General features: G+C 40.5%; 2 protein-coding genes, 1 long non-coding RNA gene and 1 pseudogene across 4 annotated transcripts; 3 read left to right on the forward strand and 1 right to left on the reverse strand.

Moving 5' to 3' along the window:
- The first annotated feature begins 31,555 nt into the window (after positions 1 to 31,555).
- On the forward strand, positions 31,556 to 34,895 carry LOC148109374 (uncharacterized). Its single transcript, XR_015725869.1, has 3 exons — positions 31,556 to 31,609; positions 33,491 to 33,544; positions 34,650 to 34,895. It is a non-coding gene; the product is annotated as an uncharacterized LOC148109374 (long non-coding RNA).
- Positions 34,896 to 40,152: 5,257 nt separating this feature from the next.
- Positions 40,153 to 160,098, forward strand: LOC123791797 (phosphatidylinositol 3,4,5-trisphosphate 3-phosphatase TPTE2-like). Its single transcript, XM_087864913.1, has 17 exons — positions 40,153 to 40,217; positions 64,862 to 64,909; positions 66,120 to 66,281; positions 67,545 to 67,664; positions 69,564 to 69,663; positions 69,805 to 69,868; positions 70,581 to 70,645; positions 91,010 to 91,070; positions 91,901 to 91,982; positions 92,257 to 92,345; positions 137,242 to 137,303; positions 138,610 to 138,690; positions 142,313 to 142,418; positions 154,229 to 154,308; positions 156,949 to 157,044; positions 158,469 to 158,539; positions 159,984 to 160,098. The coding sequence occupies exons 1-17, from the start codon at positions 40,153 to 40,155 to the stop codon at positions 160,096 to 160,098; spliced, it is 1,467 nt and encodes a 488-aa protein (XP_087721039.1).
- Positions 71,607 to 72,091, forward strand: LOC123791889 (large ribosomal subunit protein uL23 pseudogene; annotated as a pseudogene).
- SLC25A15 (solute carrier family 25 member 15) lies at positions 156,570 to 190,382 on the reverse strand. Of its 2 annotated transcripts, none has more exons than XM_045796899.2 (7): positions 190,218 to 190,382; positions 187,277 to 187,401; positions 173,361 to 173,619; positions 169,284 to 169,421; positions 166,053 to 166,222; positions 165,008 to 165,166; positions 156,570 to 163,955 (listed from the first exon to the last, which is right to left on the reverse strand). In XM_045796899.2, the coding sequence occupies exons 2-7, from the start codon at positions 187,329 to 187,331 to the stop codon at positions 163,831 to 163,833; spliced, it is 906 nt and encodes a 301-aa protein (XP_045652855.1). In that variant the 5' UTR covers positions 187,332 to 187,401; positions 190,218 to 190,382; the 3' UTR covers positions 156,570 to 163,830. The 2 variants fall into 2 exon arrangements, with proteins under 2 accessions (XP_045652855.1, XP_087721293.1); XM_087865167.1 differs by lacking the exon at positions 190,218 to 190,382 and adding an exon at positions 189,975 to 189,994.
- Between the last annotated feature and the right edge of the window lie 29,847 nt (positions 190,383 to 220,229).

The raw sequence follows: 220,229 nt of genomic DNA on the forward strand, positions 1-220,229 counted from the left end.
ATGCCCAGATTGATCTATTTATGAAAATATTTTTCAATTCTTCATTTTTCTCTCCTCACCCAGAATTTAGACCTTTTGGCACCTTTCAGGCTGCCTCCTTGATAACTTGGTAATGTACTTGGCAATATCTTATTCTCCAATGACTTCCAGTTTTCTTGCATGACACAATGATGATGTAAAATTGGCCTGAAATGAATTTTGTGTCACCTTCCGGGCCCAATGTAGCAAGAGAGCAATCTTTAAAGTGTCCTGTCTTTGAACTAAACTTTCATTGAACATTCAAAAAACTTTTCTATTTCTCAACCCAAAATAAAATACTGAGGGGAAAATACAAAATGCACATTTCACAGGATTGATAAAATTTTACAGTACTGTAGATTTTATAAGTTTGTGGATTCAAGACTTTAGAAATGCTGATCCATACCTAATAAGTTCTGTGTGTGACTTTCTAATTGGGAAAATATCCTGTGTGTTTTAAAAATACTGAATATAAAATTCATATGTGCCTTTTTTTTAGATTAATTGTAGATTAAATACAACTACAAGAATATACCATGCAGAGATTAAAGAGGAACACTTTATATCTCTGGTTCATGCATCGAAAAAATAAGTAAGTGATAAGACTCGAATTTACTAAATTTTAAGTATAATTCTCTGCCTTGGTTTATACAATAGGGAATATATATATACCTTCTTAATATAAACTATATGCAAATGAAATTTGGCAAACGGACAATTTAAAGACCTTGTTTTATGCTTACAATTTCCTTAAAATACTACAGCTTAGGCAGTATGCCAGTAATAACATGCATGTGCCAGTCAGTCACTTTTTAAAAAATTTAAATTCAATTTACTTAACATATAGTGTATTATTAGTTTCAGAGGTAGGATTTAGTGATTCATCAGTTGCATATAACTATCTAGTGTTCATTCCATCAAGTGCCCTCCTTAATGTCCACCACCCAGTTACCCCTTACCTTATCCCGTGACCTGCCTCCCCTCCAGCAACCCTCAGTTTGTTTCCTAGGGTTAAGAGTCTCTTATGGTTTGTCTCCCTCTCAGGATTTCATCTTATTTTTCCTTCCCTTTCCCTATGTTCATCTGTTTTGTTTCTTAAGTTCCACATAAGTGAAATAATGATAATCGGCTTTTTCTGACTGACTTATTTCACTTAGCATAATATCCTCTAGTTCCATCCATGTCATTGCAAACAAGATTTCATTCTTTTTGATGGCTGAGTAATATTCCATTGTATATGTATGTACACCATCTCTTTATCCATTCATCTGTCAGTGGACATCTGGGCTCTTTCCATATTTTGGCTATTGTGGATGTTGCTGCTATAAACATTGGGGTGCAGGTGCTCCTTTGAATCACTATGTTTGTATCCTTTGGATAAATACCTAAGTGCAATTGCTGGGTCATAGGATAGTTCTATTTGTAACTTTTTGAGGAACCTCCATTCTGTTTCCCAGAGTGGCTGCACCAGTTTGCATTCCCACCACCAGTGTAAGAGGGTTCCCCTTTCTCCACATCCTTGCCAACATCTGTTGTTTCCTGAGTTACTAATTCTAGCCATTCTAACTGGTGTGAGGTGGTATCTTGTGATTTTGATTTGTATTTCCCTAATGCTGAGTGATGTGGAGCATTTTTTCATGTGTCTGGTGGCCATTTGTATGTCGTCTTTGTAGAAATGTCTGCTCATGTCTTCTGTCCACTTCTTGACTGGATTTTTTGTTTTCTGGTGTTGAGTTTGATAAGTTCTTTATAGATTTTGGATACTAGCCCTTTATCTGATAAGACATTTGCAAATCTCTTCTCCCACTCTGTGGGTTGCCTTTTAGTTTTGTTGACTGTTTCCTTTGCTGAGTCACAGTCACTTTAAGCTTCTCCTCTGGGGCAGCTGGATACCCTTATGGGGCTGCTCTGTCCTTGGGAAGGGGGTGTTGGTGTTGATGGTGGTGTGTGTGTGACCATTTTGAGATGGCCACTACAAGGGCTTTAGTTGTCCCATCTCAATCAATGTGAAACACTGTTAATTACCACAGGGAAGGTCACAGATTTTTATTAGTGGTGAGTGGCTTACAAATCAGCATGATGGATGTTAGAGACCTATGACTATTCAAGATCTGTGAATCTGTTAAAATAAACAATAGTTACTCTTGCAAGAGTTGTAATGAGGACCAATTGAAATATTTGTGAAGCATCAGCACAATGCCTTGGCACTTAGTAAATACCATTTAAATGTTTGTTAGATGAAACATCACTTTTGTGATATTCTTTCCTTAATTTTGGGAAATTTATTTTTCAAATATTTTCTTTTTATTCTTATCTGTCTATAATCCAGGTGTTAGAGATCTGTTTTTATCCTTTATATCAATTGGCTTTTCTTTTGTATGTTCTATTTTCTGAGAGTTTTTCAACCTTGTCTTTCAACTCCAGACTAATTTGCTTTCCACATGTACCCAAACTATTTATCCCATGAAATGATTCTTTATTTTAACAATTACACTTTTATATTTAAGATATCCTCTTTTGTGTGTGTGTTTAGAAGTTCCCTTTAATGAATGTATAAGCAGAGGGTAGAATCCTGGCCTTACAGTAAAAAGACCCACATTGAAGACCCTTATTCACCAGATGCCTTTAGGTGTTTTACTAGACCTTTCCTGGTCTCAGTCTTTTTGTTTTGTTTGTTTGTTTGTTTGTTTCAGAGATAGAATTTAGTGATTCATCAGTTGTAACACCCAGTGCTCATTACATCAAGTTCCTTCCTTAATGCCCATCACCCAATTATCCCTTCCCTCCACCCACCTCCCCTCCAGGGACCCTCAGTTTGTTTACTGGAGTTCTGTGTCTCTTAAGGTTTGCCTCCCTCTCAATTTTCATCTTATTTTTCCTTCCCTTCCCCTTTGTTTCTTAAAGTCCACTTGCAAGTGAAGTCATATGGTATTTGTCTTTCTCTGACTGACTTATTTTGCTTGGGTTTTCCCTTAGGATTTCTTATTCTCATTTTACACACTAACCTTTTCATTTGTATCTTTAAGGGTATTTCTAATGCTTACTTAAAAATCTTGGTCAGTATGATCCAATGGTTCTGTTTCAGATGGTTTATGTTTGGTTTGTTGTATTTCTTTTTCAGGGATTGTATTCCTCAGGTATCTAATTATTTTGATTTGTCAGCTCACATTCCTTGTGGCCATTAGCCCCCCTGTCTGGTAACTTGTATTAGGAAAGAGCTGAAGATTTGCTTGGGACAATTTCAATCTGTAGCTGTTCTCAAAGCATAATTATTAATAGCATGTCCTTTCCACTTTCAAAAGAATCCTGGGTTGGGTGAGGTGATATAGGTCACCCTTGTTGAAAGCTTGGACCTGAGGTATGTTTTTCTCAGTAAATTTAACATGAAGGGGTGGTGATACCTTGGGGATAGAGAATCTGCAGAACAGTGAAACACTGTGACCCAGGTAATTTCTCTGGCCAGGGTATGTCCCCTTTAAGCAAAATCAGCATTGGAGAAGGTTGCCTTCTAGGTTGTTCACCTAGGCTTTGGAGATAGGGGAGAGGTAAAGGCCCAAGGATTGCTTTTCAGCCCTTCCCTGTTTTCATCAACTAACCTAATGCTACCCAAATTTTATCCTAACCACTTCTGGGGAGTTGCTACCAAGAACGGCAATGACTGTCTACAAGCAACTCGGGAAAGGCAAGAACCTGAACTTAAAATTTTCCCTCCCGCTCAGCCCCTCAAGACTACCCATAGCAGCCTTTTCCTGTCTGCAGGTTAAGGGACAGCTCTCACTTCTCTGGAGATTTCCAGGATTTGCTACTGTTAGTTTTTAAAATCCATACTTCAGTTTAATTTCTGTAGTTTTTGGGAAAAAGACTATCCTATGGATAGGAATTCAAAATTTCCCAGGAAATTATGGGAATGTAGTACTTTGGGAGTCTTGAAGTGTTTTTGAAAATTTAAATATGTATCTGTTTATATCGTTACTGATTTTTTTTTTTCATAATGGTCACATTGGTATCTTTGGTATAACATTAGGTGAAGAGGGCAGGCTGCCTAAAAACCAGTAATGTTTGTGAAATGATGAGCATTCAGCATGATTTTATGAAGTAGACAAATGCAAAGTGCATTTTCAATGTCTTATTTTACAGGTGAGGAAACTAAATTGTAGAGAGATTAAATTATCCAACCCAGTGGTTTGGTGGCAGGATGTCTTGACTGGATAATTTAACCAGATACCTCTTTGTGATGATCTGAGAGAAAAATCATTCTGAACACTTGTTCTACTTTCAGTTTAGAAAAATCTTTTCAACATTATTTAGGCTGTTCTTGGCCTACCTACTTATTTCTTCTCTACCAAATGGTGACCAGGGACTAACTCTTGACTCTGCAGTATTTATTGTTCTGGCATTTTCTTTTTGTGTCCTACCTATTACCTGGATCCACTTCCCTGTCCTTATGGTCAGATCATTCACATTTCCCCACATTGATTACAGAATGTATGAATGGTTGACAAAATGTAGAAGAAAGGAGGCTTAATCATGAAAACCATACCTCCCTTAATTCTTTCCTTCTCTTTCCAGTGGATAAACACACAGCCAAGAGGCTGTCCCAGAGGTCCGTTGCTGTACCCTGAAACTTTCTCTTGTTTCTGTCATGTTTCCTCATGATTTTGTCATGTCCTAAAATTCTGTCAGGAAAAAGAACCTGATTGCTTTCCAAAATGTCTGACTTTATTTTTTGTATGTTTTTTTTACTCTTTAGCAGAGTTATGGATTCCTTTTTAGGATCCTCTGACAACAGTGATGACAAGGGGTAAGTTGACTTGACTGATCTGCGTACCAAAAGGTAATAGAGAACATTGGTGGCAATGAGAGGCTTCCGTAAGAGATTGTAAGCTTCTGTAGGTAACTGTCTTTCTTCTGGGGTCTAGGTAGGAAAAAAAAAAGTTATAAGAGCAAGACTTTCTACTTAAAGTTTGTTTGGGACCCTTAGTAACCAGTAACCAGAGCTCTTAGGAAACTCTCATAATGTCTGTGGTGAAATGCTGCTAAAGTGGGCCAGATGAAGAGAGGATCCTATTATTTGAGCAAGGAGAGGTGGCAGTGGACAGGGAGCAGTGGAGTTCTCAACAGAAGAGAATGGACCTGGGACCCCTGGGTGGCTTAATTGGGTAAGCGTCTGCATTCAGCTCACGTCATGATCTCAGGGGCCTGGGATCAAGTCCCGCATTGGGCTCCTTGCTCCACGGGGAGTCTGCTTCTCCCTCTGCCCCTCTGCCTATCCCCCCTCCCCACCACCCTGCTTGTGCTCTCTCTCTGACAAATAAAATCTTAAAGAAAAGAAAAAAAAGAAAAAGAATGGAGCTAATGGACCTCAGTCTGTCCCTTTACCCTCCAGAGATTTGCAACCATCTAAAGCTGGTGTCCCAAACGTAAACCCACCATCATGTTGGAGGAAGCCCCTGCCTCAAGTGTGCAGTTTTTTGAACCAAACTGAGGAACAGAAAAGACTTACATGACACATGAAAAATAAGGATATGATGAATGAACTTGATAATCAGGAAATAAGCTGAAAGGCTGTGTAGCTATAAAACAACGTTGTATTTTGAAGTAAATTCAACATCAGAGCAGTTCCTTAGGAGAGTTGAGTTTATCAGTAAAGAATTGCACTTGTCTTGATTTGTTAGGCTTTTTTGACAGACTTGAAATTTTTCAGTACAACTATATAAAACCCTATTTCTGAGGAAAATTGAAATACTGGTTTCCAAATAATTAACTTACAAAGTTTTTTTTTTTTTAATTTAACCAGTTTACAAATTGAAGACTACTTCTAACTAAGTTCAAATAAGTTTGGCTGTGAAGTCACTGGGGTCTGATCATAGATGTTTTTAATTCTTTAGAAATCCAAATGAATTCCTATCTGGAATCTCTAATGAAGCCACCAATGAAAGGTAAGGTATATATTGGAGGGGTGGAGAAATTCAGTCTGGAGTACCCATGACAGTATAGAATTTTCTGGACAAGGATCTAAAATTTATTCTAAAAAGTTAGGATTTGCTGTGAGCTAGGTCGTGTTTACTATAACTTTTAGATTCGATAAATTCTTGTTGATCTGATAAATTGATCACATCACAGCTCCATGTAGGAAATCTCTAATGATGCTTTTCCATTTGTTGGTGTTTAAAATAAGCTAGACGAACTCTCTAGCCACAATGATGGTGATGAAGACCTTGATATTCCTAATTCACGTGAGTAAGTCAGGTTAAAGTCTGGCGGGGAGGGAGCTATAGATGGATCTCTTATTTGGGGGGAGATAGCTTATTCTGAGACAGGAAGAAAATGGAAAACTATGGAAAGATAGTGTGTGGGATACCATGTTTTAAAATTTTTTTGTTTATCACACTTAAATGATCTAGGTTGAAAATGTGATTATATCTTTGAGAGTAATTTTATAGTCTTTTAAAATAGAGAAATGTAGAATACTTCAATTGTGTTCCTTATTTTTTTGCTGGATGTATTCTGATTCCCCATTTTGTTTTTTGTCTGAGTAATGAGACTAATAGAATGTGAACATGTTTTGCTGATTAAATTTTTACTCATCGGCATTCATGTTGACTTCTTTCTAAGTAATCTGACTGAGAATGCTTGTTATTGCTCTGATCTGAAGGCCTTTTTACTGTGTACTCAAGCTAAAGAAAGAATACATTTTAAAAATCACATGCCTGAACAGAAATAGTCATGAGATTTTTCTGCTTCTCTCCTGGCCAGTTATGCAACCATTTAATGTCAACGTTGGAGGATGAGCAGTGTTGAAGAGGAAATTAACTGGTCACTGTTGGGGAATTTTTTTTTTCCTGTCTAGACAAAGATTACGTGGAAGATAAAGGGCTAACTAATGAATACAAATTACCCATAATTTTCCCTTAAAATTTTTTTAAAAATTCCAGTATAATTAACATACAGTGTTAATAGTTTTCAGGTGCACAATATAGTGATTCAACAATTCTATACATTAGTCAGTGTTCATCATGATAAATGTACTCTTTAATCCCCTTCACCTATTTCACCTGACCCTCTCCCACCTGCCCTCAGGTAACCAACAGTTTATTCTCTATTTAAAGTTCTCTTTTTTTGCTTTGTCTCTTTTTTACTTTGTTCATTTGTTTTGCATCTTCCACACATGAGTGAAATCATAGGGTATTTATCTTCTGAATGATTTACTTCACTTAGCATTATACACTCTAGATCCATCCATGTTGTTGCAAATGGCAAGATTTCATTCTTTTATATTACTAAGTAACATTCCATTTTGTGGTGTGTGTGTGTGTGTGTGTGTGTGTGTTTATATCTCCCCTCTTTATCCCTTCATCTATCTATGGATACCTGGGTTGTTTCGGTTATTGTAAATAATGCTGCAAAAAACATAGGGGTTGTGTATCTTTTCGAATTAGTATTTTCATATTCTTTGGGTAGATACCCAGTAGTGGAATTATTGGATCATATGGCAATTCTATTAATTTTTTGAGGAACCTCCATACCATTTTCCACAATGGCTGTACCAGTTTACATTCCCACCAATAGTGCATGAGGATACCCTTTTTCTCCATGTCAGCATTTCTTGTGTCTTGATTTTAGCCATTCATTTTGATAGGGGTGAGGTAATCTCATTAGTCTTTTATTTATTTTTTATTTTTATTTTTTATGTTCAATTAGTCACTGTATAATATATCATTAGTTTTTGATGTAGTGTTCAATGATTCATTAGTTACGTATAACACCCAGTGCTCATCACAACACGTGCCCTCCTTAATGCCCATCACCCTGTTACCCACTCCCCTCTGAAACCCTCAGTTTGTTTCCTGGGTCCATAGTCTCTCATGGTTCATCTCCCTCTCTGATTTCTCCCCCTTCAGATTTCCCTCCATTCCCCTATGGTCCTCCGTGCTATTGTTTATGTTCCACATATGAGTGAAACCACGTGATAGTTGTCTTTCTCTGCTTGATTTATTTCACTTAGCATAATCTCCAGTTCCATCCATGTGGAAGAAAATGGTGGGTATTCTTTCTGATGGCTGAGTAAAATTCCATTGTATATATGGACCACATCTTTATCCATTCATCTGTTGAAAGGCATCTCGGCTCCTTCCACAATTTGGCTATTGTGGATATTGCTGCTATAAACATTGGGGTGCATGTGCCTCCCCTTTTTAAAATTATGATGTTAGTCACCATACAGTACATTCTTTGTTTTTGATGTAGTGTTCCATGATTCATTGTTTGTGTATAACACCCAGTGTTCCATGCAGTATGTGCCCTCCTTAATACCCATCACCGGGCTAACCCACCCCCCTACCCCCCACTCCTCTAAACCCTGTTTGTTTCCCAGAGTCCATAGTCTCATGGTTCATTTCTCCTTCTGCCTACCCCCCCCACCTTCATTATTCCTTTCCTTCTCCTACCAATCTCCCTGCTACTCCTTATGTTCCACAAATGAGTGAAACCATATGATAATTGTCTTTCTCTGCTTGACTTATTTCACTTAGCATGATGTCCTCCAGTCCCATCCATGTTGATGCAAATGTTGGGTAATCATTCTTTCTGAATGCCCATTCTTTCTGAAGGCTGAGTAATATTCCATTGTATATATGGACCACATCTTCTTTATCCATTCGTCTGTTGAGGGGCATCTCAGCTCCTTCCATAATTTAGTTGTTTGTGGACAATGCTGCTATGAACGTTGGGGTGCATATGGTCCTTCTCTTCACTACGTCTGTATCTTTGGGGTAAATACCCAGTAGTGCAATTGCTGGATCATAGGGTAGCTCTATTTTTAACTTTTTGAGGGACCTCCACACTGTTTTCCAGAGTGGCTGTACCAACTTGCATTCTCACCAATAGTGTAAGAGGGTTCCCCTTTCTCCACATCCTCTCCAACATTTGTTGTTTGTTGCCTTGGCAATTTTTGCCAGTCTAACTGGCGTAAGGTGATATCTCAATGTAGTTTTGATTTGAATTTCCCTGATGGCTAATGATGTTGAACACTTTTTCATGTGTCTGTTAGCCATTTGTATGTCTTCATTGGAAAAATGTTCATATCTTCTGCCCATTTTTTGATTTGATTATTTGTTTCTAGTGTATTGAGTTTGAGAAGTTCTTTATAGATATTGGATACCAGCCTTTTACCTGTAATGTCATTTGCAAATATCTTCTCCCACTCCGTGGGTTGCCTCTTTGTTTTGTTGACTGCTTCCTTTGCTGTGCAGAAGCTTTTTATTTTGATGAAGTCTCAAAGTTCATTTTTTTCTTTTTTTCTCTTGCCTTTGGAGACGTGTTATGAAAGAAGTTGCTGTGGCTGATGTCGAAGAGGTTCAGCCTATGTTCTCTATGATTTTGATGGATTCCTGTCTCATATTGAAGTCTTTCATCCATTTGGAGTTTATCTTTGTGTATGGTGTGAGAGAGAGTAGTCAAGTTTCATTCTTCTGTATATAGCTGTCCAGTTTTCCCAGCACCATTTATTGAAGAGACTGTTTCTTTTCCATTGTATGTTTTTTCCTGATTTATCAAAGATTAGTTGACCATAAAGTTGAGGGTCCATTTCTGGGCTCTCTATTCTGTTCCACTGATCTGTGTGTGTGTGTGTGTGTGTGTGTGTGTGTGTGTGTGTGTGTGTTTGCCAATACCATGCTATCTTGATGATCACAGCTTTGTAATATAGCTTGAAGTCGGGCAACATGATGCCCCCCAGCTTTGTTTTTCTTTTTCAACATTTCCCTGGCAAGTTGGGGTCTTTTCTGGTTCCATACAAATTTTAAGATTGTTCCAGCTCCGTGAAAAATACCCATGTATTTTGACAGGGATAGCATTGAAAGTGTAGATTGCTCTTGGCAGCATAGACATTTTCACAATGTTTATTCTTCCAAACCATGAGCATGGAATGTTTTTCCATCTCTTTGTGTCGTCTTCAATTTCTTTCATAAGTGTTCTATAGTTTCTAGAGCATAGATCCTTTACCTCTTTGGTTAGATTTATTCCTAGGTATCTTATGGTTTTTGGTGCTATTGTAAATGGAATCAATTCCTTCATTTTCTTTCTTCAATTGCATTGTTAGTATATAGAAATGCAGCTGATTTCTGTGCATTGATTTTTGTATCCTGCCATGTTGCTGAATTCCTATATGAGTTCTAGTAATTTGGGGCTGGAGTCTTTTGGGTTTTCCACATCGAGTTTGACTACTTCTTTGCCCATTTAAATGCCTTTTATTTCTTTTTGTTGTCTGATTGCTGAGGCTAGGACTCCTGGTACTATGTTGAACAATAATGGTGAGAGTGGGCATCCCTGTCATGTTCCCAACCTTAAGGGAAAAACATTGTAGTTTTGATTTGCATTTCCCTGATGATGAGTGATGTTGAGCATCTTTTCATGTGTCTGTTGGCCATCTGTCTTCAGAAAAATGTCTATTCAGGTTTTCTGCCCTTTTTAAATTGGATTTATTTGTTTTGAGGAGTTGTATAAGTTATACATTTTGGATATTAACCCATTATTGGACGTATCATTTGCAAATATCTTCTCTCATGCAGTAGGTTGCCTTTTTGATTTATTGATAGTTTCCTTTGCTGTGCAAAAGCTGCTTCTTTTGTGTAGTTCCAATAGTTTATTTTTGCTTTTATTTCTCTTGTTGAGGACAGGTATTTAGAAAAATATTGCTATGGCCAGGGTCAACAGAAATTACCATCTTTATTCTCTTCTAGGATTTTTGTAGTTTCAGGTCTCACATTTTATTTATTTACATTGTATTTATTTTTTTATTTAAATTCAATTAGCCAACATATAGTACATCATTAGTTTCTGATGTAATGTTCAGTGTTCATTAGTTGTGTATAACACCCGCTGCTCGGTCTCACATTTAGATCTTTAATCCCTTGTGAGTTTTTTTTTTTGTGAATTGTATGAAAGTGGTCCAGTTTCATTTTTCGCATGTTGCTGTCCAGTTTCCCCAGCACCGTATGAAGAAACTGTCTTTTTCTCATTGTATATTCTTGCTTCCTTAGTTGTAGTTTAATTGACCCCATAAGTGTGTGTTTACTTCTGGGCTTTTTATTCTGTTACATTGATTTATGTGTCTGTTTTTGTGCCAGCACCACACTGTCTTGATTACTACAGCTAGGTAGTATATCTTGAGATCTTGGAGTGTGATTCTTCCAGTTTTGTTGCTCTTTCTCAAGATTGCTTTGGCTATTTAGTATCTTTTGTAGTTCCATGCAAGTTTTAGGATTGTTCTAGTTCTGAAAAAATGTAGTTTGTATTTTGATAGGGATTATATTGAATCTATTGAATGCTTTGGGTAATTATGGACATCTTAAGAAGATTAATTCTGCTAATCCATGAATACAGGATACCTTTCCATTTGTTTGTGTTGCCTTCAATTTCTCTTATCAACGTTTCATCGTTTCAGAGTACAGGCCTTCCATCTTTCTATTTTTGGTGCAATTATAAATGGGACTGTTTTCTAAATTTCTTTTCCTGCTACTTCTTTATTAGTCTGTAGAAAATCTACCGATTTCTGGGTTTTCATTTGTACCTGCATCTTTACTGGCTTCATTTATTACTTCTTTTTTTAAATATTTTTTTGTTAGTCACCATACAGTACATTCCTAGTTTTTGATGTAAAGTTCCATGATTCATTAGTTGCGTATAACACCCAGTGCACCATGCAATACGTGCCCTCCTTACTACCCATCACCAGTCTATCCCATTCCCCCACCCCCTTCCCCTCTGAAGCCCTCAGTTTGTTTCCCAGAGTCCATAGTCTCTTATGGTTCGTTCATTTATTACTTCTAATAGGGTTTTTTTGGTGGAGTTCTAAGGGTTCTATGAATAGTATTATGTCATCTGTAAATAGTGAGTTTAAATTCTTCATTACCAGTATGGATGCCTCTTATTTGTTTTCTTTCTTCTTTGCTTTCTTTTCTTTCATCTGATTGCCGTGGCTAGGACTTCCACTACTATGTTCATAGAATAAAAGTGGTGAGAGTGGGAGTGCTTGACTTGTTCCTGATTTTAGAGGAAATGCTGTTTTTTTCACCATTGAGTATAATGTCAACTGTGGGTTTTTCGTATGTGGCCTTTATTGTGTTAAGGTATACTCCCTCTAAACCAACTTTGTTGAGAGTTTTTATCAGGAATGGATGTTGAATTTTGACAAATGCTTTTTCTGCACCTAATGAGATATAGTTCTTATCCTGCATTTTGTTGACTTGGTGTATCGCATTGATTTGTGAATATTGAATTACCCTTGCATCCCTGCAACAAATGTCACTTGATAGTGGCGAGTGATCCTTTTAATGTATTGTTGAATGTGATTTTTCTAATATTTTATTTAGGATTTTTGCATCTATATTCATCAGTGACATTGGCCTGTAGTTTTCTTTGTTTGTGGTGGCTTTGTCTGATTTTAGTATCAGGATGTTCGCCTCCTATGAATTTTGAAACTTTCCTTCCCCTTCTATTTTTGGAATGATTTGAAAATAGGTATTCATTCTCCTTCAAATGTTTGGTAGAATACACCTGTGAATCCATGTTGGCCTGGACTTTAATTTAGGGGGAATTTTTTGATTACCAATTCAATTTCCTTCCTAGCAATTGCCTATTCAGATTTCTTTCCAATTCAGTTTTGGAAAATTGTATGTTTCTGGGAATTTATCCATTTCTTCTGGGTTGCCTAATTTGTTGGCATATAATTTCTCATAGTGTTATAATTCTTCATTTTTCAGTGGTGTCCGTTTTCTTTTGTTTGATTTTATTTATTTGGGTCCTTTTTTTTTTTTAAATGATTTTTTATTATGTTAGTCACCATACAGTACATCCCTGGTTTCCGATGTAAGGCTCGATGATTCATTAGTTGCGTATAACACCCAGTGCACCATGCAATACGTGCCCTCCTTACTACCCATCACCGGTCTATCCCATTCCCCCACCTCCCTCCCCTCTGAGGCCCCCAGTTTGTTTCTCATAGTCCATAGTCTCTCATGCTTCATTCCCCCTTCTCATTACCCCCCCTTTCTTTATCCCTTTCTTCCCCTACTGATCATCCTAGTTCTTATGTTCCATAGATGAGAGAAATCATGTGATAGTTGTCTTTCTCTGCTTGACTTATTTCATTTAGCATTATCTCCTCCAGTGCCATCCATGTTGCAGCAAATGTTGAGAATTCATTCTTTCTGATAGCCGAGTAATATTCCATTGTATATATGGACCACAGCTTCTTAATCCAGTCATCTGTTGAAGGGCATCTCGGCTCCTTCCACGATTTAGCTATTGTGGACATTGCTGCTATGAACATTGGGGTGCATATGGCCCTTCTCTTCACTATGTCTGTATCTTTGGGGTAAACACCCAGTAGTGCAATGGCTGGATCATAGGGTAGCTCAATTTTTAACTTTTTAAGGGACCTCCACACTGTTTTCCAAGCTGTACCAACTTGCATCCCCACCAACAATGTAGGAGGGATCCCCTTTCTCCACATCCTCTCCAACAATTGTTCTTTCTTGCCTTGTCTATTTTTGCCATTCTAACTGGCGTAAGATGGTATCTCAGTTTGGTTTTGATTTGAATTTCCCTGATGGCTAATGATTTTGAACATTTTTTCATGTGTCTGTTAGCCATTTGTATGTCTTCATTGGAAAAGTATCTATTCATATCTTCTGCCCATTTTTTGATTTATTTGTTTCTCATGTATTGAGTTTGAGAAGGTCTTTGTAGATCTTGGATACCAGTCCTTTATCTGTAGTGTCATTTGCAAATATATTCTCCCATTCTGTGGGCTGCCTCTTAGTTTTTTTGACTGTTTCCTTGGCTGTGCAGAAGCTTTTTATCTTGATGAAGTCCCACAAGTTCACTTTATCTTTTGTTTCTCTTGCCTTTGGGGATGTGTCATGAAAAAGGTTGCTTTGGCCGATGTCGTAGAGGTTGCTGCCTATGTTCTCCTCTAGAATTTTGATGGATTCCTGTCTCACATCGAGGTCTTTCATCCATTTGGAGTTTATTTTTGTGTATAGTGTGAGATAGTGGTCAAGTTTCATTCTTTTGCATGTAGCTGTCCAATTTTCCCGGCACCATTTTTTGAAGAGACTTTTTCCCACCGGATGTTTTTTCCTGCTTTATCAAAGATTAGTTGCCCAAAGAGCCGAGGGTCCATTTCTGGGTTCTCTATTCTGTTCCATTGGTCTATGTGTCTGTTTTTGTGCCCGTACCATGCTGTCTTTGTGATCACAGCTTTGTAGTATAGCTCTAAATCTGGCATTGTGATGCCCCCAGCTTTGTTTTTCCTTCTCAACAGTTCCTTGGAGATTCGGGGCCTTTTTTGTTTCCATACAAATTTAAGGATCATTTGTTCCAGTTCTTTGAAAAATGTCCTCGGTATTTTGATCGGGATAGCATTGAAAGTGTAGATTGCTCTGGGTAGCATGGACATTTTAACTATGTTAATTCTTCCGATCCATGAGCATGGAATATCTTTCCATCTTTTGATGTCTTCCCCAAAGTCTTTCAAGAGTGATTTATAGTTTCTAGAATAAAGGTCCTTTACGTCTCTGGTTAAGTTAATTCCAAGGTAACGTATGGTTTTTGGTGCTATTGTAAATGGGATGGATTCCCTAACTTCTCTTTCTTCGGTCTCGTTATTCGTGTATAGAAATGCAACAGATTTCTGAGCATTGATTTTGTATCCTGCCACGTTACTGAATTGCTCTATAACTTCTAATAGTTTGGGAGTGGCTTCTTTTGGGTTTTCCATATAGAGTGTCATGTCATCTGCAAAGAGACATTTTGACTTCTTCTTTGCCGATTTGAATACCTTTGATCCCTTTTTGTCGTCTGATTGCTGTTGCAAGGACTTCTAGTACTATGTTGAATAATAGTGGCGAGAGTGGGCATCCTTGTCGTGTTCCTGATCTTAAGGGAAAGGCTTCCAGCTTTTCCCCATTGAGAAGAATATTTGCAGTAGGCTTTTCATAGATGGCTTTTATGAGATTGAGAAATGTACCCTCTATCCCTACACTCTGAAGGGTTTTAATCAGGAAAGGATGCTATATTTTGTCAAATGCTTTTTCGGCATCAATTGAGAGGATCATATGGTTCCTGAGTCTTTTCTTGTTGATATGATGTATCACGCTGATTGATTTGCGAATATTGAACCACGCTTGCATCCCAGGTATGAATCCCACTTGATCGTGATGGATAATCCTTTTAATGTACTGTTGGATTCTATTAGCAAGTATCTTGTTGAGGATTTTGGCATCCATATTCATTAGGGAAATCAGTCTATAATTCTCCTTTTTGAGGGGGTCTTTGCCTGGTTTGGGGATCAAAGTAATATTGGCCTCATAGAATGAGTTTGGTAGCTTTCTTTCTGTTTCTAGTTTTTGAAATAGCTTTAGGAGAATAGGTATTATTTCTTCTTTGAATGTTTGGTAGAATTCCCCAGGAAAACCGTCCGGGCCTGGAGTTTTGTTATTTGGAAGGTTGTTTATCACTGACTCAATTTCTTCATAATTAATTGGCCTGTTTAAGAAATCAATTTCTTCCTGTTTCAATCTTGGTAGTTTATAGGTTTCCAGGAAGGATTCCATCTCTTCCAGATTGCTTAGTTTATTGGCATATAGCTGCTGATAAAAGTTTCTAATAATCCTTCCAATTTCAATGGTGTTTGTCATGACCTCTCCTTTTTCATTCATAATTTTATTAATTTGGGTCCTTTCTCTTTTCTTTTGGGTAAGTCTTGCCAGTGGTCTGTCAATTTTATTGATTCTCTCAAAGAACCAGCTTCTAGTCCTGTTAATCTGCTCTACTGTACTTCTGGTTTCTGATTGATTGATTTCTGCTCTAATTTTGGTCAACTGCTTCTTTGTGCATAGATTAGGCCTATCCCTCTGTTGCTGTTCCAGCTTCTTGAGGTGAGAATATAAAAACTGCATTTTAGATTTTTCTATTCTTTTGAGTGAGGCTTGGATGGCTATGTATTTCCCCCTTAGGACTGCCTTTCCAGTATCCCATAGGTTTTGGACTGTTGTATTTTCATGCTCATTGATCTCCATAAATTGTTTAAATTGATTTTTGATTTCCTGGTTTATCGAGTCATTCCTGAGCAGGATGGTTCTTAGTCTCCAAGTGTTTGAGTTTCTTCCAAATTTTTCCTTGTGGTTGAGTTCCAATTTCAGAGCGTTGTGGTCTGAGAATATGCAGGGGAGAATTTCAATCTTTTGGTATCAGTTGAGACCTGTTTTGTGTCCCAGAACATGGTCTATTCTTGAGAATGTTCCATGGGCATCAGAATAGAATGAGTATTCTTTGGTTCTGGGGTGTAGTGTTCTATATATATCTATGAGGTCCAACTCGTCGAGTATGGCATTCAAAGCTCTTGTTTCTTTGGTTAGTTTTTGCCGGGGTGTTCTGTCTATTTCTGATAGTGGAGTGTTGAGGTCCCCTACTATAATGTATTTTTATCTATATGTCTCTTTATTCTGGTTAAGAGTTGGCTTGTGTATCTTGCTGCTCCCCTGTTGGGGGCATATATATTTATAATTGTCATATCCACTTGTTGAATACTTCCTTTAAGAATAATATAGTGCCTTTCTGCGTCTCTAACTATAGTCTCTAGTTTAAAATCCAATCTATCTGATATGAGAATTGCTACCCCAGCTTTCTTTTGAGGTCGATTTGCGTGAAAGATGGTACTCCATCCCCTTACTCTCGGTCTGAATGCATCTTTGGGTTCGAAATGAGTCTCTTGTAGACAGCAAATGGATGGGTCATTTCTTTTTATCCAATCTGCAACCCTGTGGCATTTTATGGGAGTGTTCAAACCATTTATATTGGCACTAAGAACTGAGAGATATGATTTTAATGATGCCATGTTGCCAGTAAAGTCTTTGTTTGTATTGGTTGTGACTTTCTGTTCTGTATCACTCTTGGGACCTTTTTACCTTTATAGAACCCCCCTTAATATCTCCTGTAGGGCTGGTTTCATGGTTACGAAATTGGTTAATGACTGGCGATTCTGAAATGTCTTTATTTCTCCATCAATTCTGAATGACAGCCTTGCTGGATAAAGGATCCTTGGCTGCATGTTTTTCTCTGAAAGAGCTTTAAAAATGCCCCCCCCCAACCCTTTCTCTCATTCCAGGTCTATGTAGACAGGTCTGACATAATTCTGATGCCTTTGCCTTGGTGCGTGAGAAATTTCTTTGCCCTGGCCGCCTTCAATACTGTATCCTTGGATCTAATATTTGTGAAATGCACTATGACGTGACGTGGCATAGGTTTGTCGTGGTTGAGCCTGGGAGGGGTCCTCTCTGCCTCTTGGACACGGATGTTTGTTTCCCTTGCTAGATTAAGGAAGTTTTCAGCTACAATTTGTTCAAATATCTCTTCTAGACCTCTGTTTTTCTCCACCCCCTCGGGGATGCCGATGATTCTGACATTGGATCGTTTCATTGAGTCAGTAATCTCCCGTAACCTACATTCCTGGACGTGGATTTTTTTAAGACCAGCTTCTATTTTCGTTTTTTTCTCTATTAACCCATCCTCCAATTCACTAATATGCTCCTCTGTTTTTGTCAGAGCCTCTAGTTTTGCCTGCATTTGGCTCATAGAATTTTTAATTTCTGTCAGAGTCGCTCTCATTTCTGACCTTAGGGATTCTATATTCTCAGTAACCTTTTCGTTAATACTTTTTTCAATTCTACTCATCATTTTGACCATCGTTACTCTGAATTCCATTTCTGATAATTTTGTTACATCGATATCCATTATTTCTGTGGCAGAGGCCACAGACTCACTGTCTTTTCTTTGCTGGGGGCGGGGAGGCTTCTCCATCTTGTCATTCTGATGAGGAGAGGTTGCAGGGTTGTCCAGAGCCCAAATTATTGACTGGGTCCCAGGCCGTGCCCCTTGTTTTATAGGGATCTTGGGGATGTGGGCTTCTTCTTTAAAGATTTTATTTATTTATTTATGTGGCAGCCAACCAGCGAAAGAGGGAACACAAGCAGGGGAGTGGGAGAGGAGGAAGCAGGCTCCCAGCAGAGGAGCCCGATGAGGGACTCCTTTCCGGAACACCGGGATCACGCCCTAAGCCGAAGACAGGCGCTCAATGACTGTGCCACCCAGGTGCCCCGGGTTGTTGGCTTCTTGATTTTTCAGCCTGCCTTCTGTGTTCTGGGGGAGGGGCCTGCCGCGCAGATACTCAGGCCACCCTGTTTGGGTAAAGTCTCCGTGTCCCCTGCGAGGGGGGATGGGGATGGGCACTCTCTGAGCCGGTATTTCCAGGCTTTTGTTCTCTGGCGGCTTTCCCTGGCGGTTTGCTGTGCCTCTTCTGAGAGTCAGAGCAGCAGCGGCCAAATTTCAGCCTCTGTCATAGAACAGAGGGATTGCGGCCCGTTCTCCACTGATGTTCTGGCCACTTTAACTCTGTTACTGTTGGTGCTGCTCAACCCTGCAGCGTCCGGGATGTGCGCCCCACACCCGGCGTCCCAGCCCTCACTTCCAGGGCCGGCGTCTCTGTCCTTTGTGTTTCTAACGCTGCCAGCCGCCAGCCGCCCCGCGTGCGCTCCGGAAGCTCCCGGTCTCAGTCTGGATCCAGTGAGTGCACCGGGATTCCGGGGTTCCGCGAGATGCCTGGTGGCGCGCGCTCCCGGCGCACGGTCTCAGTCTGTTCTCTCGAGGGTGCCGTCTGAGTCCGCCCGCTCCCCCGTGCAGGTGGCTGCCGCTTCCCGGCTCCTGAACGCTGTGGCTCCCTCCCCCTTCCGTTTATCTTCCCATATCTGTGCGCGGTTTCATGGCTCCCCGCTTCGTACCTCAATACTCAGCGCTGGAAATGTTCATTTGTAGAGATCCAGATGTATCTTCCTGTGTCTCAGGCTGGTTCCGTGGTTGTTTAGGCTGGTCTGGTACCTATCCAGCTCGACTCAGGGGACCAGCTAAAAAAGGGGTCCCCTACTCCTCCGCCATCTTAACTCCGGCTCTCTCTTTTTTTTTTTTTTCCTAATGAGGCTGGCTAAAGTTTGTCAATTTTGTTTTATTTATTTTTATTTTTTTTAAAGATTTTATTTATTTATGTGACAGAGAGACAGCCAGTGAGAGAGGGAACACAAGCAGGGGGAGTGGGAGAGGAAGAAGCAGGCTCATAGCGGAGGAGCCTGATGTGGGGCTCGATCCCAGAACGCCGGGATCGCGCCCTGAGCCGAAGGCAGGCGCTTAACCGCTGTGTCACCCAGGCACCCCAATTTTGTTCTTTTAAAAACAATTTTTGGTTTCATCGATACACTCATACACACACACACACGTATACACACACACGTATACACACACACGTATACACACACACGTATACACACACACGTATACACACACGTATACACACACATACACGTATACACACATACACGTATACACACACATACACGTATACACACGCACGTATACACACACATACACGTATACACACACATATACACATATATATATTAGTCTCTATCATTTATTTCTGCTCTGATCTTTTTTATTTCCTTTCTACTCATGTTGGCTTTGTTTATTTTTCTAGTTTCTTTAGGTTATCTTTTGTATTTGAGCTTTTCTTCTTTCTTTCTTTCTTTTTTTTTTTAAGATTTTATTTATTCGACAGAGATAGAGATAGCCATCAAGAGAGGGAACACGAGCAGGGGGAGTGGGAGAGGAAGGAGCAGGCTCATAGCGGAGGAGCCTGATGTGGGGCTCGATCCCATAACGCTGGGATCACGCCCTGAGCCGAAGGCAGACGCTTAACCGCTGTGCCACCCAGGCGCCTCTGAGCTTTTCTTATTTCTTGAGGTTGATTTCTATTGCTATTTATTTTCCTCTTAGTACTGCTTTTGCTGTGCCCCTAAGATTCTTGATTGTTGTTTTATCCTCACTCGTTTTTATTCCTTTCTCTTTTTGTTCTCTGATTAGATGAATTTCACTGTCCTGTATTTGAGTTCACTGAATGTTTCTTCCACTTGGGTGATGGGGTTCCAAAGGTACAAATTTCTAGTTATAAAATAGTTTATGGGTTGTAATATACAACATGGTGACTACAGTTAATAATACAGTATTGCATTTACAGAAGTTGCTAGGAAAAGTCCTTATCACAAGAAAAAACTCTAAGTATGGTGACAGATGTTAATTAGACTTACTGTGGTGATCATTTTGTAATATATGCAAATATCAAATCATTATGTTATACACTTGAAACTAATGTATGTCAATTCTATCTTAATAAAATTTTTAAAGGATTAACAGGGAGAAAAGTCATTCTGATGATGTGCTCTACTTTCAATTTAGAAACTCTTGTAAACAAAATTTAGGCAGATTCTAATTTAGCTACTTCTTTCTGCCCTACCAAATAGTGACTAGTAACTGGCCTTTCCATTGAAATTCTCATTGTTCTGGCATTTTCTTTCCATTTTCTCTATATCCTTTCATTAAATGTTACCTGGATCTCCCCCCCCCCCCATCTCTACACTCTCATGTCTCTCTCTTTCTCTTCGCAAATTTATTCAACAGTTACCAGAATGGTAGAAAAATTGGGAAAGAAGCAAGGCTAATTTAGTCATCATTGCAACTTCTCTCTTCTTCCTATTTCCAGTAAATATGCACATGCATATGCACACACACACACACACACACACACACACACACACACAAACACTACCCCCCCCCCGCCCCCGCCCAGAGGCTGGCTTACACTGTGGTAACTCAAAGCTGTTGCTTCAGGTTCTGTCACCTCTCCTCAGGAAAGAGCATGATTTCATGTTGCCTGACTTTATTTTTCATATATTTTTTCCCTTGGCAGAAATAACAATGCTCCAATGCCCTCTTCGGTGTCCTCTGGCCACAATATCAATAGGTGAGTTGATTTTTCTGTCATCTGAGTGGGAAAACCACTTGGGAACATCAGTGGCAATACAGCTTGTTCAGATAGCCTGTCAGCTTCTATATGTAACTTTTTTTCTGTTTTGGATCTAGATGGAAAAAGAAGGAACAGATCAAAGAGGGAGAACATTTACTATGGGTCTGTTCATGAGATTTAGGGACTGCCAGTCAAAATGCTTGGGAAACTATCGGAGTGTCTGTGTATGACATTCTACTTGCGTGGCCCAAGGGAGAAGAGAATGTGGCCCAAGGGAGGAGAAAATACTACTTGGAAGCAAAAAGGCAGGAGTGGTAGACAGGAAGCAGAGGAGCCCTCGGCAGAAAATAAAGGAGCTAATAGACCCAAGATCTTTCCATGACCCTCCAGACCTCTGCCACCATGTGAGGCTAGTTGCCATAAACCCAAACCCACCATTATATTGGATGGAGTCCCATCCCCAGGGCTGAAGTTAGTTGCCCATATATGAGGAGCAAGGAAAACATCCATGAAGCAGGAAGAGTAAAGAGGTGGTAGAGGGACTTGGAATCAGAAAATTTAGGTGGGGTAAGAAGGACAGGAACCTACAAACTGTAGTTGAATTTGAAATAAATGCAAGTGCAAAAGCAGATACACATTGGGGTTGGGTTCAGTAGTCAGGAAATGTTTTAAAATCTTGATCCATTAAGGATTCTTTTACAGGTCTAAGAATTTTATTTCTGCCATATAAAGCTGCATTTCTAGGGGAAAAGGAAATACTTCTTTCCAAAAAGCCAAATTACATGAGAATTTTTTTAGCGTTCAACCACATTATCAGTTGTAGATAAATTTGAATGAAAAAAGTATGTAAGACGTCACATGGTGTTTGATCAGATACATCTTACCCTTTAGTTCTGATCATCGGAATGAATTGACATCAGTAGCTGATAAGGAAGTCACCAATGAAAGGTGAGATAAACAAATGTAAAGATACACCAGAGATAGTCAATGCAGAGTTTCTTGGACATGCTGAAGTGTTGGCAGTGTCATCTACGTAACATATTTTTTATCTAGTTGGATAGAAGAGGAAGAGGTCTTCCTATTTCAGTCACCAGTAGCCAAAACTCTCAGAAAACTATCAGATTGTTGCAGGAGATTCTGTTAGAATGGGCTGTATTAGTTTACTGGGGCGGCTCTAACTAAATATCACAACAGTGGCTTAAACAACAAATTTATTGTCTCACTCTTAGAGGCTGGAAATTGATAACAGGGTGTCAGTAGGGTTGTTTCCTTCTGAGGGCTGTGAGCAAGAATCTATTCCATGCCTCTCTCCTAGCTTCTGGTGATTGCTGTCAATCTTTGCTGTTCCATGGTATGTAGAATCATCGCTCCAATCTCTACCTTAATCTCTACATGGGTGAAGTATGTGTGTCTGTGTCTAAATTTTTTCCTTTGTAAAAGGACACCAGTCCTACCGGATTAGGAGCCCACTCTAAACCAGTAGGACTATGTCTTAATTACACGTACAGCACCCCTATTTCCAGTAAGGTCACATTCTGAGTTATACGGGATAGGATTTTAACATATCCATTTTGGTGGGATAATATTCAACTTATAATATGTGACAAGTGAGACGAGATTCCTATTTGGAGCCAGGAGAATAATGGCCTTAGTAGGAAAGGCCTTAGTAGGAAATAATGGCGCTAATAGACACTGAGTCTGCCCCATACCCTCCAGAGCTCTGCCACCATGTGAGACAGCCTTCAAACTCAAACCCACTATCATAGTGGATAGAGCCACTGCTTCAGACCTGCAGGGCTTGACCCTGTCTGAGGGGCAGGAAAGATGACCACGATGGGGGAAAGTAAGGAGGTGATGGAAGGACTTGAGAATCAGGAATTTAGATGGGTAAGAGATGTGATTATACACTGAAATGAAAGTGAAATAAATGCCACCACAAAAAGCTCTTAAATATTGGGATTAGGGACAGGTAAAGAACATTATTTAAACCTGGATGCTTACTATTTGCACAGTCCTAAGATATTAATTACCACCATATGAAATCTTATTCCTTTTAAAGAATTTTTAATCCCTGTATAATCAACATACAACATATTAGTTACAGGTGTACAATAGTGATTCAACAATTCTATACATTACTCAGTGCTCATCCTGATAAATGTACTCTTTTCATCTCTTTCACCCATTCCCCTCCCCCCCACCTCCCCTCTGGTAACCTAGTTAAGAGTCTGGGGGTTTTTTTGTTGTTTAACTTTTTGGGGAACCTCCATACTGTTTTCCACTGTGGTTGCACCAGTTTGCATTTCCACCAACCATGCAAGAGGGTCACCTTTCTCCACATCTTCACCAACATTTGTTATTTTCTGAATTGTTAACTTTAACTGTTGTGACTGGTATGAGGTGGTATCTCATTTTGGTTTTGATTTGTATTCCCCTGATGGCAAGTGACGTTGAGTGTTTTTTTTTTTTTCATGTCCATCGACAAACGAATGGATAAAGAAGATGTAGTGTATATATAATGGAATATTACTCAGCCATCAAAAAATGAAATCTTACTATTTACAATGACATTGATGGAACTAGAGGGTAGTATGCTAAGTGAAATAAGTCAATCAGAGAAAGACGATTATGATTTCATTCATGTGGAATTTAAGAAACAAAACGGAGGATCTAGGAGAAGGGAGGGGGAAAAATAAGATGAAATCAGAGAGGGAGACAAATCATAAGAGACTCTTAACTGTAGGGAAGAAACTGAAGGTTGCTTGAGGGGAGGTGGGTGGGGGGATGGGGTAACTGGGTGATGGGCATTAAGGAGGAAACATGATATAATGAGCACTGGGTGTTATATGCAACTGATGAATCACTGAAATCGACCTAATATTAACTGAATTTAAATAAAATTTTTAAGTTTGGGGTTTTTTTGGTCTGGTTTTTTTTTTCTTAAATTCTACATATGAGTGAAATCATATGGTATTTGTCTTTCTCTGACTTATTTCACTTAGCATTATACTCTCTAGATCCATCCATGTTGTCAAAAATGGCAAGATTTCACTATTTTCTATAACTGAGTAACATACATTTGTGTGAGCGTGTGTGTATGTGTGTATACATATATGCATACATACCACATCTTTATCCATTCATCTCCCAATGGACACTTGGTTTTGGCCATTCTGAGAGGTATGAGGTGATATCTCATTGTAGTTTTGGTTTGCTTTTCCCTGATGATGAGTGATGTTGAGCATCTTTTCATGTGCCTCTTGGCCATCTGGATGTCTTCTTTGGAGAAATGTCTGTTCATGGCGTCTGCCCATTTTTAAGTTAGATTGTTTGGTTTTTTGGTGTTGAGTTGTATAAGTTCTTTACATATTTTGGATATTAACCCTTTATCGGATATGTCACTTGCAAATATCTTCTCCTGTTCAGTAGGTTGTCTTAGTTTTGTTGGTTGTTCCCTTTGCTGTGCAGAAGCTTTTTATTTTGATGTAGTCCCAAAAGTTTATTTTTGCTTTTGTTTCCCTTGCCTCAGGAGACCTATCTAGAAAGATTTTACTATAAACAATGTCAAAAATTACTGCCTGTGCTCTTTTTATGGTTTCAGGTCTCACCTTTAGGTCCTTTATCCGTTTGAGTTTTTTTGTGTGTATGGAGTAAGAAAGTGATCCAGTTTCATTTTTTTGCAGGTAACCGTCAAGTTTTCCAAACACCATTTCTTTGAAGAGATGGTCTTTTTCTCATTCCGTATTCTTGCCTCCTTGTTGAAGATTAATTTGACTATATAATCATGGGCTTATTTCTGGCCTGTTTTGTTCCACTGATCTATATATCTGTTTTTATGCCAGTACTTACTGTCTTGATTACTATAACTTTGTAGTATATCTTGAAATCTGGGATTGTGATACCTCCAGTTTTATTCTTTTTCAAGATTGCTTTGGCTATTTGGGGGTATTTTGTGGTTTCACATGAATTTTAGGATTCTTTGTTCTAGTTCTGTGAAAAATACTGATAACTTCATAGGAATTGCATTGAATCTGTAGGTTGCTTTGGGTAGTATAGACATTTTAACAATATTCTCCCAATCCCTGCTGGGGATTTTTCCATTTTGTTTGTGTCCTCTTCCATTTCTTTTATCAGCGTTTTATAGTTTTCAGAATATAGGTCTTCTGTCTCCTTAGTTAAGTTTACTTCTCGGTATTTTTTTTGGTGCTATTGCTGTTTTCTTAACTTATCTTTTTTGCCTCTTCGTTATTCGTGTACACAAACGCAATGGAGTTTGGTATATTGATTTTGTGTCCTGCAACCTTACTGAATTCATTTATCAATTTTTTTAGTTTCTTGTTGGAAAATTTCAGGGCTTCTATATATGTCATGTCAGCTGCAAATAGTGACAGTTTAACTTCTTATGAACTTGGATGCTTTTTTTTCTTGTCTAATTGCAGTGACTAGGACTTCCAGTACTATGTTGAATAAAAGTGGTGAGAGTGGACTTCATTGTCTTGTTCTTGATCTTAGGGGAAAAGCTCTTAGTTTTTTACCGTTGAGTATGATGTTGGCTGTGGGTTTTTCATAGATGGTCTCTATTATATTGAAGTATGTTCCCTCTAAACCAACTTAGTTGAATGTTTTTATCACGAATGGATGTTTTACTTTGTCAAATGCTTTTTCTGTATCTGTGGAAATAATCATACGGTTTTTATTCTCTTATATAACACATTGATTTGCAAATATTGAACTTTTTTGCAGACCTAGAATAAAAGTTGCTCAGGATGAATGTATTGTTGCATTCAGTTTGCTAATATTTTGTTGAGGATTTTTGCATCTGTGTTCATCAGAGATATTGGCCTGTAGTTCTTTTTTTGTAGTGTCTTTATCTGGTTTTGGTATCAGGATAAGTTTGGCCTCCTAAAATGAATTTGAAAGCTTTTCTTCCTCTATTTTTTTTTTTGGAATAGTTTGAGGAGAATAGTTATTAATTCTTTTAATGTTTGATTGGAGTCAACTGTGAAAATATATGGTCCTGGACCTTTGTTGAAAGATTTTGATTACTGAGTCAATTTCATTGCTGATAATTAGTCTACTCAAATTTTCTATTTCTTTCCGATTCAGTTTTCAAAGATTATATGTTTTAAGAATATATCCAATTCTTCTGGGTTGTCCAATTTGTTGGCATATAATTTTTAATAATCTCTTATAATCCTTTGTATTTCGTGGTGTTGGTTGTTATTTCATTCTTTATTTCTGATTTTGAGTCCTGTCTTTGTCTTTCTGTCTTTCTTTCCTTTCTTGAGTTGGGCTAAAGGTTTATCAATTTTGTTGATCTTTAAAACAAAACAAAACAGCTCCAGGTTTCATTGATCTGTTTCATTGTTTTTTAGTTTGTTTTGTTTATTTCTGTTCTAATCTTTATTTTCTTCCTTCTACTAGTTTGGGGTTGTGTTCTTTTTCTAGCTCCTTTAGGTGTCAGGTTAGGTTGTTTGAGATTTTTCTTGCTTCTTGAGGTAGGCCTGTATTGCTATAAACTTCTCTCTTAGAACTGTTTTTGTTGCATCCCAAAGATTTTGGACCATTGTATTCATGTTTTCATTTGTCTCCATGTTTTCTTTATTTCCTTTTTGATTTTTTTTTTTTTTGGTTGACCCATTCATGGTTTAGTAGTACATTATTTAATCTCCATGTATTTGTGTTCATTCCAGATTTCTTCTTGTAGTTGACTTCTAGTTTCACAGTGTTATGGTCAGAAAGGATGCATGGTATGCATTCAGTCCTCTTTAATTTGTTGAGACTTGTTTTATGGCCTACGCTGTGATTGATTCTGGAGAGTGTTGTATGTGCAATCGAGAAGAAAGTGTATTCTGCTGTTTTAGATGAAATGTTCTGAATATATCTGTTAGATCCATCTGATCCAATGTGTGATTTAAAGCTGTTTGAGCCACCCAGGTGGTCTGGAATCAGTTAAATATCCAACTTGATTTCAGCTCAGGTTGAGATTGAGCCCTACATTGGGCTCCATGCTCAGCACAGAGTCTGCTTGAGATTCTCTCACTCCCTTTGTCTCTACCTCTTCTTGTGCTAAATAAATAAATAACTTAAAAAAAGCCACTGTTTCCTTGTTGATTGATCTGTTTGGATGATCTGTCCATGGATGTAAGTGGGGTGGTAAAGTCCCTTACTATTATTGTATTACTATCAATTATTATTAATTATTTTGTTATGAAATGCTTTGTGTATTTGGGTGCTCCCAGGATGGATGCATACATATTTGCAATTGTTATATCTTCTTGTTGAAATGTTCCCTTTATGATTATTATATAGTGTCCTTCTTCGTCTCTTGTTACACTCCTTGTTTTAACATCTATTTTGTCTGATATAAGTATTGCTATCCCAGCTTTCTTTCCACTTCCATTTGTATGATAAATGCTTTTCCATCCCTTCACTTTGAATCTGCATGTGTCTTTCTGACATGTGTCTCTTATAGGCAGCAAATAAATGAGTCTTGCTCTTTTTATCCATTTCATCACCCTATGTCTTTTGACTGGAGCATTTAGACTGTTTACATTCAAAGTAATTATTGATAGTTATGTACTTACTGCCATTTTGTTACTTATTTTATGGTTTTTGTAGTTCTTCTGTTCCTTCCTCTTTTCTCTCATGGTTAGTTGGCTTTCTTTAGTAATATACTTGTATTCCTCTTTTTATTTTTATTTTTTTTACATATCACCGATTTTTTATTTGTGGCTCCATTTGGTTTATATGTAACATCTTATGCATATAGCAGCCTGTATTAAGTTGATGGTTGCTTAAATTTGAACCCATTCTAAAAGCACTAAATTTTTACTCCTCCCCCCACATTTAGGTGGTGTCATACTTAACATCTCTTATTTTGTGAATCTCTTGAGTGATTTTTATAGATACACTTAGTGTTACTGCTTCTGTGCTTCCTATTTTCTTACTCCTGCTTATGATTTCTTTTCACTTAGAGTCACCTTCAAATTTCTTGTAAGGTTGGTTTAATGATGACAAATTGGTTTAAGTTTTGTTTGGGAAACTCTTGATTTCTCCTTCTATTCTGAATGATAGCCTTGCTGGATAGAGTACTCTTGGTTGCCAGTTTTTTTTTTTTTCTTTTAGCACTTTGAATAGATCAAACACTCCCTTCAGCCTGCAAAATTTCTGCTGAAAAATCAGTTAATAGACTTATGGGGTTTCTTTTGTATGTAACCTTACTTTTCTCTTTCTGCTTTAAAAATTCTATCTTTGGGGCACCTGGGTGGCTCAGTCGGTTAAGTGTCTGCCTTTGTCTCGGGTCATGATCCCAGGGTCCTGGGATTGAGCCCCACATAGGGCTCTCTGCTCAGCAGGGAGCCTGCTTCTCCCTCCCCCTGCCTGCAGCTCCACTTGCTTGTGTGCTCGCTCGCTCTCAAAAAAATAAATTATCTTAAATTCTATCACAATTTTTTTGCCATTTTAATTACTTTGTGTCTTGGTGTGGACCTCCTTGGGTTGATACTGTTGGGGGCTCTCTCTGCCTCCTGGATCTGGATTTATGTTTCCTCCCCCAGGTTTGGGAAATTTTCCACTTTATTTCTTCAAATAAATTTTCTTACAACTTAGATCTCTCTTTTCCTTTTGGAATTCCTATAGTGTGAATCTTATTATGCTTGATGATGGCACTGAGTTCCCTTAATATATTCTCATTTTAATTTTTTTTCCTTTCTCATATTCAGCTTGATTGCTTTGCATTACTCTGTCCTCTAGGTTGCTGATTCATTTTCTTCCTCTAGTACTTATTACTTCTAATGTATTTTTCATCTCAGTTACTGAGTTTTTCATTCTGATTGGTTCTTTTTTATGATTTCTTTCTCTCTGTTGAAGATCCCACTGAAGTCCTGTACTCTTTTCTCAAGTCCAATGAGTATCTTTATGACCATTACTTTAAATTCTCTATCAGGCATATGACTTACCTCCATTTTGTTTAGCTGTCTTGCTGTGATTTTTGTCCTGTTTTTTTCATTTGGAACATATTCTTCTGTCTTATTTGTCTGTGTCTGTTTCTATGTGTTGGGAAAGTAGCTACATCTCCTCTTGAAAGAAGTCTGGTGTGTGCTGCATGCAGTGTCCCCTGTTCACCAGAACCTGGTACTTCAGGAGTGTCTTATGTGTGTTGTGTGTGCCCTACTGTTGCGGCTGAGTTTTGTTTGCCTTCAGTCCAGTCATTTGCAATGACTCTCTTAGCCTGTTCTGGGCAGGGTTTATTCCCTGTGTTAGTGGGCCAGTCTGAGGCCACCTTGGGCTTGAGTTGAGTCAGACCATTTGCCACTTCAGGGCACTCTTCTTTGTTGTCCCCTGCGAAGCTTTTGTTGTCCCCTGCGAAGCTTTTGTTGGTGGGCAGGGCCTGCAGTCAAACCAGATATCTGCCCCTGCCCACTGCTGGGGCTACAGTTGAACTGGTCTGTGTGGTTATCTTTCCCTCTTCTCACAGCAGGAGTCAGTTTGGAGTGGCACTGGCCCCTGTCAGGGCTGCTTGCATACTGCTTGTGACATAGCTTTGGAGGGATTCATGGTATGGGTAGGTCTGCAGGAGAATGGGAGAGAAGGGTGCTTGGTCTGTAGTGGTCCACTATGGGAGGAGACCTGCAGCCACTCATGGAAAACTCCTGCCCAGTCAAGGATTGTGGGGGCACGTCAGCAGAAGAACAGGGATGCAGGGCACACTGTTAGTAAGCTAGGTGGAGAATGTGCTGACCTGGTTCCCACAAGTGTCCATGTAACTTGACTGGGAGGTTGGGGAGGGAAATGGTACCGGCCAGCACTTTTGTTCTTGGAGATGTTTCCCAAAGTTTCCCTCCCCTTCCAGCACATGCTCTCAGATTAGTAAATAAATCTCCTTCCTGTGTACCCCAAGTGTTTTTTCAAACTGCTGTGTCAGTGCTCTATCTCAGGGAGCTGTTTGTTGTGCTGTCTCTTTAAGGATAGGTACTTAGTTTCATATTGTCCTCCAGCTCTCCCAGAGCTGAGCCCACTGATTTTTAAAGTTCAAGGCATTAAGTCTCACTGATTGTAAGAACTAGTGAAGTTGATCCCCTCTGGTTTTCAAAGCCTAATATTATGGCAATCTGTCTTCCTTGAGCATGTTTCCCATGCCTGGTGTGCCTGGTGTGAGTTCTTCTCCTCCATCCTCTCTGTGCCCACCACATCCCTCACCCCTGTGGGGAGTCCTGTGGGTCCATTTAAATCCTGACTGTGTCTCCACCCTTCCTACCCTCTTTGATGTAGTCTCTTCTCTACATTTAGGAGTGGAGAGTCTGCTCTGCCACTCTTGGGTTGTTTTGGGGGTTATACTGATGTAGGTGTTATCTAAGTGTATCCAGGGAATGAGGTGAGCATAGGATCCTCACATTCCACCGTCTTGCTCAGAAGACTAAAGCCTTATTTCTAATTAAAAAAAATAATATACTAGGTTCAATATACTGATACATGAATTTTTAAATATCAACCAGTTCATAAGCATAGAGTAATTACAATTGTTTAGACAAAAAAAAGTAAATCAGGAATTATATGTGGTATCTGACGATGTAACTTTTTAATCCTTTAGCCCAAACCATTATGGATTGACATCAGAACCCTATGAGGAAGGCAGCAATGAAATGTGAGATTGAAAAGCATAAAAAAATGTACAAATGTATATAAGTATGTACATATACATATATATACTCCTATCAACATAAACATATATACACTCATATACTGGCACACACAGAGAAATACAACACAAAGAAATGAAGATTGAAATTTGGATGCTCCTGAGAGTTAATTTCACAAAGTGATAGAGTGTCTGACACTGTTTCTAAGTCTTCTCGTGAAAACATCTGTAGGTAACTATCTTTTTCAGATTCATTTAAATAAAAGAGGAGTAAGTCATGAAAGGGATGCTTCTTCCTCTAAGTATATTTGTTACCCTTAGTTGCAGCCAAACACAGGAAATTATCAGATTGCCTCTATGAGACTCTACTAGGGTGGGCCAAGAAAGAATGGTATTTGAAACAAGGAGGAATCAGCAGTGGACAGAGCAATGGAGCCCTCAGCAGAAAGGATTGGAGGTAATACACTGGACGTGTCCATGACCCTCCGGAGTTCTGCTACTGCATTAAGCTGATCCTCCACCTACCACCATGCTGGAGGGAGCCTCTGTCTCAGGTCATTAGTTACTTGACCTTGTCGGAGGAGCAGGAAAGACCTCCATGAAGCATGAAGAATAAGCAGGTGATGGAGGGAATCACCAATCACAAAATTACTTGAGGTCAAAGGGATATGTACTTATAAACCTAAAAACTAAAGTGGAATTGAAATAAATTCCACCACTAAAGGTAGTTACAGATTGGGTTAGGGTAATAATAAAGAACACTTTACCAAATCTTGGTGTATTAACTACTCATGGGCATAAGATATTCATTACTACCATATAAACCTCATTTCTAATAAGCTGACACACCACGTTCCAGGTTCTTGATTTGCTCTTGGATTTTAAAAAATCAACCAGTTCATATCCTAGATTAATTGTAGCTATTTGAATGGAAAAATATATCTAGAATTACACATGGTGTCTGACAATGTACCCTTTTGATTCTTTAGCCCTGCCCAGAATGGGACATTGGAAACCTATGAAGAATTCACCAATGAAATGTGAGCTATGAATGCATAAACTTAAAATTATATGTATAATCTCAATACATACACATAAAACAATAGATTGAGATTTGTAATAGTCATTCTCAGGAGTATCCATGGCAATAGAATCTTCAATACTGCTTCTAAGTCCTCACTGTAGTAGATGTAGGTAACTGTCTTTTTTTTTTTTTTTTTTTTTTTAAGATTTGGTTGAATAAAAAGTCCTAAGAGGCATGCTTTTCCCCTAAGTAGGTTTGTCTCCTTTAGTAGCAGCCAAACCCTTAGATGAAAGTAAGGAGAAGAGAGAAGGCCCTGAGAACCAGGAATTTAAATGAATAAGAGGGTTGGATGCCTCCAAACTGAAATTGAATTTGAAATAAATTCTACCACAAAAGGTTGTTACACACTGGGATCAGGGTGACAGTATGGAACTTCTTATAGATGGATACATTAATTATTTGTAGGCCTAAGTCATTACATCTGATATAAAGCCTCATTTCTAATAAAAAAAAATGACTTACCTGGTTCACTTAGATGATATGTACATGAATTTTTTAAGGTTGACCAGGTCATAAATATAGAGCAGTTGTAGGCTATTTAAATGGAAAAAAGTCAGTCTGACCATGTGCCTCTTTATACTTTTTTTTTATTTTTATATTTTTTATTATGTTTGTCACCATACAGTATATCCCTAGTTTTTGATGTAAAGTTCCATGATTCATTACTTGCATACAACACCCAGTGCACCATGCAATACATGCCCTCCTTACTACCCATCACCAGCCTATCCCATTCCCCTACCCCCCTCCCCTCTGAAGCCCTCAGTTTGTTTCCCAGAGTCCATAGTCTCTCATGCTTCATTCCCCCTTCTGTTTACCCCCCCTTCTTCTTCCCTTTCTTCTCCTACCGATCTTCCTACTTCTTATGTTCCATAAATGAGTGAAATTGCCCTGACTGAATTGAAATCAGACAGCTATGAAGTCACCAGTAAAATCTAAGGTATAAATGAATAAATATATATGAACATATATGAACATATGTATTTATATATTGACACACACAAAGACACACAAAAATACAGTGAATGAAAGGGATGGGGTTTCCAAATGCACTCATAGGAGCATCCATGATAATACAATGTCTTTGACTGTTTCTGAATCTTCTCACTGTAACACCTGTGGGTAACTGTCTGTCTTTTTTGGATCTAGTTGGATTAAAAAGGAACAGGTCATAAGAGGAATCCTTCTTCCTCCTAGTGACCACCAGCCAAAACATTTTGGAGATTTCCAGAATGCCTGTGTATGAGACTTACTAGATTGCATGAAGAAGGGACAGAATGCTATTTAAGACAAGGTGGAGGTAGCAGTAGACAGGGGACAGAGGAGCCCTCAGCAGAAAGAGAGGAGCTAATCCAACCTGGATCTTTCACCCTCCAGAGCTTTGCCAGCATGTGAGGCTACTGCCCCAAACCCACAGTCACGTGGAGGGAGCCCCTGCCTTAGGCCTGCCAGTTACTTGACACTATCTGAGGGCAGGGAAGGCAAGCATGAGAGGTGAAATGGGGTGAAGGAGAGACTGGAGAAGCAGGAAATTAGGTGGGAAAGAAGGATGTATACCTGCAAATTGAGGTTGAATTTGAGGTCAATTCCACCATAAAAGGCTGTTACAGGCCAGGTTCTAAAGATCTGTACTTAATTCTTGAATCATTTGTGTTTTTGCTGGGTCCATAATACTTATAACAAACATATAAATCTTCATTTCTAGGGAAAATGAAATATTAGGTTTCAAATAACTGATCTGCATGTGAATTTTCTAAATGTCAGTCTATAAGTTCAACTAAAAAAGTAAGTCTGGAAGTCGTGTGACATCTTACTGTGTCTGTTTTTAATCCTTTAGCCCTTCCCGGAGTAAATTGACAGAAGTATCCTCTGAAGGACTCTCCAGCGCAAAGTGAGCTATGATGAATACATTACATAAATATGTGTCTGTATACACACACACACACACACACACACACACACACACACTCACACACAAATACACACATACATTGAGATTTGGGATGTTCACTCTCAGGATCATGCATGGGAATACAGAGTTCCCCTGATGCTGTTTCTAAAGTCTTCTCACGGTAAGCTTCCACATGTAATATTCTTTGTCTTTTGAATATCGGTGGAAAAAAGACGAACAGGTCCTAGAAGGAGTCTTCTTTTTTTTTTTTAAAGATTTTATTTATTTATTCGACAGAGATAGAGACAGCCAGCGAGAGAGGGAACACAAGCAGGGGGAGTGGGAGAGGAAGAAGCAGGCTCATAGCGGAGGAGCCTGATGTGGGGCTCGATCCCATAATGCTGGGATCACGCCCTGAGCCGAAGGCAGACACTTAACCGCTGTGCCACCCAGGCGCCCCTAGAAGGAGTCTTCTTAATCCGTGTATTTGTCTACCCTTGATTATTGTGGATGAGATTCTACGAGAATGGGCAAGGGAGGAGGAAAATTTATTTGGAGCAAGGAGGAATCAGCAGAAAGAATGGAGTTAATAGACCCTGAATCTGTCCCTCACCCTCCAGAGCTCTGCCCCCATGTGAAGCTCGTGCTCCAAACCTACCACCATACTGGAAGGAGCCTCTGCCTCAGGTCTTTAGTTACTTGACCCTGTCTGAGGGGCAGGAAAGACAAGCATGAAGAGTAAGCAGGTGATGAAGGGAATTGAGAATCATGAAATCAGTTGGAGTCAGAGGGATATGTACCTATAAATTGAAGCTGAATCTGAAATAAATTCTACCACAAAAGGCTATTACACACTGGGATTAGGGTGACCGTCTAGAACTTCTTATAGGTTGATGCATTATTTATTTGTAGGCCTAATGTAGTCATTAGCATCTTAAAGCCTCTTTTCTGATAAAAAATGACCCACCGGGTTAAATTAGGTGATATATACATGAATTTTTAAAGATTGGCCCGTTCATACGAATAGAGCAGTTGTAGCTATTTAAATGGAAAGAAGTCAGTCTAGCATTACACTTGCTGACTATGTGCTTCTTTAATCCTTTAGCACTGCCCTCACTGAATTGAAATCAGACGGCTGTGAGGAAGTCACCAGTAAAATGTGAGATATAAATGAATAAAGATAAATATTTATATGAACATATATGCACATATGTATTTATATACTTGTATTGACACACACACAAAGACACGTATACAAACAACAGGAATCCATCAAAATCCTAGAGAACATATGCAGCAACTTCTTTGACCTTGGCTACAGCATCTCCAAAGGCAAGGGAAACAAAGACAAAAATGAACTAGTGGGACTTCATCAAGATAAAATCTTCTGCACATCAAAGGAAACAGTCAACAAAACAAAGAGGAAACCCACTGAATGGGAGAAGATATTTGCAAATGACGCTACAGATAAAGGGCTGATATCCAAGATCTATAAAGAACTTCTCAAACTCAACACCCAAGAAACAAATAAACAGACAGGAGACATGAGCAGACATTTCTCTAAAGAAGACCTACAACTGGCCACCAGACACATGAAAAAATGCTCAATGTCACTCAGCATCAGGGAAATATAAATCAAAACCACCATGAGATACCACTTCAGACCAGTCACAATGGCTAAAAATTAACAACTCAGGAAACAAATGTTGGTGAGGATGTGGAGAAAAGGGAACCCTCTTGCATGGTTAGTGGGAACGCAAACTGGTGCAGCCACTCTGGAAAACAGTGCAGAGGTTCCTCAAAAAGTTAAAAAATAGAGCTACCCTATAGTCCAGCGATGGCACTAGTAGGTATTTATCCAAAGAATACAAACAATGATTTGAAGGGGCACATGCACCCCAATGCTTATAGCAGCAATGTCCACAATAGCCAAACTATGGAAAGAGCCCAATGTCCATCAACAGATGAATGGATAAAGAAGATGTGGTATATATATATGTATACTCAACCATCAAAAAGAATGTAATCTTGCCATTTGCAACGATGTGGATGGAGCTAAAGGATATTTTGCTAAGCAAAATAAGTCAGAGAAAGACATATCATATGATTTCACTCGTGGAATTTAAGAAACAAAATAGATGAACAGGGGGGAAGGGAAGGAAAAATAAGAGGAAAACAGGGAGACAAACCATATGAGACTCTTAACTATAGGGAACAAACTGAGGGTTGCCAGAGGGGAGGTGGGTGGGGGGATGGGGTAATTGGGTGATGGGCATTAAGAAAGGCACTTGAAGTAATGAGCACTGGGTGTTGTATGCAACTGATGAATCACTGAATTCTACCTCTGAAACTAAAAATACAGTATATGTTAATTAAGTTGAATTTAAATAAAAACTTTTAAGAAGATGAAGTTTCCAAATATATTCTTAGGAGCATCATGATAATACAATGTCTTTGACTGTTTCTGAATCTTCTCACTGTAGCTCCTGTGGTTAAGTTTCTGTCTTTTTTGGATCTAGGTGGATTAAAAAGGAACAGGTCATAAGAGGAATCCTCCTTCCTCCTAGTGACCACCAGCCAAAACATTTTGGAGATTTCCAGAATGCCTGTGTATGAGACTTACTAGATTGCATGAAGAAGGGACAGAATGCTATTTAAGACAAGGTGGAGGTAGCAGTAGACAGGGGACAGAGGAGCCCTCAGCAGAAAGAGAGGAGCTAATCCAACCTGGATCTTTCACCCTCCAGAGCTTTGCCAGCATGTGAGGCTACTGCCCCAAACCCACAGTCACGTGGAGGGAGCCCCTGCCTCAGGCCTGCCAGTTACTTGACACTATCTGAGGGCAGGGAAGGCAAGCATGAGAGGTGAAATGGGGTGAAGGAGAGACTGGAGAAGCAGGAAATTAGGTGGGAAAGAAGGATGTATACCTGCAAATTGAGGTTGAATTTGAGGTCAGTTCCACCATAAAAGGCTGTTACACATAGGCCAGGTTCAGTACTAAAGATCTGTACTTAATTCTTGAACGAGTCGTGTTTTTTCGCTAGGTCCATGATACTTATTACAAACATATAAATCTTCATTTCTAGGGAAAATGAAATATTAGGTTTCAAATAACTGATCTGCATGTGAATTTTCTAAATGTCAGTGAGTTTATAAGTTCAAGGATAATTATAACCAATTTTAACAAAAAGGGTAAGTCTGGAAGTCATGTGACATCTTACTGTGTCTGTTTTTAATCCTTTAGCCCTTCCCGGAGTGAATTGACAGCAGTATCCTCTGAAGGACTCTCCAGTGCAAAGTGAGCTATGATGAATACATTACATAAATATGTCTCTGTATACACACACACACACACACACACAAATACACGCATACATTGAGATTTGGGATGTTCACTCTCAGGAGCACCCATGGGAATACACAGTTCCCTTGATACTGTTTGTAAAGCTTCCTCATGGTAAGCTTCTATATATAATATTCTTTGTCTTTTGAATGGAGGTAGAAAAATATGAATGGGTCCTAGAAGGAGTTCTCTTTCCCCTAGTCTTCACCCTTAATACTAGCAGCCAAACTGATAGGATGTAATAGTAAATTGTAAACAGTAAATGGTTGAGTGGACAGGATGCAGAGGATGCCTCAGCAGAAAAGAGTGGAGCTAATAGACCCAGATCTGTCTGTTTTGCCACCCTGAGCAGCTGGTCCCCCAAGCCTGGACCTACCATCACATTGAATAGAGTCATTGACTCAGATCTGTGGTGACTTGATACCATCTGAAGGTTAGGAAAGACATCCATGATTCCTAAAGAGCAAAGATGGGTTAGAGGGACTTCAGGAATTTAGGTTGGTCAATAGAAATGTATACCTACACTGAGGTATTTAAATAAATAAATCCCCCCATAAGAGGATGTTACACCCTGGGTCAGATTCAGTAGTAAAGAGCTATGTTTAAACCTTGAGTCTTTAGGTTTTTTTGACAGGTGTAAGGTATTCATTACAAACGTATAAAGCCTCATTTCTGGGGGATGACATACCAGGTTTCAAATAACTGATTTATGTGTAAATTTTTAGAGAGTCAACTATTTTGCAAGTTAATGTTGACTAATTTGAACCAAAACATTTAGTCTAGAAAATCGTGTAGTCTGACTATGTCCCTTTCCAATCCCATAGTACTGCCTTGAGTGAATTAACAACAGGAACTTCTGATGGAGTCACCAAGGAAATGTGAGATATAAACAAAACTATACACATATAAGACATGTACAGGGAGGGAGGGAGAAAGATTGAGATTTGGGAGATTTCATTTTCAGGAGCATTCATGACCTTTAGTGTCTCGGATACCGTTTCTAACTTACTGTGGCATATGTAACTTTCTGTGTGGTTTGGATGGAGTTGGATAAAAGAGGAACAGGTCATGAGACGGATGCATCTTATTCCTTGTCTGTCACCCTGAGTTAGTGGCTGCCAAAACCCCTAAGAAACTATCATAATGTTCCATGTATGAGACTCTACTAAAATGGAACAAGAGAGGAGATAAACCTATCTTGGAGCAGGGAGAAGGTTCAGGAGTGAAGAAATGTACACAAATTCAATTAAGTTTTTTTCCACAGGAGTGGAATTCTCATTACAAGCGTAGAAAGCCTCATTTGTAGGGAAAAACTAAATGCCAGGTTTCAAATGACTGGTTAAGTTATTTTTTAGGTCAAGTAGATTGAAAATTGTAGCATAGTTATAGCTAATTTTCATCTAAAAACAAGTCTAGAGAGAATGTAAACTCTTAAAATGTGCATTTTTAATCCTTTAGCAATGACCCAAGTTGGTGAAAAAAGTAACTTGTGTTGACCGTTTGATGGGAGGTGAGATATAAACGTACGGAGATAGAGGAAGGGAGATACTGAGATTTGTGAAATTCATTCAGGGAAGTATTCATGGCAGTAGAGTTTCTTTGGCACTTTCTCTAAAGTCTTTGCAAGCTTCAGTATGTAACTTTCTCTTTTTGATCTATTTTTTGGGGAAAAAGAACAGATCATAAAAGGAAACAGTCTGTTACCTTTAATAGCATCCAAAACACTTAAGAAACTACCAGATTGTCCAAGTATGAGACTCTAGGTACTCCCTAAGTATGTGGGCCAAGAGAAGACAGAATTGAATTTGGAGCAAGGAAGAATCAGTGGTGGATAGGGAGCAGAGGAAGCCTCAGCAGAAAAAAATGAAGCTAGTAGACCCTGGATAGGTCTCTCACCTCCCCGAGTGCTGTCCCCATGTGAGCCTGGTGCCCCAAACTCACCATCACACTGGAGGCAGCCCCTGCCTCAGGTTGGCAGTTACCTGACACACACTGAGGTGCAGGAAAGACTTCTATGAGGGGCTAATAGGTGGTGTAGGGACTTGACAAGAGAAAATTACAAGGGCAAGCAAGATGGGTATCTATAAACTCAGTTGAATTTGAAGTAAATCTAACTACAAAATGGTATTACACTTGGTAATTAAAGGAAGTGTATATAAATCTGATTTATTGATTTTTTTTCCATAGGACTAAGATTTTCATTACAAACAACGTTCATTTCTAGGGAAAAATTAAATACTAGGCTTCAATAAGCTGATTAAGATGTAATTTTTTCAGGTCAACTACATTATAAATTGTAGAATAATTGTAGCTAATTTGCATTTAAAATCAATGTAGAAAGACAAGGAGTCTTACTATGTGCATTTTTAATCCTGTAGCTATGATTCAGATGTGTTGAAAAAAGTAACCTGTGTTACAACCACCAAGGAAAGGTGAGATGTACATATATAGAGGGAGAGGAAGGGGGATACTAAAGTTTGTGAGATCCAATTAGTTATGAAGTCCTTGTCTCCAAAAAATTTTTTAAATCCTATCCAAGGAAAAGATACCCATGATATGTGAAGAGTAGAAGGTGGTGGAGGGACTGAGTTTCTAAATAACCAATCGACATGTTTTTAAGAGTTCAATCAGTTTATATATTGTAGAGCAAATGTATCTAATTTCAACAACAAAAAAAGTCTTTGAAGTCACTTGGTTCCATGTACATCTTTAATCCTTCACACTGACCCGAATAAACTGACATCAGAAATATTTGACTACTTTAATATATTTCAGCTTTCAGTTATGGTGTATTAAAGACTACTGATGTCATTTATTTGGGTCAGTGCTATATATGCATCGATCTCTCTATATAGCCCAAGAAAGAGAGAGGGACTCAGAAGAAGACGGAGGCCGAGAGAGAGAGAGAGAGAGAGAGAGAGAGAGAGGAGATAGACTGGGGTGGGGGGGGGGCAGGTGGGGGAAGGAGAGACAGAGAAGGGGGAGGGGTGGGAGGACGGAGTTGGGGAAGGAGGGAGGTGGGGGAGAGGAAGCTAGAGAAATTTGCACAATTTAATCTCATAAGTACCCTTGAGAATACAGAGTTTTCTGGACAATAAGTCTGAAACTCTTTCTAAATATTTAGGTCGTCCAGTGAACTAAGTCATGTTTACTATATCCTTTAGATTCAAGGAATTCTTTTTGTTCAAATAAAATTTTTACATTGCTCTTACATGTAGCAAATCTCTAACGACATGTTTTTGCATTCGTTGGTGGTTTAAGTATAATGGAACGACTCTCCAGGTTCCATGAGGAGGAGGATGAAGACATTCGCTTTCTCAGTTCATATGAGTAAGTCAGTTTGTAGTTTGGAGGAAGGGAGCCATCAGTGGATCTCTTATCTTTGCAAAGGTAGAGCTTGTGCTGAGGCAAAAAGAAAAACTGTGGAAAGATACCAAAATGTTTGAAGGGGAGAGTACACAATAATAACTCAGATTGAATTTACTGATAAGTACCATGCTTAAAAAGTATCTCTACACTTTCACAAATAAATGTTCTTCTAGTTTAAAAATGTGAAAATATTCTTAATAGATGATAATTTTAGAGCAAAGTTTTCTTCTTAACAGAGTATTACAGAATGCTACTTATTCCTTAGTTGTATTCCTTCCTCACGTTTCTTCTGGATATATTATGGTTCCCAGTTTTGTAGATTTTGTCTATGAGGAAATGGGACTGAGAGCAAAAGTGAACACATTTTTCTGGTTAAGGGCCTCTTCATGCTCATTGGGATTTTATTAATTTTGACTTGTTTCTGAGTAATCTCCCTGAGGATACTTCCTATTGAAGTGACCTAAAGGCATTTTTACCATGTACTCATGCCAAGGAAACAATACATTATTAAAATCACATGTCTGTGAACTGCAGAAATATTCGTGAGATTTTTCTTCTGCTTTTCTCTTTGCCGCTTAACCATTCAGCAGCTTGTGCCAATGTTGGAGAGTGAGTAGTGTTGAAGAGGAAATTAACTGGTCACTCTTGGAATTTTTTTTGCTGTCTAGAAAAAGATTATATGGAAAATAAAGTGGAGACTAATGAATCCAAATAGTTCTCCAGATTATCCATGAATTAATTTCCATTTTCTAAGACTTTTCATCATGGGCCATCAATGAAGAGTTCACTCTGCTACTTAAATTATAGGTCTGCATATTAGCTATATATTTTCTGCAATGAGACTGCCCAGGACTGGAGCAAACTTCTTGTTTTTGTTTTTGTGTGTTTTTAAATTCCAGTATAGTTAATATACAGTGTTATATTAGTTACATATATATATATATATATAATATATAATATATATCTATATAATATATATATATATAGATAGATAGATATATAATCTATTATATATCTGTTTATAGCCAGTGGGGAAAACCATATGGAGTTTTCTCAGAAAGTTAAAAATAGACCTATCCTATGATCCAGCAATTGCACTACTGGGTATTTACCAAAAGAATACAAAAACACTAACTCAAAGGGATACATGCACCCTTATGTTTATAGCAACATTATTTACTATAGTCAAATTCTGGAAGCAGCCCAAGTGTCCATGTATTGATGAATGGATAAGGAAGATGTGGGACTTACATGGCTTAGCATTATACTCTAGCTCCATCCATGTTGTTCAAATGGCAAGATTTCATTCTTTTTTATGGCTGAATAATATTCCTGTGTGTGTGAGCGCACATGTGTGTACGTACATCTTTAGCCATTCATCTATCAATGGACACTTGGGCTGCTTCCATATCTTGGCTATTATAATTAATACTGTAATAAACATAGGGGTACATATATCCTTTCTTTTTTTATTATGTTAATCACCACACAGTACTTCATTAGTTCCTGACATAGTGTTCCATGATTCATCATTTGTTCACAACACCCAATGCTCCTTGCAATACGTGCCCTCCTTAATACCCATCACTGGGCTAACCCATCCCCCACCCCCCTCCCCTTTGAAACTCTCACTTTGTTTCCCAGAGTCCACAGTCTCTAATGGTTCATCTCCCCCTCTGATTTTCCCCCCTTCATTTTTCCCTTCCTTTTCCTAGTGTCCTCCATGCTATTCCTTATGTTCCACATATAAGTGAAACCATATGATAATTGTCTTCTCTGCTTGACTTATTTCACTTAGCATAATCCCCTCCAGTTCCATCCAGGTCGATGCAAATGGTGGGTATTCATCCTTTCTGATGGCTGAGTAAGATTCCATTGTATATATGGGCCACATCTTCCTTATCCATTCATCTGTTGAAGGGCATCTCAGCTCCTTCCAGAGTTTGGCTATTGTGGAGATTGCTGCTATAAACATTGGGGTGCATGTGGCCCTTCTTTTCACTACATCTCTATCTTTGGGGTAAATACCCAGTAGTGCAATTGCTGGGTCATAGAGTAGCTCTAGTTTTAACTTTTTGAGGAGCCTTCACACTGTTTTCCAAAGTGGCTGTACCAACTTGCATTCCCACCAACAGTGTAAGAGGGATCCCCTTTCTCCACATCCTCTCCAACATTTGTGTTTCTTGCCTTGTTAATTTTTGCCATTCTAACAGGCGTAAGGTATCTCAGTGTGGTTTTGATTTGAATTTCCCTGATGGCTAATGATGTTGAACATGTTTGTGTGTGTCTGTTAGCCATTCATATGTTGTCTTTGTGGAAGTGTCTGTTCATGTCTTCTGCCCATTTTTTGACTTGATTGTTTTTTGGATGTTGAGTTTGAGAAGTTCTTTATAGATCTTGGATACCAGCCCTTTATCTGTAATGTCATTTGCAAATATCTTCTCCCATTCCATGGGTTGCCTCTTTGTTTTGTTGACTGTTTCCTTTGCTGTGCAGAAACTTTTAATCTTGATGAAGTCCCAAAAGTTCATTTTTGCTTTTGTTTCCCTTGCCTTTGGAGACGCGTCTTGAAAGGAGTTGCAGTGGCTGATGTCAAAGAGGTTACTGCCTATGTTCTCCTTTTGAGTTTTGATGGATTCCTGTGTCACATTGAGGTCTTTGATCCATTTAGTGTTTATCTTTGTGTATGGTGTAAGAGAATGGTCGAGTTTCATTCTTCTATATGTAGCTGTCATATCCTTTCAAATTAGTGTTCCATATTTTTGGGTAAATACCAAATTGTGGGATTACTGGATCATAGGGTAGTTCCTTTTTTAATTTTTTGAGAAATCTCCACATTGTTTTCCGTGGTGGTGTTTCTTGGATTGTTGATTTTAGCCATTCTGACAGGTGTGAGGTGATATCTCATTGTAGTTTTGATTTGCATTTCCCTGATGGTTAGTGATGTTGAGTATCTTTTCATGTGTCTGTTGGTCATTTGTATATCTTTTTTGGAGAATGTTCATGTCTCTTGCCCATTTTTAAAAATTTATTATCTATTTATTTATTAAAAAGATTTATTTATTTATTATTTGACAGAGAGCACAAGCAGGGAGAGCAACAGGCAGAGGGAGAAGCAGGCTCCCCGCTGAGCAGGGAGCCCAACCTGGGACTTGATTCCAGGACTCTGGGATCATGACCTGAGCCAAATCCTGCCCATTTTTAAATTGGATTTTTTGTTTTTTTGGTGTTCAGTTATAAATTCTTTACATATTTTGGATATTAACCCTTTATTGGATATGTCATTTGTAAATATCTTCTCCCATTCCATAGTTGCTTTTTGGTTTTATTGATTGTTTCCTTTGCTATGCAGAAGCTGTTTATTTTGATATAGTTCCAGTAGTTTATTTTTGCCATGCTTGCATTCTTTTTAAAATGTATTTCTTAGTGCTGTATCATGAAAATATTTCCAGGTTAACAAAATATGCATACATATTTACAACATTATGTATTTTTAAAATTTTAAATTTTTTACTGTTGCCTGAGGTTCTGCCAATAGCTGAGTTTATTTTTCAATTTTTAAAGCTATATAATATGTCATGTCACAGATATGTGTGTTGATGGTGCTGCTATAAACATCAGGGTTCATGTACCCCTTGGAATCTATTTTTTATCCTTTGGGTAAATACCTGGTAGTACAATTGCTGGATACTAGGGTAGCTTTATTTTTAACTTTTTGAGGAACCTCCAATCGGTTTTCCAGAGTGGTTGCACCAGTTTGCATTCCCACTAACCATGCAAGAGGGTTCCCTTTTCTCCGCATCCTTGCCAACATCTGTTATTTCTTGAGTTTTAATTTTAACCATTGTGACTGGTGTGAGGTGGTATCTCATTTTGGTTTTGATTTGTGTTTCCCTGATGATGAGTGATGTTGAGCATCTTTTCATGTGTCTGGTGGCCATCTGGATGTCTTTGGAAAAGTGTCTATTCATGTCTTCTGTCCATTTCTTAATTGGATTATTTGTTTTTTTGGGTGTAAGTTTGGTAAGTTCTTTATTAGATTTTGGATACTAACCCTTTATCAGATATGTCATTTGCAAATATCTTCTATCCCATAGGCTGCCTTTAATTTTGTTGATATAATGTATTTAAATAGTCGGATATTGCTGGCTATTGTTTACAACTTTTTACTGTTGCAAAAAATGAATACTTTTAAGACCAAATCTCTGTATGTTATTATTTCCTTATAAATTCTCAGAAGTAGAATTCTGTGTCAACAGAGATGTTTGAAGCTCCCGATATTTTTTATTATACATATACATTTTTAAAAGATGTTATTTGTCAGAGAGAAAAAAGCACATTGCCGGGAGAGTGGCAGGCAGAGGGAGAAAGAGGTTCCCCATTGAGCAGGGAGCCCGATGTGGGACTTGATCCCAGGACTCTGAAATTATGACCTGAGCCAAAGGCAGATGCTTAACTGACTGAGCCACCCAGACATCCATATATATATTAAAAGATTTTATTTATTTGAGAGAGAGAGCATGAGCAAGGGGAGGGGTGGGGGAGGGAGAAGCAGACTCCTTGCTGAGCTGATCAGAGAGCCAGACATGGGGATCTATCCCAGGACTCTGAGGTTATGACCTAGTCTGAAGCCAGATGCCTAACCGACTGAGCCACCCACTACCCCAAGACTACTGATACTGATAAGCCCTCCCTCATCAAGATAAAGAAGTGTGCACTTCCTACCCACACTAGCCATCACTGATCTTATCAATATTAGTAAATATGTTTTAATGCACATCTCTTTTGACATACTTTTTTCATAGAACTTGTATTTCTTTGTAAAATACCCTTGCCCATTTAAAATTGTGGGTTTTATCTCTGTTTGAAAACTTAAATATATCATTCTTTTTTGTATCCTATATAGGGCAAGTTATTTTTCCATTTATCTAGCTTTTCACTATACAGAAGTTTCTAACGTTTATGCGGTAGAATATATCTGTACTCATCTTTATGATTCATGCCTTTAGAGCTTAGAAAACCTCTACCCAAGATTTTAATATATACCAAAATTTCCTCTACGTTTTGAATTTATTTTCCACATTTAAAAAGAACATCTTCCAGAATTTATTTTGTATTAAGGTGTGAAGTATAGGAATCTATTTTTCTCCGGAGTGACTAGGTTTTCAACATCAAAACTGCATCACCCTCCATTGTCTTTGCTTATTTTAATGATCTTTATTGCACTTACCACCTTATAACTTTGCTGTTTACTTATTTATAGTATTTATGGTTATCTTTACAATAAGAATACAAGTACCATAAAGGAATAAAATTTGTCTATTTTAACTGCTGTCTCTCCACTGCCCAAAGCAGTAACATGGCACATAGTAGACATTCAATGAGTTTGGTTGACCTAACCCATTATTGAAAAAAAATTTTTCAATGGTATTTGAATCCCTATCTATTATATTATGAATCTTTACATACTGACTGCTTCCAAAGTCTCTTTTATTCCATCATTTTACTGGCCTTTTAGTTATAGCACACTTTTCACACATTAGCGTATAATTTACAGCACACTAAAACATGTTTTAACTTAAGGTAAAATTTATATATAAAGAATTTTGCACATTGCGTGGCAGTTCTGTGAGTTTTGACTAATACATTCATGTAACCACCACCATAATCATGATAAGAACAATCGTATCATCCCCTTAAAATTTCTCAAGTCCCTTTGTGTTCAGCCCCTCTCACAACCTCAGCCCGTGGCAATCACTGATCCATTTTCTCCTTATAGTTTTATCTTTTTTCAGAATGTCGTTTAATAGATTTGAGTGGAATTATAGCCAATCAAAATTGGCTTCTTACATGTAGCATAATGCATTGAAGATTTATCCATATTAATACATGTATCAGTATTGCATTTCTTTTTATTCCTGACTTGTATTCCATTATTTGAATATCCCATATTTTCTTATCCATTCACTGATGGACATTTGGGTTATTTCCATTTTTGGCCTATTATGACTAACGTGGCTATGAACATTTACAAGCAAGTCTTTGTGTGGACATAAATTTCATTTTATCTTTGGTTAATGCTTAGCAATAGAATTGCTGAATCTTATGTTAAAGGGTGTGTTTAATTATAATAGAAATTGTTTCCCAAAAGGCTTCCATTTCACATGTATGAGGGTTCTGTTTGCTCTGTATCCTCACTTGTACTTGGTTTGTCTATCCATTTTGTTTAGTTTTTTGAGACAATAGGTGAGTAGAGATATCTCATTGAGACTTGAAATTGCATTTTCATACTGACCAATGATGTTGAGCATCTTTTCTTATGCTTATTTACAGTCTATAGATTATTTTGATGAAAAGTCTGTCCAAATCCCTTGCCTGTTTTTAATTTTTAATTTTTTTAAAGAAAGGATAGGTTACACTTTATTAATGTGATATATTAACAGAATAAATTCATATAACTATATGGCATCATTATTAAGTCAAAAATTAGTTTAATAGTTTTAACCAATTTTCCCTCTGGTCCCCCAAATCTATTATTCTGTAAGTTGTTATATTGCTAATATTTTCTAGCATTTGGGGTAAGTTTTTTTTTTAATGTTTTTTTTTATTATGTTAGTCACCATACAGTAGATCCCTGGTTTCTGATGTAAAGTTCGATGATTCATTAGTTGCGTATAACACCCAGTGCACCATGCAATACGTGCCCTCCTTACTACCCATCACCAGTCTATCCCATTCCCCCACCCCCTCCCCTCTGAAGCCCTCAGTTTGTTTCTCAGAGTCCATGGTCTCTCATGCTTCATTCCCCCTTCTGATTACCCCCCCATCTTCATCCCTTTCTTCCCCTACTGATCTTCCTACTTCTTATGTTCCATAGATGAGAGAAATCCTATGATAATTGTCTTTCTCTGCTTGACTTATTTCACTTAGTATTATCTCCTCCAGTGCCGTCCATGTTGCAGCAAATGTTGAGAACTCGTTCTTTCTGATAGCTGAGTAATATTCCATTGTATATATGGACCACAACTTCTTAATCCAGTCATCTGTTGAAGGGCATCTTGGCTCCTTCCACGATTTAGCTATTGTGGACAATGCTGCTATGAACATTGGGGTGCACATGGCCCCTCTCTTCACTACGTCTGTATCTTTGGGGTAAATACCCGGTAGTGCAATGGCTGGATCATAGGGTAGCTCAATTTTTAACTTTTTAAGGGACCTCCACACTGTTTTCCAGAGTGGCTGTACCAACTTGCATTCCCACCAACAATGTAGGAGAGATCCCCTTTCTCCACATCCTCTCCAGCAATTGTTGTTTCTTGCCTTGTCAATTTTTGCCATTCTAAGTGGTGTAAGGTGGTATCTTAGTGTGGTTTTGATTTGAATTTCCCTGATGGCTAATGATTTTGAACATTTTTTCATGTGTCTGTTAGCCATTTGTATGTCATCATTGGAAAAGTGTCTGTTCATATCTTCTGCCCATTTATGATTTGTTTGTTTCTTGTGTGTTGAGTTTGAGAAGTTCTTTGTAGATCTTGGATACCAGTCTTTTATCTGTAGCATCATTTGCAAATATATTCTCCCATTCCGTGGGCTGCCTCTTAGTGTTTTTGATTGTTTCTTTGGCTGTGCAGAAGCTTTTTATCTTGATGAAGTTCCACAAGTTCATTTTATCTTTTGTTTCTCTTGCCTTTGGAGGCGTGTCATGAAAAAGGTTGCTTTGGCCGATGTTGTAGAGGTTGCTGCCTATGTTCTCCTCTAGGATTTTGATGGATTCCTGTCTCACACCGAGGTCTTTCGTCCATTTGGAGTTTATCTTTGTGTATGGTGTGAGAGAGTGGTCAAGTTTCATTCTTTTGTATGTAGCTGTCCAATTTTCCCAACACCGTTTATTGAAGAGACTGTCTTTTTCCCACTGGATGTTTTTTCCTGCTTTATCAAAGATTAGTTGCCCAAAGAGCCGAGGGTCCATTTCTGGGTTCTCTGTTCTGTTCCATTGGTCTATGTGTCTGTTTTTGTGCCAGTACCATGCTGTCTTTGTGATCACAGCTTTGTAGTACAGCTCGAAATCTGGCATTGTGATGCCCCCAGCTTTGTTTTTCCTTTTCAACAGTTCCTTGGCGATTCGGGGCCTTTTCTGGTTCCATACAAATTTAAGGACTGTTTGTTCCAGTTCTTTGAAAAATGTCATCAGTATTTTGATCGGGATAGCATTGAAAGTGTAGATTGCTCTGGGTAGCATGGACATTTTAACTATGTTAATTCTTCCGATCCATGAGCATGGAATATTTTTCCATCTTTTTGTGTCTTCTTCAGTGTCTTTCAAGAGTGATTTATAGTTTCTAGAATATAGGTCCTTTACGTCTCTGGTTAAGTTAATTCCAAGGTAACGTATGGTTTTTGGTGCTATTGTAAATGGGATGGATTCCCTAATTTCTCTTTCTTCAGTCTCATTATTCGTGTATAGAATTGCAACTGATTTCTGAGCATTGATTTTGTATCCCGCCACATTACTGAATTGCTCTATAACTTCTGATAGTTTGGGAGTGGATTCTTTTGGGTTTTCCTTATAGAGTATCATGTCATCTGCAAAGAGAGACATTTTGACTTCTTCTTTGCCAATTTAAATACATTTTATTTCTATTTTTTGTCTGATTGCTGTTGCAAGGACTTCTAGTACTATGTTGAATAATAATGGCGAGAGTGGGCATCCTTGCCGTGTTCCTGATCTTAAGGGAAAGGCTTCCAGCTTTTCCCCATTGAGAATGATATTTGCTGTAGGCTTTTCATAGATGGTCTTTATGAGATTGAGGAATGTACCCTCCATCCCTACACTCTGAAGGGTTTTAATCAGGAAAGGATGCTGTATTTTGTCAAATGCTTTTTCTGCATCAATTGAGAGGATCATATGGTTCCTGAGTCTTTTCTTGTTGGTATGATGGATCACGCTGATAGATTTGCAAATGTTGAACCACGCTTGCATCCCAGGGATGAATCCCACTTGATCATGATGGATAATCCTTTTAATGTACTGTTGGATTCTATTAGCCAGGATCTTGTTGAGGATTTTGGTGTCCATATTCATTAGGGAAATCGGTCTGTAATTCTCCTTTTTGATGGGGTCTTTGCCTGGTTTGGGGATCAAGGTAATATTGGCCTCATAGAATGAGTTTGGTAGCTTTCTTTCTGTTTCTATTTTTTGAAATAGCTTTAGGAGAATAGGTATTATTTCTTCTTTGAATGTTTGGTAGAATTCCCCAGGAAAACCGTCCACGCCTGGAGTTTTGTTATGTGGAAGGTTGTTTATCACTGACTCAATCTCTTCATAATTAATTAGGCCAATTAATTAAAAAATCAATTTCTTCCTGTTTCTGTCTTGGTAGTTTATAGGTTTCCAGGAAGGCCTCCATCTCTTCCAGATTGCTTAATTTATTGGCATATAGCTGTTGATAAAAGTTTCTAATAATCCTTCCAATTTCATTGGTGTTGGTTGTGACCTCTCCTTTTTCATTCATATTTTTATTAATTTGGGTCCTTTCTCTATTCTTTTGGATAAGTCTTGCTAGTGGTCTGTCAATTTTATTGATTCTCTCAAAGAACCAGCTTCTAGTTCTGTTGATCTGCTCTGCTGTATTCCTGGTTTCTAATTCATTGATTTCTGCTCTAATCTTGGTCAGCTGCTTCCTTGTGCGTGGATTAGGCCTGTCCCTCTGTTGCTGTTCCAGCTTCTTGAGGTGAGAATATAAAAACTGCATTTTAGATTTTTCTATTCTTTTGAGTGAGGCTTGGATGGCTATGTCTTTCCCCCTTAGGACTGCCTTTGCAGTATCCCATAGGTTTTGGACTGTTGTGTTTTCATTCTCGTTGGTCTCCATAAATTGTTTAAATTGGTTTTTGATTTCCTGGTTTATCGAGTCATTCCTGAGCAGGATGGTTCTTAGTTTTAAAATTTTAAATGTTTTTTCTTTTCTAGGTTTTCTTTTTAAGTAGTACCACCCTGAACGTGCCCTATCTCATCTTGCCTGTTTTTAAATTTTTTCCTTATTGTTTAGTTTTGAGAGTTCTTGATATATGCTGGATACAAGTTTTTTATCAGATGAATGTTTTACAAGTATTTTCTCCCAATCTGTAGCTTGTTTTTTCATTCTTTTAGTCGTGTCTTTTGCACAGTGGAAATTTTAAATTTTGAGGAAATCTAATTTTTTTTTTTCATGATTAGGGTTTTGGTGTTCTGTCAAAGAAATCTTTTCCTAATCCAAGGTCACAAATATTTTGTTTTCTTCTAGAAGTTTCATAGTTTTAGGTTTTACATTAGGTATATGAATCCATTTTGAGTTAATTTTTGTGTATGTTGTGTGATACGGGTTGAAGAGCATTCTTTTTTGCAAATGTATGTCCAGTAACTCCACTATGGCTTCTCGTAAGATTCCCTTTTCTCCATAGAATTGCCTTTGCATCTTTGTTGAAAATCAGTTGACCATATACAAGGGTCTGTTTCTGGACTCTTTTTTGTTCTGTTCTGTGTGTCTAGTCTTTCCTTTATACCACATTGTCTTATTTAACCTTAGAGTAAGTGTTTAAATCAGGTAGTGGTATCACTCTACCTTTCCATATAAATTTTAGAATCAGGTTGTCAATTTCTGCCAAAAATAATGTTGTGATTCATTTTATTAAGATTGTATTGAATCTGTAAATTGGTTTGAGCAGAATTGACATCAATATTGACTCTTGTAATCTATGAACATGATACATTTCTTACTGGGACCATGTTTTCTTCCATCATGTTTTATAATTTTCAGCATGCAAATCCTCCACACATTTTGTCAATTTATACCAAAGTATTTCATGGGTTTTGATGCTAATATAAATGGTACAGTTGCTTACATTTTTATTTTTCAGTTCATTGCTCATCTACAGAAATACAATTGAATTTTGTATATCAGCCTTTATTTGGTAACTTTATTAAATTCACATATTAGTTCCATTAGCTTTTATGTAGATTCCTTGGGATTTTCTTGGCAGAACAAGCATATCATCTGCAAATATGTTATTTCTTCCTTTCTAATCCGTATTTCTGTTATTTCCCTTCCTTGCCTTATTGTACTGACTAGGGCCTCCAGTACAATTTTGAATAGAAGGAAGTGTGAACTGACATCCTAAATTCCTAATCAGTGGAGAAAAAAATCCAGTCTTTCATCATTAAGATTCCTATTAGCCATAGGTTCTTTTTGTAAATGGCACTTGTGAGGTTAAGGAAGTTTCTTCTATTTGCAGTTCACTGGAAGTTTTTATTATGAATGGGTGTTAAATTTTGTTTAAAAAATATTTTTTGCATTTAGTGAAAAGTTCACTAAAATGAACTTGGGAGGTTTGGCAGGGGGAGCTCTCATACCTTAACACTCACTGTCAATTCCAAATCCAACAGAAAGAGACTTTGCAAATCAATACTGCTACAGCCCAGCCAATGAGAAATAGTCACAACTCAACCAATGAAAAGCCGTATACTTCAACCTCCCAGTTTACTGTTTTATTTGTACTGTTTACAACCTCCCAGTTCACAGTTTACTTTTAGTTTATAACAGCCCCTTCCAACTTCCCCCTTTCCTCTATAAAAGAGTGTTTCTCTCCTTTGTGGTTTTGCCATAGCTTGCTTGTCCCAGATTGCAATTCTCTGCTCTTCCCAAATGAACCCATTTTTGCTGGTAAAATAATTGGCAGGTTTTTTTTTAAGGGTAACGTTACTTGGTGATCAAAAATGGGATCCAGAGAAGAACCCCAATAGCTCTGAGGCTGGTGAGCAAACATATGCCAGTACCCACAGAGCCAATTCCTGAATAAGCTCATTTTTGCCGGTAAAATAACTAGTAGTTTTATTGTTTTTCTTTTAAATATTTTTTAATTTAAATTCAATTTAATTAACATATAGTATATTATTCGCTTCAGAGATAGTGTTCAGTGATTCATCAGTTGCATGTAACACCCAGAGCTCATTACATCAAGTGCCCTCCTTAATGCCCATCACCCAGTTACCCCATCACCCCACCCACCTCCCCTCCAGCAACCCTAGTTAAGAGTCTCTTATGGTTTGTCTCCCTCTGTTTTTATCTGATTTTTCCTTCCCTTTCCCTATGTTCATCTCTTTTGTTTCTTAAATTCCACATATGAGTGAAATCATATGGTATTTGTCTTTCTCTGACTTATTTCACTTAGCATAAAACCCTCTAGTTCTATCTATGCCACTGCAATGGCAAGATTTCATTCTTTTTGGTGGCTGAGTATTATTCCATTGTATATCTATACCACATCTTCTTTATCCATTCATCTGTCAATGGACATCTGGGCTCTTTCCACAGTTTGGCTATTGTGGACATTGCTGCTATAAACATTGAGGGGCAGGTGCTCCTTTGAATCACTATATTTGTATCCTTTGGATAAATACCTAATAGTGCAATTACTGGGTTGTATGGTAGTTCCATTTTTAACTTTTTGAGGAACCTCCATACTGTTTTCCAGAGTGTCTGCACCAGTTTGCATTCCCACCACCAGTGTAAGAGTGTTGTCCTTTCTTCACATCCTTGCCAACATTTGTTGTTTCCTGACTTGTTAATTTTAGTCATTCTGACTGGTGTGAGGTGGTATCTCATTGGGGTTTTGATTTGTATTTCCCTGATGGCAGTTTTATTTTTAAGGTTAACATTACTTGGTGATCAGAAGTGGGATCCAGAGAAGACCCCCCAACAGCTCTGAGGCTGGTGAGCAAACAGGTGCCGGTACCCACAGAGCCAATTGTGCTCACTGCTTTCTCGCCCACCCTGGGGTTCGAGGGTAAGTTTTCTCCTGGAGTTTGAGCTCTACACTTTGTGTTCAAGCTCTTCAGACTTTATTCAGGATCTGTTTTAAGGTCTTGTGGGTTTTTTTGTTTTTATTTGAGAGTACTCATTTGGCCTTTGGTCCAACTCTTTTTCAGAACCAGACCGTTCCTGTTGGAACTGTGCCAGTTTGAACTGTATTGGCCTTTGGTCTGACCCCCTTTGGGGATTGGACCATTCCATCTGGAATGGTGCCTGCTGGAACTACACTAGCCTTTAGCCTGATTCCTGTTTGGGATCAGACTGTTCCTACTGAACTGTGCTAGCCTTTGGTCTGACTCCTTTTTGGAACCACATTTTTCCTACTGGAACTTGCTGGCTTTTGGTCTGATTCTTTCTGGAACCACACTGCTTCTGAAACTGCCGTTTAGGAATTTTTCTCTTTGCTCTAGAAGAAAAACCTCTAAGAAATCGGATCTCAGTCATCAAAATGCTCTGAGGGCTGCCTCCTGCCCCCTTCCTCCACCACTATTGGGACTCTGCTGGTTTTATGTTTTAAAACTATGGTCCCTTCACATGTGTATTTACAACTAAGTGGACTGATGTAACCAAAAATAATTTATAACTTCAGTGGCCTTATAAGAAATTTCAATCTCCCCAAACTTGTCTCACTCATGATGAAGTCAGAAAGCTATGGCTCCAAAACAAACAAACTGAATGGGATACCTCTTTTAAATGGTACCTTGAGGCTTCCAGATATTTTCAGGCTTCTGTTTGTCCCTTTGTAAAATACTATTTCTTTGGGGTTTTTTGTTTTGTTTTTAATTTTTTTTATGTTTAGTTAGCCAACATATAGTACATCATAAGTTTTTGTTGTACTGTTCAGCGATTCGTTAGTTGCATATGATACTATTTCTAAATTGAGGCAACTATTTCTAAACAATTGAAAGGAGTCAAAATGGCTTCTGAGGCCTCCCCCCGCCCAACCCCCTTGCTGCAGATACAGGTAGAAGCCATCTTGTGCTCAGGCCCCACCTCTGGTGCCACTTTCCTCTCTTCTCTCTACAGAACTTGCCTTTTCCTCCTCATCTAGCCCTATTCCTCCTCTCCTGAAACTATTAAAACCTGCCTCTTTAAAGTCAAGTCTTGTGAGTACCTAAATAAACCCCGAGTTTCCTACATTCCCTGGACTAAGGCCAAATTGAGAACCATAGTTAAAGTTTCTTAAAGTGACTGAAGACCTCCATAAGTTTGCTGAAGAATTTAGTATAATTATTCGAACTTACCAGCCTGGTTTCTCAGGTTTATTTCAATTAGTCCACATGCTTGTTGGTGAGGGCTAGGCCAAACACTGGATGAAACTAGCTGGTGTGCAGCCACACCCCCACAGACTCTTAGTCCAGGGTGGGTGATGGCTTAGTGAAGCCAAAGAAAAGACCCAGAGACCATGGTTGAGACAAAGGTTTATTGGGGGAACTTAAGTACAGGGAGTCCAGGAGTAGCCAACTGGACAAAGCATCTACTGCTAGGAGCTATGTATGGCAAGTTTTTACATCATAGTAACTTACTCTACCAACTATCAGTGGCCCTGCTTCTCCTTGCATGGCCAGCATTTCCAAGGAGATCAAGGCCTGCCACCTGGACACCCTTCCTGGGAGAATTTTTTTTGTAGTTTCTTAGTTATTTGTGTTCTCCTATCATTTGCATGTTGTGGCTTATACTGTTGCTGTGGGATTTGGTTGCAGTGCACCTTGGCATACCTGGCTCCAGGTAGTCATGGAAGAGGGGCATGTAAGAATATACAGGCCATTCAGGGTGTACTGGGAGCACACCCTGGAAGCACGCCCAGAGCCCTTGATCTTGAACACTGAACAGTATGTTTTTCTGCATATTCTGCTTGATGGGAATATAAAGGAAGAACAGGATCTCTGTATTCTCCAGAAGTGACTAATAGGGGCATTTGGGATATGCTTGCACAAACTAGCTATCCAGCATGTACCATACACTCCATCTCAGCACACCCTGAATGGCCTGTACATTCTTTACATATGGTTGGTCCCTTATAGATTTCCCAGCTATCTGTGCATAGAACAATGGAATCAGGCTCATGAAGCAATAGCATCTATGATGCTTGCAGTTTGGCCTGTTGACTCCTATGTCCAGTGCCAGAGTCCGTCAGATACTTCCAGTTGAGGGTTGGATGGCAATGGCTGTCCAGGTGCAGGGTGACCCCTTGCTGACCCTTCAGTATACAGGCATGCTCTGGGATTGGTCCATGTCCTTCCTACATAAAGAATGGCAGCTGTGGTGGCTCTGCAGCCTCAGTTAATGGCTGTCCTTCAGAGGTGACATGAGTCACCAGGCCAAGAATGAGTGCAGCTTCACACTAAGAGGGCTGTTCACCAAGTTACTATGTTGTTGCAAATAGGCATGCCATTTGGCTACAGTCTGGATTTGGCCAATGTCTGACTTGGGCTCTTGGAATGTATCCTTTAGCCATCCTGCTATAGGATACTAAGTGTGAAAGGTCACTGGGATCCTTTTAGTCATGTCTTCTACTTGCCATAAGGCATGGTAAGTAGCCCACATTTGTTCTAAAATGCAATATCATGTTTCAACTCCTTTCTATAACCATGACCAGAAGCCTAACAGTATGCATTTGTGCCCTTGCCATTGCCATAAGTTCCATCTAAACCCTTTTGGGTAACTGGTTTCATCCATTCAAGTGGCTGGCCCTGTACACAAACACCTAAGGCTTGGATCTGTTTAACAGCTACCTTGGCTTGTTCAAATGCTTCTATTTCCTTTGAGGACCAGTCCCATTGGACTCCTGTTCTTACCAATCTATAAATGGGCTGAAGAACTTGAGCCACGTGAGGGATAAATGGATACCAATACTCTCAGAAACCTAGGAATGTTTGCAACTGCTATGGTGTGGTGGGCCGTGGATATGCTTGTATCTTACCAATAACTGCTGCAGGAACAACTTTTTAAATTCCAGTATAATTAATATATGGTGTTTATTAGTTTCATGTACGATATAGTGATTCAACAATTTTATACATTACTCAGTGCTCATTATGATAAATGTACTCTTTAATCCCCTTCACCTATTTTACCCATCCCCACCTGCTCATATGGTAACTATCGGTTCTCTATATTTAAGAGTCTGGTTTTTTGTCTCTTCATTTCTTTATCTGTTTGTTTTGCTTCTTAAATTCCACATATGAGTGAATTCCTATAGTATTTGTCTTTCTCTGACTTATTTTACTTAGCATTATATTTTCTAAATCTGTCCATTTTGTTGCAAATGGCAAATTTTCATTTTTTATGGCTGAATAATATTCCAGTGTGTGTGTGTGTGTGTGTGTGTGTGTGTGTGTACCACCTCTTCTTTAGCCATTCATTTATCAGTGGACACCTGGGCTGCTTTCATAATTTGGCTATTGCAAATAATGCTGTAATAAACGTAGGGGTGCATATATCCTTAGAATTCATGTTTTCCTGTTTTGGGGGTAAACATCCAGTTGTGGAATTACTAGTTCCTATGGTAATTCTACTTTTAATTTTTTGAAGAACTTCCATCTGTTTTCCACAGTGATTGCACCAGTTGGTCTTGTCACCTATAGTGCTTCAGGGTTCCTTTTTCTCCCCATCCTCACCAACACCTGTCATTTCTTATGTTGTTGATTTTAGCAATTCTGACAGATGTGAGGAGATATCTCATTGTAGTTTTGATTTGCATTTCCCTAATAATGACTGATGTTGAGGATCTTTTCACGTGTCTGTTGGCCATCTGTATGTCTCTTTTGGAGGAATGTCTGTTCATCTGCTCATTTTTAAATTGGATTATTTGGGGGTTTTAGTGTTGAGCTGTATAAGTTCTTTACATATTTTGGATAATCCTTTATCAGATATGTCATTTGCAAATATCCTCTCACATTCAGTAGGTTGTCTTTTCATTTGGTTGATTGTTTCCTTCATTGTGCAAAAGCTTTTTTATTCTGATGTCCCAATCATTTAATTTTGCTTTTGTTTCCTTCACCTTAGGAAATATATCTAGAAAAATTTTGCTATGGTTGATGGCAAAGAAATTACTGCCTATGTTTTCTTCTACAAATTTTATGGTTGAGGTCTTACATTTACGTCTTTAATCTATTGTGAGTTTATTTGTGTATATGGTGTAAGAAAGTTTCACTCCTTTGCATGTAGCTGTCCAGTTTTCCCAACACCATTTGTTAAAAAGACAATCCTTTCCCCATTGTATATTCTGGCCTCCTTTGCTATAGATTAATTGACCACAAAAGCCTGGGTTTATTTCTGGGCTCTCTATTGTGTTCCATTTGTCTGTGTGTCTGTTTTTGTGCCAGTACTATACTGTTGTGATTACAATAACTTTGTAGTAGATCTTGAAATCTGGGATTGTAATACTTCCAGATTTGCTATTCTTTGTCAAGACCGCTTAGGCTATTTGAGTTCTCTTGTGGTTCTGTACAAATGTTTAGGATTCCTTGTTTTCGTTCTATGAAAAATGCTTTTGATATTTTGATAGGGATTGCATTAAGTGTATAGATTGCTGTGGATAGTATGGCTATTTTAACAATATTTGTCTTCCCAATCCACAAGCATGGAATATCTTTCCATTTGTTTGTGTCATCTCCAACATCTTTCATCAGTATTTTATTGTTTTCCGGGTACATTTCTTCAATCTCCTTGGTTAAGTTTATTCCTAGGTATTTTATTCCTTTATATGAAGTTGTAAATGGAATTGTTTTCTTAATTTTCCTGCTACTTTATTAGTGTTTAGAAGTGTAACAGATTTCTGTATGTTAATTTAGTTTCTGGGACTTTACTGACTTCATTTATCAGTTCTAGGAGTTTTTTTGGTGTAGTCTTTAGGGTTTTCTACATGTAGTATTAGATCATCTGCAAATAGAGACTCTAACTTTCTCCTTACCAATTTAGATGACTTTTGTGTATTTTCTTGTCTTATTGCTGTGGCTAGGACTTCCAGTACTATGTTGAATAAAAGTGGTGAGACTAGAGATCTTGTTCCTGACCTTAGGGGAAAGTCTCCCAGTCTTTCACCATTGAGTATGATATTAGTTGTGGGTTTGTCATATATGGCTTCTATTATATTGAAGTATGTTCCCTCTAACCCAAGGTGTTTGGTTTTTTTTTTTTTTTTTTTTTATCATGAATGGATGCTGTACTTTGTCAAGTGCCTTTTCTGCATCAATTGAATCATCATATATATTTTATCCTTTCTCTGGTTGATGTGCTGTATCACACTGATTGAATTGCAAATATTGAACCACTTTTGCATCCCTAGTGAAAGTTTTTTTTTAATGTATCATTGCCTATGGTTTGTTAGCCTTTTGTTGAGGATTTTTGCATCTATGTTCACCAGTGATATTGACCTGTATTCTTTTTTTTTGTAGTGTCTATCTGGTTTTGGTATCAGGGTAATGCTGGCCTCATAGAATGAATTTGGAAGCTTTATTTCATCTTCTATTTTTGGAATAATTTGAGAAGAATAGGTATTAACTCTTCTTTAAAGGTTTAATAGAATTCACCTGTGAATCCATCTGGTCCTGGACTTTTGTTTTTCAGGAGTATTTTTAATTACTTAATTTCATGTTAGAAATGGGTCTGTTCAAATTTTCTGTGTCTTCCTGATTCACTTTTGGGAGGTTCTGTGCTTCTAGGATTTATCCATTTCTTCTAAGTTGTCCAATTTTTTTGCATATAATTTTTCATGATATTCTTTCATAATCCTTTGTATTTTTGTGCTGTTGGTTGTTTTCTCCCCTCCTTCATTTCTGAATTTGTGTGCACTCACTCTCACGTTCTCTCTTGCTCTCACTCTGGCTCTTTTTCTTTGAGTTTGGCTAAAGGTTTATCAATTTTATTGAGCCTTTCAAAGAACCAGCTCCTGGTTTCATTGGTCTGTTCTATTGTTTTTAAATCTCCATTTCACTTATTTCTGCTCTAACCTTTATTATTTCCTTCCTTCTACTGCCCTTGGGCTTTGTCCTTTTACCAGTTTCTTTAGGTGTAAGGTTATGTTGTTTACCTGAGATATTTCTTGCTAATTGAGGTAGGCCTGTATTAATATAATCTTTCCTCTTAGAACAGATTTTGCTGCATCCCAAAGATTTTGGACCATTGTTTTCATTTTCATTTGTCTCCATGTATTTTTTTATTCCTCTTTGATTTCTTGGTTGACTCATTGTTTGTAGCACGTTTAGTTATTTGTGCTCTTTCTAGATTTTTTCTTGCGATTGATTTCCAGTTTCGTACCATTGTGGTTGGAAAATATGCATGATATGATTTCAATCCTTTTGAACCTGTTGAGACTTGATTTCTGGCCTAACGTGATCTATTCTGGAGAATGTTCCATGTGCACTCAAAAAGAATATGCTGCTGTTCTAGGATGGAATGTTCTGAATATATGTGTTCAAAATATGACACATATTTTGATGTGTCATTCAAAAACTACTGTTTCCTTGTTAATTTTCTGTCTGGATGATCTATCCATTGATGTAAGTGGGGTGTTAAAGTCCCCCTACTATTATGTTATTACTCTCAATGTCTTCCTTTATGTCTGTTAATAGTTGCTTTATGGATGTGTGTGCTCCCAAGTTGAGCACCTAATTGGTGATATTTGGGTGCATACAATTATACCTTCTTGTTGGTTTGTTCCCTTTATGTTTATGTCTCTGTCTCTTGTTAACAGTCTTTGTTTAAAGTCTGTTTTCCTGATATAAGTATTGCTATCTCAGCCTTTTGCTTCCATTTGCATGATAAATGTTTTTCCATCCCCTCACTTTCAGTCTACATGTCTTTAGATCTGAAATGAGTCTCTTGTAGGCAGCATTTATAGATAGGTCTTGTTCTTATCCATTCAGTCACCCTGTGTGTTTATTGGAGCAGTTAGTCCATTTACATTCTACGTAATTATTAATAGGTATGTGCTTACTCCCATTTTGTTACTTGTGTTTTTTTAAAGATTTTATTTATTTCAGAGAGAGAGCGAAAGGTAGCAAGAGAGTGCATGAGCATGGGTAGGGGAGAGGGAGAAGCAGACTCCCTGCTGAGCAGGGAGCTGGACACAGGGCTCGGTCCCAGGATCCTGAGATCATGACCCAAGTCAAAGGCAGATGCTTAACTGACTGAGCCACCCAGGCGCCCCTATGTTACTTGTTTTATAGTTGTTCTTGTAGTTCGTCTCTTGCTCTCTTCCCTTGTGGTTCGATGGTTCATTTAGTGATATGCTTGGATTCCATTCTCTTTATTTTTTTGAATAATTACAGGTTTTTGATTTGTGGTTATCATTAGGTTCATGTATAACATACATATAGGAGTCTCTATTAAATTGATAGTTGCTTAAGTTTGAACTCTTTCTAAAAGCACTATATTTTTATACACCCCCTCACATTTTATGTATATGATGTCATACTTCACATCCTTTTATTTTGTGACTCCCTTAACTGATTTGTATAGATATAATTGATTTTACTGCTTTTTGCTTTAACCTCCATACTGGCTTTATAAGTAATTTACTACTTACTCTGTTTGTATTTACATGTGAAATGTTTTCCTTTCGTAATTTTCTTATTCTTGATAATGGCCTTTTCTTTCCACAGAAGGAATTTCCTTTAATGTTTCTTGTAAAACTGGTTTAGTAGCAATGAACTCCTTTCACTTTGGTTTTGGAAAATATTCATCTCTTCTACTCTGAATTACACCTTGCTGAGTAGAGTGTTCTTGAGTGCAGGTTTTTTCCTTTCAGCGCTTTGAAAATATTATGCCACTTTTTTCTGGCCTGCAGAGTTTCTGCTGAAAAAATCAGCTGGTAACCTTATGGGGTTTCCCTTTAATGTAACTGCTTTATTTTCACTTGCTGCTTTAAAAAAATCTCTTTATCACTACCTTTTGCCATTGTAATTGTTATGCGTCTTGGTGTGGACCTCTGTATATTGATTTTATTGGCGGCTCTTGGTGCCTCTTGGATCTGGATGTCTGTTTCCATCCCCAGATTTGGGAAGTTTTCAGCTGCTATTTTTTTCAAATTCTCTGTCCCCCTTTCTTTCTCTTCTCCTTTTGGGATCTCTATAATGTGAAAGTTATCATACTTGATAATTTTGCTGAGTCCCTAACTTATTCACATTTTTATTCTTTTGTGTTGTTGTTCAGCTTGGTTGCTTTCTGTTACTCTATGTTCCAGCTTGCTGATTGATTCTTCTGTCTTCTCTAATCTACTATTTATTCCCTCTAGCATATTTTTAATTTCAATTATTGAGTTCTTCACCTTTTGATTGGTTCTTTTTTACATTTTATAGCTCTTTATTGAAGGTCTCACTGAGGTCCTCCACTCTTTTTTAAATCCAGTAAGTATCTTTATGAACATTATTTTGAGTTTTTCGTCAGGCATATTGCTTATCTCTGTCTCATTTTAGCTCTTTTGCTCTGGTTTTGTCCTGTCCTTTCATTTAAGACAAATTTCTCTGTTTCCTCACTTTAAGTAACTCTCGTGTTTGTTTCTATGTATTAGGAAAGTCATTATGTCTCCTGACTTTGAAAGTAATGACCTTATGAAGAAGAGGTTCTGTGGTGCCTGTTTACTGGAAACAGTATTTGGATTCCACGTACTCTACTGCTGAGCCTCATTGTCCTTCAATCCAGTTGGCTGCAGCAATCTACTTTGCCTGTCATAGGCAGGTTTTGGTCCCTCTGCTACTGAGGGGCCAGTCTGGGGCTGCTGTAGACTTGCAGTTGGGTGGTATCAGCAGTCAGACAAGGTGCCTGCCCTTAACTCATCTGCTGGGGTTGCAGTCACACCGACCTCAGGGCATCTCCCTGTGTTGTATCCTGAGAGGCTTTGGTTGGTGGATGGGTCCTGCAGACTAACTAGATACCTGCCCCCCAATTCATCTGCCAGAACTGCAGTGACCCGAAACTGTTGGTCTCTCTCCCTGTGCTGCCCCCTGGGAGGTTTTTATTGGTGGATGGGGCTGACAATCAGATCAGATGCCTGCCCCCTGTCTGTCTGCTCAGGTGGCACATGCATTGATAGGGCAGTCTGCACTGCCAGTTTTAAGGTTCAGCTACTGGGACTGCAGTAGAACTTGTATGTGTAGTTATCTTCCCCTCTCCTCAGGGCAGGTGTCACTTTGAAGAAAGCCCCTCTGAGTGGGGCATGTTGGATGTGACAGATCCACAGGAGAACATGGGGGCAGGGCACACGGTGTTAGCAAGGGAGGTGTAAAGTGTTCTCACTGGTTCCCAGGCTAACTAGGCTGGGGTGGGGGCAAATGGTCCCACCAGCTCTTTTGTTTTTGGAGAAGTCTTTTTTTTTTTTTTTTAAGATTTTATTTATTTATTTGACAGAGACAGAGACAGCCAGCGAGAGAGAGAACACAAGCAGGGGGAGTGGGAGAGGAAGAAGCAGGCTCATAGTGGAGGAGCCTGATGTGGGGCTCGATCCCATAACGCCGGGATCACGCCCTGAGCCGAAGGCAGATGCTTAACCGCTGTGCCACCCAGGCGCCCCTTGGAGAAGTCTTCTAAAGATCACTGCTCTCCAGCATATACTCTGAGATTAATAAATAAATCTTCACTACACTTCAGATACTTTTCAAACTGCTGCTTCTATGCTTATCTCAGTGGGATTGTTTGTTATTCTGGCCCTTTAAGGGCAAGGACTCAGTTCCCTATTGCCCTCTGGCTTCTCCAGAACTAAGTCTGTCTGATTTTTAAAGTACCCTGAGTTAAGCCCTACTGGTTGTACAAACTCACAAAGTTAAGCCCCACTGGCTTTCAAAGCCAAATGTTATGGGGCTCATCTTCGCATTGCAGGTCCCCCATGTCTGGGGTACCTGCTGTGGAGTCTGCTCCTCTCCCTTTTCCATGCTTGTGGGGTCTTCTTGTTTGCGGTTAGTCTCAGCAGGAGTTTTGTTCCCCACTGCACCTCCACCCGGCCTACCCTTTGCAATGTGGCCTCCTCTCCACCATGAACTGTGGAAGGTCTCTTCTGCCAGTCTTTGGGTCATTTTCTGGGTTAGTTACGCTGATGCGGCTGTTACCTTGGTGTGCCCAGGGTGAGCTTAGGAACCTCCTACTCCACCATCTTCCCAGAAGTCCCCTGAAAACCTACAATATGAAAGTCATACTATTATGGAGAATTTCATGTTATTTATCCTTGGTTTTGGAATCATTTGTTCACATTGCCACATGCTACATTAACAATGATTATTTAGACTTAGTTCTGAATATTTATGATTTCTTAACACCTTGTCTCTATAAGGTATCTTCCTTATTCCTGAGTTCTTCATTTTGACTCATTGCTTGGTTGGTACTTCTTTGAGTAATTGTTTTTAGGAGAGCCACATGGCTGCTATGCTTTGAGTCATGGCATGTTGGAGGGTGTTTGTTCCTTTCAAATGTCAGCAATGCTTCTGCTGGATATGGAATTACTGAGTCACCGTTCTTTCCCTGCAAACTCCACACATGTTGTTTGAAGCTGAACTCTTAACACAAAACTTTTTTTAGAAATCTCAACTGTATATTTACTTGGAGTAGTTTTGGGAGACACTGAAAAAGATAGGGGAGTTAAAGCCTCCCCTTTGTGTCTTGTGATTCTGTCAGGCATGGGTTCTGTATGGTCACTTTGTCAAGTAAATTCAGATTTATTATAACATTTCTTCGTTACCCAGAAATCCAGTCTGTGTGGGATCAGAAGGGCATGTTTTAAGAAAATGGCAGCCTCAGGGCAATTCCCCTCTTTTGGCCAATTAGTCATGTGTCCACATTAGCCTCTGCTTCCTAAAGCTTGGGCAGAGATGGTGACTGCAGGTGGGGGAGGGAGAATTTGCAGGGAGTGGGGAGTACTTATGACTCAGTTTAGCCTAATAGCATTCATTAGTAGCCGATTTTGGCAGGGCCCAGTTCTATTCATCTGTTTACTCCATTGTCCAGTCCATCCTTGGGCACTGCTTTGGCATTAATGCTACTTGGGGTGGAATTTGGGACCTATGTTGTAGGCTTCAGCAGGGCAATAATTTGCTCCCCAGTAGCTACCTTGACTCCAGGCATAGAGTAAAAGGAGGCATAGCTGGAGGCTCCATCAAACAGGCTCCTCCTTCCCCTATTAATGGAAGGAGCCCAGTCTCTAGGGTGTTTCTCCTTTGAAATGTATCTTACTAAAATTCTGTATCTCCAAAGTGCACTTGCAACCCCAATGTGACTCGCATTAACAATTAAGTGTTGTGTTCCTGGATGTCTTTTTTTTTTTTTTTCAAGAGATGAATATTGTAAGACAAGAGTATCATTTACTCTCTACCCATCCCTGAAGGACTTTATTTTACTGCTATGGAAACAGGTCTGGCCAAGGTTTGATGACTTACACAAGATACCACAGCTTATTAATGGGAGAGATGGAACATTGATCTCGTCTACCATGCCTTTCTGTCTCCGTGTTATCCTGCTTTAGTTGATGATCCCAACTTAATAATACCATAAATTTGGGACTGGGGCTTTACAGGCAATGGAAATATTACTAAACATAGTTTAGAGTTTTATTTGCATTTATTCCACATATGAAAGTTAAAAAAAAAAAAACAATGAAGCAGGACAGTGAAAATCTTGGTAAAAAGCATTTTGTTGTGCAACTGCTGAAGAATTTTCTTTCAAACTATATTTATAAAGTCCTTATTAGCTAAATTCATATTCTATATTAGAAGAAACCTGATAAACTTGAAAACTCTGGAATTTAATTTTTATTTATTTTTGCTGCAGCACGATTAAGAGAATTGTATACTCACTTGCATCATCACTCACGTTCAGGTATGTAAGTAAGACCCTAGAAGAGGAGATAATTACACATAACGTTTAATATTTTTTAACGATAAAGGACCTCAGCAGGGGGAGGGGCACATTTCCACTGTCAGTATGTTGCTAAATAGCCCTTGTGCCCCATTTAACGTAACATAATTTGTTTTGAAATTTTAGTTTAAGCTGAACGTTAAGAATTGCAAAGAAATGGTATCTAAGCCTGATAGTAACATATTAGTATGTTTTTTCTACCTGTAAAAGTAAAATTAATGAAGCATGCTTTTTAAAATTCTGTAAGTGTTTTTATTAAACACTTAATTTGTCTAGAAGTACTCCTTAATTCTGGAAGCATTCTACTTTGGCTTCTTCTCTACATGACAGTAAGATTTCATGCTATGATACAGTCACACAAAATACTTGTTTCCTTTTAAATTTATTTAAAATTTAAATTTCAATTTATTTTTATTATGTTCAGTTAGCTACCATATAATACAAAAATACTTGAAATGTAAAATAAATTTATATTTTAATTTGCATTGCAAGTATAAGAAAATATTTTGAAGACTAATGAATTTATCTTCATAGATTACACAAGTAGTGTAATCAGTTTATGAAGAACATGTTTAGAATATATAAGAGAAAGGATCAGGAGGTACATTGAAGTTCAACAATGTATATATTTATGGAATTTAATTCCTTCTCATGTGCCCAGCACTGTGCTAGAAACATCTATTAATATATAATCTCACTGATAAAACATCTTATTGGTCAAAGTAGTCTTTGAAGGGCTTATGTTAGTCATGCTCTCACTTGGTTTTTATTGCTAACTTTGTAAAAGTTAGCAATGTGAATAAGGTTTTATTTATTATGAGAAATTGGTAGAAGCCCTTTAAAAAATTCTCAGATTTAAGAAGAGTTTACAAGTGGAAACATGTAATTTTAATTCAGGTTGCCTGTGCTATCTTGGAGTATTAATCTGATGTGTCTTTAATAAAAGGGCATGATAACATGAAATGGTGGCATGGGAATTTTAATTCTCTAACAACTGCTTCCATTGGGTGAGAACTTAGTGATTGTTTTAAGATTCTAAGGCAACACAGTATTCCCTACCAGTGGACAATTTAATCCTAAGTGACATTTGGGTATCATATCATTGGCCTAAATGTAGTCTAACTTTAGGAGTGAAAGCCACTTTATCTTTATTCTATTTTTGTTGTTGTAGAATATTTGGAATTTCGCTGATCTTTGTAGATATGTCCCTCATCATTACAGACCTACTTGTCACTGAGAGCTCAATGTATATTCCTTTGGAATATCGTTCAATTTCTTTAGCTATTGCTTTATTTTTTTTCGTGGATGTTCTTCTTCGAGTATATGTAGAAGGGTAAGTTTGATTAATTTTTTAAAAACATGTAAAGCTATTTTGTACTGCCATGAGAAACATCCCAAAATAATTACCAAGTCAACCCAACAAATGCATCCCTCTTTATCAAAAAATTCTCCTCGAGGCATGGTCAACAAGGAAACAATCCAAATTCCAATTTCTAGTAGATTGGGCTTTAATATTATTGTTGCAACTGGCACTCTAGTTTCCAGCAATGTATTATAGATCCTTCAACAGGTAAAGCTTCAAGGGTTTGCACAGTGGGGCCAGGCAGCTATTATGTCTGCATGCACATTATTAAGAGGAACGTGTGTGAGCTATAAATATAAATTTCACCAAGAGTTGAATCTAAATAAAAGCTGACAGTTTATTAATACTACATAATAGACCATGAACAACCCTCTACCTCAGTTAAAATAAAAATTCATGTGAAAGTACGTAGGAGATCTGAGGCATGCTCATCCCATCGATGAAGCTTGGTGGTGAGGCAGCGGCTGATTTTTCTCTGTTTGCTGGCTTTATGAAAAGGTGGATGAAGTGAGCCAAGCCCTGAAAGACGTCAGCAGTGGGAGTCAGGGACTAATTCCCCAGCCTCGTTTCATCCAGAGCATTTCAGAAGGCTACTTTTCTCCTCTCCTGCTGAACTTCTATCCTCATACTTCAGAACCAAGGACAGTTTTTACCCCCCAGGTTCCTGAGAGCCTGAGAGGGGCTACCCCAGAATTGGAAGAAAGGTGCCTTGGGGCACCAGTGCTCCTGGCTGAAGGAGCCAGTGTTGGGGAGGAAGGCAAAGTGGATGGAAGTTCAGCTTTCACAGGGGAAATTCCAGCCTATTGGGATTCTACTGTAGGCTCAAAGCCAGAGTTTGCAAGCCAGATTACTGGGCCTTGTGCTCCTCTTGTACACTCCTCACAGCCCAGTTACTCTAAGGCTGTGACACACTTAACTTCTATTGCTCAGTAGTACTGCCAGACAGCCCACCTTTCTCACCCAATACATGAAGCCATTGCTTGCCTCTTGTTCAGTGGTTTGGTTATATCTCTTACCATACTTAAGTTGCCATATTGATGCTTTTGTTATTTGTATGTATAAAATAAGATACAGTTTGGATGTTTTCCCCCTTAGTCTAGTCTAGTATGCATTTTAAAGAATCCATTAAAGTAGAATTCTTAATGGGATGAGTCAAACAATTTGCGCTCTTAAAATATCCCTATTTCTTCTTTAGGAGAGCATTCACTAATATTTTTTTGTCTTGTACTACAGGATACAACAGTATTTTTCTGATTTACTTAACTACTTAGATGCTGTCATTATTGTAGTGACTCTACTGGTTGATATGATTTATATGTTTTATGACTTTAAGTCTCTTCAAACTATCCCCAGGTAAGAAATATGTGTTTATTTCTCTTAAAGTTTTAATTTTTTTCATTTGTTTTTTTGGGGGGCCTTTTCTGTAGTTTTCCTTTTATATAATCTAAGTCTGAATGTGCTGATTCTGAGCCAAATAAATAGCCAAAAATGAAATATTTAGACAAATTTCCACATACTTGGAAACTAAACTACATACTTGTATTTTGGGAAGAGTGAAAGGTGTACAGATTAAGTACCTTTAGCTGAATATTTGTTCTCCTCTAGGATTTTGATGGATTCCTATCTCACATTTAGGTCTTTCATCCATTTTGAGTTTGTCTTTGTGTATAGTGTAAGGAAATGGCCCCGTTTCATTCTGCATGTGGCTGTCCAATTTTCCCAGCACCATTTATTGAAGAGACTGTTTTTCCCCCCATTGAATATTCTTTCCTGCTTTGTCAAAGATTAGTTGACCATAGAGTTGAGGGTCCATTTCTGGGCTCTCTAGTCTGTTTCATTGATCTCTGTGTCTGTTTTTGTGCCAGTACCATGCTGTCTTGATGATCACAACTTTGTAGTATAGCTTGAAGTCAGGCATTGTGATGCTCCTGATGCACATTAAGGAGGGCACGTGATGTGATACTGGGTGTTATACGCAACTAATGAGTCATTGAACATTACATCAAAAGCTAGTATTGTGCTATATGTTGGCTAATTGAATTTAAATTAAAAAAATAAATTCCCACTGAATTCCCACTGAGGTTCAAACATAAGTTCCTTACACATGAAATTCCTGGGTTTTTCCTGTAATCAAGAGAGTATTGGTTTGAGCATATGCAAAATTTGGGTGACTCCAATGATGATTCTCTAAGAAAGAGCAAATGGAACAGAAAACAAGGTGACATAGGTAGCACCATGGAAGTGGAATTTTGCAGAACAGCTGCAATGAGGAAAGCTGAGACAAAGTTAGAACCATTTAGGTATCAGGAAACTAAAATGTGTATGAAAGACTGATAATCCCCCACCCCACTCTTCCTCTTGCTACTCTGGCAATGAAGAAAAGGAACAGATGTATATTGGAATATAGACGTTGGGTGGCTCACTCATTAGTCCAACAGCTTGCTCCTTTCTGTACAGCTTAGGACTTCAGTTCAGGTCCCAACAAAATTTGATGTTGTATGATAGGCTTTTTAGTTGTTTTAAAATAACAGGATCTAGTATGGTTCTCTGACTAGCAACCTCAGTATCACCTAAGAACTTGCTAGAAATGCAAGAGGAAAAACACCTCAGGTCCCACTCCAGACCTAATGAATCATATGCACACTCAAGTTAGAGAAGCACATAATCAAACCATCAGTTCTAAGCCACGATGTTGTTTTTTTTTTTCTGATGGTAGGAGAGACACCAGCTAGCACACTTGGAAAGTATTAAACTCTGCTGCCTGCCCCATACGTGTTAGCAGCTGTAGTGAACCTCTGTTACTAATGGGAAAAACAAAGGTGAACAAGAACCGTTTTGGTGGGAGAAACTTTTGATGGGAAAAATGATTGAAAAATGCTTATCTTAGATCACAAAAGTTCAGCCCACAAATTCTATCATATAACTATTTCTCTCTACCAGAGTTTCTCAGTCTCAGCACTATTGGTACTTTGGACCAGGTAGTTCTTTGTTATAAGGGCTATCCTGTGCATTGGTGTTTAGTAGCATTCCTGGCTTCTACCCACTAGGTACAAGTAGCACGCCCTCGTACACAGTGTGACAACCAAAAATATCCCCAGACATTGCCAAGCATCCCATAGGTGGGTGGGTAAGAGGCTTGGTGGGGGGTTGTGTGTGTGCAAAATCACCCTTGGTTAAGAACTACAGCTCTAGGCTTGGTCCGTATTGACAAAATCCTATTTCTAAAGCAAAAATGAATCTTTTTACTGTTAGATTGACAATTTTATTTCGACCTCTACGACTTATCATTCTGATAAGAGTTTTTCATCTGGCTCACCAGAAGAGACACCTTGAGAAGCTGGCCAGAAGGATGGTAAGCAGGCAAAATATGTTTATGATTCAGAAAATGTTTGTTTCAGGAAATACTGACAAGAGTTATAGATATCTATATAATATTCTTTATTTTTATGTCAATTCTTCGTCTTACAAATTAATGATTGTTTTAAACTCTCAGGTTTCGGGAAACAAACGGCGATACAAGAAGGATGGATTTGACTTAGACCTCACTTATGTTACTGGTTTGTAAAGTTTAACTGTTGATTTACTCACATTAACTTCAAATCTTTCTGGTGTGTGAGTAATTATGTTCATTTTGTTCTTGCTTTCTCTGAGCCATGTTCTTTCAAAACATTCTTTATCCATAAAGACATGAGCCACTGTGGTAGCACAACATATTCGTGGTTTATGCCTGACAATGGACAATCTGCATTGTCCTCTCAAATAAGGGCTGCTTGGTTACTGTACAGGAAATTGAATGGATTTCCAGTTGGCTCCCTTTGTTTGGTTTGGAATTTGAGGTCTAGTAGTTTTTCTGGGTTGCAAGAATTTCAGAACTGTTCTCTTCCTAAAACCCTAGAGAATAAGGGGTCTCAATTTTCTGAGTCAGGAGCACGGGAAGGCACCCTGAGAGTTTCCACCATTGCTGGAACCCAGATCTCTCATTTTTCTTTGGTGTTTAAATAGGAATTAAATTCTCACCACTGGTCAACACAAATCTGTCCCAAATGGCTGGAACCCTTTGAGTCTTAAGAGCACTATGTGAGTTTGATGGTCATTATATTGGATAATTGAATAGGTTATCTTGATTATCCTGAGAGGTAACTTTTTTTTCCCTGTCATTCTCAATCCAGAAAGTTCTTTTCTATGAAAAAGGAGTCTGATTATATATGTTTTCGTATACTGTTTCACATTTATAATGACATTCATAATAGTGACTATTTTGACTTCCAGAGCGTATTATTGCCATGTCATTCCCATCTTCAGGAAAGGAGTCTTTCTATAGGAATCCCATTAAGGTAAGGGTATTTAACAAATGCTCATAATTCTCAGTAAACATAGACTGTGGAGTCATAAGTTTTATTGGCCCAGAGATGGCAGTGTTCCAAAAATTTGTTCTCTCAGGTAAAGAATTATAATGGATTGATAGCAATTAGTTTTTGCTGTGTAATGAATCACTGAAAAACTTAGTGACTTATAGTACCAACCATTTACTTATTAGTTCATGATAATGTGGTTTATGAATTTGGGTTGGGCTTAGTTGGGTGGTTCTGCTGATCAGGGACAGATCTGACTAATCAGAGCTGGACTAATGCATACATCTGTAGGCAGTTACTTGGCATCTGAGTGACAGCTAGTTTAAAGTGGTATGGCTGGAGGGGTGCCTGGGTGGCTCAGTTGGTTGAGCATCCAACTTTTGGTTTTGGTTCAGGTCGTGATCTCAGCGTCATGAGATTGAGTCCTTTGTTGGGCTCCACACACTCAGTACAAAGTCTGCTTGAGGTTTTTCTCCCTCTTCCTTTGCCCCTCCTCCTGCTCACTCACATGGACGTGCTCTAAATAAAATCTTTTTTAAAAAATTTAAAAAAATAAATGGCATGGCTGGATGGCTCCATGTGATGTCTCATGCTCCAACAGACTAGTTCAGGCTTGTTCACATGGTGGCAGTGCCAAAGATCCCACAAACAGCAAGCAAAAGAATACAGAGCCCCTAACGGCCCAGGTTCAAAACTAGTATAATGTGGCTTCTACCTTATTCTTGGTACAAAGCAAATTACAATTCAGTCCAGATTCAAGGAGTAGAACAAACTGCATCTCTTGATGGCAGGAATTGCAACAAATTGTGGCCATTTTTGTAGTCTTATCATAGGAGAGAAGGATGGGAATTCTTTAAATAAAATATGTTACTAAGTTGAGGTCCTAAGTTATAGTGGAGGCATACTGCTTTAGATTCTGTTGATTAAATTATTTCACCCTTTCATGAAGATGACAACAAAGACAAAGAAGGAGGCCCCTGCCCCTCCCAAAGCTGAAGCCAAGGCAAAGGCTTTGAAGACCAAGAAAGTGATGCTGAAAGGCATCCACAGTCACCAAAAAAAAAAAAAAAAAAAAATCCACAGGTCACCTACATTTCGACGGCCCAAGGCACTGTATCTCTGAAGGCAGCCCGGATGTCCTCAAAACAACGCCCCCAGGAGAAACAATCTTGACCACTATGCCATCATCCATCAATTCCCCCTGATTATTGAGTCAGCCATGAAGAAAATAGAAAACAATAACACACTTGTGTTCACTGTGGATGTCAAAGCCAACAAGTATCCGATCAAACAGGCTGTGAAGAAGCTCTATGACATTGATGTGGCCAAGGTCAACACCCTAATCAGGCCTGATAGAAGAAGGCCTATGTTTCACTGGCTCCTGACTATGATGCTTTGGATGTTGCCAGCAAAACTCGGATCATCTAAACTAATCCAGCTGGCTAAATCTAGATTTTTTTTTACCAGAATTAATAATTCAAACACAAAATAATATTTAATATGAAATTCCAGTTAAAAACCATTGTTTAAGAAGTTGGCTTATCATGGAGCACTGGGTGTTATACTCAAACAATGAATCATGGAACACTACATCAAAAGCTAAGGATGTACTGTATGGTGACTAACATAATAATAATAGTAGTAATAATAACAAATGGAGAGGAAAAAAGTTGCATATATGTGTGGTTGTGTATTAGTGCAATTTATATTATATCAATATTATGTATATGTCTATAAGTCTACATATAAATATGCATATATAATTATACTTTTGTTGAGGCATAATACTATAAATTGCACTAATCTTAAGTGGATCTTGATGAAATTATATATAGGTATATATGCATGTAACCAACACCCCTGTCAATATATAGAACATTTCTTGCTCTTTTTCAGTCAATATCCCAATACGCTGGATGTAATTATTATTCTAATATCTGTTTTACCACAGATTAGTTTTACTTTTTCTTGAATTTCACATAAGTGAAATCATATAATACATCTTTTTTGACTGGCGTTTTATGCCCCAAATCTGAGATTCATCCAATATTGTATAGTTCTTACAACATTTACATATTACTTATACTTATTTGTTATGACTTTACTATTACTGCTATCTAAAATCCTGTAATAAAAGCCCAAGCATTTAGTGGCACCTGGGTGGTTCAGTTGTTTAAGCAGCTGCCATCAGTTCAAGTCATGATCTCAGTGTCCTGGGATCGAGCCCTGTGTTGGGCTCCCTGTTCAGTGGGGAGTCTGCTTCTACCCCTGCTCATGCTTGCACGCGCGCACTCTCTCTCTCTCAAGTAAATAAAATCTTTATTTAAAAAAAAAATCCCAAGCATTCAGTTTACATACAGGAATCATAAATTGTGCACCACTTCGCAAAGACAGCAAAGGTGTTACATTCTATAACATCTACTTCACAGAAATTTTTAAAAAATCAAAAGATACAGCTGAAGAAACAGGTATAACTTTGGCAGCCAGTCATTTTGACAGGGAACTTGTACAACTTGCATGACTTTTAAATATGTGAATTTAAGATAGTGCATTTTGAGTAGTCATTATGCTTTGTGTTGATAACTAAAAAAAGAACACTGGCTGTTGAAGAATCACGTTAAAAAATATTTAATGCACTTCAAAATGTTGCACCAATTATTGTGGTTTCTGTGCACCCCTAAACTTTAAGTCATTTAGTTCAAGTATATCACTAAAGTGATATATTAATTCTTCCAGTACAATGGTATATTTCATTCTGGTGACCACTGCATACTCGAGAATATATTAAAAATGTGTAATATTCATAAATATTCAGAAAAGCAAGAAGACAACTGGTAAACCTGCCTGGTTCTTCTGAGATGGTCTCATGTCCACTTAATAAGTATTCATTCTACAAAATAGTAAGCTAATGTTCGAACATAATTTCCCAGGTAAAACACATTTTCTCATAAATCATGAAGGCTTTTTCTCAAGCACCACAAAAGTACAAGAATTTTAGTTTGAACAGATCTCTTGGACTGTGCTTAACCTGGTATTTAAGGTTAGTTTCCAAGATTTCAGGACCAGATTTTGAATTACAGTCTCCAATTTAAAAGTTTTGGCTTTTGGGCTCTTTCCATGATTTGGCTATTGCCCATTGACTGATGAATGGATAAAGAAGATAAACATGGAAGGAAAGGAAAAATAAAAACAGAGGTAAACCATAAGCGACTCTATAGTTAAAAGAACAAACTGGAGGGTATGTGGGGTGGGGGATGGGCTAAATGGATGATGGGCATTAAAGAGGGCACTTGTTAGGATAAGCACCGGGTGTTATATATAAGTGATGAATCACTAGATTCTCTTGAAACCGATCATACACTACATGTTAACTAACTTGAATTTAAATAAAAAATAAAAATTAAAAAAATGCTCAACTTTACAACAGTGTGAAAGTGATAAGCATTCAGTAGAGCTCATACTTTGAAGTTTGAATTTTGATCTTTTCCTAGGCTAGTGATCGGTGGTGTTATATTCTCATCAGTGGCAGCTTCCAGTCAACCACGTGATCGTGAGGGCAAACAGTTGATACCCTGACGACCACTGTGTGTCTGTACAGCCACTCTTGTTCTTCCCATTCAGTACACTATTCAATACATGAGACGTTCAGCACTTTATTACAAAATAGGCTTCATATTTGATGATTTTGTCCAACTGTAGGCTAATGTAAGTTTTGAGCACAATTAAGGCAGGCTAGGCTAAACTATGATGTTGGGTAGTTAGGTGTATTAAATGCATTTTTGACTTTTATTATTTTCAACCTAAAATGGGTTTGTTGGGACCTAACCCCATCATAAGTCAAGGAATATACATACTCAGAAAGAAACTGCCTTGAGAGAGATGAACTCAATCATTACCAATTGAAAAAAAGTATCCACTGTATTCATCTCTCATACAAACAGAAAAATTAAACATTTCCCCCCTTGGAATAATACGTATACAATTATATACAATATATATTATATATAATATATATACTATAATTTATATTACATATTAAATAAGTTATAAATATTATATAATAATTGATATTACTAAATTAGAATATTTCCCCTAGAATAGTACATGTTTAAATATATATTATATATATTGCATAGTATATAATTTTATATAATAAACAATTATAATTACATATAAATTATATATAGTATATTTTCTATTTATAAATACATATTGCATATATATTTATGTATATACTCATTTCTTAGAAACACAAAAATATAACATTTTCCCCTTATAAATAATATATGTATTTACATATATATTATTCTACACAATACAGGATATATAATTGACTATAACTCCATAATTTATATATGTAATACATTTAGTATGTTGTATATTATATGTAAATATACATTTCACTTATAGACGTATACAATATAAATTCATCTTTTATAGAAACAGAAAAATATGACCTTTTCCCCTTAGAATAATACATGTATATTTATGTTATATATATATATGGTTATATATAACATATATATGGTTATATATATATAACATATAAATATACATGTATATATTAATATGTACCTATAATCAAATTTGTTTAATATATAGTATATAGTTTATGTAAGTGTATATTTTTAGTTTATACATCATGTAATTATATATAAATTATGAATTCTATAATTTATACATAATTATATATGAGTTGTATATTACATATAATAGTGTCTATAGAATCAGATAACATGTTATGTGTTATATATTTTATATAATATGTATTGTATTTCATGCTATATTATATATATTATATGGTATATACTATATTACATGTAGACATATATTATTCTAAGGGGGCAAATTTTATATTTTCCTGTTTGTAAGAGATAAATATAGGTAATATATATTTATAAGTAATATGGAACTAACACAAAACCATATAATTTGTATGGTAAAATGTTGAAGCTTTGACCAAAATATGAAAACTGCCAGAGCTGTCAACAAAAGACAAGACAAAAAGCTTTCTTGCATATCTATAAACCAAATGTGATACTCTCCAAAGGTTTAAAAATTGTAATTGTTACTTTCATTTAAAAACTAATTCTAGGGGCGCCTAGGTGACTCGGTTGTGTCTTACTCTTGGTTTTGGCTCAGGTCATGATCTCAGGGTCCTGGGATTCAGCCCTGGGTCAAACTCTGGGCTCATTGAGGAATTGGCTTGGGGATTCTCTCCTTCTCCCTCTGTCCCTCCCACCACTCATGCATGTGCATGCTCGCTCACTCTTTCTCTCCCCCTCCCTCTCTCAAATAAGTAAAATCTTTTTTAAAAATAAAATAAAAACTCTAATTCTAAATTAAAAAAAAACTATACACAAACTAATTTAACCAGGGCCCCCAACCGCCCCCCCAAAAAAATCAGTACAAAGCAAGACCCAGAACAGCTGATAATTCATAGTTCTGTATGAACAACTCTTTTAGGATTTATCCCATAAAGTACTTGATTTTACAGTCTGCTTATCTTGTAGAACTAATTTTGTCCACTTTATTACATTAAAATCTCATGCAGTGTAAAAGTAGAACTGGATGTAAATATTGCATCTCAAACTTCTGTAGCATTGTCATCTTTTTCTTTAGATGATTCTCAGAATGTCCCCAGTTCTACTGGTACTGGATTCTACTCATTCTTTTGTTTCCCGGCAATTAGAATTGCTTCTTCCAAGGCCTGTATTTTCACTGTCTTCAGAATGTAAATTTTTCTCAGCTTGAGACAGATGCGGTTCATCCATCTGATTATGTTCCTCAGGAGTCTCTTCCTTCATAGTTACAGTCTCCCAGTCTTTCACCATTGAGTATGATCTTTATTTCCTTTATTTGTTTGATCTCCTTTTTCTAGCTCCGTTAGGTATAAAGGTAGTATATTTGAGAATTTGCTACTTGAGGTGGGCCTGTATTGCTATAACCTTCCCTCTTTGAATAGCTTTTGCAGCATCCCAAAGGTTTTGGACTATTGTGTTTCATTTGACTCCATGTATCTTTTGATTTCCTCTTTGATTTCTTGACTGACCCATTTCATTGTTTAGTAGCATGTTATTTAACCTCCATGTATTTGTGATCTTTCAAGATTTCTTGTTGATTTCTACTTTCATACTGTTGTCAGAAAAGACGCATGGTGTATGACTTGGATCTTTGTGAATTTATTGAGACTTGTTTTGTGGCCTAATTTGCTCTCTGTTCTGCAGAATGTTCCATGTGCACTTGAAAAGAATGTGTATTTTGATGTTTCAGGATGGAATTCAGGTTCTGAATGTATCTGTTAATTTCATATGGTCCCATGTGTTATTCAAAACCATTGTTTCCTTGATGATTTTCTGTTTGGATGACCTGTCCAGTGATGTAAGTGAGGCATTAATGTCCCCTACTACTATTGTATTACTATCAGTTACTTCCCTTGTGTTTGTTATTAGCAGCTTTATGTACTTGGGTGCTCCCATGTTGGGTGCATAAATATTTACATTTGTTATATCTTCTTGTTGGATTGTTCCATTTATGACTACAGTGTCCTTCTTTGTCTCTTGTTACATCCTTTGTTTTAAACTCGATTTTGTTTGACATAAGTATTGCTACCCCAGCTTTCTTTTCACATCCATTTGCAAGCATTCTCCATCCCTTCACTTTCAATGTGCATGTATCTTTAGGTTTGCAGAGTCTCTTGTAGGCAGCATCTGGATGGGTCTTGGGTTTTTTTTTTTTTTCCATTCCATCACCTTATATCTTTTGATTGGAGCATTTAGTCCATTTACATTCAAAGTAATTATCAATGGATATGTATTTGTTATTTTGTTACTTGTTTCATGGTTGTTTTTGTAGTTCTCTGTTCCTTTCTTCCCATGCTCTCTTCTCTCACAATTAGTTGGCTTTCTTTAGTGATATATTTGGATTCCTTTCTCTTTATTCTTTGCATATCTATTGCCAGTTTTTGATTTGTGGTTACCATTAGGTTTATATATAACATCTGCATATAACAGACCATATTGAGTTGGTGGTCACTTAAGTTTGAATGCATTCTTTACTCCTTCCCACATTTTAGGTATATGGTGTCATAATTTACTTTTATTTTCTGAGTATCCCCACTGATTTTTATAGATGTACTTACTGTAGCTGCTTTTGTGCTTCCTACTTTTCTTACTCTTGCTTATGGTCTTTCCTTCTACAAGAGTCCCCTTTTGCATTTTTCTGTAGGGTTCATTCAGTGGTCATGAATTTCTTTAACTTTTGTTTGTCTTGGAAACTCTCTCTCTCCTTGCTGGGTAGCCTTGCTGGATAGAGTATTCTTGGCTGCAGATTTTTTTCCTTCCAGCACTTTGAATATATCATGCTATTCTCTTGTGATCTGCAAAGTTTCTGCTAAAAAGTCAACTCATAACGTAATGGGGTTTCCCTTATATATAACTGTTTTCTTTTCTCTTGCTACTTTTAAAATTCTCTCTTATTCACTGCTTTTTGCCATTTTAATTACTATGTGTCTTGGTGTGGACCTCCTTGGGTTGATTTTGTTGGGGGAATCTCTGTGCCTCCTGGATCTTGGATCTCTGTTTCCTCCGCAGATTTGAGAAGTTTTCAGCTATAATTTCTTCAAATAAGTTTTCTACCCCCTTTCCCCTCTCTTCTCCTTCTGGGATCCCTGTAATGTGAATGTTGTTAAGCTTGATGGAATCACTGAGTTCCCTAAGTTTATTCTCATTTTGCATAATTTTTTTTCTCTTACCTGCTCAGCTTGATTACTTTACATTACTATGTTCTCCAGGTCACTGATTTCTTCTTCTCCTTCCTCTAGCCTACTATTTTTTCCATCTAGTGTATTTTTAATTCCATTTATTGTGTTCTTCATCTCTGATGGTTTTATTTTACCTCTTTAAGAGTCTCACTGATGTCCTCCACTCTTTTCTTGAGTTTACTGAGTATCTTTATGACCATTACTTTAAATTCTGTATTGGGCATATTACTTTTCTCCATTTTGCTTAGGTTTTTTGCTGTGATTTTTGTCCTGTTCTTTCATTTGGGACATATTCCTCTGTCTCCTCATTTTGTCCTACTCTGTTTCTGTATGTTAAGAAAGTCAGCTATGTGTCCTGCTCTTGAAAATAATGGTCTTATGAAGAAGAGGTTCTTTAGGGCCCTGCAGTTTAGTGTCCCCTGTTCACCAGAACTTGGTACTTCAGGGGTGTCTCCTGTGTGTGTTGTATGCTCCCCACTGATGTGTCTTGGCCACTTTTTTCCTTCAGTCCAGTCATCTGCAGTGGCTCTCTTTGCCTGTTGTGGACAGTGTTTGTTCTCTGTGGTATTGGTTACCAGTCTGGGGCTACCTTGGGCTTGAGTTAAGTCAGACCAGGCGTTTGCCAGAGATGCAGTGACACCAAACTGTAGGGTGCTTTGGTTGTCTGTTTCCTGAAATACTTTCATTGGAGGGCCAGGTCAGCAATCAGACCAGCTCTCTGCCTCCAGCCCACTGCTATGTCTGCTGTTTGACTCTTGTCTATGGTTTTCTTTCCCTCTCCCCAGGGTAGGAGTTACTTTGGAGTGATGCTGGCCCCTGTTGTTTGAATACTGCCAGGCTTGTGGCACCAATCTGGATGGACTCTGACAAAGAGCTTATTGGAGGGACAGATCCACAGTGTGCCTGGGGTTCTGAGGGGACAGTGGTGTTAGCAAGTTAGGTAGTAAGTATCAGAGGTGTGTTGGTAGTGCAGGTGGCCATTTGTTTATGATGGGGGGAGGGGGCCGGGAAATGACAACTGTCAGCTCCTTTGTTCCTGGAGGAGTCTCCCAGCAATCTCTGTCCTGCTGGGACATGCTCTGAGATGAATAAACAAATAGAGTTTTCTACCATATACCCCGGACATTTTACAACTGCTGCTCCTATGCTGTATCTCAGCAGGACTGTGTCTTTTGCTATCTCTTTCAGGGCAGGGACCCAGATTCCTCTCATCCTGTTGATTCTCCTAAAGCTGAACCTGCTGATTTTTGAAATTCCAGGTTTTAAGTCTCACTGGTTGTAAGAACTCAAAATTCGGCCCCTCTGGTTTTCAAAGCCAAGTGTTATCGGGATTCATCTTCCTTATATGGGCTCCCTGATGTGAGGGTTTGTTTCTGTCTCCTCTCCATGACTGCAGCACCCCTCCCTCCTGCAGACAGTTGTAAAGGTCTCTGTAGCTCCAGACCATGTTTCTGTCCTTACTACCCTCTTTGATGTGGCCTCTTCTGTACATTTAATTGTGGAGTTTGTTCTGCCAGTCTCCATGTCATTTTTTTGGGTTATTTACGCTGATGCATTGCTTATTTTATCTGTACAAGGAGATGAGCTTAAGGTCCTCCTAATCTGCCATCTTCCCCAGAAGTATCTTTGATATTATTTTAATGGTATTTTAAATTTTTATTTTCCTATTGGCTGCTGATATATGGGAATATAATTGATTTTTGAATATATATCCAATACACTTCATAAATTCATACATTCAACAGACACACGAGGAGATGCTCAACATCACTTATTAGGGAGATGCAAATCAAAAACAATAAGGTATCACCTCACACCTGTCGGAATGGCTAAAATCAATAACACAAGATACAACAGGTGTTGGTGAGGATGTAGCAAAAAGGAACACTTGCGCACTGCTAGTGGGAATGCAAACTCAGTGCAACCACTGTGGAAAACAGTGTGGTAGTTCCTCAAAAAATTAAACAATAGACATATTCTGTGATCCAGGAATCACACTACTGGGTATTTACCCAAAGAAAACAAAGACACTAATTCAAAATGATATATGCACCCTTTATGTTTATTAGCAGGACTATTTACAATGGCCAAACTATGGAAGCAATTCAAGCATCCATCAGTAGATGGATAAAAAAGATGTCATATATATATTCAAAGGAATATTATTCAACCATAAAAAAATGAAATCTTGACATTTGCAACATGAATGGATCTAGAGAGTATAATGTGAAGCAAAATAAGCCAGTCAGAGAAAGACAATTACCATATGATTTTACTCATGTAGAATTTAAGGAACAAAACAAATGAACAAAGGAAAAAAAGTAAAAAAACCAGAATCTTAATTACAGAGAATACACAAGTTGTTACCGGAGGGGAGGTAAGTGGGGGGCGAGGGGTGAAATAGGTGAAGATTAAGAGTACTCTTATCTTGATGAGCACTGATTAATATATGGAAATGTTGAATCACTATTTTGTACACCTGAAAATAACACTACATTAACGACACTGGAATTTAAAAAAAATAAAACACTGGAATGAATAAATGATCACAAAAAATTCATGCATTCATTTTATTAAGTTGTATATTCCTTGGGCTTTTTATGTATATAATCATGTAAAGTTACTACTTTCTTAACTTTGTATGCTTTTTATTTTTTTTCTTTATTGAATTGTCTAGGATCTCCACTGTAAAGTTGAATAGTAGTAAGAATGGACACTCTTTGCTTGTTCCCAAACTTAGATGGAAAGAATTAGAAATTCCACTATTAGAATGATGTTTTCTAGAAGCTTTTTGTAGCTTTTCTTTACCAGATTAAGAAACTTTTATTTCTAGTTTAGTAGGAGTTGAATCATGAGTTGGTGAATTTATCAGATACTTTTTCTGCATGTATGAAGATAATCAAAGGTTTTTCTGTTATTTTCAAATGCGAAGCCAAACTTTTTTATCCCTGAAATAAATGCCCTTTGGTCTTAATGTGTTATTTATATATTACTACTTTCTATTTTCTAATATTTTATTTACAACTTCTTGTATATGTTGATGGGAGATATTAACCTTCATTGTTCCTTTTTTTACTGAAGTGTAGTTGACACACAATGTTACTTTAGTTTCAGATATACAACATAGTGATTTGACAGATCTACATGTCATACTGTGATCAACACTAATGTAGTTACCTTCTGTCACCATAAAACCCTAGTATAATACCATTGACTATATTCCCTATGCTGTACCTTTTATCCCTGTGACTAACTCAGTCCATAAATGGAAGCCTGTGTCTCCCATTCCCCTTCATGTATTTTGTCTGTCCCTGCATCACTCTCTCCTTTGGTAAAGATCAGTTCTGTGTATTTATGGGTCTGGCTCTGCTTTTTGTTCATTTTGTTTTTAGATTCAAAGCATGAGTAAAATCATATGGTATTTGTCTTTCTCAGTCTGACTTACTTCACTAAGCATAATACCCTTTAGGTTCATCCATGGTGTTGCAAATGGCAGGATCTCATTCTTTTTTATGGCTCAATACCATTCTTTGTGTGTGTGTGTGTGTGTGTGTGTGTGTGTGTGTGTGTGTGTGTGTATACCACCCCTTCTTTAGCCATTCATCTGCTGATGGACACTTGGGTTGTTTCCATATCTTGGCTATTGTAAATAATGCTGCAATAAACATAGAGGTACAGATACCTTTGTGAATGAATATTTCCGTTTTCTTTAGGTAACCCAGTAGTGAAGTTACTGGATCATATGGTAATTCTGTTTTTAATTTTTTTGAGGGACCTCTCTAGTGTTTTCCACAGTGGCTGCACCAATTTACATTCCTACCACCAGGGCACAAGGGTTTCTTTTTCTCCACATCCTCACCAACACTTATTTCTTGCCTTTGATTTTAGCCGTCCTGACAGGTGTGAAATGATAGCTCATTGTGGTTTTGATCTGCAGTTCTTCTTCATCTTTTCATGTGTTAGCCATCTGTAAGTCTCCTTTGAAAAATATGTCTATTGAGGTTTTTGCCCATTTTTAGTTGAATCATTTTTTTGGGTTTTGAGTTGTATAAGTTCTTTATATATTTTGAGTATTAACCCCTTATCAGATATACCATTTGCAAATATCTTCTTCCATTCACAAGGTGGCTTTTTGGTTTTGTTGGTGGTTTCCTTCACCATACAAAAACTTCTTATTTTGGAATAGTCCCAATAATTTATATTTACTTTTGTTTCCCTTGCCTGAGGACACATATCTAGAAAGATGTTGCTATTGCTGATGTCACACAGCTTACCGCCTATGTTTTCTTCAAGAAGTTTTATAGTTTCAGGTCTCACATTTAAGTCTTTAATCCAATGTGTTTATTTTTGTGTATGGTGTAAGAAACTGGTCATTTCATTTTTTTGCCTGTAGCTGTCTAGTTTTCTCAGTACTAAAGAGACTGTCTTTTCCCCAGGGTATAGTCTTGCCTGCTTTGTCCTAGATTAATTTTCCCTATGAGTTTATTTCTGAGCTCTCTAATCTGTTCTATGTGTCTATTTTTGTGCCAGTACCATACTATTTTGATGACTACAGCTTTGTAGTGTGTCTTGTAATCTGGTTTGTCTTTAATTTCTTTCATCAGCATTTTATAGGTTGCAGAGCACAGATCTTTCACCTCCTGTAAGTTTATTTCTAGGTATTTTATTCTTTTTGATGAAATTATAAATAGAATTGTTTTCTCTTTCTGCTACTTCATTATTAGTTTACAAAAAACAGTTGATTTCTGTATATTTTTGCATCCTGAAACTTAACTGAATTTGTATATTCTTTTTTTTTTTTTTAAAGATTTTATTTATTTATTCGACAGAGAGAGAGAGACAGCCAGCGAGAGAGGGAACACAAGCAGGGGGAGTGGGAGAGGAAGAAGCAGGCTCACAGCGGAGGAGCCTGATGTGGGGCTTGATCCCACAACGCCGGGATCACGCCCTGAGCCGAAGGCAGACGCTTAACCGCTGTGCCACCCAGGTGCCCCTGAATTTGTATATTCTAATAGTTTTTTGATTGGGGTTTTAGGGTTTTCTCTGTATAGAATCACATAATCTGCAAATAGTGACAGTAACTTCTTCTTTACCAACCTGGATGCCTTTTTTTTTTTCTTGTCTGATTGCTGGAGTTAGAGCTTCCAGTAATATGTTGAATAAAAGTGATGAGAGTGAACATCCTTGTCTTGTTTCTGATCTTAGAGGGAAAGTTATGAGTTTTTTACCATTGAGTATGAGGTTAGCTGTGAGTTTGTCATATATGACCTTGTTGAGGTATGTTCTTTCTAAACCGATTTTTGGAGAGTTTTATCATGAATGGATGTTGAATTTTGTCACATCTTTTTCTGCATCTGCCTGTATGATCTATCTGTTAATGTAAGTGTTAAAGTCCCCTATTGTTATTGTATTACTCTTTCTTCCTTTATGGCTATGAATATATGCTTTGAGTATTTAGGTGCTCCATTGTTGGGTGCATAGATATTTACAATTGTTATATCATCTTGTTCAATTGACTCCTTTATCATTATGCAATGCCCTTCTCTTTCTCTTGTAAGTCTTTAAGGTCTACTTTGTGTGATATAAATATTGTTATCTTGGGTTCGCCCCCCCCCCACTTCCTTTTGCATGAAATATCTTTTCCATCCATTCACTTTCAGTCTAAGTGTATCCTTATATCTGAAGTGAGTGTCTTGCGGGCAACATATAGATGGGTTTTGTTTTTTTATCAATTTGGCCACCCTGTGCCTTTTGATTGGAGCATTTAGAACACTTACATTTAAGTTATTGTTTTCAGTATGTATGATTGTTTTCTGGTTGTTTTTGTGGTTCTTCTTCATTATTTCTTCCCTTGTTCTTTTTCCTTGTGATTATAACTTTCTGTAGTCTTATGCTTGGCTTTCTTTCTCTTCTGTGTATCTATTATAAGTTTTGGGTTTGTGTTTACCATGAGGTTTATATATGACATTTTAAGTATACATCAGTCTATATTAAGTTGATGGTCATTTAAATTCGAACACATTCTAAAAGAACTTTTTTAATCTTCCTCCATGTTTTATGTATGTTTATAATTTTCTTCTAATTAAGGCCTTTTCTCTTCCACTTTAAGAAGTCCCTTTAACATTTCTTGTAAGGCTGGTTTAGTGGTGATGAACTCCTTTAGCTTTTGTTGCCTAGGAAACTCTATCTCTCCTTCAATTCTAAATAAAAACCTTGCTGGGTAGAGTTGCAGGTTTTTTCCTTTCAGCACTTTTTTTTTGTCATTTTTATTTTTATTTTTTTTAATTTAATTTTTTTAATGTAAAGTTCGATGATTCATTAGTTGCATATAACACCCAGTACACCATGCAATACATGCCCTCCTTACTACCCATCACCAGCCTATCCCATTTCCCCACCCCCTCCCCTCTGAAGCCCTCAGTTTGTTTCTCAGAGTCCATAGTCTCTCATACTTTCAGCACTTTGAATATATCTTGCCACTCTCTTCTGGGCTGGAAAGTTTCTGCTGAAAAATCAGCTAATAGCCTTATGGGGTTTCCCTTGTCTGTAACTTTTTGCTTCTCTCTGGCTGCCTTTAAAATTCTCTTTAACATTTGACACTTTAATTATTCTGTGTAATGGTGTGGCCCTCCTTGGGTTCATCTTGCTTGGAAGTGTCTGTGCTTCCTGAACCTGGATGTTACTTCCCTCCCCAGCTTAGGGAAATTTTCAGCTATTATTTCTTCAAATATGTTTTCTACTCCTTTCTATTCCTTTCTCTTCTCCTTAATGCAAATGTTCACTTGCTTAATGTTGTCCAAGAGATTCCTTAACCAAACTTGTTTTTAAAAATCCTTTTTTCTTCTTGCTGTTCAGCTTGGGTGCTTTCCATTTCTCTGTCTTCTAGATCACTGATCGGTTCTGCATTTGCTAACCTGTTGGTGCCATCTAGTTAATTTTTCATTTCAGTTATTACATTCTTCAACTCTGATTTGTTTTGTTTTTTCTTTTCCATCTCTTTGTTGAAGTTATTCCTGAGGTCTTCCACTTTTATCTCTAGTCCAATGAGCATCTTTATGATCATAACTTTAAACTCTTTACCAGGTATATTGCTTCTCTGTTTCATTTAGTCTTTTTCTGAGGTTTTGTCTTGTTCTTTGATGCATATTCCTCTGTGTCCCCAGTTTGCTTGATTTTCTGTATTTGTTACTATGAATTAGAACAGCTACTTATCCTAAACTTGAGGGAATGGTCTTGTGTATGATCATCGCCTGTGTACACTGTTTGTGCCTGGTAACTTTGAGGGGCTGGCTAGAATTGTGGCTTGTGGGATCTGTGGGTCCTTGGGGGCTCCATGCAGGGACCGCCCTGGTGGGATGGCCACAGCTGAAGTGCATCTGGGTCAGGTCATTCCTGGGGCTGTCCACATAGATATTACTCTGGTAGGACAGCTAAAGCTAAAGTGGGGGTAAGCAGAGGGTCCCAGAGCTCTGCATACTGAGAAGCTCCTACAGAATAGCTGAAGTGGGTGAAAGCCAGTGTGTCCCATGGCTCTCCATCCAGATAGTGCCCTGGTAGGGTGGCTGGAGCTGCAGTGGAGCACAAGTTTGGGAGGTCCTGGTGCACTCCACACAAGTGGCACCCCAGCAGGACAGCTGTTGAAGCGGGTGCCAGCGAGGGTGCCTCAGGTTCATACAGTGGGTGCCCTGGCAGAAGTACTGAAGCTGAGGTGGGTGTAGGCCAGGGTGTCCCAAGGTGCTTACTGCAAAGGGTGCCTTGGCAAGTTAGCTGGAGCCAAAGCAGGTGTGAACCAGGAGGTCCCAGTGCACTCTCTGCTGTAGGTGCCCTAGCAAGCCATCTGAAGCCAATGTCGTGTGGGCCTGCTGTGTTTCAGGGTGCTTTGCATGAATGTGACTTTGATACAATGGCTGGAGGTGTAGTGGGTGCCTACCAGGAGTGTCCCAGTGTGTGGCATATTGGGGCCACTTTGGTGGGATGGTTGGGACTCATGTGGACTAGGGGCCCAGGGCTCACTGGGGCACTATACCAGCTTGGGTGCCTAGACCCTGCTCCTAGTCACACTATCTAGGTGGAGGGGGAGCAGAAACTGTGACACTCAAGAGCCTGTCCAATCTGGAGAGCTTTCTAGGAGCTTCCCCACCATTTGGTGGAGTTCTAGGGCTAGATTTTTTTTTTATATCATAGTTGCCTTTTTAAACCATGGCTTATTTTCTTGCCCCAAGGCAGACGAATCTCTTCCTAGACCCTCAGTACTATCCCTCCCCGTTGTAGTTCACCATGTCAGAGGTAGGGGTTCCCTTCATTCCTGTGTCTGCCTCTCTCTTGCTGTTCTCTATGTAGTTTCTTTATCTTTTGTTATGCAGAAGCTGTTCAGTCATCCCTCAGTTCTTCAGGAGGAACTATTCTATTAATATTTGTAGATTTGGTGTGGCCATGGAGGAGGTGAGTTCAGGGTCTTCCTACATCACCACTGTGGAATGGAATCTCAGTTTTCCTTATCAGCTGCTCTATAATGACCTTAGCTGGGGTATCTGGGGTAAGTCCTATCTGCTCCACGTGTTTTCATCCTCTATTAGGCTAGCCTGGGTGTGTTCTTATGTGACGGCAAAAGGCAAGAGCTAGAGTGGAATCTTACAAGGGTTTTTGCAATTGCCTGCTTTATGTCATTCCGTTGACCAAATCAGTTCATGTGATAGAACCCAATAGGGAAAGATAAAGTATTTGGATCATTCATGAAATCATTCTACCTTATTCTAAGGCAGGGAAACTTTTCTATACATGTAAAAAAATTACGAGTACATATTCATCATCTTGAGATGGGCAGTCAAAATCAATTTGTAAGTGTTCAAAAAGGTCTTGAGGAAAGAGTGAACCATATCTTATCTAGGTTATGTTAATTATAAGACATGACTCTACTTCTCCCTTGACCAATTTTGAAAAATTTTCCACGCCTCTATTTAATGTGGAAACTATTTTATTCATTCCATAATAGGAATAGTCATGGAGTAATTTGGCCAGGGTCCATTGGATGGATGATGGCACTTCAGGACAGCCATCATCAAATTGCCAGAATCCATCTCTAGGAATAGAGCATCCTTTGCCAATATTACTTTTCAGTAGGCTGAGCTGAGAAATGTGAGTTAATTACAACTTGTCTAAGTTGAATCATTTTTCTTTGTAGATTTGGTGGTGATAAATATAAATTTAGCAACACTTAATATTGGCTAGGGTGTTAAAAAGCCACAAACTTCATTTAGCATGCAAGTCAAAGCAAAGATACTACTCTTGGCTTCTAGAGTGTTCTCTAGACCATTAAGGTGTTTTGTTTTGTTTCAGTTCTTTTTTTTTTTTTTAATATGTTGATATATTAGTCACCAGAGACTGTGGACTCTGTTTTGTTTCAGTTCTTAACACTTATCTCCTTGGGATATTGACAAAGTTCTACTAAGCCATGATCTTTTTACCATTTTTAATAAACATATAGAAGAAGTGATAAATCATCAGTTTTCATAAAATTCATGAATCATAAACCACCCCCAAAATCATATCTACTATCCATATAAATATTTACCTTCATCTTTTGCCAGAGTGTAGGCTCATGTCTGAGCTATTAGTTCAGCTACCTGGGCAGACTGAGAATTAGGCAATGGAGCTGTGTTGGTGCTTGCATTTTCAATGATAACAACATATCCTGCACAGAGTATGCCTTTGTTGTTTTTAAGATGAAAGCCATCTACAAACTAATTTAAATTACATTTGGCTGAAGTGTGCAAGATACAGACATGGGCATGATTAATTCCTGAGAGAATGCTAAGTGGTCATGTGGTTCCCCATCACTCTTAAGAGGAAATAAGTTTGCAGGATTAGATTTTGAACAACAATGGATAGTAATGTGTAGAGCAAACAGTAGGATTTCATATGCGGTAAATTTGCTAATATAAATGTCAAGTGTTGCCTCGAAGTAGGAAGATGGGACATTTGTGGGAATGAGGAAGCAAGCACCATGGTGGAAGTGTCAGCAAGTGTGGCCAGTGCTGCCACCACATGCAAGCAAAGAGAATGTAAGTTCATCTCCAAATCAAGGAATGTGCTAAGATGGACAATTGCTTCTGGTGTAAACTATTCTGTTTAGTTAATATTTTGTGAACACACAGAAGGGGTTGACATATTTAGGACGAAGTTGGAGGTTGTTGTGAAAAGGCTTTCAAAGAGCGGACAGCATTTTTAACTTTCACATTCCAAGAAAGAGTTTCAGGAATTGTAAATTTAAGGCTATTGGGGAAAAGGATTTCTACATTACCTACAGTCCTAAAAATCTTCTTAGTCATCTTTTGGTTTTTGACCTTCGTACAATTGCATATTCTTTATTCTGATTGTGGACAAAAACTGTCCATCTGGTCCCCAAAAATGTAGTTTCTTGGCAGAGCCGAACTTTCTTTTAGATGCTTTTTGTCTGTATTCAGCTAGTTTAAGAGGTGTTTGTAGTCTTCAGGTAGGCTATTTGGATCAGAAAGCACAGAAGTAAGTTACCTTTGTATTGAGTCAAGGATGGACTCTTGGAGAAAATTCAAATCCTTGAAATCATTTTTCTAGACATATAGAGAAATAGGTGATTTTTTAAATCCCTGGAACTTAAACATCCAGATATATTTTTTTCATAAAAAAGCAAATACTGACTATCCTTAGGTGTGGGTATACTAAAGAAGGCTGCACATATATTAACCACTGTGAAATGTTTACTTATTGAGAGAATGAAGGGCAGGACAGTATTCTAATGGTTGTGTGATATTTCATTAGTGTTATAATCAACCTTGAATTTTGGATATTTAGGTGTCATCAATATTAATAATGCAGCATCAGAGGCACAAAGGCTCAAAAGCATAAAGCCTTTTCTGGATAGATTCCTAGGAATAAAATTACCTGGTTATGGAGTATGAGTATTTTTAGGGTTCTCAGTATATATTGTCAAATCCAAGGGACTATGTTAACAATAAATCAAAAGTTTTATTTTCATGCTATCTTGGAGAGTGTTGGATTTTCTCGTTTGAAAAGGAAAGGGCTAATTTCATGGGTGAAAATGGTATTTTATTGTCGCTTAGACTTCTGTGTTGGTGAGGCCCATTTATCTATAGGTTGAGGGAGTACTATTTAAATTGTTATGAGTTACTAGTTTATACTATTATAACTAGTTTATAGATAATACTAGCCATAGTCCCCATTCACTCAATTTTACTGATTATTCTCTCCTGTTATTCGTTGTACTGTGGCATTTTTTAAATGGAAATTTCAGATTTTTATGAAGTCAAACCTAAATCTGTTGATCTTCCATTGATTCAACACTTTTTCTTTATCCAAAGAATTGATTAATGTTCACTAACTTCTTAGAGGTATTTGTGGGTTTTTTATATCTGATTCCTCAATCCATCTGGATTTTATTTTAGTGTAAAGGAGCTCATGAAATCTTGATGTATATGAGTCTATTTATCCTCCCATTCCAGCATTATGCAGACTCAGAGTGTTTATCTTTTTGACTTACTGTTTCCTCCTGACAATTTAACCAATCGATTATTTGGATATCTTTTCTTTTTCTCAATATGAAGGTAGTAAACACTGCTCAGGGTACTATACTCATCAATTTTTTAGCTTTTTTACAGTCATTTTGTTGTACAGAGACACATGCACGTGTGTGTGTGTGTGTGTCTCAAATGGATACATTTGTTGGAAATGTTGTATTAGTATGGTGATAGTAACTATTTTAGATCACTTTCTTTGAAAAGTTATGCATATATGCATATGTGTGTATATATATGTATATGCACATACACACATATGTATTCATTTTAAAAATGCAAAGATCGAAAAGAGTCTCCATATTGCCACTTAAAATGTAATATCATGTGCTTATCTTTTTCTATCATGCATATATAGACACACAATCATACTACACATTTTTGCACTATTTATTCATTTAAATAGTGCATAGGTAGACTGTAATATCCAGATTATTATCTTAAAAAACTATTTATTGGGGTGCCTGGGTGGCTCCGTTGGTTGAGCCTCTGATCCTTGATTTTGGCTCAGGTCATGATCTCAGGGTTGTGAGATGGAGCCCTGCATCAGGCTCCATGCTCAGCAGGGAGTCTGCCGAAGAATCTCTCTCCCTCTCCCCTTCCCCCTACTCTGGCTCTCTCTCGTTTTCTAAAGTAAATAAATCTTTTTTAAAAAATTTAAAAATATAAACAAAAATCTGTCTATTCAGAAAATCTAGATAAGAATCATATATTGTGAAATCATAATTTTCACAAATTTACTTTAGGCTAGTTACCTGTCTCTGGTAACAATGTGTATTTATAGTAGAGGTTAATCAGAGTAGCCAAGCACAACATTGTGGGCTATTTGAAAACCATCAGTGGATGCGATAGGACTTGGAATGTACATACTCTTCTCTTCCCTAAATCTCCCCTAAAAGGTGCCGAGTGAGGGACAAGTAAATAAAAGGTAAGGACCATTTTGGCTTACTCCTAAGGAATGGCTTATATTGGTGCCCTGTGGATTTATGTAAGATATGTGTCTATTTTTTCTAGGAAGTTGTGCGGTTCCTAGATACCAAACATCAAGACCACTATCAAGTCTACAATCTATGCAGTATGTACATGGCCAGATAGTTTGTTACTACTGGTAGAAAACAGATCACTGCATATAAGAAGATGATTCAGTCCTTCCATTTCATTTAATCATAAGTATTTGGTGGGTGATGGGAAGCGAGTTTAAAAATCTCCATCTTGCACTGGTTCTATTTTGTAGGAAAAAAAAATCTCCATAGTATAAATGCCCTGTGAGGGAGGGAGGAGGCTTAAGTTGAGGCAGAGCCATTTTGGATAGAATCTTCTCTAGTGGTATTAGGTTTAGGAAAATACTTCTGTTTTTCCTGCCGGCTTATGTTTTGAAGACAGACAATTCAACAAATACATTTTCTAATTCACTAGGAGTGGGGTGTGAGGAGAGCAAAACCCAAATGAAAAAAATCCAAGTAGTCAATAAACAAGAGAAAATATGCTCAAACAGCAAAACCCTATAGATAAGAGATTATATCCCCACTTACTACTCTGTCTCGTCTTTTCCTCTTCCTGTATATTAAGCAGACATTTTCAGGGGGCAAGCCTTCTGGTTGGCCACATTTACTTCTGCTCTGCGGTGTCTGTCTGCCCTATGATAATATGATGAGTAGACTGCTAGAAAATTAAAAGTAAGGCCTGTTAAACCCAAAGAAGTTGGGTTTAGGTTACTCAAGATGGACAAACCACTACTATCTCTGTTTTTCAGACCCTTAATGCTATTAAAACAGCAAGAGCCACTCAGAAAGCTCCTTTTAAAGGTGGATAAGGAATTTATAATAAAGTATAACTTCTTCATAACTCTGTCATTTACTGTGTTTATTAGGCATAGATATATGACCTATGTATCATTTATTTTAGGTGAAGGAGCTTATGATCCTAAGTACTTCCATTGCAGAGTCCAGCGGATCATGATTGATGATCACAATGTCCCCACTCTAAGGTAAGTTTTATGCCAAGGTGGCTGTCAAAAGAAAGCTAAATATACTGGGCTTGATTTTTAGGATGAATTTTAATTCAACTAAAAATTTTTTATAATAATTATTTATTATGTTATGTTAGTCTCCATACAGTACATCCTTAGTTTTTTATGTAAAGTTCCATGATTCATTATTTGCATATAACACCCAGTGCACCATGCAATACGTGCCCTCCTTACTACCCATCACCAGCCTATCCCAGTCTAATTCAACTAAAAATTTTACATTTGAAATCAGTGAGATGGTGGCATTCACCAAGGAAGTAGATAAGTGGATGGCTCAAGATGACGAAAACATCGTAGCGATACACTGCAAGGGAGGCAAAGGTAAACCTATTTAATTTCTTTTTCTAAATAAATATTAATACATTAAAGTGCAAGAACAAGATACATACTGCTGTTAGTATTAATAGTTGTTAAAATGTGAGTGGGGTGGGTGCGCCTAGGTGGCGCAGTGGTTAAGCATCTGACTCCTGGTTTCAGCTCAGGGGGTGATCTCGGGGTCGTGAGATCAAGTTCCTCACCAGGCTCTGCGCTCAGCGCACAGTCGGCTTAAGTTTGTCTCTTCCCCTGCCCCCCACCCTGCACGCGCTCACTCGCTCGCGCTCTCTCTCTCTCTCAAATAAATAAATTTTTTTGGATGTTAACTTCAAGCCTGAAGGAAGGAAAGGAAAGAGGACGGAGGGAGGGTGGAAGGTAAAGACTAAAAAAAAGGAAAGTAAATAGGAATAACAAAACTAAGGAAGGTTGAGCATATTTTTTTCTTGTTTATTGACTACTTGAGTTTCTTCATTTTTGATTTGCCAAAATATCTATGAAAATAAAAATATTTAATTTTAGAAACTGTCAGAGGACTTCTATTTAAGACTATTGTTAAACTTTGTGAGAACCTTTTAAAAGTTAAGGAGCCAACAGTGATGCTATTGCAAAACCCAATAATTATAGTGGAATTTTTGTAGTGTAGAGATACAAAGAAGTTGATTTTTGTGAGGTAAAATGAAAAAAATTTAAATTGAGTTAGATTTTCTCTCATTCAGCTTTAGGCTTTTAATAATCATCTAAGCATATTTCACCATTTTTGACCAAGAATTACATTTTTGGGCTATAAAACAGTTTTTTATTGCATTCCAGGAAAACACAATACTTTAAAACTGCTTTATATAATTGAGTAGAATCAAGTTTTAGTCTTACCTGAAAACTAGTTTTAAGCCCATGAATTAGTAGGTAGGTTCTGCCTTTAGCCCTATAGGTTGAAATATTCTGGATGTGCAATTTGCAATACCATGCATAAATGAAGCCTATAGAAGTGGGGGAATGGGATAGGCTGGTGATGGGTAGTAAGGAGGGCATGTATTGCATGGTGCACTGGGTGTTATACTCAACGAACGAATCATCGAATCTTGCATCAGAAACCAGGGATGTACTGTATGGTGACTAACGTAATGTAATAAAAAAATTAAAAAAAAAAGTGGGACCGTAGGAATTGCCAGTTTTGGACTATCTTTTATTTACAAATATGGTCATTTCACAGGGCTCAACCTAAAATATTATAATCCAAGCAATTAACTTCAGTTTTCTTGTAATTAAAGCTAATTCCCTGCTTGAAGGTTAACCTTCATTTCAAATTTCATTTTTAAATTTTTTCTGAGGAAGGACTTCAATTATCCTGTGTCCCCATGTCTTGCATTGACTTTCCCTTAGGGTCGTTTGGCAGGCTGGTATTCAGCTGGTGTGCCCCAGAGTAGCCTCTTTTTTCAAGTTTTCATTCATATTGGTTTTGCTCTCCACTTGCTGGTTGGTGCCTGCACATTACCAGTAGCATCATGACAGTCAAAATATTTTATTGTTGATTTACGGGACTACTTTAAATAAACTGGATGTTGATTTTTTAGTATAGTTGACATGCAATGTTAAAAGAAATGCTAAAGGATGTTAAGAAACAAACTGAGGGCTTCAGAGGGGAGGGGGGTGGGGGAATGGGATAGGCTGGTGATGGGTAGTAAGGAGGGCACGTATTGCATGGTGCACTGGGTGTTATACGCAACTAATGAATCATGGAACTTTACATCAGAAACCAGGGATGTACTGTATGGTGACTAACATATAATAAAAAATATTATTAAAAAATACTTTCTGTGTTCAATGTTATCTTTATCAGGTTTTTGACTAACAAACCAAAAATGAGTTATCTGTTAAAAAAAAAAAAAGAATGTTAAAAATGTTAAGAATGTTAAAATGAAAACACTAATTTGTGTTTTTATTATGTTATGTTAGTCACCATATAGTACATCCTTAGTTTTTGATGTAATGATCCATGATTCATTATTTGCGTATAACACCCAGTGCACCATGCAATACGTGCCCTCCTTAATACCCATCACCGGTCTATCCCAGTCAAAAAGAAAACACTAATCTGTGATCTATGCATGCCTATGTTTATTGCAGTGTTATTTAAAATAGCCAAGTTATAGAAGCAACCCAAATGTCCACCAATAGATGAATGGATGAAGGAGATGTGGGGTGTGTGTATATATACACACATGATGGAATATTACTCAGCCATAAAAAATGGATGCTGTTGTGTCTGTTAGTAGTTTGTATTACAACTGTCTCCTCCTACGTGTTGTCTTTTAACTTGATCTATTTTGTCATATAGAAGTATTTATAGTTTTGAATGGAGTGAAATTTATCAGTCTTTCCATGTGTGTGTGGTTTGTGCTTTTTGCCTACATGCTGGGGTATTTTAATATAAAATATTAAAGCTTTACTTTTTACATTTAGGTTTTTAGTTGGGATTTGAGGAGGGAGGGGTTTTTTTCCATATGGATATGCAATTGTCCTAACACCATCTATCACATGCTCATTTTTTCCCCATTGATTTATAATCTCTTCTCAGTCATGTACCAAGTTTTAAGAGAAGTTTGGGACTGTTTCTGAGTTCTTTATGCTACACTACTACATAATCTTGTTTCCTTCATCCTAGATTAATTGACCCTATAAGTGTGGATCTGGAATTGCAACCCTCTAGTCTTGTTGTTCTTTCTCAAGATTGCTTAGGCTGGGCTATTTGGAGGTCTTCCATGGTTCCACACAAATTTTAGCACTGATTTTTCTAGTTGTATGAAAAATGGTGTTCATATGTTGACAGGGATTACATTAAATCTTTGGGTAATACAGATATTTTAACAATAGTTGTTCTTCTAATCCATGAGTATGGAATATCTTTCCATTTGTGTCATCTTCAGTTTCTTTCATCAGTGTTTTATAGTTTTCATAGTACAGATTTTTCATCTCCTTGGTTAAATTTATTGCAAGGTATTGTATGATTTTTAGTACAATTGTAAATGGGACTATTTTCTTAATTTCTCTTCTACTTCATTATTAGTGTATAGAAATGCAATGGATTTCTGTATATTGATATTGTATCCTGCAACCTTATTGAATTTACCAGTTCTAGTAGTTTTTTGGTGGAGTGTTTAGGGATATATATATATATATGTATATGTATATATATGTATATGTATGTATGTGTATATATATGTATGTGTATATATATGTATGTGTATATATATGTATATGTGTATATATGTGTATATGTATATATGTATATGTATGTATATGTGTATGTATATATATGTATGTGTGTGTGTGTGTATATATATATATATATATATATATATATATATATATATAAAATCATCTGAAAATAGACTTTTACTTCTTCCTTACCAATTTGGATGCCTTTTATTTCTTGTCTACTGTGGACAGGACTTCCAGTACTATGTTGAGTAAGAGGGATAAGTAGACATCCTTGTCTTGTTCCTGCTCTTAGGGGGAAATCTCTTAGTTTTTCACCATTGAGTATGATGTTATCTCTGAGTTTTTCATATATGGCCTTTATTATATTGAGACGTACCCTCTAAACCTACTTTGTTGAGAGTTTTTATCATGTATGGTTGTTGTAACTTGGCAAATGCTTTTTTTTCCATCTGTTGAAATGATACGATTTTTATCTTTTATTGATGTCAGGTATCACATTAACTGATTTGTGAATATTGATCCACAATTGCATGCCAAGTATAAATCTCACTTGCTCATGGTGAATGATTTCTTTAATGTATTGTTGGATTTGGTTTCCTAATATTTTTGTTTTAAGATTTTATTTATTTATTCGACAGAGATAGAGACAGCCAGTGAGAGAGGGAACACAAGCAGGGGGAGTGGGAGAGGAAGAAGCAGGCTCATAGCAGAGGAGCCTGATGTGGGGCTCGATCCCACAACGCCGGGATCACGCCCTGAGCCGAAGGCAGACGCTTAACCGCTGTGCCACCCAGGCGCCCCTGGTTTCCTAATATTTTGTTCAGGATTTTTGCAACTATGTTCATTGAGATATTGGCCTGTGATTCTTTTTGTAGTGCGTTTATCTGGTTTTGGTATCAGGATAATATTGGTTGCATGATGCACTGGGTGTTATACGCAAGTAATGAATCATGGAACTTTACATCAAACACTAGGGATGTACTGTATGGTGACTAACATAATATAATAAATTATTATAAAAAATATTGGTTTCATAGAATAAATTTCCTTCCTCTTGTTATTTTTGGAATAGTTGGAGAAGAATAGGCATATACTCTTCTTTCAATATTTGGTAGAATTTGCTGGTGAAGCCATCTGGTCCTGGACTTTAGTTTGTTGGGGTTTTTTATTACTGATTCAATATCATTGCTGGTAATCACTCTGTTCACATATTCTCTTTCTTCCTGATTCAGATTTCGGAACTTACGTGTTTCTAAGAATTTATTAATTTTATCTAAGTTGTCCAGTTTGTTCACATACAATTTTTCATAGTGTCCTCTTATAATCCTTTGCCTTTTTGTAGTGTTGGTTGTTATTTCTCCTCTTTCATTTGTGATTTTGTTTGAGTCCTCTCTCTCTTTTTGTTTTTTGTTTTTGATGAGTCTGGCTAAAGGTTTATCAATTTTGTTGATTTTTTTTCAAAGAACCAGCTCTTGGTTTCATTGGTCTGTTCTACTTTTCACTTTCTATTTTGTTAATTTCTGCTCTAATATTTATTATATCCTTCCTTTTACTGGTTTGGGATCTGTTCTTCTTTTTCTAGGTCCATTTCTAGGTCCTAACCATGTACGGTTAGGTGGTGCATTTGAGATTTTTCTCGCTTCTTAAGTAGGCCTCTATTGCTATATACTTGCCTCTTAGTACAGATTTTGCCATATCCCAAAGATGTTGGACCAGTGTGTTTTCATTTTTGTTTGTCCCCATGTATTCCTTGATTTCCTCTTTGATTTTTGGTTGACCTATTCATTGTTTAGTAGCATGTTAAATGTAACTCCCATGCTCTTTCCAGATTTCTTCTTGTAGTTGATTTCTAGTTTCATAATATGGTCAGAAAAGATGAATGCTATGACTTCAGTCTTTTAAAACTTATTGAGACTTGTTTTGTGGCCTAACGTGTGATCTATCCAGAGAATGTTCCATGTGCACTTGAAAAGAATGTGTATTTCACTGTTTTAGCATAAAATGTTCTAAATATATCTGTTAGATCCATCTGGTCCAATGTGTCCAAAGCCATTCTTCCCTTGCTGATTATCTGTTTGGATGATCTGTCCATCAGTGTAAGTGGGGTGGTAAAGTCCCCTACTATTATTATATTACTGTTGGTTACTTTCTTTGTTTGTTATTAGCTGCTTTATGTATTTGGGTGCTCCCATGTTGGATGCATGAATATTTACAATTGTTCTATCTTCGTGTTGGATTTTTGCTTTTATGATTATGTAGTGCTCTTCTTTGTCTCATAACAGTTTTTGTTTTAAAGTCTATTTTGTCCATTATCAGTATTGCTACCCCAGCTTTCTTTTCACTTCCATTTGCATGATAAGTGTTTTTCCAACCCTTCACTTTCTTTTTTCTTTTTTGTTTTGAGGAATAAATTTTATAATTGTACATAAAGTGCATAGTAATATACTTAGTAAGTTCTTCACATATTGTAGTTGTGTGTGTTTTTTAATCACTTATCCACCTGAATCTTCTTTCCATAATATTTTTTCATATTCATGCAGAAAAATTTTAGTGACTTCTATATTTTTTCCATTTTTTTATTTAAATTCAATTAATTAGCATATAATATATTATTAGTTTCAGAGGTAGAGGTCAGTGATTCATCAGTCTTATATAATACCCAGTGCTCATTACATCATGTGCCCTCCTTAATACCCATCACCCAGTTACCCCATCCCCCCACTCCCCTCCCCTCCAGCAATCTTCAGCTTGTTTCCTATGATTTAGAGTCTCTTATGGTTTGTCTCCCTCTCTGGTTTAGTCTTGTTTTATTTTTTCCTCTCTTCTCCTATGATCCCCAGTTTTATTTCTTAAATTCCACATATGAGAGAGATCATGTAATAATTGTCTTTCTCTGATTGACTTATTTCACTCAGCATAATACCCTCTAGTTCCAGCCATGTCCTTGCAAATGGCAAGATTTCATTTTTTGATGGTTGCATAATATTCCAGTGTGTGTGTGTGTGTGTGTGTGTGTGTGTGTATGCCACATCTTCTTTATCCATTCATAGTTTGGCTATTATGGACATTGCTGCTATAAACATTGGGGTGCAGGTGCTCCTTCAGGTCACTACATTTGTGTCTTTGGGGTAAATACCCAGTAGTGCAATTGCTGGGTTGTAGGGTAGCTCTATTTTCAACTTTTTGAGGAACCTCAATACTGTTTCCCAGAGTGGTTGTACCAGTGCATTCCCACCACCAGTGTAAGAGTGTTCCTCTTTCTCCACATCCTTGCCAACATCTGTCATTTCCTGACTTGTTCATTTTAGCCATTCTGACTGGTGTGAGGTGGTATCTCATTCTGATCTTGATTTGTATTTCCCTGATACAGAGGGATGTTGAGCATTTTTTCATGTGTTGGTTGACCATTTGTTGTCTTTGGAGAAGTGTCTGTTCATGTCTTCTACTCATTTCTTGATTGGATTTGTTGAGTTTGATAAGTTCTTTATAGATTTTGGTTACCAGCCCTTTATCTGATACGTCATTTGCAAGTATCTTCTCCCATTCTGTTGGTTTTCTTGGTTTTGTTGACTGTATCCTTTGCTGTGCAAAAGCTTTTTAAATTGATGAAGTCCCAATAATTCATTTTTGCCTTTGTTTCCCTTGCCTTTGGAAATGTGTCTGGCAAGAAGTTGCTGTGGCTGAGGTCGAAGAGGCTGCTGCCTGTGTTCTCTAGGATTTTGATTGATTCCTGTCTCACATTTAGGTCTTTCATCCATTTTGAGTCTATTTTTGTGTATGGTGTAAGGAAATGATCCAGTTTCATTCTCCTGCTTGTGGCTGTCCAATTTTCCCAACACCATTTGTCAAAGAGACTGTCTTCTTTCCATTGGATGTTCCTTCCTGCTTTCTCAAAGATTAGTTAACCATAGAGTTGAGGGTCCATTTCTGGGGTCTCTATTTTGTTCCATTGATCTATGTGTCTGTTTTGTGTCAGTACCATACTGTCTTGATGACTACAGCTTTGTAATAGATCTTGAAATCTGGAATTGTGATGGTTTGATTTTCTTTTTCAACATTCCTTTGGCTATTCAGGTTCTTTTCTGGTTCCATACACATTTTAGGATTATTTGTTCCAGCTCTGTGAAAAAACTTGATCGTATTTTGATAGGGATTGTGTTGAATGTGTAGATTGCTCTAGGTAGCATAGACATTTTAACAATATTTTTTCTTCCAATCCGTTAGTATGGAATGTTTTTCCATTTCTTTCTGTCTTCCTCAATTTCTTTCATGAGTGTTCTATAATTTTCTGAGTACAGATCCCTTGCCTCTTTGGTGAGCTTTATTCCTAGGTATCTGATGGTTTGGGGGGTCATTGTAAATGGGATCAACTCCTCAATTTCTCTTTCTTCTATCTCATTGGTCTATAGAAATGCAACTGATTTCTGTGCGTTGATTTTATATCCTACCACATTGCTGAATTCTTGTATGAGTTCTAGCAATTTTGGGATAGAGTCTTTGGGTTTTCCACATAGAGTAGCATGTCATCTGCAAAGAGTGAGAGTTTGACTTCTTTGCCAATTCAGATGCCTTTTATTTCTTTTTGTTGTCTGATTGCTGAGGCTAGGACTTCTAGTACTATGTTGAACAGCAGTGGTGATAGTGGACATCCCTGCCGTGTTCCTGATCTTAGGGGTAAAGCTCTCAGTTTTTCCACATGGAGAATGACATTCACTGTGGGCTTTTTGTAGATGCCTTATTATATTGAGGTATTTTCCCTCTATCCCTAAACTGTGAAGAGTTTTAATCAAGAAAGGATGCTATACTTTGTCAGATGCTTTTTCTGCATCTATTGAGAGGATCATAAGGTACTTGTCCTCTCTTTTATCAATGTAGTGTATCACACTGATTGATTTGCAGATGTTGAACCACCCTTGCAACCCGGGAATAAATCCCACTTGGTTGTGGTGAATAATCCTTTTAATGTCCTGTTGGGTCCTATTAGCTGGTATTTTGGTGAGAATTTTTGCATCCATGTTCATCAAGGATATTGGTCTGTAATTCTCCTTTTTGGTGGGCTCTTGGTCTGGTTTTGGGATCAAGGCAGTAATGCTGGCCTCATAGAAAGAGTTTGGAAGTTTTCCTTCAATTTCTGTTTTTTGAAACAGCTTCAGAAGAATAGGTATCAATTCTTCTTTATTTTGTAGAATTCCCCTGGGGAGCCATCTGGCCCTGGGCTCTTGTTTGTTGGGAGATTTTTGATTACTAATTCAATTTCCTTGCTGGTTATGGGTCTGTTCAGCTTTTCTGTTTCTTCCTGGTTCAGTTTTGGTAGTTTGTGCATCTCTAGGGATGCATCCATTTCTTCCAGATTGCCTAATTTGTTGGCATATAGTTGCTCATAATATGTTCTTAAAGTTATTTGTATTTCTTCAGTGTTGATTGTAATTGCTCCTCTTTCATTTGTGATTTTATTTATTTGGGTTCTTTCTCTTTTCTTTTTGATAAGTCTGGTCAGGGGTTTAGCAATCTTACTAATTCTCGCAAAGAACTAGCTCCTAGTTTTGTTGATCTGTTGTAGTGTTCCTTTGGTTTCTATTTCATTGATTTCTACTCTAACCTTTATTATTTCCCTCTCCCATTGGGCTTAGGCTGTATTTGCTATTCTTTCTTCAGCTTCTTTAGGTGTAAAGTTAGGTTGTGTATTTGAGACCTTTCTTGTTTCTTGAGAAAGGCTTGTATTGCTATGTACTTCCCTCTTAGGACTGCCTTTGCTGCTTCCCAAAGGTTTTGAACAGTTGCGTTTTCATTTTAATTTGTTTCCATGAATTTCTTAAATTCTTCTTTAATTTTCTGGTTGACCCATTCATTCTTTAGTGGAATGCTCTTTAGCTTCCATGTATTTGAGTTCTTTCCAAATTTCCTCTTGTGATTGAGTTCCAGTTTCAAAGCACTGTGGTCCAAAAATAAGCAGGGAATGATCCCAATGTTTGGTACTGGTTGAGACCTGATTTGTGACCCAGTATGTGATCTATTCTGGAGAATGTTCCATGTGCACTCAAGAAGAATGTGTATTCTGTTACTTTAGGATGGAATGCTCTGAATATATCTGTGAAGTCCATCTGGTCCAGTGTGTCTTTCAAAGCCCTTGTTTCCTTTTTGATCTTCTGCTTAGATGATCTGTCCATTGCAGTGAGTGGGGTGTTAAAGTCCCCTAGTATTATTGTATTATTATGAATGTGTTTCTTTAAATTTTTTATTGATTATTGTTAGATCTTCTTGTTGTATAGACCCTTTAATTATGATATAGTGTCCCTCTTCATCTCTTATTATAGTCTTTGGTTTAAAATCTAATTTGTCTGATATAAAGATTGCCACCCCAGCTTTCTTTTGATGTCCATTAGCATGATAAATGCTTTTCCACCCCCTCATCTGGAGATGTCTTGAGGTCTAAAATGAGTCTCTTGCAGACAACATATGGATGGGTCTTGCTTTTTTAATCCAATCTGATACCCTATGTCTTTTGATTGGGGCATTTAGCCCATTTACATTCAGAATGACTGTTGAAAGATATGAATTTAGTGCCATTCTATTACCAGTAAAGTGACTGTTACTTTATATTTTCTCTTTTTCTTTCTGGTCTGTGTTACTTTTGGGCTCTCTCCTTGTTAAAGGATCCCTTTTAATATTGCTTGTAGGGCTGGTGTGATGATCACAAATTCTTTTAGTTTCTGTTTGTCCTGGAAGCTTTTTATCACTCCTTCTATTTTGAATGACATCCTAGCTGGATGAAGTATTCTTGGCTTCATATTTTTCTCACTTAGCACCCTGAATATATCAGACAGTCCTTTCTGGCCTGTCAGGTCTCTGTGGATAGGTCTTCTGCTGGAAACATTAGTTTCTGCCCTTGTAGTTTACAGCTCTCTTGTCTTAAGTTGCTTTCAGGATTTTCTCTTTGTCTCTGGGATTTGCAAGTTTCACTGTTATATGTTGGGGTGTTGACCTATTTTTATTGATTTTGAGGGGGTTTGTCTGTGCCTCATGGACTTGGATGCCTGTTTCTTTCCCCAGTTTAGGGAAGTTTTCTGCTATAATTTGCTCCAGTATACCTTCTGCTCCTCTCTCTCTTTTCTCTTCATCTGGGATCACTATTATCCTAATATTGTTTCACTTTGTGGTATCACTTATGTTTTGAATTCTCCCCTTGTGATCCAGTGGTCGTTTATCTCTTTTTCTCAGCTTCTTTACTCTCCATCATTTTGTCTTCTATATCATTAATTCTCTCTTCTGCCTCATTTATCCTAGCAGTTAGAGCTTCCATTTTTTATTGCATCTCATTAATAGCCTTTTTTATTTCAATTTGGTTAGATTTTAGTTTTTATTTCTCCAGAAGGGGATTCTCTAGTGTCTTCTATGCTTTTTTTAAGCCCAGCTAGTATCTTTATAATCATTATTCTGAACTCTAGTTCTGACATCTTACTTATGTCTGTATTGATTAGGTCCCTGGCAGTTGGTACTGCCTCTTGTTCTCTTTTTTTTGAGGTGAGTTTTTCCATCCTGTCATCCTGTCCAGAGAAGAGCAGATGAACGAGAGAACAAAATACTAAAATGGCAACAACGACCCCAGAGAAATTTACACTAAACAGATCAGAAGAGACCTGAAACTGGAGGAGAGGGGGAGGAAAGAGAAAGAATATAATCAGACAGGTGAACAGAATAGAGCAATACACTTGACCTTGTGTGTATTTTGGTCTGTTAGAAAGCTAGATCCCAAAATTGTAAAGAAAGAAAAATTTATATATGTACAAAAATGAAATTAGATACAATGAAAGGATAGAATGTAACTGTGAAAATGAAAATGAAAAGACAAGAAAAAACAAAAGAGATAAAACAACAACAAAAAAGGAAGGGATGTAAATGGACAGGTTAACAGGACAGAGCAATACACTATATCCTGAGTGTATTTTGGTCGGTTTGTTAAAAGAAACTACATCTCAAAATTGTAAAAAAAAAAAAAAAAAAAGAAAGAAAAGAAAAACTTGTGTATATATATCCCAAAGTAAAATTAAATACATTGAAAGGATAGAATGTGACTGTAAAGATGAAAATTAAAAAAGACTTTAACAAAAAAGAAGAAGAAAAGAGAATATGATCAGACAGGTGAATAGAACAGAGCCATACACTAGATTTTGGATGTGTTTTGGTCTGTTAGAAGAAACTGCATCCCAAAATTATGAAGAAAGGAAAACATATATATAAAAAAATAAAATTAAATACAATGAAGGGATAGAATGTAACTATAAAAATGAAAATTAAAAAAGATTTTTAAAGAGTTGATAGAATAAGAAATTGTTTGAAAAGGGAAAGAGAAAACGAATTTTAAAAATTAAAATTGAAAGACTAAAGAATCACGAGGAAAACACCATGAATTCTTTGTGCTGTATTCCCCTAGTGCTGGAGTTTTGCAGTTCTCGTTGATAGGTAAACTTGGTCTTGGCTGGCTGTTCTTGCTGATCTTCTAGGGGAGGGGCCTGTTGCTCTGATTCTCAAGTGTCTTTGCCCCAGGCGGGATTGCACCGCCCTTGCCAGGAGGCCAGGCTAAGTAATCTGCTTTGATTTGCTGTATATGACTTTTGCTCCCCGAAGGCTCTCTGCACAGCTTTAGAGAATGAGAATGAAAATGGCGTCCTCCTAATCTCCAGCCAGGAGCCGAGAGCTCAGGGCCCCACTCCTCAGTGTGCCCTCAGGGAAAGGCAGTCAGTCACTCCTATCTCCCCAGTCTCTGTCTCTGCATTCCATGTTCACCCTGTCTGTGACCGAGCATTTCTATCTCAGTCATCGGACCCTGTTTCGAGTCTCCAAACCCTGCAGACTCCTGTGGCTCATACCTGTGCCACTCCTCCCAGGGAAGGAAGGAGGACTTCACCAGTTCTGCCACTTGTTGGGCCCCTGCTAGGAGAGCAGTCCCCGGACTGTGCTGAGGTTCACAGTTCATGGTAGCACTGAGCTGAGAGCCCACTCCTGGGCTTGCTGATTGCAGCTGGCTTCCCCCTCTGATGCCTGGGAGCTCTGCCGCACTCAGGCACCCCTGGTCTTCCTGTGACCCTGAGGAACCTGTCCTACCTAGGATTCTGCACCCACTTAGCCACCTGAGTCCCTTTCAGGCCAGGGTGTCCCTTACCAGAGCAGACTTCTAAAAGTTCTGATTCTGCACCCCACCCCTATATCACGTTCCAGCAGCTGGCTCACAGAGGCTCCCCCCAACGCACGGTTTATCTTTCCATATATCGCCTCCGATTCACTTCTCCACACCTCCTACCTTGCAGAAAGTGGTTGCTTTTCTATTTGTAGTGTGGCAGTTATTCTTTTCTTAGATCTCTTGTTGACTTCGCAGGTGTTCAGAATGATTTGATAGCTATCTAGCCGAATTCCTGAGACCAGACTAAAGTCTTGTATTCCTCCACCATCTTGGACACCTCCTTGCCCCTTCACTTTCATCGTACATATGTTTTTAGGACTGACATGAGTCTCTTGTAAGTGGTATATAGATGGGCCTTGCTTTTTTATCCATTGTGTCACCCTATGTCTTTTGATTAGAGCATTTAATCCACTTAAATTGAAAGTAATTATTGATAGGTGTGTATTTATTGCCATTTTGTTACTTAGGTTTGTTTGTTTGTTTTGGTTGTTTTTGTACTTCTTCTCTTTTCCCTTCTCTTACTTTCTTCCCTCATGGTTACTTTGCTTTCTTTAGTGATATCTTTGGATTCCTTTCTCTTTATTATTTTTTTATTTATTTTTTAAATTTTTTATCATGTTAATCACCATACAGTACATCCTTAGTTTTTGATGTAGTGTTCCATGATTCATTGTTTGCGTATAATACCCAGTGCTCCATGCAATACGTGCCCTCCTTAATACCCATCACCGGCCTATCCCAATCCCCCACCCCTCTCCCCTCTGAAGCCCTCAGTTTATTTCCCAGAGTCCATAGTCTCTCGTGGTTCATTCCCCCTTCTGTTTACCCCCTCCCTTTCATTATTCCCTTCCTTCTCTTACTGATCTCCCTGCTATTCATTATGTTCCACAAATGAGTGAAACCATATGATAATTGTCTTTCTCTCCTTGACTTATTTCACTTAGCATAATCTCCTCCAGTCCCGTCCATGTTGGTGCAAATGTTGGGTAATCATTCTTTTTGACAGCTGAGTAATATTCCATTGTATATATGGACCACAACTTCTTAATCCAGTCATCTGTTGAAGGGCATCTCGGCTCCTTCCAAAATTTAGCTATTGTGGACAATGCTGCTATGAACATTGGGGTGCATATGGCCCTTCTCTTCACTACATCTGTATCTTTGGGATAAATACCCAGTAGTGCAATGGCTGCATCATAGGGTAACTCTATTTTTAACTTTTTGGGGAAACTTCACACTGTTTTCCAAAGTGGCTGTACCAACTTGCATTCCCACCAACAGTGTAAGAGGGATCCCCTTTCTCCACACCCTCTCCAACATTTGTTGTTTGTTGCCTTGTCCGTTTTTGCCATTCTAACTGGTGTAAGGTGGTATCTCAAGGTGGTTTTGATTTGAATTTCCCTGATGGCTAATGATTTTGAACACTTTTTCATGTGTCTGTCAGCCATTTGTGTGTCTTCATTGGAAAAGTGTCTGTTCATATCTTCTGCCCATATTTTGATTTGATTATTTGTTTCTTGTGTATTGAGTTTGAGAAGTTCTTTATAGATCTTGGATACCAGCCTTTTATCTGTAGTGTCATTTGCAAATATCTTCTCCCATTCCATGGTCTGCCTCTTTGTTTTGATGACTGTTTCCTTTGCTGTGCAGACTTTTTATCTTGATGAAGTCCCACAAGTTCATTTTTTCTTTTGTTTCTCTTGCCTTTGGAGATGTGTCATGAAAGAAGTTGCTGTGGCCGATGTTGAAGAGGTTACAGCCTATGTTTTCCTCGATGATATTGATGGATTCCTGTCTCACATCGAGGTCTTTCATCCATTTGGAGTTTATCTTTACGTATGGTGTGAGAGAGTGATCAAGTTTCATTCTTCTGTACTGCCCAATTTTCCCAGCACCATTTATTGAAGAGACTGTCTTTTTTCCACTGGATGTTTTTTCCTGCTTTGTCAAAGATTAGTTGACCATAAAGTCGAAGATCCATTTCTGAAGTGTCTTTTCTGTTCCACTGGTCTATGTCTCTGTTTTTGTGCCAGTACCATGCTGTCTTGGTGATCACAGCTTTGTAGTATAGCTTGAACTCAGGCAATGTGATACCTCCAGCTTTGTTTTTCTTTTTCAACATTTCCTTAGCGATTTGGGGTCTTTTCTGGTTCCATACAAATTTTAGGATTGTTTGTTACAGCTCTTTGAAAAATGTCATTGGTATTTTGACCGGGACAGCATTGAAAGCGTAGATTGCTCTGGGTAGCATAGACATTTTTAACTATGTTTATTCTTCCGATCCGTGAGCATGGAATGTTTTTCCATCTCTTTGTGTCTTCTTCAATGTCTTTCATCAGTGTTCTGTAGTTTCTAGAGTGTAGATCCTTTACCTCTCTGGTTAAATTTATTTTGATATCTTATGGTTTTTGGTGCTATTGTAAATGGAATCGATTCCCTAATTTCTCTTTCTTCAGTCTCATTGTTCATGTATAGAAATGCAACAGATTTCTGAGCATTGATTTTGTATCCTGCCACATTACTGAATTTTGTTTTTTTAATGATTTTTTATTATATTATGTTAGTCACCATACAGTACATCCCCAGTTTCCGATGTAAGGCTCGATGATTCATTAGTTGCGTATAACACCCAGTGCCCCATGCAATACGTGCCCTCCTTACTACCCATCACCGGTCTATCCCATTGCCCCACCCCCCTCCCCTCTGAGGCCCTCAGTTTGTTTCTCATAGTCCATAGTCTCTCATGTTTCATTCCCCCTTCTGATTACCCCCCTTTCTTTATCCCTTTCTTCTCCTACTGATCTTCCTAGTTCTTATGTTCCATAGATGAGAGAAATCATATGATAGCTGTCTTTCTCTGCTTGACTTATTTCATTTAGCATTATCTCCTCCAGTGCCGTCCATGTTGCAGCAAATGTTGAGAACTCGTTCTTTCTGATAGCTGAGTAATATTCCATTGTATATATGGACCACAGCTTCTTAATCCAGTCATCTGTTGAAGGGCATCTCGGCTTCTTCCACGATTTAGCTATTGTGGACATTGCTGCTATGAACATTGCGGTGCATATGGCCCTTCTCTTTACTACGTCTGTATCTTTGGGGTAAACACCCAGTAGTGCAATGGCTGGATCATAGGGTAGCTCAATTTTTAACTTTTTAAGGGACCTCCACACTGTTTTCCAGAGTGGCTGTACCAACTTGCATTCCCACCAACAATGTAGGAGGGATCCCCTTTCTCCACATCCTCTCCAACAATTGTTGTTTCTTGCCTTGTCTATTTTTGCCATTCTAACTGGCGTAAGGTGGTATCTCAGTGTGGTTTTGATTTGAATTTCCTTGATGGCTAATGATTTTGAACATTTTTTCATGTGTCTGTTAGCCATTTGTATGTCTTCGTTGGAAAAGTGTCTGTTCATATCTTCCCATTTTTTAATTTGTTTGTTTCTCGTGTATTGAGTTTGAGAAGTTCTTTGTAGATCTTGGATACCAGTCTTTTATCTGTAGTGTCATTTGCAAATATATTCTCCCATTCCGTGGGCTGCCTCTTAGTTTTTCTGACTGTTTCCTTGGCTGTGCAGAAGCTTTTTATCTTGATGAAGTCCCATAAATTCATTTTATCTTTTGTTTCTCTTGCCTTTGGGGATGTATCATGAAAAAGGTTGCTTTGGCCAATGTCGTAGAGGTTGCTACCTATGTTCTCCTCTAGGATTTTGATGGATTCCTGTCTCACACCGAGGTCTTTCATCCATTTGGAGTTTATTTTTGTGTGTGGTGTGAGATAGTGGTCAAGTTTCATTCTTTTGCATGTAGCTGTCCAATTTTCCCAGCACCATTTATTGAAGAGACTGTCTTTCTCCCACCGGATGTTTTTTCCTGCTTTATCAAATATTAGTTGCCCAAAGAGCCGAGGGTCCATTTCTGGGTTCTCTATTCTGTTCCATTGGTCTATATGTCTGTTTTTGTGCCAGTACCATGCTGTCTTTGTGATCACAGCTTTGTAGTACAGCTCGAAATCCGGCATTGTGATGCCCCCAGCTTTGTTTTTCCTTTTCAGGAGTTCCTTGGAGATTCGGGGCCTTTTCTGGTTCCATACAAATTTAAGGACTATTTGTTCCAGTTCTTCGAAAAATGTCATTGGTATTTTGATCGGGACAGCATTGAAAGTGTAGATTGCTCTGGGTAGCATAGACATTTTAACTATGTTTATTCTTCCGATCCATGAGCATGGAATGTTTTTCCATCTCTTTGTGTCTTCTTCAATGTCTTTCATCAGTGTTCTGTAGTTTCTAGAGTGTAGATCCTTTACCTCTCTGGTTAAATTTATTCTGATATCTTATGGTTTTTGGTGCTATTGTAAATGGAATCGATTCCCTAATTTCTCTTTCTTCAGTCTCATTGTTCGTGTATAGAAATGCAACAGATTTCTGAGCATTGATTTTGTATCCTGCCACATTACTGAATTGTTGTATGGGTTCTAGTCTTTTGGGTTTTCCATATAAAGTATGATGTCATCTGCGAAGAGAGAGAGTTTGACTTCTTTGCCGATTTGAATACCTTTTATTCTTTTTTGTTTTGTCTGATTGCTGTTGCTAGGACTTCTAGTACTATGTTGAACAATAATGGTGAGAGTGGGCATCCTTGTCATGTTCCTGATCTTAAGCGAAAGGTTCTCAGCTCTTCCCCATTGAATATGATATTTGCTGTAGACTTTTCATAGGTGGTTTTTATGAAATTGAGGAATGTACCCTCTCTCCCTACACTCTGAAGGGTTTTAATCAGGAAAGGATGCTGTATTTTGTCAAATGCTTTTTCTGCATCAGTTGAGAGGATTATATGGTTCTTGTCTCTTCTCCTATTAATGTAATCTATCACACTGATCGATTTGCAAATGTTGAACCACCTTGCATCCGAGGGATGAATCCAACTTGGTCATGATGGATAATCCTTTTAATGTACTGTTGGATCCTATTAGCTAGGATCCTGTTGAGAATTTTGGCATCCATATTCACAGGGATATCAGTCTGTAATTCTCCTTTTGGATGGGGTCTTTGCCTGGTTTGGGGATCAAGATAATACTGGCCTCATAGAATGAATTTGGTAATTTTCCTTCTGTTTCTATTTTTTTGAAACAGCTTCAGGAGAATAGGTATTATTTCTTCTTTGAATGGTTGGTAGAATTCCCCAGGAAATCCATCAGGCCCTGGACTCTTGTTTTGGGGGAGGTTTTTGATCACTAATTCAATCTCTTCATGATTAATCGGTCTCTTTAGATAATCAATTTCTTCCTGTTTCAGTCTTGGTAGTTCATAGGTTTCCAGGAAAGCATCCATTTCTTCCAGGTTGTTTAATTGATTGGCATATAGTTGTTGATAATAGTTTCTAATGATTGGTTCTATTTTCTTGGTGTTGGTCATGATCTCTCCCCTTTCATTCATAATTTTATTAATTTGGGTCCTTTATTCTTTTGAATAAGTCTGGCCAGTGGCTTATCGATCTTATTTAGTTTTTCAAAGAACAATCTTCTAGTTTTGTTTATCTGCTCTACTGTGCTCCTGGTTTCTAATTCATCGATTTCTGCTCCAATCTTGATCAACACCCTTCTCGTGTGTGGGTTAGGCCTGTTCTTCTGTTCCATCTCCAGCTTCTTAAGGTGAGAATATAAAGACTGCATTTTAGATTTTTCTATTCCTTTGAGTGAGGCTTGGATGGCTATGTATTTTCCCCTTACGACCGCCTTTGCAGTGTCCCATAGGTTTTGGACCGATGTGTTTTCATTCTCATTGGTTTCCATAAATTGCTTAAGCTCTTCTTTAATTCCCTGGTTTACCCAATCATTCTTAAGCACGATGGTTCTGTTTCCTACTGTTTGAGTTTCTTCCAAATTTTTCCTTGTGATTGAGTTCCAGTTTCAAAGCATTGTGGTCTGAGAATATGCAGGGAATAATCTCAGTCTTTTGGTATCAGTTGAGACCTATTTTGTGACCCAGTATGTGGTCTCTTCTGGAGGAAGTTCCATATGCATTCGAAAAGAATGAGCATTCTGTTGTTCTGGGGTGTAGTGTTCTGTATATATCTATGAGGTCCATCTGGTCCAGTATGTCATTCAAAGCTCTTGTTTCTTTGTTGATTTTCTGCTTAGATGGTCTGTCTGTTGCTGAGAGTGGAGTGTTGAGGTCCCCTACTATTAATGTGTTATTATCTATATGTCTCTTTATTCTGGTTAAGAGTTGGCCTGTGTATCTAGCTGCTCCCCTGTTAGGGGCATAGATACTTATAATTGTCATATCCACTTGTTGGATAACACCCTTTAAGAACAGTATAGTGTCCTTCTGTATCTGTAACTATAGTCTTTAGCTTAAAATCTAATCTGTCTGATATGAGAATTGCTACCCCAGCTTTCTTTTGAGGTCCGTTGGCATCAAAAATGGTTTTCCATCCCTTCACTTTCAGTCTGGATGTATCTTTAGGTTCAAAATGAGTGTCTTGTAGACAGCATATGGATGGCTCATGTCTTTTTATCCAGTCTGCAACCCTGTAATGTTTTATGGGAGTATTTAGGCCATTCACATTGAGAGTGATTATTGAGAGATGATTTTAAGGATGTCATGCTGCCTGTGAAGTCTTTGTTTCTATAGATTGTAAATTTCTGTTCTGTATCACTGTTGGGGTCTTTTTACTTTTATAGAACCCTCCTTGATATTTCTTGTACGGCTGGCTTGGTGGTCACATATTCTTTCAGTTTCTGCCAGTCTTGGAAGGTTCTTGTCTCTCCATCCATTCTGAATGACAGCCTTGCTGGATGAAGAATCCTTGGCTGCATGTTCTTCTCACTTAGTGCTCTGAATATGTCTTGCCAGCTTTTTCTGGCTTGCCAGGTCTCTGTAGACAGGTCTGACGTTATTCTGATGTCCCTCCCTCTGTACGTGAGGATTCTCTTCCCCCTGGCCGCTTTCAAGATTGTTTCCTTGGATCTAAGATTTGCGGATTGCGCTATGATGTGATGTGGTGTTGGTCTGTTCTCATCGATCCTGGCAGAGGTCCGCTCTGCCTCTTGGACACGAATGCTTGTTTCCTTCGTCAGATTAGGTAAGTTCTCAGCTACAGTTTGTTCAAATATCTCTTCTAGACCTCTCTCTTTCTCCACCCCCTCGGGGATGCTGATGATTCTGACATTGGAACGTTTCATTGAGTCAGTAATCTTATTTCTTGAAAGTGGAGTTTCTTAAGCCTTGTACCCCTTTTTCCTTCTTTTCTATCATCTCATCCTCCAACTCACTAATTTGTTCTTCTGCCTCACTTACCCTGGCCATCAGAGCATCCAGTTTAGACTGCATTTGATTCATAGCATTCTTAATTTCCATCAGACTCGCTCTCATTTCCGCCCTTAGAGATTCTACATTCTCGTTAATATTTTCGTTAATTTTTTTTTCAAGCCTACACATCACCTTGACCATTGTTACTATGAAATCCATTTCTGACAATTTGGTTATATCCATATCCATTAGTTCTGTGGCAGAGGCCATAGTCTCTCTTTCTTTCCTTTTTTGGGGGTTCCTCCTCCTTGTCATTCTGATGAGGTGTGGTTGTGGGGATGTACAGAGCCCAAATTATTGACCAGGACCCAGGCAGTGTGCACTTGTTTTATAGGGACCTTAGGGATGTGGGCTTCTTGATTTTTCAGGCTGCCTTCTGGGGGAGGGGCCTGCTGTGCTGATACTCAGGCAACCCTGTTTGGGTAGAGTCGCCCTGTCCCCTGCGAGGGGGAATGGGGACGGGCACAATGTGAGCTGGTATTTCTGGGCTTTTGTTCTCTGGCGGCTTTCCCTGGCGGTGTTCTGTGACTCTTCTGAGAGTCAGAGCAGCAGTGGCCGTATTGTAGCCTCTGTCTCAGAACAGAGAGATCACAGTCTGCTCTCCACTGAGCTTTCTTGGCCACTTTAACTCTGTTTCTGTCGGTGCAGCTAAAAACCCCGCAGCGTCCCGTGTTGTGCACCCCACAGCCACTCTCCCAGCCCTCACTCCCGGGGCCCACGCGTCTCTGTCCTTTGTGCTTTTAACACCGCCAGCCGCCCCCAGTTCCCACGTGTGCTCCCGAGCTCCCTGTTTCAGTGTGGTTGGCACGCGCTCCAGGGCCTCGGTTTTCAGTCTGGTCACACATGTGCTCCCGAGCTCCCAGTCTCAGTCTGGTTCCAGTGAGGGCTCCAGAGCTCTGGTTTTCAGTCTGGTCGCGTGCGTGTTCGCGGGCTCACAGTCTCAGTCTGCTCTCCTGCAGGTGCCGGTCCACGAGTCCACACTCCCCCGTGCAAGTGGCTACTGTTTCTGGCGCCCGAGCACAGCAGCTCCCTCCCCCTTCTGTTTATCTTCCGATATCTGTGCGCAGATTCACGGCTCCCCGCTACATACCTCAGTATTCAGCGCTGGAGATGTTCGTTTGTAGAGATCCAGATGTATCTTCCTGCGTCTCAGGCTGATTCTGTGGATGTTCAGGATGGTCTGATAGATATCCAGCTCGACTCAGGGGACCAGCTGAGAAAGGGGTCCCCTACTCCTCCGCCAACTTTTTTCCTCCTGCATTCACCCCTCTCTTTATTTTTTGCATATCTGTTATTGGTTTTTGATTTGTGGTTACCATTAGGTTCATATATAACATTTTATGTGTATAGCAGTCTGTATTAAGTTTATGGTCACTTAAGTTTGTCATTCTAAAAGCACTAAATTTTTATTCCTCTCCCCTCCCATGTTTTAGGTACAGTGTATCATACTCTACATTCTTTTATTTTGTGAATCCTTTGAATGATTTTTATAGACATGCTTATTTTACTGCTTTTGTGCTTCCTACTTTTCTAACTCCTACTTATGGTCTTTCCTTTCCACTCAAAGAATACCCTTTAGCATTTCTTGTAGGGCTGGTTTACTCGTCATGAATTCTTTTATCTTTTATTTGTCTGGAAAACTCTTCATCTTTCCTTCTAGTCTGAATGATAGCCTTGCTGGATAGAGTAGTTTTGGCTGCAGGTTTTTTTCCTTCCAGTACTTTAAATATATCATGCCACTCTCTTCTGTCCTGCAACATTTCTGGTGAAAAACTGATATTTTGGCAGAGGTTCCCTTGTATGTAACTGTTTCCTTTTCTCTTGCTGTTTTTAAAATTCTCTTTATCACTATTTTTGCCATCTTAATTACTGTATATCTTGGTATGGATATCCTTGGATTGATTTTTGGGGGGTCCTCTCTGCCTCCTGGACCTGGATTTCTGTGTCCTTTCCAGAATCTGGGAATTTTTCAGCTATTATTTTGCCAAATAAATTTTCTCCCTCCTTTTCTTGCTCCTCCTTTTGGGATCCCTATAATGTGAATGTTATTGTGCTTGATGGCATTGCTGAGTTCCCTCAATATATTCTCATTTTTTAACTAGTCCTTTTCTTTATTTTATTCAGCTTGATTGCTTTCTGTTACTTAGTCCTCCAGGACTGAGTAATTTAATTTCAGTTATTTAGGTCTTCATCTCTGATTGGTTCTTTTTTATGTTTCCTATATCTTTGTCGAGGGTCTCACTGAGTTCCTACACCCTTTTCTCAAGTCCAGTGAGCATCTTCATGACCATTACTTTAAATTTTCTATTGGGATGTTACTTATCACTGTTTCATGTAGCTCTTGCTGTGATTTGGTCCTGTTCTTTCATTTGGGACATATTCTTGTCTCTTCTTCTTGTCTGTTTCTGTGTGTTAGGAAAGTCAGCTATGTCTCTTGCTCTTGAAAGTACTGGCCTTATGAAGAAGAGGTCCTGTAGCGCCCTGAGGTGCAATGTCCCCCATTCACCACAACCTGGTGCTTCCAGGGTGTCTCCTGTGCGTGTTGTGTGTGCCCTGTGGTTGTGTCTCAGCCGCTTTTTCCTTCAGTTCAATCATCTGCAAGTCATCTTTGCCTGTTGTGGGCAGGTTTTAGTCCCTGTGTTGCCAGTGGGCCTGTCTGGAGCCTCCTTGGACTTGAGTTTAGTCAGACCAGGTATATACCAGAGATGCAGTAGCACCAAACTTCAGGCACTTTCCCTGGGTTTTCCCCTGAGAAGCTTTTATTGGTGGGCAGTACTAAAAGTCAGACCCCATGTCTTCCCCCAGCCCACTGCTGGTGTATGGGGTTTATGTTCCCTCTCTCTGGGGCAGGAGTCACTTTGGAGTGGTGCTGGCCCCTGTCAGGGCTGCTTGCCTACTGCCATGGCTATGGCACCACTTTGCTTTTAATTTGTTTAGTTTTTTTTTTTTAAGATTTTATTTATTTCAGAGAGAGAGAGAGCACGCTCAAGCATGAGCAAGGGGAGGGGGAGAGGGAGAAGCAGACTCCCTGCTGAGCAGAGAACCCGATGCCCAATGCAGGACTCGATCCCAGGGTCTTGGGATCATGACCTGAGCCAAAGGCAGACACTTAACTGACTGAGCCACCCAGGCACCTCTGTGACACCACTTTGGATGGACATCCAACAAGGGCATGTTGGAGGAGGTGGGTCTGCAGAAGAATGCAGGGTGGGGCATGTGGTGCCAGCAAGGTCCATGCCAGCACTCTGCTAGAGGGGACCTATAGCCTCCCAAAACCTCCTTCTAAGGCAGGCTGGAGGGGTGGGTCTTCAGAAGAGCTTGGTGTGGGGGGGGAGGTGAGGAAGTGCACTGTTAGTAAGCAAAATGGAGAGTGTGTGTGTTACACTGGTTCCCCCCAGACGTTGTATATCTAGACTGGGGGGCTGGGGAGTGAAACAGTACCTGCCAGCTCTTTTGTTCTTGGAAAAGTCTCCTGAAGATCCCTGACCCTCCAGCACAGGCTCTAAGATTGGTAAACAAATCTTCCCCCCATATACCCCAAATGTTTTTCAGATTTCTGCTTCTATGCTGTATCTCAGCAGGGCTGTTGTGCTGTCTCTTTAAGGGCAGGAACTCAGTTTCCTATCATCCTCAGGATTTCCCTGAGCCTGGTCAGCTGATTTTTACAGTTCAAGGTGTTAAGCCCAATAACTGTAAGAACAAGTGAAGTTAGGCTCCTCTGGTTTTGAAAGCCAAATGTTACAGGGATTCGTCTTCCCAGTGTAGATCCCCCATGCCTTGAGGTGCCTGCCGTGGGGTCTGCTCCTCTGTTGGGTCTCCACACTAGTGGTGCCCCTCCCTCCTTCAGACAATCCTGAGGGTCAGTTTGCCTCCCAACTGCATCTCTTCCCTTCCCACCCTCTTCAATGTGCCTCTTCTCTACATTTAGCTGTGGAGGGTCTGCTCTGCCAGTCTTCAGGTCATTTCCTGGTCTGTTTGCACTGATGTGAATCTGTGGGACAAATTGAACCTAGGATCATCCTACTCTGCCATCTTTCTTGGAAGTGTTTGGTTGTTTTTCAATAAGAATTTATACTTTCCTTCATGATGGTCTTGCATATTTTTTTTAGTATAGTTGACACACAATGTTTCATTATGGTCTTGCATATCTTTGTTAAATTCATTCCTAGACCTGCTGCTGCAAACAGAAGCTAGTTTTTAATATTACGTTTGGATTGTTTCTAGTTTTTACTATGACAGATAATGCTGCTATTATAAATACATGTTCCTTGTTGCACGTGTGCCCACATTTCTGTTGCATATGTACCTTGGAATATAATGTTCGTGTTTCGGGTATTGAATCTCAAACTTGAATAGATGATGTCCAAAACAGTTGTACTAATTTACACTCCACTGGCATGGTGTGTGTTCCCTATCTTCACCAACAATTAGAATTCTTAGTCTTTTTATTTTTAGCCACTGGGTGGGTGTAGGTGTGTAGTTGAATCTCATTATGGATTTAATTTGCATTTCTAACAACATCAGGAAAGTTTTCACAGGTTTATTAGCCACTTGGATAGCCTTTGTTATGAAGTAACTCTTTAATTTCCTTGCCCATTTTTCTCCTGACCCATTTTTCTCCTGAATTTTGGGTTTTTTTTCCCCAGTTGAGTTGTAGGAGTTCTTTATTTGTTCTTTATTATGTAGGATTTCAACTCTAGTATTTGTTATAGGTATTGCAAGAAACATTTTCTGCTCTGTATTTTGCCTTTTCTGTGTTTTATGAGTATCTTTTGGCTAACAGACATTTAGTTCTAATATAGTGTGTATCATTCTTTCTCTTTATAAGGTTAGTGTTTTGGTATCCTGATTAAGAAATCTTTCCCTGAGTTTAAGAAAACATTCTCCCATGATATCTTTTAGATAGTTTATTCCATTTGGAATTGATTTTTGTGTGTGTTGTGAGACAAGGGTCAAGTTTCATCTCTTTCCCTATGGTTATCTAATTGTTTCAGCACACTGATTGGAAAGAGTTTTCTTTCTTACTCCTGAGGGGCATGGTTCAGTTTCTGAACTTTCTGTTCTGTTCATTGATCTTTCATCTATCTGTGTGCCTGTCACACAACTATCTTACTTACCATACTTTTCTAATAAGTCCTGATTTCCAGTCAAAGGAGCCCTCTTGTCTTGTTCTTTTTCACAATTGTTTGGGTTGTTTTTTTCAAATTTTTATTTAAATTTTAGTTAGTTAACATAGATTGTAATACTACCTTTAGGAGTAGAATTTTGTGACTCATCACCTACATATAACTCCCAGTGTTCATCATAACAAGTGCCCTCCTTAATACCCAACACCCATTTAGCCCATCCCCCACCCACCTCCCTCCATCAACCCTCAGTTTGTTTTCTGTTCTTAAGAGTCTCTTATGGTTTGCTTCCCTCTCTCTTTTTTCCTTTCCATATGTTTATCTGCTTTGTTTCTTAAATTCCACATATGAGTGAAATCATATGGTATTTGTCTTTCTCTGATTGACTTATTTCACTTAGCATGATACCCTCTAGTTCCATCCACATTGTTGCAATGGCAAGATTTAATTCTTTTTGATGGCTGAGTAATATTCCATTGTGTATATATACCACATCTTCTTTATCCATTCATCTGTTGATGGACATCTGGGCTCTTTCCATATTTTGGCTATTGTGACATTGCTGCTATCGACATTAGAGTGCATGTGTCCCTTTTGAATCACTATTTTGTAGGGTTCTTGTCAAGCGCCATGTTGGGGCATATAACGGATTACTTTAAAAAAAAAGGAAGCTTATATATTTTTGGTTAGATTTATTACAAGATATTTTTGAGACTATGATAAATGATATCCCTTTAAAATTTTTATTTTCTAATTGTTTATTGTTTCTCTGGCATGCAATTCATTTTATTAATCTTGCAATTAACAACCTCACCAAACTTTCTTATTCTAATTTATCTGTAAATTCTTTTGGAGTTTATGGTACATGCTTACATCATGTGAAAATAATCGTATTATTTCCTCTGTAATTTAATTTTTGTCTAGCACTGACTCAAACCTTTGGTCCAGTGTTGAATTAGAAATGGTGATAGCAGTCATCCTTGTCCTGTTCCTGCTCTAAAAAGAAAAGCTTTCAAGTCTCCACCAATTTAGGGTGTGTGTGCGTGTGTGTCTGTGTTTTATTTATTCAATTTGTTTGAGAAAGAGAGCATGCACACAAGTGGGGGTGGGGCAAGAGGGGGAAGGATAGGGACAAGCAGACTCTGCAGAGCCTGATGCAGGGCTCAGAATCACTACCCTGAGATCAAGACTTGAGCAGAAAGAGTTGGACACTCAGCTGACTGAACCACCCAGTCACCCCGTGTGTGTTTTAGATACTCTCTATCAGATTAAGAAATTCCTTTAATTTACCAGTTTTTATCATCAGTGATGTTAAATTTTATCAAAAGGTTGAATTCTTAAAATGATATAATTTTTACCTTTATTCTATTAATATGATTGCATTGGTGGATTATCCTTATATTTCTCGAATAGACACAATTTTGTTGTGCTCTATTTTTCATAAATTGCTTGATATCTAATTTTAATTAACTAAAATTTAACCTTAAGAATTTTTATATCCGTGTCATAAGTATGATTGGGTATAACTTTCTTTTCTCATAATATTCTTTTCAAATTTTGGCTTCATAAACCAGAATTGGGTTGTGTTTCCTCTCTTTAAAAATTCTCTCAATGAGCTTATATAAGCTGACATGTTTTTCCTTTAATGTGGAATTCTCTAGTGAGTGACATTGGCCTCAGTGGGGGAATTTGGCCTCATTTTCTTTGTGAGGAAGTTTTTAAATTGTGGTTCAGTTTATTAGATATAGAATTATAGGGGCGCCTGGGTGGCACAGCGGTTGAGCGTCTGCCTTCGGCTCAGGGCGTGATCCCGGCGTTATGGGATTGAGCCCCACATCAGGCTCCTCTGCTATGAGCCTGCTTCTTCCTCTCCCACTCCCCCTGCTTGTGTTCCCTCTCTCACTGGCTGTCTCTCTGTCAAATAAATACATAAAATCTTAAAAAAAAAAAAACTTGTTTATACTTGCCTTATGGTCCACAATTTGGTCGATTTCATCAAATCTTTTCTGTGCACTTGAAAGTGTATTAGGTATTGTTGTGAACAGTGCTCTGTATCTGTTCAGTTATTTGTTAATTGTTTTATTCAAATCTTCTGTATCCTTACTGACATTTTATTTTGGTTTGATTGAAATTTTACAATATAATTCCTTCCTTCCCCGCCCTCACCATTGGCTTCCAAGTCAAATATTATTTTGATATTCCTGTAGCAATTAGGCTAAAGATCTCACCTTGCATCCTCCATTTAGCTATTGATTTTTTTTTTATGTTGGCTTTGTTTCTAGCCATCTACCTCAACTCTCATTAATTTTAGGTGTTAGCCTGTAGATTTACTTGGATATTTCTAATCTGCAAGCAAGAAAAGTTTGTTTCTTCTGTTTTTATCCCTATACATTTTGTTTCTTTTTCTTACTGCACTGGCTAAGCCCTATAGTACAGTGTTAAATAGGAACAGTGAATAATGGACATTTTATTTAGTTCCTGGCTTTAAGGGGAGTGCTTTCAACATTTCAACATTAATATCATGTGCAGGTTTCCTGCTATCTGAAAGTAGAGCATTCCTGTGAAAACTTTTGTAAGCAGGAATGGTGTGAAGTAAAGAAGCAATTGCCATTAATTTATATGGAAAATTTTTAGAGCATTCCCAGACCTGAAAAAATAACCCATCTTAGCCTTTTCTGGTATCTTAGGACACATCTTGCTAATAGATGCACAAAATAAATCAAGAAAAACCACAGATGCTCACAGACACAGTTCAAAGCTATGGTGGCTTGATGCTGAGATGCTGAGTGTAGTTCCCAGGGAAGGAGCTTGGCAGTTTCACTCTCACTGCTCTGAGTGTGTGCTGCCTCCATAAGTACTCACTGCAAAATAAATGCTGGACAGTATTTTTGCTTTTTTCCTTTTTTTTCATAAAAGTGAAATTCCTTTTCAGATTGCTTGCACTTAGCAAAAACAGGTGCTGACATGGGTTTTTCATAAAAGTGAAGTGGCATAATGCAAACTTTCAAAAAATGGAGGATACTTACCCCTGGTAGGTATTTTGGTAGATTCCCTTCATCAACTTAAAGAGGTTTCCAGGGCACCTGGGTGGCTCAGTGAGTTAAGTGTCCAACTCTTGATTTCTGCTCAGGTCATGATCTCAGGTTTGTGAGACTGAGCCCCTGTGTCAGGCTCTGTGCTGGGCGTGGTGTCTGCTTAAGATTCTCTCGCTCTCCCTCTGCCCCCTGCATCACACTCACATGTGCCTTCTCTTTCTCAAAAAAGAAAAAAAAAAGCTTCCTAGTTTTGGCTGTTTAAACTATGAATAAATACTAAATTTTGGTGACTGTTTTTTCCTGCATTTAAGATGATTACAAGGTATGTCTCTCTAAATCTGTAAATATGATACATTACATTAATATAGATTTCTGATATAAGATTATTATTGCATTTCTGAGGTAAGTGGAACTTGGTATTGATATGTATTTTCTCTACTGCTGGGTTCACTTTGCAAATTAAGTTTTAACATCTATATTCCTAAGTGACATTGTTATAAAGCTATCTTTTATTATATTTTTGCAATTTGGGCATCTATTATATTAGTGTTAGTAAGTGAGCTGTAAATTTTTCTCTTTTTTGCCATTATCTAAAAGAATTTATAAAAGACAGGAATTATTTCTTTCTTATAGATTTGGTAACAATGTCATCTTGTTCTTTTGGGAGGAGGTGGTAAGGAAGACTGTAAATATTTTTAATGCAAAGTTTTATTCAGGTTTTCCCTTTTTGAGTCAATTTTTTTAAATTGATATTTTCATTTAATTTTTTTAAGGTTTATTTTAGTGAGCGAGAGCACAGGGGTGAGGTGGAGGGACAGAAGGAGAAGGAGAGAGAATCTCCAGCAGACTCCCCACTGAGCAAGAAGCCCAACCTGGGGCTTGATCTCACAACCCTGAGATTGTGACCTGAGCCAAAATCAAGAGTAAGATGGTCCACTGGCTGATCCACCCAGGCACCCCAATTTTCACTTAAGTTTTTAAAGTGATTGGCTTATTAAAGTTATTCTTACAGTGTTTTTGAATTTCTACTCTACACTAATTTTGAGCCCTGTTTTATTTCTATTTATCCCTCCTCTCCTTTTCTAAAAATCAGTTTGTTGTTGTTGTTGTGGTTTGGTTGTTTTGTTTTAAAGATTTTATTTATTTGCCAGAGAAAGAGAGAGAGGTCGTATAAGCAGGGGGAGCTGCAGGCAGAAGGAGAAGAAGATGCAGGCTCCACACTGAGCGGGGAGCCTGATGGGGGGCTTGATCCCAAGACGCTGAGATCATGACCTGAGCTGAGGGCAGACACTTAACCAACTGAGCCAGGCACCCAGGCACCCTTAAAAATCAGTTTTATAAGAGATTTATCTTAGTGTTTTGAGGAAAACCTGGTGTTTAATATTATCAATCGTGTCTATTTTGTTTTCTGTTTCATTTCTGCTTTAATATTTATTTCATTTTTCTGACTTGATTTTAGTATATTCTTTTACTATTTTCTTGAATTGAAAACCTGGTTAATTAAATTTTAATTTTGGGGGGCACCTGGGTAGCTCATTTGGCTAGGCATTTGCCTTTGGCTCAGATCATGATCTTGGGGTCCGGGGATAGAGCCCTGAGTTGGGATCCCTGCTCAGCAGGGAGCCTGCTTCTTCCTCTCCCTTTGCCTCTCCCTCCCCACTCATGCTCTCTCAAATTAATGAATAAAACCCTAAAAAATTTTTTAGACTTTTTAACTGTATGATCTATGCATTTAAAATCTGTGTATTTTCCTGTTAATACTGCTTTAGCTGACTTCCACTTGTTTTATAAGTACTGCTTTTGTTGTTTTTTAGTTTTGAATAATTCCTGATTCTATTAATTCTCCTAAAAATCTTCTGGTTTTTAAATGCAGAGATAATACAGAAGTGGTTTTTAAACATCTGGATTATTTAAAAATTATTAATTTTTAATTCCCTAGTGTTTAGGAGTTTTAGCTATGTTTTTATTATCGATTTTTGTATTTGTTCAGAGATTGTGATCTCGAATCAAATTGTAGTCCAGGGACTAGAAAAATCTACATACCCACCTCAGACCTACTAAATTAGAATCCACGCTTTAATAAGATCCTCAGATGACCTATACATCATCTAAGTTTGAGAAGCACCAGTCTAGATGATTGCTCAGTATTGGCTTAAAGTGTTTCTCCCCTTTTATTTTTTCCCCTCTGGTTTATCTAAAGCTTTGCTTCCCCCTGGGTGCTGATTTAACCATTTTTCTTCCAACATGGGGGAAAGAACAGTGCAAGCTTTTAACATTTTTTACTCCCTTCAAGCTCACCTTTAGGAATGTTTGGGCCCTTTCTCTTTTTACTTAGCGGGGGGGGGGGGGGGAGCCAAGGGCATCATATGCGTTGCGCTTTTCTCTCACTTTAGCCAGTGTGGCCAAAATCAGCCAGGGGAACCAGCAAGCTGGTTTATATATGGTTTAATCTATTTGTTTTTAATTCCATAGGTGACTTTTCCCTCTCACAACAGCAGCTGAGCTGCTGTTTCACGCTGCTGGTTACTCCATAACCACCCAAGCACCAAAGATGTGTCATGCCCATATTCCTTCATCCTTCCTTTTCCCAGACAATGCTTTTGCCATATTTCAGTGAGCCAGTCATTTTAGTGAATCCCACTTCTGCCACCAACTGTGTCCCAGATTCAGTGATACTCCAGAGGACTCATAAGACTCAGCATATAGTCCTATTCATGGCTGAGAGTTCTTACAGTAAACAGATACAAAGGGAAATCAGCAAAAGGAAAAGGTACATGGGGCAAAGTCCAGAAGAAGTCAGGCAGAAGCTTCCAAGTGTCATCTTCAGTGGAGTCACAGAGGATGTGATTAATTCCTTCAGCAGTGAGTTGTGACAACATGGGGAAGCTCCTTAGAGACCGCGTGCCCAGGTTTTTTATTGGAGGTTGGTTAGTAGACATCTTATGCCTAGGATGCACTAAAATTCCACGTTCCCAGGAGGAAATCAGGTGTTCCACGGAAAACCATATTGTTTGTGTAGTTTTAGGTTCAATGAGCCAGTCTTATCAGGTAATGGTGTGGGAATCCTCCCCAAATCCAATTTTCTAGATACTGGCCAAGGCCAAACTTCCAGACAGGCCTCTAGAAGGCAGTCACAGGCCTGCTCTATTAACTTCTGCACAATAATATTGGGTCTTTGGAATTTGTTGAGACTTTGTGGTGTAATATATGATCCATTTGAAACTATAATGAGAAATCTAATACCTAGAACATGTATATTCTAATTTTCAGATGCAGGGAAATCTATCTATCCATGAAATCAGCCTGTGAATTATATTTTTCAAATCTTTTTATTTACTATTTTCTCATGTCAGAATTTGAGAGAAGTATATTAGTAGTTTCCCCCATGATTTTAAATATGCTGGTTCCTTTTAATTCTACCAAGTTTTGCTTTTTGTATTTCATGGTGTATTGTTAGGTACATGCAAATGCATGATTTTATATCATTTTAGTGGGTTATGAATTTTTCATCATTTTATATTCAAACTCTCCATGTCATTTTGGCTTAGATATGTCTCTTGAAGCAGCATATAGCTGCATCATTGAAAATGTAATCTCAGTAGCTCCATTTTCAATGTATTTATTATGTGTGACTGCTGACATATTTGGACTTATTTATGGCATTCAATTATGTATTTTATATTTACAACAATTTTTCCATGCTTCCTTTTATTTCCTTTTCTGCATTCCGTGGATTCTTTCACCCCCCCCCCATAATTGTTTCTTTTGAGATTTCTTGACTTCAACTCCTACTTACCAACCTGATTCCCTTCTTCATTTCTGATCCTCTGAGTTTTCCTTGCCTTTTTATTTTTGGGTTCTATGTTTTAGATAGAGGCAGAGGTTTTTCAATCCATCACTGGTGTTTAAACCACCATCTTGACTTAGAAATAGTCTTTTTTTTAAACTTTCAAACATCTTTGTTAGATTTATTGCACTCTACTGCAAATAGTACTCAGATTGAAATTTTCAGTATCCTTTTAAAAGTAAAGAAAAGCCTTCAAAATTCCCTATTTCTTAGAACAAATGCTTTTCACTTATGAGAAAATAGAAGAGTAACCATCCTGCCAGATTTGCCAGATAAATAACAGAATATCTGAAATGAAGAAAGAAAAGGCCAGTAAAGGAAACTCCAAAAACAGCAATCCAGGTGCAATGAAGAAATACTGAAAAAGAAAGAGTGAAGTGGCCTTCAGGTGACTAGAAAAGGCAGTTACATCAGTGGGGTATGAAGGAGCTCAAGACTGAAATAGATACATTGATTTCATAAATTTATACATATCTACTTTGAAAAGATAAAAAGTAGTTACTATAAGAAAGTATTTTGAAATAAAATTGAAAAACCATAATAAACTTACAAATGTTGTAGAACAGTGTTTCTCTACGTGTGTATATTCTTACGCAGTGGGTAATAGTGGAACAATTAGCATTTAACTCTGAATTTAAATCCTAGGACCATTACTAACCCATTTGGGTGAGTTACATAACCATTGTAAGTCTGTTTTCCCATCTGTACAATGGGAATTGCAATTACCTCCTTCATAAGATGGTTATGAAACTAAAGTGAGATAAAACGTATTAGAATGTATAGCAGAGCACCTGCCACCTAGTAAACAGTGAATAAATGGTAGCTATTATAATGCTTAAAATGGAGTCTAAGGACATCCAGCACAAGAACATTGATGAGGAAGAAGTGGCATTAGCAAGTGTAGGCTAGGGATTCAAGAAGCTTGGCTGTGAAAGGACAGAGAGGTTAGTTGTTTGGGCATTTGGGCTGATAGTGTTGTTTATAAGGTAAGGTGAAGGGACCTGAATATAGTTATTTACCGTGGGGAGGGAGTCAGAGGAGGAAGTCGTTAAAGATACAGAAAAGTGGGGACCGATAGTGTCAAGACACTAAATCAGGAGAAGGGGATGGGATCCAGAGGCCAACTAGAGGATTTTGCTGAATTAAGAGGAGAAACTCTTCCATTTGCAATGATGTGAATGGAGGTAGAGAGTATTATGCTAAGTGAAATAAGTCAGAGAAAAACAAATGCCATATGATTTCACACACATGTGGAATTTAAGAAACAAATAAGCAAAGGGGGGGGGAAAAACAAAGCAAGAAAGACTCTTAACTATAGAGAACAAACTGATGGTGGGGGGTGATGGGGGAAATAGGTGATGGAGATTAAGGAGGGCACTTGTCATGATGAACACTGGGTGATGTATGGAAGTATTGAATCACTATATTGTACACCTGAAACTAATATTACACTGCATGTTAACGAATTAGAATTCAAATGAGAAGAGAAACTCCTTATAAGTGAGATTCATGGGAAGAAGGTAAGGATAGATGTAGTTGTAGGAAGCTTATGATGGGGACTCAGGGAGACAACAAGTTAAGAGGTCTTCTCTGAAGAAAGAAATGACACAAACTGAGAGACTGTGGGAAGGTGGTTGGGGTGTAGACTTAATATTAGGGAAATATCAGCCAGATTCTGAGGGAACCAGGAAAAAGAACTGACAAGCAACATGTAGAGAGAGGTGTCTTGGCCACATTGAAAGCCCAGCTTAAGTGTTAGATGGTCTTCTATGCTACCAATATGAAAAGTTGTGTGATTTTTCTCCAGCAGTTCTCTGCATCTCCAGTGTCTCCACATTTCTGGTGTAGGAACAGAGGAAGTTGGTGCTTCAACTGACCCAGTGTTAGATTTTTACAGAGTAGGTGAAGCAAAAGGGCCCAGGAACATGAGAGGCAATGTTATTGGCAATGATTTTTCAGTATTGGTGGAACCAGTAGTGAAATTGTCTACCATGCATCTAGGTGGATAAGGAAGTGAAATCAAAATGAGAAAAAGGAGTGGTTATGAGACTGGGTGTCATGATAAATTGAAAGGCCAGATATTCATGCATGCATGCATTTAACACCAGATAATGTGTAGTGCATGGTATGTGAAAGTGTACAAAGCACACAGGTGCGCTGCTCCCATGGAGACCAGTTTATTGTTTACAAAGAAAAAAAAATGTTTTAGTTGGTGATTCATGCAATAGAAAAAAGGATAAGAAAAATATGAAGTGGGGAGAGGTTGCTAATTTGATATGTAAATAGTCAAGGAAATCTTACCAATAAAATGACATTTGAGCAGATGTCGTACAAGGAGTACCGTGAGAATACAGGTATACAGAAAGTATAAAGTGTATCATGAGAATATCAAAGAAATAAATGGAATCTACCAGAACTTAGAAAAGTCATGTTTGGCCTGAGTAATAATGGTTTTTCTATGTGTATATAATCAGTCTTTTTAAGTATATCTGCATTAACGTTTTGCCTGAATTAACCCCAAAGTTAATGGTTTCCCGTTTGGGAAATGTACCACCTCCTGATTTTCAAAGTAGGAAAAGAAATCAGAGCTACGTTACAGCACCTTTCATGTTCTTCACCATAGAGAATTTCAATGATGTTGAGCAATCTCTTTGGTAAATTTATTCATTTAGGAATTTGGAGCTTTCTAGGATGTAAGTCTACTGGACCCAAGGACTAGAATTAACTGAAAACGTTGACAGATTCTTTAGCTCTTTTTTACAGGTGTCTTTTACCAATGTTTACTGTTTTCAATTAGATTTTTTTCTGTTTGAAAGATTTTTTTAAAAAGTTGAAAAGTTCCGGTTATCAAAACATAGTAATTAAAAGCACAGGCTTTGAAATAAAATATCCGGGTTCAAATCCCAGCTATGCTATTAAATAATTGCATTAATTACTTAAAATCTCCCTGCCTTTATTTTCTAATATGTAAAATGTAATGATGACAGTACCAAACTCCTAGTTACATTGTGGGGATTAAATGAAATGTGAAGAGTTCCAGGCAAGAGGTTGCAATAGCTCAATAATAATGACCGTTATTATTATCCCTCAATGATATACTATCAATTTTTTAAAAGATTTTATTTTTGGGGTGGCTGGGTGTCTCAGTCAGTTAAGCATCTGGCTTCAGCTCAGGTCATGATCCCAGAGTCCCAGAGTCCCAGGATCGAGCCCTGCATCAGGCTCCCTGCTCAGCAGGGAGTCTGTTTCTCCCTCTGACTCTCACCCTGCTCATGCTCTCTCTGTCAAATAAATAAATAAATCTTTTTTTTAAAAAAATTTATTTTTAAGTAATCTCTACACAGAATGTGGGGTTTGAACTCACAGCCCTGAGATCAAGAGTTGTATGCTCCACTGACTGAGCCAGCCAGGTGGTCCATATACTATCAGTTTTTAGCAGCAGAATTATCTTTTCTTAGTCTTTTTCTAGTAAGTATGCAATAAGCGTGTTTTTATTTAAAAAATAGAGGTGAATGTCTAAGCTTCTCTAGCTCTTTCAAAGTTGTTTCAAGGATGCTACAAAGTACGTCTTTATTTGAGAAAATTGTATCAAATGAGGCATTGTATCAAACTGATAAAAAGGCTAGTTGGGCCTGAATTTCTTGAATAAGAAATTATTTTAGATTTTTTTAAATTGAAGTATAGTTGATATACATTACATTAGCTTCAGGTGTACAACATACTGATTTCAGCAAATGTATGCATTATGCTATGTTTTCCACAGGGGTAGCACCATCTGTCACCATACAATGCTATTACAATACCGTTGACTATATGCCCTGTGCGGCACCCTTCAACCCGTGACTTGGTCATTCCATAAGTGGAAACCTGTACTTCCTGCTCCCATTTCACCCATTTTGCCCATCCCCTTACCCTCTCCTTTCTGGGAGCCATTATTTTGTTCTCTGTATTTATGAGTTGGCTTCTGTTGTTTTTTAGATTCCGTATATAAGTGAAATAATATGGTATTTGTCTTTCTCTGACTTATTTCACTAAGAATAATATGCTCTAGATCCATCCATGTTGTTGCAAATGGCAAGATCTTTTTTATGGCCAAGTAGTATTACATTTTATGTATATACCACCTCTTTTTCCATTTATCTATGATGGATGCTTGAGTTGCTTCCATATCTTGGCTTTTGGAAATGATGTCACAATAAACACAGGGGTGCAGATACCTTTTCAAATTAGTGCTTTTGTGTTCTTTGGGTAAATACCCAGCAATGAAATTACTGGATCGTATGTTAATTCTATTTTTAATTTTTTGAGGAACCTCCATACCATTTTTTACAGTAGACACACCAGCTTAGATTCTCACCAACAGTGCACAAGGATTCCTTTTTCTCCACATTCTTGCCAACATTTATTTTTTTTTTTCTTGTCTTGTATTCTAGCTATTCTGACAGGTGTTAGGTGACATCTCCTTGCAGTTTTGTTTTGCATCTCCTTGATGATTAGTGATGTTGAGCATCTTTTCATTTGTCTGTGGGCCATCTGTACGCCTTCTTGGAAAAGTGTCTATTCAGGTCCTCTACCCATTGTTTCATTGGATTGTTTGAGGTTTTCTGATGTTGAGTCATATAAGTTTTTAATATATTTTAGAAATTAACTCCTTATCAGACATATCATTTGCAAATATCTTCTCCTGTTCAGTAGATAGCCTTTTCATTTATTGATGCTTTCCTTCACTATGGAAAACCTTTTTATTTTGGTTTAGTCCCAATAGTTTATTTTTGCTTTGTTTCCCTTGCCCAGGATACATATGTAGAAAAATATTGCTAAGGGTAATGTCAAAGGGCTTACTGCCCATATTTTCTTCTAGGAGTTTTATGGTTTCAGGTTCTCACATTTAGGTCTTTAATGCATTTTGAGTTTATTTTTGTATATGGTGTAGGAAAGTGGTCCAGTTTCATTCTTTTGCATGTGCATGTCTAGTTTTCTCAGCACCATTTATCGAAGAGACTGCCTTTTTTCCCCACTGTATATTTTCGCCTCCTTTGTCATTAATTAACTGACCCAAAAAGCATGGGTTTATTTCTGGGCTTTCTGATCTGTTCTATTGATCTATGTGTCTACTTTTGTGCCAGTACCATACTATCTTGATTACTACAGCTTTGTAGTATATCTTGAAATCTGAGATTGTGATACCTCCAGCTTTGTTCTTTCTCGAGATTGCTTTGGCTATTCAAGGTCTTTTGGTTCCATACAAATTTTAGGATTCTTTGTTCTAATTCTGTGAAAAATGTAGTATTTTGATAGGGGTTGAATTCAGTCTGTAGATTGCTTTGGATACTATGGACATTTTAACCATATTAATTCTTCCAACCTATGAGTATAGACTACCTTTCCATTTGTTTGTGGTGTCTTCAATTTCTTTCATCAGTATTTTGTAGTTTTCAGAGTACAGATCTTTCACCTCCTTGGTTAAGTTTATTCCTAGGTTTTTTATTCCTTTTGATGCAATTATAAATTGTTTTCTTGATTTCTCTTTCTGCTACTTTGTCATTAGTGTATACAAACATAACCTATTTCTGTGTATTAATTTTGTATCCCATGACCTTACTGAATTTATCAGTTCTAATAGTCTTTTTAAAGATTTTATTTATTTGTTTATCTAGAGAGAGAGAGTGGTTTTGGGGGTAGCAGAAGAGAGAGAGAGAGAGAGAGAGAGAGGGAATCTCAAGCAAACTCTGTGCTGAGCACAGAGCTCAATGCAGGGTTCGATCTCACAACCCCAGGACCGTGACCTGTGCCAAAATCAAGAGTCAGAATCAACCAACTGAGCCTCTCAGGTGTCCCAGTTCTAATAGTTTTTTGATGGAATCTTTAGGATTTTCTGTGTATAGTATCATGGCACCTGCAAATAATGACAGTTTTACTTCTTCCTTACCGATTTGGATGGCTTTTATTTCTATCCTGTCTGATTGCTATGGCTAGGACTTCCAGTACTATGCTGAACAAAAGTAGCAAGAGTGTACATCCTTTTCTTGTTCCTATGAGAGGAAAAGCGCTCAGTTCTTTACCTTTGAGTATGATGTCAGCTGTGGGTTGTTCATATATGGCCTTTATTATGTTGAGGTGTGCTTCCTCTAAACCACTTTGTGGAGAGTTTTTATCATGAATGAATGTTAAATTTTGTCAAACACTTTTTCTACATCTATTGAAATGATCATACGATTTTCATTCTTTGTTGTGTTGATGTGGTATATCATGTTGATTGATTTGCAAATATTGAACCATCCTTGCATCCCCGGAATAAATCCCACTCAATTGTGGTGAATGATCCTTTTGATATATTGTTGAATATGGTTTGTTAATATTTTGTTGAGGATTTTGCATCTACGTTCATCAGGGATATTGGCCTGTAGTTTTCTTTTTTTGTAGTGTTTGTCTGGTTTTGGTATCAGGGTAATGCTGGTCTTGAAGTATATATTTGGAAGCTTTCCTCCTACTATTTTCTGGAATAGATCAGTATGATAGGTATTAACTCTCCTTTAAACAGTTAGTGGAATTCACCTGTGAATCCATCTGGTTCAACTTCAGTTTGGTGGTAGCTTTTTATTACTAATTCAATTTTGTTACTTATACTTGGTCTGTTCAGACTTTCTGTTTCTTCTTCATTCAGTTTTGGAAGATTATATGTTTCTAGGAAATTTTCCTATTTCTTCTAGACTTTAATTTGTTGGCATATAATCTTTTGTACTACTCTCTTATAATTCTTTGTATCTCTGTGTTATTAGTTGTTACTTCTCTTTTGTTTCTGCTTTTATTTATTTGGGTCCTATCTCTTTTTTTCTTGATAAGTCTAGCTAAAGTTTCCTCAATTTTATTTATCCTTTCAAAGAAACAGCTCTCAGTTTCATTGATCTTTTTGTTTTTTAGTATCTATTTATTTTTGCTCTACATTACATCCTTTCTTCTACTAGCTTTGAGCTTATTTGTTCATTTTCTAACTTTTAAGGCATGAGGTTAGGTTGTTTATTTTAGATTTTTCTTATTTCTGGAGGTATGTTTTTATTACTATAAACTTCCCTCTTAGAACTGCTTTTGCTGCATCCCAAAGATTGAGGAGTATTGTGTTTTCATTTTTGTCTCCATGATTTTTTTATTTCCCTTTTGATTTCTTCATTGACCCATTAGTTGTTTATTAACACATTTAGCCTCCACAAGTTTTCCACGTTTTTTCTCGTGATTGATTTCTAGTTTTGTACCAACGTGGTCCAAAGATGCATGATGTGATTTCAATATTCTTAAATTTATTGAGGTTTGTTTTGTGGTCTAACACAGGATCAATCCGGGAGAATTTTCCATGTGTATTTGAAAAGAATGTGTATTCTGTTGATTTTGGATGGAATGGTCTATGTATATCTGTTAAGTCCATTTGGTCTAATATGTCATTCAAAGATACTGTTTTCTAATGCATTTTCTGCCAGGATAATCTCTCCATTGATGAAAGTAGGGTGTTAAAGTCTCCTACTATTATTGTATTACTATCAGTTCATCCCTTTATGTCTGTTAATATCTGCTTTATCTATTTAGGTGATCCAGTGTTGGGTGCATAGATATTTTTAATTGTTATATCCTCTTGTTGGATCGATCCCTTTATCCTATGTAAAGCCCTTTTTTGTGTGTCTTGTCACAGTGTTTGTTTTAATGTCTCTTTTGCCTGATGTATTGTCACTCCAGCATTTTTTTTCATTTCCATTTCCATGGAAAACCTTTTTCCATTCTTTGACTGCCAATCTATGTGTGTGTTTAGGTATGAACTGAGTCTCTTGTAGGAAGCATAGAGATGGGTCTTGTTTTTCCATTCTGTCACCCTGTATCTTTCGATTGGGGTATTTAAGTCATGTATATTTAGAGTAATTATTGATAGGTGTGTACTTACTGCCATTTTTAAAATTATTTCTTTGTAGCATTTCTCTGTTCCTTTCTTGTTCTCTTTCCTTGTGATTATGACTTTTTAGTGTTATGCTTAGCTTTCTTTCTCTTTATTTTTTGTGTATCTGTTATAGGTTTTGGGGTTGTGGTCACCATGAGGTTTGTATATAACATCCCAAGTATGTAACAGTCTATATTAAGCTGATGGTCACTTAAGTTCAAACACATTCTAAAAGAACTTCTTTTTTACTTCCCCCTCCATGTTTTATTTATATGTTGTCATATGTACATCTTTTTATAGTTTTCTTCTAATTATTGCCTTTTTTTCTTTTCTACTTAAAGGAGTCCCTTTAACATTTCTTATGAGGCTGGTTTAATGGTGATGAACTCCTTTACCTTTGTTGGCCTGAGAAACTCTTTACTTCTCCTTCAACTCTGAGAGATAACCTTGCTGGGTAGAATGTTCTTGGTTGTAGGTTTTTTTCCATTCTGCTCTTTGAGTGTATTGTGCCATTCCTTTCTGACCTGCAAAATTTCTGCTGAAAAATCAGCCAATAGCATTATGGGGTATCCCTTGTGTATAACTTTTTGCTTCTTTCTTGCCACTTTTAAAATTCTCTCTTTATCTTTAACCTCTGACATTTTAATTATTATGTATTTTGATGTAGATCTCCTTGGGCTCATGTTGTTTGGAACTCTCTGTGCTTCCTGAACCAAGCTGTCTGTTTCCTTACTCAGGGAAGTTTTCAGCTATTATTTCTTCAAGTAAGTTTTCTGCCCCCTTATATTCTCTTCCTGTGATGCCTATAATGTCAATATTTGTTTTCTTGATGTTGTCGAAGGGATCCCTTAACTATTCATTTTTTTTTAATTTCTACGTTTATTTGCTGTTCAGCTTGTGTGTTTTCCATTATCATGCTTTCAAGTTGCTGATTTGTTCTCCTGCATCTGATAATGTACATTTGATTCCCTGTACTGTGTTTTCATTTCAATTATTGTGTTCTTCAACTCTAGTTGGTGCTTTTTTATGTTTTCTATCCCTCTTTTGAAGGTCTGAGTTCTTCCATTCTTCTCTCCAGTCAGTAAGCATGTTTATGATCATGACTTTAAACTTTATCAGATATATTGCTTACCTCTGTTTTATTTAGTTCTTTTTCTGAGGTTTTGTCTTGCTCTTTTGTTTAAAGAATATTCCTCTGTCTCCTTATTGTACTTGACTTTCTGTGTTTGTTTTCATGAATTAAGCAGATCAGCTACTTCTAAACTTTGAAAGGAATGGTCTTTGTGTATGGTCATCCCCTGTGTAGACAGTGTGTGCCTGGTGACTTTGGCTAACTAGAGCTGTGGATGGCCTGGGCTGTGGGTCCCAGAATACTCCATGCCGGGCTGTCCTGGTAGGATGGCCAGAGCTGTAGTAGGCACTGGCCAGGGTGGCCCATGGGCTTTCTGCACAGAGGGCATCCTGACAGACTGGCTGAAGCTGAAATGAGTGCAGTCCAGGGAGTCCCTGGGCTTTCCATGCAGAGGGAACTTTGCAGAATGGCCGAAGCTGAAGTAGGTGCAATTAGGGGGATCCCGTCCCTGTCCCTATAGAAGGTGCCCTGATGGGGTGGCTAGAGCTGAGGCACAGGCTGGAGGTTCCAGGGCACTCCATGTAGGGGGTACCCTGGTTGGGTGTCTGGAGTTAAGGCGGCATGCAGGCCAGGGGGTCCTGGGGAGCTTTTCACAGGAGACACCCTAGCAGGCAGCTATAGCTAAAGTGATTGTGCAGGCCAGGGAAGTCCTGGGGCTCTCCATGCAGAGGGTTCCCTGAGAGGACAGTTGAAGCCAAAGTGGGTACAAATCAGTGTCCTGGGGTGCTCCACGTAGGAATGCTCTGGCAGGTTAGCTAGAACCAAAGCAGGTATGAGTTGGGAGGTCCTAGAGTGCTCTGTGCTAACAGAGCCCTAACCAGCTGCCTGAAGCAGAAGTAGTGCAGGCCTAGTATGTTCCATGGCACTTTGCACCTGTATCACCTGGGCACAACAGCCAGAGTTGTAGTGAGCACTAATCAGGGATGTCCCGGTATATACAGCACTGGGGCTGCCTTGGTGGGACAACTATGGCTGGAGTGGATTAGTGACCCCTGGCTCATTGAGGTGGCAGGCCATCTAGGGCACCTGGACCCTGCTCCTGGTCACAGTATCAAGGTGAAGGGGAAGCAGAAACCATGGCACTCACCAGCCTTTCTGACCCAGAGCTCATTCTAAGTTCTAACAGGTCACCTGCTGTTTGGCAAATTCGTAGGGCTGGATCTTTTATATACTGGTTTCTCTTTTAAACTGTGTCTTTTTGTCTGTTCCCCAGGGCAGATGAATCTGCTTGTGGTCCCTCAGTACTGTCCTTCCCCACCGCAGTTTGCAGTGTTGGGGGTGGGGGAGGGGTCCCTTCATTACCATGTCTCCCTCTCTCTCGCCATTCTGTGTGTGGTCTCTCGATCTTACGTTGTGCAGAAGCCATTCTGTCAGCTTCAGTTCTTCTTCAGGAGGAACTGCTCTGTAAATAGGTGTAGATTAGTTGTGTCCGTGGAGGAGGTGAGTTTAGGATCTTCCTAGGGCACGGTCTTGGACTGGACTTCCCCTCTTTTACTTACATCTTGGGTGCTCTGAGCCACTTTAAAGGACACACACACGTGCACCCACTCACACACGTATACACGCTACCTCTCTGGAGTCAGGAAAATTACCTCAGTCTCTGCTTACAGACTCAAGAACTTGGACTATAACTTGTGCATCGTGGGGAGGATGACAGACACAGCTGAGAAAGAATAAAGTTTGGGCATTGTTGTAAAAGATCCTGTAAGCTGGCATTAAGATGTCTTTGATGACGTGAAAGTTGCTTAAACCCGTAGAACCTCAGTTTCTCCCTCCTTATGCAGGGTATTTACCTCACAGAGTGGCCGTAAGGATTGTATGAGATCTGTAAAGTATTATCCAAGTGTTAGTTATAATTATGAAAGCCAGAACTATATTTTATTTAGCGATCCAAGATGCTGCTTCTGACTTCAGGAACAAGAGATCTCTTACAGACGTCCATCTAACCAGCTTGGTGAATATTCTGGTGCTCTCTAGCCCCTCTATAAACACACCTGCGGCGTCCACCGGCGTGTTGAAAACTTGCGCTAGTAAGCTTCAGTTTGGTGCACCTGTGTGTTTCTGCTTCCACCAGTGTCCGCTGGTTCTACTTGCTATTATACTTACATCAGATAATCAAATATTATGTAGATCTGTAAAATGTCAGCGTGAAAAGAACGTTACCATTTTATGAGCCCTTAGTTGAATGTTTCAAGAAGATTCAAAGAAGTTGAGTGGCTACAGCCGAAATTGTAGCTAAGTGCAAGGAAGACTAATATAAAACACTGGGAGAAAAGCCCCAGTGGTAAAATCTAAGAACTTCTTCACCTAGATTGCTGTAAAGAATCTGAAACTAGAAAGTTTTGATGGTGCAGTGGTTTATACCATGGGCCTGGCCTTTCTAAGAAAATAACTCCAACTGGGAGACTCATACTTAAAAAGTTAAAACCTTTGTCTAATATCAGAAGTTTAGTGATTAAGTATACATGTATGTTTTCAGTTAAGATAAAATATTGGAGGTAAGAATGACCATTTTTACGCTTCCCTGCTGTACCTGACTTGACTGGGTGATAGAACAAGGACATGGAATCCACAAAAGTGTTTTTCAGATGGGAAAATACCAGTTTTAGAGACCCAGAGATGTCCTCCAGACAGAACTGAAATGGTAACAGTCGATAGCACTGAGAGCTGGGTGGTTAATAGTCAGGATTTCCATTAGCAAGAAGTCTACGTATCATAGCATGAGGTGGTAAAAAGTCTTTTTTGGAAGTACTTGGCTTAGAATATTTTTCAAACTATGGGTGCAAAATAAGTTTAGTTGTTTGCTGAAAAAAAAGGAATAGAATAGAAAACAGAATATATCTGAAGTTAAAATGGTAACCTCGAAATTATGCAAAGTAAGTTCAGCATATACTGGCTACAACAAAAGCTACAGATAGCTGTAGAAATAAAAGATGCACTGTATTTTTTTAATTTTTAATAATATTTTTTATTATGTTAGTCACCATACAGTAGATCCTTAGTTTTTGATGTAAAGTTCCATGATTCATTACTTGCGTATAACACCCAGTGCACCATGCAATATGTGCCCTCCTTACTACCCATCACCAGTCTATCCCATTCCCCCACCTCCCTCCCCTCTGAAGCCCTCAGTTTGTTTCCCAGAGTCCATAGTCTCTCGTGGTTCATTCCCCCTCTGTTTACCCCCTGTTTCTTCTTCCCTTTCTTCTCCTACCAATCTTCCTACTTCTTGTGTTCCATAAATGAGTGAAACCATATGATAATTGTCTTTCTCTGCACTGTATTTTTTAAATCAAATTTTGAATAGCAAGGGCAAAAATATAAATTAGAATAAAACATGAACTTCGAGGATGAAATGACATGAAATCAAGGGTTTGCTCTAAAATGCTATAGGGGGCGCCTGGGTGGCTCAGTTGGTTAAGTGTCCAACTCTTGGTCTCAGTTCGGATCTTGATCTCAGGGTCGTAGTTTCAAGCCCAGCATTGGGCTCCGTGTTGGGTGTGGAGCCTACTCAAAAAAAAGTTTAAAAATGAAATGCTGTAGGAGAAGAGAGGAAGAAAAACAGGGAGGGAGGGAAGATGAGAGAAATAAGTACAGCAATATAATGTACTCTGGAAACAGATATATGGGGTTCATTCTACTGTTCTCTTTACTTTTCATGTATGTTTTGTAACACACTTAAAGACTCAAAAATAGAAGGAAAAATGGGTGTTATAAATGCTATGTCATGTTTTGGGTTCCGGCCATGTTTTATCTTTTATAGGTACTTTTATTTACGTTGGTTAGAAAAACAGGGTGTGTAATTAGTTCTTAATTGGTAAGTACCTCTTTAGCTCTAGAGTCCCGGAGTAGACCTCACTGCCTCTGCCCATTACTGCAGCCCCCAGCAGTAGTGATTCGGGAACAATCTACATGTGCACACGTGCCTCCGTCACCCAGGACAGAATTCCAGGTACAACCTCAGAGCCGTGAAACAGCTTTGACTATGCCTGAATTGAAATCTTTTGAACAAGACTTTCAGAGTGAAAGAAAATCGATCCAAAATGAGCTCTTTGCATGTTTCTGACAGCATTTTTATACCAAGTACTGCCATGAACGATGGTTCATGGACTGACTTCTTTTCTTTTCCAGGAAGAACTGGAACTATGATTTGTGCCTACCTTATTGCCAGTGAAATATTTGTAACTGCAGAGGTATGAAAGATGTTACTACAGATGATCTTTGCTGATTGATTTTGATAGTTCTGAAACCTCACTGGTAGGATGTTAAGATGATTCTTTGAGTCGTGATACTTAATGAAGTTGTAATTAGTGATGCTCTTATTAGCCTGGTTTTGACACGTCCTTGTTTTTTTCCAAAATTTTATTTAAATTCTAGTTATTATACCATATTTCCTTGTTAATTGCACTGGTTAGTAACTGACCTAGGTGCCTCTTACTCGGGCCAGGGCTAGGGTGAGGTCCATGAGACACTCACCTCAGGCACAAAATTTAAGGGAATGCCACAATTTTCAGTAATTAAGAGAAATAACATAGCACAGTATTTTTTAAAATCAAAATTAATGCAAAAAAATCCATGATGTCTACAGTAATACCAACATTTTAAATAAAGATAGGGCCTAATAGGGACAGGATTAAAGTGGGTAAGGTCAATCTGTCCAAGTGCAGAACAACTCGACAGTCCTAATGCTTGTTTCACCTCACTTCATCCCAGCCCCACTCTCAGGCCCCCAGTTAGGGGACTGTCTCCTTCCTCACAAGAATAATATCAAGGCTGGATTGGTAAGTTCTCCAAAGGACCTCCAACATCCTTAGAAGCACTAGGTAGATAAAAGGTACACTTCCCAATGCAGAACAAAGTCTCTCCCGGATGTTATTAACCTCTCATAGTCTGTGGGGTCTGTTGGAGTCTGTGTCCTCTGAACATTTCTGCAGACACAGGGTGGGCTATTTCCAGTTCTTAAAGCGGGGTTCTCAGTCTCATTTCTGCCATGATCGTGCTGAGAAGCTCCCACTGGACAGACGTGCCCAGGAGCTCTGCTCCCCACTTGGCCTGCAGTCCGAGAAGAGAAGCTTCTGGCTGTCTACAGAGCCCCACCCTCTGACGCCACCGTCTGCTCTGTTCCTAATTTGAGACACACAGGTTAGGAAAATGGATGGTCTCCGATAGTAGTTTTTCAAACTGGGTCCAATCTATCAGTGAGTCATAAAGTCAACTTACTGGGTTGCGACGAGCATTTTTTAATATAAAATGGACTCGATTAGAATAGAAAATATCGAAAGGTAAGTATTGTTTTGTGCAACTTTGGTTTCAGTTGTGTGTGAGTATGTGTGTTTGGGTAAAAAGCCTTGATACGACTGTTGTTGTTGACTTTAATTTGAGCAGCCTCTGCCCAAAGACTGCTGACTTAAGGAAATAATGGGCCCTTAGAAATGTTAAGAATGCCTGACACAGGAGAAGAGCAGATGAACCATGATTGCATTGCCCCCTTTTCTGTAGGAGAGCCTTTATTATTTTGGAGAACGGCGGACAGATAAAAGCACCAGCACTAAATTTCAGGGAGTTGAAACTCCTTCTCAGGTAAGCTGTCTTTCTTAAAATAGCGTTCTTCGGAGAGTTCGGCACCTATTCTCTGGTTTCATTTTGGACTCTCTCCCTCTGGTGGTCAGGCAGCTCCTCTCAGTGCCCGTGACAGGCCCTGATCCCTCCCAGGGCACGAGAGCTTAGAGTTCAAGAATTGGTTCCCTTCCCAAAGTAGGAAGGTCTCATTTCTAAGATTCCAGACTCAAAGATTATGGAAAGTCACTAGCCTTTGATTTCCCTCTGAGAGGAACAGAGTCTTTCACAAACCCCTACTAGGGCAACTGACCTCTTGCAGAACATCACTTGTGTGTGTGTGTGTGTGTGTGTGTGTGTGTGTGTGTGAGAGAGAGAGAGAGAGAGAGAGAGAGAGATGGAGAGACAGGAGGGAGCTGCTGTATTTTGAAAGAAAAAGGGGAAATTAACATCTTTCAAAAACCTATTCTATTCCAGACGCTATCGTACTTTGACACTTATTATCTCATTTAATGGTCAGAAAATCCATGTGAAACATATGCAGTTGCCCTATTTTATCCTTTTTAAAAAAGTTTTATGATGAATAATTTCAAACATAAAAAGTTGAGACAATCCTATAAGTCCCCTTATAGTCCTCACGCCACTTCAGCCATCATTTTATCATGTTTCATTCATTCCCTCCCACTTCCCTCACACATACACCCCTTCTCCATGGAACCTGAACTACTGTGGAGGAAATCCCAGCTGTCAGATCATTTTATCTCACAAGTATTTTAGTGTGACATCTCACATAGACTCTCGGGGGGGAGAAAGGATCGCATCTAAAAATATTATATCTTAAGGGGCAACTGGGTGGCTCAGTTGGTTAAGCGTCCAACTCTTGATTTCAGCTCAGTATCATAATCTCAGAGTCATGAGATCAAGCCCTACAGTGGGCTCTGCATTCAATGAGGAGTCTGCTTGAGATTCTCTCTCTCTCTCTCCTCCTGCCCCTCCCTGCTAAAACAAATAAATCTTTAAAAAATAAAAATAAATAAAAATATTATACCTTAATGATACCTTAATAATATCCAATTTCCATAATTACCTTAAATGTTTCTAAAATTTAGTTTGTTTCAATCAGGATCCAAACAAGGGCCACATATTTCATTGGGTTGCTAGATCGCTTCAGTCTCTTTTAGTTGATAGGTTTCCCACTTCTCTCTTTTATTCCTTATAATCTGTTTATTGCAGAAACCGGAGTATTTTTCTTATAGAGTTTACAACATTCTAGACTTTGATGTAAAGCCATGCTAGGGGTATTATATTCATTATCTCATTTAATATTCTCGAAAACTCTGAGTGGGCACCATTATGGTTCCCATTTTACAGATTGGGAAACTGAGCTTCAGGGAAACTACCTTGTGGAACGAAGAACTCGAATCCAGCTCTGTCAGACTCTGAAGCCCATCATTTCCATTCTGTGCACGGCTTCTCTTCATCGCCTTTTCCATATCGCTCCTCAAGCTGAAGTGAGAGCTGGTTAGGAACCCTTAAGTAGACGTGGATGTGGCTGTGAATGGAAGTTTGGAGTTAAGTACTGGGAGCCAGATAGATAGCCTTGGCCTTTGTTAGCAGCACATCGTAATCGCTGATTCAAGACGTTTCGTTTGGGGCAAAAGAACGAAGCCTTATCCACTGATACTCTTCTGCCACCCCCAAGCAAAAAAGGAGGAAAAAAAAGTCAAAGGCCATAGGCTAAAAGTCATAAACGAACTTACTGAAGCCTAGCTGGACTCAGGGAGATCATTCCCACGCTCAAGACCCGTGCTGGTTTCTGACGGCCGGTGGCCCTCAAGGTCTTCTACGATGTGATTTTTCCAACCATTTCTTGCACTGTGGGCCTCACACGTCCCACACACCACCACCTTTGGACCATTCATGGTTTCCCACCCTCTCCACACTTTATATCCACGTTCTGCTGCTCGGGGAGGCCCCTTTCCAGGAGCCACTTTCCCTTCGAGCATAGTCTCTCGCTTTTTCAGTTCTTCCAGCCCTTTGTGTTTTTGCGGGGGGGGGGGGGCGGTGGCTAAGTTACTTCTTATGATTCTCTGGCTGTTTGAAGGAGTGACTTCTCTACCCCTCTTGAAACCAAGGCCCATGTCTTACTCATCTTAGCACCATTTGCCTCCCAAAGTGTCTCACACAGCATTCCCTTTGTGGGTAGGGACACATGTTCGTTGTACTAACTCCTGTTCCAAAACCTTGTTGTTTGAGGCTGTAGGAGAAGGAAGAGTGGGGGCAGAAGCAGCTTGAGGGCCCTGGTGGGTAACAAGCCTTTGGTGGAAAGTAAAGAATCTGGTACCAAGAGCCGAGGGGCTGTTAGCTGGAACTCCTTCACAGACTCTCCCTGTACACCCGCCCTCCCCCCCGCAACTTCTGCACCCTGCAGTTTCTCTAACTTCAGCCCAGAACTGGCACGCCATAGGCTACAGTGGACTCTCTTCCAATTCACTGGGCTAACAACACAAGGGTGGTAGATCACAGATACCATCATATTTTGACTGTGCTTTGCGGCCCGTTCTGTGGACTATATTTCATCCATCCCCAAGTTAAGAATTTGCATGAGCCTTTCTTTTGCCTGGCCCTTTCCAATGGTAAGTATGGCAGTTAATTTTATTAACACTTCCCACTGGGTGGGGAAAAAAAATCTTTGAACTTTGAAGTCCAGTTGATTCAGCACCAGAACTCTTGTACTTTTTTTTTTTAAAGATTTATTATTTGAGAGAGAGAGAGTGTGCGCACAGGCAGGGGGAGGGGGGAGGGGCAGAGGGAGAAGGAGAGAGAGTCTTAAGCAGACTCCCTGTCCTAAGCACCCTTCGATCTCATGACCCTGAGATCACAACCTAAGCCAAGACCAAGAGTCAGATGCTTAACCAACTACGTCACCCAGGCGCCCCCAGAACACTTCCACTTCCTGAAGAGTCAAGGGGAGGGGCGCCTGGCTGGCTCAGTTGGTAGAACGTGAGACTCTCGATCTCAGGGTTATAAGTTCAAGCCCCATGTGGGTGTAGAGATTACCTAAAATTAAAAAAAATATCTTAAGTCAAGGAGAGCCCTTGTGAGCAGTTTGCCACAAGAGAAGGACTAGGCTAAGAGAATCCAGGGCTTCCTCGCGAAAGTAGAATTAGAGCTGGCTGCAGGGATAAGAGCATATGTATCTACCTCGTGGTGTGTGGAGGTCTCCTTGAGCCCTTTCATGACTCGGAAGCTACTCTCTGTGGAACCACAAATCTCCCTTTAACCCAGTCACAGCTAAGGCTCCCCCCAGACTGAGCTTTTCCACAGTCGCACTAACTACATCTTGGTGTAATGTTGTAGCTTTTCCTGCTGGTTCTGGTAGGTGCCCTCTCAATCACAAGTAGCCTGTAAACAACACCGGTTCCCTTCTTGTTCCTTTCCCACAGCCCTGAGTTCAGTATCTTTCTTCTAAGGGAGATAGTCAGTCACGAGGCAGCAAAAATAAACATGCTGGGTTATATAATGGTGCTCGAGAAATGTTTCTTTAATTAATGATTCTCCTTAAATTCTATGTAAAAAAAAAATCAGGAATGCTGAGTGTAGACTTTTCATCTCCACTTAAATTGAGGCTTCTGTTGTTTTGCAGAATAGATATGTTGGATATTTTGCAGATGTGAAAAATATCTACAACATGAGTCTCCCTCCAAGGAAAACGCTTAAGATAAAAAAAATCGTCATTTATTCCATTCATGGTAAGTGCTTTATGTGTAATTGGAGAATTGGGCAGGAGGGCAATGTTCCGACTCTTCCGGCGTGGGACGGTTGCTCCTAACTGTCTGTACCGACAATCCCAACTCATGGCTGTCCTTTTGTGCATCCTCACATATGAGCCCCTCTCCCCAGAAGAGCCCAACCACCCTTAGATGTCCTCTCTCACCATTCTGGGGGGCTCCATCCCCTTCTCTTTTCTCCTATTCTCACTGCTGCCTTGGCCTCAGCCCAGGGTGGGGTTTTCAGAATAGGATCTCTGATGGAGAAGAGAGGAAGGGCTCATGAGCCCTGGAGACCACCTCTTCCTCAAGTCCACCTCTAGTTTGGGGTTCATCTTGGCACCCCTGTATCATTTTCTCAAGTGCTCCTTTCAGAAATCCCTTTTTTCCCTCTCATCACTCTGGTCTCTCCCTCTCCCCTCCCTCCTCCACCTTTAATCCCCTTACCCCTAGCCTCTCAAGATGTCTTAATATGTCTTAAATACACAAAGATGTCTTAAATACCCGAACAGCAAATGAATTTTGTTGCCAGAAATTCTTTATCAATAACCACCAAGTGCTGCTCTGGGCTAGCCCCTATGCTAGTGTTTCTCTGCCCCTAAGAAGGAGAGGAATGAGATAGATAGATAGATGATAGATAGATAGATAGATAGATAGATAGATAGATAGATAGATAATAGATGGGTAGATAGATGGATAGATGGATAGATAGATAGATAATAGATAGATGGATAGATAGGGGGGTGGGTGGATGGATGGATAGATAGATAATAGATGGGTAGATAGATGGATGGATGGATAGATAGATAGATAATAGATAGATGGGTAGATGGATGGATGGATAGATAATAGATAGATGGGTAGATGGATGGATGGATAGATAGATAGATAATAGATAGATGGATAGATAGGTGGATGGGTGGGTGGATGGATGGATAGATAGATAATAGATAGATGGGTAGATAGATGGATGGATGGATAGATAGATAGATAATAGATGGTAGATGGATGGATAGATAGATAATAGATGGGTAGATGGATAGATGGATGGATGGATAGATAGATAGATAATAGATGGGTAGATAGATGGATGGATGGATAGATAGATAATAGATAGATGGATAGATAGGTGGATGGGTGGGTGGATGGATGGATAGATAGATGGTAGATAGATGGGTAGATAGATGGATGGATGGATGGATAGATGGGTAGATAGATAGATAGATAGATAGATAGATAGATAGATAAAGAGCTGACCACAGTGTTGGGCACACAGACACTGGGCCCTGCCCAGCTGAGGGGGGAAGAGAAGCTTCCTAGGGAGCACCACCCAGTCATCCCTACCAGAATCTACATAAACACAGAAAAGGGGTTGGGAGAAACCTGGACTCTCTAGGGGGCGTCTTTCAGCCTTCTAGCTCTTATTAGTTATTACCAGGAGTAAGAGTCCATATAAACTTCGAAAGAGCTGACTGTTCACCCGCTTCAAGAAGGTCAGGAGAGAGACCGGGATCCACCATCACCTGGGGAGGCAGGAAAATCAGTCAGATCATCCATCTCTGGGACTTGAGGAAGGAAGAGGAAGGGGAGGGGAAGAGGAGGAGGGAGGGAACTGTCCTCAAGTCTCTAATTCTCCATCACCCACCTTGCTTCCTGCACAGCTCACAGGGGCAGCTGCAGAACAGGGCCACCTCAATGGGGATGGGGTGGGGCCCCACTCTCACTGCCAGAGGCGCAGCAGGGAGCGATGCTCTGACTCCCCGAAGTCAGACTGTGGACCATGAGGAGGTGCCGGGTCTCTCATGGGTGGTATGGTGCCAGGGCGTTGGTATCCATCCAGACAGCCTAGTATTTTTAGCTTTCTGGGGAGTCACACAAAATAAGATCTAGATATATTTTTTTTAACATTCGATCCAATTAGTCAGAAATAAAAGAATCCAAAACTGCATAGTCAAAAATTACAGTTAAAGTATGAAATGCTTTTTTCAAATTATTTCTATATCCTTTCTTCCCCCCCCCACACACACACAGAGGTGGTGGTGAGGAATTTTAACGGATTACCACAAACAGATCGCATAGGTTTCTGGCTTGTGAAAAACGAATGTCAACCCAGTAGCATTGTTTCTGTGGGAAATTTTGGTCTAGGTTTCCAAACAAGTATTGTGCAGGCAGACTGGCAGAAGGCTGCCTGTGGATATAAATGAGCAACTGTTTGTGAAAAGGCTTTGCACACTGCAAAGTCCTCTAGGCAGTCCATTATGACGGTTTCACGGGCTGTGTGTGAATTAGGAGGGACAGGGTTGTCATGGGTCCTAATGGCTGACCTCACTCAGAATTCTGGCTGCTATCACGCCTCCCCAGGGCAGAGCCAGGCTTGTCCAACAGGTGTCAGAAGGTAGGGGACAGCAATGTTTTGCCCTGTTCCTTTTCCACATTCATTGGGGTCCTGCAAAAAGAGTAGACCCCTTTATTCTATAACAGGAAAAACAACACAGCCAGCCATTGGAGCAGTTTTTCCTACCGAGAAATATAAACTCAACCATAAAACCAACTCAGGGGCATGAGAGCCAGTATTGTATCTGAGTGTATACTCTGCTGAATTTCCTCTTTGTTAACAATGGGACCAACCCCTGTGAGTACTAAACTGTTCCAGACAGGCAAATGGGCATTTAGTTCAACGGAGTTTTAATATATTTTTCTAACATGAGTAGTGAGAATGGGAATTGTTTCTCTAAATTCTAAGCTTAAAAATGTTTTTAATAAGTTCTAGAATTTCGTATGTTTCTCAGGCTGTTGTTATATCCTAAGACTGTGACTTCTCTGTTAATATTTTAAATTTTATATAAACTCTGGAGAAATATTGTTTAGTTACAACGGTAAGGTGCTGATGTGGAGAACAGGAGCTAACCCAAATGTATGAATACTGCAAGGGAAAACTGGGAGAGACTTCCATGGGTTTGGTTTGCTAGTCTCGGGCTAACCTAAAATAGATGATAAAAGGCCAGTTTGAGATTCCTCCTGAAGACTTCCAGACAGTGTTGTAATCTTACCATGTGGGTCCAGGCTTGCAGAGCCAACTGAAGAAGGGCTGCATGGTAAGTTACCATTCTTTCTGCACCCATGTAAATAATCAGGCCAAAGCTAATGACACCAGCCTTTTTCTTATTTTTTTTAAATTTTACTTATTATCCTCTTATCCCCTCATTAGCTTGTCCATCAAGCTGTACCCTCTAGGCTAAGAAGTCCTGTTAGCCTTTGGGGTTGGAGACTCTTGGTGCCCCATCAAGATCCCCTTAGATCCCTTCCACCAGCTCTGTGCTCCCACCCCCCAGCCTCTACCCCTCTTTGCTATAATCTTTGGAGAATTACTACTGGAGCCAACTCACTTATATGGAACCAAAAATCCCTGAGAGTAACACCACCCTGTTGAGCAGCCCATAGGCAATGAGTAGCAGCCATACAAAAACTCAACTCCATTGCTTCAAAGTATGGCAAACTCCGCAGTATAACTTACACTAAAGAATCCACCATGGACCAAGCTGAATCTACTAAACCCACCCTTCCTTGGCTCTTATGAATGGACTCCTCCTAGGAGCACTTCCTTTATAAATCACTAGCACCCGAAGGATTGGCTCAGGGTCCACTTTTGGGAGAATTCAACCAGTGACCACTCATTTGCTTATATTGAGGTGTATTTATACCTCTGTATTTATAACACTGTATTTACTTAGTCTATGTCAGGTGATGTACTGTATATTGCAAATGGCATGAGGACAGAGACCATTATTCATTCATCTTTGAATCTCCCAGATCATGACACATAGTTGGAGCTCAGTAAATCTCTGTTGACTTGAACTAGAATGTCTCTGGCACATCTCCCCACACCCTGTCCATCCCTCATCATCCACTTCTCTGACTTTATTCCCCACCTCTCTGTCCATAAATCAGCTCCAGCAACAATGGCTTTCTTCTTCATTTTTTGTTGTTGTTGTTGTCACTCTTTTATGGTAACGATTCTTGGACTTCTACATGTTGTCTTCCCCTTATTTTTATAAACTTTTTCTTTATTGACGTATACTTGACACAAAATGCTACATTCACTTTAGATATATAACCTAGTGATTGGACAAGTCTATACGTTATGTTACACTCACAAGTGTAGCTCCCATCCATCACCATACAATATTACAGTTTCACTCACTGTATTTCCCATGCTGTACCTTTTATCCCCATGACTTATCCATTTCATTTCTTCACCTATTTTGTGCATCTCCCCAGCTGCCTTCCCTCTGGCAACCATCAGTTTGTTCTCTGTATTTACAGGTCTGGTTCTACTTTTTGTTTGTTCATTTGTTTTATTTTTTAGATTCCACATATAAGCAAAACCATATGGTATTTGTCCTTTTTAGTCTGGCTTATTTCACTTAGCATAATACCTCTGTAGGTCCATCCATGTTGTCACAAATGGCAAAATCTCATTCTTCTTATGGGTACTATTCCATTGTGTGTGTATGTATTTAGATACCACCTCTTTATTCATCTCTCAGTGCACACTCGAGTAGCTTCCATGTCTTGGCTATTGTAAATAATGCAGTAATAAATGTAGAGGAGCAGATGTCTTTTCAAATTACTGTTTTTGTCCTCTTTGGGTAAATAGCCAGTAGTGCAATTACTGGATCATATGGTATTTCTATTTTTCATTTCTTAAGGAACCTCAATACTGTTTTCCACAGTGGCTGCAGCAATTTACATTCCAACCAATAATGCACAAGGGTTCCTCATTCTCCACATCCTTGCCAGCACTTGTTATTTCTTGTCTTTTTGATTTTCGCCATCCTGGCAGGTATCAAGTGATATATTACTGTGGTTTTGATTTGCATTCCTCTCATGATGAAAGATGCTGAGCATCTTTTCACGTGTCAGCCATCTGTATGTCCTCTTTGGAGAATATTCAGGTCCTATGCCCACCTTTAAATTGGATTGTTTTTTGGTGTTAAGTTTTATAAGTTTTTTATATATTTTGGATATTAACTCCTTATCAGATATATCATTTGAAAATATCTTCTATTCAGGAGGTTGCCTTTTCAACTTTTTGGTGGTTTCCTTCACTGTGCAAAAGCTTAATGTGGAGTAGTCCCAATGGCTTATTGTTCCTTTCATTTCCCATACCGGAGGAGACATAACTAGAAAAATGTTGCTAAGGCTGATGTTTTAGAACATATAGTCTTCCAAAATGGAATCAGGAAGAAATAGAAAATTTGAACAGACCAATTAGTAGCAATGGAATTGAGTCAGTAATCAAAAAACTCCCAACAAACCGAAGTCCAGGGCCAGACGGCGTCACAGGTGAATCTACCAAACAGTTAAAGAAGAGTTAGTACCTGTTCTCAAACTGTTCCAAAAAATAGAAGAGGAGGGAAAGCTTTCAAAATCTTTAAGATGCCAGCATTTTCTTGATACCAAAATGAGATAAGATACTAACAAAATATGGGGCGCCTGGGGGGCTCAGTCGGTTACGTGTCTGCCTTTGGCTCAGGTCATGATCCTGGGGTCCTGGGATCAAGCCCTGCGTCGGGTTCCCTGCTCAGCAGGGAGCTTGCCTCTCCCTCTCCCTTTGCCCCTCCCCTCACTCTCATGCACACGCTAATAGATAAATAAAATCTTAAAAAAAAAAAAAAAAGAGAGACACTACCAAAAAAGAAATCTACAGGCCAATATCTCTGATGAACATAGACGTAAAAATCCTCAAAAAATATTAGCAAATTGAATCCAACAATATGTTTTAAAAAAATTCACCATGATCCAATAGAATTTATGCCAAGAATGGCAAGTGTGGCTCAGTATCTTCAATCAACATGATAGATCACAAGAAAGGATAAAAACCATATGACCATTTCAATAGATGCAGAAAAAGCCTTTGACAAAGTACAACATCCATTCATGATAAAAATTCTCAAAAAGGAAGGCTAGGGGGAACATACCTCAACATAATAAATGCCATACATAAAAAACTCACGGCTAACATCATCCTCAATGGTGAAAAACTGAGAGGTTTTTCTCTAAGATCAGGAACAAGACAAGGATGTCCACTCTCACTACTTTTATTTTTAAAGATTTTATTTATTTATTCGACAGAGATAGAGACAGCCAGCGAGAGAAGGAACACAAGCAGGGGGAGTGGGAGAGGAAGAAGCAGGCTCATAGCAGAGGAGCCTGATGTGGGGCTCGATCCCATAACGCTGGGATCATGCCCTGAGCTGAAGGCAGACGCTTAACCGCTGTGCCACCCAGGCACCACCACTCTCACTACTTTTATTCAACATAGTACTGGAAGTCCTGGCCACAGCAGTCAGACAAGAAGAAGAAATAAAAGGCATTCAAATTGGTAAGGAAAAAGTAAAACTGTCATTATTGGCAGATGCCATGATTCAATATATAGAAAACCCTTCACTGGGGCGCCTGGGTGGTCCAGTTAGTTAAGCGTCCAACTCTTGGTTTTGGCTCAGGTCATGATCTCAGGGTTGTGGGATCGAGCACCGAGTTGGGCTCTGCACTCAGTGTGAGTCTGCTTGGGATTCTCTCCCTTACCCTTACCCTCTCCCTCCCCGCCCTGCCCCCCTGCTCATGCTCTCTCTCTAAAATAAATCTTTTTTAAAAAATCCCTCACCAAAAACATCCAGAACTGACAATTCAGTAAAGTCACAGGACACAAAATTAACATACAGAAATCTGTTGTCTTTCTATACACTAATAATGAAGTAGCAGAAAGTTAAGAAAACAATGCCATTGTTAAAATTTTAAATTGTTAAAATGTCCATACTACCCAAAGCAGTCCACAGATTTAATGCAATCCCTATCAAAATACCAACAATATTTTTCAGAGAAATACAACAAATAATCCTAAAATTTGTGTGGAACCACGGAAGACCCTAGATAGCCAAAGCACTCTTGACAAAGAACAAAGCTGGAGGTATCACAATCCCAGATTTCAAGATACACTACAAAGTTGTAGTAACAACAAAAATAGACACATCAATGTACTGTCACACAAAAAAAGACACATCAATGGAACAGAACAATGAGCCCCCAAATAAACCCATGTTTTTACAGCCAATTAAACTATGACAAAGGAGGCACGAATATACAATGGGAAGAATACAGTCTCTTTAACAAATGGTGTTGGGAAAACTGGGCAGCTACATGCAAAGGAGTGAAACTGGACCACTTTCTTACACCATATACACAAACTCAGAGTAGATTAAAGACCTAAAGGTGAGATCTAAAACCATAAAATTGATAGAAGAGACCATACACTGTGATTTCTTTAACACAGCCACAGCAGCATTTTCCCACATACATCTCCTAAGGTGAGGGAAACAAAAGCAAAATTAAACTGTTGGGACTAAACCAAAATAAAAAGCTTTTGCACAATGAAGAAAATCAACCAAACAGAGAACCTACTGAATGGGAGAGGATATTTGTAAATGATATATCTGATAAAGAGTTAATCCAAGATATATAAAGAACATACATAACATGACACCAAAAAACAAACTATCAGATTAAAAAATGGGCAGAAGACCTGAATAGACATTTTTCCAAAAAGAACATATACACGGGCAACAGACACATGAGAAGATTATCAACATCACTAATCATCAATGAAATATGGCTCAAAACCACAATGACCTATCACTTTATACCATCAGAATAGCTAGAATAAAGAACACAAGCAAGTGTTAAGGAATTGGAGAAAAAGAAACCCTTGTACATTGTTGATGGAAATGCAAACTGGTGCAGGCACTGTGGACAATAGGTTAGAGTTTCCTCACAGAATTAAAAATAGAATTACCATATGATCCAGTAATTCCACTACTGGGTATTTACCCAAAGAATATGAAAACACTAATTTGAAAAGATATATATACCCCTATGTTTACTGCAGCATTATTTACAATAGCCAATATATGGAAGCAACTCAAGTGTCCATCAATAGATAAATGGATAAAGAAGAGTTGGCATATATATGTACATGTATGTATAATGGAATATTATTCAGCCATAAAAAAGAATGAAATCTTTCCATTTGAACGACATGAATGGACCTAGAGGGTATATCGTTAAGTCAATCAGAGAAATACAAATACCATATGATATTCATATAGTAATTTAAGAAACAGAACAAAGAAAAAGACAAAAAACTACAGTCCTAAATACAGAGAACAGACTGGTGGTTGCCAGAGGGGAAGTGGGGTGGGGGATTGGTGAAACAGATAAGAGGATTAATAGTACACTGACCTTGATGAGCACTGAGTAGTGTATAGAATTGTTGAATCATATTGTACACCTGAAACTAATATAGCACTTAGGTTAATTATACTCAGTGTGCACAGTTGACTGCTGGTCCTAAAAACCTATTAAGCCCCACTAGTTTTCAAAGCCAAACGTTATGGGGACTTGTCTTCTCAGTGCGGGTCTCCTGTGCCTGCTGTGGGGTCTGAGCCTCTTGCTTCTTCATGCTCGGGGTTCCCTCTTGCTTATGGTTAGTCTTACCGAGGGTTTGGTCCTCAACTGTGTCTCCATCTCACCTACCCTTTTCGATGTGGCCTCCACTGTGCTGTGGAAAGTCTGTTCTGCCAGTCTTTGGGTCCTTGTCAGAGTTAGCTGCACTGATGTGGCTGTTATCTTGGTGTGTCTGTGGGACAAGGTGAGCTCAAGATTCTCCTACTCGGCCATCTTCCCAGCCACAAAAAACAGCCAGCATATAATCTTTATCCTCCTTTTGCTAATGTGGTGTACCATGTTGACTGATTTGAAAATATTGAACCATCCTTGCATCACCAAAATAAATTACTGCTGATCGTGGAAAATGATCCTTTTAATGTATTGCTGAACGTAGTTTGCTAATATCTTGTTGAGAATTTTTATATCTATGTTCACTGGGAATACTGGCTTGTAGTTTTATATTTTTTTGTAGTGACTTTTGTCTGGTTTTGGTATGGGTAATGCTGGCCTTATAGAATATATTTAGAAGTTTTCCTTCCCCTTCTATTTTTTGGGATAGTTTGAGGGCATAGGTATCAACTCTTCCCTGCATGTTTGGTAGAATTCACCTGTGATTCCATCTGGCCCTGAGCTTTACTTTGTTGGTTAAGTTGTTTGATGATTGATTCAGTTTCATTTCTAGTCATTGGTCTGTTCAGATTTCCTGTTTCTTCCTGACTCAGTGTTAGAAACATAAGCCTTCTTTTGGAATAAGAATAATCTTCCTTTGAGATTGTTATGATCAAAGCAGAATGGGAATGGGGAGACGGTCAGAAGAAAGGGGGAAAGGAAAGGCTTTGAAATGAGTATTTTGTCGAGTGCACTCTCCTGGGATTATCTCAACCTCTCATGATCTTTAAGCTCTTTATAACTCTAAGTTGTAGAAAATGAATAATACTGTAAATAATTTTTGTACATAAAAATACAAATTAGTTGTGTGTAGTGGAATGCAACTGATTATTGAGCCATTTTGTATCTGTAAACTCACGTCATCAGCTTTACCCCCCTATAGATGCGCAGTACTTTTTTTAATTGAAGTACAACTAACATACATTAGCTTATATTAGCTTCAGGTGTACAATATAATGATTTGATAATTTTATACATTACTCAGTGTTCATCAAGATTACTCTCATGGGGCACCTAGGGGGCTCGGTCTATTAAGCATCTGCCTTCGGCTCAGGTCATGATCCCATAGTCCTGGGATCAAGCCCCGAGGCAGGCTCCCTGCTGGGTGGGGAGCCTTCTTCCTCTGCACCTCCCCCAGCTCGTGCTCACTCGTGCTCTCTCTCTCTCTCTCAAATAAGTATCTTTAAAAAAAAATAAGTTTACTCATTATCCCCCTTTATTTCACCCATCCCTCCACCCACCTCCCTTCTGGCAACCACCTGTTTGTTCTCTGTATTTTATTTTATTTTATTTTAAAGATTTTATTTATTTATTCGACAGAGATAGAGACAGCCAGCGAGAGAGGGGACACAAGCAGGGGGAGTGGGAGAGGAAGAAGCAGCCTCATAGCAGAGGAGCCTGATGTGGGGCTCGATCCCATAACGCCAGGATCACGCCCTGAGCCGAAGGCAGACGCTTAACCGCTGTGCCACCCAGGCACCCCATGTTCTCTGATTTTTTGTCATTTTTTTTTAATTCCACATGAGTGGAATCATATGGTTGTCTCTCTCTGACGTATTTCACTTAGCATTATATTCTCTAGGTCCATCCACATTGTTGCCAATGGCAAGATTTCATTTTTTTTTTTACAGCTAAGCAGTATTCCATTGTGTGTGTGTGTGTGTGTGTGTATACACTGTGTATACACACACACACACACATCTTTACTACATCTTCCTTATCTGTTCATCTGTAGACAGGCGCTTGGATTGCCTCCATACAGTGGCTATTGTAAATACTGCTGCAATAAAAACATAGGGGTGTATATATCCTTTCAAGTTAGGGTTTGCATATTCTTTGGGTAAATACTTAGTAGCAAAAGTACTGGACCATATGGTAATTCTATCTTTAATTTTATGAGGAAACTCCATACTGTTTTCCCCAGTGGCTTGTAGTTTACTTTGAACCAGCTGTAACATTTTATTGGTTTTTTATTAATTAATGAGTTAAATAAAATTTTTGACACGTATTTTAAAAATGCAAGGTACAGGACAGTGCTATGGTACGCAACAATTTCTATAAAACAGAAGTGGGAAATAACATGTATTCATATTTGTGTGTACATACATACATAAAAATCATATTTGATTATATGTGCATAAAATACCATTTGGAGCTGGAGAAATAAACAGGTGGGAGTGGGTGAGACAGACTCTTCATCTCACGTCTTTTTTACCTTTTTAACTGTGTAAATACGCTTTATTTTAAAAGTTTTAAATGTGTGGGAATGAAGCTTATAAATCAGTGCCCTTTCCTATCATGTGATAAGTATTTGAATTAATTTACATTTCACTGATTTCTGGTGGACATCAGTGCAAAGGAGTTCTGCAACTGGAATGGGCTGGGGGAAATAAGCCTAAGAAATGATGACACTTAATACAAATTAATAATGTGGTATTAGTGAAAACAATGCAAATACAATATGAACATCTAGAATGATTAATACGTGACTTAGTTAGAATATTTATTTCCATATCTTCTGTGCATGTTTATGACATTTATGGTTAAAAGAAAAGCAGTAAGAATTAATTGAAGGCTTGAGAAACCAGCCCTTTAAGAACTACTAAAAGGGGGTCATTTGAATTGAATAAAGAGCGAGAAACCATTTGTCTGTAGATGTATCCTGAATGCCACAGGAATGTTTGATTACAGCTGTCCAATATCTTCTTAGAGACTGCCCTAGGAACTGGAGTTAGACGAGGGCAAGAGGAATTTGACTGTTTATTTAGAAACATTATGGGATGTCTGAATGAAGCAAGCAACACATTAGCAGAAAAGGTTGCAACTCACCAACCTGATTTTTTTTTTTCTAGAAAGGGGAAGAGATGAAATTCAAAGTTTTAGAAGATGAACTATATGTCTTTTTTCCCCCTCCAGCTTTATAAATTGTGCTTTAGGAGACAAAGCTGGGCTCAAAGCTTTGTCTTCTGGAGATGGAATCCAAGCAAGACCAACGTGATTCAATATTGACACACTGTTAGCTGGGATAATTTTCTGTTTAATCCATAATGTTAATCGGTGAGACATTTTGCTCTTTGCTCTAACGAGTCTAACTTTATTTCCTTCAGGTGTTGGAAAAGGCAATGGAAGTGACCTAAAAGTACAAATAATAGTGCAGCACAAGATCGTCTTTTTCTGTTCAGCTTCCAAAAACTGTCAGGTAAGAGCATGTAAACTGGAAATTCTGGTGTTTGTTTTAAATCTCAATGTTAAACCAGCGTGTTGACCATCACTCGCCACAAAGACAGACTCTGTTGTTTTCTGGTGACCATCCAACCTGGTGTCCCTGGGTTTGGATGCAAGTCAGAGCTCAATTAAACGCATTATTCAAAATAGTTTTTTCAGGGCATTTTCCAGAATATATTTTCAGTTGAGAGTGTTGCTTGGCCTTTCATTTTTCCACACAGGCCAAGCATGTTCCCAGGAATCGATCAGAATTTTAAATTCATGTATCTGGTCATGTTTCGCCATATTGTCTTGGTCACTTTATAATAGGGCATTGATTCTGAAATTTTAGTGTGCATGTGCATCGCCTAGGAGCTCGTAAAGATACAGATACCTAGCCTGTACCCCAAAAGTATGATTCAGGAAATCCGGAATGGGGCCCAGGCATCTCTAGAGTTAGCAATGTCCCAAGTGATTCTACCTCAGATGTCCTACGAGACTGCACTGCGAGAAGGAACGCAAGAGTGGTCGGACGGGGGCAGATCTCTTTGCCCGAAGCAATGGGACCTGACAGTCTTTCTTACATGTTGACGCAGTGCCTTAGACTACCCACCTTTTCTAAAGCAAGAAGAAAGCTTCCTGCATCTAAAAAGTATAAACCCTCAAAATTCTCTCGCAAGGTTTTGTCTCTCTTCTTCTATTGCTTCTCCAACACCACTCCTTCCCCCTTGCCCCTCGGAAGACACTCACCCAGACCTCATCCTTGACTTCCTGTTCTCTCTGCACACACTCTACTCTTGGTTCTGCTCATCCATTCCCCAGCTTTAAACTATTTTTTTTTCTTCCATCCACTCTGCACATTTACGAGCACCCACCACGGGGCAGGTGCGGGGTCTCTGCCCCAACGATGTAACCACATTTGTCAGTCGGAATTTGTCAGGTGAGCTTTTCCTCTGCTTCTGCAAATGACACCAGAGTTCTCTCAGGCCTTAAAATGTAGTAGTATCTTTCTCTCTCTGCTGTGCCCCCACATCCAGTCACTCAATTCCTTCCTGTTGGTTATACCTTGGGAATCTCTCTTCACTCTCTCCATTCCCTTCTGTTCCCATTGCCACCGCCGAGTCCGGCACCTCATTTGCTCATGCCCGGATTTCTACAACGGTCTCCCTACCTCTTCCTTCTCCTCATACAATAGTGTAGAGAGTCCTGCAACATGCGGGTATTTCTCTGCTCCTACTGTGAAAAGCTGTAAGTAGAGCAAAAGAGGAACGCACTGTGCGCCCGTAGCCAAAGCCAGTTAGTATCTTTGGCTCAGTAAATCTGTAAAATAAAGATCACCTCTCATGTGTCGTGAGGATTAGATTATATATCAAGTTGCTTTGTGAGCTATAATCACTAAATAAGTGCTTTAAGTGGTAACTATCGGGCCACTTGGTCACAGGAAATGCCCCTCCGCCCCGTGCTTCGACAACTTATTTCCTGGCTCTTGAACCTTTAAGATCTTTCCCTTTCACACCTGAGAACTGAGCTTATTTCCATCAGTCACTTGACCACAGACTCCATTCTAGATAGATTGGGTGCCCTCTGACCCTTGGAACACAACACTCTCATTTATGTTTCATGTGTTTTCTGGCCTTTTCTCTCCCTCCCCCACACCACCCTGTGCACAGGATTCTCTTTTCACTCTTTCTCATGTATACAAATCCTTCCGTTTCTTCTCCTCTGTGAAGCTTTCTTATTCCATGCTTCTCATTAACCTCCCCAAAGCACACAACCACACACAGTCTTCATCATGCAGCTTGACGTGTAATTTATACATTCTATTGTTTCTTACGTGTATAGCTCCCTGAAGCATCACCTGAGTCTGCCCCTTCTTTTGTATTTTGCACAAGGACTAGCACAGACTCTTCTCATTGTGGGTGCCGCTATTATACAAGGGTAAATGAGTAACAAAGAAATACTCAGTATAGCTTCAAAGTCCTTCATTCCAGAACCTTGGCCGATCTTTGGTCACTCCATCCAGTAGTCGGCTATGGACAAGGTCTGTGATCCCATCAGCAAAACCTTTTTGATAAAACATGACCACTTACATATTGCTTTCTGAATGTCAAGGCCAGCTTTAAAACTGAGCTTGAGTGTGTCCCAGCATATGAAAATCAGGTGACACACATTCAACAGTAATGTTTAAATTGTAATAGAAAACTGAATACTTCGGTTTTCAACAGTCCAGTACCATAACTTCCAAACATGTTGGCCTTTTTTTTTTTTTTAAGATTTATTTATTTGACAGAGAGAGTACAAGGAGGGGGAGCAGCAGGCAAAGGGAGAGGGAGAAGCAGGCTCCCTGAGGAGGGAGCCCAGTGTGGGGCTCGATCCGGATCACGACCCGAGCTGAAGGCAGACGCCCAACTGACTGAGCAACCAGGCGCCCCTCACATGTTGGCCTTTTAAAAATGTGAACAGTATTACAACTTTATAGAAATAATGATTCGCATTTATTTATATGAGTAATGACTGGGCTGGGAGACCAAGCATACTTGATAAACCCAGGAAGCCTCGATAAGCAAACTGAATTTCACTGTTGTTCCCCCATTGGCTAGGGTTATAGTTCTGAATTCCATGTGACCATTCACAGATTCTTCATGATGTTGAAACAGACAGCGTAATAATTCATCTATCCAACTGCCCACCTGTGTGTGACGATGTGAAAGTGCAGTTTTTCTCTTCTTCGGTGAGTAAGAAACAACCTAGGCCGATGTTCTCATCTGGCCTTTTGAATGATTCTGATTTGGGTTTCCTTTGCTACAATCCCGGCAAGGAATATGATAGATGCCAACCTCTAGCCAGGGCCGGGGAGAAAAACAAGTCAGGTCTATAACAAAATTTTTTAAAAGAACATAGGTAAAGAGATTTTTGCTCAGTTATTTTTTCTAAATTCTATACAACTTGCAAATCAGAAAAGGAGAGGAACCGTGAGAGACTATGGATCCCGGGAAAACTGAGGGTTGGGGGGGTGGGTAGCCAGGTGATGGGTAGGTATTAAGGAGGGCACGTGTTACAATGAGCACTGGGGGTTATACACAACTAAGGAATTGTTGAACACTGCATCAAAAACTAATGATGTACTATATGCTGGCTAACTGAACATAATAAAAATTCTATACAATTGCATATATTTTCAAATGAGAAAAAAACCAAGGTATGTTTACTCCATAGTAGCGATCACATTTTTGTTTTGGATCTTTAAAACACATCACTCCCCGTAATTTATAAAGTACTTTAAAATGAGGGAGATTTGACTTTCCTTTGAATTGATATATAATTCATTTTAAATAGTATTTTTAACCCAATATTTACCTGATGAAAAATGGGAACGTTTGCCATTAGGAGTAATTTCTACTGAGCAGAATGTACAAGTGTTATTCTGTATGTAACAAATTTCTAAGCCTCAGTAGTTTTTCTATTAAGATCATCAGGCAGAACGGCCAACAACTAACGATGCTGATCAATTTAAAGCTTGTATCCTGTGCCCTCTTTCACCCCCTTGCTTGCTCCCTGTTGTGGGACAATCTGTTCGATAGGGAAATGGTATGTGTGTGGAAGCAAAGTGACCTGGGTAGTTTCCCATGCTGGACGGTCACCCTTTGATTACCGAAACCAGTCTGAACTCTAAGTTCATGGTCTCTAAGCAGCACGGCTACAGGCACTCCTGGCCCAGGCAGTGTTGGTAATTTTGTGATTTTCAAGGGCCAGGAGATGAAATCACTTTCAACATGTATAGATATTATTACTGACAGTTAATTATCAACGTAGCTGCTCCTTGTAGAAATGGACAATCTCTTTGGACATAAACTGGCATCATCGGTCTCTGGTCAGCACTATAGAAACTAGATTAGAGGACTGTTGTCTAAGTTTATAAATACAGAAAAAAACTACATTTCCTTACATTTTGATAGAAACAGCAAGAGAAAGAAACGGCCCTTTCTTAAAGCCTCTTCCTTTGTGTCATGAGTGAAAGGTTATATAGACTGTTAAGGGTTGGGTGTTTAATGGCTCCAATTGTTTGACAAATATAGAAAGGAAGGAATTTTAATCTCTTTGGAATTAGTTTTTAGTATTTTTACTATAAAAAATAACTTTTTTTTTAAATTTTAGGATCTTCCTAAATACTATGACAACTGCCCATTTTTCTTTTGGTTCCATACATCTTTTATACAAAATAACAGGTATGGCTCTGATATAATCCAGTAGAAACAGCTTCATCTCCAAGGTCTGTGTAAGGCAGAATGACACTCCTACCTTCAATTTATAGAAACCAAGAAATCCTCAAGTCCCCCATTCTTCATTGCCTTTGTCCTCTTATTCTGGCTATGTAAAATAGAGAGAGCTATTCTTGAGAACCACTGAGGTGTTATCCCCAAAGTCCACGACATAGGACTGTGTCACATAAGTTAAAACACATTCTAATCAGATTAGAATTACCCTATGGCAGGTCCTCCATATGTATTCATCTACTGATGACAGATCGCCCACCAAATTCTATGCCGAAAAGGCAGGCATCCTCGAGAAAGGCTTCAGCTAGTTTAAAGGTGACTGACACACTTAGATCTAAGGAAGAAGTTATAAGACAAAGTATCAGTGAAGACCGCTTTAAAAAAAAAAAAATCATTAATAGTCTCCCATTTAAAAATGATTTTCTGGTGACTAAATTAGGAAACCTTTTTTTAAAAAGGTAATTAACTGAAGATTACTATTCTAAGGAAACTTCTTCCCTATCTGGAAATTCATTCCTGAGTCTAGAAGTTCTCTAGAATTTTAGTTCTCTAGTACTGTAAGGAGTATTTGTTCCTCAGTGCTGAGAAGCTGGCACGTACTGGTATCACCATACTATCCATCCTCCAATACAAAAGGGGAAAAATATTTTTTAAAAACTCATGTTTTGAAGTAGTTGATTGTACGTGGCATGAATGCATAGTTCCCATGACATACAATCCTAGCCTTTTCTTCAAATCTGAACCACCTCTCATCATACTTCAAGTCCAGTAAGGCAACAGTAAATGGAACATCTGGTCTACATACTTCTAATACACTATTTAATGGAGTGAACTTTGGATTTGATGGAAAATTTTTACCAAACAATAAACCTTGACTCCCACCATGAACAGAGTCCCGCAGGAGACAGGTGGACACAGCTTCATTTGGTGCTTCTGCTCCAGGGCAGTACTTGCTAAGGGGCCCAGTTTCATCCTTTACACCGGCATGCTCACAGTGGAGAGGCAACACATTAGATCACTTTTCTCCTCACTTTTATAGAGTCCTAGGTTTCCCTACTACTAGGTACAGCGGTTTTGTTCATTACAAGGCGGTCAATTAGCAAAAGTGCCCTGTTCTCATTGAAGAACCACTCGGTATTTTAGTACTTGGTTTTAACACACATCTAGTCTGATTTCATATGGCAATTTGTTGTATTAAAGTCAAATGTCACTAATTCCATAAAAGGCAACGTGAGAAGAATCAGTGACATGTTGTTACTGATGATTAAGATTTTGTTCGCTAATAAAGGGGGAGGGGGAAGACTTGGCTCCAGGGAAAGCCAACTGGGATCAGGAGAGGGGCTGAGACTAACCTGGTTGACCTTCTGTGCTTGAAACGATGTTTCTTCTTTTCAAGGCTTTATCTTCCAAGAAATGAATTGGATAATCCCCATAAACAAAAAACATGGAAAATTTACCGTCCAGAGTTCGCAGTCGAGGTATATTTTGATGAAGTCGTAGCTGATACCTGATCAAGTGTAGTTCCCTTTCTAGGACAGAATCATGTTCTTCCCGATCCCTGCCACATATTTATGTCTTCTAAACCTACTTCCTTGCTGGTATACTCATATTTACATTGTATGTACATATGTTTTTGAGAAACCTTAAATATATACAAAGTAAAATGTCAGTGGTGCTTTTTTATTTTCTGAAGGCGCTATGGCAGGGTTGAGAGAACTACTGAGTGTACTGTGTTCCAAATTTAAGAGCTTGGAAACAACTTTCATATCAAAATAACATTTAAAATGGTTCCTCACAATACTGTGTGAGGTTTATTATGCATTTTTGGGTAAGTATTCCCTGCTTTCACATTTGTAATTTCAGATTAGAAAGGTCATTTCTATTTTCTTCCTCCACTTGATTTATAAGCTATTTGTTAACAAACATCAGATTGGCGCCAAAACTTGTTTTAAACCCAGAGAACTGTTCATATAAGCAGTCCCACCACTGCTTGTGCTGCAAGCTTCAATTACAGTCCTTGGGGAGGACAAGAGACTCTTGGTAAACGTAACCAGATGTTACTGTAGATTCTTTATCCTTTTTTGTAACATCACAGTGAAGTCTAAAGAAATGTCTGCCTAGAGACATCATCTAGATTATTTTAAAATCCACCCCTTCGCCTCACCGATCCTGCTCCCAGCCAACTTCATTTAAATTTAGGAAACTCTATGAAGAAAGGTTATCTTTTCATTATAAACACTGGTTAGTCCTGTGTCCACGGGGAATCCTATTCTCTTTGGTACTGGATGCTAAGTACCTTTACGTCCTTGTATCTTAATCGTCCTTATTTATGGACCTGGCCTGGATGCAGGTGCTCTTTTTCCCTCCAAATAGCCCTCCAAGGGTCCCAACTGCCAGTGCAACAGCCCATCTAAAAGGCTTTTTAGGAAAAGATGGGACTATATTACTCCTGTAATTTGTGTTACAGAAACACGTGTTGCAGCCGAACAGCTTGTACTGTGCCCGTGAAAATGCATGCAGCCTAAGCCAGAGCGGGCAGACCAGGCTGCAGGCTTGGGGCGGGGGGGATACTTAGCTGGCGATAAGGAACGAAGGAAACCCTAATTTTTAAGACTTGCTGTTTGAAAGAAGATTATAGTTACAGTTTCTCTTCCCTAACCCTCCAAGATGCATCAAAATTCCTGGCCATAAGGATTGCCACACTCCTGTGCTTTTGCTTGTATCAAGAGAATTTATGGAGGATGCCTCCTTAGAACCTGAGGTAAATACTTCCGTGAACAACTTGAGAATCGTCCATCATGATACATCGGAAGGATACTGTTTTTGTCAAAAAGAACTAACTACCCTGGAATAGAACTAGCCAAAATGTAATAGGAAGCTTAACTATTTTTAACAACAGAACAGCATCCTGTCCCATCACATGCACAAGGCACAGGGGGAATAATGCTAGCAGGCCACCTTTCACAACTGCAGAATATATTTTATATCCGGAATACTGCCGACAAAAAACAGTGCTCATTGCAATAAATCCACTACCTTGAAATATTACTCTACAGAAACACTCCTGACGGCTGGTTCTTAGCATGTAAAGTACTTAAATCATCATTCAAATATTAGGTAAATAATTTAATGAGGATAGAATTGCTTTAAACACACGATTTCAAGTTACTGTTTTTGTCTGGAGTACAGAGCTGAAATGGTACAAAGTGTGTCCAAATACCGAACCATGAATTAAGCAAACAGAATGAAAAAACACATTGCCCTGATTTAGGTCTCATTCCTTACTCCTACTCGTACTTGCCTCGGACTGTTGCTATTGCAGCTAGTTCAATCTTTAAAGGACAACGTGTGAGAGGGTCCACTGCCGACAGGCCTAACTCAGCTGGGCTCACGGGTGCAAGGCGGGGGCTCACGGATTCTGAAGTGGCTTACTTCCTGCTGGAAGCCAGCCCCATTTTCTCTTGCTTCAGTCCAGGCCTGTCCAGATGAAGCACCACTCATAGCTACTGACCATTGAAGAGAAAAGAAAAGGCAGAAAAATGGTTTTCTTTCAAAGAAAAAGCAGATGGCAGACCAGCCATTGCTCCGGAGTCCGTCAGGCACAACACTCAGCACCCCCCCCCCCTGCAAAAGTCTGCAGCAGCCCCCGGGGGGTCAGCAGCTCACTTCCCTGACCCTCTTGCTTCTGGCACATGGCTAGAGTTAGCACAGAGACTCTGCAGAGAACAAAGAGCTTCAGGAAACCGGAGGTTTCACTCAAGGCTGACACTGTGCCAACACGGACAGACACACACGGGACAGACAGGAGTAGTGTCAGCCTGCTCGCTTCCAGCCTTCCAGGCTGCCTAAGAACACTTGTTACTGAGAGCGCCCTTGCTGGTCTTGGAGAAGCACGGAATGATGAGGCTTGCCTAAGTGGGGACAAGAAGGGACCCTCTTACACCAGGTGACCTGGGGCTTGGGGGTGGAGGTTAGTGCATACATATGGCATAGCTTAATAAAATTACTTGGCTTGTTTCATTGCTTTAACTCCCTATATACAATCATGAAAAGCCACGGACTGCCAGTACCAAATGTAAAAGGCTCCAACACTGTAAGAAACATGGCAGTTCTGGATCCCGAGATAAACGTGAGAAAGGGTCAGCCCCAGCAGCACTCACTGTGGAGGACAAGCACTAGGTTCTGTCCAGTTCTGTCCAGCACTGTCCTCGAGGCACCAGACAGGGAGCAAGGGCTTCTCTTGGCTTTGGCACTCTGCTCCCGGGAAGGGTTTCTGATCAGGGGAGGCGATAAGTGAGTGGTCCAAAGTGGATCAACAGCCCACAGGCGGTCCAAAGAAATACTCTGCAACCCTACCCGGACCAGGACCCAGAGACAGAGGCTAAGGGCTGCTGTCAGTCACGGGTCTTCACACAGCACAGCAGCAGAGCCCCCCGCCCTCGGCCTCTCCCTAAAGCCCAGCAGGGGGGGAAGTTCTTTGGGAGAGAAGGAAGCTGGCGCAGGTGAGGGGCGCGCTGCTCTCGCCACACCTGACACTGCAGCAGGTGTAGATGACCCCTCATAGGGAATGAATGGCACTATTTTAACGGTAGAACGTCCTGGGAAAATCCGCGATGCTTACTCCTAACCTAAACCATAAACATGGAAGCCGCACCGGTACGCACGTATGTTCTCCTCGACAAAATCTACATGGATATTTTAGTTTTCAAGCACCACAGAAAAACTTAACAACTTTAGCCACTTAGAGTACGTACCAAGCAAATTTTAAAAGAGACCCTACATCTAGAACGAGTGCAGCGATCATTCAGAGCCATCTTCATGAAACATGGTTACCTCTGAGTTTTTCTCGTGAGGTTTGAGCTGAAACATGGGACCAAACTGTGCTCTGCTAACACGTACCCATCCGATCTGCATGGACACATACAGGTTTATGCCAAAGCCCTGACAGAACTAGAGTTAGCCGTTCAGATTGTGCACAGGGCCGGCGACTCACCCTAAATGTCCCACCAAGGACAACAGCAGCAACTTTTCTATTTCAGTACAATTATGGGCAGAAATTATAGGATATAAAATAGAGGCCCTTTCCACAAAGTTTAAGATTTAGGGTACAATAAGGGAAGACCAAAAAAACAAAATTCCTATGAAATCAAAATAATTCCACATTGGTCTTGTACTCCATGAAACCCTGAGATGAACTGTAGTCGTCCAACACCTCAACTTAGATCTCGGTTCCCCGGGACACTTCAGTATGCTTCAAACTGGCTCATCATCAGCTTCCTGCTGTATTCGTAGGCCAAAAAGAGTGCCCCATTGGCAGGGAACGCTCGAATCATAGTAGGTTTCAGTCCAGAATATAAGGCCGTTATTCCTAGAAGATAAAAAGTGATCAAAGACTGAGACGCCCGTCCTTGGAGAGACCCCGTAAAGCCACAGAGCACAGGGCTGGACTCCTACAAATCCAGACAACGCACTGAACACCAGCAAGTGATGCAAGGACTTCTTTCTAGATTTCCCGGGACTAATGGGAATGAAAGAGTAACGGAAACAAGGACAGGCATCAGGTCTTCTGGCAAAGCTGGGTGATGCTCAGATACCATATACACTAATCCCAGGCCGGGTTCACTCCTGGTAAGTGGACCAGGCCCAGCGGAGGCCTCATCTGGGCAGACAGAAGCAACCCCAGGGCCACAGGGGGCGGCAGCCTTGCAGTGTTGCCTGGGAGGGCAAAGACCGCAAGGCATTGGGCCAAAAGCAGAGTCGGAGCCCCGTGTCTACTGCTGGCACTGCCCAAGGTGGCTCTGAAGGTCCAAGTGGATGAGGGAGGTGTAAGTACACTGTGAAACTACGAAGTGTGATGCAACTCTGGGGTATGAACTAAACTGTCTCCACACCCTGGGACTGCTCACTCTCAAAATCAAGCCCGAGAAGTTCACATCCCGAGCTGGAAGGTGTATAGTGGATGCTGGAAGGACAGGTCTTTACTCACCAGTGGCACGACCCTGGCTTTACACAAACATCACCTAGAAAATCTTTATCCTCCTGCAGAACGCTCAATCAGAGCCCATCACCTTCAGGAAGTCTTAGCATTAGGGACTTGCTGCACGTTCTTTAAACTCCCTTAGTGGTTCTGCTAGAGATCATTTTCTGATACCATATTATATAGAACAAATGGGTCCCCTCAGGCAGTCTATTTTTAAAGTTCCCTCCAGGCTACTCAGAACACAACATCCTGGCCCAGAAGTGAGGAATAACAACATTAAGCATTCCTGAGAATGGAAGTAAGCTAAAGAAGGGGTTTAGAAACGGAAACCATGCTAGAAAGAGGACAGGAGGCAGGGGAAGAGAGCAACCTCAACAAGGCTTCCAGCGAAATGACTGGTCTACACACACCCACTCCATTTCTGCAATGAGCAGACTCACCTTCATTTCTCACAATGCTTATAACGGTTCCGATAAATCCTGCCTGCTTTCCAGACATGGAAAGAACTTGAATTCTGGATTTGACGCAATCCACTGGGTAAACAGCAAGCCAAAGGCAGATTCCACCAACTCCACCGCTTAACATCAAAGGGACAGGGCCTAGAGAAGGGAATGAGCAAACAGCGTTCTGTCTCAAGACCAGCATTTCCAGAGGTCAGTGTAGTGGTGGCTGCAGGTAGCTGAGAATAAAAATGCTGAGGCTCTGTCAGTAAGGCGTCTGCCTTCAGCTCAGGTCCCGATCTCAGGGATCGAGCCCCCTTTGGGCTCCCTGCTCAGCAGGCACGGGGACCCATGTGGCACTCCAGGCCTGCCCCTCATCACGGCAGGACCAAACTGGTGCCGGTCACTGTGGTGCCACAGCCCTGCTGTCCTGCCCTCCAGAGGGCTGGCCCCGCCAACGTAACACCCCCGCCATGGGGCATGAGAACAGTGGCCACTGAAACACAGGCCCCGTTTTTTCCAACAGTCTCAGTCTGAAGTATTTCAATATTTTAATACCCCACAGCCCTGATTCTTCCTTAACCATGAAAACCAAAGTTGTCTTCAGTTAAGCCTGGGAGCTTGCCTAACTGCAGAATAAGTCCCAACACTGAAGGGACGTGTTGGAGAAAAAAAAAGTAATCATTCATGCAAGCCAAACGTGCACAGGGTTGTCAAGCAGCTACACAGGACAGGCTAGAAAGAACGACACTTTTCAGTGCTCCGGAAACACTTTCAAGATTTATTACCAAGTTTTAAGCTTATGGCAAAATGCCTTATAGGCGATTTACCCATTTTTTGGAGATTTCCCACAGGAAAAGTAATTTCTGTATTCGCCCCTAAAATGTTATTCTAGTAAAGAAGTTTGGGATGCCCAACTTCAGCCCCGTCACGAGGACACGAGTGCACCCAGTGGAAGGTGCCAAGGCCCCTTCCAGCCTCCAGAAACCCCAGCGCCCGGCAGACCCCCACGGGCTCCACAACAGGCACCCCACGTCACGCTTACCTAGTTCATCCTTCGATCTCCCGGATGCGAAAAACGACCTGCTCAGTTCGTAGCCGCCAAAGAAGAAGAAATAGCCGGGCACCTCTCGGAGTAAGGTGCTGGAGAGGCCGTGGTAGAAGCCCAAGGGGCCGTCCTTCCTGAGCACGGTCTTCACCACGGACCAGACGGTGCTGCAAGGAGACAGGGAGCTGCGCTTAGGGCAGGTGGGAGTGGGGGCGGGGGGGGGGGGGTGGCGAGGCCAGTGATCCCACCCCAGTGACCGCCTGGCTCAGCCCTGGGCAGGCAGGGAACGGCTAATTCTAGAAACAGAGGGACCCGGATTCTGAGACTACGAGGCTTCTGCAGGGAGGAAATCTCAGAGCAGCACAGATACGATTATTTTGGGACAGCTGGTCTCACCTGAACTACCCGACAGCAATGACATTCAGGTGCACGTTCATACAGAGCTGCGCGTGCCCGCCACAGCTCCGGCCAAGATTTCAGCCGACCACACCGGAACCCCATCTCAAATGGAACCGTGTTCACATTTCCCAAGTGTGCCACTCAGCCAAGGAAGCCCTGAGAATACTCCTGGAAAAGGAGTTCCCTGGATTTTTGGAAAATCAGAAAGACGTCCTCTGGCTGTGGACAAAACAGCGAAGGACCTGGACCAGTGCCCACACGCGCGGTGGGCTCCCAGAGCCGCTCTGGGCCAACTGCTGGGCTCGCCCCCGCAGGCAATGGCTACTTTGCGGTGCGCAGGAAGCAGAAGGCAAAGAAGTAGGTGGCACCGAGCAACACTCCTGCCCGCGGACAGTTCTCCCGGAGGGGGGGGGGGGTGTCTTCAGGAATCTGCCCCACAGCTTCCGCCGTATAAAGGATTCCGTGAGCAGATCCGGACCCTCAGAAAACGTACAAATAAAATCCAACCCCTATCTGACAGGCAGAGAAAGAAAAGTCAGGGAAAGCCAGACAAGCTCTTGACTTTTATACTGCTTGTATCCCCTTGCCCTCCATAAACAAATGTGTTTTTTAGGGCATTCGTCCATTCTAGATGTCCTTATCCAAGACGTAAAAGAGCCAATACCTATTTTCTTCTGACACTAAGAGAAATTACGATAAGGAGCTGTCCAAACTCAGCAAGGACTGAAGGAATGTGTCCTGAAGGAATCTGTTCGGGGGCTTAGGGTTTGTTTTGTGTTAGTGCAGGGGATGAGCAAGGGAGTAGATGTTACTTGAAGGCAATTCTTACAAATTCTACAGGGCAAGAAGCACCGAGTATTTAGTTCCTAGAGCGTAGGTAGGCAAGAATTCTTATTTCAGGCTGATCAGAGCCCTGTAGCAGCTGGGACGCAGGGCTACACCATGGCAGGCTTTCTCCGTCAGGAAAACAGCCCCGGAAGCCATATTCTCAGTGCGGTTCAGAGAACCCCTTGCTCCTCACTCTGCTCTCAGCAGGTGACTGCGCTTGGACCAGTGAAGAATCGAGCCCCCAGGTAATAAGAGGCACTTCAGCAGGCTTCACCGGGCATCACTCACTATCCAGGTCCTTCCTGCAACTCGGCTCCCATTCTAGTGGGAATGCAACACGGTAATCCAACTCTACGTGACCGGCCCGCCTTCTGACCCATCTTAACCCCAGGCTGCCATACACCCCCGCGGGCACTGCCGCACCTAAAATAGAGTCAACCAGGATTTACTTTTGGGCAAGTTGTCCATTCGCTTAAGTTTTTGGAGCCAACAATTACTTTCTTTAAAAATACCTCAGGGAACAAATGGAGGGTTGCTGGAGGGGAGGCGGGGGGGGGATGGGGTCACTGGGTGATGGGCATTAAGGAGGGCGCCTGTTGGAATGAGCACTGGGTGTTATATGCAACTGATGACTCACTAAATTCTACCCCTGGAACTAATAATACGTTAACTAAATTGAATTTAAATAAAAAATTAAAATTGAAAGAAAACACCTTAAACTACTTCTAAGGGACCTGAGAGCAACTTCCTGGGTGCTATTCGTGTTCTACCTCTTAATCTGGGCACTGGTCACAACCGTGTTTGTTTTATGACTGTTAGAACCCCCACTCATGATTTCTGTGTATACACGTATCTCAACAAAAAGTTTTGAAGACTTATGCTTTTGGACCTCTAGGCTATAAGTAATAGATTCAAACTGGTTGTAATGAGTCTCAAGGGGGCAGATACAGAGCTCTATTAGAAGCCCCATCCTCTGGGGCGCCTGGGTGGCTCAGTCGGTTAAGCATCTGCCTTCGGCTCAGGTCATGATCCCAGGGTCCTGGGACTGAGTCCCGCATCGGGCTCCCTGCTCAGTGGAGAGCCTGCTTCTCTCCCTCTGCCTGCCACTCCCCCTGCTTGTGTGCACGCACTCTCTCTCTCTCTCTGGCAAATAAATAAATAAAATCTTTAAAAAAAAAAGAAAAGTAAAAAGACACCCCATCCTCACTGGGAGGAGACTAATTCTATAAATGGTCAATTTACCTGATTTTTCCCATCAGATTCACAGACTTTGAGTTAACCACAGTGATGGAGAGCTTTAGTCAGCCAGATGTTAAGATAAATAAGCAAGTGTTGAGATTAATAAAGACAACAAATTGCTTTACAATCCAAATCAATCATACTGTACATGACACACTGTCATGTAACTAGAATCTGTTTTCAAGACACATGGCGGAGGAGGGGGGACTGTTTTGATGGTTACAGAGTAGCTCACGAGGGCTCTGAGGCATGTTCTCAGAACCCGGGCCCTCTGTGGGTACGTGTGAAGGATCGGGGAGGGAGATAAGGAAGCAAGCAACCCTAGGATCTGAGCTGATCAGCCCATGTGAAACCTGGGAATGGGCACCAGATATCCATCTTGGAACCCAAATTGGCACTTACGAAGGCTCAGCTCTCAGACACGGTCCCCAGCTGCCTGCTGTGTGCCTGCAATCCAGCTGGGGACCAGGCCTCATGCCTCAACAAGCCAAGAGTGATGGGAGCTCCCGGACTCTCTGCTCCCCAGGCATTGACTATCTGCCTACAGTGTTCTGTGGTGGGAGCGGGGCTGGGTCCAACCACCAGGAAGTTCATTCAGAAAGTGATCCTTTAACTGGTAGGGGAAAGAGTTTTAAAAACACAGTATTTTGGAGCAGATAAATCTCTTTCTCTGCCACTTAGTTTTGGTACAATATAAAATCGACAAATGCTCAATGCACCAAGGCAACAGGGACCCAACATTTGTGCCCAAGCAGTGCTTACTTCTGGCTTCTGGCTATCTTTCCTGATGACTCCATCTCATACATGGTCTGTAGCCGGCACTTGACAAGCTCAGTGGGGCAGAGCACCAGGGCGGCAAAGGCAGAGGCGAAGGAACCCGCGGCTGCATTCTGCAGATCACTGGAAGGAAACCAGCACGGGAGTCCGGTTACTCATTCATTCAGCACTCACCATGCAAAGCACGCGGCTGGTAAGGGAGGGCAAGGATCGAAGGAGAGGGGCTCTTTCCTGAGTGCCCGCTGGGAACTTGCACACGCTGCTTCATCTAAGGATCCCACAGCCCTGGCAGGCCAACACCGACACCCCAATTTTCATATGGAAAAAAACAAGGCATCGAATACATAACGCACCCGAAGTCACACCACTACTATGTGGCAAGGCTAGGATTCAAACGCCGGTCTGCCTGCTGCAAAATCCATGCTCCTTTCCTCAGTCATAGTGCTACACACGGAATGTATCCCCCATCCCTACAGCTCTATGCTGAAGCCTTAACCCCCCCAAGGGGACGGTATTCAGAGGGGACCTCTGGGAGGTAATTAGGTTTAGATGAGGTCATGAGGGTAGAACCCCCCCAGGTTGGGATTACAGTCTTAAGAGACCACCGATCTCTCTCCACCCTTTGAGGACACAGCAAGAAGTGTCCATCTGTACATCAGGAAGTGGGCCCTTGCCAGACGCCCAGTCAACCAGCACCATGATCTTGGACTTTCCAGTTTCGGAAACTGAAAAACGAACGTTTGTTTACGCCGCCCGGTTGAGAATATTGTGTTACAGCAGCCAGAACTAAGACACAGTGATCTAGAAAACAGAGAGAGAGGGGAAAAAATGACCCAAACTCTCACCACTCAGAAGACACAGATCATCAGTGCTTCAGCGTAGCTGCCACTACGCCGGGACCACCCCTGCACGCCCAAAATCCAACCCGGAGCAACCACGTGTGTGATGTAACCGTCGTAGATGAAAGCCCAGGATAAATTTTTAACCAAAAACCTGCTCATTGCAAAAAGATTGCCCAGTTCTGCTGATGACCTCCTGACCTCAGCCCCAGAGAGCAGCAGGAGCTGCTGGCGGTGGGGACAGGGTGGAGGCAGTGCCAGTCAGCAGGCCCGATGGCTGGAGGTAAGATGGCTGTGTCAGAAACCTAAATGGAGGAACTGACGCACATAAACACAAAAACCAGAAGGCTTCATTTCACCTCGGAGGGGTCTGGTACCGCCAGCCAGTCACCAGCAGGGCTGTGAGAGTGAGGTCCCACCAGAGTTCAAAAATACGGGGAAAAGTCTGAGAAATCACTTGTCAGGAATTCTCTGAGTGTTTATGAGGGTTGGAAAATAAGATCCCTTCCAACCTGGGACAGTGTTGTCACAGGAGCCACTGTCACAGGAGCTCGGCTGGCACCTGGGGTCGGGCAGGAAGGACCGAGCTGCTCCCAGGACCACTGGCTCCCTGACTCTCACCTGTTCAATGCCAGCAGCCCGCCGTCACCTAACCCCCGGGCTGCCACCCCCCGTGAGGTAACCCCCTGGCTGCCCTGGGTAGCGAGGTCCCCTCACAGGTTTTCCCCAGACTGTGAGCAAAAGCCTAACAGACCTAGCTCACGAGCTGTCCCGGAGTTACATTAAACAGTTACATAAACTGAGGCTTATACTCCTGAGACAGGAGCATAAAATCAAGGGCCACCTCCGATCTTAGCCCCAAACTTCTATTCCCTGGTGACCTGGCCTCGGCGCCGTGGGCAGACAGAGGGCAGGCGCCCAGGCTTGGTGGGCCCCAGAAGAGTTGGCTGGGAGCGAGGCTTGCTTCCAGGAGGAAGACCCTGCTTGCAGTCTGGACTTGCTTTTCATTTTAGAGAATCGGGTATCAGACCATTACCTGGCGAGAGCCAGACACACGACTGTACTTGCTCTCAGCTTCTAGCGTATGGAAGCTGTCCAACACGCTTCACTCTGACTTAGCGGTTTGTCAAAACCAAAGCTTAAAGTGGCTTCTTTCGGCCAGCCCGCAGATCCGTACTTTGTCTCCCTCAGGGACTCTCCATCAACTTGCTGACCGGCAACAGAGTCGTTAACCAGGGCTGCCAACTTTGCTGGAACAAAGGTGGCATCAATCGAGGTGGACCTCTATCCAAGCGAAGCTAATGTCAGCTGCCTACGCTGCGGTAAGGAGTCGGCCACCTGAACGAACCCCAAGCACGCTGTCTAGTGCAACCACAAGGCCAAATCAGACTTGCAGCGGACCCTGGCGCTCTAACGAATACTCTCGTCTACCAGGGCACTCAGTGAGGGGCGCGGGCCCCAGGCCGCACCTGCAGGAGAGGCGTTTAGACCTGGCACTGAAACCTCAGTAGACATAGGATGGGATCTGGTAAGCATCGACTGCTTGTCACCCATTCAACAAACATGCACCTGAACACTCCTGCTGTGCTAAGACCCCGTGCGGCCAAAGGTCAAAGGAGAACCCTACTCGGGGTGGCGTTCAAAGCAAGGACAGGCAAATATTTACGGTATTATTGCTGAAATTCACGGCAGGTTCTTCCAAGTGGTGCTTTCCTTTCACTGCCTCTACTTATCATGCCTTCCTCTAGACCTGACCCCTACACCGGAGTCCAGAGCCCCCACTCTGGTCTTACGGAAAGAGTACGGACAGGGACTCGGAAGACATGGCTTTGGGTCCCGCTCTCGGTTAGGAACTCAGATAACAGGATCCGAAACCAGTATCTGCACGTCAGTCTTCATCTCTACAACAGAACAGCACAGGCTTTGCTGAGGGCTAGACAAAACAGGACGGCCGCGGTGTCCCAGCTCTGTAAACTCCAAAGGAGCGTTTCCCCCCAGGTAATAAGCAAACGCTGCTCTGTGGGATGAAGACGCAGCCCCCTCCCACCTCACCAGAACCGAAGAAGAGGAGGCTGCGGGGGTAGGCCACGTGAAACAGGACGGCTTCTTGGCTGTCGGACCTCCTCCAGGGCCGCGGGGGGCTGCTCGCTATCTCCGTCTCCGGGAGGCGTGGTCCTCCAGGAATGCTGCAGGGACCTACACCTCCGGTCTCCTCCCAGAGAAAGTCTCCCCCTCCAGTGGGGACAGTGACAGTTGCTACAGTGTTCTGTCAGTCTCTATCATGAGATCGCACACTCTCCCGGTTTGTCTCCTGCTTTCTTCTTTACTTCCGCCTCTTCTTCATGACCCTTCTGTGCTGGAAGGTCCTAGAATCAGTGCGCAGCCCTCTACAGTCATCCAGTCCCAAGCCTTTAAAAAATAAGTTCCATCCATGAAGACAGAATTCCTGCCTACAAAAGGGCACATCTTTGAGACCGCTAGGCACCTCCAGAGAACATTTCTGTACAAAAGGGGCCTACTTTAGTCAGGTGGGACCTGAGTTGCAACAGGGTTTCCAATTCCTACCAAATGACCCATACGGCTATTTGCCCTTCGCAACCATGAAGCTGATACAACTTTAGATGATTTAAAATAAATCAACGTTCAGAAAAGGGAGGGCTACACGCCCCAGTGGTTCCTGGCTTCTTTTTAGTCTCTGCGTAAATAAACACCCAAGGGACGACCGAGCACAAGCCGAAGTCTGAGGTTTGGGCAGACGTGGCCAGACAAAGAGTGCATTCATCTCCATCTTCCCAGATGCTTCCAACCCTTCCGAAAATTCCAAGTCTCTCTCAAACCTGTCTGGCTCAGGCGGCTTCTTCCAATCCTCCGCATTTTGCTGATGAAGCGGAACCCAAAACTTGGCTCACAAGTTCCATCTATGACCCCAGTCCAGCCCTTGTGCCCACAGGAGAAGTACTACCACCAGCAGCATCTGAAAAGCATCTTCCCGAAGAACACCGACACGTAAGGGCGGCTCCTTCTCCATGCGGCATCACGGACTAGCCTGCGGACACCTGTTTTCCAAGTTTTAGAGGATGACGGCAGACGACTTCACAAGCAGAAAGAAAGGGGTTATTTTAAAAAAGGAAACAGTCTTCCCACAAGGTGTCGTAAAAATCTTGACCATGCAAGGGTTCTCTTTTTAACATCAACAGAGAGAGCGTCGGTGCCCACAACTCACCTCAGCCTGGCCTGCTTTTCCAATCCAGCCACTTTCCGCACCACCTGCTGGCAGAAGCCGTAGCACATGAAGAGGACGGAGTTCTCGGCGATGTTGGCGATCAGCGCCGGGCTGGTGCCCTTGTAGAAGCCGCGGAAGCCCACCTGGGAGTAGGTCTTCAGGCAGCAGTCGGTGAGGCCCCGGTACAGGCTGGGGAAAGTCTGCATCTTCACTTTCAAGGTGTCAAAGGGCTGCCCGGTCAGTACACATGCCGTGCCCCCTAAAACCAGGACAGAAGTCTTCTCCAGCAGCAGTCTACTGTGCCAGAACGCAGCCTCCAGCCCCCACGGGAATGAGACATGAGCAGCCTACCCCAGGGCTTGCTTCCGTTGCAGTTCACTGCACCCTCTCTCCCCGCCAAAACCTTCGAGCCCAGTCCCATCAACACCAAAGGGTCCCCAGCTCCGGCCCTGAAGGGGTCCGCCCTCGGTGGCAGAGACAGACATGTGTTCAACAGTCAAAACCACAGGACGCAAAGGCGTGGCATGTGTTCTGGGGAGTCCGCAATGGGGTCCGATGGACCTGGGCTTGAAGCCTGGCTCTGCTGAGAGATTCTGGACAGGTGATATTAACTTCGGAGCCTTGGTTCCTCATCTGGTTAGCATGAGGAGTAAATAAAAATGGACGAGAAGGCGTAAGATAATGGCTGCTGCACGAACGGTTATTGAAGAGCGGCTACTGTGTGCACGCAGCCATTCAGAGGGAGGAGACGTCGGCAGGAGCGGATCACTCCCCTCTGCCTAATGCCCAGCAGTACAGACGACCGTCAGAAAAACAGAGAAAGAGGCAACGGATAAAGATGACAAAGAATCTGGCTAATCCCTCAAGAGCTAAAATTTGACCATGTGGAAAATTTTCAGTTGGATTCTACCAATTAATGATTTGTATTCGAATAGAGAATGTACTGAAACTTACCTTTGCTTCGCACCGATCACGTATTTTTACGCTTTTCTATTGTAAGAGTTTAGAAAACCGCAAAATCTAAATCGCTGTAGAGGACTTCAATAAAAATTCTGAACATAAGGAACAGCGTGAACTATAACCACCTCTGTCATATCCCCAGACCCTGGACTGGGTCAGCATTTGAGAAAGGCCACTCGTTCACGCTTCCACCTTTCCTGGGCCTCAGAGATCACTGTATCTCAGATGTCCCCAGGCTGTGTCAGGAAACCTAACCACTGGATTAGGTTTTTAAAGCTTCATCAAAATTGAAGAGAAGGCTGGGGCCCCCTGGGTGGCTCAGTCAGTCAAGTGCCCGACTCTTGATTTGGGCTCAAGGTTGTGAGATCGAGCCCACCATCAGGCTCTGTGCTCAGCATGGAGTCTACTTGTCCTTCACCCACTGCTCCTGCCCCTCTCACTCTCTCTCAAATAAAATCTTAAAAAAAAAAAAAGTTGAAGAGGTTTACATAAATATTTAAGAAATGCTATTTCATAACTTTGACATTACACATAGTTACTCTGACTAAATAGTGCAAAGTAGAGACAGGAGAGGGTCTGTTTTGAAAAACTCCCATGTAATTACTGGCAGATAAGCAGACATTTTCAAGGAGTCTGAAAACTGTGAGCTCTTCTTTTAAGCAATCACAAGTTTATCTGGGCTCCTCTCCCTACTTTCTTCTAGGAGAGTAATGATACATTTCCACTTCATCTTGCCAAATTATCCCCAGTTCTGAATTAGTGGACTATAATTCAAGATGTTACTACAACTATAGTTATTCTCTCTCAGGTACTTATAGGAATAAAATAGGACCCTAGTTATATAAAAATAATTATTCCAAAAGAAGAGGTGAATGTCAGCATTTTTAAAGAGGACACATAATTTAGGTAACCTACATGGAGATAAACTGAATAAAGCATTTAATTCAGAGCATTACAATTTTAACTGGAACTTCTCCCTATTTTAATGCGATCATCTTGAACAGCTCGGATATCCCGGGTTGCTAACGCTTGCATTTGTTGCATACCTGTAACAGTTACATTTCCCACAGAGAGAAGGTAGGAGGCTAGTGCATTTTCAAATGCTAACTACAATTCTCTCCTTTGATCCATGGAGGTAACTGACTCCCATGTAATTTACCACAAATGATACTGTCCAGGACCCTCTTAAGTGGGTGGTGACAATTCTGAACACCAGCACCAGCCACTGAAACCTAGCAGGTCCTCGGATGTCCATCAAGTATCCATGAAGCTATGAATAACTCATAGGAATACTTCTCCACTTGCTTAGAGCACAGACGGACCTCTGATCATCTCGAGTGAAAAATGCAAACAATTCTGCATTCTTTTATAGGTGTCCCAACAGGCCCTGCATTTTATTCTGCAGGAGAGGGGCTCAGACCATGGTGCGCTCTACACTTTACCAAGGCCAGTGCTGCGGGTTTTCTATGCTCAAAACAGTTGAGTCAGCAAATAACAAGGTGTTAAGGAAATCTCTCGGGGCAGGGATGGTGTCAGTGGTGAAAACAGGGAGGGCAGAGTTGATGACCAAGAAGCAGACCCTTTACCAGAAGGTCCAGGACCACCTTGTCCCTCCATGAAAAATGGAGAATCTCATACTCAATGGAGGCACTCAATAAATGTTCTGTTTAACAGCACAGGGAGGCATATCATTTTCAAAACATTCCAACCAAAAAAGGCTCCTGATGGACTAAATGCTCCAATCAAAAGATAAAGGGGGGGGGGGTACGCCTGGCCAGCTCAGTCAGTAGAAGATGTGACCCTTGATCTAGGAATCATGAGTTCAAGCCCCAGGTTGGGCATGGCATTTACTTAAAAAAGCAACACCTATCTATATGCTGCCTACAAGAGGCTCCCTTCAGACCTAAGCATATATACACTGAAAGTGAAGGGAAAACATTTAACAAAGGAAAAAAAAAAAAGACACTGGGGTGGCAATACTTACATAAAACAGACTAAACTAAACACTGTAGCAAGAGACAAAGAAGGGCACTACATAATGATAAAGGGATCAATCCAACCAGAAAACAAGAGCATATTGTAAATATCCATGCACCAACATAGGAGCACCTAAATACATAAAGCAATTAACAGACACAAAGGGAAAAACTGACAGTAACACAGTAATAGTAGGGGACTTTAATACCCCAGATACATCAACAGTTCACCCAGACAGAAAATTAACAAGGAAATAGTGGCTTTGAACAACACATTAGACCAGATGAACGTTAACAGATACATATAGAACATTCCATCCAAAAACAGAATACACATTCATGTCAAATGCACATGGAACATTCTCCAGAATATACCATTAGGCCACAAAATAAATCTCAATTAATATAAGAAGATTGAAATCATATCAAGCACCTTTTTGACCATAACAGTATGAAACTAGAAATCAATCAGAAGAAAAAAAAAAACTCATAAAGCACATGGAAATTAAATAACATGCTGCTAAACACTGAATGGGTCAACCAAGAAATCAAAGGGGAAATAAAAAAAAACGCATGGAGACAAATGAAAACAAAAACGCAATGGCCCAAAATCTCGGAGATGCAGCGCAAGTAAGTTCTAGGAGGAAAATTTATAGCAACATAGGCCTAACTTAAGAAACAAGAAAAATCTCAAACCACTTAACCTTATACTGAAAAGAGTTAGAAGAAGAACAAGCAAAGCCCTAAGACAGAAGGAAATAAAGATCAGAGCAGACATACGAAAGACAAAAAGCCATAAAAGATTAAAAAATAAATAAAAATGGACATCACAGAAATACAAAGGATTGTAAGATTATGAAAAATTACATGCTAACAAATTAGACAACCTCCAAGAAATGGATAAATGCCTAGAAACATCTAGAATCACAAACAGAAAATGTGAACAGAGGGGCACCTGGGTAGCTCAAGTCATGATCTGAGAGTTTGGGATTGAGCCCCTCACTGAGATCCCTGCTCAGTGGGGAGCCTACTTCTCCCTTTCCCTCTACCTGCTGATTCCCCTGCTTGTGCTAAGTATATAAATAAAATCTTAAAAAAAAAAAAAAAAAAGAAAAGAAAAAAGAAAATTTGAACATACCAATTACTAGAAATAAAACTGAATCAGTAATCAAAAAAAAAAAAAAAAAAAACCAACAAAAACAAAAACCTCCCAACAAACAAAAGTCCAGGACCAGATGGAGTCATAGGTGAATTCTATAAAACACAAAGAAGAGTTAATACCTATCCTTCTCAAACTATTCCAAAAAAATAGAAAAGGAAAACTTCCAAATTCATCCTAGGAGGCCAGCACTACCCTGACATCAAAAGCAGACAAAGACACTACAAAACAGAAAACTACAAGCTAATATCTCTGATGAACACAGATGCAAAAATCCCCCTCAACAAAATATTAGCTAATGGCATTCAACAATACAGAAAAAAAAAGCATCCTTCAGCAAGATCGAGTAGGCTTTATCCCAGGGATGCAAGGGTGGTTCCAATATTCTGAAATCAATCAGTGGGATGCACCATATTAGCAAGAGGATCAAAACAATATGATTATCTCGATAAATGCAGAGAAGCATTTGACAAAATACAACAACCATTCGTGAAAAAAACTCTCAACAAAGTAGGTTTAGAGGGAATATAACTCAACATAATAAAGGCCATCTATGAAAAACCCACAGCTAACATCATACTCAATGGTGAAAAGCTGACAACTTTTCCTCTATAATCAGGAACAAGACAGAGATGGCCACACACCACTTACTTAACCTAGCACTCAAGTCCCAGCCACAGCAATCACATGAGAAATGAAAGGCATTCAAATTGGTAAGGAAGAAGGTATGCTGTCACTGTCTACACAGGACATGATAGAGGCACCTGGGTGGCTGAGTTGGTTAAGCGTCCAACTCTTGATATTAGCTCAGGTCTTGATCTCATGGTCATGAGTTCACGCACTGCACTGTGCTCCACAGTGGGTGTGGAGTCTACTCAAAAAAAGAAAGAAAACCTTAACGATTTCACCCAAAAAAAAAAAAAATTAAAATAAATGAAGTAAATTTGTAGGATACAAAATATACAGAAATCTGCTGCATTTCTATACACTGATAACAAATTAGCAGAAAGAGAAATTAAGAAAACAATCCCATTTATAACTGCACCAAAAAGAATAAAATACTTAGGAATAAACTTAACCAAGGAGGTAAAAGACCCGTACTCTGAAAACTATACAGCAATGAGAGAGAAACTGAAGACAACAGAAACAACTGGAAAAGTGTACCATGCTTGTGGACTGCAAGAACAAACATCACTGAAATGTCATGTTACCCAAAGCAAATCAACAGATTCAATGCAATCCCTATGAAAATACCACCAGCACTTTTCACAGAACCAGACCAAATAATCCTAAAATTTGTATGGAAGCACAAATGTCCCTGGGTAGCCAAAGCAATCCTGAGAAAGAACAACAAAGCTGCAGGTGTCGCAATCCCAGATTTCTACACATACTACAAAGCCCTTGGCATGTATGGGTGCCCTCGGGCTGGATCCCTTGTCCAGGCACTGACACACGGCTGTGCCGAAGACCAAATCCTGCTCTGCAGAGAACTTCCTTCCAGGTGAAGGACACTCACTCGATAATTTTATGTATATATTTGAGTCTATTACTTTTAGCCACTTTTTCTTGAATTCCCTGTCTTCCTCCTTTCTTTTTTCATTTTGTGGGAGTGTATCTTTCAGTAGTTCTCTCATAAATGATTTCTGGCTGGTAAATTTGATGAGGCATATATATATAATTTTTTTTTAAAGATTTTTTTTAGTTTGGCAGAGTCTAGCAGGCCTGCAAAACCAAAAATTACTCTTCAGGGAAATAAAACAATCCTGTTTTGACTACATATCCACAAAGTCTTGTGTACAATCAGAAATTGCTGGACTTGGTGTGCCTGGCAGGCTAGGTCAGAAGAGCATGCAACTCTTAATCTCAGGGTTCAAGCCCCACCTTGGGTGTAAGGATTACTTAAAAATAAAATCTTCAAAAAAAAAAAAAAAGAAGAAGAAGAAAGAAATTACTAGACTTTCGCAAAGAAATAGGAAAATATCACCATAGGGAAAGAATTCAGTTGACAGAAACTGACCAAAAGATGGCTTGGGTATTAGATTTAAAATGCAAAGACATGTCAGTAGTTACCGTGATGAAGTTTAAAGGCTTGATGGAAATTCTGGACTTAGTGGTTGAAGAGACAAATAAAATCTTAAAAAAAAAATTTCCTTATTTATTTGACAGAGACAGAGCACAGCAGGGGGAGTGGCAAGCAGAGGGAGAGGGAGAAACAGGCTTTCCGCTGAGCGGGGAGCCTGACGTGGGGCTCAATCCCAGGATCCTGGGATCATGACCTGAGCCGAAGGCAGACACTTAACCAACTGAGCCACCCAGGCACCCCAAAATAAGGAAATTTCTTAAAAATAATCTGAATGAGGGCCCATGTAGGGCTCCCTGCTCAGTAGGGAGTCTGCTTCTCCTTCTCCCTCTGCCCCTCTTGCCTTTCCCCCACTGTCTGCACTCACTTGTGCTTATTTGCTCTCTCTCTCAAGTAAATAGAATTCTTTTTAAAAATGACCTGAAGGAAATTTTAGAAGTAATGAAAAATCCAAAGAACTCCAGTACCAAAAAGGAGTGGCAACAAATGAAAGATTTAGTCATGCAAAAAACAGGATTCAGAAAACAGAAGCAGCACCCTCTAAAATAGTTGAGGATATTGGAAACCGACTTTTAAAAGAAAAGAAATCACTAAGTAGCAAATTAGATGGGACTAAAGAGTACAATACAAACCAAGGTAAGGAACTGTCCCATGATGAATCACAAAATCACAAAGGCAGGGGAAGTGTGGCAGAAGCCATAAGCAAGACAGTTGATGGACGCAGAGACGCAGCATCCTATAGAAGTAACAGGAGAGAACAGAGAGATTGCAGAGGATGGACTGGTCAAAGAAAGAAGAGAGGAAAAAATCCCTCTGAATTTAAAGAATAAAGACAACATTCTACAAATCTCCAGAGAAGATGAAGGAACAATACTCACGTTGGCAGCAGATTTTTCATCAGCAACACTGAACATTAGTGAGCAATGGAGTGATGTCTTCAACATTCGAAGGGAAAATGATTTTGAACCTAAATTTCTATACCAAGTTAAATTAGCATTTAAGCATTAAGCATGGTGAAGGACCTTTTCAGATATGCAAAGCCTCATCAAATTTACCAGCCAGAAATCATTTATGAGAGAATTACTGAAAGATACACTCCCACAAAATGAAAAAAGAAAGGAGGAAGACAGGGAATTCAAGGAAAAGTGGCTAAAAGTAATAGACTCAAAGCATGAAACTGGGGAGGAAACTGGTGATGGCTTGAGCTTTCTATTTGTTAAAGAAGTAAAGGTTACTGAGCCAGAGAAGGTGAAGAACTTAGAGACTCAGGAAGAAGAATCTTCAGAGTAGAAGGAAAAACAAACCCTCGAGGAGGAAGAGGCCTCAGAGCTAGAAGAGGAGGGAGAAGAAGCTTGAGGGGGGGAGGAAAGAGGCTTGAAGGGGGGGGAAGAGGCTTGGGGGGGAAAGAGGCTTGGGGGGGGAAAGAGGCTTGAGGAGGGGGGAAAAGAGGCTTGAGGAGGGGGGAAAAGAGGCTTGAGGAGGGGGGAAAAGAGGCTTGAGGAGGGGGGAAAAGAGGCTTGAGGAGGGGGGAAAAGAGGCTTGAGGAGGGGGAGAAGAGGCTGGGGGGGAAGAGGCTGGGGGGATGAGGCTGGGGAGGAAGAGGCTGGGGGGGAAGAGGCTGGGGGGAAGAGGCTTGGGGGGGAAGAGGCTTGAGGAGGAGGGAGGGGAAGAGGCTTGAGGAGGAGGGAGGGAAAGAGGCTTGAGGAGGAGGGAGGGAAAGAGGCTTGAGGAGGAGGGAGGGAAAGAGGCTTGGGTGGGGGAAGAGGCTTGAGAAGGGGAAAGAGGCTTGAGAAGGGGAAAGAGGCTTGGGAGGGGGGGGAAGAGGCTTGGGGGGGAAGAGGCTGGGGGGGAAGAGGCTTGGGGGGGAAGAGGCTTGAGGATGGGGGGGGAAGAGGCTTGAGGACGGGGGGGGGAAGAGGCTTGAGGACGGGGTGGGGGGAAGAGGCTTGAGGACGGGGGGGGGGAAGAGGCTGGAGGACGGGGGGAAGAGGCTGGAGGACAGGGGGAAGAGGCTGGAGGACGGGGGGAAGAGGCTGGAGGACGGGGGGAAGAGGCTTGAGGACGGGGCGGGGGAAGAGGCTTGAGGACGGGGCGGGGGAAGAGGCTTGAGGACGGGGGGGAGGGAAGAGGCTTGAGGACGGGGCGGGGGAAGAGGCTTGAGGACGGGCGGGGAAGAGGTTTGAGGACGGGGGGCGAAGAGGCTTGAGGACGGGGGGGGGGGAGAAGAGGCTTGAGGACGGGGGGCGGGGAGAAGAGGCTTGAGGACGGGGCGGGGGGGCGAAGAGGCTTGAGGACGGGGCGGGGGGGGGAAGAGGCTTGAGGACCGGGGGGCGGGGGAAGAGGCTTGAGGAGGGGGGGGGCGGGGAAAGAGGCTTGAGGACGGGCGGGGAGAGAGGCTTGAGGACCAGGGTGGGGGGAAGGGAGGCTTGAGGAGGATGGGGGGGAGAGAGGCTTGAGGAGGACGGGGAGGAGGAAGAGAGGCTTGAGGAGGACGAGGAGGAGGAAGAGAGGCTTGAGGAGGACGGAGAGGAGGAAGAGGCTTGAGGAGGACGGAGAGGAGGAAGAGAGGCTTGAAGAGGACGGGGGGGGAAGAGAGGCTTGAGGAGGACGGGGGGGAAGAGAGGCTTGAGGAGGACGGGGGGAAGAGAGGCTTGAGGAGGATGGGAGGCAAGGGAAGAGGCTTGAGGAGGACGGGGGGCAAGGGAAGAGGCTTGAGGATGGGGCAGAGAGGGAAGAGGCTTGTGGGGGGGGGAGGTATTTACCATGGTAAATACAATGCATGGAGTTGAGGAAATAACCAAAAAGGCCTGTAGTTATGTGGCTTGGGACTCTGAGAAGAAAAACTGGTGAAACATTGGATGGAACAAAAACCTCAGAATAAAGAAGAAACAGCTATGCTCATAAATCAAGGAGTTGGGACAGTCCGTCTGACCTTGTGCTTGGCCTCTCCCTCAAAGTCACTAGAGATAAGTTCTGGTAAGCAGAAAAGGCATTTATGTACAAATCTGAGTACTCCGTCAGGAATCCCACACTTTTACGAAAAACAGACACAAAACTCTGCAAACAGAGGAGCCAACATCTAAAGAAACAGACAAAATAAGAAACAGAAGAAAACTTTAGAAGTATAACTAATAACTTCAGAGAGATACAAGAGGAGATTAGAAATATTAAAAATTATCATCCAGAAGTCTTGGAAATGAAGAACCCAATAGATGCTCTGAATAGAAGAGACACACTTGAAGAGACAAGGGACGATCCAGAAGATCAACTTGAAGAATTCTCCAAGGACACAATGCAAATTGTATCCAAGCAGATAATAAAGATCAAGAGACAGAGGACAGATCCAGGAGCTCCAACACCCATTTGACAGGAATTCCAGAAAAAGATATTAAAGGGAATGGAGCAGAGGAAATAATTAAGGAAATGATTGAAGGAAACTTTCCAGAGCTCAAGAAAGATTCAAGTCTTGAGACTGTTGGTGCTTACCAAGTACCTAGTAAGATTGATGAAAAGAGACTTACTCCTAGAAAGTTAGGAATGCCAAGGATAAAAAATCATGAAGTCTTCCAGAAAGAGAAGAGGGAGAACCTACAGAGGAACAAGATCAGATTGACAGCAGACTCACCACTGGATACTTTGGATGCTAGAAGTAAATGGGGCAGGATCATAAAAATTCTGCAGGGAAAAGGCTTTTTTTTTTTTTTTTTTTAAGATTTTATTTATTTATTTGACAGGGAGAGAGACAGCCAGCGAGAGAGGGAACACAAGCAGGGGGAGTGGGAGAGGAAGAAGCGGGCTCCCAGCAGAGCAGGGAGCCTGATGTGGGGCTCGATCCCAGGACCCTGGGATCACGCCCTAGGCCGAAGGCAGATGGAGGCAGATGGAGGACTGAGCCACCCAGGCGCCCCAGGGAAAAGGCTTTAAACCTAGATTGCTACATCCAGCCAAAGTGGCATTTTATTTTGAAGGCAAAACGACATTTTTTGATATCAGAGAATTCAGTTTATTTCTTGCATACCCCCTTTGAAAGAATTACTCGAAGATATACTTTAGCAATCTAGGGTGACTATAAACACATACACACGATATAGATTATCTTCCTCCCACAGCAAAAAAATCAACAAGGAAAACAGTAAAATAAAATGCCACATTTCTACCCAGGAAGATGAACAGCTAACGGTGTACTTGGGGAATAGAGGAAAGGAAGGCTACAGATACTAGCTAGATGTTGGTAAAGTTAAAGGGTGCGTTAAAATTAATGTTAATCTTTGTAGCTTGTGTAGGAATATACTTTCTAAACTACTAGGGATCACTTCTAGGCCTTCTGGCTGAAGATCAAGTGTAAACTACTAGGGGGAGGGAGGGAATCGGTCAATATAACCATACACAGGAAGAGGTGGGGTGAAAGTAACACAAAAACACAGGAAAAAAGATGGCAGGAGAAGTTAAAAAGAAAAAGGCAAAAGTTGAACTCTTATCAAGAGAAGGGTAATTTTATAATTTATACTGATACGAATCTTGAATCTCTATACTAAACCTTTTCCTTCAAAAAAAAAAAAGATACTAGAAAGCTATAGTAATCAAAACAGTATAGTACAAAAAGAGACACATAGGTCAAAAGAACAGAATAGAGAGCCCAGAAATAAACCCACACTTATAGGGTCAATTACTCCACAACAAAGAAGGCAGCCATATGCAATGAAAAGACAGTCTCTTCTATAAATGGTGCTGGGAAAACTGGACAGCTACATGCAAAAGAAAGAAACTGGGCTACTTTCTTTCACCATACACAAAACTCAAAATAGACTGAAAACCTAAATGTGAGATCTGAAACCATAAAACTGCTAGAAGAAAACACAGGCAGTAAGCCCTTTGACACTGGCCTAGCAACGTTTTTCTAGATAGGTCTCCTAAAGCAAGGGAAACAAAAGCAAAAATAAACTATTGGGACTACACTAAAATAAAAAGCTTTTGCACAGTGAAGGAAACCATCAACAAAATAAAAAGACAACCTATGGAATGGGAGAGGATATTTACAAATGATGTATCTGATAAGGGGCTAATATTCAAAATATATAAAGAACGTCTATAACTCAACACCAAAAAAACAAAACACTCCAATTAAAAAATGGGCAGGTGACCTGAATAGACGTTTTTCCAAAGAAGACATCCAGATGGCCAAGAGAAACATGAATTTTGGCATGAGAGGACAAACGTCAACGGTCTATGTCACATTAAGAAGCTATGCTAGTTAAGGCGAACAGCAACAGAGCAGTCAAAGCAGGGAGTGGGTTTAGAGTTGTCAGACTACTGTATCTTAAAGGGAGACCAAGGTTCTTCATGAAGGCGGTTTAACTTTTGAGCTCCACACTGCCTCATTTCAACATTATCCAATGACCTATCTTCAAATCCTCCCCCGTCCTGGCTGCTTGGAATTTCTGAAATTTCTTTGCTGGGATTTCTCCTATACTAGCAGACAGGCAGTGACAGCTTCCCAGCACTTTACAGTAGAAGAACTGGACTAAAAACCTGCTGGATGGAGGAGGTTTGTTTCAAAGAAAAGGAGGGACACGGAAAAGAACACATGTATGCTATACCTGCATCGCCTCAGGCCACGAAGGCCCAATGTCCCCATCTGGACAGCTGGCAGCAGCGCTCCCTCCACCCCCAGGAGTGCTGTTGGCCCATGACGTTGTATTAAAGACAAAACAGGGCCAGTCAAGGAACCAAGCAACTCTCGTCCTAGCCCCGTCCTGACACCATCTAGCTGTGCAATCATGAACAAATCCACTCACCCTCTCCGGGTCTCCTTTCTATATATACAGTGAGCATGGGAGCCAAAGGTCTCTGAAGGCCCTTCTAGCTCCATCACTGGGAGACTGAGACCCATCCAAAGTGGGGCTATGGCCTCCCGTTTGCATTCCATGCATCTCCTGGCAGAAGTTCTCAGGTCACTAACACGAGCCTCCTCTGCCTGCCCAGGAGCCCCTCACCTGGCTTAAAGCACGGAGCCCTGCAAGGGAGCCTGTTGTCCTCCAAAGTCAGACGCCGCAGGGCGATGCCACATCAGTGAGGGGTGACCCTCTGTTACCAGTGCAGGAAGAAATCCTAGCTAGTTAGCAGGAGAATTAAATGCCATATGTAGAGCCCAAAACATGTTAATACTATTATAAAGAAGCATGTCCAACAGCAAATGCCCCACACACCAGACCCCCAACTACACAATTACAATTGCAATTTGCATCTTTAAAATTCACTGTAAAGCATGTATGTGGCACCCAAATGCTGGTCCACACAGAAATGCCTTTCTCGGAAAAAGAAAATTCTATCACAACAGTTTCTACATCTTTGGGAGACTGACTGACAGACATTTAATTCCAAAAGCTGAGAATCTCTCCTGCGGTTAAATACCATCCTATGGGAGAGACAAACACTGAGCCCAGAGCATTCACAGGACTGTTAAGAGGGTGCCGGAGGCAGGCAAATGGGTCCACCATTCCCATGGTCAGTGTCATCTCAATGTGGTATGGAGGGGTGGCGTGGGGGGTGGTACATGGGGCCTAGGGGCTGCAGCGGGGCTGGGACTGACCCAAAGCCCTCAGCAGGCAAGAAGCCAGTGGGGCAAAACCTAGGCAGCCCTTAGTTTCCCCTCCTCCTGGGTCAGGACGCTCCTGCAGTCTCTAACCTGGGACCTGGTGCCTGTACTTCTTATCAGTGTCTGTAATGCATGGTCTGTAGCCTTTCTCATTAGCCTACCTCGGTCGACCTTTGGTTCATGAGAAAATACTTTGTTCTCTAAACTGCAACTTCTTTTTCACAATGAAGGGAATGATAGGATGACAGGTGGTGGCCCCGTGGCTGCACCTGATCTGCTGACCCAGGAGGCCCCACTGGGTGAGAGGACAATGGGCAACTCACCCCCCTGGCCTCTCACTCCCAGGAGCTGCCACCCATTATAAGAATCAGTATATGGGGCAAGAGTAAACCAGGTTTTCATCTGGGAAATAGGAACATTCCAGCACTCCTCTGGTGCTAAAATAACACAGGAACCTAGAGAACCAAGTCACTACCCATACACTGCCAATTACTGAGCTCAGGCTGAGTAAAGGTAATCCTTTCAAAGAGCGGCCTGTGTGTTGCAGGCACTGCCCAGGTGTACTTACTTGTGCCCTATGAGGCCGCAGTCTGCCCTGGCGCTCGGCCCCTGCCCAGCCCACCATTTCCTGGCAAATCGCAGGGCCTCTCCTTTCCTTTTAGGGCTTTAGAAACCATCAAATATCAGTCTCATTTACCAAAGACATTTCTAAAGGGTGTCCTCCTTTCTTTCCTGGGCAGTAATAAGGACAGTAACTAGGACTTCCCTGGAGAGATGGCACAGTGTGATTCTGGACTACAAGGGCTCTGAAGATGGCCAGGCTTGGAGGAAAATCCCACGTCACCTGCATATCCCAGTTGTGTGACAATGGACAAGGGACTTCAGCTCTGAAATGTGAGGTTTTCCAGCAGTAAACTGAGGACATTCCACCCTGCACCCCGACTCATAAAGTGTTACTACAAGGGAAATACTCTATCGTCTGCTCTTCTTGGAACACAATATTATACTTCCATTACATGGATTCACTCCAAGGTGAAAGCACGTTGCTTCTGGAGTGACAAAGGTAATATTTTCAGCACCCTTTCGCTGGGTCTCACTAGTAGCAGGTACTTGAGGCATAGAATATGGGTTTCCCCCTGGAATTACCTGCAGCTCCTGCTGTGAGGTCAATGGCAGCTTGGATAGCAGGACTGGACTTCATGTTCGCCCACTCCTCTGCTGGTCTCTATGGAAGGCAAGTCTCTGGAGCTTATGATGGGTGTCTCATATCCCTGAAAGGAAACAAGAGCTCACCATCAGTGAGGCCTCTGCTGCCTCCCTTTTCCTAGAACTGCTGCCTAGTTACTGGAACCTCGACTTTTGGGAGCTGGGAGATCAGTTCTACATTTCTCCAAAAAAAGGCGGTCAAGGTGTCAGTGCAGCTTAGCGACTGGCCTCCCCTTCTCCCCGCCCACCATCTCCCCATGAAAAACTCACAAGTCAAAAACCTTCAATGAGTATCAAAGCTACAGCCACTTGTAGGAGACACTTCAACCAACCTTTCTGAAAAACTTACAAATGAATGCCGAATACCACAGACAACCAAGTCATATCAAACTAGTTTTTCAGAGGCCTAAGTCTAACTATCAGTCAACTGGGCTCAGTTCTAAATTCAGACAGCAGCCTGGGTTGAGTCCCTAAGAGGAGGTCACGAAACAGTAGGTCTGGAAAGGAATGGATTAGGCGCTCTGCAAAGTGACACATGTGTGGGTCTGAATGCCTGCTCTGCCACCAGCAGGGTGGGCCCTCGGGCCCCTAATGCTGGGGGTGCCCACATATAAAAGGTGAATAATAAAAGTATTACCATAATACAAAGGCAATCACAAATAGCCATGTGGGACAGATATTCTTAAAACTATAGAGTACAGCACCAAACATTAGTAATTGTCATCAAAGCCCTCTCCAGACCTCAACCATAACCGTGTACACAGAACACCTGGGGACCTTGTTAAAATACAGATTCTGATGTGCTAGGCCTCAGGTGGGACCAGAAACCCTGCCAGTCAGGACAAGCTCCAAGATGAGGCCGATAATGACTGGCCACCAATCACATTTTGAGAAGTAACACCTGGTCCACTGTGTCCTAAATTTGGTAACAATCACTGGGGCACCTGTTAAATAGTCAAATAACCTGGCCTCTCTCCTAGTGATCTTGATTCAGCATGTTTGGGCTAGAGCCTAAAAAGTTTGGGAAAACTACAGTCTACTCCTCTACCTTTAGAAAAAAAAAAATCAACTATTGTGGAGGAATCGACTTTGTAAATATGGATTTTAAAAAAGGAAAGGTGGTTCATTAACACAAAATATCAAGATAACCAATTCAGCAACCAATTCTGTGTGGTTTTCAATCTACGTTAAGTGACTTATCCGTGAATAACAAGGAACCGTTTTTATTCATCACACTAAAGACCTTTGTGCCCCAACTCAGGCCACCTCTCAGGGTGGTGGGCCAGCTGGATCATTAACGAATGCCAACGTCCACCCAAACGTCAGCAGAAAATAATTTTATCCACTAAGAAGCTTTTTAACCCCTTGACACATGTTGCAAATGACCAGACACCAAGAATCTTGCTTTCTTTACAAAAAACTGTAAAACCAGCAACCACAACAGCACTGTACTGGACTTGAAAAGCAACTAAGTTAAACAGACAAGACATGGATTTTATGTTACTTATAGGACTGGAGAGGCAGTATCAATAACTACAGTTGATAACGTCAGGCCATCCAGTAACTAGAGAAGGATACGAGGATCCTAATCCAATCTCCTTTTCCAGATGGAAAACTGAGGCCAGAAGGCACGAGCTTTTCCAAGGTCATACAAGTAGTCAGTGGATTCAACTAAAGTCTTGCCTTTTGCATCTGTGCCTACCAACCAATACTTAATTCCAGAGTATTCCAACCTGACCAAGAAGAAAAGCAAGAAACAAACACCCAACCCTGCCTTCTAAAGGAAAAATGGAGGCAAGTGGGGAGAGTCACATGGGGCCCAACCAATGTGGCTTCTCCACCCATTCTTTCGGTGTGGACATTTCTTTGTTTATAAGAAAGGCATAGGTCCTACTGTGTCATGGGTGTGAATTTAACCCCTTCAGGTAAACCAAATTTAAACACCTCAAATCCCACAAGTAACGACTCATACAATTATTAGGATACTAAACGGTGACGGGAACTAACAGATTAACTCAGAACGTGTGGGCAACCGATTCAAATTACTGTGTCGCTTAAGAAGGCGACTTCCAGACGTCTTGAAAAACACACATAGCTTGGGGGAGGCAAGACTGGTCAGGAGTTAAAACTCATTCCTGAGCCAGTTGAAAAACTGAATCCTGTTAGTGTCCCTTTACCCCTCTTGCAAGTACACGTGGGTCCGACTCCAGGAGAGACAGACAACATCGCAACCACAGAGCCTTCTGTTCCCTGGAGAAATTAATCTCTCGCCTGGGAGAACGCTCTGAGGCTTCTCCACCAGGTAGCACGAACTGCAGGAAGATTCCAGCTCCAGGCTAAAGCTGGCGCGGCCGGCGGCCGCCCTCCCGCCCGTCGATGACTAGCGCCGGGACGCACACGGCGCTGCGATGCCCGTCTGGCCGCTGAGACGCCGGCCTGGCGCTCCTGCTCGGGGCTCCAGAGCCTGCTGGGCGCAGGGGCCGCCCAGGGAGACCGCTTCCAACTTTGTCCTCCTGGCTTTAACGTTCTCTGCCTCTATCCCAACAACCTGCAAGAGTCTCCCATTCATACACGCCCCCGCCCCGGGCCCGGGCACCGGCGAGGCCTGATGACACTCCGAGGGGGCAAAGAGGACAACCTTCCCGGCAGGTGAACACCACGGGGAGGAGGCCGCGGAGCCCGCGAGTCTCCGGCGAGTCCCGGCCGGCGGCGCCCGCAGCTCCCTGGGCACGTGTACGGCGCGCCGGGCCGCGGACCCCAGAACCCCGCCCGCCTGCCCGGGAAGGTCGCGCCGCTTCGGCGCGTAGGCCCGCTCGCGCCCCTCTCCTTCCCCCCGCGCGGGCTCCCTGCAGCCCGGAGCGCCGGCCGGGGCTGCGCTCACCGCCGCGCCAGCTGGCCGCACGTCCTGCTCGGGCTCCGCCGCGGGCTCTCGGCTCTGCCTCCGCGGCCTGGGCGGCCGCTTTACACCCACGTCGACCGCCGGCCGGCCCTCCGCCCCGCCCTCCCGCGCGGGAGCGCAAAGGGCGGCGGCCCCAGGAGCCCCGGAGCACCCCTGCGGCGGGGGGCGGGCTGCGCGGGGCTGGCGCCGGGAAAGCGGAAGTCCGCGGCGGAGGCGGCGCGCTCGGGGCGGCGCAGGCCGCGGGACCCCCGGCCCGGGAGCCGGGCAGCTGGAGGAGCTGGAGGGCAGGGAGCCCGGACCTCCGGGCTGCTTCCCTTCTTCCAGGTTCCCGGAGGGCCCCTGAGAGGCTCGACCCCGGTTAGAACTCAGGGCGGGGACTGGAGGTGTCAGGAGGACCCGCTGAAGTCGTTAGGCCGATTAACCTTGCTGGGACTCAAGGCCTCAATTTTAAATTATATTTGAGTACAAAAGTACTGGAAACGTAGTGATGAAAAATACATTTCGCTTATTGCCTGAAAAAACCCCACAAAACAAACATTCCCCGTTCTGCCTATTGCAGGGAAACCCACCCTCACCTACGACATTCGAGGTTACACTCACCGAAGAAAACTGGTGGTAAATCTGGCTTCTCTGATCTTTTAGCTCCTAATGAGTTACAGGCTATTTCTATGGCCCTCTTGGCATTTTTATTAAAAAGCACTATTCAAAGAATCTTGTATAGCGGGAGTAAAGGAATTTTCTCTAGTTCCCGAAGACAAAGAGGTTAACAGCTACTCAATTGGAAAGATCTTAGTCCATTATTACTGACAGCTGCTCAACGTACTCAGTCATGGCCTTCGGATTTCTTTGGTTCAGTCTTCATGCATTTATTTTCATTTTCTACACTGTATTTTCTTCCTTAAACCATGCTATTTTTTCCTTTTACAATTTGTTTTTGCCCTGTTTGATTGTGGTGTTGGACTACCGACAATGTCACTTAAGTGATGGGGGGAGGGGGAGATGTAAATATTCCACGTGACTTTCGTTAGTGCTGAAGGTGGCTGCACAACTGAATAGACCTCCCTGAGGTAGGAGGTACTCTGAAGGCATCAGAGCTCCTGATAATTGGGGGCACTCATCCAAACAGCACAAAACCGTCTTTTCACAGAATTAGCACTTCAGGGGCGCCTGGGTGGCTCAGTTGGTTAAGTATCTGCCTTTGGCCCAGGTCATGATCCCAGGGTCCGGGGATGGAATCCCCCTGGGGGGGGGGGGGGCTGCTCAGCAGGGAGTCTGCTTCTCCCTCGACCTCCCGCCCTCCTGCTTGCTCTTGCTCTCACCCTCGCTCTTGCTCTCTCGCTCTCTCAGATAAATAAATAAAATCTTTTTTAAAAATTAAAAAAAAAAAAAGAATCAGCACTTTAGAAGTCAAGTTTCTGAAGCTTCATTACAGAAACATGCCAGGGAGTTTGAAATACTTGCCCAAAGTGACCTATGACCTGACTGGTGGGAAGCAGGACTCAGGAGCAGAACCTACCATTAAAACATCCTAGCGGACGGAAGGACTTTCAATATCCCCTGGTCCAGTGGCTTCAGCAAGCTGGAAAAATGAGGCTCAAAGAAAAACCTCGTTAAGAACAGATCCAGACTACGGTTACAGACTGAGAAGAGCACTGGGGTGGGCGCCAGGATGCTTGTGTAAAAATCTGGGTGACCTTTAGTGAGTCATTTAACCTTTTCAAACCCCAGCCTTCACGTAAGTGCAGCACAGCCTCTGATGTCCGTGATCCTGCTGGGGCAATCCGCCACGTGTGCCGCTGCTGCTCGGGCTCCGGCTGGTGCCATCCACCACCCGGAGGGCAGGCGCTACTCCCCTTCACTGTTGTTCACTGTTGTTGCCCTCGCTGAGCGGCCAGCCCCCCTCGTTCTTTGTGTTGTCTCCCTTGAGCCCCTTCTTCTACTCGCGCCACTCCTATTACATTTCTTCTCTCCCTCACCTCTCTTCAACAACCTTAGCCTCAGTTTATTTGTAGACTCAGAAACAACCAGGAAATATTTGTGCAAAATTTTAACTCCTAATTTACAAAGTTACCTTTTTTTGCAAAAACTTTCATCCATTTGCCTCTGTCCTGTTGTCTTGCTTGCTGTATCCTGCTGCCTCGCACCCTGGCGGGCGCCAACGATCCCAGTAAAGGATCGGAGGCTCAGAGAGGCCAAATCACTTGCCCAAAGTTGTATAGGTGCTAATGAAAGAGCTGGAACTCCACAAAGTTCTGTTCAATCCTGAAGTTCATGTCCATAACCTCCCAGAAGCCTTTTTTTTTTTTTTTAAAGCAAGAGAGTTACAGGAACCAGTTCTTTCTCCTGAAACACACCTCCCTTCACATTTTATAAATTCACCTTAGCAGCTTAAAAACCCTCACAGGAGTGGCTCTTTCTGTTTTCTTTGCATCAGGAATAGAGAAACAAATATAAGATGTTGAAAAGTTTAACATCTCACAGAAACTCAGAGAACTGATTAGAAAATCACCTGCTTGGCAACCATGCAAACTTTGTTCTAAGGGTAATTCCCCAGGTATCAGATGGCCTGGAGAGCAGGACTTCAGAGTCCTGCATTACTGCTCTCAGTATAGGTAGGTTAACCCAATGGCATTTCAGATCTGGGTTCCAAACAGCAAGCAAGTCAATGCACTGACCCCTCCGCTCCTTGTTTGCTACACGTGGAACTGCGCAATCCAGGGACATTAGTGCAGCTGACTGTGTGATGGAGGGGTAGGTGTGACGCAGGTCACAGGTGAGGGGACATAGTGGCTTCATGGAAAAGCGGGACTTTGCTACTTCAACAGTATTTCACAATGCACCAGTTAATGATACCAAAAGGAGAAATAATTTCATCACTTGAAGCATTTTGGCCCTGATACCGTGTGGATGAGTCTTAACAAAGTGTTAATTGGAGTTGTAAATAATTCAAAAACGTAAATTATCTCTGATTCAAGGGTACTTTTAATTAATGAGAAAGAAGAAAAAAATGGTTTGATTACACAACTCACAATCAGTATTGTTGGCTGCTTTATTGAAAACGTTCTCAAATCTTTTTTGGAATCTGACAGAGTTTGTATTTGAAATAAACATGCATTTGGATTTTTGTTATCTATCTGGAGTAAGGGAGTATTTTGTATCTCATGAAAGAGTTATTAAGACAATGTTTTAAAGGGGGGCATTTTCGTTTGCCTTTTCCTTGACAGCTTTTTAATGCTACAAGCAGGAAAAAAAAGAAAATCAGCTGAGATGTATATTTCATGAGCCTTAGATTTGAATTTGTAATATATATATATGTCTTTAAAGACTTAATTTATAATTTATAATATAATAAACATAATTTATAATAGCAAAGACTTAAGAGAAATGCCCATGAATGGATAAAATTTAATGGATCACCCATAAGAGGAAATACTGTGACATAATTTTTAAAATCATTTTCTTAAGTCATATGCTTTAGGATATATTTGGCTACGAATTACAGGATGCACAACTATTATTATGTTTATTTTGAATACAAAAAGAAATCTAGAAATAGGAAGTTCCAGGGTTGGTTAATTTATCAGCCAAAAAGTATCTGGGTCAGCTTCTCTATGATTCTCTTGACTTTTCCCTCATGATCACTAAGTGGCTGCCACAGCTCTATCACATCCTCACATGTAACATCCAAGGCCAGGAAGGAAGCATTCTCAATATCCTTTTTATCACACACAAATAAATCTTTCCCAGAAGCCCCTGTCAAGCTTCCCCAGTGTTTCACTAGCCCAGAACTGAGTCTCATGCTTGCCCAAACATAAACGCTGGGAAGAGAATGGAGTTACCATATTTGGTTTAGAAAAGGGGTCAGCAAACTTCTGAAAAGGACCAACCAGCTAGTAAATATTATGCAGGGCATGCAATCTCTGTCACATCTACTCAGCTCTGCTGTTGTAAACAAAAGCAGCCATAGACACAGGAAAGAGATAAGTATACTTGAGTTCCAATAAAAGTTTTATCTGTGAGAATTGAAATTTGAATTTCATATAAATTTAACCTGTCACAAAATATTATTTTGATTTTGATTTTTTCAAACTTTTAAAACTGTTAAAAACAACAACAACAACAACATTTTGTATGACTCGTGGCCAAACAAAAAGAAATGGCAGGCCAGATCTGGCTAGCAGATTGTGGTTTATCGACTTCTGGTTTTGACCAATGACAACTTATCCCCTTGGGACTGTAGGAGAGGCCCACGGTTCATGAGACATCACCACTGCAGACCTGGAGGGGGTGCAGGGAAAGCAACGTTTTGTTAGGTAATCAAGAATGTCCCCTACAGCACATTAAGCATATGGGAAAATACTTACGGATATCATTATTTTTAAAAAGCAGATTATAGGGGGCGCCTGGGTGGCGGCAGTCGTTAAGCGTCTGCCTTTGGCTCAGGGCGTGATCCCAGCATTCTGGAATCGAGCCCCACATCAGGCTTCTCTGCTAGGAGCCTGCTTCTTCCTCTCCCACTCCCCCTGCTTGTGTTCCCTCTCTCGCTGGCTGTCTCTCTCTGTCAAATAAATAAATAAAATCTTTAAAAAAAAAAAAAAGCAGATTATAGGGCACCTAGGTGGCTTAGCTAAGTGTCTGCCTTTGGCTCAGGTCATGATTGAGCCCCATGTCGGGCTCCCTGCTCAGTGTGGAGTCTGCTTCTCCCTCTCCCTCTGCCCCTCCCTCTGCTTGTGCTCTGCCTCTCTCTCAAATAAATGAAATCTTTTAAAAATTAATTAATTAAATAAAAAGCAGATTGCATGTCAATATAGACTGCAATTGGACAGTCCCAACCATTTCTGCCTGTTGAAATCCCCCTGCTATTTACCAAGACCTGTATTAGACATGGGCACTTCAAAAGGCTTTTCATGATCCCTAGTTCTCCTAAACATGTCTGTTCACTGCTTCCTGTCAGTAACACACTTTCATTTAGCACTGATGGGCTCTGCATCAGCCTCACTGAGTGCTGGCAATACAGAAATGAAAGACATGATGGCTAGCCTCAGAGAAACTTCAGTCCAAGTATAGGAGGAAGAAGCAAATAATTAAAATTTGTTGAGGACCTGCAGCAAGAGGGGTGTGGGTAAGTGTGGCATCCCAGAGAAGGGAATGAATAAAGGACAGAATAGCGAGTTTTAGGGGAGGCTCCCAGGGGACCCCCATATCAAGGTGGGTTTTGAAAGACAAGTGGCCCTTTCTGAAGAGGAGGAAAGCCTGTTGATGTATCACTCAGAACTCTTAGTTGCAGTCAACAGAAGCCCGCTTGGGAGCACCAAAACAAAAGATTACGAGGATGCTGGGTGACTTTCGCATTCGCTGAATGAGGAGATGGGGCACCCGCAAAAACTTCTTGCAACAGTCTCAAAGCCCACTGCAGAACTATTGAGCCACGGAAACCATGCTGCAACTCCTTCAGAGCTTCTAGATGGTATAGTTTGTACCACCGTTCCTCTTGTCCCAGGGTCTCTGCATCATAACTGCGGCTCTTCCAAAGCCAGGCACCTTTGTTACTAGCCTTGCCTAAGAAGTCGCTGCCACACCATGTCCACTGCCTTGTATGGCTCATTTCCAAATTGACAAATCACATAGAGGCAGCTGATGGAAGGAGCCTGAGTCATGTGCCTGCACCCTGATCTGCAGAGAGGACTGGGAATGTCAGATTTCTGGCTTGTCTTGCTGGAATCACTTGGTAGGAAACTCCCTCAGTGTAGGCAGGGCTTTAAAACAATGCCAAGCAGCCAGAAAACACAACACATGTCCACTCCAGAGAGGCTGAGCATTCACAAAACAAAATTCGACCAAGTGAACTTAAAGATCTATTTGGCTTTATTAAGTAATTCATGAATCGGGCAGCATTCCATCTAGCAAGCAGAGGGAAGCTGAGAGGAGCTGTGCAAAATGGAAGGTTTTCATAGGAAGGAGGATGGAACAAGAAGTTATTTGTAAAAGAAAGGATTGTTTCAGGCCAGGTCAGCTTCTTCTATGGGGAAATAGAACAGCAGGGTTTATCATGGAGATAACCTCACTAGTGCTGATCAGTAAATTTCATATTGACTGTTAAAAGGTCACATTCCCCGGCTAAGTTGAAACTGTAATTAAGTCTGGGTTTGCAGTCATGGGGAGCAAATGATTCCTATTTGGGCTTTTTTTTTTTCTTTCTTTTTTTAAAACAGAGAAGACTGCATGTGCAAAGGTACAACTCATTTGGGGAACTGTAGCAGTCTGGCTGGGGTGGGGGGACGGATTTGGCTGGATGGGTGGGAGGAGTCTCCTGCTGAGCCCTCAGGGCCCCTGTAGCAGAATCTACTCTGTGTGCCCGGCTGAGGCACAAGAATTGTGACTTACTCCTCCCCTGGCCTGGGCTTTGCCCATGGTGGGTTTTAGGTGCTGTCAAAATGAATCACTGTTAAGGGTGCCTGGGTGGCTCAGTCAGCTAAGTGTCCGACTCTTAATTTCAACTCAGGTCATGATCTCAGGGTCGTGAGATGGAGCCCTGCTTCTGCTTGAGATTCTTTACCTTGCCTACTGCCCCTCCCCCCCTCCCCCACACCACTCTGGTGCACACATGCTCTCACTCTCTCAGATAAATAAATGAATAAAATCTTTAAAAAGAATGAGTCATTGCAACAAATTTGTTGGATTGCATCGCTGTCTTACAATTTACCAGTATGAACATTGTAGGTATCTACGGTCTTCTTTCCCACAAACGTCTGCTTGAGATTCTCTTCCTCTCCCTCTGCCCCTCCCCCCCACTCTCGTAGGTGCACACTCTCTCTCTCTAACATAAATAAATAAAATCTTTTTTAAAAAAGGAATCATTGAGGGCGATTGGGTGGCTCAGTTGGTTAAGCATCTGCCTTTGACTCAGGTCATGATCTCCGGGTCCTGGGGCTGAGCCCCATGTCAGGCTCCCTGCTCGGCATGGAGTCTGCTCCTCCCTCTCCCTCTGCCCCTCCCCCTTGCTCGTGTACTCTCTCTCTCCCAAATGAATAAATAAAATCTTTTTTAAAAAATGAATCGTTGCAATAAATTTGTTGAATTGCATCATCGTCTTACAATTTACCAGTATAAACATTGTAGGCGTCTATGGTCTTTTTTCCCCCCCAACTGGACCTATCTGCAACGGACACTTTTCTAAAAGCTAATTTGCTTTAGATACAAAGTATTCAGTTACTAACTCTTAAAGCCACATCCCTGTTCTTTGATGATGCTTCCATTTAGATGCAAGATCAAAACCATTTTTGATAATGGTTATAAAATATGGCTTGAGAGCCAGAATGAACAATAATCCATCCAATGATAAAACAAATGAAAGCATTACCAACTTTGCAGATCTTTTACACTTACCAAATTAATCATAGTAAGCATTACAAGCATTTTATAATATTTAAATATTTTAATAAGAATTGTAAAGGCCATTTCCCTTTGCCTTCTTTTTTTCTTTTGTGATCATAAGCTGCAAAATCTACTTATAATTGGTCCTATTTTCTTAGAAGTGCAAACTTCTCAGAAATATATGAATAAATTTTCTCCTTCAGGTTCTTTTCATTTCTTATGTTCACATCTGACACCAACCGGATATAGCCACTCAAATTTTCAGAGTCAGTAAGCACTCAGTCCAGCTTGAACAATTGCCATTGGGGGAGGGGAGACTTAATGTATAGCTTCTCCATAAAATCAGGAGGAACAGTTCCTCCTTCGGTCACCATGAAACACTAGGTCAGGTGACACAAATGGTGGCAGAACAGTTGTCTTGGCAACTATGATGCTGGGCTATCTCAACCTTACAGTTCTTAGATCTTTCTTCCTCTCGTCTATATTTTGGTCACTGTGGTCAATGGGAGATTTGAAGTTTATCCTCTTGGGGAGGATCCCTTTCAGCGAACCAAACAAGACAACCAAAGAAGGAAGTCTTTACATTGTACCCCCAGGGGTGTTGTGTAGACTGATCATTTAATATATGGTTAAAAATTGTCCTGTTTTTATTTTTTTAAACTTTTTTTTTAAGCAGGCTCCCTACCCAGCATGGAGCCCAACACGGGGCTTGAACTCACAACCCTAAGATCAAGACCTGAGCTGAGAACAAGAGCCGGACACTTAATCGACTAAGCCACCCAGATGCCCCTGTTAACAATTACACTTGTGATTTAACACCAGAAAATGTAAGAGGAGGCAGACTCCTCTCATCCTAAACTGGTGCTGAGACTCAAAGCTTAAGGGAAGAGGTGGTAAGTCCCATACATTCCAGACAGAGCTGCCACGAGTGGGTAACCACACCTCCTTGTAGGGTGAAACAGACGTGGCACAACCTGCTGCCTTCTCCCCATCAGCCCAGCCCTCCTTGTCCAGCCTCCACGTCACAGTCTATAGTGGGAGAGAAACTGATCAGGTGGCAGGGACATGTTTGTCATTCGACCTAGGCAAACTGGGAGGGGCAGGGAGAGTGCAGGGCTCTTGTCGAGATGCCTATCCTCCCCTTCACAAGATCATTTGGGTCACCAAAAGAATGAAGGGGGTGGAAGTGGGAGAAACAGGTGAAGGGGATCGAGAGGTACAAAATTCCAGTTTTGTAAAATAAATAAGTCACGGAGATGAAAAATACAGCATAGGAAATATAGTCAGTAATGTGGTGAGAACGTTGCGTGGTGACAGACGGTGACCACACTTACCATGGCGAGTGTTGTGTGATGTATAGCATTGTCAAATCTCTATGTCGTATGCCTGGAACTATTGTAACATTGTATGTCAACTACACTTCAACAGTACATTTTCTTTTTAAAAAATTGAAGGGAATATATTTGGCTCTCTCCCCAGCTGGCAGATTCTGAGCTGCCAAGTCTGTGTCCTCCATGGTGCAGTAACTGTCGAGGCAGAGTCAAGCATGATAAGAAGGTCTCAGGAGGGCTTGGTGTGTGTCTTGGGAGCAGCCAGGGTACAGAGGTATCATGGACCTAAGGACTGATGCCTATTTCTCACAGAGAGATTTCTGAAGGTGGAAAGGCTTAGCCTGCTGGTTTGAAGGTATAGTGGCTTGATGAAGGACATCAGGGCTCTCAGCCATTCCCATGGCTCCACATGAAGGAAAATATCATCACAGGAAGGGGAGGAGCCTGGGGGGCTGCCCAAGGAGCCAAAAGAGACGATATATCACCTGAAGAGGGCATGGGGGGTAGGCTCACCACAGCAGACACCACTGCCCTTGTCCGAGGGGACGTTCCACCATGGAGGGGGCCAGGGCAAACCTGTACACTATGCCCTAGAGAACCCCACAGCACAGTCTCCATAGAGCCCTCCTCTGGGCAGAGACCACCAGCATCAGACTGACCCAGAGCAAGGCCAGTGCAAAAGGCAAGCCTGACTTTCCTATCCCCTTTCTGCCCCATCTTTGAGGAGCTGAACTCAGAAGAGGAAAGGGAGGAGAGGAGAGAAATTGGAGTTGGAATTGGATCAGACCAAATTATCCTAACCAGAAGATGAGAAAGTTTTAAGATTGGTGTGACCAATCTATTTTAAAATGCAAGCCAGCCCCTCTTTACTGTGCTGTACTTTTTAATTTTCTGTAGCATATCACGTGCTATATAATTTACTTAAGTATTATGTCTCTTATTTACTGTCTTTCTCTTTCCCTCTCACCTTTATCCTCATCCCAAAGTGTAAACTCGGCAAGATCAAGGATCTTTGCTTTTAACCGATGTTTCCCTAGTGTCTGGAATGATACTGTCCGTTTTGGTAGCCCATCACTACATGTGGCTGCTTAACTTGAACTTAAAATGAAATAGAATAAATCCATTGCTTCAGTTGCCCTAGACACATTTAAGTACTTAATACCCGCATGTGGCTAGCGGCTACAGTATGGCGCAGGACAGACATGGAACATTTCAATATCACTGAAAGTTTTTTTTTTTTAAGTAGGCTCCACACCCAGCATTGATCCAAACGTGGGGCTCGAATTCACATCCCTGAGATCAAGACCTGAGCTGAGGTCAAGAGTCAGACGGTTAACTGACTGAGCCCACCCAGGTGCTCCTCACTGAAAATTTTAGCAAACATTGCTGATCTCGAACAATAGCTGGCATGCTGTGGCATTCAATAAATATTTGTAGAGTGAGTAATTGAATGGCCAAGTTGTTTTTAAGACAAGATAGTCCATTGGTTAAGAGAACAGGGTCTAGAGGCAAATTGCTCTATTATTAGTAGTGTATAAACTTGGGTAAATTACTTAATCTTTCTGTGCAACCATCACAAGACATTTAGCCATTTATTAACATTTAAAAAGTGCTTTTAGCAAATTGGTTATTTTGGAAAACCACAGATACGACCACTGAAGGGGTACACGAATAAAGGGATGCACCCATTCTTTGGAAGGTCCAGTATATTTGAGGCAACATACCCGAGAGATTATTGCAGGCTTTGGAGTCAGATGGCTTGAGGGGAAAATCCCAGCAACTATTTTTCCAGCTGGATGATTAAAATAAGTCTTCTGGGGTGAGAATGAGGGAAAGATATGGTTCTACCAACTGAGGCTCTGTGTACCACCCCCATCCCCACTACCCCCAACGCCCGGGTGATCTCACCAATGAAGACTTCCACATGCCACATTCTAACCCTCTCTTTATAATAGGATTCTTCACCCTCTGTGGGTAAAAGACTAAAACATGGCATTCAGCCAGTCCCCAAATGAACATCCATCATTCCAAGCCGTTAGTCAACATCTCCGTTCCAAGCTTTGTGCTAAACACTGGATGTTTGGAGAGGAAATGCAAAATCTCATCTTCCAAATAGCTGGGACTGCAGCAAGGGAAGGAGTGTTGCAGAAGCATGTTCGGGATGCTGGGGAGCAACAGGGAAAGGGCACAGGACCGAGCCCAAGGAACCAAGAAGGGCATCTGGAGGAGGTAATGGCTGAGTCTTGAAGTGTGAGAAGGAATTGAGAGTAGGAGATTGAAAGGAGGGAACAAACCATGCAATTGCGTGAGAAGACGGGAGAAAGAAGTGTGATAGACTAGGAGCCCCGATGGTTCAGTGCAGGAAAAAAGATGACGGTAATAGGAGAAGAGACTAGCAAGGAGCAGGGCTGGCCTCCAAGGGTCCCACAGACCTGCTAAGAGTGTTGAGGGAGCTGGTGAGTAGACATTCTTTGTGATAGCAATGTGGACAGGTGGAGAGGTAGCATGGAGATGAGGTTAAAAGTATGGGCTCTAGAGCCAGACCGTCCTGTCCTTGAAGACCGGCTCTCCCATTTGATGGCTTTGTGATGGCGGACAACTTCTTTAAGCCCCAAATTCCTCATCTTAAAAAGGGGAGAATAATCCTACCTGTGTCATGGCATTTTGTGAAGGTAAGACGAGGTAACATATATAAAGCACTTATTATAGTCCCTGACACATGGTAAGTGGACATTAAGTGCTAACTATTGTTATTATAGATCATTGGAATAATTAGTAATTCGGTTTCTTGTTTGCCTTATTTTTATAGTAAATACTAATTGAATAAACTTAATCACAATGATAGGAATTTAAAATGTTATCTGTGTACCCTAATAAAAATATAAACATTTTATTCATCTAACAAAAATTGACCAAGAACGATGTGCTAGGCTGTTTTAGACTCTGAGAATTAAACAGTGAACAAGGCTGACCGAGGTCCCTGCTCTCAGACAGCTTATATTCTAGTGGGGAAGGCTGACAATAAATAAGTAAACAAAAGGGTCGACAAGATCTGTAAGCTCCAAGAGGCAGGGAGCCTATCTGTTTGTACCCTGATATAGCCCGAGTGCGTGAGACAGTGCCTACTGCAGGCACTCAATGAATGTGCTGAGAGGATGAAAGGAGATTGTTTCACACGGTGACGAGTGCTGGCAAGGCAAAGAAACTGGGCAACACGATGGAGTGGGAAGGTTGGCTTCACCAGTTTTGGGGCGGCTGAGAAGGTGGCTGTTGAGCTAAGTTAGAAAGAGGTGAGGGAGGCAATCATGGGACAATCTTTGAGAAGAATAGTCCAGGAAAGAGGACATTCCACGCCAAAGCTGAAAGTCCTAGAGCAAAGCTGTGCGTGTCTGTGAAGAACAGAAAGCAGCCCCAAGTTGCTGGAACTGCAGTGAGCAATGGGAAGGGAGGTGGGGGCAGGAGGTGGGAGCCACAGGCAAGCGCTTGGCATGTAGGGCATTTAGGTCCATTTCTTTGCCCTGCACAGAACCCATCTGGGAAGCTTTTCTATTCTTCGGCTCAGAATGTCTACAGAGTGGATTGCTTTGTTTGTCAGCTGCCCTTGCTCTTGTAGAATAGAATCACCTTTCCAGGCTGGGGACCTGGAGACAGACTGGATTCCTCTCTCCTGTTGCCAGGCCTCTGCACTGCGTTCTACCTGCTCAGTGTTTCTGGCTGTGTTAGGTTTATTTGTGAGGTTGATGTAACAATCTTACTCCCTGGGGGAAAAAATTCAAAGTGCAATGGGGAGCCTGTTAAGGATTTTAAGCAGGTGAAAAAAATGGTCTGAATTAAGTTATTAATGATAGCTTTGGTGTCTGGGTAGGGAAGAAATTGCAGGAGAGTGGGAATGACAGGAAGGGGCCAGTTAGTTGACCATTGAGATAGTCAAAGCTCAGGACAATGGTGGCTTACACTGGGGGCCTAGAATGGCGGCGTGGAGGAATGAGGGAACCTCCAGCTCAGGTTCCAGTCATTTGTAGTCTTTTGGCAGGGATGCACATGCACACACACACATACCGCACACCACACCACACATACCCTACAGACCACATGCACACACACCATACAGACGCACGTACCACACCCCCGACACACACTGTACCACACATACCCTACATACCACATGCACACACACCATACAGACACACATACCACACCCCCGACACACACTGTACCACACATACCCTACAGACCACATACACACACCACACAGACGCACGTACCACACCCCCCACACACACTGTACCACACATACCCTACATACCATATACACACACACCATACAGACACACATACCACACCCCCGACACACACTGTACCACACATACCCTACAGACCACATACACACACGCACATACTGCACACCACACACATATACCCTACATACCACACACACACACCATAGTATACCCTCAAACCCCCCACACCCCCACACACATACTACACACCACACACATACACCCCCCCACGCACATACCACACACACACTACAAGAGCACCACATACCGCCCGCCACAACACACACACACCCTGGTATAAATGTTTTCTGTACCCTGCAATTATTTCTGCCTCCAGAGGGCACTTGAGCCTTACAAATACATCCCAGGAGCAAAGCACGTTAACTCTCAGGCAGCGAAGCGGTTTCCCCAGGGCATAATTTGAGAGGGCCGAGAAAGCAAAAACAAAACAATCTCAACTGGAGCTACAGTCTTTGCTTATCGGAATTTAAAAGCTCTTCTCTTAAAAATCAGATTTTCTTGCAATGGCTTGTTAAGTAAGCGTGAAATAAGCCAGCACTTGGGGCTTTCGCACAATCGTGAGAGTTAGTTGAATTATACAGCCCTCCTCCTGGTGCCTAGATGAGAGAGAGGCAGTTTGACAGGCCGGTGAGGGGAGGAGAAGCCCAATTTCCACAGATGTGGCCAGGGTGCTAGGCCTGGGAGAGGCCCAACAGAGGGAGACTCTGAGGAAAGGCAGGCAGCAGACAGGCAGGCCCCAGGGACAGAATGAGTATGAAAAGGCGAGGGCTGTGGGTGGGGCGACCAGAGAACTTTCAGGTACTTGAGAATTTGGGCTGGGGACAGTTCTGCCTGGAAACATCTCTGCCAGCTCCAGAAATCACTTGCTGTGTCTGACGCTGTGCAACGCACGTTAGAATGACGTGACCCTGCTCTTCGAGACACTTAAAATCCAAAGCCATTTTACATATCAATCTACGGAGGATGAGTCATCTTAATAGAGGCGGAGAAGCGAGCACCTAGACAGTCTGATCTGAAGGGCACAAAGCCACTTCCTCTTCCGGCCCGTCCCCCACACGGGGCCACGGCTGCAGGTCTCCCCGCCCCCCACCGCACCTGCCGCTGTCCTTTGGCTCTGGGCACTGAGGACCCAGTGCGGAGGCTTCCATGTGATCCAGGAGGCTCCCCCGCGTGCGCCCCCACAGGAGCCCGTGACTGTGTCGCTTTGACCACATTGCCTTGTAGATCTTGTCGCATCACCGGTTAACCTGTGACCCCGACCAGACCACCAGCCCCTGGAAGCAGGGATGAAGTCATACTCGTCTTTGTATTCCAAGGGGACCGAACCTGTATTTTCATATAATAAGTGTTACGTATTGATACGAATACCAGGTATCTGCATCTATTTTAAGCTGTGCTTGATACTCTTGTTTGACTAGGATTATAGCCTAGATTAGCTGGAAATACATCTATATCTATAGAGAAAGATAAACATTTCCAACTGTGGAAAGTGTGGGAACACAACAGCTCTTACCGCACCTGTGAAAAAGAAAGAGAAGCATTACCTCTGACATTCTGCCACACACACCCACCCATTCCCCACCCGAATCAGGAAACCTGGTGACACACTATGCCCCAAGTGAGCCCAGCTAGCCTAGCCTCATTCCTCCTCTCTGTGCCTTCAGCCAGCACATTGCCTGGGGAAGAACAGTAATAATTTGAGACTTTTGCTGGTGAGGTCACGAGTAAATCGAAATGACTAGCTGAAAATGCTGGATAGGTGGACTTACTCTGCAGGCGTATTTCACAAAGAACAAACCTCAGTGTACCAAAGCCACTGGCAGCCTGGCTACTTGGATTGCCAAATATTGACTTTCCTGGACTTCCTTCTTACGTGGTGTCATCCGTCTGCTGTGACACGCAGTGAACTTGCATCGGATGATCCTGATGTCATTCAGAAAAGCAAACGAGATAGCGCCTATAGATTGTTTGATGCTCAGTAGTGGCAGTTAGTGTTGTTATTATCACTAATTATTTACTTATTTGTTTACTTTTTTTGAGAGAGAGAGAGTGCGTACATGTGGGGAGGGAGGGGCAGAGGGAGAGAGAGAATCTTGCACAGGCTCCATGCTCAGCATGGAGTCCAATGCAGGGCTCAATCTCATGACCCTGGGATCATGACCTGAGCCGAAATCAGGAGTCAGACACTTAAACAACTGAGCCACCCAGGCGCCCCAGTATCACGAATTAATTTTCCTATTGCAGGTATATATGGTACCTCCCAGTTTTGTTGGAAAAAGTGTATGCACTTTTTTACACAAAAGCAATGCAAGTTAATTTAGAGTTGATTTTAGAGAAGGAACTATTTTGCACATAAAATAACTTTCTTTTATTTACATATGAAATCATAAATCTGGATATTCAGCAACGTCTACCAAACCTTAAGATAAAATATAAAAATCTAAGAGAGCTCCTGGGTGGCTCAGTTGGTTAAGCATCTGCCTTCAGCTCAGGTCACGATCCTGGAGTCCTGGGATCAAGCCCCACGTTGGGCTCCCTGCTCAGTGGAGAGTCTGCTTCTCGTTCTCCTGCTGCCCTTCCCTCTCCAGCTCATGCTCTCTCTCTTTCTCTCTCACTCACTCTCTCTCAAATAAATAAATAAAATCTTTAAATATATATATATAATCTATAACTAAAAATAAATGTATTGGTATCAGTGAATACTGGTATATAATAAACAACAAAGCAACATATTTATAGGAAAAATGAATCACATATACAGGTGATGCTGGTGACTGAGAAGTAATTCATAATATAAACTCAACGTGATTGCATATGAAGTGTGTATAGACAGAGCAAGTGTGACTGGAATAAAACAAAGCAGCGAACACTTCAATGAATACATAAGCAAGCAGCCACAGAGCCTGCAAAACTCACCTGGGCATGGCACGTGTGTCCCACCGACCTGCCATCAGAGAGAGGCAGTGTCTCTATCGGCCCTGTCGTGGTCCACTAGCACGAACAGATCAGCGGCAAATGGCCGATTGGCAGAATATTTCTAACTTTTCCCAAGATGTATTATTTACTTAGGTCTAAGGTGTTTCTTAGAATTAGCATAGTAGTTAAATAATGTACGAAAGGAACGTGGGGTAGATTCAATATTATGGTAAGTGCATTAAGATGAAGTGAAATTGCTTTTCCCATTAAGCTAGCCTGCTATTTTAACATCTTTGCTGCTATTCTGTAACTTTGTGTAATTTTACCTGTTTCAATATTTTTATATAGTTATTAATATATGCCCAACATCATTTTTCAGCCTAGTGAGCCACTAGTCATTGAATCCCACTTCTAACTTCATTGATAAAAAAAATTCAAATGATCATTTATTCATAGAGTGCTTTGGAATCAGTTATATATATACATATATATATATGTATGTATATATATAACTGTAGGTGTGTGTGCATGGGTATGTGCATGTGTGTTATGGCAATAAATATAATTACCATACTGTACTGTAGATAGCTGTCAGCAAAGGCTTTAAATACTGCATTCTGGTAGCTGGGCTCATCCTTCCCTTCTGCACTGCTGTGACACCTGAGGAAGGTCTAATTCCCAACCCTGATCCTTCCTGTCTGTCCACCCTATTGCAGAGAACCAAGAATGCCTGTCTGTATCTCAGGATATGACCCTTCCTAAACTCGCAGGCTGGCCTTGTCCAAAGATGAGCTATGATTCCGAATATTTGAAAAACTCTTCTCAACATCCATACTAAATGTATATACTGCCTTAAAATACAACTGAATGTGACATCAGTAATATTTTTATTTTTAGATTCCTGCCTTTGAATCATAGATTCCAGAGATCTGCAGCACCGTGAGTTGGCTGGAAACAATGTTCTCCTTAATTCTTAAAACTCTTTCATTTTCTTCAACACCTGCATGTAGAAACATATTAAAATTCTTTTTTTTTTAAAGATTTTATTTATTTATTTATTTGACAGAGAGAGACAGCCAGCGAGAGAGGGAACACAAGCAGGGGGAGTGGGAGAGGAAGAAGCAGGCTCCCAGCAGAGGAGCCTGATGTGGGGCTCGATCCCAGAACGCTGGGATCACGCCCTGAGCCGAAGGCAGGCGCTTAATGACTGAGCCACCCAGGCACCCCGAAACATATTAAAATTCTTTTTTTTTTTTTATTAATAATGATTTTTTTATTATATTATGTTAGTCACCATACAGTACATCCCCGGTTTTCGATGTAAGGCTCGATGATTCATTAGTTGTGTATAACACCCAGTGCACCATGCAATATGTGCCCTCCTTACTACCCATCACCGGTCTATCCCATTCCCCCACCCCCCTCCCCTCTGTAGCCCTCAGTTTGTTTCTCATAGTCCATAGTCTCTCATGTTTCATTCCCCCTTCTGATTACCCCCCCTTTCTTTATCCCTTTCTTCCCCTACTGATCATTCTAGTTCTTATGTTCCATAGATGAGAGAAATCATATGATAGTTGTCTTTCTCTGCTTGACTTATTTCACTAAGCATTATCTCCTCCAGTGCCGTCCATGTTGTAGCAAATGTTGAGAACTCATTCTTTCTGATTGCTGAGTAATATTCCATTGTATATATGGACCACAACTTCTTAATCCAGTCATCTGTTGCAGGGCATCTCGGCTCCTTCCACGATTTAGCTATTGTGGACATTGCTGCTATGAACATTGGGGTGCATATGGCCCTTCTCTTCACTACGTCTGTATCTTTGGGGTAAACACCCAGTAGTGCAATGGCTGGATCATAGGGTAGCTCAATTTTTAACTTTTTAAGGGACCTCCACACGGTTTTCCAGAGTGGCTGTACCAACTTGCATTCCCACCAACAATGTAGGAGGGATCCCCTTTCTCCACATCCTCTCCAACAATTGTTGTTTCTTGCCTTGTCTATTTTTGCCATTCTAACTGGCGTAAGGTGGTATCTCAGTGTGGTTTTGATTTGAATTTCCTTGATGGCTAATGATTTTGAACATTTTTTCATGTGTCTGTTAGCCATTTGTATGTCTTCATTGGAAAAGTGTCTGTTCATATCTTCTGCCCATTTTTTGATTTGTTTATTTGTTTCTCGTGTATTGAGTTTGAGAAGTTCTTTGTAGATCTTGGATACCAGTCCTTTATCTGTAGTGTCATTTGCAAATATATTCTCCCATTCCGTGGGCTGCCTCTTAGTTTTTCTGACTGTTTCCTTGGATGTGCAGAAACTTTTAATCTTGATGAAGTCCCATAAATTCATTTTATCTTTTGTTTCTCTTGCCTTTGGGGATGTGTCATGAAAAAGGTTGCTTTGGCTGATGTCGTAGAGGTTGCTGCCTATGTTCTCCTCTAGAATTTTGATGGATTCCTGTCTCACATCGAGGTCTTTCATCCATTTGGAGTTTATTTTTGTGTATGGTGTGAGATAGTGGTCAAGTTTCATTCTTTTGCATGTAGCTGTCCAATTTTCCCAGCACCATTTATTGAAGAGACTGTCTTTTTCCCACCGGATGTTTTTTCCTGCTTTATCAAATATTAGTTGCCCAAAGAGCTGAGGGTCCATTTCTGGGCTCTCTATTCTGTTCCATTGGTCTATGTGTCTGTTTTTGTGCCAGTACCATGCTGTCTTTGTGATCACAGCTTTGTAGTACAGCTCGAAATCCGGCATTGTGATGCCCCCAGCTTTGTTTTTCCTTTTCAACAGTTCCTTGGAGATTCGGGGTCTTTTCTGGTTCCATACAAATTTAAGGACTATTTGTTCCAGTTCTTTGAAAAACGTTCTCGGTATTTTGATCGGGATAGCATTGAAAGTGTAGATTGCTCTGGGTAGCATGGACATTTTAACTATGTTAATTCTTCCGATCCATGAGCATGGAATATCTTTCCATCTTTTTATGTCTTCCTCAATGTCTTTTAAGAGTGATTTATAGTTTCTACAATAAAGGTCCTTTACGTCTCTGGTTAAGTTAATTCCAAGGTAACGTATGGTTTTTGGTGCTATTGTAAATGGGATGGATTCCCTGATTTCTCTTTCTTCGTTCTCGTTATTCGTGTACAGAAATGCAACTGATTTCTGAGCATTGATTTTGTATCCCGCCACGTTACTGAATTGCTCTATAACTTCTAATAGTTTGGGAGTGGCTTCTTTTGGGTTTTCCATATAGAGTATCATGTCGTCTGCGAAGAGAGACATTTTGACTTCTTCTTTGCCGATTTGAATACCTTTGATCCCTTTTTGTTGTCTGATTGCTGTTGCAAGGACTTCTAGTACTATGTTGAATAATAGTGGCGAGAGTGGGCATCCTTGTCGTGTTCCTGATCTTAAGGGAAAGGCTTCCAGCTTTTCCCCATTGAGAATAATATTTGCAGTAGGCTTTTCATAGATGGCTTTTATGAGATTGAGAAATGTACCTTCTATTCCTACACTCTGAAGGGTTTTAATCAGGAAAGGATGCTGTATTTTGTCAAATGCTTTTTCGGCATCGATTGAGAGGATCATATGGTTCTTGAGTCTTTTCTTGTTGATATGATGTATCACGCTGATTGATTTGCGAATATTGAACCACGCTTGCATCCCAGGTATGAATCCCACTTGATCGTGGTGGATAATCCTTTTAATGAACTGTTGGATTCTATTAGCAAGTATCTTGTTGAGGATTTTGGCGTCCATATTCATTAGGGAAATCGGTCTGTAATTCTCCTTTATGAGGGGGTCTTTGCCTGGTTTGGGGATCAAGGTAATATTGGCCTCATAGAATGAGTTTGGTAGCTTTCCTTCTGTTTCTATTTTTTGAAATAGCTTTAGGAGAATAGGTATTATTTCTTCTTTGAATGTTTGGTAGAATTCCCCAGGAAAACCGTCCGGGCCTGGAGTTTTGTTATTTGGAAGGTTGTTTATCACTGACTCAGTTTCTTCATAATTAATTGGCCTGTTTAAGAAATCAATTTCTTCCTTTTTCAATCTTGGTAGTTTATAGGTTTCCAGGAAGGATTCCATCTCTTCCAGATTGCTTAGTTTATTGGCATATAGCTGTTGATAAAAATTTCTAATAATCCTTCCAATTTCAATGGTGTTCGTCGTGACCTCTCCTTTTTCATTCATAATTTTAATAATCTGGGTCCTTTCTCTTTTCTTTTGGATAAGTCTTGCCAGTGGTCTGTCAATTTTATTGATTCTCTCCAAGAACCAGCTTCTAGTCCTGTTGATCTGCTCTACTATACTTCTGGTTTCTGCTTGATTGATTTCAGCTTTAATTTGGTCAACTGCTTCCTCGTGCGTGGATTAGGCCTGTCCCTCTGTTGCTGTTCCAGCTTTTTGAGGTGAGAATATAAAAACTGCATTTTAGATTTTTCTATTCTTTTGAGTGAGGCTTGGATGGCTATGTATTTCCCCCTTAGGACTGCCTTTGCAGTATCCCATAGGTTTTGGACTGTTGTATTTTCATTCTCATTGGTCTCCATAAATTGTTTAATTTGATTTTTGATTTCCTGGTTTATCGAGTCATTCCTGAGCAGGATGGTTCTTAGTCTCCAAGTGTTTGAGTTTCTTCCAAATTTTTCCTTGTGGTTGAGTTCCAAGTTCAGAGCGTTGTGGTCTGAGAATATGCAGGGGATAATTTCAATCTTTTGGTATCGGCTGAGACCTGTTTTGTGTCCCAGAACATGGTCTATTCTTGAAAATGTTCCATGGGCATTAGAATAGAATGAGTATTCTTTGGTTCTGGGGTGTAGTGTTCTATATATATCTAAGAGGTCCAACTCGTCGAGTATGGCATTCAAAGCCTTTGATTCTTTGCTTAGTTTTTGCCAGGGTGTTCTGTCTATTTCTGATAGTGGAGTGTTGAGGTCCCCTACTATTAATGTATTTTTATCTATATGTCTCTTTATTCTGGTTAAGAGTTGGCTTGTGTATCTTGCTGCTCCCCTGTTGGGGGCATATATATTTATAATTGTCATATCCACTTGTTGAATACTTCCTTTAAGAATAATATAGTGCCCTTCTGCATCTCTAACTATAGTCTGTAGTTTAAAATCCAATTTATCTGATATGAGAATTGCTACCCCAGCTTTCTTTTGAGGTCCATTTGCGTGAAAGATGGTACTCCATCCCCTTACTCTCAGTCTGAATGCATCTTTGGGTTCGAAATGAGTCTCTTGTAGACAGCAAATGGATGGGTCATTTCTTTTTATCCAATCTGCAACCCTGTGGCGTTTGAAACCAGAATTTAAACCATTAATGTTCAGGCTGAGTACTGAGAGATATGCTTTTAATTCTGCCATGTTGTCAGTAAAGTCTTTGTTTGTATTGGCTGTGACTTTCTGTTTTGTATCACTCTTGGGGCCTTTTTACTTTTATAGAACCCCCCGTAATACCTCCTGTAGGGCTGGTTTCGTGGTTATGAAATTGGCTAGTAACTGTCGATTCTGAAATGTCTTTATTTCTCCATCCATTCTGAATGACAGCCTTGCTGGATAAAGGATCCTTGGCTGCATGTTTTTCTCTGAAAGAGCTTTAAAAATGCTCCCCCAACCCTTTCTCTCATTCCAGGTCTGTGTAGACAGGTCTGATGTAATTCTGATGCCTTTGCCTTGGTACGTGAGAAATTTCTTTGTCCTGGCCGCTTTCAATACTGTTTCCTTGGATCTCATATTTGCGAATTGCACTATGACGTGACGTGGTGTAGGTCTGTCATGGTTGAGCTTGGGAGGGGTCCTCTCTGCCTCTTGGACACGAATTTTTGTTTCCCTTGCTAGATTAGGGAAGTTTTCAGCTACAATTTGTTCAAATATCTCTTCTAGACCTCTGTTTTTCTCCACCCCCTCGGGGATGCCGATGATTCTAACATTGGATCGTTTCGTTGAGTCAGTAATCTCCCGTAGCCAACATTCGTGGGCGTGGATTTTTTTAAGACCATCTTCTATTTTTATTTTTTCCTCTATTAACCCATACTCCAATTCACTAACCCTTTCCTCCGCTTCCGTGACCCTGGCCGTCAGAGCCTCTAGTTTTGCCTGCTTTTGGCTCATAGAATTTTTAATTTCTGTCAAATTGGCTCTCATTTCCGCCCTTAGGGATTGTATATTCTCAGTAATATTTTCCTGAATACTTTTTTCAATTCTACTCATCATTTTGACCATCGTTACTCTGAATTCCATTTCTGATAATTTGGTTACATCCATATCCGTTACTTCTGTGGCAGAGGCCACTGACTCACTGTCTTTTCTTTGCTGGGGGGGGCTTCTCCTTCTTGTCATTCTGATGAAGAGAGGTTGCGGGGTTTCCAGAGCGCAAAATTATTGACTGGGTCCCAGGCCGTGCCCCTTGTTTTATAGGGATCTTAGAGATGTGGGCTTCTTCTTTAAAGATTTTATTTATTTACTTATCTGAGAGAGGGAGACAGACAGTCAGCAAGAACGGAACAGAAGCAGGGGAGTGAGAGAGGAAGAAGCAGGCTCCCAGCGGAGGAGCCCGATGAGGGACTCCTTTCCGGAACGCCGGGATCACGCCCTAAGCCGGAGACAGGCGCTCAATGACTGCGCCACCCAGGCGCCTCCGGTTGTGGGCTTCTTGATTTTTCAGCCTGCCTTCTGTGTTCTGGGGGAGGGGCCTGCCGCGCCGATACTCAGGCAACCCTGTTTGGTTAGAGTCTCCGTGTCCCCTGCGAGGGAGGATGGGGATGGGCACTCCCTGAGCCGGTATTTCCAGGCTTTTGTTCTCTGGCGGCTTTCCCTGGCGGCCGGCTATGCCTCTTCTGAGAGTCAGAGCAGCAGAGGCTGCATTGTCGCAGAACAGAGGGATTGCGGCCCGTTCTCCACTGATGTTCTGGCCACTTTAACTCTATTACTGTTGGTGCTGCTCAACCCTGCGGCGTCCCGGGATGTGCGCACCAACTCGGCGACCCTGCCCTCACTTCCAGGGCCGGCGCGTCTCTGTCCTTTGTGTTTCTAATGCCGCCAGCCACCGGCCGCCCCGCGCGCTCCCGGGTCTCCCGGTCTCAGTCTATGCCCGGTGAGCACACCTCGATTCCGGAGTTTCCTGAGAAGCCTGGTGGCGCGCGCACCCGGTTCAGGGTCTCAGTCTGCTGTTTCGCGGTTGCCGACCGCGAGTCCGCCCGCTCCCCCGTGCAGGTGGCCCGCCAGCCGCCAGCCGCCCCGCGCGCACTCCGGGAGCTCCCGGTCTCGGTCTGGATCCCGTGAGCACACCGGGATTCCGGTGTTCCGGGAGATGCCTGGTGGCGGCGTTCACGGCTCACCGGTCTCAGTCCGCTCTCTCCCGGGTGCCCTCTGTGTGTCCGCCCGCTCCCCCGTGCAGGTGGCTGCCGCTTCCCGGCGCCCAAACGCGGCGGCTCCCTCCCCCTTCCGTTTATCTTCCAATATCCGTGCACGGTTTACAGCTCCCCTCTTGGTACCTCAATACTCAGCGCTGGAGATGTTCATTTGTAGAGATCCAGATGCATCATCCTGCGTCTCAGGCTGATTCCGTGGTTATTTAGGCTGGTCTGGTACCTATCCAGCTCGACTCAGGGGACCGGCTGAAAAAGGGGTCCCCTACTCCTCCGCCATCTTAACTCCTCCCCCTTCCATATTAAAATTCTTAACAACAGGGGCGCCTGGGCTGCTCAGTCCGTTAAGCTTGGACTCATGATTTTGGCTCAGGGCATGATCCCAGGTCCTGGGATCGAGTCCTGTGTCTGCCTCTCTCCCTCTCCCTCTGCCCTTCTGTGTGCCCCCCCCAAATCAATCAATCAATCAATCAATCAATCAGTATTTTAAAAAATTCTTAATAACAATAATAATACACTCTTCCTGGACTATCTAGTAAAAGTTGACTGATGAAAGTTCACTGTTAGGTCCAGAAGTAGTAATTGCTGGATAAATTGGTTTTGGTGTTCCCTGGGAATGTTGCATTTGAAATCAGAAGACATCCTTATAAAGGACAGTGCTTCCTAGCCTTCTAGACAGTTTAACATCCTCAACCAAAATGGTTTTCTGCAGGAGCTTCAAACTTGGCAAACACATCTATGTGCCAGGAGGATGGGTCCACCCCAAGTCAATGTGACCGAAGCTCCTGTGCCTAGGACCCTTCTAGACCTTGTCCTATGTACCTCCTAATCTAATGTTCGTTTTTAACGCCACTAATAATGGGACAGATGAACACCAATGTCTCTTGATATGGAGCACAGTGAAGACTATAACTTCACTTCTGTGGTTCTCCTGCTGAAAAACGAATAACTTCAATCTAATGACTAAGAAACAGGAAAAATAAATTGAGGGTGTGCTACAAAATAACTGGCCTGAACTCTTCAAAAACCTCAAGGTCAAACAGCTGAAACCAATGTAACATTGTGCATCAACTATACTTCAATTAAAAAAAAGGTCATGAAGGACAAAGATGGACTGAGGAACTCAACAGAGTCAAAGTAGAGAAAGAGGCATGGAATTAAATGCAACCTGTGATCTCTGTTCAGGTCCTGGATGAGGAAAACAGTTTCTTTTGCTTTTGCTATAAAGGACATCACCATGTCAGTTGGTGGAATTTGAATAAGGTCTGCAGATTGAATTATAATATTGTATTGATGTTAATTTCCTAATTTTATAATTGTACTATACTTAGGTAAGAAAATGTCCCTTTTTTAGGGAATATACCCCAAATTATTTAGAAGTAAAGGGAATTATCTCAGCAGTTTACTTTCAAGTGTTTTGTAAAATAATAATAATAATAATAATAGGCAAGAGAATGAAAATGATAAAAAACAAATGTGATAAAATGTTAACATTTATGTAGTGTGGGTAAAGGATATGAGGACAATATTTGTAGGTTTTTTTGCGACTTTTCTGTATGTCTACAATTATTTAAACATAGAAGGCTTACTACAAAAACAAAATTGTCTTCTATACAGCTTCTGTGATTTTTACACTTTCAAAAGATATTATCATTCACCTTTTATTTTTTACTATAAGCGTAGTGACCTTCTCCATTCTTACTGTGGGCTAGGCACTCCTCTAAGCACTTACATGTGTTTTAACGCACTTAATCCTCATAGCTACCTTGAAGGTAGGTGCTATTATTATTATTACCTTTCCACAGATAAGGCATCTGAGATCCAAAGAGGGTAAGAAAACTTGCCCAAGGTTTCTTGGGGGGAGCCTGGTCCTTCACTCTGCCTGTCACAGAAAAACCACATTCTGCTGTATCTATTATACCGGAGCTATAGAGTTGTTGTTGCTGTTTTTTAAGATTTTATTTTTAAGTAATCTCAACACCCAAGATCAGGAGTTGCGTGCTCTACCAACTGAGGCAGCCAGGTGCCCCTGAGCTATAGAATTTTAGTGTGATTGCTTTATTCTTCATTTCTTTGCTTTGAATTTCTTGGAAAAATTATAAATAGTTTAAAAAACATATGTTAGAGTTTATTTTTCTTTAATTCTGTGAATTTTGTGCGTGGTCTATGTCACATGGCAAAACTTCAAATAGTTTTGGGCCCTGTCTCAGTCTGTCTCCAGGTATTAAAGAGGTATGGAGACCATGAAGTTAACTCTCTAACATATAGCAAGACATCCTTCTTTTTTTGTTGACTTCGGCATCTGCTTGGCACTAACAATGCTAAACAGTGTCATCAATATAAATATTTGAGACCTGGGGCACCTGGGTGGCTAAGTGGGTTAAGCGTCTGACTCTTGATTTCGGCTCAGGTCATCATCTCAGGGTCCTGGGATCAAGCCCTGTGTCTGGCTCCCCGTTCAGTAGGGAGTCTGCTCCCTCTCCTGCCCCTCCCTCTGCTATCTAATTAATTAATTAATTGATTAGTTAATATTTGAGACCTGAAATGGTGGAATATTTTCTTCATGATCCTTTGAACGTTCGTGACTTATCTAGGTATTGTTTTAGGTCACCTTGGCATCAGCTCTAACATTAGTGCATAATGGCAAATTTATTGCTACTTTTTTTTTTTAAGATTTTATTTATTTGAGAGAGAGAGAGAGAAAGAGAGAGGGGGAGAGAGCACGAGCAGGGGGGAGGGGCAGAGGGAGAAGCAGACTCCCTGCTGCGCAGGGAGCCCCATGTGGCTTGATCCTAGGATGGTGAGATCATGACCTGAGCTGAAGGCAGACACTTAGCCGACTGAGCCACCCAGGCACCCCAGATTTATTGCTACTTTATTCAAAAGGGTTATCTCATGTTTTACAAAATCAAAATCAGTTTGAGGAAGCCCTTTCTTTTAAATAGTACAATCAATACCTATAATCTTCATCTGAAATACAGTCTCATTAAAATCTCTCTAGTGAATAAAATTTTCTTTGCTTTTTCTTAATTTCTCTTACCATACTAATCTCAGAAGCATGGTTTTGCGGACACCAGCACTTGGATGTTGTCAAGTGAACTTTGACTTTCAAGCTGGAATGATGCCAATGAAACACAAACATGCCATTGAGCAGGCATGAGAGCCAGTGAAAAGCCCTGGTTAGGAGTGAGCAGGCTGTGGGTTGACACTTACTAGTCATGTGACTTCGCGTGACTCAGCTAAATTCTCTGAGGCTCATTTTTCTTGTCAGTACATTGGGGATAAAAATCCTTGCCCTGGGGCACCTGGGTGGCTCAGTCAGTTGGGCATCTGCCTCTGGCTCAGGTCATGATCCCAGGATCCTGGATCGAGCCCCATGTTGGGCTCCCTCCTCAGCAGGGAGTCTGCTTCTTTCTCTCCTTTTGTGTGTGCTCACTCTCTCTCTCAAATAAATAAAGAAAATCTTTAAAAAGTGAAAATAAAAATAAAAATCCTTGCCCTTACCTCAATTATTATCACAATGATCAAATTAAATAATGTATGGGATAGTTCTTTATAATATTTTATATTTATAATATTTTATATTATATAATATTTTATATAAACAAAAATATGAAGTTCTTAAAAGATCATCAAGATGATTGGAAATTAAAAAAAAAAAGGACAAACAAGACAGCAGAGTGGCTGATAAAGTGAATGGACTTAATTAAAAGTTTGCTAGGAGGTGATAGCAAGTCTCCAAAGGTGGTCCCAATGAGCCACTCCTCCTAGCATTCCAAGGGAGGTATAGTTCCCTTTCTTAGAACCTGGGCTGGCCTTGCCGCTCATTTTTTACCAGTGGAATGCTACGGAAGTGATGCTATGTGATTTCCAATGGCAGGTCCTGAAAAGCTGTGCAGCGTTAGCCTGGGCCTCATGGAACACTCACTATAAGGTCAGCTGCTCTCCGTGTGCCACGCTGTGAGGAAGCCCGAGCTAGCCAGGTAGAGAGGCGCAGGGGAGGAAAAAGATCTCTTTTCCTTCTACCCATCTTAGGTTCAATGGCTGGGACCCTGTAAATTAGACTGACAAAGGACAGGTTAACAAGAGAAAAACAGAAGTTTATTAGTGCATACACCGCACAGACACATGAGAGCGCTCAGAGATGAGTAATTCAAAGGCGTGGTTAGAATTTGGGTTTATAGGGGCGCCTGGGTGGCACAGCGGTTGGGCGTCTGCCTTCGGCTCAGGGTGTGATCCCGGCGTTGTGGGATCGAGCCCCACATCAGGCTCCTCTGCTGTGAGCCTGCTTCTTCCTCTCCCACTCCCCCTGCTTGTGTTCCCTCTCTCGCTGGCTGTCTCTCTCTTTAATAAAAAAAAAAAAAAAAAGAATTTGGGTTTATAGAGCATCTTAACAAAACAGCGCTAAATTTTCGGGGAAGTGACAAGATCTAGGCAAAGGATTTTCAGTGTCTAGGGCAGCAAATCCTAAGAAGGCAAAAATATACGGGGGAACTAATGTACACTAAGGGCTAGTTAGTAAAGTTGGTTATGTCGATTCCTTTAGCACCATCTCTGGGCTGACAAGGGGTTAGAGTTGTATCCAGTCTTAACTTGTCTTTCCTGGTGGAGAAGGGCGGGGGACACCGTCACAAATCTATGTCCTGCTTTTAGGCAAATAGGGGGAGGGCAGAGAGCTTGACTTGTATTTGCATCTTAAATGTCCAAAGCTCAAAATGATCTTTATTATCAAAATGATATATTTTAGGGCGGCATATTCTGCTATCCTTCAGAGGCCATGTGGAGAGAGAGCAAGAGAGAGAGAGAGAGAGAGAGAACATATTACTCAGCCAGGCCCTGTTTCTTCCAGCCATCCCAGCTGTGCCGTTAGATATGTGAATGAGAAAGACTTTGGGGACCTCCAATCCAGAGTAGCTGCTATCTGACTGCAGCCACATGACAGATCCCAAGGGGGAACTGCCCAGCTGTGCCCAGGGAACCACAGAACTGTGAGAGAGAATAAATTGTAGTTTTAAGCCACTAAGTTTTGGGGTGGTGTGTTATGCAGCAATTGATAACTGGAATATAGAATGATTTTGCTTTTTCTGTTCACAGAAGGCTTGTCGAGTCCATTAGTGTAGAATTTCATGAGACATTTAGGACAAAGTCACTGATGTGTATCAGGACCTGTTGCGGTTGGTTCGCAACCTCTTGCCAAAGGCATTTCAAGGGGGCACTGAGAAGAAAATGACTAGTGAGTCCATGCCAGAATAGAAGGAGGGAAAACATTCTCTACTTTCAGGCTACATTTTTGTTGCTTTCATAAATGATTGCTTTGGGCAATGACACAAGTTATGCTTTTTTCAAAGGACAGGTTTTTCCTTTCTTTTTCTTAGGATGTATTGAAATTCTCCTGTGGTTTAATTTGTGGCCAATTTTCTAATTGCAAATTTCTAACTGCTTTAATTATCTTTTTTTGTTACCGTCAGCTTTGCTGAGATATCATTCATATACAGTAAAATTCACACATTTTAGGTGTACAAGTCTACGAGTTTTGGTAAGTGTAAAAGGCCGTGACCCCCACCACAATCAAGGTTGAGAGTATTTCAATAAGTTCAAAATTTCCCTCAAAAAGTCATACTCGATCACCTTCCATCCCCACTTCCTGGTAACTTTTGATCTGATTTCTGCCCTGTAGCTTTGTCTTCTTCACATTGTTATGGAAGTACAATCATATAGTGTACGGTCTCTTAGGTCTGGCTCTGTTCACTGAGCATAATGACTTTGACGTTCATCAGAAGTAATAGTCTGATCATTACTTTTAATGCTGCACCAATTATAACACCTTTTCTTTTCTATATATACTTTCTAAGTGTATGCAGAGCTGTAAATAGCTAAATAAGCCATATTGTCATTATAGTTTATCTCGAAGTTTTGTCTGAAGACCACCTGCACCAGAATCACTTTGGGTGCTTGCTAGAATCTCAGATTCAGATCTTCTGAGCTACTCAGTAATGTGTATTAGTAAGCGCCCCAACATGACTTTTATGCATAAGTAAAATTATAAATCCTCAGGCATTCCACGATGAACAAGAATATCGGAGTTAAATGGTTCTGAGTTTGAATCTGGCTCTGCCATTGATTAGCCGCAAGAAGTTGGGCAAATTACTTAAACTCTCTGCACCTATTTTTTCCTTTGTACTTGGAAATAATTAATTTATTCCCCAAATATTTTTGAGCATCTATCATATGACAGGTATGGTTCTAGGAACTAAAATTGCTGCAGTGAGTAAGACAAGGTCCATTCCTTCATGGAACACACATTCTGTCAGAATGAGATAACAAGCATTTAAGCACATGAATATGAGATAAATTTCACCTAGTGATACTCTGAAAAATGAAATAAGGTTTTGACTTAGACGGTACCTTAGTTAAGATGAAAGCTAGACTACCAAAGAAACTCAAAAATACATTTAAACAAGAAGGAAGTGGTCCACCCCCCTTGCTTTGTGACCGTCTGGAGGAGGTGGTTAAGGACAGAGGTAGGATGGCTGTCGTCTTCATCTCGGAAATCCTTCATCTCTCCATTCCTTAGCTGCTTCAGCTCCTGTAATCTTGTCTATTCCAACGAGGAGGAAGGAGGAAAAGTTTGAGGGGAATTTGTGCCCATTTTTTTAGGGGTACATCACTTCTATTCACATTCTATTGATAAGATACAGCGGT

The sequence above is a fragment of the Ursus americanus genome, chromosome 10, assembly GCF_024610735.1.
Source record: "Ursus americanus isolate L20-20 chromosome 10, mUrsAme1.1.p, whole genome shotgun sequence".
In the NCBI taxonomy this organism is placed as follows: Eukaryota; Metazoa; Chordata; class Mammalia; order Carnivora; family Ursidae; genus Ursus; species Ursus americanus.

Coding starts and splice junctions, on each gene's coding strand:
- SLC25A15 (XM_045796899.2), bottom strand. CDS start 187,331: ATGAAGTCCAGTCCTGCTATCCAAGCTGCCATTGACCTCACAGCAGGA. Junction 173,620..187,276: donor CCTCACAGCAGGAGCTGCAG/GTAATTCCAGGG, acceptor TCCTGGTTTTAG/GGGGCACGGCATGTGTACTG. Junction 169,422..173,360: donor GAAAAGCAGGCCAGGCTGAG/GTGAGTTGTGGG, acceptor GTTTCCTTCCAG/TGATCTGCAGAATGCAGCCG.
- LOC123791797 (XM_087864913.1), top strand. CDS start 40,153: ATGGAACGACTCTCCAGGTTCCATGAGGAGGAGGATGAAGACATTCGC. Junction 40,218..64,861: donor CGCTTTCTCAGTTCATATGA/GTAAGTCAGTTT, acceptor TTTTTGCTGCAG/CACGATTAAGAGAATTGTAT. Junction 66,282..67,544: donor CTTCGAGTATATGTAGAAGG/GTAAGTTTGATT, acceptor CTTGTACTACAG/GATACAACAGTATTTTTCTG.